The following is a 288,358-nucleotide window of genomic DNA, read 5'->3' on the forward strand; positions in this document are numbered from 1 at the left end:
GTGCACGCACTGAAATGGTTATTTATCTTCTGAAGAATTTAACAGTAAGAAACATGAAGCTGTCGAAGAGCATTTTATTTTTGCCAGAATGAAATCAGGTCCCACCGAGTACTTGTTTACCCTCAGGCTTAATGGACAGGAGTGTGAAAAAGTAGCTCTTCAGAAATTATCGCTCACATGCATTAAGAACAGTATAAAGCCGAAACGATGTTTCATACATCAGCTGTTCTACAAGATTTTGTTTGCTGCAGGGATGCTGAGATGAAAACGGTTAGGGACTAATGCAAATGGAACAAGAAAAGCACTACAAGGAGAATAACCTCGTTACACTGAAGGTGTTCAAACTATTAAGGAATTTGTAGCAGTGTGATAGAATGCATAAATTAGAAACCTGCTCTAAGCTTCATTCCTGACTCAGTCACTGAGTCACTGGGTGATCTTGAGGATGCTCATACCTTCTATTTTGATGTCTTTTTCTGCAAATTGAGGTCATTCCTTTCATTAGGAAAGTAACAGGTGTTGCCTAACAGTTGTTAGCAGCTGGTTGGAACCGACCATGGACAGGAACAGCCATGGTTAAAAGTGGCTGCTTGGAAATAATTATCCTTTTTAGGCATACAGAATGAGAAGTATCAGCAAGCATGTTTAGTACTTAAGATGAATCTTGTCTTCTTTTTGGATATAAGTGTGATTGTGATGGACCAATCCCTAACTCTGCCAGAATGGAAGAAAACTCGTTTTCTGAGCATAAGCAACCTTCAGCTTCACCATCCACTACTGAGGAAATGACCTATTGAAGTATCTTCATTAAGGCAGTTTACCAAACTGAGGTCATCTAGCTTTGCCAAGCCCCAGCTTCTTATGTCTCTTTTTCATATTCACTAATGCAGATGTGCAAATCAGTGCTTCCTTTCCTTGCTAGCAGAGCACATGTGGGATACGTTACTTCACCTAAACTTGAAAATGGAGCTCCTCATTGGTTGCTGCAAAACAAAGGCACTGCTTTGGTGAACTCGGCCCAATTCTGGTTTTTAAACTGGTTGACAACCTGAAATAATTCAATACTGTAAATTATTTGCAGGTTTTTTGGTTAAAAAAAAAAATAATAATTGTGTGCCAAAACTATTTGTACGAAGCTGGCTGGAATTTTCATATGTATTAGGCACATAAATGCTGATGCCACTGTTAGGATTAGATCTCCTGTAGCCCTTTTTATTAGGTACAGTAATGGTTCCCATGATGTACTCCTGTTTCTCAGTGTATGTGCTGTTCGCCAATGCAGACTCGCCTGTTTGTTTCAGTGGGTCTGTTTCTGGTCTGCCACTCACTCAATGGATTTACTCTGCATACACATTTATGGAGGTGAACTCTGGACTGGATTCACTACAATAATTGCTGCTGAAAATGCTGGAGGTGATCTATTAGTTCCTTTTATCCCAACTGCAGAGGACACAAACCCTTCTTGTTTTTTGCTTTCTTTCTTTCTGCGTTCTGCAATAAAGTTCTGTGAATTTGGGGAATTTAGTTGAAATTCAGGCATTTGTTTTGTGTTCATGTCACACGTTGTTTCTGCCACAGTTGCTCTCTTTCCCCCCTCAGTGAGTAGCCAACTAAATAAAAGGGGTTTGTGTGAGATTTGGCTCGGCAGTCCCTGCTCTGTCCAAGTGCCAAACATCTTAAAGCCACAGAAACCCGCGGGTGAGCCAGGATCAGTAGCTGCTCTGCTTCTGCAACTTCATCATTTCTTTTCTTCTTTCTTTCTTGCTTTTAACTCCTAGTGATTCTACTGCTGGGTGTAAAGGGGATCCTATCAGCACGGGGCTTTGTGCATCCAGCAGTGGATTAGGCAGCGTTGCCCTGGTTGGCTGCGGTGCTGCAGTGCGTAGGCAGGATGGTGGAAAAGCAGCTGTTCACTGGGATTCAGCTGGAAACTGCCGATTAAGTTTAAATGCAGGAGTAATTTACATGCTTGCACTTCCCACCAACCTCTGTTCGTGTAATTCTTTCTCATGTATGTTGACAACACCTATGATAGATAGGTTTTGCTTTGCGCAGCGCAAGAAAGTGTTGTTAGAATGTAATGATAATCATGGAATTGTTCGAGTCAGGAGGAATCTTTAAAAGCCAGTGAGTCCAACTCCCCTGCAATGAACAGGGGCACCTACGGCTCAATCAGGTGCTCAGAGGCTAGTCTAGCCTGACCTTGAACATCTCCAAGGATGGGGCATCCACCATCTCTCTGGGCAACATGTGCCAGTACCACCAGCCATGTGAAGGAGAGCCTAAACTTACGTTCAGATCTCCTACCACTGAAAGGAATTGCCTTTTGCTGTTCAAGAATGTAAATAGAAATAGGCTTAAACTGAAGTTTTTCAAGATGCCAAAAATACACTGCTGTCTCCTTATGGGAAGCCAACCCGCTTCAGCAAGCAATCATGAAGAGGTCTTTGTGTAAAACATAATTCATCCTGCAATTCTTTTTAAAGGACAGACTCCTCTCTTCTTTTCTTTAATAACTACATTTGGCTTTGCAAGGAGAAGGGCCTTGTGGCAATGGAAAAAGATACAGGAAAGCTGGCAGCGGTTTCTGGCTTTCCTACAGAGATTGTTGCCTTGGGCAAGTCAGTTGGTGCTTGTGCTTTTTTGTATATACATATATATATATAAAGCACAAACACAGCCTTCATGATGCCCAGTACTGGCTCAGGATTTTTTCATAACTTGATGAGCGATGTGCCAGGCACAGATTTTTGTGGCAGCTCCCAGAACCCTCCTCCACCAGAAGGGAGGGGAAGAAAACTTCTAAACTCTGTTGGAACATGAACCTGTGGTATTTAGAGCACTTTGCCTTATCTCAAGCTTAGTGTAAGTAATGACTCTGATGTTATCATCTGGGGTTGGAGATTAAATATTTTCATTATGTCTGGATCCTTTTCTACTCCTAAGAGCATTTCTGTAGTACTGTTTTCTAAGCATAATCACTTGGTTGTTGATGTTTATAAAAAAAAAAAAAAGAAAAATCTTCCTTTTCTAATGTTGTTAACTCCCATTACCATTTTCCTCCTGTAATGACAAAAGAGAGAATTGTATTTAATTGAAGTAATACAAAGCAGGGGAAAAAAATTTGCTCAGTAAAGAAAGAGATGGGAAAGAGAATAGATGGTTGGAGAGCAGGAGGATAAATAGTAGGGGAAGAAAAAGGCCCACTTTCTTGCATATGTTTATACTCTATATGAAATATTTGGTAATAGGCATGTTGACACAGCCTTACTCCTTAGTAAGACTTTAAGGGGAACAACACTTCAAATTGATCCTCCTTGTATACGAGCTGCATTAGTATTCTATAGCCACACCAACCCGGTCATCGTCAGCTTGGCATGCTAATTATCCTGTCCCTCTTTTTCTCTTTCTCCCTGCCCCCATCTCCTTCCAATCTGACCATCCACTTCTATCAGTGATATATGGTTTATATCTTCCTAGCCATTATGCTGATGACCCAGGGCAGTGGCTGCCACTTTTGATAAACTGTCAGATTATTTTTGGAACGTCCACATATGCTTTTCTGGAGGTACAATTTAGCGCTATGATAATCTACTAAATTGCTTTCTGTGCTATGCCAACTCTCACTTCTGCTGCTCTTTTTAAGGTTTACGTTGCCAGAAGAAAAGCGTGCCTAGAAAATTTTAGGTAGTGCTGCACCCCGAAGATGAGACCGTTGTATTCTCTACTGGTCTGTTATGAAGTACAGGATTAAATAGCATTTGTCTTTCTCTACTGGAAAAATGCGTGCCCGATTTCACCTTATAAGTGTGTAACGTAGAAACCTCCTTTAATTTTACAACATAATAATTTGACAGTATAACAGTGTTAGAAAGGGATAACACTCGTGATGAGTTAGTTTATTTACTGCTCCCCCCTCCCTCCCTGAAATAAAGAAAACTGTGGTTAAAAGTTGAGTTAGCTACACATTGACAAAGGCTGCATTTTCCATTGAAAATACCCTACTCCTAAAAGGTATTTCCATTCCACTGCACTCTTAATTTTTTTAAAATTATTTATTTATTTATTTATTTTTGCATTTGTGGTACAGCAGGCAAAGAGAAAACAGTGAGTGGGTGCTCAGCTGGGCAGGAAGTAGACAAGTGAAGTAGGAAGGTGTTGTTGAATTTATGGAGCTTCATTCCCAATGGCTTTGTTATGCAAAGTTCTGACTTATGGATGCCACAAACTGTTTAGCTGCCAAAATAACATCGATTTTCCTGTTAGCAATCTGCATGTCGTGAGTATTATCAAGGGCCAGATTGCTCAGCCTTTGTATGTATTCCTTCCAGTATTTAAAAGGGCATTATAAACAGGAGGGGAATCAACTTTTTACAAGGGTAGATAGGACAAGGGGGAATGGTTTTAAGCTCGGAGAGGGAAGGTTTAAATTAGATGTCAGGGCAAAGTTCTTCACAGGAGAGTAGTGAGCTGCTGGAACAGCTGCCCAGAGAGGCTGTGGATGCCCCATCCCTGGAGGTGTTCAAGGCTAGGTTGGATGGAGCCCTGGGCAGCCTGGTCTTTATTAAATGTGGAAGTTGGTGGCCCTGCCTGTGGCGGGGGATTGAAACTTGATGATCCTTGGGTTTCCTTCCAACCCAAGAGATTCTATGTTTCTATGTGCGAAGTAGTTGGAATTAAGGCAAAACCAAATCCTTGCACTTGTAGATGAACCAGTTCTAGAGAACTGACTTTGCTTTTTTTTTGATGTGAAGTCAGGACAACTCTCTCACTGGCGGATAATGTTGTTGGTATTAAACAAAACTGGAGTTGTGATATAGCCTGAGATATTCATCATTCAGTGTAATTCTAGGGACTTTTTGGGAAGAAGATTCAGAAAATTCTGTGAGTAAAGGTATGAAGTTGACCTCGGGTGAGGATTATCGCATAATGTTTGCTCCTTGATAAGAAGACAAGTCAAGGCTGACGCTAGATTGTATAAGCAGAGTGTAAAAGATTCAAGATAAGAGCTGTGAACCTGTGTACATTTAGCTTTTGGGTTTTCCTTATTTAGATGAGTCTTATTGGAACAAATGTACAAATGTTATAACACATCTTTCAACTCGCTTTTCTTTTCTTGCAGAGCATGCAAATGTCTTGAAGATTTTTTTTATTTTTTATTTTTTAATAGCGCTGTGCATAAACTTTCATTTGGTTCATTTTGGGAAAAAATATGGCTGACCTAAATAGAAAAGCTATCTTTGATCTTGCAGAGATTGAACTGTTAGCAAAAATTAATAACTGAAAAATGAACACGTGTGGCATCCCTCCAGAGAATAAAATAGATCTTTGAATCAAAGAATCTCAGTGCAGAAGAAGCCAGCTTCTCCCAAAGCTTATGATATTAAGCAAAATGCTCAGAATTTTAAAAAGGGATATATGCCAAAAATATATAATAAAAATGGAGCTGAATGACCAGGTATCACTAATATTTTTATGAATGCCAACTTTCTATTGTGCGTTGTGCTATTCCTCGTTTCACGTGGTAAGTTAAGTTGAAGAGCGTCATTCCTTCTTTGCGGGTGCTACCTGTGAACAGTTTCACACTACTGACAGGCCTGAAACGAAGAGGCATTCATCATTTGAAGCTGGTCTGAAATGGAAAGTGATGTTGATAAGTCATTTCTGTCACTCTGAAAGAGTTGATGATAGACAGACTTCCTGGCTTTTAGCATAGCACTTGGTATAGGAGATGGAAAAACAGAAGCTTACCCAGAAAGTCTGAAATACGTGGTCTGATTTTTCAGAAATGGTAAGCATTTATTAAAATATTGTTTCCCCCCAATCTTGCCTTCTATCACTGCAGATCCATTCTTCATCTAAAAATAAGGACAGTGTATTATTTTTTTCTCTTTTTTTCTACTTTTCGCATTTAAATTTCAGGTCCTTCAAACTTCAGGTCCTTTACTGACTTATATACTGTCCTTACAGCCACGGACTTGACTTCAAATAGGTTGTCTCTGAGGTTCTCTAATGTAATTAGCGATGGTCAATCTGTTTTACGTCATAAAGTATTTGTAATTCTCTGCCTATGGAAGGCTTAATTAATTAAAATGCATTTAATGTGTCACAGAGCTTGTTCAGTGAGAAGTATGCTGGAAATACCAAGAGTTATTTATTAGTTCATTGGCAAAAATGTTGATAATAACTTGATATTGTGATTCCAGTCTATGGTGTTTGTGTATGAACTCAGATTCCCTAAGAGATCACTTGACCTCATTTTCCATTTATTGATGGTCTGCCTGGCTGGCTCACCCTACTAAGGCATTGTGGTGTGAAATGAAAGATTAAATTAAAGAACCAAAGTGATGGTTTCTTTCTGTACACTCTACCTAGTTTACAACAAAATTGAAAAGATGTTTTATATTACAGTGTGGCTTATCCAAAACCAGTACCTTTTCCAGCTTAGAGCTCTCTCCTTTTATTGTTTTTGTTAGTGAACATGTTGCGCATTAAAATCAACTGTTAATGTTCTTAAATTTGTCATCATAATTTTTCATCTAGAACTCCAGAGGAGGGATATGTAGACTTTTTCTCCTGTTGATTCCTGACAGTAGATAATAGCATCCAGAAAGGACCTCGGGATAACAAACTAATTATTTGAATTATTTGATTGATCATGAAGCAGGGGCATCGACGGTCCAAGTTTAAGGCGAAAGCTCAGAAGTTCTCTTGAGTTGTGACGCTGTATATCAGGTAAAAATGGAAAATTCTGAAGTCGTGATTTGTAGTTTTGGTTTCTTTGAAATACATGATAGAAGTCTACTGGTCAACAATTTCTCAAAGAACAGGACAGGAGAAATTTCAGAGAGCAGACTCAAGCAAGCTGGATGGATAGGTATTATAGTTGTATGTACTGTAATAGAAAAGCCTTTTTTTTTTTAAGGAGCCTTAAGATAGTCAATAGCAAAGGTATTATTTCCCCTAACAGTCAAAAAATACGTTAACAAGGCACTCTTTCAGGAAAGAAGCATGTTCTATGAAATATTTTAGTCTTCTGCCACCTACCATTGTAGTGCAACAATGGCTGCACCTACTTCATCCCCATACAAGCATTCTGTTTTGTGTGCTCATGTACTGAGCCTAGAATGCACCCTGGAAGGATACATGATTTCATTATCCTTGAGATAACAGTAGGCATCAATTTGTCTTTTCTGTTACTGTTAAAGTAACTGTTGTGCACAGTTTTGTATCTGGATAAAACACGCTATGAATTACTCTGCATCTGTTCTTGATGCTAATCCTATTACTAGCAACAGGATTAGTTCATAAAGAAAAGGGCTGTACTGGTCTACTCTACAGGCACTGCTATGAAAATTTAGCAGAGCCTGTACACAATACACTGCTTCTTCACTCTTAAACATTGCACCACACCTAATGCTGGCAACTGCTGAAATTCAGTGGGCTGCAATGTAAATTTATAGCAATTCCAAAAGGACTATTGAAAACTATTTAAAATCACTGTATCTTGGTAGGTTTTTAGCTCTATACATTGCTAAATTGTGCCAGAAATTATTTCAAAATAACTTTGTTTTTTATGACTGATTTATTTCCATAGCTGATATCAAGCCATGCTACCTTAATGGGAAATTATCTTCTGTAACTTAAGTTTTTTAGAACCATTTTTCACAGTTATCGATGTTGATCATTGCTGGTAGATCAAACAGTGCAGAACCTGTAAACTTCCTTGGGGATTCTTCAGTACGGCAGTGAGACTTGAACACTGCTATAGGTGCTGTAGAGAGGAATGCTACTTGTCCTGCCTGTGGGTAATTCTTGCTGTCCCTCCATGTTATTGCTCTTAATTATGCATTGGCCATCATTCTGATCTGAGGTTACCACTCTTCTGGATGCTGCTTGTTGATAAGTGTGTTGGAAAGGCACCTTATTTCCACGTGCCTCACTTTTCTCACCTGTAAATGGCAAGAAAGATGCTGAATTCTTACCAGAGAAAGGGAGATGCTTAAGATTATTTTACTGCCATAGAATTCCTGTGCATTTCTCATTCAAGTCTCATTTGCATAGGAATAAGGCTGAAGTAGTCAGATGAAAAATCTAAACTTTCTTTAATTTGTCATTGCTCGCCTTCTGTGTTCCTGAGTTGTGTGTGGAGGTAACAGGGAAAGTAGCAGTGATAATATCTGTGAGCTGCAACATTCAGGATTTGAAGGGAGCAGAGAGACATGGATGTTTATGCAATTATTTCTGCAAACCTGTATCTGCAGATTCTCTATGTAGAACTACAGCAAATGCCAACAAAAAACTCTTTCCATTGGCATTGCTGCATGCATTTCCCAGATGATGGGAACTAAGTTGACAAAAGCAGCATTTTGTCAGTGGTGCTACATCTCTTGGATTCAATATGTCAGGAACAGACAGTTGTATATTTTTCTCTCCCTCACTTCCTTCCTTACTCTTCTCTTTGTTTTCACCCAATGTCTTTCCCCATCTCTTTCTTATCCAAATAGAGTGAATACACAAACCCAAGTCAAACCATTCCTATTGCAACAGTGCTGGCAGCATCCTTATTGCAGATATTTAATTTCAATTATGAATAAAGGGACCTTTTATCATTTCATGCAGCCCATGATGCTTCTGCATCTGATCCAAATTTTTAAGAGTGGTGATCTTTGCTTTCCAAACAGGAATGAGAGAAGCACCTCACCAAAAGAGAGCAAATGCTGTCAGTTGACCTTTTCAGCCTTTGGATTCTGAGTGCATCTGACTCGACCAGACAGGTCTGGGGAAGAGAAAAATTAACAGCAGATGGATTTATGAAAAGAGCTCGGTGGCAGATGGTGCCTACAGATATTTACTGACATGTTCTCGGTTTTACAGGGTGGGTTTTTTCCCCTTTTAGCAGCACTGTTAGTACAAAAGTATCTGTGTGTGTGTGTTACAACGTGATGGTAGCAAATAGGGACTGCATTGTTAGCAAGAGAAGAAACTCGGGGACTTACAGTATTGAGTTTGAGTACTTCAGAGTTCACGTTTGCTCGAGGTTTAATCCAGCAGCAAGCAGCAGCATGAGGAATCTTTTTTGGGCTTCTTCATCTGTAAATTTGTGAATGACCATTTTTCTGAAATGGCTTCATCTTCAATATACGGAGTTTATATCTTCTGATGATCACTGTCACTTACACACTTAAGAGCTCTGACTGCCTTTCCACTAATGCTTCAGTTTTGTACTTCAATAATGAAGATAATGATGCTGGACTTGATTATGAAATGAGCTGAGCTTCACAGCTTAGAATGTTTCTGTATATGGACTAGGTATAATTAATTTCTTTCTGTTATTACATGCAAAATCCTGTAACAGATGGACTAGTATAATTTGGCAGATAATTTATCTGACGTTTCCCTCATCAATCATTAAACAATTGGTATATTTCTTCATTGTGCAGTCAGCTTTAAATCCTTTTTTGTTAGATGATTCACAGCATACTGATAGGATTGGTCTAGATCCATCGAAATCAATGAGGAGATTGACTTGAACAGGCTGTGAATCAGACCTCATTTTTATACCAGTTGATCTCAGAAGATGGCATAATTAGTGAGTGAGGAAAATCCAATTCATTTTAAATCGTGTCTTGCTTTGTAGTGTTTTTGTTGTTGTTGTTGTTTTTGTTTTGAGATGTTCCTCTGCATAAAGCATAGATACAAGTGAAGCAAATGTTGATTTATCTCCATTTGCAGGGACCTTTGTTGGAGAGCATGTTGCTGTGACAGTGATATCTGTAGATGATTTGTGAAGGAGTGCAGAGTCATGGTCTTACTACTGAAGCCCACTGAAACATCCCATTCCCTTTACTTCTTGTTTAGTAGTAGACACCTTCTCATGTCATGGAACAGAGCCATGATACTTGGTAATTTTCATAGTGTGCAAGTTACTTGATGTTTATTAAAACTTCCTCCTCCCAAGACAGTGATTTTTTTCTTATGTAATTTTAGGGGAATGCTTGAAAAAGGTGACCTAACTGAACCCTACAGGCTCATTAAACAGTGGAAACAGATAAATCTTTTCTTTGATAGTCTCTTGAATTTTTAAGTCTTGGAGTTGATAATGCCCATACTATAGATGCTGAAAATATGAATATTTCAGAAGTGGGCCATACCTTTTAAGTGGGGTGATTTGAATAAATGATTTCACTTTTCTTCTGCCTTTTAATTAAAACTACTGTGGCATAGGCTGCATACTTCAACAGATCTTATTTTTAATGAATTGCATTAGGTGCTGTTAGCTTTCAGAGTATTACTTGAGATTAACTCTCTCCTTTCTAGGATTTCCTCCACATTTTGCTTTATCTTACAAAACCATTTGTAATGAAAATAGCCAGATCTCTTTTCCTTCTTCCCCTCTTTATTACATCAGTATGCACCGCAAAACCAGTGGCTTGTACATCCTAAGCTAAGATAATGAGACCAATATTAATTCCACTACAGCTGCAACAGGCATGTAAATGAAGCTTTCATCTGTCCAGCAAAGCAGCACTGAGATTTGCAAAGAACACCCAGGGTAAGCAACACAAACAGTCATGGAGATAGCAGAGGTGAGGGTGAGAGAAGAGGGTGTGCTAAAAATGGCCGAAATTTGAATGTCCTGAATTAATATTTCCTGCTAGAATCAATGCTGTTATTATCCTCTGCATTCCTTACTGCAAGGACATTTTGTTCTTGTTTGCCTCTACGGATTGGGATGTAGTAATCATTGTCCTGTTAGTGCTGCAAAGGTCACTATGTGAACCCCTCATTCAGTTTTCTTAACATGCTGGCTTTTAACTCTGCTGGGGGACACATTCTAGGTTGTGCCCACAGGGTGGAGAGCAGGTTGGAGCAGCCTGATTCATCTAAAAGCTGTAAAGTGTGTAATATGGCAGTGCTCGGGCTAGTTAGCTCAGCCTCTGAGCAAAGCTAATTAATCCAGACAGTGCTGAGCATGACTCTGTTGCCTTGAGTTCTGGCAGGAATTAGTTTGTGGCTGATGGGGCTCATATTTCTCTGCTCTGTTTTTCTGCATGTGGGGCAATTGCACACTAAGAAAACTTACAAGGCAGCAGTTGGATAAAACAGGAGTTTTCTATGTGATGGTGCAAAAAGGAATTCACTGCAGTTATAACAGCAGACTGAATAATTCTGCATTGTTGTAGAAAGCTGGTCCATTCAATACATAACTCATATTTCTGCTTTTGAATGTGCTTACTTCCAGCCCTCTTCAGTAAAGCACTTAAGCATGTATGAATGGCTTCAATGGGGTTTAACCATATGTTAAAAGTAAGCTTGCTTTAAATGCTTTGCTGAATTGGGGTCTAAATGAAAGCAATATGCAGAACCTTTTGACAAACATCCTATTTCTCTGCACACAAGTGGTCCATTATTATAGGTTTGAAACCTACAGGGAGGCAGGCGATGTGTGTCGAGTAAATTACAGCGCGATCTGATTATTGTAACGTGCTCACTTTCCTGAGAGATGGCTCAAAGTTGCCCATGCAGGATGTCCCTTTTGACGAAGTTTTATGTCAGTGGCAGTAACGAGGAGATGAACTCGGGTATGTTTTTACAGTATCTTTTCAAATAAAAAGCATATTTCAAATGCATACATCTCTCTTTAATATAACTAAGCCAGGAATAAGCAGGGACTCCGTTTGGCAAGTATCGCTAATCTTTGATGAAGTTGGAATCCAGATATCCATTTTCTTCAGATCTCTATCTCTGGTATACATTAGGATGATATAGCTGGTAGATGAGCTCTATGTGTTATTAATCCTTCAGGTAACTGCATTTTAATGGAAATGTATCTGAAGGGATGCAAGTCATAGCCTTGGAGTTCTGAGGGATTGATCTGAGACTGTGAGGTTGAAAGTCTGAAAGGAACTTTTCATCATTGCTGTCAGGAAAATGAAAGAGTGGAAGCAAATTTCACAAAAACACACGATTTGGAGGTAACGGAGAACATTACAGTGGATATTTCAGTTCCCCAAAGCTCCACAGATGGTACTCCAAACTCAGAGATTTTCCTGTCTCATCCAACAGCCATCCTTTGGGTTGAACTCCCCTTTGCTCCTGAATTCTGATCCAAGGCATGTGCTGTTTCTTTAACTTCTTAATGGGATACTTGGAGCAAGGAAAGACTGGAACTGCCTGTTGCTTTGATGCCCACACTTGCCTTGTGCAAACCAGGCAGAGGAAGGACTCCTATGGACTCCAAGCAAGGTCCTGTGTTTGAGATCAGCTTTTTATTAGTCTTGAAACGGGAGGAAAAAAGCTTTGCTGTTTCTTAGTCTTTGCTTTTTCTTCTGCACTTTCACCCTGTTTTATTTGTCTTTAATACAGTACCTAATTTTGACAACTGGCTTATTTTAGTTGCCATGTTGGCATCTATTTTGGCCATCCATGTAAACAGCGCAACACTCCCACTGTTTCTAAAAGGGGAGAAGAAAAGGGAATTCCTGGAGCAATTTCTGGTGAATGTACAGTATGATGCGTAGGACAGACCAAGCAGTCCCTTAGGAACTATTTAAGTGCTTTGACTAGATGATGAGCATAAAAACAAGGTTTTACATACATAGGATTTTAATAAAAACCTGTAAGATTTTTAAACCACAGTCTTGAGGGAACTTTTTCAATCTCTCAGGTAAATAAACTTGTTAAAAGATATTTCCTTAAGCATTGCAGGTTTTTGGACAACTGTAATCTATGTTTAAATAAGAGACCAAAGCAGCTGTTTCAGAATTATTTCAAAATGGGTCGAAGTATATTTTTATAAATGTGAGAAAACCTTATTTACTTGCTAAATGCTGTTCACCCCAGAAGAGCTTGCATGGATTCCTGTGTTATTCTGTGCTATGTTCCCTAAGGAATGTGTTCTTACCAAACAAGCAGAGGTGAGAAAAGTTGTTAGACATTTCTCAGCATGCTAATGTTGGTGCTTAGCCTGCAATTCAAAGGATGTCTTCGATAAACCAGTCTTAATAGAGGCCAGAAAACATCACAGGTGACTTGTGCCATTCTTTCCAATAGGGACTTTCTCTTGAGAGGTACTTTGCCTTATCTTAGATGCACAGCATATGTAACTATGCTGTTGCAAGAGAAAAGCTTTGCCCCAGTGGAAAGACAGGTGAGAACAGGTAGGGGAGGTAACTTGTCAGAGTGCAGACAGAAATAGAAACCACATTTCTGGGTTCATTCCACTCTACCTGCTCAATGATGTTTTTGCTGTCTCTTTTCCCATGCTTTGTTTGCTGCTTTTTGCTGGTAATGGTGCTCTGTTTTGTTGTTTTTGTTTTTTTTTCCCCAAACTAGTGTAGGTCAGCATCTTTAAGGCATTCGTAATCACAACTGAGTGTTGATTCTAAGAGTTATGGATCACATAATTTCTTGTAGCAGAGTCTTGCTTTTTTTTTCCCCTCAAGGCATTTCTTGCTGAACGTAATCTTAAATTATGTGAGAATTTAACTCTAATTGATGGGCTTCTTTAGATTGACAAACAACTGCAGGAATGGGCACTAAAAGCAATGAATGAGGTTTTAACAGGTACCAGTGGTAGGTGAAGCATCCCAACTAAATACAAGTACCTCCTCCTTGTATTAGAGCTCTTGGACAGAGATGGGAAGGACTGGACTATTCCCTCCCTCCTCCCCCCCCCAACTTAGAAACATAGAATCACTGAATTACCAAGATTGGAAAAGACCTCCATGACCATGCGGTCCAACCACCCACCTATTACCAATATTGCCCACTAAACTCTGTCCCTCAGTACAACATATAAACGTTTCTTAAACACCTGTGGGGTGGTGACTCTACCATCTCTCTGGCCAGTCCACTCCAGTGTCTGTCCACTCTCTTGGAGAAGTTTTTCCTAATGTCCCATCTGAAAAGGTTCTGCATCAACTTCTGTTCTTTGAATATAGTTTCCCCAGCTGATGGGAAATGCAGCTAGCTTCCCTTCTCTGAATGCTTTTCTTAGAATGCTCTTGGGCACTGTTGCTTGATGGTGCAAGAGTTTGCCCTTCCTGGAAAAGGTCACCAAGAAATTCACCAGGGGGTGATGAGCATGGAACAGGGCAGAGGTCATGGCCAACATGGAAGAGCATAGGGAGTGTTGGGACACTGCTTTCAGACACAGGGTTTGGGTGGTCCTGTGTGGAGCTGGGAGTTGGACTAGATGGTCCCTGTGGGTCCCTTCCAAGCCGGGACATTGTTTGGTTCAGTACTGCAGGGAACAGATGAGGCAGCCTCATAATGTTGTGTTCCAAGGGTGAAGGAACTTGTCACCACTGAATGTGAAAACTTCCAATTGCACTTTGATTCTGAGAAGGAAAACCAGAGATGGAAAAGGGGATGATCAGATGCTGAAATTAATCTGTGAAAATAATACAGTGTCCCTCTCTGTCAGCCCTCTGACGGGTGTTTCCCATGCCTACATAATGCAGCATCCCAGGGTGTTAGCAGGTCATGGCCAAGAGCATCATTTCCTTTGCTGAGAGGCAGTGCTTGTGTCAGCTGAAAATTGTTGGATGAAAAAATCTCAATTTGAAATTGAGTCTTAACATCAGGGAAAATGACTGAACACTCAGTTTTGGTTAATTTCAGGAGACAGTAATGGAATCTTCCACCCTATTGTCTCAGGTTCAAGTAGGAACCCGCTTTGTGCTATCTGATAAGCATTTAATTCCTGTGGCTGTTACATATGTGTATTATATAGTTCAGTGTTTCTGTTCTAAAAGATTGCTAAATTCAATCTCTGTAACGCTTTGACTTCTCTCAATTTGATATCTGGGTGGTGTATTTTTCCTGCAGAAACTTGTTATTTCCAGAAAACAGATATTCTGTTGCCTGGTTGCTCTTGGAGAGTGGGTAATTCTATGTTGTGAGGGAGTCCTGGAGATAAATAATGGAAGATGTTAATTTATTAACTTGGAATAAGAGTCACGGCCTTAAAAATGGATACTTCCTAACAATGTATATACTTTACAACAGTTTGACAGTTTTGTCTGTGTGTTAAAATGCTCTCAGGCTTTTTGTACAAAGGACCTTGATAGAGATAACCCCTCGCAGCTTGTGTGAGTCTTATAAAACAGAAACTAAGATTAAAAAAATGAATTAAGAATGAATAATTGGCCTCTTGAGTATGAAGATACTGTCTGTTCTTAAAGGACATTTGTGTGTGCCAAAATTGACCTTTTCCTGAGCAAAAAGTACATATCTCTCTGTCTCTAAAGAAGAAATAATTGCCAAAGTTATTTGTGTCACAATAACTTATTAATCTGGAAGGATGAAGACACTGCCCAGAGGTCATGTATGACCCAGTAATGAGACCATCAAGCATCACTGTAAATAATTAAACCAAGACACATTACTTGGGAACCCTTTTTTTTTTTTTCTCCCTCAAGCACATTGAAGTTCCTTCATTTTATAAATAATTTCTATTGCGTGTAGATCACCTTCAGTAGGTCTAATCCTTGTCCTAGAGTCACAGAGTCTTTGCAATGTTTGAGCATCATCACGATAAAAAATCACCTTATTTTTAAGCATCTTTTGCCTTATTTCAGTTTGTGCCCATTCCCTTTTGTCTTGTTTCTGGGCAGCATGAGGACCTGCCTTTGTTGTCCTCTCCTTTCCATTGGGTACTCAGGCACATGGGTGTGATTATCCTGGGTCTTTTCTTCTTGAGGCTCTCTGTGTCTCCTCGGCTGAAAGGTCCTTCATAGAATCATTAAGGTTGGAAAAGACCTCTAAGATCCCCAAGTCCAACCCCAGCACGTCCCCATCATGCCTACTGACTGTGTCCCCCAAAGGTGCCATGTCTCCACGTTCCTTAATCCACCTCCACAAGCAGTGTAAGTGTTTGCATTATAAACTTGAGGGTAAAATGAGTGTTTTTTGTACATCACTTTAGAATGTAAAATAGGTAACGAAGTACTCAAGCTGATCTGGTTCTGCTAGTGAGCATCCCATCCAGCTAGGACATGCGTAGCGTCACTTCATGTGCACCCAATCAATGGAGGATGTTTGTTATGAATGCAAATAAAGAATTTGGGCTTTTTGGATCATTAACAAGAGGTTGTCTTGTCTAGCTGTGAAGTGTTTGATTCAAAACCTCACAATTGAATTCCCAAAGATGACAGTTACCAGGTTTACCTGAGAGGCACGTTATGACTCTGAAGTTACTCCTTGCTTTACCACTGCAGACAGAGTAGTGTGTATATTTCTGAAACATTTCCTGAGGGTTTTTGTCAGTCTATCCCTTATTATTGTTGGGATTAAAAAAAGAAAAAAATGTTGAAAGAGTCCAGCAAATATCTTTTCACCACCATTTAATGTGCTTGGTTCCTAAACAATTGCAATTGATTTTGTTTGGTCTTGCAAACACAAATTATCCCATAATCATCTTAGCCTTGCAGCCATGCTTACATTGACTTGTTTGTGTTTTAGAGAGAGAAAATGCAGACATTGTCATGAAAATAAGAAAGGTTAGAAGCAAATAAAAGGTGGCGGGATTTTTTCATTTTCCTAATTGGCAGGATGTGCGCTCACTTCAATTAATTTTCATCCTGATAGCATATTTCGTACAATGCAAGGAGTGAGGTAAATTTCAGAATTAAATAAACGACCTTTATTTTTGCTTTTGCTTGTGGTTTCTGCTAAATGGTTATTTCAGGGTTCATCAGTGACAATCTCTTAGAACTGTGTGATTGCTGCTTCTACTCAAAATGAGTACACACAGCAGAATACTAAAGGGACAGTATTTTTCAACCACAATACATTTCTCTACAAGCAAAGCTTTGTGGTTCAGTACAATCAAAGTCCTGGAGGATGAAAACGTACAGACAATTACCCACCATTTTTGAATAACAGTATTTCCTTTGACAACCATCTAGATAAAGGGGGGTGTGCGTTAGTGGTACTTTTAAGTCTCTTTTTTTTGCTAATACGCTTTACTTTTCAAATGTCCTTATCTCAATTTCTCTGTACTCGTTAGCTTTGTAAATGATCTGGATTTCTTCTAACAGAATAGCAAAAGTAGTAAAACCTATCACATATGAAAGCCTACCAGCAGACACTGATGTTTTAAATGGGACCTGTATTTAAGTAGCTGTCCAAACCCCAAATTGCCTAAAATAGGAAAAACTGGTAGGGTTGAATCAATAGGGGATCTTGCTGTGAGCTACAGGTATATAGTACATACTCTTTTATTTGTTTCATACAGTTACAGTTCTCTAAGTAGACTTTACCAGAAGGCACAATAATAAAAGAAACCCAAATGGGTAATAGCTGCAGGCTCCCGAAAAATGATCCTGTTTGTGACGCAGCATTTGCTGCTATGGTGGCATGGGTTATGATGGCATAGCCAGAGAATCATCATGCCATGTGGAGAACGAGCCCAGCTTTGTGCCTATGCCATTAGCATGGGGAGAAATACTGCAAAGCCTGCAGGGCAATAAGCAGAGCTATTTCAAAACAAAGTGAGTTTTTTCACAGCTTTTTGGTTTTTTGGAGACAGTGGGATTTTCCTGAGCTGCTCTGGATGTACTCCTATATAATATATGCCAGAACATGGCGTGAGCTGTCTCCAAATGCATTCTGTGTGTGATAGGAGCATTCAGAACTTCAGAACAGTGTTTTTGTAAATCAGTCATCAATTTTATTTTAAGTTCTGTTCTGTGAGCATCATACTGTAGGACTTGATCCAGGTAATTACAGGCCAGTCAGCCTCACCTCTGTCCCTGGAAAGGTGATGGAACAGATTGTGCTGGATGCCATCTCCAGACAACTGGAAGAAAAGGAGGTTATCAGGAGTAGTCAGCACGGGTTCACCAGGGGGAGGTCGTGCTTGACCAACCTGGTAGCCTTCTATGATGTTGTCACTGGCTGGGTGGGTTTGGGGAGAGCAGTGGATGTAGTCTACCTTGATTTCAGCAAGGCATTTGACACTGTCTCCCACGACATCCTTATAACGAAGCTGAGGAAGTGCGGGATAGATGAGTGGACAGTGAGGTGGGTTGAGAACTGGCTGACTGGCAGAGCACAGAGGGTTGTCATTGGCGGTGCAGAGTCTGGTTGGAGACCTGTAACCAGCGGTGTTCCCCAGGGGTCGGTGCTGGGTCCGGTCCTGTTCAACATCTTCATCAATGACCTTGATGAGGGGATAGTGGCCACCCTCAGCAAGTTTGCTGATGATACGAAGTTGGGAGGATTGGCTGACATGCCCGAAGGCTGTGCTGCCATTCAGCGAGACCTGGACAGGCTGGAGAGCTGGGCAGTAAGAAACCAGATGAGGTTTAACAAAAGCAAGCGTAGAGTCTTGCACCTAGGGAGGAATAATTACATGCACCGGTACAGGTTGGGGGATGACCTGCTGGAGAGGAGCTCTGCAGAGAGGGACCTGGGTGTCCTGGTGGATGACAGGTTGGCCATGAGCCAGCAGTGTGCACTTGTGGCCAAAAAGGCCAATGGCATTCTGGGGTGCATTAAAAAGAGCGTGGCCAGCAGGTCGAGGGAGGTGATCCTCCCCCTCTACTCTGCCCTGGTAAGGCCTCATCTGGAGTACTGTGTCCAGTTCTGGGTTCCTCAGTACAAAAAAGACAGGGATCTCTTGGAAAGAGTCCAGCGGAGAGCCACAAAGATGGTGAAGGGCCTGGAGCATCTCCCCTATGAGGAAAGGCTGAGTGATCTGGGTCTGTTTAGCCTTGAGAAGAGGGTGTCAAGTAGCATTTTCCTTATGACTAATACAAATGTCCAGTTGCTTTTGTATCCTCTTTTCCAGGAGCAGGTAGGAGCAACTCTTTTAGGACAAGATGAATTGAGCACTGCAGTAGGTAAAGGATGCTCCTCACCACGAGGAAATAATCCGCCAAGCATACATTAATAAAAGATTGAAGTACATAACAAGATTTTGCCCCTTTTTCAAAATACTTGAATATTGCCTTGCTCCTTCTTAATTTGAAGACATTGGTAATCACTGTAAAGTTCCGCGATTATTTTTAATCTTGATTCTTAGGTTAATGAGATCCTGTGGCAATAAATTTCACTAGTTAGTAGCATTAAATAAGGAAGGACATGTAAGATACGTTTCCACAACCTGCTGAATGGTATTTTCTCAGATGAATCCCTGAGTTCTGATGGGAATTTCTGTTTTTTTTTGGAAGAATGTTTCCTTCTTTTTCCCACAATTCTTCTCTTATTTCACTCTCCTGCAAAATGTACAAACAGATGATTTTTTAATATCTTACCATGTTTCTTATCATTTGTTTCCTACTTTTATGTGATAGGAACAAAACTGTCTGTTTACATGTCCTCTTTTTGGTTTGTTTACATTTTCAGCTCCTTGAACAACACTGTCTTTTAATCTTTCTGCAGAGCAACTTGTCCCCTTGCCCATGACGGTGACTTCTAAATGCCACTGCAACGCAAACAAGAAATAATACTATTAAATCAGATAAATAATAACGTGCTCTGCAGCTGGTGTGCTTTCATACCCTCAGTGCAGCTCTGCATTGAGCTGAAGCCTCAAGGCTGTGTTGGAGTCAGCGAACAAAGTGAATAGCACAGTTCTTCCATAGCCAGCATAATTTCCAGTAGGACACCCGTAATTGCCGCGAATGCAAGCAAATTAGTGATGTTAGTGCCACATGCTTGTTAACTTTGATCAGTAGTTACACCTGCCGTGGTGACATCAGTAGGTAGAAAGAGAAAGAAATCAGAAAGTTTTCATGCCACAGAATGCTTCAGCTGTCATTCCGCTCTGCTGTATGAGAGGGGAAGAGAAGCTAATGATGCAGGAAAAATGACCACCAGCAGCTGCTGGATCCCACTGGCTTCCACAAAGGTTTTTAGAAGAGGACAACTACAGGCTGCCATTCTCAGCCTTTCCCACCATAATTGATGAATGAGAAGGGAAATTACCTTTGGTTGGATTCCAATGGCTTAGAAGAAACAGGTTTCATACTATGGCTGGTACTCAGGAGCGCAGCTGTGGGAGAAAGTTAATGGATGCCTTCACTGGGGTGGAAATTGGTCTTTTGCAAATCTTCCTTAGTAGCATGCCTCCTTCTCATGTTCTAAGGACAGTTCCATAAAACTGTCTGCAGTGTGAATGTACTCCTGAGGCCTATACAGAATTTCAGTGTACAGTTAGGGGAGGCCAGTCTTCTTCTGTTCATCTTAGTGAGAAAACAACCTGGTGCTAATGCCTATGGGGTTTATAGTTGGTCCAAGTCCCTATAGTAGGTGTCTAAGCCATGAATCTTTTCACTGGATTGAAATCTCCCTATGAAGAACATAAAAAGGGCAGTGAGGAAGGCAGTTTAAGAAAGCTCTCTGAATTCCAAAACAAATGAAAACCATAGCAATGATTAATGCCTTTGGTGTTCCAGATTGTGTATGTCAGATGGAATCAAAACTGATCAAAAAAATTCCTATTTGGGGGAGATTGTATTTTGAGTACACTTGAATAAAGATCCAATAAAATACTCAATTAAAATCATTTGGAATTTTTCACTTAACTGAGAATTAATTAACCATGCATTGTTTGTGAAGAATTCAGCTGTAATTTATTCACCTGTTGTCATTTGAAGAATGAAGCTTACTGAGTGCTGAGAGCTTTCTGTTTATGTTTCAGGTTCCAGCTTTGGGTACTGCATGTTGGAAATCCTGTCCTTTCATGTGAGAGCATCTTAGGAAGAATTTTGATCCTGATTTACAGTGAGTTACTTCCTTGCTGAAAAAGCTGACTGATGCTTGGTAGAATTACACACAAGCACTAAGGAATGTATCTGATTCACCCTTACAGTTGCTTAGTTTCCTTTCACAGAGCAATGGATGTGGGAAGTGACCTCTGGTTGTCAGTATTCTAACCTCTTCTGTTCAAAGCATTTCATCTAGATCAGCTGTGTCCAGCCTAACTGTGAGTATTTGTGATAGCAGAGGTTCCACAAACTCTGTAAGCAAGCATCCCATGATGGCATTTCCTGTGCTTATTTCTATCACTATACCTTTGTTTAGCTGGTAAGTTGTCTATTTTCTCAGCTGTGAGTATGGCACCACACGTACAACTAAGGAAACAGTTTTGCTAATTATATTTAGTGCACAAAAATAGACAATGCTTTCATGACAAGCTGGGACCAGGTTAGAAGAACATTCAGGAATTCAGAAATAGTTTTATTGAGCACTGTTTTAATGTACCAGCCAACTTGCAGTGGTCATGAATTGTTGACAATTAAATGCTTAGCATACGAAGAGTTGAGGATGAGAACTTGAATGTATACTTTTCCATCAATAATTCACAGGACATTAGAGTCTCAATGTCAGAAGTTTTACCTCTGCACAGGATGGCAGTATATTAATGAACTTGCTCCAGCCATTACACTCTAATTGCTAATTTATTCATAGTTTACTAGCAGTGGGGAGAGAGGGGAAAAGAAAAACCCAAGGTCTGAATTCAGTAGCCCTTGAAACAAAGATATATGCTAGCTTTAATTGCAGAATTTGATTTCTGATTCTATATATATATTTCACCTATTGTGAAATGAGACCAGATTAAAAGAAGTGAAGTGAATGCAGCAAAGATAAACTGACTTGAAGTAAACCTTATCACCGAATCATTCCCCTGGAACTGAATGTTAACAAAAGTAAGGCAGTTGTATCCAAGATGATGTAGTGAAAACATACTCTCATTTTCCTAAAAACCTACCCTGAGGTTTCATAGCATTTAATCCTGTGATTTGATGGTTATTATTGGCTGGTTCACACGTCTCTGTACAGAAGATTTACTCTCACAAAAATGCCCACCATGAGTTGAAGTGCATTAATGAGGCAATGATATGATGCTGGCCCATTATGCTAACTGCTGTATAAGCAGGAAAACAAAGTGTGGTGGTTTCTTGTATGCCATTATTGGTCTGTTCTGAGAAAGTTTTACTAGTTACAAAGCCAGGAGTAAAGGATGTGCTTGCTTTCTGTTTGCTTGTTTAAATCAGCTTAGCTGTGCTAGCATACCTCTGTCCTCTGAGAGACCAAGTGTTACCCTACTGGACTGTGACAACTTTTCATAGCACCAGAATCCAGAAGATTCAGGAGTCTTTGTGGATCAGAAACTGCAGAAGCAGATTTGGGTTGAGTGCGTCGTGCTGCTCAAGTACCAAAGAGTGGATTACTTTAAAGAACTGAACTGTACGCACATCCCCTGTCTGTCTGTCTCTGTCCTCCTGCACCTGCTACTGTGCCTCCCCCAACACTGTTTTCCAGGACACTCTCCTAAAATAATTCAGGAAGGCATAGTCCAATTTCCATCGTGTTCTTACATGGCACTCATTTTCAGATACATTTCAAAAGTCAATATAGATGTCTTAGAAATCATTAAATTGTGCCCCCATAATTACTGTTTTTGCTTGGAAGGTATCTCGAAAGAAGTTGTGTTTTGAAAGACTTGCTAATTGACTTTATACAGATGTCTGCAGTCATCCTCATTTCAGTGGCATTGTACAAAGCAAAATCTGATGCACAGTCTAGTTTGTGGAATGCATACACCCATTTATATCCACAGACTCCTTTTCATCTGTGCACCTAGTGCACTTCAAATGTGAACACATCTGTCTCATTCAAAATGTGCCAGAACAACTTAGAGAATTTGTACACATTCTTAGCCTCTAGAATTTGCAAGCTCATTTTAAGAGAAGATATTTGAAGATATTTACATGAAATCCAGACAGGCGAATTGGAAGTGTCAGTAACTTCCACTGGGGATAATGTTAAGTAGTTTGAACAAGTGTCTGCTGGGGTAGTGGTGTAGTTGGGACAGAAGAGGATAAAGCTTGTGGCATTACATGAAGACAACAAGATCCCAAATGTCTGTGCAAGATTTTCTATGAGCAGGCTTTGTGTAATGATATTCCATACTGAGAGTGTGAACAGAACTTTCCCTTCATCCTCTGTGCTGGGAAGCATAAATGTTTTACAGTATCTGAAATGCTTGGTATATCTGGAAGCATGTGATGAATCCATGACAAGATCCTGCATCCAGTTATCTTCTTGGGTTCAAAATGTGGAATGGGGTTCCCTTCAAACAGTGGATAGTTCCAGAAGTCTCTGATGGACAAGAGCACTTCTTCACATTGAATCAGCAAACAGCTGGGAAGAAATTTGCTTAAAGCTACAATTCCCATTAATGTGGACACGACTTGTCCCGATAACAATCTCTTAATGAAGTGCATAGTCAGTTCTGTGTCGAATAATTGTCCAGCTGGAATAGTCTCTTATTCGTGTTATTTTAATTAAATTTCTCTCTGCCTCAGTAGTGCTTGGGAATTGCATTGACACAGCCTTTCATAGGAGGTCACTGGTTTGAGTCCAGACTGCTTCAATTCCAGCTAGGGTTGATGAGTGGTTGTGTGATGCTGAGTATGAAAATTAATTGGCCATCCTCCTTCAGAGTCTATGTGACAAATGCAGTTGCAAAAGCACCATCACAACTGGAACTACTGTAAGTGGTTTCACTGACCTCTTCACCAGCTCTTGGAGGTGAAATGGTCTTCCAAGCTCTCATTTTCTGAAATGAAGAATATTGGTGGACAGTATGGAAGTTTATTTTGTGGCTAGCTAATTGTGACACTGTTGGGTGGAGAAAAATATATATATTGATACCCTGCTAATTTAGATTTTTAGATATAAAAAGAGGGCAAAAATAAGCACATGGAATTTCCTTAGTCTCTTCTTAGTGTCAGGAAAACCACAAAGAGATTACCAAGAAGCCTCTTTCCTTATCTCCAGCTTTCCCAACCCCCCCTGTTCTTGTCTTTGAGTTGTTTCTTGGAATTTGCACTTCTTCAGATTGATAGTGTTGTAAGTTTTCTCCTTGCTACACAAAAGCACTTTGCTGTGCTTAAGCAGTTTCCATGTGCTGTGTATAGAAGAGGAATGTAGAATGAAAATTACACCTTTAGAGGGAAACTGATCGTATTTCATATTAAGACTATAGTTGAATGTAATTTATGCAGGGCTAACAAATGCTTAATAGCAATTGCATGCATGGTTTGTAGGTGTTAGAGATGGTTAAAGCATCATTATAAATCATATGTAAGACAGCAGCTGCCAATTATGAGAGTATTAACACATGTAGCAATATTGTATTAACCCTTCATAAACTTCCCAAAGTAGTGCTCCTATAAAGGAAACTCATTTTTAGACTGAGCTTAGAAATAAAATGAGTAGAACTAGACAAAGAAGGGAAGATTATTCAGATTGCAATAAGAAGTCTTGGTGAAATGTTTATTCTGCAGATGATAAATGACTTCACTCAGTTACATTAATAAATATATATATATATATATAAAAGTCATCGGAAAGAAAATCTGCAGATTAATTCAGACTTCAAGGAAGCAGAGTAGACTCTGAGACTGATAATGTAATTGCACGGAAGTTTTGTTTGGAGTGCACAGATGACTCAAAGGCTTTGCACTTGCAATCAGAAGGTCCCCCTCTTACTTGCTCCTCTCCACCTTTTAAAGCTTTTCTCTGGAGCACCGTTAATCGATCAAGTTCTTGTATTTAAAAAGTTCTTGCCATCCTCTCCAGCCCTCCTCTTCTACTCCACTGGAACAAAGAAACAAAAAAATCCCTCTGAAAAGTCCATAGGAGTATGAAAGGAAGCGCTCTGCGACATAAAATGGGTTCTGTTACAACGGTATGGATATGTTTAGTAAATCTTGTCTTCATTTCAAAATTGTCATTGCTTCCGTTCCTAATGCCAACCTTGAAACATTTTTCCCACTTCTGGAACATTAAAAATGACCATACATTAATGCAGCAACCTAATATCGCAAAGCTTAGATGTTTCCATCTTTAATAACATTAGAGATAAAGGCAAGTGACTTCTTAGCCTCTTGATGATTCCAAAGATTAACCAAATTGTAGGACTTCAAATTTATTAACAATTGCCAGATCTGAATTACTTTTATTCAATTAACTAACTTGAGGATCGTTTTCAATGGAAATAATGACCTTAAACACAGTTGCTGTGGAAAGGAGGAATGAGATGTGGGTAAATGACATATTATTACATGCTTTAGCCTCGTCTTGAATGTAATGAGTGGCATCTAAGTGGAGAAATGTTTTACTAACAAGGATTATGGGGTTTTAGATATCTTCCAGACAGTTCTTTGATATACATTATATGTATACATAATATTATATAATATGATTTGATGCTTCCCTGACCAATCAGGCTGGGAGAGGTGAATGGCTTCTGCAGTAGGTACTCCAGCCTCGATCCAAGTCACCTCTCAAGGATCTTCTCACATTTAAAAAACTTTGGGATTTTCTGACACTTTTAGGGGCTTTAAAAGGTTAGATGCCTTCAGGGATTTGGGCCATTACTCTCTTTCATAGTCCCATCTCTGCAGATAGACAGGGTTCTTTCCAGAAAATATAGACAAGATTGGCAGGTGCCAAATGAAGGGGGAATGGGAACGGTGAGTGAATATAAATGCTGAAGATTATCCATCTGATAGATAAAGCCTCAGGATTTAGCTAAACAGAAATTTACTTTGGTACTAACAGATGTCCAGATGTCCTTTGGGATGAATTCATTTATTTAAATCCTATCTGTTTTAATGAAACCCTTTTTAAAAGCTGGAATGAAACTCCGACTTCAGTGCCCACTCATATGTCTGCTAAAGCCCAGCTGCTTGACAAAGGTGGTCCAACAAACGTGCTTCAAAGGGCTACCCAGTCATTGACCAACGCTTTGGTGTTGTCTTTAGTAGTCAAGAGCTTAGCAACTGCGTGTTCTTCCTTTCCACTGGCACTGCTGTTTTCTTTACCCACTGAATATCTTATCTGGATAATCCTCAGTGCAGTTTAATTTTGCTCAATTGGCTGCAGTTATGAGAAACTGTAGGGGAAATCTTAGCATGCTTAACAGAGTGTTGCAATATATTATGAAGAAATAGAGAAATGTGATTAAAAGTTGATTTTCGCAGGTAGGATTATTCTTGGCTTCTTATACCTAAATTATAGTGGTATCGCAGTAATAACAGTGGTACTTTTGCTGTCAATCACAAGCAGTTAATGGGGAATACTTCTCATGAAAATCTTGGTTTTTTTTCTTTCCATTTTTAAAACTTAAAATGTGGACTGTTTCCTGTTGATAGTTTTCAAGAAATATTATGTCTGAAAAATCAAACCCTGGCTAGTTTTAACAGCAGCGTACAACAAAGTGCTTGCATAAAAGAAAACTTTGGAGTGTTTGCAAAATGTCGTGCTTGGCATCTGAGGATGTGGGTATTTTCCAACCAACGTAGGAATTATTTCTTTCAAAACTGGATTTTTATTTTTTTGTTTGTTTGTTTTTTGAAGATTTCTGGGAGACCTGAATTTAAAAAGCACACAAATGAAAAAAAAAAACAAACCTGAACAACTTTCGTAACTCAAATGAAATTTAACCAGAGGTCAGCTACAGGGCAAAACCACACAGTACTCATCGCCAAGATGGACTGATACTAAGTGCTGCAGTGGGGAGGATGTTTCATCCAGCCAAAGTTTTACAGCATGGTAAAGTCACTGTGAAGATTCCACTGAAAAGGAAGAAGTTGAGGATGTCCATCTATCTCAGTTCCTTTTCTTTTCTGAAGTCCGTCCCAATGTTAAAATTTCATGCTCTAGTTTCCTGCTATCTGCTAAGGACAGGCTTCTACATACTGTTAGAAAGCATTTTGTTTTCTGTTTTGTACAGTGGACTACATATCCACTTACCATAGATGGTGGTCAAACTGTCGTAGTTCCAACCATCATTCATTTTCAGTCTCTCAAGCATCTTCAGTATCTTCTGGTTTTATCATCTTGCCTGCAAATTCTCCAGTCTGATATGTGATCCTGTAAATGGTCAGAAGTACAGAGGAACTGGCATTTGGGTAGAAAAGCATGACTTCCTTTGAGGAGGAGTTCTATTCTAGTTCATGGTAGATTATGACATCTCTGCACTATTGGGTTGTCTGTTTATTTTTGGTTTGGGTTTCCTAAGGCTATTGACTATTGCTTCAAAAGCAATTAACGCTGAGATTAGACATTTGTCATTAATCAGGTAAATTTATAAATAAAAATACGTATTGGATGCCCGAGAATAAAAATAATTAAGACCTTAATTAAATGAGGAGGAAGTGTGTGTTGCTGAATATGATGTATGTCTGTGAGAATGCTGGTTTGAAAAAAGCCCTGAGGGCATCTAAAATGTGGGCTAATGTAGGGTCCAGCTTGGCTCTTAAGCACTTGATCAGCAAAAATTTGGGGAGTTCTTGTCATGAATTGTATAGAAAGCCAGACTGGATGACTGTAATTGTTCTTTTTGTGCCTGAAATCTCTAAATCTTCCTGAAAAGTCTAAATGATTTTGTAAAGCCTTGCAAATGCCACTTGAATGTAACCGAGTCGCTGAGTAGATCAAGGGGAAACAAAATGTACTGTTTGCTGCCTGAACTTTGTAAACTTGGATCTGGCAGTACATGGACAGGCCAAAACACCTCTTGGGTTTGTTTATTCTTTTCGTGTCTTCCTATTATACAGGAACAATGTAAACCTTGCAGGTCTCTGTACACAGAAAAAAAGAAATTGCCCAAAGATCATTAGCTCCCTTCCTTTTTATTCTACAACTCATATTACTAGGAAAACATATTTAGGACTGTAAATTCCCATAAACTGGACAGCTGGTTTTCTAGGAGAGTGTAGCTGTGAGTTCCTCTTCCTTACAGGCAGGTGCTGAGGGCTGCTGGTGTTGGTGCACTTGGGAATGTTGGTGTACCATGTAAAGGTAACTGATTATTAATTCTTAAGCAAATGTGCATGGAAACAAAATGGAAAGCTGAATGGAAAGCTCAAAGCTGACATTCTAAGCATACCTGACAAATATGTATATAAAATTACAGCTGTTAGTATTGATCAGAAACGTAACGTAGACAAATGGAGGTTCATTATCATGGAAGAGATAGTATAGATCCCATAGCACACAAACTTATTAGTATGGATAATTTATCTAGGTGAGTTGTGGTCAGGTGGCAGGAAACCGTGCCAGCTGGATGAGGATCAACCAAGCACTTAGAAGATTTCAGGTTTCTCTTAGCTGTGTGTATCTCATTCCACTCACTGCTCTAAAGAAATGGAATGAAACCACAAACACAAAATTCATCTTCCTTTATTCTGTGAGCTTTATCTTTTTTTGTTTTGTTTTGTACCTGTTAAACTTATTTAGATTGATTGCAAATTTCCTGGTTTTTTTTTCCCTTCTTTGGGAAAAATTTTTTGTTGGGGCAGAAGACAATATAATATTTCTTTTATTAAAGAAAGAAGCAATCAAACAAAACCTACCAACCAGACTGAAAAAAAAAAAATAACAAAACTATGCTTTTGAGTGAAAGCTTGCTCAGTTAGAAATGAAAGATTTCTGTCTTAGAATGCATAATATTTTCAGTTATAGCATCAGAAGATTTTCATGAAAGTAAAATTTGTTAAAACTTTTTGTAGAAATGGGGTTTTTTGGAGTCTCAGTGAGTGCATAACAGCAGGACAGCTTATGGCAATGCTGCTTCAGCTCATGCAGGATCAAAGGATCCAGGAATCCAGGAAAAGGCATCCCCTGCAAATCTGTGTGGTGTCTGTAGACATCACTCTGCTCGGTTCATTCTGAGATCTGGCAGAGTTTCAAATGGACTCTTCCTGGAGAACCATCAACACAAGGTTATAATAGCTGCACACTTCAGCTTTTACCTTTATTAGGAAATTGTATCATGAATAAATATGAATGCTGGCTAAAATGGTACTGGCTGTAATGCAGACATAGCTGATACAGACATGGAAGAAGTACTTTCAACATCATTTATGATAATTAAGCACTGAGTCTTGTTTGAGGAGGGTGTGAGTATTGCTAGCCAATCACTAAAAATAGTGATTAATTATATTTTCCTTATGCAAATCTGTCTCTGGCCTGCACAGGTTGCAGTCTGGATGGAGGTATTGGAGAGGGGGAAGTTGGCTTCTAGGCATGTTTTTATGCATTTATTTGTTTTTAAATGGAGATGAAGTGGCTTGGAGTTTTATGCAGTTTTCATTTTTGTCACATTGGTGTGGAGCAACTGCTGGATGTAGGCAGAAACCTCAAGTGGAATGGGCTGTTAAATCATAAGGGGGCAATACTTAAAGAACACTTAAGAAAACAGGAATAACATAGGATCACTCAATGAAAATCAACAGCAAACACTTTGAACATACTTATCAACTAAAAGAAAGATTTGAGCTGAGAATTGCTTTTAAAATACCCGATGTCTGTGTAGCACAGGGAGAGGGGAGCAGCTGGGCAGACAGCACAGTTAAAAAAGCTTTAGGAACCCATGGATCTGTTCTATGATAAATGACAATTTTCTTTTCTTTTTGTAACCCAGGTGCGTTAGGGGACAATCCAGTGCTGCCCTCTGAGATGGCTTTGAAACCCCAGAAGTCACGTCTGTGTTTGCATGGGCATCCACTGATAGGTCTGTTTGCTGCTTGTGGTTAATGGGGCCAAACAGCAGCAGGTGAAGGCACTCTGCGTGGTTCCTCAGTGCCTCCAGATCCCTTTGGCTGAGGGAGAATTGATTCCAGCCCAGGTAAACCTGCCAGACAAATAGCAGAAGGTGAAGTGCAGCGGAAGCATCGCGTCTTGGATCCCAGCACAGGGCTGGAGCCTGCTGACATCCTGAGCAGCGTGAGAAGTCACTGCCTGGGAGCTGGGGGAGGTTAAGGGGGATGAATTCAGGAGAGAAAAAAGGTGAATTCTGCACCGTCAGCTTTGTGTTCTTGAAGTTGTTGCTTTGTTCATCATTGCTGATGGAAAAGAATCAACAACCCAGTGCTTAAAAAAAGTGACACCACACTGTTTTCAGTGTGTTTACACTTAGATTTGGTGCATGTAACTGAATTCCTTGTATGTGGATGATTAGTTTGTGTGTTTCCTGTTTCCCCCTGCCCTTAACATGACTTTCACTTTGAATCTGCAGGCATCCCTTTCCCTGTGCTCACCCAGAGAATGCAGGAAAATAAAATCAGCGTGGAGTGTGCTGAAGAAAAATATCCAGGTCAGGTGGATTAGAAAGAGATCCGGTACCAAATACACGGGGACCAGGTGTTGTTTTTTCAGTGCTCTGTGCTCATTGCGAGAAAATCCACCTTTTATAAACATTGAACAATAGAGGGAAGGCAGAAGGGTCCGGGGAGGGATGGTGGTAAGCAAGGCAATGCTGTATCTTTAATTTTCTTTTCTGAAGGAAGAAAGTCTGCATAGCAATGACAGGAGCACTTGTTCATGCCTTTAATGTGTGATCTGTTTTCTCCAGTGGAGGGCACTCAGTGTATCACAAACTAGAACATTAGCACCAACAAGCTCCAAAGCATCATCACTCTCTGGAAAGCCTTCTGAATTAGACAGGAGCTGCCTCTCAGCACAGCTACAAAACACTTTAAACCTGACCAGCTAAATGGATAAAGCTATCCTGCACAGCCTTTAACTGGGGGGTTACACGGCACGGGAGGCCTGCCTGCTTCGGGAGCTGGGAGCTGGAGATGGATTGCTGTGTCTGGGAATGGCAAAAGGCAGCAGAATGAGAGATGCTAGGTACCGGCAAAGCTTTTTTTTTTTCTTCTTCTTTTTTTTTTTCTTCCCGTTTCTCCCAGAGAAGTTGTTTTACCTTCGCGGTGTGCTGTAGCTTTCCCTTGCAGATTGCCACTTAATGCTGATGGTTCTCTGATGACTTACACAATGGCTCTCAGAGCTTAGAGTCCCTCCCTACCCACCCCCCCCCCCCTTCACAGACTCCCCCCCATCCTTCGTCCTGTCTTCCCCAGCCCCTTCCCTCTCCCTTCCCTTCCTCATCCCCAAAATTCTTGCTTGTCCTCTCTAGGGAACTTTGTGTGGGGCTCTGGCATGCACGCTGGATGGCGGTGATGCGAGCGGCAGCCGCGCTGTGACATGAAGATTCTGATGGTTTAAGGAAAAGAGAGCAGTTTTAAAAAGAAGAGCGAGGCAAAGGGGAAAAAAGGCAAAAAGGGGAAGAGAGAGCGAAGAAAACAGCTGGCGAGAGGAAGAGGAGGACGTTTGTTGGTGACAAAAGGATGGGTAAGTGAACTTTTCTTGCTTGTTTGTCAGCACAGCTGCAGCTGTATGGCATATTTTTTGTCCAGTTGGATTATTAGCTGTTCGGGAGGGGAAAACAGCCTAACCAGCAGCGCATTCCTGTGCCAGGTGACTCATTGTACTCATTGCTATTGTATTTTTAGATCATGCATTCACCCCCCCCCCACCATCCCCCCAAACACACACACCTTTCCTCCTGCAGTGGTTTCACATGTAATTAATGTGTGCGTGCATGCACGGGGTGAAGGGCTGTACGTTCCTGTCTGCCCAGCCACCCACACACCTGCACACATGATGCACAAAGGTACATGCATGCGTGAGGCAGCCCGCACCACATCTCTTCTGGGTTTCTATTCCTATTCCATGAGCCTGTAGTGGCATTATTCGGGCTGTCAGAACGGACTGTTAACACTTTGCCGTTAGGTGGGAAGCCAAAGGAAAGGGGGTGATTCGGTTCTATAGGTGGTTCTGAAAAGATGCTCCCTAATATTGCTGCTGGATTTCCAGCAGTCATTTGCCAGTCTTATTTTTTCAAGTGTGACAGGTTTATTTCCCTCCCTCCTTCCCCCCTCCCCCCCCCCCCCCAGCCCCCAAGTCTGTAACATCAAGAACATATTTCTAGCTGCTTGCTGCTGACACATAGGCAGTAGCAAAAAAATGAGGATTTAAATTAAAAATCTAATCTTAAAGTGAAAGGCAGAGATGCATAGTCAGGGGCGTGTTAGACGAGGAATTATTTTGTAGATTGCCCCCTTGGTTTAAAAGCAGATGAAATAACTGCAACACAAGGGTTGTTTTGTGTATGTGACAAATAATGAGGTGATTATTTATCAAGGAGATACCGACCCTTAGAATATTTCCTATTGGAAGAATGTATCTTAATTCCTAGCAAGATTGCAACTCTGGACACAGAGGCATCAGTCCTAAAATCACTGCAGGCTGAGGAGAGTGTGCGTATGTGCTGGGGGTTCTGACAGCCCCCTGCAGCCCCTTCCATAATTATTCAGAGAAGGTAGAAAATAGCACCATGCAATATCGGTGCTACATGAGAATTCTGACATCTGAAACGCAGAATCTTAATATGAGTAGGGCTGGGGAAAAGAGACGGTAGCTACGATACAGAAATTCCCCTTTAAACTTTGGGTGTATTGCTGCTCTAAAGGCAGTGTTTATATGTAAGTATTTCTATGTATATTTTCACAGAGGATATGCAATGAATGTATACCAAAAATAGCAAGTGCTTTGGTATTCACCCCTCCATGTAGATAACTTTAAGGCAATAAGGCTGTGACTCATTTTAAATAAATGTCTCCTAACATTACCTTGTTACTCAGGTCCCATGCTAGCATTTTATAGTAATACTTCCCTATATGGTTGAACTTTGTTTCTGTCCGTTTAAGGTACAGGGAAAATAACAAACGAGTGAAACCTACTCTCAAATATAATTTCTTAGTGCAAAAAGTAAAGCCTACAATTTTTAGTTTTCCAACAAATGGATGCATTAAAGATGGATCAAACTTTATAATAAGTAGATTCCTCACTTTCTGCAGTGATTTTGGGAGAACTGAACTTGCAATTGCTTTAATCAGGGAATGTATTTAGCACCATGTAAATGCCAGAAGCTTTGCCTCATTTCCTTCCCAGCACTATGGAGCATTCAGCACAGTGACTTGACAAATATGTTTATTGTTAAAATCCCAGCATCTAGCGATAAGGATATACCAGCAGCCCTGAGAGATGATGTACAGGAGAACAGCAAATAGAGAACGGGCTCTTGGTCCTTCTAAAGGCTCATAAATCACACACAAGTAATTGAATAACGAGAGTAGTGCCGGTGATGGTGCAGGTAGGAGAGATGGCAAGCAAAGAACAGACATTTATACAACCAAAAGTGCAAGCCAGGACACAAACAGATTGTCTTCAAAACGCACGGCTTCACTAAGGCTTTATCAGAAACCCCATTGATGTTAGAAAGCCATTGGTGAATTATTTTGGTAGCTTTACAGTGCACATTTGTTTTCTTTTTAATATTGTAGGTTTCCACTTAATTAAGCAGCTGAGGGGCATGAGTGTGGTGTTAGTGCTACTTCCTGTGGTGCTGTTTGTTGTGCTTGCGGGGGCTCAGCGAGCTTGCCCCAAGAACTGCAGATGCGATGGCAAGATTGTGTACTGCGAATCTCACGCGTTCAGAGACATCCCTCAGAATATTTCTGGAGGGTCTCAAGGCTTATCATTGCGGTACAACAGCATTCAGAAGCTTAAATCGAATCAGTTTGCGGGCCTCAATCAGCTCATATGGCTTTATCTTGACCATAATTACATCAACTCCGTGGATGAGGATGCGTTTCAGGGGATCCGCAGGCTGAAGGAATTAATTCTGAGCTCCAACAAAATTACCCATCTGCACAACAAAACGTTTCACCCGGTCCCCAACCTCCGCAACCTGGACCTCTCGTATAACAAGTTGCAGGTGCTGCAGTCTGAGCAGTTTAAAGGCCTTCGTAAGCTCTTGATCTTGCATTTGCGGTCTAACTCGCTGAAATCTGTCCCGATCCGAGTTTTCCAAGACTGCCGCAACCTCGATTTTCTGGATTTGGGCTACAACCGCCTGCGGAGCTTATCCCGAAATGCTTTCGCTGGCCTTTTGAAGTTGACAGAGCTCCATTTGGAGCACAACCAGTTTTCTAAGATCAATTTTGCCCACTTCCCACGCCTCTTCAACCTTCGCTCGATTTACTTGCAGTGGAATAGGATCCGGTCTATCAGCCAAGGGTTAACGTGGACTTGGAGTTCCTTGCACAACTTGGATTTATCAGGAAATGACATTACAGGGATAGAGCCTGGGACGTTCCAGTGCCTCCCCAACCTGCAAAAGCTGAACCTGGATTCCAACAAACTCACCAACATCTCTCAGGAGACCATCAATACGTGGATCTCGCTCATCTCCATCACTTTATCCGGAAATATGTGGGAATGTACTCGAAGCATTTGCCCTCTGTTTACTTGGCTTAAGAATTTCAAGGGAAATAAAGAAAGCACTATGATATGTGCAGGCCCTAAACAAATCCAGGGTGAAAAAGTGAGCGATGCTGTGGAGACATACAATATCTGTGCCGAAATCCAGGTGGTGGTTACTGAAAGATCGTATCAGGCTCCCAAAACCCCCCAGAGACCTGTCTTTATTCCTAAGCCTACCGTTTCCAAACTTGAAAGCAATCAGCCAACGTCTGTTGTGCCAAGCCCTTCCACTGACCTCCCAACACCTGCAGTGGAACCCGAATACGAGCACGTTTCCTTTCACAAAATCATTGCTGGGAGCGTGGCCCTCTTTCTTTCCGTGGCCATGATTTTGTTGGTTATCTACGTGTCGTGGAAGCGCTATCCAGCCAGCATGAAGCAGCTCCAGCAGCATTCGCTCATGAAGAGGCGCAGGAAAAAGGCCAGGGAGTCTGAAAGGCAAATGAACTCCCCTTTACAGGAGTATTACGTGGACTACAAGCCAACAAACTCTGAGACCATGGATGTATCTGTTAATGGATCTGGGCCCTGCACGTATACCATCTCTGGCTCCAGGGAATGTGAGGTATGAACCATGATCCTCCTAAAACCATTTCAGCTGCTGGGAAGGAGAGGTAAATGTTTGAAGCTCTTGAGGTGTCTCTAAATGCTAGAAAGATTAATGAGCTTTTTTGTTTTTTTTTTTTTTTTTGCTTTGGGGTTTGCTCAGCATGCAAGGTTATCTCATTAAATGGTAGCAATCAGAGAAGTGACAGCGATTATTTTTGAACAATTCAGACTTAATGTAGAATTAGTTTAAGATGAAGTAAACACCTATGATAAAGGTGCATTATCCCCCTCTCCCCCTCTCATGTGCACCTATTTAATTATCGGTGGTAGCGTGAGGCCCATCTTTCCTGTATTGCTAGAGGCAGAGAAGTTTAAGAACCTTTTCTGTTTCAAAAATAAGCATGGAGTCCTCTCTGCTCCAGACCCCATGTCACATCTTGGGGGTTTTCTGATGTGTTTAGTGATAATGCCAGAGCTTCTCTGCATTTTCTGTCTGATTCAGGGGATAAATCTGGAAACAGCAAGACTGCAGCACAGTTCTGGGTTGGGCATTTACTTGTTTTGCTGGATAACCACAAACATTCATGCTTCTTCATTAGCTTTTTGCAGATTTCAGCCTTGCAAAAGCCCCAGCTTAAACATCTGCAAATATCTGGGTTTGAGAGAGGGATTTTCTCTTGTTTTTTCTATTTTAGTGAAAACTTTCAGATGCTTGGTGAAGGCTTAGCTTGAGACACAACTCTACTGGAGGCAGTAGTTGCATGCATTTAAGGATGCAGTATTATATTGATTTAGTATGTATGTATTTAGTATTTAGTATGTATGAGAAATACAAATAAGAAAAGCTCTTGGTGTTTCTTTTCTCTATTGTTAAGCTTTGGCAAGAAAATGCCGTATTTTTTCATTGCTGCGTTGTCATTGACACTATTTAATATGTATGTAAGAAACGTTTTTACTTGTGAGTATAATTGCTTATTTATTCCTGATGAGGAGGATTTCCATGGTTACATTTTGGTACTCGTTACTTAACTCTGTTCATGATTAGGGGGTCATGGTGGATTTTGGTTCCCTGGTTGTGGGTATCCTACCTGAATACACTGTCAGTGTGCCTGCTGACATTCATTCATATCTTTTTATACACGTTAAATAGGCTATGGTAGACTTTGAGCAGTGAGGTAATCTGAAAGGTGTGTTAAAGTTGAGCAGTGCTCAGCAGGCTGTGATTCTTGGATCCCCATTTTTGAAAATTGGATGTTTTGCACTTTCAGAAAATAGGGCTTCTGTAAGATGTCTGGTATTTGGCACCTGAAATCACTATCTGAGTTTGGACTGCAGAACTAAGGGGAAGCAAAAATAGAGATGATTTGGGGTTACTGTGTCTGGAGCAGTATTGCCTTCAGAAAGGGAAAAGCACCTGTCGTGCCCTTGTCGTTTCCACCAGCATTATGTGAATCAATGTGTGCTTTGGCTTTTTCTTTTCTGTTAGCAGTGCAAATAGAAATAAAAAAATGCTAACAAAGTTATTGTGAATTTTCACCAGCTGTCACAAGGAGCACTAATTTCACCTGAAAGGCTGTCTTGTCTTCCTGCTCAAGTTTAACACCACTAAAGCGTCATTAGCTTTGGTACAGAGCTGTTTGATTTAAAGATGATTTGGAGGACAACTGAATCCCAGTGTCATATCCAAAAGTGCACGTAATGAAACCATTGTAAGAAAATTTGGATCATAATTATAATGCACAAAAGACATGGGCACATCTGCTGCTGTTTGGGAGGCTGAAATCCAAATAATTTGGATTATGGGAGATAAATAAATAGGTAAGGAGACCTACCAGGTCTGGTAACCGAAGGTCAGTATGGCATAATTTCTTCCTGCTGCTGCTGAGTGTTAGGCACAGCTTTAAACACAAGGGGACCCCAGCTCACCTGGTTTCCAGGTGCTATTGCAGTGCCATAGCAGCTTGATTCAGCTGCTACTCAGGTTAAGTTACGCTGGCTCACAAGTTTGCAGAAGTCAGGCTGTTTATCCCGTTATCTTTGGGATTCCTTGTTGTGGTGTAAATTCAGGAAGCCTGTTCTGAATGCAGTAGTGCTGGGACTGGGAGAACATATGCTCTGTATCTGCCTGGTATTAATTATATGTTGGCTATTAGCACAGAGGACTGGAGGAGACAGAAAGCAGCAGATCACTGAAGACACGTGTAGCAGCCATAAGCCCCCACTGAAATACTATCTTCAGCTTGGATTTAACATCCTTCGTCTCCATAGCTACAAGGTTCCACTTGTGAAAGGACAGATATGCACTGTGCAGTACTTAGGAATGGTAAGAAAAAAATCCCTGTAGTATCTTCAGCAGTGGAAAGGCTTAATGTTGCAGTGAAGGGAGGAAGAAAATGGAATATTTTGTTATCAATAGTTAATTTACCCAGATGCACCTGCTTGTGGGAAAACTATTACTAAAACTATTGCTTTGGACAAGTGAGACAGCTCAGGCTCATCCTCCCACAGGTCTGACTTGCTAATTCATTGGGCTCAGGCCAGGGTTTCCCCCAAAACAGGAATGTGTAGACAGAGAAGAGTACCTGGTTATCAAAATGAAAGCAGAGCAGTTGTCAACATCAATTACTTAAGGTTCTATCGATTTTATTTTATTAATATTTTTCATATCAATATCTGCTCTCGCACGCCAACCCCTACACACCTTTAAGCACCGTGGATGTCCAACATCTGCATATCTTTCTGTGAAGGGTTAATGGGTTAATTAGTTATGGGTTAATTCTGTGTTAACCTAGGGAAGAATATGCCTGAGTGTATTCCTCTGTTGGAAGTTGGTGGTAATGGATGTTCCTGCCTAGGGTTGTGCTGGACACAGCCATTACTGTCACAGCTCTGAATTTGTTTTTCAAGTGTCCAGCTCTTCTCATACGTAACCACCATCTTTCCATGGCAGAACAGCCTTGGAGTAACATGTTTAAGCATTCACGCAGGTTTATTTTTTAACAGCAGCTGCACATGTGAGTAGGTGGTGGCGGTGGTTGTTCTGAGTTCAGCAAGATGCATTGACTGCACCAAAGCAACACGGCTGTACAGGAGCTGCCCCGTGTTGGGTCATTATCTGCAAGCAGTGGGTGCCAGGGGCAATTTGCAAGGCTGCTTTTAACTCTGTGCTTTATGAATTATTTCTTGTTCTACAGAGGCACGGCCAAAGTCAGGCTTGCCGTAAACGGGAGCAACTCTCTTGGCATCAGTGGGATTATAATCACTGACACCTGGCCCATGGTATTCTATTTAGTCTATTGGCAAAGCTTTCTAAAATAACTGGATGCTTATGATTTTGGCTCTCACCATCCAGTTAGCAGACTGCTGCTATCTCATTTTGGTATTTGCTTTGTGCTCGTGCTTCTTATTCCCTCTCTCTGTCATGTTTATTTGTACATTTGCTGAAGATCATGGAGCATAAAAAGCAATTTTATAAACCAAGCTAGAACGACATATTTCATACATAGCACACAGAATATCCACATATAGCACACTCTGTGAGGAGAAGGAACATTGCTCCAGAAATGTTTCCTCCTTTCTGCTAGGTTTTTCCTCTTCTGTTTCTCAGCCTGGCTGCTACTGAACAACCAACCACCAACCAACCAACCAAGTGAACATCTTTTCCATGTTAGCTGAGCACAGTTGATGTGAAACCCTTTGAGAGACAATTGACACAGACCCTGCAATGTTGCTCTTTACACTTTCATGTCTCCATGTTTAACCATACCCCAGAGTTTGACAAACAAGCCCACCTGTTCTCATACAAGAATGTCTCTGCTGTGATGCTTCTATGTTTTTCATTGGAGTGAAAACCAGGGCAGTTGTCACTTGCATTCATACTTGCTAAATCAGTCGCGCAAAATTGTGTTTGCTTTGAATTCTGCTTGCTCCCCTCTTGCCAGTGGGAAGAAATAGATTGGTAGAGAAATATAACATATGCAAACGTATTGGGCTACTGTTGACCTCTTCTTTTTGAGCCTAATTTAAAAGGAAAAGCTGACGTGCCTCTGTTGATTATCATGTATTTATTAAACATCATACTGTGTTGTTTGCAGCAAGATGCAAAAAGGGGAGGAAAAAAATAGTCTTCTCTTTCCAGATGCTTGTTAGCCCAAGATTCCAGCTCTGGAAAGGTGGTTCTGTAACTTACTTTGGAAAGATGTCCAGGATCTAATCAAGATCTTATGGGACATGGTGGCCTCAGGAGAGAGAAGTCACTCAGTAGTTTGGCAGACTGGTGGATTTTGTTTGTCTTCTGTGTGTGCTTTTTTAAGAACAATGACAATATTCCCTTTGGTCTTATATTCACATAAAGAAAATTTAGCAAGGACCTGATTGCAGAGGCTTAAGTTTTACGTGATTTGGGGTAATGTAAAAGGAAGGTGATTTTCCAAGTAGTGCATTGCAAAGAGAAGAACATAGCAAGTTAGAAGCAGTGATTGTTGGTTCCATAGCCTATTGCCCTCATTTTAGGAGCAAGGAAGTTGCAGTTGTTTTTTTCTAATGACTGTGTTTAGGAAAGCTGTAGGATGGCTCATGTTAATTGAGCTCTCTTGTATCTTTAGTGCTTTGGCTCTTCCTCCACCTCTCCCTCCACATCTCTGTGATTATGAGTGGACCTTAAGTTCTTGCTTGAGACGCAATGAAACTTTCTCACAAGCTGTGTTGTAGAAATTAGGCAAAGACTGAGGTAACAGTGGATTTCCTCCCTGCAGTGTCTCTGAAATATGTCAGAAGTGGCTCAGAGGAGAAACCTCTTAGGCACAGGGCCAGTGAGAGCTTTGAGCAGGAGGTAAATTTTGGAAATATTATCAGGATTAGGTCCAAAGGTAGAAATGTGTGTTTGTTAACATCAGTCTGTGTTAATTCCCGCAGCCTTCCATATACTGCTATGATTTGTGGTTGCAAGCATAGTGTCAGTATGCTGAAGGTTGTGCTACAGAAGCACTAGGTAATGTAGTCATAAATGCATAGGGGCAAATTTTCCAGGGCTCAGCACTTGCAAAGCGCAAGACTTCCCAAACATATTACCAAAATGCCTGGCTGTATTTCCGGGAGAGCTCAGCCAGCTGCACATCAGCAGCAATTGAGATGCTGGTTGTGAATTTGAAAAGGGAGCTGCAGGAGGATGCTGAGCTCTTCTGAAAGTCTTACTCAATCCTTATTCAGGTGTCTGGTTGGGAGATTAGCTGATGTGAGATCTGCTCTTACAGTGTGTGTTCTGCCGAGAGCTCGTTCTGAGATAAAGCAAGAAATTAGTGGCAGAGAAAGAAGCTGAGCCCATATCTCCCAATTTTCACTTAGGCTTGGAACTTTCCTGTGTTCCAGCATTACATTTGTTCTACTGTGTCTCATCCAGGCTGACGGCTAATTGACAGAACTCTGAAATTGCACCGAGGATGCGCGCTCTTCATACAGACATATCCAACAGAATGGCATCCTCCCTGCCCCCCATCACCTCTTCTTCTTCCCTTTATTTTGCCATATGCTGAAAACCAGTTTGTGTTATGCAGGATGAGGAGTGACAGAATTGCACTGTAAAAGCTTTGTACAAGAGAAGAAAATAATTGTATTTCTTTTATAATCATTGCTCAGGCTTTGTGAAGGATTCCTGTGTGGCTGGAATTGTGACAGATGCAATTTACCCTCTCCATCTCTCCTTTTTTCTCACCCCTTCTTCTGCTTCTGCTTGAGCTCTGTGATGTGCTGCCAGTATTTTAAGGAGGGGAAAAAAAATCAATTTTAGTCCATTATGTAGCTCATGCCAGGAGGGAGAATGCTAGCAGAGACAGGGAGAAATCTGTCGAACCCATTCATTTGTTTCTTCTTTTAAATACACACGAACACACACAAAAATCTCACTTGAAAGGAAGCGAACAGTCTTGTTAGTCAGTATCCTGCTGCTGGAAATGTTCCTTGAGTTCCCCTCCAGAAAAACAGTGCTGACTTGGTTCTTGACATTGAGACCTTACTTATGCCATCCAACCCAGAGCCAATGGAGCAAGGCTGGGTTCTGGATGAGGGCTATGCACTTGGCTCTGCTTCTTGTTCCTGGATGCATCCATATTTGGAGGCAGTCTGATGCTGCTAGAAGCAACCCACTGTGCAGGTGTGTTATTGCCACTAAGGTAGATCTACGGGTTATTTTCAGGAGATTGCATGTGTTGCTAGCAAGAGCTGCTTGGCATAGAGAAGTGGACAGCTCTCTGTCATGTTCTCCTTGTTGTAAACATTTTGACGTGTAAAATTCCTTTGTGATTTGTGTTCACAGCACTGACATGCTGGTATTTGGCCACTGCAAGCCAAGTATATGGGACTGAACGCAGATGGGCTGCAGCTGTAAACATTTTTGACACTAATCAGATTTTATCACATCTGCCTGTTGTGGAGCCAAATAAGCTTGGATTGCTTGTACATCTCTGTCTTACATCTCTGACTTACATAAAAAAGATGGCTGAGTCAATTCCTAGGAATCTCCTGGGGGTTGTTGCCTTTGTACATACTTTGTTAGAAGCTAGGAGATGCTGTTGTTGGAGACACTCAGGGTCAGACTCGACCAGGCACTGGGCAACCTGATACAGCTGTAGGTGTTCATATTCGTTAAAGAAGAGTTGGACCAGATGGCTTTTAAGATGCCCTTCCAACTCAGAAAGTTCTGTGATTCTGTGACACTGTGTATGGAATGGTGCAGGGCGATGTGACTTTGGGAATATTGGCTTCTTGGCCTGATGAATCTGTTTTCTCATTGCCTTTTTAAGCCATGTAAGAGTGCAGGAGAAATAGAAGGTTCTTGCCTGTAGATGTAGCTGGGTAATCACCCATGGAAGTCTTCCTACTTGCAAGAGCAGGAAATGCTAATCAGCTGAAATTTCTCACCCCTATGGTATATTGCTACAGCAAAATCTCCATCCTTGTTTCATAGTTCAAGCATTTTAGTTCAAGTTTATCATTGTGGGGGTTCATTAGATGCATTTAAATGCTGTTGGTGAGGACATGAGAAGTTCATGGATGTAAGCAAGCCAGAAAGGCTTTCCTTGAAAGCTCCGTGTCAGTGGGCACCATTCTATGGAAAATGACAGGACCTTGTGAGGGAGGATGTGAACTTATCTTTTTTTTTTTTTTTATCCTCATGGCAAAAAAAGAGAGGGTTTTTTGTTGTTGTTGTTTGTTTGTTTTTTGCATTGTGTCTTTCATTTGTAGATCTCAAAACTCATTGGATAAGTTACATCATTCTAATTTTTAGTTTCTGCATCACCCAGATTGCAATCTTATGCAACAGCTCCTTGCTGCTACAGTTCCATTCTTTTTCCCCTTTCCCTGTCACTGCTATTGTCTGATTTCCTCTGAAATACAGAAAAAAATAGAAGCAAAAATAGTCTTTCTGCTATTAGCCTATGGGGAAAAGTAGCATGATCGGTTTGTTGATGATCAGAGGTGGAATTTTGCTGTTGTGCTCTTGTACGGCTATGTGCTCTGTGTAGACCTAAAAAGGGAAGACTGACTTTAATAAATGAGTCTTGATTTTGATACTGAAATTTCTGAATTATTTTGTCATGTAACAGTATTTGCTATTTTGTGTCTGCAGCTGCACTGCAAAAGTGTTATATCAGGAGAAAAATGATGTTTTTTTAAAACCCAGTGCCTGTTAAATCTATTGTGGGAATGTGGCATGTCCTTCATTGCAACAGGCAGAGCTTAGAAATTATGTTGTGTTCAAAGATCTTTTGGTACATTCAGCGTTGGGTCTGTGTGCAGTGCTTCCTACTGCATACAGATATAAATACATGTTGCAGTAGAAGAAATATTTATCTCCGATTCTTAACAGACAATGAAAGAAATAGCTTTAAAGCAGAAGGTTCATTATTGTTCTTTGCAAACAAATACATTGGCATATTTGCTTTCTTGTATGGAAGAAGTAGGCTTTTCCTATATGTTACTCGTATTTTAATCCAATTTAGAAGCAATCAATAACAGAAAGTGAAGGAAGGTAAACTCATTGTAAGGGTATTATTATTACTACAGCTATTTGTGTTTGAGCAGCAGCTGTGACAACTCCCAAGTTCAATCACCGTATGGAAATACTGAAGGAAGTAGTCCTCACTGGGAAGATCTGGATCCAGTGTGCAATCCAGAGAGATTTGGCACAGAAAGAGGCAACAGAGGCATGAGGAGCAATATATTTTCAGATGAGTTCATAGCATTATAGAATTGCTTGGCTTAGAGGGGACCTTAAAGATCGTCCAGTTCCATCCCCTGCCATGAGCTGTTTGTTTCCCACCAGCTCAGGCTGCCCAGGACCCCATCTATGGCCTTGGGCACCTCCAGGGATGGGGCATGAACAGCTCTGGGTGCCTGGAGGACTGAAATCCAGGTTATAAGAAACCTCTGACTGTATCCTGTTTATTGAATGACTCCAAATGCCACTTTTGTGTAGGGAAAAGCTGTCCTGTGATTGCACTGTGCCAAGTATAAAGCCCCCTCCTGTATATTGGGCCAGTGGAGGACCCATTTATCTCTGAGAACAAGAAGAGGTCAGGCTCACTCTTGGTGACTTGCACTTTCATGCATCCTAGCTCCGCTTTTTGTCAAACTTTTCTAATGCATACTGTGGCTTTGATGAATAGACTCAAGTTGTGTGTTTTTGCTCATTTTCAAACTCCGTTCTCATTAAAAACCAGCTTCTTCTTCTGCATGATGGCCTTTGAAACCCCAGATGATTCTTCACTGCTCTCATCTTTCACTAACACATCCATTTGGATTATCTTTCTGCCGTGATGGATGCTTTAAAGGGAACCAACAAGGCCATGAAATTCTTGCCCTGGTTCAACTAGCATTTGTTAATGTTCTAAATCATCTTGGGCCTGAAATGTGCTACTTCTTAAATTTAGAACGATGTGATTGCCTGAAGCTTCTCCGTGTGTTAATTAAATCATCGTAATTGTGGTTTCTTGAGACTGACAGGTTATAAATAGTTTTTCTTCCCCCCCCCCCCCCCTCCTGCAGTAATTTGGTATGAATGACAGGCAAAACCCACTATTGTTCAGACTGTACCTCTGACACTGTCTTTCCTATTCAGACTCCACTATTATTGGATTGTCCCAAAATAATCAACAGTGTCATTCTTAAAGGCTAGTTAATTACCATGTACTTTTCACATTATAAGAAGATTTTTCTGGGTCATCATTATCCATTTAATTTAACAGAATGCGTATTGAGGAGGACTGACGGTCAGGACAGATGTTCAGTGTCTGTGTGTAGACTCAAGTATATGTATGTAAAGAGAAGTCCTAAGACTGGCATATTTTAATCCTAGTTCTATTTCCATGTATAATGTCTCAGAGTTTTTGTGGAAATAGAAGTCTCTGTGTTTTTAACATTTAGTTTTCCTCTATTGCTCCCATGTGGTAGGTCTTTACCTGAGAAGGTGCTGTGCTAGATAAATGGCAAAAGACAGAACAGTGCTATAAGACCACCAATTATTTGGTAACAGTCCTTTTCATACTTCCTAGAAAAAAGGAAGAAAAGCTACAAATACTGTAGTTGACCAAGAATTTGTGCAAAACTATCTAGTTGGCTTTTGATCTTCCTCTGCTTGAGAGCAGCTCTCTCCCTGTGCGCAAGAATGAGGTAGAAGCGATGTAAGTGGGAACATCCTGAAGTCTGCATAATGCATAACCCCCATTATGCAATTATGCATTGCTCCTGTTTAATGCAGCTCTGTGTGCTGAAATTTTCTCTGTTTATAGCTCTAATTCATGGAAGAACCTCAGGCTAGATCTTTGTCTACCACTCTGGATCCTTCCTGCGCTTCCAATCAGACAAATAAACCTTACCACTTCATTACTGTTGAGTGTAGACATGTGTTATGCTGACTGACATGATTCAGAGCAAAATGAGATTCGAGAATATATAAGGGACAGCTTCCATGCTCAGCCTTGCCTTGCAAGACTGGATGATATCTGTGCTCATGGATTTGGCATTTGAAGACCGACCAACCAGCCAGGGCTGGATGCCACGAGAACTGGGGACTGTTCTAAACTCTGCCCTTAATTTATAGCATGAGCATTGCAAACTGTCAAAAGAAAAAAAAAAAATCAAGCAAGGTCACAATGGCTTTCATTATAATTTGAGCAACTAAATCAGTCTGTAAATCTTTGAAAATTTCTCCCATCCTCTTGTAGGCTTTGCCCTCCCATCTACTTACACGGAGGTCAGCTGGAGAGTATTGCCTTTCACTCTCTCCGTGCAAGATGCTAACAACAGGGCTGGGGCTTGAGCTACTGCTTTAGCAGGGATGAAAAAAAAAGTATTGTCGGGAGCCTTGAGGGACTCCCACTGAGTCTGTTTTGTTCCTGCTATAAAAGCCTGTCTGAAGTGGTCTGCTTTGTGTTGGTGTGGTATTAGCACATGCCTATTTAGTTCTTTTAAAATGTCTGTACTATATTCAGATGCAATGGAGATTTACTTCTAGGTACTCAGGTTCTCCCTGGTCCCGGTAGTTTTCTGCAGTGCAGTGCAATTGCATGATTTTAATGTAAATTTCTGATCCATTTCTTTTCCCTTTCTAAATCATAGGTTAGGCTTCTGGCTTTAAAAGCCACATCAGTGTCATGCGCAAAGTGGCACAGGGGAATGAAGGCAGTTGGTGTGGTTTTGCATACGGAACACAAATTGCACAAATCGGAAGGGGAAGCAACCTACTGGCAATTTGGAATTGTTTGAAAATTTTATTTAAAAACAAAGTCAGTGGGTGTTCTCTTTGCCTCCCTTTATTTGTTGAATATGTTAAGAGTTCCAGTGTGCAAAAAGCTTTGTCAATCTGAGGCATTGATTACACTTTTTTTGTTCATGATTAGCTCCCAGACATTTATTATATCAGCTTTCAAAAACATGGTTCAAGCTTCTTTGTTTTTTCTGTATCAGGCAGGGATTAAATTTAATATTGGCTCCATGACTTTTCCACGTAGGTTATAAGTGAAAGATATTATTAGCATATTGTATTCACTGCCTCTCATGTCTAATGAAGATCAAATTGGGGTTGTTCTACACTGGTACGTTTTCAAAAATTAGGGTTAAAGAGATTCTGGGCCACCTGCTTTGCCTTCTTGTATATATATAGGAAATTGCAGTGCTTATAAAACCCAGTAGCTTGTTTTGACTAAAAAGTGCCTCCACCAAAGTCACTTGAAGACTTAAGGAAGGTTCTGCTTCTCTGGTACTTTGTTCCAAAGGTTAATAACCTTCACAGTGAAAAATAGCTGCTCAGCTGTTAAAATCGTTCTTTTCTCCACAAAGAGATTAAACTCATCTGAGAGGAAGAAGTATCTGATATTTAAAATGTCACTCAGGATAGCTGAATACAATATCCAGCTCACCAAGGAGAGGTTACAAAAAAAAAACACACACACAAAAAGTCACATGAAAATTTCTTCTTCTATTTCCTTGACCCTGTTCTTGACCAGGTCTCCAGTCACTCACCACTGGTTCCTGATCCTTGATTGAGTGCACACCCAGATCAGAGAACCAGAGACCCATTGAAGTCTGTGGCAAAGCTCCTATTTATGAAGTAATACCAACCACAAGTTTGTGGTGTTTAAAATGAAATACATCACTAGATCAGTGTAATAAATTTGCATCACCTAGAAGTCATCAAAGTTTCCTCTGAAGAGCTATTGACCATATACAGTAACCCAACATCCCGTTAGGATTTTTTTCAATATGCTCTAACTCTGATGTTAACATTTCTTTAAAAATGTTTTATGCATTTAGCTCAACTCATCATGGGCTACTGACATAATGAAACAACTAGCTTAGGTCTTTTTGCAGAAGTTTTAACAAAAGTGGACTTTATAAACCTTGAAGGGACAACATGAGTGTTTGAATGGACTCTGGAAATTGCATTAGCCTTGCAGATGGAATGAAGCACGTTCACCTTCTCTTGAGGCAAGCTATTCCTAGACCAATCAACTTGCAGAAACAAGGTTCTTTTCTTACTTTATAGTAAGATTTGGAGTTGGACTGAATGATCCTTATTGAGTCCCTTCCAACTTGGGATATTCTGTGATTCTATGATTTGTAAACAAAGCTGAGTCATTTTCCTTTTCCTCCAAAGGTTGAGTGTTGCTTGCCTTGACTACATGGCATATTACTGTTCTTTTTTGATAAACTGATACCGTGAGGATGTGATTACTGATGATTTGTTCAGTTAAATGCACCCATAAGAAGTCAAGCTACATGTCATTCTGGAATAACTATCTTCAAATATTCTGTAAATAAAGGGTTGTGCCAACAGGGCCAAGAAAAAAACGAAGGGGTTTGTCAATGATCCCAAGTCTGTCTTGTTCTGCAGAAGTAACAAATGTTCAGCTTATAGGTAATTAATTAAAAATCATTCATGAGTCTAGGAGTCCAGAAATTCTTTATCATGACTTTAATTGCAGGAGCCTTCGTTCTCCCACCATTAATTTGGCATGAAGATAGATTCACAGTTGATGTGGATGGTAATTCACACTGCATTCATTGGGACTAGCTCAGCTTTCCAGGCCTTCTGCAGCAGAGGGTGACTGCAATGCCACGTGCAAACAAACCCTGGTTAAACCTTCCTGTAATGCTGCTTCTGAACTGATACAGAGCCCAGATCTTTGTCCTTGCCTCTATTCATCACACTGTGCTCTCCTCAGAGGACCTGCCTTCCCACCTTCTACTGAACTTTCAGAATTGCCCAAGTTATATCTTGAGCATGGTGAGATACTCCTATGTTATTTTTCTGGACCTAGCACCCAGCTTCCTTGGGCATCATTTAAGCTTTATGTACTGTTTACAGTTGCTAAAATCTTCATATGGTTTCCTGTTATTTTATATATTTGCTAACCATTCCTCTGCTTCTGTGGACCTACAGGTGAAGAATTTGCACGATGCATCATCCATTTGCATCTGTCTCCTTGGGACTGAGTGGATTTGTTATACTTAGTGACTTAAATTTTAGGCACTTGGTTTGTTGTTTCTTGAGTGCAGCTTCCACAGTATTTCTGACACAACCACAATGTCTTACATGAAAAAAAAAAAAAAAGTTTGGTTTGCCATCTTCTTTTGGATGTTTGGTTTATATAACCTCACTTAGACTTCAACCTGCCAAACTTGAAGGAATGTTTTTGTAGAAAAAAACCAACTAGCTGGCCGTATCTCTCACCCAGGAATTGCCACTTATTTTTTTCATTACTTATCTCTCAAGTTTTATTGTGACTGGATGTTTCCTAGGGATGGGAAATACTTTTTTTCACTCTGAAAATATCAGCAATGTCAGAATTTGCTTCATGGCCAAGGTTCTAATTTCTGAGGTACCTTACACATACAGAATGCTACTACAAAATAAACCCTCATCTGAAAAGAATTACAGTGCATCTTTTAGTTGAGATCAGTATGCTAGATGATCACTGGGCAAAAATATCAGGACTTGAAAGGGAAAATTGTTATTCCTTTTGAAAATGTGTCAGGTGAACAAATGGAGATGGTTTCCCTTCATCCACAGCAGTGTTGACTCCCTTGCTTCGATGGGGGCATTTTGCAGGATCCTGCCTGTTTAAAAAGAAAAAGCTTGTGAATCATATAACTGTTTAGTATCCAGTGTTTTAAATCACAGAAATGATACAGGAGCCCATGTCGGAGGGACCTCAGCAGTCATCTGATCCTCCTTTCTTGGTCAATACGAGTCAGAACATTCAGCATAGAGCTGAATTTGGCTGTAAGGAAATGGACTTTTCTCTCATTCATTTGTGTGTATATATGGATATGTATGTATGCATATAATAATATGTTAGTTTATAATCCAGAATTGCACTATTTTGTTTAAAGGCTTTATTTTACTATAACTTGCAACTGGACATCTTTGTGTAGGTACATTTGTTTGCTATTACTGATTTTCAGCTCACATTTATCCTTCTCTTCAGATCCTCACAGGCCCCTTTCAATTTTCATTTTCTTTCTCCCTTTCTCCTTTTCCTTTTGCTTTTCCTTTTTCTTTTCCTTTTTCCTTTTCCTTTTTTCCTTTTTTCCTTTTTTCTTTTTTTCCTTTTTCCTTTTTCCTTTTCCTTTTCCTTTTTCCTTTCTTTTTTTTCTCCTTTTTCCTTTCTTCATTTTTTCCTTACTTCATTTCTTCCCTTTTCCATTTTTCCTTATTTTTTCCTTTTTCCTTGTTCCTTATTTTTTCCCTTTTCCTTTTTCCTTTTTCCTTTTTCCTTTTTTTTTTCTCCTTTCCCCTTTCTTCATTTTTTCCTTTCTTTATTTTTTCCTTCCTCATTTCTTCCCTTTTCCCTTTTCCATTTTTCCTTATTTTTTCCTTTTTCCTTGTTCCTTATTTTTTCCTTTTTCCTTTTTCCTTATTTTTTTCCTTTTTCCTTTCTTTTTTTCTCCTTTCCCCTTTCTTCATTTTTTCCTTCAACATTTCTTCCCTTTTTCCTTTTTCCTTTTTCCTTTTTTTTTTTCTCCTTTCCCCTTTCTTCATTTTTTCCTTTCTTCATTTTTTCCTTCCTCATTTCTTCCCTTTTTCCTTTTTCCTTTTTCCTTTCCTTATTTTTAGTGATAACTGCACAGTGGTTTCTTCTCTCATCTACAGAGCAAGCAGCATGTCAGTCTCTGCCTTCGAGTGAATGTTTCCCTGTGCCCTCTGCCATATCCTTCCCTGGCAGAAGAGCCCAGCTGTAGCTCTACTAGCAACCAGCACTTAGGGAGGAGAGAAGAGGAAGATGGATGGTAGAAGCAAGCTAAGTCACACAACCTGGCTTGCTATGGGGAAGGAAACACCTTTCTCAGGCAGAATAGCACTTCTGGGCTGTGATTAGCAAAGGCATGGACCCAACCTTTGAAAGCATTGCTGATAAATCTCAACTGCAGTTGAGTAGCTGTAGTTAAAGGGGAGTGTCAACAGTGGGAGATATTTCATGCTGCACCTATCGGAAGTGCCTGTGTGCAGCTTAACAACAAGCAACAGAAGCACGAGCTGACATAGGCCTTAAATATTTGGCTTTTCTGAATTAATTCAGTATAAGGAATTAACAAAGGCCATTCTTTTAAGGCAAACAGTTCATCAGAGTGACAGATCCAGAGCTGAGGTTTATTTTGTGCATAGAGTACCTCCTTGAGAATGAAGTTATCCCAGTGTCTTTACAAATATTTTCTGGCCTTCAGCTGTTGCTCCAGCCGTCAACTGCTCGGTGATGGGCACAGCAGATTTTCCTTCATGGATGGATGGAAAAAGCAAAACCCAAAGTGATGTTCACTGAAATTTTTACAGTGCTGCAGGAAGCAGTGAAAAGAGTGCCGTTGGGTTACAGGCACGGCTATATTACCTCATAACTCACGGAATAATGGTGTCTGGGGATGCTGGCAGTGCTGGGATGTAGCATGAATCATCAGAGAAGGCATCGTAAGGAAGTAAGGAGGTAACACTGGTGCTTCATGATGATGGCTGTGTTGACCCCAGGGCATGGGTCTGTGGGTCATAGCATTATGAATGAGAGCTGACCCACAGAAACAAACTGAAAGCACAGGGAGGAGTACAGTAAGAAGACAGGAGAGGCTTCCCCCAGCCTGCAGAGAGTGTGTGGTGGTGTTGGACACAGTAAAATACTTGTGGCTCCATTCAAATAGAGATTTTTTTTTGTCTTTTCCTCTGGTTTTGTCTTTTCTACTGGTTACATTTTCAGCAGCACCATTCTGTTGAAGCTTCACGATGGATCTTGACCATATCAATAAAATAATACTCATTTCTTAATATCATTTCATATATATCTCTTAATACCTTGCTGTGATAGCAATTCATGACTCGGGTTGCAGTCTTTTGTGATTTATGTCCAGTGGTCTATTTGGATATATATATTTTTTTCTATGAGTTTCTAGACAAACATTTTCCAAACCTGGCTGTGCTTCAGGAAGGTCATGGATTCCATCCTGCGGATATGCAGAGCATGCTATTTGCATACAGGTGTATGTGGGAGTGTGACATATGCAGATGCATCAAATATCTGGGCCAGTTGAGTGCACAGTATTGCTTCTCCAAATGATTTTCATCATGTTAACAGCCTGTATTTCAGAAATTAATGCTCTAGTGGAGTATTGAGCTAGGAAATGATTTTAGTGTTGTTTTTTAGAATCTTTCCATGTGATGTGCACAAATGTTTTATTTGTACTCGGGAACAGAATGGATAAGACAGCTGGTTATAAAAGCATGATGCATGTAAGAAACTGTTGGAGTTCATGCCTGGTTTTCCAGCCTTCGACCCATCTTTCTTGCTAGCATAATAGCAATAATGTTTAAGTTTTATTGTGTGCTTAGTATCCAGGATGTGAAATTAAATCAGCACATGAATATGCTCTTTCACCGACATGCCTTAAATTATCCTGCTAAATTCTTGCTCAGTTACATCAAGGATTCTTTGCCAACAAAGGCTCCAAGCCCTGCAAACAACGTGATGCAGCATGTAACACGGAGGGCTGGGTTTCAAGGATCTGCCAAGATCCTTGAAAGGTCGGTGATAACAAAGGAGAATTTGATGGTGACTTCTCCGAAGTAATTAATTTAAGGGTTCTCTTCTTCCTCCATTGAGTTCTGCAGGAGTGGGGTTATTTTTACTTCTATCCAATTAAATGCTCAAGCCTTTGCTTTACCATATGCTGCTGTCTGATAAGCTTTGTCAGGACTGCAGCTCTGCTACTGGCTTTAATTCTTTTGTTTACATGGAGAGTATCACTTAGGTAAGGTCTTGTTGCCTCACATTACCATCACCTGAAGGGAGTTTCCAGCAGCTCAGGCCAGAATTACAGAGTTTTCATTATCTAAATGTAAATGTTTGAGACACGCATGCAAAACATTGACATGGAGGAGAGTAATAAAAACAAAGGAAATATATTTCAGTGGAAAATACCTTTTCCCTTTAGTTTACTTGTTTTTTTCCTTTTAAATTGTTTTTACCATTCATCTCGGTTGGTTGGCTGGTTGAACCTCTGCTGGGTGGGCAGAGAGGCACGGTGTGGCTTAGCTGTATTTCAAGCTTAATGGAGTAATTAATTAGTCACAGCGTGGATTAAAGATACATTTTGTAAGAGGTTTAAAAAAGTGCTAGTTAATCATTGATGAATTTTAAAACAGGATAAGCACATAAATAAGAGGTCACATGTGATTTCTGATCGGTTCTTAAAGCATGTATTAATTATGTATTAACTCCTGATAAACTATTTACAAATGCATGCCGGATCTGAAACACAGTCAGATGAGCTGCAGTCAGAAGGCAAATGAGAAACTCTTAAAATTAGTGTCTGCCTGATGCCAACAGTAGAGTAACTGGATTGAACCATTGAGAGAACAACACATAAATGCTCATTGCTAATATGTGCTGCTGAGGTTTGAAGTGGAGCCTTTGGGACCCATCCCAAAGCCAGTTCCCAATGTGGAAGAGGGCATTTTGGAAAGACAGTGCCAAGCTAGGGGTCTCATTTTGGATAGGCTTTATCATTCAGTACTTTTTATACACAGGAACTGTGTGGGTTTACTTAACTTATTGCAGTCAAGAGACTCACCACATTACCCCTTAGCATGGAGAAGATTGAACATTAATTTTCAAGTGTTGGCTTGATGATTGGTTGAGTTTGTGTTTAAGTGTTTGATTTAATTAGTATGAGATGAGCTTAGGGTCAGATTTTCAAGAACTCTTGCTGCTTGGATTTCTCACTGGAGGATTCATGCTCTGAATACCCGTGATAGAGGCTGTAGGGAGTTCCCATCTGAAAGAGCCAGAACTCAAAACCACAAAACCAGTGCACCTGCAAGACCCTCATTGCACCCCTGTCAAACAGAAGAAACTCTGTGATGTTTTCATTGATGACAGGATTGATTCAATCGAGGCAGTTACTGCCAAAATTGCCCCACTTGTGAGTATGTGTTGACGGAAGAGTGAAGTACTCATTGTTATGTGCATCACTTCTGTGGTCCTTCCAGATAACACATACAATTTGTTCTTCCAACTCCAGAGTCTTTACAGATTTTTCAAAAAGCAGAAAGAAAAATCAGCTTTTCTCTCTGTTTGTGTTTACTGAATCAATATTTATACATTGCGAGCTCATTGAAAGCCAGTGTTTATGGCTACTTGTCCCTGCACATCAGGCTGTGCCTTTGTTTCAGAGTGCTGCAATATTCGTTTCCTTTCAGGTAGGCACTCTAATATTTTCCTCCTCTCCCTGTGTTGATTGCTAATTATGTGGATGCAAGGTTTGCTTTGTTTCCTTTCGAGGACATTTGCTCAGGACTATTTCATCATCATCTTTGAATCAGACAACAGCATGAATATCAAACAGAGCTGTTAAAGGCTTTGCTTGTCACCTGTCTCCTTTCCAGTGAGTCAGTTCTGATTTATTTTTTTTTTTATTTCCACTTCTTTTATCCATTTGATGTCTTATCATCTGATGCATTTCTTTCCTCCCTTCCCCTCTCTTTTATTTGGCATATCTTTTTACCTACCTATGAGCCTCGACTGATTTCTTCTAGGAAGATCCTTGAACTTGCCAGTTTTCTTTACAGTAAGGATCCTTAGAAAAAAAACTACTGCTGTACTGCTGTCCATTTTTCTCTTTTTTAAAGGCAGTTTGAGGCGATATTTCTCTCTGTATGTTTTACAAGGCTACATTAAATTTTCCAGCACAAAACTTGCTTTATTCTTGAAAAGTTTGATCATGATTTTCCTCCCATTTTTGCTTTTCGTAGCAATAATTTATTTTAGTGGAGTGTTGTAGAGGCTCTGCTGATTGTGACGCCTTCCCCCTTCCCCCCCAAATTCCAAATGCTATATATACTTCTAGACAGTCTCCTCTGCAGTGAATTGACTTAAAAGCCTGTAAACATGCTGATAAATGGTAATCAGGTTGTCCCTCCATTTTATTAAGTGCAAGTCTATACAGACAATCAGAGACAGAGCTGCTCATTTTGTGTGCTGCAAGCCAGCATGACGTGGGGCTGTTCTAGAACAATAACAAATATTGCTGTGTTAGTGTGACCTTGCATCCGCGCTCAGGAACAGCATGCTCTGAACTTGAGTGCTTTCCTACATTGCTGTGATACAATGGGAGGAATTGCTCATTCCTACTGCTATTTTCTCTCTCCTTTCACTTACAGATCCTTATGTGCTGTTATGGTGCATGGTCCTGGCATAGCAGCATGGTGACTCTATCCCCCTGTTCTCAACTAGAGACCCACAGAGCAGTGAGATGCAGTGTTTGTCTCAACCACAGCCAAAGACCGGTCCCTGCCTGCAGGCTGTCACTCTGCTTTCACATCATGGTCTGGTGGCTTGGCTACAAGCTTTCTCTTTCTTTCCACATCATTTTCCTCTCTTGTGCTATTAACCAGACCTCCAGCCTATAAATTGGTTTTCCTAATCTCCTTACACATGCTCAGAATCCTATGGAAGCCAAAATGTAGTCTAATGGTTTTAACCATGTGCATAAGCGGCAGGATCAGAATGTACTGGGTTTAAGCTAAGCTTTCTGTATCAGCCATCCGGGTTCCCATTATCTCTTGTCTGATTTCCATTCTAGAACCACATCATACCAAATTGACCAGAAAGTGACATCGTTCAGTGGACTTTTCTGTGTTGTGTACAATTCTCTTGAATACAGTCTCTTCCAAGACTCTTGCAGAGCCACACTGAGAAGTGCTTCTCTCCTCCTTCTGAAGCATTTGAGAAATTCACATTCACTGCTGCTCCGTTTAGCACACTGTGCGTGGTCGTTATCCAAGCAGTGTTGTTGCTGTGAGGGATGCACTTAGGGGACAGCTGAGGTACTGCCAGGAGTGTTTGGAGCACCCAGGGTAGGTGTGAAATGTCATTGTGTCTGTCCAGCCTTCTCTGGATATTCCATTAACCACAAAAATGAGCAAAGGCTTCTCAAACACTCCTGATTTCCCTTTAATTAACAGACACAATATGCCTGGGGCTTTGCTGACCACTGCCTTTGGTGTGAAGCCAGGTCCCCTGGCACTGCCTGCACAGCCGGTCTTTCAGGTGCCCCATGCAGCAGGGTGAACAGGAGGATCCTCTTAATGAGCACACTGCGGTGGTGAGTGAAATGTGCCAATTAAGAGATTATCTGCATATCCACAAGAGCTGAGGCATGAACTATTCAAAAGAGAGATGCTCTTCCCCTTCATTTGAACTGCCTTAAAACAGGCTTATTAGGAAATGCAATTTTACATATGTGTGCAATAGCAGAAATGGAACACAAGGAGTAATTATGGAAACAAAGCCTAGAAATGAAATTTGAGATGTTCTGCTCCTTTGCTTCATAACTACAGAAAGACCTTAAAAACCTCTTTGTAATGCTGGTAGGGAACCCTGGCATGTGCTGACTCATTCTGGCTGCGCTGTGGTGAGAACCTTATGATCAACTCATTGAACAGTCATTACAGAACAGAAAAATAGCTTAATGAGAGTGAAGTATGAGGTAGAGAGAAAGGTTACACCTTTTAATTGAGAATGACCTTCGCAATACATTGAGTCATCATCGATGAACAGTGTAGGATTGAGAGAACTCAGAGTCTGGTGGGAACCGCTTTGCCTCTTTCATATTTGAGGTGTGTGTCAGGGGAATCCACATCCCTATAGAAGACTGGTTTGCAGGTACAGGTTAGTGTACCCATGCAGTGTAATGCAGAGGATCTGGTATGCTTTGAGAAAACCATTTGTCATCAGACCTATGTAGACCAGCTGGAGCATCTCCAAAATGCAGCTTGGAGGAATAGGTGCTGACTGCATCTCCGTGAGTGTAATCCTGAAAGACAGGAGACTCTGCCACTAGGCAGTCAGTATCAGATCATACCTCTGATTTGTCAGCTTAAATCCAGCTACATTAACTACAGATGAAAAGATTCAGTGCTCTGTAGTGTTCTGGTCTATGTATAAAGCACCTGCTAATTCTCAAAAGGATGAACAGACGTTTTTCTGTATTTGTGTTGCACCCAGAACACTGGGTTCCTAATCCACAGGATCACAACAACAAAAAGAAGTAATGCTTGCAGAAATGGTACAGTGCAGAAGAAAAGAGGTGGCACATCTGGTGGACCTGTCTGGTGGCTGCAGAGAGGAATTCTGTCTCTAGAGCTGGCAATTTGGAAGGCTGAATTTCCCCATGCAAGAAACCCATCTGCTCCAGTAAGGCACATCCCAACTGTGGATGCAGTTTATTTCAATCTCCACTAAATCATGTGCAAATGAATAAGGAAAATGGTGCGGTTTGCACCAAGCTGCTGATATTTATTTCAGTGTATACAAACAGGTGATGTGAGATGGCCAGCATGACTTCACCAAGGGCAGGTTGTGACTGACTAATCTGGTGGTGTTCTGTGATGGATTAATGGATTTGGTGGACAAAGGAAGGGCAACTGATGCTGTCTACCTTGACTTCTACAGGCCTTTCACATGGTCCTTCACCACACCCTTGTCTCTGAGTTGGAGGGATTTGGATTTGAAGGCAGGTCTGTTTGGTGGATAAATAATTGATTGGATCGTTGCAGCCAGAGGATTGTTGTCAATGGTTCTGTGTCCAGGTGCAAGCAGTGGTGAGATGTATCCCTCAGTGGTCAGTCTTGGGACCGGTTCTCTTTCATGTTTTCATCAATGACACAGATGGTGGGCTTCTTCAGCTTGGAGAAGAGAAGGCTCCAGGAAGACCTCATATTGTGATCTTCCACTGATTGAAGGGGGCTTAAGAGCAGGAGGGAGACTGACTTTGACTTTTTACTCAGTCTGATAGTGAGAGGACAAGGGGGAATGGCTTTAGAAGACGGGAGATTTAAGTTGCATGTTGGGAAGCATTTACTTTACTCAGAGGGCAGTGAGACACTGGCACAGACTGCCCAGGGAAGCTGTGCTGCCCTATCCTTGGAAGTACCCAAGGCCAAGTTGGATGGGGCCCTGGGCATCCTGATCTGATGGGGGACAACCAACCCTCAGCAGAGGGGTTGGAGCTCAATGATCTTTAAGATCCCTTCCAACCTAAGTTATTCTACAACTCTATTAGAGCTATTTTTCTTAAGTACCCCTTTCTGCCATCCAGAAAGTTGAGAAGCCAGCGCTGTCTGTCTGTACCCCCATCCCTGAGGTCTCACTCCTTCCTTCAAACCAGAAAGCAAATGGAATATTCTGGATTATCTCCAATAGCAAGAGTTGTCAGATTTTTCATCTGTATTGTAAAGAGGACAGGCTTTGGGACCCAGATGCCCTGGGCCTGTTCTCACATCCCTGTTAGTGGCTGCCTGCCCTCCTTCTCTGCAGTCCAATCTTATTCCCTGTCTCTTTTTGTCAGTCTGAACATCTTTGGAATGGGGCTGTGCATAATTTCTGTTCCTGGCTCTGGGTCTCTGCTGATGGCTCTCAGGCTCCTGTTAGAAAAATAATAATAAATTTGCCCTTTTCACGTTTTTCTTCAGCTTTGGTTGCCATTTGGAAAAGCAGGCAGCACATAACTGTATGAAAATGTCATTTGTAAGCATTTACCTCTCCAGTGCTCACTGTGGTTTTATGTGATGCTATTTAGAAGCACAGCTAAGGAATAGGAGTCATTGAGCTCTATATGCTGGGGCTGGCTGAACAGCACTAGAAAAAGCCACGAGGGAAACTGAATGAACAAATTCACAAGCTCTTGTACAAGGAGGCTATCAAAGGTGTTTGAAGGAAGATTAAGGAGAAAAGGTGACACTTCACAAGATTGATATCCTCCTCTTTATTCTGTTCTCCCATGACTTGTATATGCCTCTGGGGATATTGGCAGTCAGACCTTACAGTCGCATGTTGCAGCTGGACATTCAGTGCCCTGCACCAACCAGTGTCATCTCCCTGCTCTATACCTAACCGAGTTGTTTTCTGCTTTGCTTTACAGCAGCTGTTGTTCTCTGCTGGTCTCGTGCCTCGTTGTGCTCGCGGTGTGTAGCACAGTGATGCTGTGAAGTCTCTAATTTGCCACTACCTTGTTGTGCCACTGTTGCTATTGGTTTTCTTTCTGCTGTGGGTAGCTAGTACAAGAGGAATTAAGTAAAAGGTAGTTTTTGTCTCTCTGAAGCATTCGTTCTGTTTATTCGTCTTCTTATTTTTGTAAAATAGTAAACTCAATTGCAGATAAAATAAGCCATCTGGTTCCTGTCACAGCTACTGTATATTACATACATATGGGGAAATTGCTTATTGATTTAGCCAAGTGTGAACAAGTGCTACTAGGAAACCACAGAAGTATTCATACTACTAATAGATACCATCAGTAGTGGCATGCTGCACTTGATTCTTGGCTAGAGGGCATCAACTTTTAACCAAGGATTTAAGAAAAGAATAAAAATCAGTTATCCCTATATGAAAGGCCACAATATTAATGTCTTCAATGAAAAATTTATTGAAGAAGGAAAGGTGATATACTTAGAGACAACTATGTGTGTGCTCTGTTAACCTTATAGTATGTTGTGTGCTGGAGTTAGGCCTGGCTCTTGCAAAGTCTTTAAGGCTTTTACATCAGTGCTGTCCCCAAGAGAATATCAGTGCTGACTGTATACTGCTGTGACAGCGTCTGCGTGCAGATGTTTAGCCAACTATTGGCATAACCTGTGCCTTAACTTTGAAGCAGTCTGACAGATGAAACCACTGCCAGACAGCAGTTCAGTGCTGCTTCTGACTAAAGCATCTCAATTTCCAAATGAACTGGTCCTGTAGGGCTGAAAGTCAAAAAATTACTTGTAAGGGGAGGAAAGCTGGAACAGAGAGTAAATGCTAGGAGACCGTCATTTGCTATGAAACCATTTCAATCAGAGAGTGAAAGAAAAGTGCAGAGTCTGCAAAAATGGACAATGGGGAAAAGTCCTTTGTTTTTGCTGCACGAAATCCTTTTGAAACTCACAGTTGTGACCGTAACGTTGTAAAGGAATCATTTCTTTGGGCTTCCATGATTGGAATGTGTTTTTCCACTTTTATGTATAACTGTGCTCATCTCACAGATGTCCTTATGCAGTCTTCCTTCAGCATATCTATTTTAGAAATGCTGTGGAATTACTAGAAGCTGCACCTATGGTTTAATAAATGGATGAAAAATTTGGGGGAAAAATGGACGCATCTGTCGCAAACAAATGCAGACACAGTTTTTGAAAGCCTTCATTTGTCCTTGAAAAGGTGCCAGCTTATCCCCTTCCTAAAGCAAATGCTCCCAGGCCCATTACTCATTCTTTGCATAGCTTGAGCGGAACCGCTCCGTGCTGAGTGCTAATGCATCCTTTAGCTGTCACTTGGACCACATGGACATGTGCTGGCACATCACTAACTAAAATTGGGTGCACGAAAGGAGATGTAGGAGAGCCAAATTTGTCACTCAGTTGTTTTAGTTTCACATGCAATTAAAAAAAACCACAACCACAGGGATGAGACTGTGGTGTCAGCCTCCCGGAAGAATCCAGAGCCAGGACATTAAGAGCAGTGACTCAGCTAAACATAAAGTATTTGATTTTCATTTTCACACTGCACTTGGTTTAGGAGACATTCAGTTTAGCATCTGTCAAGAGCAATGTATGTATGTACACAAATAGACTGTCAGGAACTGAATGTGATTGCACGTTGTGGAATGAATCTCCTCTCTGAGTTCATAAACAGAGGGCAAAACCCTTTATGAAACGGTGCTAGATAGCTTTAACAAGTTCAGTGTGCAATTGCCTTATCCATTTCTTTGAGCCCCCAGCAGTCGCTCACCTCTGGGATCCTGACTCCTCAGTCCTGGGGATTTTTTGTGTGTACGCTCCTGGAGAAGTTCCAGAGGCAGAAACCAAGTGCTTGGCCTTTGTCAGTGCCAACTGATGTGCATTTTCAATGGATCTTGCACAAAATGGATGTGTGCTATATTCCCTTTCATGGATCATTTACCTGGGGCCCAGAACTATTAAAAAATGCAAATGTTTAAAGTTTTGAAAGAGAGCTAGATGGTTTTCGATGAAACTTCTCATGAAAAACAGCCCTCCTTGCTTTCAGCATAAAAATGCAAGCACGTTTCCTTGCATTAGTGTCCTTTGCTCTGAGTCTGACAGCTATAAATACTGATACACTCCCTTCCCAGTGACAGTGGGCTACTCTGACATTGAAAAGTTCCACTAGCTTTGCTTCTTGTCTCTGTAGCTGTGAGAAGAAAAGCAATGCACTCTCTGGCAGGATTGCTTGGAGCACATTAAGCTGCTATGTTTATGGATAGGTTACATAGATCCTATGTATAGTGAAGATTTTATTAAATTAAAAACCTTTCTTAACGGTAATGCTGCACTTCCTCAGAGTTCCTTCTGTCTGAGAAGCAGATGTTAAAGCTTTTAATATCAAATAGGGTGTTTTTTTTTCCTCCATTGGCTTTTAACTGTTCTAATCTCACAACAGTATGAGGCACCTACACGGCTTCACTGCTTTGGAGGAATGGTTATCAGAGATACCGAGCAACACAGCCCCATGCTGAGGCACATGGAAGCTTCTGGTATTCCATCAAATCAAGCTTCCATCTGATCTCACCTGATAAGTTTCAGCTGGTGTGATCCGGTGTGTGTCAGATAAAGCACAATGCTTCTATTTCAAGGAAGGGTCTTTTGAAAAGGCAATAAATTATCTCACTTTTAATCTGCTCAGCAACAGGAGAGCAGTTAATACTTCTTCCTGGTTACCTAATTTGTGCTGTGAATTTTACTTCCTGACAAAGGATCAGCAGATACCACGTTCAACTGATCACCACTCTTGGAAAGAGTGTAGGTGATATTGCTCTGAGTTAAGTTAAAAATAGTTTAGGATTGAATGCTCCAGTTGGTTAATAATAATGCTTAAGCACATTACAACTTCAAAAAGCTGTGCAAACATTAACTAATTAATACCCCAACTAATACATAATACCCCATCGTGGTATGTAATTATGTATTACTATTAGAGCTGGAAGAATTATTCATTGTGAATAAATTATCCAGCAAAGATTGCTTTTTTCCCTTAGTGTTGTGAGTTTGTTTGCAAAATGCTCCTTAGGTGTTGTGGATGTATTTGATTGCACATTTGCCATAATGATGGTAAGTGGTAACCTTTGTATTCTTCACAGTCGATTCCTTTAATCATTTGGAGCTGTTTTGTTATTGTTACTTACATTACAATGTAAATAGCACATCCAGGCCCAGCAGAGTGCAAGACTCCCCATGCTCCCAGTGCATTTATGTGCATTGGCTCACTGTTAATTGCTTTGAAGGGATAAAACAAAATGGTGAGAAGGGAAATGGATACAGAGGGAAGGAGTAGATGGGTGGTTTGTGGAGGAGATCCATTCTTTGGGATTGTATTGGAGCTAAATGCATGTTTCTCAGAATCCACTCCCTTAGACAACACTGTCTACCCAAACCCTCAGTTTTCCTGTTTCTAAAACTACTCGCTGTCCTAAAATGCACATATATAGCAGGAGTGAAGTCTGATCTCTCAGTACTTTTACAAATGTCGCTGTGTTCATACTTGCTATTTAGTTGTTGTTGCTTTCCCAGCATTTTGCAGAGCTTGAGCATGAGGCTGAGAGAGTTCAGTCTTAGAAAAGAGATGACTGAGACAGTCCTCTCAACAATGGCTGATATGGAGAACAGTTATTTGGAGCTTATCTTTGGCCTTATCAAAAAACTAGAGGACAGTGAAACTGAAGGACAGGAATTTTCACAGGAAGAAAGAGATTGTTGGAAGTCATTGGCACAAGATGTCTGTAGATTGGAATTTTCTTGGCTTTAAAGTGGACCGAATCTTCACAAAGACAGCAAGAATAATAAATGGTGCTATACATAATGCTTAAAAAATATACACAGATATAAAATCACTTTTTCCACCTTTAAACCGGTCTTGGAACGTGAGGGAAATGATGGCATTCTCATTTGAGAAATTATTTTTCGTTGTTGCTGTAGAGCTTCCCATTAGCTCAGCTGAAGCATTTGTATGGTGGAGCTGAAACGTTCTGAGTTTTGAATACCATGGTAATATCTTTGTGTCAAGTAAGCTTGTACCTTTTTTTGGAAATTTCCACTATCTCTGGGTTTATTGCCTCTCATCTCTTCCATATACATGCTTTTATTTAGCAGTTGCTGTGATTTTAGTCTCTACTACTATAATTTGTGTGTTGAATGCAGATGGAGCAGAACACTAAAGGTAATAGATCTGCACGGAAGTCCCTCATTTCTTGTTCTTGTCATTTCATTTAGTCTTCAGTGAAAGGGAAGTGAAAATCCAAATATGGTCCAAATGTGGCATGTTACTCTGTGAAAGCTCCAGAGACAATTATGGTGGGCAGAGCATCGTTAGGGTAACCACAGCAACTCCGTGTTTTTTGCATTCTTAGCAGTGAGTATTGGAAAATGCCACTTTCTTGTCAAATGCAATGGATTTATAAATATCAGCCTGGAACAGACTTTCCATAATTGTTCCTCGTCGTTTGACACTGACTGATTATTATGGCGCTACATTAAAAAAAGGTATCAAAAGATTTTATTGAGAAAATAAAAGCAAGGGCACCCGTTCCTCAGACATAAATGTCTGATCTGACTGCAGAATTCATGTTCACTCCATGCAGGTGTAGTTAGCAGCCTGATCTTCAAAGAAGAAAGCATTAATTAATCCTCCAACTAGCTCTAAGAGGTATGAGCTCATCAGTGCTGAGTGGCCATGGATGAGCTGTCTGTGCATAGGTAGCTCCTACCCCAGCTTATGGGAATGACACCTGAACTCACCTTAATGAAGTTAATATCTCTAAAATAGATTAAAATTGGGATGCAGTATTTGAATTTAAGGAAGGTCCTTTGAGTCTTTTAATTATTTGACTCTTATGGGTGAAAATTAAAAAAAAAAAAAATAAGAGCAACAGCAAAATCTAAACTCCTTTGTCTTTATATCCTTTCCTGCCTTCTTTGGTTTAATTAGCAGGAATATTACTTTGAAACAGAAATATTCTTGTTCTGTGGATGACACCAAGGGCGTCCTGGTCTTGCTCAGTGATGTAAATCCCCAGAAATTATTAGAATGAAGCTGGAGGAATATCTTAGTACTGAAGTTCAATTTGTTTCAATGGGAAGATGAGAATCATATAAACTAGGATGATCTGCCCAGAGCTGAAACATGTCTGAGGTACAGCACAGAGCCCAACAGCAATCTGTTAAGGTGCAGCCTGTGGCCAAACAGGTGGGCCATCCTCTTTTTCAAGCACACATGTAATAAAGAATTTTAGAAGACTTAATTGATGTTATTGTTCCATTTCAATGCATTGGGTCAAGCTGGCACAAAATTCAGCATAATTGAGAGAATACCATCACCTTATTTTCTTGCATGAGGCAACAGGTAGCTCTTATAAAGAAATACACAACAAAATTCAACTGCCTAAGGCAAGACAAAACAGAACTCCACCATTCTTCTGTTGCTTTAAGGGCATATTTAATCAGCTCTCCTCTTCAGGTATTTAAGCTTTCTTTTGAAGGGTTTTGATTTCTTTAACTCTCCTAAAGATTTTCGTTGGTCAAAAGTTCTTAAAAGTGGTCTGTGTTGGCCAACTGGAAATGGAACTGAAGAGCTCTGCTGAAAGGTCGTATTAAGGGATAGGACTCAGCAAAGATGTCTTAAACATTTCAAGCTAATAGATTTGGTAGCTAATGTTTTTTAGTAGTGAGTTATCATCTGTGGATGGTTCAGTGTTAATGTGGAGTTGTCAGAATAAGGGGTGGGGTTTGTTTGTTTCGCTTTGTCTTCCTACAGATAATGATTGGGGATTTCTGAAGGACAGCTTTGCAAATATTAATAAAGTTTATGTTGAGCACTTTAAAAAAAAATTAAAGAAATGGAAAAAAAAACCAACCAACAATTTTTTTTATATGCTAGGTGCCAAGAACTCAGAATTCAATTTTTAAGGCTGCAAGATTTAATTGACTTTCATGGCCTAATTTAGTCATAGTTTAAAATAATTGACTGTTTTTCTTTTAGTTTCATATTTTATTTCTACATTGGAAAATAATTCTAACCAGGGAGAAATCTGTACTGGGTCTTGTCTCACTTTCTTCAGTTTGTCAGTATTACTCTTAAATAGCCTTGGGGAATACTGGAAGCTGGGAGCTGACCAAAGGGTCCCAGAGTTGGCCAAGATATCCACAAACTCTGGCCCCTGTGGCTTTTTTTCTGCAGTGACCAAGTGTAGCAAAAGTGACCAGCTTGTATACTCAAAGAAAGTTTATTGGATTTGCCAAAAATGAAAAGGCAAACACAAGCATCAGAGTTGTCTCTTCATTTCTTTATTAGGCTCATATGTATGGAAATGAGATGACAGCTTTGGGCTTAAGGAGTCTTAATTGGAGCAGAATGTGCATTCTTAGGATACAACAAGATCTTCAGAAGAGTTTATGAGACTTTGGAGCATAAGTCCTTTTATTATAATCATCAATAATTTTTAACACTTTTTAATACTGTCTGTCAGCAGTTTGATGGCAGATAAAGCAGTCAAGAGTTAATAATTAAGCAACATTCCCATGTTCCTATTAACTGTAGCACATAGTGGCCTTCCCATCCTGTGTTTAAGTGCAGAACTGCTTCCCAACATGTGTGTGATGGCACAGAGTCTGTTGGGACTTGTGGGGATCGATGGGGTGAGCATAGTCATGACTACTATTGTCCATCTCTGGAACACGTTGATCTGAAATACTGCAGGGCTTCTGGAGCTGCTTTGCAGTCAGCCATAATTACAATAGATTTTAATTTTAACTGGTTCTTCAGGGAGTACAGTTTCAAGTTTTACTTATATAAGCTGAATTCTCTGATGGGGAGAGACAAGAGGCAAAGCAGGGACATCACCCTATTTAAAACTGCAGTGGATTAACACTGATATCCATTGAGCTGAATTTCTCTTGAATTTCAGAACCTGAAACCTGTATTTTACATGAAGTCTTTCCCTTCTGTAAATGTCATTAGAGGACACTGATTTATGTTTGAAATAAGTGCTCCTTTTCATTACTAAAAAGCAAGAAGAATTTCTTTAGATAGGAGATTTTGATATGGGTGGATTTGGCTCAGTAGAGACACGACTGTTCTCTCTTAAGAACTTGACCTGGAAGTTTTATGATGTTCTGCTTGGCGCTGTGTGCTCATTTCTATATTACCTCTGCTCTTCTCCCTGCAGCTCTGTTCCCCAGTATTCCACTTGGTGAAGACAACATGTAGTCCTGCCATTGCCGTGACATAGGATAATGGTGCCATACAGCATTGGTATTCTGTGATTAGAAATGGTTGCTTTATTTGCAGTTGAACTTCAGGTGTTGGTTTTGACCTTTAAAATCTTGACTGACTTGAAATCTTCCTCTCTCCTACAGTTGCAGTCAATAGAGGAACTTGAGCTTGAACCCTCCAATAGGAAGAAATAAGAGGAAGCTACTGGCAAGAGCCTCTTTTTTTTCAGAGAGACAATTATTGTTAGAATCCATCCTGTCTTGATCTAAGGCAGGTAGAGTTTATTAAGTATTCGAATGCACTGTAAGATCTATTTATTTTCCTTGTGAAAACAGAGGCAGGAGTGAGCCTGAATGCTTTTGAGGCTCAAGCTATTTTTGATGGCCTAATTCTCAATAGAATCATTTAGGTTGGAAAATACCTTCAAGGTCATTAGGTCAAACTGTCAACCAAGTCCCATTGCTAAACCATGTCCACACTTTTCTTAACTACCTCCAGGACAGATATTTCCCAGATGTTCTGGAGCAGGTGTTTGCTTTGTAGATGCTCTGGCTGATCCTTCTTGAGCAGGAGGGTTGTTCTGTGTGATCTCAGCTCCTCCAACCCACGTGGTTTTGTGACTGTGATGTCACCTATGTTCTAGATCTGATACATTATTTTGAGACTGACGAAGGAGGTTGTGGATGCCCCATCCTTGGAGGCATTCAAGGCCAGGCTGGATGTGGCTCTGGGCAGCTTGGTCTGCTGGTTGGTAACCCTGCACATAGCAGGGGGGTTGAAACTACATGATCATTGTGGTCCTTTTCAACCCAGGCCATTCTATGATTCTATGACTCTGTTGGAACCAAAGTTACGTAACACTGTTGAGTGTGAGTGTTTTTGTTTGGCTACTGACTCATTCATGTATTCTTGCTTTGTTTGCTGACATGAGACAACTGATTTCACTGTGCTGATGACTGCAGCAATACTAACATCATTAGAAGTAAATTAGACCTGTGGACAGGTGAAGCTAACAATGAGGTTGTGCTAATGAGCACCTACATACTAGATGCTATTGCTAAAACTTTTTTTTCTTCACTGCACTCATTTCTTTTCTGTGTCAGCTGTTTTCTTCCCTCCTCATTCTTTTTTCTTACTCATTTGTCAGGACAACAAAGAGAAGTTTCTTTTCCTTTCAAAGTGTTATCCACCTGTGTTTCCTGGGTATGTAGAAGCCAAAGATGAAATGGTGTCTTACAGTTCTTGTTGTTGGTTTTAGTAGAACAACCATTCCACTTGAAGTGAGTAGAGGAACAAGAATAGTCCAGCAGGGAATTCTGTGAACAGAATTTGTGTGGAAAAGAATCAATTACTGCCTGCTTCTGCTTTAGAGAGAGTGCTTGCTCTTTTTGGAACTGGGGCCCATTGGATGTTTTATCTTCATTTGCATCCTTTGATGAGAAAGTGCAAAACTTCCTTTATTTCCTTCATAGCTGCACTTAAACCAACACTTGGGTGGTGTAGCAAGTTGTCAGTGCTGAATATAAATCATCATTTACATACAATGTCCCAGGTGCATGGATGAGAAAACTCTTATGGTGTTAAAATGCTCGGTTACGTTTCAGGTGCTTGAGGAGCAAGCTGGCATGTTTAGCGACTGGAATGCATTGTGGATGTAATCCTTTATTGCCATCTGTAGAGATTGGTTAAACCATCAATTCTCCACCTAGATGTATCACACCTCATTTTCTATTAACTTCATTCTTCTCTGTTCTGTCACTTTTTTACCAGGATAATATCACTTAAGGGATGAACATTTACAAACAGAGAACAAAGCAACACAAAAGCATCTATCTTCAGCAGAGAAATATGCATGGCAACAGCAAAAATTGGATTTTATTGAAACCTGGGCTGGTTATCATTTATTGGTGTATTTGTATGTGAAATGATTGCTTGTATTATATTAGCATTTCTGGGTTCTACCTCGGTTTGAATCACAGAAGATAAAAATAACCCATGCTTCAATACTGCTTACAAACAGTAAAAATGGGGGGAATTGAGCATCTAGAGAGAGCACTGGCAAGACCCTTAAAAGCTATTTTTGCAAGGATTAGGGGAACTGGTAATTGGTCCTTAAAAGAGTGTAATACTTTGCTTCTGGGCACCAACTGTAGCCTGGTAGTCAATGAGGGATGAGAGTTCCTCCTTCACAGTCGATCTATTATTTATGTCCCTGTTTCCTTTTAATTATAATTAAGACAAGCTCTTGACTCAAATTTCTCTTCAATCCTCATCGGAAACTGATCACAGTTCAAAACTTGAAGTGATTTATTTATGTTTAACAAGGATGCGGGGTTACATACACAAAACATTGAGAAATACGGGCCTAATTCCTGCCTTTTCCCTTCAGTTGCTTTTTTTTTTCTTGTTGCTTTTCAATTTGTCAACCCTCTTACAACTCTTTGCAGTGCAGGAATTGACTCAAGAGCTACATTGGCTTGTCACTGCTCTGTCCTAATGGCCACTTTTTAGACAAAGCCACTTAATGAGGAGAGGACATGCTCCAGTTTCCCCTTGCTACATGTGGAGATCCTTATGCAAGACAAAAAAAAAAAAAAAAAAAAGTGTGAAATTCGTGCTCTACTAGAAAGATAATGATTAACATCTTGTCTTCACAGCTTTAAAACAGAGCTGGAAGTCTAGGGGCAATGTATAACATGAATGAAATAAATAAATAAGATATTATCTCCGCTGATGTTGTTCCATGGCAGAAGTAACTACAGCCAACACATTATCTTGCAGTGAATTGCAGAGACCGAAATCCTTGGATATATGAAGAGAGACTGTGGGATTTAGGTAGAATTTCACAGATATCTTAATTCTTTTAGGTGCTAATTAAAAATAAGTCTTGAGCACATATTTGGTGGTGATTGAAAGCTTGTGTGCGTAAATTCAGACTCTGGATTTAGTTCCTTTCCCCAGGATGGGAGGATAGCTGATAAAAGCATATGAATTATAAATTCCTGTAAAGAACATGTACAACTACTTAGGAACAGAAAGGGACTCTCTACAAATCTGATACAAATCTCAAGATTCAATCCAGCAAATACAGATGTACCGTTTCATGCCATTAGGATGGCATTGGAAAGGCTATTATCATTACCAGTGCCTATTTATTTTTTTTCTATTTACCCTCTGTTGCAGTAGTGACAGGAAAAACGACAACCCTCAGACAGGTTTTTGGGAGAATGTGTTCCATTCAGTTAGGATAGAACTTCCACATGTTCTGACTCAGGCATGCTTTGGACATGTGAAGACAACGATAGAATTTATCACAGCTAAGTAGAAATATCAAGCAAAACATTGGAAATACTGAATATTGTTCCTGGATCTCCTTTGGGTTCAGTATAACTTGTTTTCTTTTTTAAATAGACAACTTCCTTTGTTTCAATGAACACTCTGAAGGGAAATCATCACTGTTTCAAGAGTGATCTATATAATGGTACTTAACACTGCTGGGATTGTACAGAAATTATTTTTTCTATGAAGTCTTTACGTACTTTTGAAATATTAAGTGAGATTTTCGAAATACCTTTTCCTCTTCGTTTTCAGAGAAACTCATCTGAACAGCAGAAAAGCTGTTTTCTATTCCAGCATGTATCCGACTTCTGTCTCATAGGAAGGAAAAGATCTGATGTTCAGACTTGTTCACTAGAAAGGTCTGCAAAATTGGTATCCCACAGTGCTGGACTAGTGGAGGATCAAAGAAATTACCAACACGTCTCTAAGTGGAAGGTAGTTTGGACCATACAGGATAGATTTAGATTTTAAGCCATCCTTAATTAATGATTGAAATAAAACATGGGATAGGAAATCCAGTTTAGCAAGAACTAGTAATTATGTCAAAGCTACAGACAAGAATTTGTTCCCACAGTTAGTGTTCTGTTTTAGAGAGGCTCTTCTAAAGCAGTTGATAAACAAGCTAGTAAAGAGCATTTGGAATTCCAATGAACATTCAAAATGAAGAATGGGGAGTTTTCCAACTCTGAGACAGCACCAAGACACCTAGTGGGTCAACAATGAAGTACAGTTCAACCTACTAACAGAAGTTGAGGGTGGTAGTTGTCAAAGTCCTGCTAAAGGCTGGCTGAGATCATTGTGCTGTTAGGTTTCATGATGGTGTGCTGCTTGTGGTGGTATTCTGAAGGTGAAGGACTTCCTCTGTCCTCCCAAGTTGATGTTTTCAGAAATGAACAGGAAATAACAAAATTATGGCTAACATCAGTGTTGGCCATAAAACGCTCATTTAGGGAAAACATGAGGGTTTTGTGCAGGAAAAAATATTTGGCCTCTGAAGCAGCAAGTGACACTGTTGAACATCAGTCCTTTTCTGATCAATGCCAGTGTTTGATTTTATTTCTGAGCCCAGAGAGGAAGCGGGTAAAGGGGTAGATAGACTGCTGTTACGGGAGATATCTGATATCTCCAGATGCTAATCCTTATCCTTGACCACATAGGGATATGGCACGGATATCTAACCTTTTGACTTGCTTGGGCTGCACTGAGTGAAAAAGAATTTTGAGTTGCATACACATAGATTGTTTTGAAAGTAATGCCTCCTATTTATTTCCATGGAAACTACATCAGCTACAAAGAGCACAGTAACATTATTTGATAGAGCAAGTTCTCAGCTGCAAAACACTGTTTTTCAACATGGTCACCATTATCTGTGCATTTTCACCAGCAACAAACAAGAGCTGCATGCCATGTTCATAAAAATCTGCACCAGTGTAGGTAACCACTGTCACTACTGCTGAAACACTCCATCCACTGCCTCACTGTGCTCACGTCCACTGTTTGGTCTCCACAAACCATAGGTGAATGTCAGTGGGTGCCATTTTTTTTTTTTTCTGCATGGAAGAATTCAGTTCCACTTCTTTGCTTCATATGCACTTCCCTTGTCAGACACCATTCTGTCAGACTGCCCCTCTGCTGCCATCTGTCACATGGAATCAATGTGTAGTGGGATGTTGTTGGGAAGGTTCAGCCTCTATTGCCATACCATCAATATCTGCCTCTGACGCTATGGGCCGCCATAATAAAAGAGGAGGCATCACTTTCGGATCGGAGCAGCCCTTGTAAAATATACAGTATCATTAATGTATAAGAAACAAAATATTTTACTTCTTAATATTTTTCTTAAAATGTTAAAAAACTGGAGAGGAACAAAACCACAAAATGAAATAGTGGGATATGTGACCTTGTCTTCATGAAACAAAAGCATCAGGTTGGCTTGATAGCATGGTATCAATTCTTAGTGAGCTCTCAAGGTGTTCATCAGAGATTTTTGATGAAATTTTGCTCTACCTGTACTTCATCCTTGACAGTAATTGTTAAGAATGTGCGTACAGCCAAGAAATGATGACATGGATAAGGTGTGATTGTGAAGCGAAGGACATTTCTCTTTGGTAAGATAGAGGTTATGAATGTTTGGTAAAGAGACATGATAAGATCTTTGAGTTGAACATTTGATTGCAACTTTATGCATTCTGCTTGAAAAATTGCAGGTAATCTGTTTCTACAAAAAAGAAAATGGTGCTGCAAACACACATTTCTCATTTACTTTTTTTGCAATCTTGGAACCTATTTTCAAATTCCTTTGTCAGAGCGGAAAGCACAGCTGTGTGTTTTTCACAGCACCGTGTTGAGCCAATGTTATCAAAATGCATGCAATTATTTGCCATTCCTTGAGTCAGCACTGCACAGCACTGCCTTCCTCATGCCCTGGTTTCAGTCGATGCAGTGTTCATAGCACACTGATGGTTTGGTTGTTGCTGAGTGACGGGTGCATGCCCAGTGCACCTTTTTATCACAGGATGGAGGCTGTCTGCTTTCCCAGCAATGTTGGGCTGTGGATTGGACATACCTGGGCTGTGGTATGAACTGCTGTCAATCCATATGTTGCCTTTTTTGAGCTCTTAAGAACCTCCCTAGCAGGAATCCTGAGCTCAAAACATATAGTTTGTGCAAGCAGTTGGGCTGTTGCAATGCAAGCTTGAAAACAGATCTGCTGAACAACGAATTCACACTCAGTTTGTAACACAGCATTTTCCACTCATCCATCTTCCCTTGTCACTGCTTTTCAATACTGAGGCGTATTTTATTATTGTAAAAGGTACTGTATTTGTGATTTGTATGCATGCATTAGACAATGGTGCATTTTAAAAGGAAGGTGATAAATTTCTTAGCTTCACAATTACTGGAGTGCCATGCACCCACCTTGACAGACTTGTCGGGCAGCGACCACAAAATGCAGCAGTTAATTAAGGTCTGATGTGGAATGACATCAGACTTGCTAATTTGGAAGTCTCTCAGGGCTTTGAACATTTACTTAGGTGCTGTCTGTTTTTCATTGATTTTGCAATCATGTCTTGAAAGCTCATAGGAGGTAGAGGACAATATGAGAAAAATGTTCTTTACAAATAAATCAGAAAACTTTGAGAATGTTTGGTTTCACTGTGTGAAGGATGGGGACCTTTGGTATCGGAAATGAAGAAATCCCTCTCCAAAGGAGGAAATTACTCTGTGTTAAGCGTAAAAGTTACAGGCATTAAATAAATGTGATGCAATCTGATGATCCAAACCAAGTTTACCCAGCTGAGACTCTCCCAAAGGAGTAATGCTTTCTCCATTGATAAGGGCAAATACGTCTCCTAGAAATGTCTGGCACAACTCGACTGGTATTTGTGGGAAGCCATTGATGGAGCAGGGACCTCAGAGAGGAAAGCAGTCAAGTAAGAGCAGGCTTTGAATGATTCTTGCCAAGAGGAGTGAGGGAGAATCTTTGTTTTTCCCTCATCTCCATGCCAGTCTTGTGTTGGAGCTTCAGGATCAGGCTTTGGTTTGCTTTTTCCCTTACATTTACTCTTGAAATCAGGATGGTGTTGGAGTGAGACTGGAGAAGAAATTGGAGGACAACAGGCACAAGGATCCTGAGTCTTTTAAAATCTATATTTTAATAAAAAGCTTTTTCCTCCAGAGCAGGAGAATTCCTGGAGAGAAATAATTAAGCTTTTGATAAAAGCTCTTAGATACGTAATGCACTGGTATTACAAGATGCTTTGTCAGGGAACTGTGTTTCTGCCCCTTTGCACCATGTTTGTGTTGTGCTAATCCCATCCTTCAGGGGTTTTGCTGATTGCCAGCAGAGACCAGGAGGAAAATCATTTCCCCGTTTCCTTGATGTGTGGCAGGTTCTACAACAATTTCCTCCCTCTGAAGTGCCTATGATTAGCCAGGGCTACAAATTGAATTAGGATGAAATTTCTCAGGTGCCTGTTTGGCACATGTCATACCTGGCCTCAGAAATAAACCAGTTGTCATATGTAAAGGCCAGGAGAAATAATTATTTGAGGGCCAATTGCCAGGAATATCCTTCCCTCCTTTGGAGCATGGGGCATGGCTGGAGTGCTCTTCTCCATCAGCAAATCCCCCGCTCTCATGAGGATTGAAACCACGAAGTCCTCAGTATTTTTTGTTCCTTCTGCAGTTCTCTCCTACTACAAGACTTGAAGTTCTGTTTCAGGAGCAGTGCTGCCTGTGATGGAGTGGTTCTGAGGCTTTGTCTGACATAGGCTGCTGTTGGGTGTTTGTCTCATGGGCATGATCCACCTTTGTGCTGCTGGTGAGTTCATCCCTACCTTTAGATGATCCCAAGGATTCAGGCCTCTATTGACATTTATCAATGACATAATGAGTCAGAGTGGTTGTCAATGTTTCAATGACTGGATGGAGATCAGTGACGTGCGATGTCCCTCAGTGGTCAGTACTGGAACAAATGGTCTTTGATATCATCATCAATGACATAAACAGTGTGTTTGAGTGCACCCTCAGATGACACTAAGCTGTGTGATGCGGTTGACATGCCCAAAGGACGGGATGCCATCCAGAGGGACCTCAACAGGCTGAGCATTGGGCCCAGGAGAACCTCATGAGTTTCAGCAAAGCCAAATGCAGTCTTGCACCTGGGTCATGTCAGCCCCCACTAACAGTACAAGCTGGGGACAATAGGATAGAGCACAGCCCTGCCAGAAAGGACCTAGAGGTTCTGGTTGATGGCAGCTGAGCTTGAGCAAGCACTGTGCCCTTGCAGCACAGAAAGCCAACCAAATAATGGGCTACATCCAAAGCAGTGCGGCCAGCAGGGTGAGGAAGGGGATTTGCACCTCTGCTCTGCGCTGTGAGACCTCACCTGGAGCGTTGCATCCAGTTGTGGAGTCCTCAGTACAGGAGAGACATGGAGTGCATCCAGAGGAAGGCCACAGAAATGATCCCAGGGATGGAACATCTCTCCTTCAATGACAGGCTGAGAGCTGAGGCTTTACAACCTAGAGAAGAGGAGGCTCTGGCACTTACAAATGCAGACATCACTTCTGTGTTCCTAGAATCAGAGTCCCAAATTCAGGTTATGGTCCCACGTGCTTTTTGGACCTTGGTCAGCAATGCAGGCTTGAGCCATGCTGCATTCCCACAATAGAGGCACACTGGCATATGGCCTCAGGCTTGTGGACTTCATGAAAACCCAATCCCTTAGTATGGCAGTCACCATATTCCTTCACATATGATGTTAATAGTTGAAAAATAAGAGCAGATAGTGCATAAGGTAAAGCTGCCACTTTCTGTAGCTTTGCTACTGCAACATATGCGATGTCTTATGAAAGACAAGTAATCGCAACTGTTCTGTTTAATTTGTTCTGTTTCATAACTGCGTTCATGTTCCCCATTTCAATACAAACTCTTTGCTAGCAGCACAGAGAACTGAGGGGAGAAGGGAAGAGAGGAAGCAAAGTGACTTCATAGAGTTAGAATTAGCATAATCAGGCAAAGCATAATAAAGTGCTTTGCAGCGCCAGCTCTTTTGCATAATGCTATCTCATTGAGGTGTTTCTGAGGATGTATCGTGGGGGAAGAGAAGGAGGGGACCCACTGAAATGGGGGAAATTGCTGCTGTAAGTTGACAAGCTTAGTGTAAGCTGCAGTAAGCCTATTGGTGTTCTGTTCTCAGCACTGTTTTCAAGAATATAAGGTGGCAGGAAACCATCAATGAGATGAATTTTGGTGTAAAATACCCTGGTATTGGAGAAAAGGATGTTTTGGGTGTTTTAAGGGTTTCGGTGTGTGTGTGTGCATGTGTGTGTGTGAAGGAAGGAGGAAGCTGTTTTGAAGCTGTTTTGTAGCTTTCAAAGTAATTAAAGCGGATAAGACTTTAGCATCATTGATTAATGGAAAGCCTTACCGCTGATCAGCAGTATGGGCATGGCTTTCAAGGATGTTATTCAACAGTTCAGTATAAAGCAATTGAGGCCTCCTGTTAATATATTCCATCAGTATGTGCTCAACTCCAGTTTTAATGTGTTTTATCCTAAGCATCCCCTTAAATTTTATGTTGGAAGAAGTGATATCAGCAATGCTGGCTGAAACCAGAGATCCCCGATATGATGCTGTCAGGTAACTGCTGCAGTAACTGCTAGAATAACAGTTCAAAATGGGTTAGATAGTGACTCCTTTTTGAATTGCCTTAAGGAAATGCCTTTCACACAGCCCTGCTACCGGTTAGCCTTTGCCATCCCAACAGCGTTTGGGTTTGTGGCTTCTGTTATTTCAGCTCTGACATCACCAGTATTTCCCTGAATGTGTGTTATCATAGAATCATAGAATGGTTTGGGTTTGAAGGGACCTTTAAGATCATCTAGTTCAACCCCACTGCTATAGACAGGGACACCTCCCACTAGACCAGGTTGCTCAAAGCCCCATCCAGCTTGGTCTTGAATGCTTCCAGGGTGGGAGCATCCACAACCTCTCTGGGCAGCCTGTTCCAGTATCTCATCACCCTCATAATAAAGATTTTCTTACTAAGATCTGGTCTAAATCTGCCATGTTTAAAGGTATTTTGCTGTGAATCCCCATGCATGATTTTTAGAATCATCCCCCAATTTTATATATAATTATATATATATTTATTTATATACATAAACTGAAAAAGAGGGCTGAGAAAAATGAGTTGAGTGGTCTGGTCTTTGTCAGGAAAAACACTGTCACAAGCAAAACTTGGATATAAAGCATTCTGTTCAACATATACATTATTGATCAAGCAATTGAAACAAACAAACAAAAATCTCATGAAAATCCCATTTTTAGTCTGCACTTTAAAGCAGAATAATTTTGCACTTGAAAGGATGTTCATTTTTCTATATGAATGTTTTGATCTTAAAAATCAGTCTGGCACTTATTAGATTTTTACGTCATTAGATTTCACAGTTGCTATTCCAATATTGGAGAAAATAATTATGAAAAATCAAATCCCATAATGAAGAAAATAATTCCCAAGATAATTCTACTTTGAGTTGAGGAATTTAGGCTCAATTTTGCATCTAGACTTGTTTGCTTGTGGGTTTTTTTTTTTTTAATCCTAATAACAAACTGCATGTTCATCACAATATCCAGTGTTTTCTGTGATATGTTTGCTAGTTAATAGTGTTTGGAGCTATTAAAGGCACTATTTAAAAAATGGGCCATTATCTTAGTACCTTGTTCTAATGACTGCTTCTAAAGATGTTGAGGGGGAAAAAACATCCCAATGCATCTAAACAACCTTTTGGGAATAACAGCATCACTTAGCATAGAATTAAAAGGTAAAATTTCCACTTACTAGACATGTGAGAGTGACAGGTGCCTAACTTTCATAGAAATTCAGTATTTTTTTAATTCTCTGCTACCACTTCATGTAGGAGTGTTTTACATTCTACACCCCATGTGAACAAACACAAAAAAAACGCATTAAGCCAACGCTGTTGGACTGTTTATGAGTGATCTGAGGCGAGGTCAAATGTTTGGATTAAAGATTCGTAAGTGAGTGGTGATATGTGGTAAGAGCACAGATATTTCATTTCTACCAGGTGGCCCAAAGCCAGAACATGTTCATCTCTTTATTCACATTACTGTACATGATTAACAGTGCCATGGTTTGTGGCGCTTGAATCAAATCTATTCCATGCACATTACCATAATTAGGTCAGATACAATGCATGGGCAGAACACAGCTGTTTTACAAATTAATCATGGTTGAAAAGAGTCTTTCTTGTGAAAAACAATGTATACTGCGTTTTTTAATAGCAGAGATTGATATGTCAGAGGTTTTCAATAATTCCTTTATGTGCCATCATGCATAGCCCACGTCTGCTTCCAGATCCATCCCAACAAACCCAGCTTGGAGGAGGCAGGGCTCAGAGGTGTTCTAGGGACATGCATTCATGAGCTTTTCAGCTGATAGTGACTTAGCACAAGCACATCAGACACATCCAAATGTCGTGTTCAAACCTGAGCATAACTCATACTAATGGTGGTGGACTCAGCTAAGTAAAGGTTTGTCAGAGGTGAGGGGTTACATTTCAAGAAAGCCCCATTTTTTCTTTGCAGGTTAAGCATTACGTCAATGGAAGTTAGGCTCCCAACTCACCCAACTACTTGTTTTCTACCCAAAGTAGAAGTCATTTGTATAGGTCATGTTCCTTTTCCAAATTCTACTTATTCCCTGTGCAAATCTTGGTAATTCATTTTTGCTAGTAATAATGAAGCTCAGATCTCATAAGAGAATTGTGTTGTAGGGAATTTCACTGCACACTGCACATTGTCAACAAGTGTTTTTAATTCAGTACCTTCATTCCAGATTAGAAATGTTGCTTAATAAAAGCATGATACTTAAGTGTTACATAAGTTATCCATTAATTTACTACAGGGAGTATTTTGACTTGCAGTTTTACAAACACTGATGTCGTCTCTAAAGGACATCATGTTTTAGATGAATGTTTTAAGTTACAGCTAATACAGCACTGCAAAATGAAATGAGTGGGAAATGTAGGAGCAGATCTAATCAGGAGACTTTGAACATGGAATGGATTACAGCCAGTCGGAGTTGTGTGCATGTCAGTCATGGAAAAGAGTGAAGGTAAATATCTAATCCCTGGTCCAATAGTTCAGAATTCATGGGTTTAAATGTATTCCAGGAAATCCCAAAGGTAGATTAAATCTGCAGAACTTGGAAGAATGCAAGAAGAGCCCCCTAGCTCTGATGGTGGGTTTGCAAGCTGTTCTGTGTTTAACTTCTTCTTCCACTGCGTGAGTTTGCTGCCAAATGTTTCCATACATTGAACATGCTATTTCCAGGCTGAGCAGAAAAAAAAGTGTCTGCAATTTTCTTTGAAGGTAATATTGCTACCATTAAATTGGTTAAGCATAAATGAGATGAGTTTCACTATGTAGCAGGTGTAAACTTGATTTATGTTATTCTCATAATGAATTTAAAAGCTCTGTTACAAACACTGTGGTTCCACAGATGTTAGAGCTGAAAGCTTAAATTTATCAATCTCAAGCTAATTAAAACCAAATTAATACAATTTACTTTTTATACGGAAAAGGAAAAGAGAATTAAAATAAAAGATGGAGCTGATGTTGGTGGTACAATTTCTATAGCATCAGGCCATTTCCAGAAGCAAAATGGATCCCAAGCTGCTTCGTGCTCACAAGTCAGGCACTGGCACTGCATTAAGGCATCATCTGTTGATTTCAGCCGTCAAACAGATCATTTTTATGAGAGTCTCTGTATTGTTTTCACTGTGAATTGGATCAGATTAATAAATTCCAAGATCCAGCAAAGCTGTATGCGCTGCCAGAATTATAGCAGGGTGAGTGCTGGCATCACACTGGTCAGGACACTGGAAAAAAGCATGAAACCTTAAAAAGTACAGCTGCAGCAATGCTGTGTGGATTTAACTAGTTAATGAAGTAGGCTGTGGGCAGAAAAGAAAAAAGAAAAATCTCCTGTCTTCCTCCTATTTAAATGTGATTTTACCCATGTATGAAATACAGCTTCTACAAATAGAATCATAGAATTAGAGAATCATTAAGGTTGGAATGAGCTCTAAGATCCCCAAATCCAACCCCAACCCATCCCACCATGCTCACTATCACATTCCTCAGTGTCACTTCTTGAATGCCTCCAGGGATGGTGATTCCTCCACCACTTTGGGCAGCCTGTGCCAGTGCATTATCACTCTTTTGGAGAAGAAATCTTTCCTAATGTCCATCTTGAGCCTCCCGTGGCATGATTTGTATATTTTAAAAAGCTTTGAGGTAGATGTTGTGTAATTTGCATTTTTGGAAATATAACAAGATATTCTTATTCAAATGTTGCTGGATGGGCCATATTTGAAGGTGGAGTGATCGAGCTGATGGCTGATTTATCTGGATGACACAGTGAGGGAGCTTGTTGCACTGTTTGGGCTAGTGGTTTGCAGTGTCAGCTCTTACATCTACTTAAGGGCAAAGAAGTTGCTTTTGTTTTAAAGGAAAATAAATTTTAGAAACAACAATTTCATCCACTTTCAGATATTCAAGATGAGCCCGTGATTTCCTATTGGATCACAATGGTGGTTATTTCTGAAAAATACATAGAAAATTGTTGAGCTGGACCAGTTCCCTGATCTGGTTCACTGTGCAGCTGCAGCACCATCTGTGCCAGCAGCGACAGGGGCAGCACAGAGGTGGCAGTGGTGGCTGGGATGCTGCTTAGGATGCTTAGGATGCTGCAGAATCACGGCGGTTGGAAGGGACCTTTGGAGATCCCTCCAGTCCAACCTACTGCTAAAGCAGGTTTCCTACAGTATGTTGAGCAGGAAAGCATCCAGATGGGTCTTGAATATTTCCAGAGAAGGAGATATTCATGTCAGCTTTGCATGGGTTTGTGAAGTCCTTTATCTGACACGCTCCGTTACCCAGACTTTAAAAAACCAGTAGTCCTGCACTGCATTATTTCTGTCTCTATTTGCTTCAGTTTTCCTTTCCAAGTGCTGCATGACTGGCTGTGAAATAGGTTCCAGATGCAGAAATGCATATGTGACTCTGAAGGCAGCTCTTGCTAGTCTTTTTCCATCAAGTTCATGCAAGGCATTGGGAGCTGAAACTCAGAAGTTTGAAATTTAGCAGCTGTTCAACTCAAGGCTAAAAAACTTCAGAATAAGTTTTCCGGCAGGATTTCTGCTCTCCCTTGCTTTTGAGCACAAACAGAAATATCTTAAGAGCCCTTCATGAGATATTTTCATCTTTTTAGTTCCAAATTCCAGCTGGAGAGATGTAGCTTTTGGTAAAACAATATTTTTGTTTTTTAAAAGGAACTATGTATAAACATTTCAGAGTTTGAAGGGAGGGAGAGGGAACAAAACCCAAGCAAGACAGTTTTTCTTACATTTGATAGTGGTTAGGTGGGCTGTGTATGACAGAAGGGTGAAATCTGAAGGGTATCTGCTCATTCTGTAGGTGCACAAGGAAACTGAGCTCTCAAGGAACTGCTTGCAATAGCGCTAATTTTTTTTCAGAAGCTGCTAAAAGAGGGAAGGATGTAATTTCCCGTGAATGAGAGTAGAATAGGAGCGTGTAAATCATTTTGACTTCTTAAAATTCCTTCATCAAAGACATAATTTTTCTTTCATTAAATGACAAACTACCTGTGTCCTTTTGCTCAGCATCTTGGATGCATTGTGGCCAACGCTCAGTCAGGTTGAAGAGGGAGGTAGGCTCTCTGTTACGCCTGGGGTCAAATAATCTGATTATAGAACTCCATTCTTTCTACTCCATTGATCCAGTTTATTTTCGGTTCTCTCTGTGCTGAATGGCTTGAATCCATTAGTCACTTCAGGGAAGGCTGCAAATGATCTGTTATCATCTGCGTGGAACTGCTGCCTTGCATATTGTACACAAAAATCAGAAAGCGAGGAACAGAAAATGTCTGTAGGTGAAGATCAGCCATTGCTTCTGAAAAACTGGGAGCTGTGCTGTGCAACTGGAGTTCAGAGGTGTGTTTGAAATTACCTCATTTGATCATTTACAGTTCAGCACACAAATTCCTTCCTATTCAACGCTGGGCAAAATATGAGGTTATACCGTGCTTAGGATTCCAGCTCATGAAAAGATCCTGCTTTTGGCCTGCGTAATATTTAACCAATACTACAGGCCAATTATAATAACTCATTTCTAAAATAGCACCAAAAGGGGATAAAATGCAGATAGCCACTATGAAGGTTTCGCATAATTCCAGATCTTTCTAATGAGAACATGCATCAGCTCATGATGTGACATATAATTCCTGATGCTCTGAATTAAGGGTAAGTCTCTGCTCATCAAGGAGGGTTGTTAAAGCATTCTGTAGTACTTGAATTTCAGTTAAAAGCCTAAAGAATAATGGAACATTTTGAGAAGCTGACAAGAAGCATTTAAAACAAAAGCTTTTCAGTGTATTTTTTTCATGTTATGTAACATGAAGTCATTCTTTGGAACTCATGACTGTGAGATGGCTTTGAAATCAAGAAAGCAACAAGGTGTAGAAATAATGTATTTTCAAAAGACATGTACATGATTAGTCAGAACATTCAGAATTGCAATTATTACTTCAAGAAGTCATGATTATTGGAAGGGATGTTGAATCTAATGTAAAATAAATAGTAAGGGATGAAGTCTGAAAGGTCACCTACATTTTTTTAATAGGTATTTGATGAAAAAAATGATAGTCGGTAAATTTGAAACTGTCCTGTTTTTCAACATAGTTCACAGCAGACAACACACACACACATATATATATATGCTAGATACTAAACCAGAAAATTGCCAATACCGCCAACAACCACAAAGTATTTTGGCTGGAACTGAGCACAGTCCTTCTCCTGTCTGCCACTAAATCAAATAGCTTTTGACAGTAATTACACAGTATTGTGTGCAGAGTAAAGTAAGTACATTTTTGCAGTTGTATTTGCTTATGACAGTCTTGTCATAAAGAAAAGGACTAAGTTGGATACTGCAGTAGATAAAAATGTTAGTGAAGAGAGGAGAGAGGACACTGTCTTTGCTTTGGGTTGCAGAACAAGGCTGAGCAGTAACATACATGTATTAGCTAATGCATGTGTTAAAATAGTGTCCAGCTGAGAATGTGTGCATAGGATTCAGGGGTAAAAGACAGATTCTCTTACACAGAGCTTAAAGCCAATGGCAGCAATACAGCACAGTCCAACATTACCCCTATTTTACAGATTGAGAAGTGAGATGCAGAAATGCAGAGTGTCATTCCATACTTCTCCTTTCCTGCACGTAATTATCTGTACACACCAGCACAGGACATGGTGTGGAAGAGAGCAGAGAATGAGTTTTCAAGTGTTTCGTCAATACCAGTACAAGCAACTCCCTTTGCTAGGAATTCCAGTCTCTGTCGCAGTACAAAAAATAATGCAGCTGACTAAACTGTTCCACATACGGTGGCATTTGAAATAATTTGCTTTCTGACTACTAATAGGTTTGGATTCACTGTTAGATTGGTCCATCCTGAAACCCAGAATTCTATCTGCTCAAATTGTGTTCTATATGGTGCCAAGAGGTTTGGCCTTAGGAGGTTGAATCTGGCTCCTTTGATCCAGTAGAGAATCCTCTGAGCTTCGGCCTTGCCCACAGTCACTTATTTTTGTTTGGTGGGTCCACAAAAACTTGCTTTGAAGGGTCAGGAAAAAAAAAAAAAGGCTTTCTGTTTGCTACTGTTTTCTGTGCCATTAAATCACATGCAATTTCCAAGCATCGTTAAGAGAATCAAGCTCTGGTTTTACAGATATACAGACTCCTGTTTCTACACACTTGCTGTAGTTTAGAAATATTTATAATGTTTGTTTGCCAATTTTAACCTCTAATCCTTACTTTCTAGGCTTGCTTTGTAATCAAGACCATTGCAAACCAGTCTGTGCAATGCTTCTCCATCTACAAGGCTTGCCTTAAAATAATGAGATAGCTTAAAATAAAAATAAAACTATCTGTCCTTCAAGGTACCAGCACTCTTTAATAGGTGCTTCATGCTTGCTGGCAGAACGGATAGCGTCTCAGACATTTCAGGTGGCTGCTCTGCTGCAGCCCTGCTCACTGCCTCCTTGTCTCCCCTGCACCATTAAGCCAGGTGAAAAGCATCAGTCTGAAGCTGGTGAATGGTGGGAATAATGAGGGGCTGCTCTTGTTGTTTCTCACTGAAATTGCCTATGCTTCCTCCAGCTAGCCATCCAGCGTTGAATGGAGTCAGAAGGCAAGTGCTGTATGATAGGGACTTAAAGACCTTGTGTTGCTGTTATCCTTCCTGCCTAGTCCCATTTTTCAAATGTAACACGAGCTTCTCGGTAAAATGTTAATCAAAAAGCTGCCTCAGAGAGAATCATAGGATTTGGATTTTGAACCACTATTCAAGAGAACCTAAGCCATTTGGAACTGATTCCAGTATTCCAACTGGTTTTGGTGTTCTTCTATTCAATCTAAATGGGCAGGAGGCTTAAAATGATAGAAAATCTGCAGTCATAATAAATAGCTAAGCTCTGACTTGCTTTGTGTTGTTTGAATGTTTCAAGCATGATACTGCTTGATTTAATTCTTGGCTAGGTGGCTCTGCTGATGGTGTTTGGGAGCAGCAGCCAGCCCTGCCCTTCAGACCCAGAGAACTGAGCTGATACGTGGCGTCAGCTTTACGTTTGAGAGTGTCAATTAGTACTAATCTAGAGGTGGCTATTTACTTAGCAAGAATGGGGAAGACAGCCCCTCTCCCGTGCTTGGGAGGCAGTAGGTTTCTCTTGTTCAATTTTTTTCCAGCTCATGAAAGGTGACACACAGCAGATTGACTCCTTTCATTCCCCAAGCCAGCCGCTTTCCCACTGTGTTGTCCCTCCCCTTATGTTTCTGCTTCTCCTACAACACACTAACAAGCACTTTGGCTTTGCTTTGTTCTATGCTTCACTTTTGTTGCTCACTTTTGCAAAAATAGCTGATGTGCAATTTGAAGTCTACATAACATGCCATAGGCATCTTGTAGACTTCTGTGTCAGCTGGATCTTGCATTTAATTCCTGCAGGTAAGTGCCACGTGCCAATCTCACAGCAGATTTTTGGGGGGAGTATTTTGTGTTTTGTTTTGTATTTTGTTTTTGTTAATTCTCCTGTGAATTACTGAAAACCCTGCCATTACAATTCCACTGAATCCTAGGAGCTGCCAAAATGGTGTCCTAGAATGCGTGGCTCGCTTCTCTATATTCATATTAATTTGCACTGAGGCTAATTGGCTGTGAAGACTCGATCCTTGCAAAGCAATAAGGACTCTTCTCTCTATTCTAAAACTGCTTATGAGTAAAGTTCATTGATACTAAGGCAAGCCTGTTCTGAGGGTCCGTTCCATTTTATTGAGCATTAATTCCTGTGGGGAAATGAGTAACTGCCACAGATGTGGCTATTTTCCTCTCAATTCATCAGAAACAATTCTTTGATCTTTCTCTCTTTTTTTTTTTCTTTTAATTATGTGTCAGGTAGGGGCACCATAGGAGGCATTTTACGCATACAGAAACATTCGAAATGTGTTACCAAGGGAGTAGATAGATTCTATTAGGAATGTAAGTCATAGCATTTACGTTACTGGTATTAGGAGACAGAGCTACCCATGGTGGCTGTTGTTAAAAGAGTTTAATATCTGTCATCTGCTGGAAGAAGCTTAGATACTGATCTGAGGAGAAATACAAGAGCTAGTATAGAAGAACTTAAGCACATGAGTATTCTCACTCGTGCTATTCTCAATTTAAGAAATGCTATGCAAAAAATAGAACAGTGGTGAGCGTATCACTTTGAAACAGACCACAAAAAGAAAAACAAGTTTTCCTTCTTTCTGATCAACTCTGAATCTGAAGGCAATTACTGCAAAATGTAAAGTTTCCCTCGAAATGCTTGGATGTGAGAAGAGCCTAAGTTTCACTTTGGCAGTAATGAGAATGTGTTGTCAAGGAGTGTGTCCTGTACAGAAGGCAACAGATGCCTGACCTCATCTGAAAAGTCATGTAGGTGATTGGAAGAGAAATGTTAAAAACTGTTGAGTTAAAAACTCAACATGACTGAGCTACATATTCATCATTACTTCTGTATGTGGCATAACAGGGTACTTCCAGTATAATTAAGCACCTTGATACATACAGGACAAAAAATGAAAATCTTGTTTTCCATCACAGTGCTATAAGCCAGATCTTTTGGGGGAGGGCTTGAGTTGAGTGTGATACTGAAAGTTCTATATGAAAACAAAAACATCCTTCCTCAAGTGATTTGATATGATAAGAAAATGGATTGTGCTGCTTGCAACTGTTTTATCTTCAGATTTCAAAGCACTCAATCTGATTAATAGTAGGGGTTGTTCCTAGACTACTTTGCAGAGAAGAATAAGATATTGTTCTCAATTTATGAAGAGCAGTCCAAGGCAAAGAATGGTTATGGCCAAAATTTGATGGCTACACTCTTACAGGTAGAAACACAATGAGAAGATTTAAAGTGTTTACTTCTACTTATAGTATGGTAGTAAGGAAATGACTGGTTTTATTAAAAAAAAAAAAAATGTAACTTTTGGAACTCTTGCCAAAGTCCAACCATTGTAGCATTTAAATAGGAACCAATGGCCACTTGTCTGTGCTTAATATTTGAAAATAGGGTTCCTCAGGTTTCCAAGAAGCTGTCTTAGGTAACTTCAAGGTTGACAAAACCAGAATCTCTGAAAACTAGATTATCACTGTTCCGAATTGGACTTTCAAAAACAGATCTTACCAGTTTGCTGAATAGCTAATTAATTACATGTTGAAGTGCCTTTGTGCTTTTTGGATGTTAAGACCAAGTCTACCCTTGGCATAAATGTATGAACATAAATGATGAATGCAAAAGAAATCAACCAATTGTGTTTCCTTTGCTAAAGCCATGGCTAAAATAATCTCTGTGCATCTTTGTACATCACTGGGCATGGCAATGCCTTGTTAGGATTGTTATTTTAATCCCCAAGGTTATTGCAGGATGACTGGTATTTCAAAACTTGATGGAAAGGTTGCTGTGAACTTCTGGAGAAGTCAGTGAGGAAACATAAGTCAACAGATCTACTGAGTGGAAATCTTAGCTCTCTTCCTTATTCCCTTATTAATAATGCCTGTCTTCTGTGATTTACACCTGCATTGCTTCAGTATTCCTGTGTTGCTTTACTATTTGTATTCAGAGCTCACTTTTAATAACCTGATCATAGAATCATAGAATCATAGAATTACTCAGGTTGGAAGGGACCTCAAGGATCATCAAGTCCAAAACCGCAGCCTAACCATAGTACCCTACCTCTAACAACCCTCTGCTAAATCATATCTCCAAGCACCACATCCAAATGGCTCTTAAACACATCCAGGGACAGCGACTCAACCACCTCCCTGGGGAGCCTATTCCAATGTTTAACCACCCTTTCTGTGTTTCCTAATGTCCAACCTAAACTTACCTTGGCGCAACTTGAGGCCATTTCCCCTCGTCTTGTCACCTGTCACCAGTGAGAAGACACCTACCCTGCTCTCACTCTAAGCACCTTTCAGGTACTGGAAGAGAGTAATAAGGTCTCCCCTTAGCCGCCTCTTCCCCGGACTAAGCAGCCCCAGCTCCCTCAGCCTCTCCTCATAGGGCTGATTTTCCAAGCCCTTCACTAGCCTTGTTGCCTTTCTCTGGACCTGCTCCAGTACCTCTACGTCCTTTCTGTACTGAGGTGCCTAAAACTGAACACAGTACTCAAGGTAAGACCTCACCAATGCCGAGTAGAGGGGCAGGATGACTTCCCTAGTCCTGCTCACCACACCATTCCTGATACAAGCCAGGATGCCATTGGCCTTCTTGGCCACCAGGGCACACTGCTGGCTCATGTTTAGCTGACTGTCCTTCAGAACACCAAAGTCCCTTTCCATCTGGCAGCTTTCCAGCCACACCTCCCCAAGCCTGTAGGGTTGCCTGGGGTTGTTGTGACCAAAATGCAGGACCTGACACTTGGCCCTATTGAAACTCATGCTGTTAACCTTGGCCCATCGATCCAGTCTGTCCAGGTCCCTCTGCAGTGCCCTTCTCCCCTCTGGCAGATCAACACTCCCTTCCAGCTTGGTGTCATCTGCAAACTTACTGAGGGTGCACTCAATCCCTTCATCAAGATCATCAGTGAAGATGTTAAACAGTAAGCGGCCCCAGTACTGAGCCTTGGAGGACACCATTCGTGACCGGCTGTCAACTAGATTCAACTCCATTGACCACAACTCTTTGGGCCCAGCCATCTAGCCAGTGCTTCACCCAGCGGAGCGTACACCCATCCAGACCATGGGCAGCCAGCTTCTCAATGAGAATGTTATGGCGGACAGTGTCAAAGGCCTTACTGAAGTCCAAGTAGACCACATCGACAGCCTGACCCTCATCCACTAAGCGGGTCATCTTGTCATAGAATGAAATCAGGTTTGTCAGACAGGATTTACCATTCGTAAACCCATGCTGACTGGGCCTGATCCTCTGGTTGACCTTTAATTGGTCCACGATGGTTCCCGAGATTATTCGTTCCATGACCTTCCCGGGCACCGAGGTGAGACTGATAGGCCTGTAGCTACCAGGATCATCTTTCCGGCCCCTTTTGAAGATGGGCGTCACATTTGCCAGTTTCCAATCCACTGGGACATCCCCGGTTAGCTAGGACTGCCGAAAAATGATGGACAGTGGCTTGGCAATCACATCCTCCAACTCCCTCAGCACTCTAGGATGCAATCCATCTGGTCCCATGGACTTGTAAGCATCCAGCTTTCACAGTAGGTCCAAAACTATCTCATCACGGATCATAAAGGGCTTATTCTGTTCCCCATCCCTATCTTCCAGCACAGAGCACTGTGTTCCCAGGGAGTAACAAGTCTTACTATTAAAGACTGAGGCAAAGAAGGCATTAAGTACCTCAGCCTTATCCCTATCCTGATCTTAAACCTTGAGTCCATGATCCAAGACCTTGAAGCCAATCCTTTTTTGAGTTTGTTTGGGCAAGAATTTACTCCAGGTAAAGGTAGGTACTTAAGTGAGGCACGTTAATATAACTCCTGTAAATATGCTCCACAGTCAGAAAATACACCCTAGGGAAATTCTGATTTTTAGGAGTCACTGAACTGTTCTCTGGAGGTAAAATCCTGAAGTTACACACTCCTGATTCACACACCTTGAGTTCTCAAAACCACCTTGGCATGGACGTGGGGCTTTATCCAGACTCACAGAATCACAGAATCACAGAATTGCCAGGGTTGGAAGGGACCTCAAGGATCATGAATCTCCAACCCCCCTGCCACATGCAGGGCCACCACCATTCCACCTAATGCTAGACCAGACTGCCCAGGGCCCCATCCAATCTGGCTTTGAACACCTCCAGGGACGGGGCATCCACAACCTCCCTGGGCAGCCTGTTCCAGTACCTCACCACTCTCTCCATAAAGAATTTCCCCCTGACATCCAATCTATATCTCCCTTCCCTCAGCTTAAAACCATTTCCCCTTGTCCTGCTGTCACTCACCCTTTCAAAGAGTTGATTCCCCTCCTCTTTGTAGGCTCCCTTTAGGTACTGAAAGGCTGCAATGAGGTCACCCCGCAGCCTTCTTTTCTCCAGGCTGAACAAGCCCAGCTCCCTCAGCCTGTCCTCATAGGGGAGGTGCTCCAGTCCCCTGATCATCTTCATGGCCCTCCTCTGGACCCTCTCCAACAGCTCCCTGTCTTTCTTGTACTGGGGGCTCCAGACCTGGACGCAGTATTCCAGATGGGGCCTCACAAGAGCAGAGTAGAGGGGAACAATCACCTCTCTGTCCCTGCTGGCCACCCCTCTTCTGATGGAGCCCAGGATTCCATTTGCCTTCCGAGCCACAAGGGCACACTGCTGGCTCATGTTAAGTTTTTCATCTACCAAGACCCCCAGGTCCTTCTCCACAGGGCTGCTCTCAAGGACCTCTCCTTCCAGTCTGTAGGGATGCTTGGGATTCCTCCGGCCCAAGTGCAAAACTCTGCACTTTGCCATGTTGAACCTCATCAGGTTCACCCAGGCCCACCTTTCTAGCCTCTCGAGGTCCCTCTGAATGGCATCCCGTCCTTCAACTGTGTCAACCACACCACTCAGCTTGGTGTCATCAGCAAACTTGCTGAGGGTGCACTCAATTCCGTCATCAATGTCATTGATAAAGATGTTAAAGAGCACCGGTCCCAAGACAGATCCCTGGGGGACGCCGCTCGTTACCAGCCTCCACCTGGACATGGAGCCATTGATGACCACCCTCTGTCTGCGGCCTTTCAACCAGTTTCTTATCCATCGAGTGGTCCACCCATCAAATCCACATCCCTCCAGTTTGGAGAGAAGGATGTGGTGGGGGACCATGTCAAAGGCCTTGCTCAAGTCCAGGTAAATGACATCGGTCGCCTTTCCCTAGGCGACCTAGACTCAAGTTTCTGTTAATCATATTCATTAGTTTTCTGGGTCAGGACTGTTTCATGTATGCCTCGCAATGCAATAATGATTTGTACTCATCATAATTCTGGTAATAAGAAATGTAGTAATTATGACACGCGAAACACAACCGAATAGTCAGCATTGGCTTCTCAGCTGCAGTGCTGGTTGCATAAAATCCGCTAACAAAAATAACAACCAAATATATGATGGAACTAAGTGAAAGCTGTTCACTTATTATAGAACCATTAGTCATTTCATCACACCTCCAACCTATCTTTTTTGTTCTTTTAATTTCTTCTGCACAGGCTTATTTTTAGAGGAACTTGCTGCACTTGGATTCATGCACAGCAACACAGCCTAAAATACCATCCTTTGAATTAATTCTATTTTTTCTCTTCTACATCAAAACAACTAAAATTATATTGCATGGCATATCCCAAGCATTACTTCTACCCACCCTCTGCTTTTTATGTATGAAAAATATATGCAGTCAATGTGCAGTGGCTTGACTGGGCTAATTCTACTTAATGGTGTTGAAAAATGCTTTGTAGCTCTCAATTATACCGTGCTTTCAAGTTTTGGAAAAATTCCTCTGAATGAGCTGTTGAAGACATGAGGAGGATCTGAAATGTCTCAGTTCTCTCAAAGGACAGAACCACAAGTTGGTGATGGGCATGGATATCCTGGTGCTCTAGCAGTCAGGTGGGTGGACTCTGCAGGGAACCCTGGGCTAACCTTCCCATACCAACATCTTTGGGGTTTGGGAGACCTTAGGAGTATTCTTTGCTTGTGAAGTTCTTTGAAAACTATCTCAAGTCCCTTAAACTTGAAATATATTATTGGGCATGATGCTAAGGCAGTTATTAATCATGCAAATTATGGTTAAATTTTAACCTCTGAAACTAAGAACACAAGCAAAAGGCTAAGATTAACAACATATGGTTTTCAGCAGCTGAAATATTGTTACAGCTCTTAATTTATTTTACAGTAGTGTTCAGTTTCCAACTGATATGACTGCAGTCTCTTGAGCACTGTGCAAATATGAAAGGACAGTCTAATATTTTTTCTGAATTTATTTGTATGCTGGAAAACACTCTGTGCTCCCAACCTGGCAACAGCAAAACAAAGTACTTAACCTCAGAACATTTCTGAAGGAACATCTTTAGGAGAGACAGGTGTGTCCTGGGAGCATTTTTCTTAGCTATATCATCTCACTTGTTCACTTACATATAAAACTGTATCACATCTTTTGTCCAGTGTTTCTCAAGCAGGGGCTGCAACATAAACCATCCTGTTTTCCTTGGCTATTCAGTTAGCAGTTTGCAATTCTGATAAGCCTGCTCCTGTCTCCCCTTCTCTTTATGTACTGTCCCCATGTATTTAAATTGAGCATTTGTATCTTTGTATGCATTCACTTTCAAGTAGTTAATTCTTACAGAAAAAGTTACTTAGATATCTATTTAGCTGCTAATGGCTGCACTTTTCAAGAGCTCATCCTTGACAAGTGTGTGGGGTATTCTTTATCAGTTTCTCCCTGTAGATTGCTCTGAATGACTGGTCACTGAGAACTTTGTGAATACTGACAAGGCTGGGCACATTGAAATCAAGAGAATGTATCTTCCAGTAATGATTGCCTTTCCTTTGGTACCATGACTAACTACTTAGGCCAATGGTCTGAGATGGGATTTATTCCTTTCGTTCCTCCTGCCCATAGCTTCTCCCCTTGTGGTGCTAGAAGTGGATTCTGTGTGTTTCTGTATCATTAATGTTGGAAAGACCAAGGTCATCTAAGATGGATTTGGATGGGGGAACTGAGTGCACTCTCAGTAAGTTTGCAAATGACACCAAGTTGAGGGGGAAATGTCAATCTGTCTGAAGGTAGGAAGGCCCTACAGAGAGATATGAAGAGGTTAGATGGATGCACTGAGGCCAATGGGATGAGGTTCAACAAGACAAAGTGCCAGGCCCTGCACTTTGGTAACAACAACCCCATGCATTGCTGCAGGCTTGGGCAGAGTGGCTGGTAGGCTGTACAGAAAGAAAAGATCTGGGGATGTTGGTCAGTTCTCAGCTGAACATGAGCCAGCAGTGTGCCCAGGTGGCCAAGAAGGCCAATGGCATCCTGGCTTGTATGAGAGTTAGTGCAGCCAGCAGGTGCCGGAGGTGATCCTCCTTCTGTACTGGCAGTGGTGAGATCACACCTCAAGTGCTGTGTTCAAGTGTTGGGCTGCCTACTACAAGAAACATATGGAGACTACGGAGCGTGTCCAGAGAAGGGCAGCAAAGCTGTGAAGGGTGTGAAGCACAAATCTTATGGGGAGCAACTGAGGGAATGAGGATCGTTCAGGCTGGAGAAAAGGAGGCTCAGTGAGACTTCATGGCTCTCTGCAACTAACTCCCTCAAAGGAGGTGGTGGCTGGGGGGGGAGTGGCCTCTGCTCCCAGGTAACAGCAATAGGATGTGAGGTAATGGCCTTAAGTTGTATGAGGGTAGGTTTAGGTTCGATATTAGCAACAATTTTCTACAAGAAATAACAGTGAGGTATTGGCACAGGCTGCCCAGGGAGATGGTGGGGTCACCGTCCCTGGAGGTGTTCAAGGAAAAGGTAGATGTGGCACTGAGGAACATGTCTTAGTGGGCAATATTGGTGGTAAGTGGACAGTTGGACTAGATGATCTTGGAAGTCTTTTCCAACCTTAATGATTTAATGATTCTATGATTCTAATCCAACCATCAATCCATCACCAAGACCCTGATGCCAGTTTGCAATATGAAAAGTAGGCCTTTGACACAGAAGGTGAAGGCTAATTTAAAAGGTTTTTGTTTGTTGAAAGAAGCAAAGAGGTTCGTGGCAGTGTTAATAAAAGTAGTAGAGAAGGGAATTGTCCTACCTGCCCCTGTGATCTCCCTTTGCTTCTGCAGGCACTGGGGTGAGGCTCTGAGAGGTGCATCTGAAGCAAGATGTGACAAAGTGATAAAACTTGAGTCTTCAAGTAGAACCGGTTTGCTGATGTTCAGTATCAAAATAAGTCAAGCCCAATTTGCTGCAGGTGGTAGCTGAATCTCACAAACAGGACTTACTTAGTGAATTACATGACTGCTAGTTAGTAGAGCATGACCAGACTTTTCACACTGATCAGTTCTCCAAAGACAAGCCCTGCTACCTGCTATCAGAAACAGAAAGGAAAGACCCATTAATCACAAAGTGTTCTAACAACCTCTTTGTGCCCACTGCTAAATGGAGGCAGGAGCCCTCCGTTCCACTACATGCTTTACTTGTCAACAGGAAATGCACACAGCAAATCACAACTCTCTCTTCTAGTCTGCAGGGAGAGACAGCCATGCTAAACTTCATTATTTTTTCTCAGACTCATCTCTAGAGTTCACTCACGGATGGACTTTTCATTCCTCCAATGTCCTATATGTTTCCTGTGTACTTATTACACTGGTAAGGAAATATCTTTGAACCAGTCTTAAATGGAGTGCAATTTTGTGGAATCTTTAAAAAGCTGTGTTTTTTCCCCCTAGGAATCTGTGGGTTGGAAAGTAGAACTGCACCCAGCACAGACTGCTGGCTGTTGCTCAACTACCTCAGGTTATTTGGTTCACAACCTCCGGGTTGTGAGCCCATTTAACCCTCTGCATAGGAGAAGGGTGTGTGTCAGTACCTGTTCTCTGTGCTAATGTATAATGGGAAGAATTAGGTAGGGCCATCTGCCTGTGCTCTTTCTCCTGCACAACTGAGGCAGAAACCAGGCAGATCCTGGGCTCCATTTCCATTCTCGTTTGCCAGAATTAGGCTGGAGAGCAGTTTACTGCTGGTATAAGCTAACAGAGAAGAGCTACACTAACAGAGTGCTACTGAATTTCCATTATCTCGGGCACAGTGCATCTTGCACACATTACCTTTTTCCCCTTTAACTCCCAGGGGTAAAGCCAGGTTTTGCAGGAAGCAGGGAGCAGCATTATTGACAGCTGCGACAGACGTGATATCTCCTGGGATCAGCGGTAAATGCAATCAGAGTGACTTGCAGATTTGCACTGCATATCATCTTTTTTGATGTTGCATCGTCAGGAAGTCGTGATGAACGTATATCTGGAGTTCAAGAGTCCTGGGCTTCGTGCAGCTGCTCCACTGACCTTGAGCGAGTAACTTTATTTCTGCAGATCTCCTTTTCCCCCACTTGTAAAGTGGGGGCAATAATAACGATTTTCACCACAAGTCTGCTCATGCAGACTGTCCAAAAATGATGTGCCATCCTTAAGGAAGGTGAAAAAAGAAATTGCAGTCCATCTCATCAAGGGCAGTCGTGGGGGTTACTTTGCAGCAGGCAGAACCCACGCATAGCGGCAAGCTGAACTTTAAGAGAAGAGATGTTTCGTTGCCCCAAGTGTCAGATGATGGCAGGTGCAGGTGGTCAATTAGTGGGATGTGCTAGAGATTGGGAAATCAGACAGGTCTGAGGACATGGCAAGATGCAATTGTGGTGCAGAGGGAAAAAAGAGCACGCAATTAGGAGTGGATTCTAGAATTAAAGCACAGTATGTGATGTGAAATCCTGTTCATAGCCTGAAAGAATATCATATGCCAGTGGGCTATAGCATGTGTTCCTTTTTTTCTTTCTTTTTTTTTTTTTTCCCTCCTTCCTAAACCCCGCTGCTTGGTAACGGCAGTATTTTTGGGACTGATTCTTTTGCTAATTGCTAACCAGAAATAGCACCTAAGTTTGGCAGAGCTTTCAGGAGAAGAAGAATGAAGGCTTTTTTTTTTTTTTTTGGGGGGGGGGGGGGTGTAGAAAATTCAGATACGCATAAAACTTGCATAAAAACCTGTTTTATTCCTCTCTCTGAAAATTCATCACTCAGGCATATACAGAATGAATACGATTATGACAAGAGGGAGAAGGTCCAAAAAAGCTGGATTGCTTTAAGGAGGTTAAAGTTCCATCCGCTCTCTTTTCAGCCTGAAATCAAGGCATACCTGGTGCCAGATGCTCTGCATGAGCTTATTCAGTCTGTACTGTGGCCTGTCTGTCTCATACCTATGGAGACAGGCCCTAGCTTGCTCTCCTGCCAGTGGAACATGATGCTGTTATGTTAAGTGATAAAGAATGAAATGAAGGAGTAAAGAGGATAGTAGTCTTGGAGTCTCTCCTCTCTTTAAAACGTGTTATCTGGTAGGGCTTGTGATAAATGAGACTGAAGGATGCTTGGCCCATACAGCCGTGTTCATTTCATCCAGCAGGCAGCTCAGAAGTGGGAAATCTGCGATTTGCGTAGCTGGGTGTTCTCATTAAACCACAGAATCACTAAGGTTGGAAAAGACCTATAAGATCATCCAGTCCAACCATCCACCTGTCACCAATGGTTCTCATTAAACCATATCCCTCAACACAACATCCAAACGTTCTTTGAACACCTCCAGGGTCGGTGACTCCACCACCTCCCTGGGCAGCCCATTCCAGTGCCTGACCACCCTTTCAGAGAAGTAGTATTTCCTAATATCCAGCCTGAATCTTCCCTGGCGAAGCTTGAAACCATTCCCTCTAGTCCTATCACCAGTTACACGAGAGAAGAGGCCGACCCCCAGCTCGTTACAACCTCCCTTCAGGTAGTTATAGAGAGCAATAAGGTCTCCCCTGAGCCTCCTCTTCTCCAGACTGAACAATCCCAGCTCCCTCAGCCGCTCCTCATAAGGCCTGTGCTCCAGACCCCTCACCAGCTTTGCTGCCCTTCTTTGAACACGCTCCAGGGCCTCAATGTCTTTCTTGCAGTGAGGGGCCCAGAACTGGACACAATACTCAAGGTGCGGCCTCACCAGAGCTGAGTACAGGGGAACAATTACTTCCCTACTCCTGCTGGTCACACTGCTTCTGATACAAGCCAGAATGCCATTGGCCTTCTTGGCCACCCGGGCACACTGCTGGCTCATGTTTAGCCGAGCGTCAACCAACACCCCCAGGTCCATTTCCTCTACACAGTCTTCAAGCCATTCCACCCCAAGCCTGTAGCGTTGCTTGGGGTTGCTGTGGCCAAAGTGTAGAACCCGGCATTTGGTCTTATTAAACCTCATCCCATTGGCTTCAGCCCAGCTCTCCAGCCTGTCCAGATCTCTCTGTAGGGCCTCGCTACCCCCAGGCAGATCGACACTTCCAGCCAACTTGGTGTCATCTGCAAACTTACTGAGGGTGCACTCAATGCCCTCATCCAGGTCATCAATAAAAATATTGAAAAGGACAGGCCCCAGCACCGACCCCTGGGGAACACCACTCGTGACCGGTCGCCAGCTGGATTTAGCTCCATTGACCACCACTCTCTGGGCTCGACCCTCCAGCCAGTTCCTTACCCAGCCAAGAGTGTACCTGTCCAAGCCACGGGCTGCCAGCTTCTGCAGGAGAATACTGTGGGAGACAGTGTCAAAGGCCTTGCTGAAGTCTAGGTAGACTACATCAACAGCCTTTCCCTCATCCACCAGGCGGGTCACTAGATCATAGAAGGAGATCAGGTTGGTCAAGCAGGACCTACCCTTCGTGAACCCATGCTGGCTAGACCTGATGCTCCAGTTGTCCCGCACTTGCCGCGTGATCTCCCTCAAGACAATCTGCTCCATAACCTTCCCTGGCACCGAGGTCAGGCTAACAGGCCTGTAGTTCCCCGGGTCCTCCTTACAGCCCTTCTTGTAGATGGGAGTCACATTGGCAAGCCTCCAGTCTTCTGGTACCTCACCAGTCAACAAGGAGCGCTGATAGATGATGGAAAGCGGCTCGGCTATCACCTCCGCCAGTTCCCTCAGCACTCTCGGGTGAATCTCATCCGGCCCCATGGACTTGTGACAGTCCAGTTGGAGTAGAAGGTCTCTGACCGTTTCCTTCTGAATCATGGGTGGTTTAGTCTGGTCTCCAGCCGAGACCACCTGGTCGAAAAGTGGAATATCCTGAGGATAACTGGTCTGACCTTTAAAGACAGACGTAAAGAAGGCATTCAGGACCTCTGCCTTTTCTTTATCCTCAGTAGTCACATTCCCGGCTTCATCCAGTAAAGAATGGAGATTCTCCTTAGTCCTCCTCTTACTGTTGATATATTTGTAAAAGGATTTCTTGTTTCTTTTTATTCCAGTGGCCAGGTCGAGCTCGAGCTGGGCTTTCGCCTTTCTGATTTTCTCCCTGCATATCTTAACAACTTCTCTGTATTCTTTCTGAGTTGCCCGTCCCTTCTTCCACAGGAGGTAGATTCTCTTTTTCTCCCGGAGCTTCAAGAATAGTTGCTTATTCATCCACGCCGGTCTCCTTCCCCGCCGGCTCATTTTGCAGCTCAGGGGGACAGCCCGCTCCTGCGCCTGTAAGACTACCTTCTTGAAGAGCAACCAGTTGTCTTGGACCCCTTTACCCTCTAAGACTGAATCCCAGGGGACTCCCCCTACTAGTCTTCTAAACAGTTCAAAGTCCGCCCTCCGGAAGTCCAAGGTAACAGTTTTGCTGTTCTTCCTCCTGGCTCCACCAAGAATTGAGAACTCTACCATCTCATGGTCACTCTGTCCAAGACAGCCCCCAACCTCCACATCTTCCACCAGACCTTCTCTGTTTGTGAACAGCAGGTCTAGCGGGGCAGCTCCTCTCGTAGGCTCTCTCACCAGCTGCATCAGAAAGTTATCCTCTATACACTCCAGAAACCTCCTAGACTGCTTCTTCTGCGCTGCGTTGAATTCCCAGCATATGTCAGGGAAGTTGAAGTCCCCCATGAGGACAAGGGCTGGCGACCTCGCAGCTTCTGCCAGCTGCTCATAGAACACCTCATCTGTCTCCTCATCCTGGTTCGGCGGTCTATAGCAGACACCCACCAATACATCTGCCTTGTCAGCCCTTCCCCTGATCTTTACCCATAGGGATTCAACCTTATCATCCCCAGCCACAAGCTCAGTAACATCAAAACACTCCCTAACATACAGAGCCACACCACCACCCCTTCTTTCTTGCCTATCCTTCCTGAAGAGCTTGTAGCCATCCATTGCAGCACTCCAGTCATGGGAGCAGTCCCACCATGTTTCCGTAATGGCGACTAGGTCATAGTTTGCCTGCCGCACCATGGCTTCCAACTCTTCTTGTTTGTTGCCCATGCTGCGTGCATTGGTGTAGATGCACTTCAGCCGAGCCCCTCGCCTCATCCCTAATCCCATTGCCGCTCCCCCAGGCTCATCTCTAGCAGGCCTGGTTTTATCCCCTACCCCCTTCATATCTAGTTTAAAGCCCTCTCTACAAGTCCTGCCAGCTCTTGGGCAAGGATCCGTTTCCCCCTTCGAGACAGGTGAGACCCATCAGCAGACCCCAGGCCAGGAGCCGAGTAGACCGCCCCATGATCAAAGAACCCAAAATTCTTACTTTTGCACCATCCTTTCAGCCATGTGTTTATAAGGTGTGTTCTTCTGGTCGTCTCAGCGTCCTTCCCTGCCACTGTAGGAATACAGGCAAATACTACCTGTACGCCTGTTCCTTCAACTAACCTCCCCAGTCTCCTGAAGTCATTTTTCATAGTTCTCAGGCTTCCGTCAGTGACCTCATCACTGCCAGCCTGGACTATCAATAAGGGATAATAATCGGAGTTGCGAATCAAACTAGGAAGTTTCCTGGAAATATCCCTGACTCGGGCCCCAGGGAGGCAGCACACTTCCCTGCGGGTGGGGGCAGGTCGACATATTGGGCCTTCTGTTCCTTCTAGAAGGGAGTCTCCTATGACTATTACCCTCCTTTCTTTTCTGGAGGAGGCAGTTATTAAGCGTGTTGCAGGTCCATCAGCTTTTACGGGAAAAGGGGATGTTCCTGGCCTCTAAGACTTGGCTTGTAACATGTTGTGTTTTGTGGTGGAACAATGAAAGCTGGAGAATGGAGGCCTTGGTAAAAAATGTTGGCCTATGTCTGTTTCTTTCTGTTTTTGTATGAAAAGCAAAAGCAATAAGTATTTGGAGACCAGATTATAGACGTTTTACTGGTACTGGTGAGCATTTACTTGTGTGAGTAGCCTCATTGACTTCAGTAGTTAAATGAGCTGCATCGTTAAGCTTTTAATGCTTATATCCCTCTCTGATGAAACGAATTAGCAGTATCCTTCCAGGCCATGAGAAGGCATGGTGCTGTGGGTACAGAGTTTCTTGGAGTGTTGATATTGGACACGGCGGCACCTGTTTGAAAGTCAGTAGAAATGTATGTGATTAAAAGTACAGACTCAAGCTCTTATCTGAGCCCATCACTCATAGGGAATGCAGTCATTATTTTGTACAGCAGGGTGACATATATCTATTTTTGCCATTTTTTAGGATTTTTTTTTTTTTTTAATGGAAACTGCAGAAAAAGAAACTGGTTAATATACATAAAGGTGAAGCTGGAAATGAACCAGCTTTCAGCTGTTGCATCTGAAGATATACATTTAAAATAAAAGAGAAAGGAAGGAAGAAAAAGAAAATGCTTAATTATCTCTATGTACCATTATGCCTGAGAACAAATCAAAATACCCTGTAACTTTCTTGTCTTAGAGGCTCCCAATTAACGTCAGATCAGGTGGCACAATTGACTTCTGCGGTCTCTTTTCATGTATTTCATTCACTTGTTCATTTAACTAATTTCTAGCCTGATTTTTGTAAAGAGACCGGCATTATACTGAGCATCTCTCTTAGTTTTACTTACCTATTGGCAGCTGTTTTAGTGGTGCTAATCTGCCTCAACAGATGTGGGATTATTACAGGCTGCTTGAATCTCAGTTTCTCATTTATCTGTTGTTTGCCAAATACTCTCATATCCCAACGCTCTGCCCATAGATATGTATGTGAAAGGATATTTATGTGTGCATGCACGCATAGCTAGCATGCACCTTTCATCACAAGTCTCTCAAGAGCAAGATGTGAAAGTTTTTAACAGCGTGTGCTTTTTGGTATAAGAAACATTCAGCTTTCTGTTGTCTGTTTTGCTAAGGTTAGACAATCCCACACAGTCACTTTCAAAGCTTACAGAGAGCAGAGATGGCTCATTGAGGCACTGTTCACCCAACTATCCGAGAGCTGCTGCAAGACTTCCCATTAGCCATATCACTATAAGGTCTATGAGATGTAGTGATGAGATGCTTGAAGCATGTAGTCTGTGCAGAGATGAGGTACTTCTTGGTTTATGGCCATTTCCCCATCTACACCATATCCCATAGTAAAAGCTACTGTGTACCACAAAAAGATCTCTGTGTGGATTTTTAGAGGATTAAATTCACAAAACGATTGTGATGCTGTTAAAGCATATGGGAATAGGACATAACTGAGTGTCAGTAAGGCTATAGCTAAATAAAATCTGAGTGTCTTCAGGAGATGATGACTACAGAGCATAATTTTGTAAGATGAGAACTTACAGATGGAAGAGAATGAAGTCATCAGGTCTTGTCTCCAGTGGGCCAACAATTGGATTGTTAGCACAACCACACAAATAAACCCTGCACGTTAATTCTACAGTTGATAATTATCAGATTGTCTTCTCTACAGATTCTCAGAGCAGAGCTGACCGACTGCTATTAGTTTGATGTAAAACATTATGCTGTAGATTAGCCTTTGAAACTACAGTGGTTTTTCATCAGATGAAGGTTCTCTCCAATGATCTGGTTTGTAATGTTCTCATTATATGTTCATTGTCCAACAAATGTGTTATTTGCAAATACATGTATAACTGAGATGAAATTCTCTGGACATAATTCTTGTTTATAGAAAAGCCTCTTTATATTACTGTGGATTCTGAAAAAAAAACCATCATGTGGATAGAGAGTTAATTTAAAAGAATACAATTCTTCATTTGAGGGATTATTGGATCTAGGTTGGCTACCTGTCCATCTTCTAATAATTTGCCTAAGCTTGACTGTTAAGTGTAAGTTTTTGCTAAAGATAGAGTATAATTGAAAGCCTTGTTATAGTCATATGCAATAAATCAGTTGCTCCCAAAAGGCAGCTGTATCTCAAAGTAGAGTTAGTATTCTGTTAGTCTCAATTCAGTGTATTTGCAGTGACTTCTATGTCAGAGTCCTTTCGTAGACCATGCAGTGAGTTCATACAGAACATCAGAGGTCTTTTTGATGATTTCAGGCTCTCAATTCAGGGGACTTAAGTACCTAAGAGTTTTGCTCAAAAATATATTTGAAGGCTTGGTTGCTCAAAAGTATTGAAAGTTCTAGAATATTTGTCTGCCTGATGGGATTTCCAAAGGTACGTGAATGCCTTGACCTTAGAATGTGGAGGAGTTGATGATGTCTGTTGGCTGAGATGTATGGAATGATACACTGTGTATACCAAATGAAGGTTAAACAGAAATGTTTTAAAGCCTCTTGTATTTCATTTGCTTTCCCTAGAGCTTTGGCTGTCCTGGGGAGGAGTGTTGTCCACATGATATGTTTTGTTAAATTCTTGCTGGATAGCAGGGGGTAAATGTTGGATGTTATTGTCAGCTGCTGCTGAGGTCTGTGCATAAGGGATGCAATTGTTTATGGTAAATTTGCCCCTTTTAATGAGGACACAGTGTTAATGAGACAGTGTTTTGGAGAAGGGTTCATTAGTCATTTACTATTCTTGTCACAGCTCAGAGTTGAGCAGGAATCACTGGCTCGATGTTAATGCACACTGTTGCACCTCACTGTCGTGGGATAGTCTGCAACATGGGGCAGATAGGTGCAGTGGATGAGGAGAGAACATGAAAGCTAATTTCTTGTTTCTGTAGGCATTTCTGCACAGCAAAGTAATACATGATTGGAATGCAGGTAGTCGTGTGCATTCATCTTCCATCTAGGTAGTTACAGATAGGTTATCAAAAGCGGATTCTCCTGCATGGACACTGGTCTTGATTGGATGAGCTTGCTGGGGTCTCCAGGTATGCTACCCATTAACTGACATCAGAGCAAATGGGAGCAATCTATTTATAGGAGCCATATTGTATGTATGTCTTAATCTAGTTAGTGTGGAGGGCTGTAGTAGTGAATACATAGTGACAGGAATTGAAGCTTAAGCCAGTAATCTGAGTATCTACCCTCAGAATTGCTCAGCTCCCGTGCCTTGCAAGGCTGTTCTGAGGGTAAGTGCATTGAAGATGGTTTCCATGGTAATTGAGGCTGTATAAGTAAATTAGGGTAGTTCATTGGAGATTGAAAACATGGAAGAAATATGCTGTTGCTGATCAAAACTGCTGTCTTCGTAGAGCAACTCCTACCTTATTGTTTGCAAAGTAGTGGCATATTGTTTATTTTTTATTATTATAGTAGCACTTAAAGGTAGCATGAGGCCATTGTGGTAGAAGCTGTACAAGCAGAGATGAAACTAGCCCTAAGAGCTCGAATGTTGTGTGCCTTTGCACAAAATGCCCATCTAAGACAGATTTTCTGTCTGGTTACCATATCCATCCAAGTAGGATGTCCAAGAGTAGGAGCAAACACATTTACAGAGAAAGAAACTAAGGATAAACCTTAGGAAGAGGAGGCGTTACGTTGAGGGGAACCTACTGTATTCTTATTGTCTCTGTGTTCTGAGTCAGGTAGCACAGAAGATAATTATGGTGACATTGGACACAGTGTAGGGTGACAAACTTAACAGATTTTTACCCAAATAGAGGATGACAGACTTGGTGGAAGAAGAATCATCCAACTCCTGGTATGACTCATTAACGCATTGTTTAGCCAATATAAGGTGTCACAGTGAGTAATGAGCTAAGCCCCCCGAGTTGTTCTGATGGGGGAGATACAACAAATCTTAGTGTAGTTCCTACTAAAAGAAATAAATTACTATGGACTGATCTTTCTTATGTATATAGTACCTGCTGGACAGGACTGTAACTTCACTGAGTCTTTCTGGGTTTTGAAAATTGTGCCTTCATTCATTTGTTTTGGGAACTGTCAGGGCAGGGGAAGCTTTCCAGCAAAAATTGCCCTTTGCTTCACTAAATTTTCTTCAAACCCAAACCCAATACCCTCTAGATTTTTGTCAGTTGACAAAATAGTGTTGTAAATCAGCCAAGTCCTATTGAAAGGGGAAGTACCACAAAATACTTTTAGAAAGCCAAAGCATTTTTGTATTCATCTCGCAGTGTTCATCATTTTCATAACTGCTTTATCATTTTAATGGTCATTGTTAATTTGACTCTCCTAAAATGCAGCTTCCAGTCTTCTTGGTTCTTTAAAAGATACCTTGATACCCAATAATGAAAATACTTTCTCATCTTGAAAGTATTTTAATGAAAGAACCTATGACTTACCGTTCTGCTAAAAGCAATACTGTGTTCACTGATGTTGCAACCTCCACAGCCATGAAATAGGTTTCTATGAAGATATTTGCATTGTGTGGATTGGTGAAATGAGAAAACTCAAGTAGCAAAGAGCTGATGTGAGATGCAAAATTAGAAGCTATTTTCTGGTTCACAGTTTGTGATTGTATCACTCCAGCTAATATTGTTCCATACGGTGCAGCTTGAAGATTACTGTGTGAATTGGGTTGTGTCTCTGTTCATGCACATGTAAGAGAAAGTGTTTTCTCTACCTCTAATATAAAGTTGTTTATGTGGAGACCTGTATTCCTCTTAATTTCTTTTTCTATGTCTCAAAGAACTAGAAATTGCTCTAGAAGAGAAAAAAATGCAGAGTAACGCTGACAATTCTGATTGAGTTCCACTGAGTCAGCAGCCAGAGTGAATGAAGTACTCACCAGGAATCTGTTTTTTGTTAACGAATGAATGACCTCTGAATGTTTAATTAATAGCTTATATGTTGCTTCTATTGCTTTGAAATGTTTTATTTTTTAACCGGTTGTGTAAAGCAGACATTTGTGGACGGAAATGAGAATACTGACATAGCAGCTGAAATGCACATCCATGTCGTTATCAGCTGAAACACAAGCAGCATCCATGAGCTGTGATTTGTATTGCAGTACTTCCAAGGGTACTTATTGGTATGGACTCCACAATGCGATGGCCAATTAGTTGACGCATCTTAGTAGTGAAAACAAACTTCAAATGGAATGAGAAGCAAGGAGAGGTGGGTTTTCCAATCACAAAGGTGATTGGTGCTAAAGGGATGAGACCAATTAAACCTTCATCTACTGACCTATGGACTGGGCAAGCTGCCTCAGAAGTGCAGAGTATTTTACCAAACCTAGTGCTCAGGTAACCTTGAAGTCTTTTTTACTGCAATGATACTAAAATCTAACATGCGTCTGGCCTTGTGTGAACCGATTTCTCTTCTTCTCTCTTTTACTAATGTTGTTATCAGTAGAAACTTCCCAAAAAGTCTTGTTTAGCAAGAACACAGGAACACTGAGCTGAAGGAGCAGTGGGTTCTTGCAGTCCATCTCCCAGTCATAAATGAGCATACAATAAAGTGATTCATAGGACCACCTGCTCTTTTCCTTGGAGACTGAACCATAGCTATAGGTCTTATTAAACCACAGCATTGTGTTAAAAACATTACAAGTTTGATAAACACAGCGACATCAATAATGTCAACGTAGCATAATATGATTATGAGCTTAAATTGCCATGTCAGGCTCAAAAGGAGCAGTTGTCTGGCAGTAAGCAAAGAGAATACAAGTTGCCTTGACCTCACCCATCCAAGCTACTTTGGTGGGCTTCCTATGTTATGACCTGTGCTCTGTACCAACCAGATCTTGTTATATCCAGGTTAAATGCAAAGACCTGGAACTGCCATGGCTTTGGAAATCACTGGCTTTTGCAAACTAGTTTAACACAACAGTGTATGTTGTGGGTCATGCGGAAAACTAATTGCCTTTCCAGTGGCTTTACAAAATGTTGCAGGGGTGACAGAGGTCATACAGTAATTGCCACAGTAAACTCTCTTCTCTGTGTTAGATCATTGAGGGGAATCTTAAATTTACTCTTCTTTGCAGTCAAATACTGAAATCTGGCATCCTCCAGCCATCTGGCGTGCTATAAATCCATTCAATAACATGGCTCTCCATCATGAAACATTATCCAAACCTCTATGAGGATGCCTAACCAACTAGCTTCATGCAGGTACAAATCCCAAGAGAAGATTAGGTACAGTATTGAAAGGGCACCGGGTCCAATCCTTTGAAATACAAATAGAAGAAAGATATTTTACCCAGCAGTGATTTAATCTTCCTTGATTGCTGATTGATTCGGTGGACGTCTCTAAAAATATGACACATTCATAGCACCTCAGCCTCTCATCAGTCATTTTAATTTGCACTCTCATATATTTCAAATATGTTCTCAAGGTGACTCTTTAGGTGTTTTTTCCCCCCCTCTTTGCAGATTAAAATAAAAAGGATCATGGGAGGACTGAAATTCAAAAAGTGCTAAACAGACTGGCATTTTATTTTTAAATCATAGTAGAGAGATGTTATTAACATGAAGTAAAATGCCCTTTTTTTTTTTTTTTTAAGTTTCTACTAGCAGAAGGAGGAAGAAACCTTTTTCTTTTTTTTTCTCTTTTGAGGTGTATGAAAATTCTTTGCAAGGTATTAATGTCATATCATCAGCTTCTCCAAGGTGACATGAATATAAAAATACCCATAGGAACTTTCTTCAAGGGAGTTCAAAGTGCTTTATGCACAAAAAGTTTTTTGAAGTCTTATGAAGTAGATACATTTCTGTTGGGAATTTTGGGCTTGTAGGTGTCAACTAAGGGTTGTCTTCCTCTCTAAATGGTACTTAAGATCATGTTAAACTTCAGGCATGTACTGAAGGCAAATGGAGTTCAATGGGCTTTTTGCTGAAGTATATAAGTGAGTGCTTCCCTGTGGCGGGATCTTAATAGAATGTCATCTAGGGAATCCTATTGAAGGTGGACATCCTGAGAAGTGAGTGAAATGAATGTTTTGGATCTGTGGAGTGTGGCGGTGAGTCATGTGATAACTACCTGTTGGCATCAGCTTGGAGGAGACAGCATAAAAGACAATGCAATGCCATTGGTTCATCCTATGGGACTTCAAGACAGTCTGTTTCCAAAGTCAGCTCTGAAATGGATTTCATTCTGTAAAGGATCAGTAGCCTTTATGAGAACAGAAAACAGCGTGGCAAGCTTCAAGACGAAACTGAGGAAAGATTTTGAACAGGAATTGCAGTTTGATAGAGATTTGAGTTTAATGCTGCAGCCAGGAGAGATGTCCTTACCAAAATACAGAGAAGTGCTCAGCTCAACGAAATAAACTTTCATAAAAATAATAAAAGCATTAATCTGGCGATCGCGGTTAAATCTGTGTTGTAGGTGTGGATGAAGGCACTCAAATAAACAGTCTTTTAATCAACAGTGCTTTAGTGGAGCAAGTACATCATACCTAAAGACTGCATCATAATGCATAAAAGAAAACAATTTTCCAAAGCTATTCTTATGATTTCTATCCTTATTACGTTGTTATGTTACAGACATGACTGTAGCACGTAAGGTGTCAGCAGATAGTGTTCAAAATGTGGTACGGTTTTTGCATTTTGCAGAGCTCTCATAACTTGCTGGGAAACGGCTTCCTCAGGCAACTCCTATTAGCTCCTGACTGGAATATTGTCACTGAGGGAGGCTGGAAAGTCATTTTCATTGTTTTCTGATTGATTGTTCTGAGATAGATAGATTTCTTGCACCGGTGATACGGTTGTAGGAAACAGCAGCTGAACAGAATTGGTATGAAATGCAGATATCTATATAACATTCAGAATTGTTGTGTGAGAGCACCTTGAAAATAATAGGAAAATAATAATGCATTTTACAGGGAAAGTAATTTGATTTGCAGGGAGCAGTTTGTGTTTGACTGGACTAGGAACTGAATGTATCAAGGGCTTCCAGCAAGGGAATGGAGCAGCTCTCCTATGTGAGGACCTGGATGTGTCCTGGGCACCTTGCCTGGGTGGCCCTGCTGACCTCCAGAGATCCCTTCCAACTTCAGCCATTCTGTGAATATGTATGGGAAGTCACCAAGAATTTTGTAAAGAATTGAATATACAGAAGTCGAGTCAAGGAAGCCTGGACAAGTTGAATCCTCAAACTCAACGGTCGTTGTTGTGTTATTATGACAACGCTTTTAGTGTTTCCTTTAACAGTGCATGAAGGAAGATGAGTAAATAAGAGAAGTATAGAATGACATAGGCTGAAGGAAACCTTAAATTAGATTAATTCTAACTGCTTGCCATGGGGAGGGTTGCCACCCACCAGATCAGGCTGCCCAGGGCTCCATCCAACCTGGCCTTGAATGCCTCCAGGGAGCTCTCTGGGCAACCAGTTCCAGCACCTTGCCACCTTCACTGGGCAGTGTTTCCTCCTAACATCTACCCTAAATCTGAGCTTGTTCCAGCTTTGCTGGCTGGCATGGATTGCTTGCTGGATGTGGAAGAAATGGGCAGTAACTGATGTAGCCTGAAGTTGGAGTAGCGTGCATAGGAAAGATAAACAGTATCTAACCCAGCATAAAGCCTGTTAGACTTGCGTGGATAAAACATCAGGTTCTGTAATCAAATTATGCTCACAAGACTGCGTTTCTACCAAATCAGCCCTTTGCATCATGTGGCCACAGTGGTTTTCATCTGCTTCTAGGAGCCCTGGAGCTACATCTGCTGTATCACTGAACTGTGGCCTCTGTGTCAACCCTTTTTGTTTCTTCACCAAACCACATGCTATCTTCTGCAGGTCCTGTATCAGTATTTATGCTGCCTGACAGAAAACACACACGATTTTAGTCTAGAAAAGAAAGAAAACAGAGTGGGAATTAGAGAGAAAAGATATTTGAGAGACAGAAGTTTTAGAAGGTTAAAAAGAATGCAGGAAAATAATGAGATCACAGCTTCAGCGTTGCAGCCATTATCAACTTCTCACAAACTGCCTCTTTAGCTCATTCAAATTGATAATGGCTACAGCCTTGTAAAAGATAATTCGTGTGTATTCAGATCAGCATTTGCAATAAACTCTCATTTTCTGTCTTTCTCCATCCCTTCTTATGATACCAGTATTCATTGCCTATAGCTGTGGACTGACAGTTTCAGATTAAAAATAAAAATAAAAATCATTTACAGACTGATTAGGGAGGGCTAATTTAGCAAACATTTAGCTGTTTTGCTGTATTTCCATTATACAATGTAGCTGTCGTGGATTTCACTGCAGCTACATGCTTTTATTCAGATGAAACGTAGGTTTAAAACTCATGTTTTAACTCTTCTTCTAATCACGGGATTACCTATGTTTTCCTCCTTTCAACTTTTGTTATATCTTTCACAATAAATAAACGCTGGTCCTTATTTCACCCTGTGAAATTGTACATGCAGGGTCTTCCAAAATTAAGGTTGATTTTGATTATTATACATTATTTTCATGGCAGGAACATGCAGCTCTTCTAATTCTAAAGAGACTTTTGAAACCTGTTCGGTTTTATGCTGGTCAAACATTTCTATATATGCATTCAAAGCTTTCAAAAATAAACAAACAAACTCACTAAGGAAATTCAGTGGTGTAAGAAAATGAGGTTGAACTCAACTCTGCTGCCAATCTGTCACATGTGCCTGGAAAAATCCCTTCAGAAATGTGTTCATCTGATTTTTTTTTAGGTTACCAACTGTCTGGGGAACATTCTTCCTTACCAAGTATTTGTACAGTAGCTCTCATGATAGATGGGCTTTGGCTCTTTAGGTATTTCATTTTCATTTATTATTTATAAATAATACTAATATTCTGCAGTTTGCTGCATTCTTTTGAGTGAATATTGTTTTTTCTCTATTACAAAAATGATACAAAAAAGTATTATGTGATTTATGCAACATCTGTGCAATGATAGATCCTGCAGTTCCTATGCCTTGATTTCCCAACCCTGCAAATAAATAACATCATTCTCTATTAATTATTCCTTAAAATGCAGGTGCTTCTCAAGATGCTTCATTGACTTTATATTACCTTCCTCTGATTGCTGACTTTCCATTGAAATCTTAACAGACTGTTGATCATTTTGAGGATGTGTGACAGCCTTGTGAAAGTAACTGGGAAGCAGAAAAAAATGGTGAAGAGTTGTGATAATGGAGCTCTGAAAGCCAACATGAAGCATTTTAAGAGCAAGAGTGTTGACTTGTGAGAAGCGTGTGGATGGATCAGGCAGGGTTTTTAGTTTGGGACTTGGTCACTGGTTCTCTGTGTGACCCTGTGGCCTGGTATTAGATATGGAGGTTGGCAACCCTGCCTATGGCAGGAGGGTTGAAGCTTGATGATCCTTGAGGTCTCCTCCAAGCCTTTCTATGATTCTGTGATTCTGTAGGTTGGAAGAGACAAAAGAGCCAATGGCTGATGCCTGTCTTGCTTAGAGCCATTTTTTGACCCATTTTTTTCTATGCTTTCACAAAAAGTATGTGTATGTGAAATTTACAACTCTAGTTTTCCCCTGATGATTTACAAACTGCATACAAGACGTTTTACCACTGAGAGTAGCTTACAGGGAGCCTGGGGACGCATTCAAGGAAATCTGAAGTAAAAGAACAGGAATTAAATCATGTTCTGACATCATTTATGGACTGCTGGCAAGTTGGACGTTCATGTCTCTGAGGTTAGTACTCTCTCATAACCAGTAGATGGAGCTTTTAGTAATAGAGTTTCTAGGTGTTTCTCAACTAGGAAGGCTTGATGATGCGCTTTGCAAATAGGCAAAAGCATAATAAGTGTATGCAGCAGTAGAAAAGAGAATTTTACTTGCATAACACGCATCTTTATTTGTTTACGTTGAGTTCAACTTATGTTGAGAAGAAACCCAGAAATCCCTGTGCAGATGTGTTGGTAGAGAGATTCTAAAGCAATTATGCCTAAATTTCCACATAGCACATACACACAGGGAGTTCCAAAGAGCTAAGCTTGCCCAAGAGCTTCTAAAGCAAAGGTTGTGACAGTGGTTAGATTTGCAGGAAGCATTCAGATGCTTTGAAACTATGCCTTGTACATAAGCAATCTGAACTTCAAAAGTATTCAGCATTCAACCACTTGTAGAAAAAAACAGACACGGTGATTACATTCCATCTCTTTCTTTGGATACAGAAATGAGAACTGACTTATTTTAAAATTGTGCCTGTCGTTTTGTATTCTGATGTCTTGACTGTAAATTAGAATATGAAAAGGAACTTTACACTATGTTAAATTTCTTAGCAGTATCATTTTGTTGGTATTTTTAGATTTTGATTTTAAAAACCCAAGCTATTGCTTCTTTGTAGAAGAAATAATTTTTTTTACACACAGGATATGATCTGGCATGGAGGATTGCATTGTTTCAGTAGTTTAACTTCACTACAGCATGTGATGTCCATGCATTTCTAGTTTTGGCATGCATTATGGTTGTAGAAGTTGATTTGTTGCTTCCTGACTGTGAAACTGTGAAACTTTCCTGTGATTACCCTCTCATCTTGTATGTAAGGAAGTACTTAAGACTGTAAGCATAAATGTTCAGGGAAATATCTTTCAGAAGTGTCCTTTTTTTTTTTTTTTTCTCCTTATTTTTTTCTTCTTTTTAAAATCTATTTTCTTGCTTCTGGATAGGGGTCAGTGTTGTATATTCTACCGACTTTCTGCTTAAAAGCAAACCAAAATCCCAATAAGAAAATCAGCTTTAAACTAAGTCACCTTGAAATACAAGTCATGACCTCCTTTTCTGTTGGTTTTTCTGTCCTGATGAGGATGCAAAGATGTTTCCCCATTGCTCTGCTTGTATGACTAACTGCTTCTTGGATGAATGGACAACAAATTCTGCTGCTCGTAATGCTTTGTAAAGTAGATAGAAATGATGTGTTCCAATGCATGTAATTTTTCTTTATTAATTCATTTCAGCTAATTTTATTGACAAACCTAGTTACTGGGACTAGTTAAGTACTGGAGGATACCACCATTTCTACCATGCATCATTGAAGGGTCTTAATTTATTACAAGTGAATGAAAATGATGTACCTCTTGATTTTATGCTATAAAAGACTACAGTGTTGATCACTACATTCAAGTAATGGCAGAAGTTCCCAATGGAAACTGATGTGTCTTGGTTCTCTTTCAGGTGACGATCTTGGCACTGAGTTGGAAGGTTGGTTTTTGGCTCTTGTGGCTTTGATCTGTGCTGTAGAGATCAAAGAGCTATTGCCTTCATTACTAACACTCAGTGCTAGAAGAACTAAAAATGTTTAAGGAGTAATGAGTGAATCTGGGGAATATTGAATCCTTTTTATGAATACAGAAGTCTATGTATGATCCAGTGGAAGAAAGCGAAAGAGTGAGGGGAAAATAGCATAAAACGGATGCAATTTTGTGTGGTCTTAAAAGGGTGCAGGCAGAAGGATAGAAGGACCCAACTATTAAAGAGCCAAAAAAGAGAGATAATGTTTACTTATTATATGCCAGAATTTCCTGAGAGAAAAGTATCTTCAGGATAAAGACTACTGAAAGTGAATGGGACGTAAGTATTTTGAATCACATGATTCCACTTTGGATTTTCAAAAGAGTTTAGCACGTGGGATGTTGATTAGAGCCTATCACAAAATGAAAGGAGGTGGGAGAAAGGAAATCATTTTCCTCTGCTGAAAGTTTTGATGGAGATGAAAAGCATTTTGCTTTCAGATGTGATTTGCTTAAATTTTGGAAACACGGGAAGGAACAGGTTTTTTGGTGGTTGCTTTTTTTTTAGGAAGAGGAATAATGATATATGAGCAATATAAAAAGCACCAGACATAAGGAGTGCAGTGTCAAAAAGGAGGGAAAGCCAATCAGACCCAGTAGACTTTCGTTTTCTGGGTAGTTGGGTGCATTCCGGTGCAATTGCTTGACCTAAAAGCAATTGATAATGTTAGAGCCAACATCTAAAATAGTATGTATAGACTCTCTAATATCTGTGTCATCTCATAGCCTGTCTGCTGGCAGCCGATGACCAGGGATGGGCACGTCTGGTCTCTGGCACTAAAATTTCATATGCCGTACAGAATAAAGATCCACAGAGATTTATAGCACCGTTGGCTCACGTCCTCTCCCAGGGGAACATTTTCCAGAGCTAGGTAATTGCAGAAGTTCTGAAAGCAATGTGCCATCGTCAAATGCACTGAACAGCTCCATAGCCCAATGGTCGCCTTCCCTTTATTCTTTTTACTGTAGATACCTCCAGTTTGAAAGCCAGTTTCCTTTTCTTTTGTGAGACTAGAATAGCTTCCCTGCGATGTTTTGGATTGCTTATGAATTCCAAATGCCAGCAAAGAGCACTGCTAGCAAGAATTTACCTGCATGTTTCAATGAATAGAACCATGCCTCAATCATGGGATCGTGTTATTACTGCTGTCACATGAAACAAAATACAGGCACGAAAACCAAATTATTCCCTTCTGATTGGAATTTCTTGATCCGTACAAACATCTGCAATCAATGGACTTGTGGCTTTCAGACTAGCAGAGCAGCTGCGTACTTGGCAGGTAGAAAAGCCAATCATTATCAACTTGTTTTGGTGAACTTCTTTCATTCTTTGTGAGATTGTTACTCGAGTATTGTGAAGCGCAGTCTTGAAGTTTATCAGAGTAGTCTTTATAATCAAGGACTTCCCTCAGGACTTTGAGTCTTTGTCTCATTTTGCTACCTAGAAAAATGACCACATGCAGTGGGGCAAAATAGTGCTTGGCACAGCGTGTATCAAAGCCATGCATGTACTCTGTAAGCTACAAAAGCAGGTCCAGTTATTAAAAATGTCTGTTAGCAAACAGGCAAAGAAGGGATATAATGCACATTTTATGTCTATGGCTTTTTCCAGTATATGCATACCGGTGTCAAATTTATTCCTGGAGTGTCCAGGAAGGAGTACAGCAGTGCTTTTTCATAGTCCTTTCCATTCTTTCATGCTTTGGAAATGAACATTAGGCAGATTAGAAAGATCATTAGATCATTTTATCAAAGTCCACCCCAATAGTTTCCCTGTGTGTTCACAGAGATGTGTTGCTACAAATGAAATACGGAAAATGAAGTTTGGAGATAAATTCCGTTTTCCAAAAGGACTGACATAGAAAAGACTCATAACTTATGCTCATAACTTACAAATGAAATCAGTGGGGAGCTCAAATGGGAAATCAGGAGTCTCTTTTGAAGTTCTCTGTTCAATGTGGCCCAGAGGAGCCGGACCAGAAGTCTGAATACACAGCCATTGGAACAAGAAAATCTTATTCTGTGTTGATGCAAGATTTTCCCAAGTGAGGAAATATCTCCGTCATCCATTTACATTCTTTCTGAGCCATCCAGTCACCTTGGATGTGCTAGTCTGGCCCTGTGGTCTTTGCTCCTGTCTTTATTTTCATTGCAGCCATTAAGCAAGCTAATAGAAATAAAACTTGTCCTTTTTGCCCTCTGTTTAGCATCCTGCCTCGAGCACAAGAGTCATTGAGCATAATGTTCATCCAGTAAATACAAGTGAAAAGGATACTATTCATTTGCAGTTCTATTAGTGGAAGCTACGGTTAACAATTCAAATCTAGGGAGAAAGATAATTGCAGGAGCTGATTGCCAACCATCCTCCCGTGTTGACTCACAGGGCAAAATGAGTGAGAGTGAGAAAGAGAAGCTAAAATTATAGTATAACTCTCTGAGGAATATTAATGTAATAGTTTTAACATGATCCTGCTCACATTTTATCAAGTAATATTAATAAAAAGGATGGCTCTGGTAATTTTTGTGATATTACATTTTCCTTGGAATAATTGTGGCTCAACATTCACTTTGCAAACTAATGAAACTTTTACGTTTCTGAATGTTTCTATAATTTTTGTTATTTAGGTGAAGATTATACCTCTGGGCTGAGAAAGTGCATTCTGGAATTTTAATCTTGTTTGCTAAAATATTTATGTGCAATACTCTGAAGATGCTGTAGCAGTGAAGGATCTTTGTTTGTGGGAACATGTTATGAAATCTCTGGGATTCCTTTGAGAAGCTCATTGGCTCTGCAGAGTAGGTTCATTTTGGGTTAACGCAAACGTAAAATTTGCATTCTAGCCTTCGTCAATAATGTGGGCCCCAGAGTGCCTGGCACTGCCCTTGCTTTGGAACAAACAGATAGCAGCTTCCCTGGAGACCTAACCGTCTGCTCACCAGATTGCTGCAAGTGGTGGAAGCACTTGAGGTAACAGCAGAACCAGCAGAGTTCGGCTAAAGAGCAGAATAATTCACAGTTCGTTGCCTGCGTGGCTAATTGTTGAATGGCTTATAGAGGCTAAAGTGAAGGTGAGGTTTAGATTGTTCTTAGACACAACCTACATGCCCTGGGCAGTGTTAACATTCAACCGATGCTGTGACAGGAACAAAGTAAAGGTGTAGTTAACTTGAGCTTCAGCAGAAAAGCAGCTGATTTAGGGACTTGTGCCACTTTCTCAGCTGATTTAGAGGTAGGTCACTTAGTGTAAGCATACAAGAGTCCAAAAGAAAATGAACTGTCAGTAAGTCTGATTTGAGGACGAGCAGCTGAATATCAAAGTACAGCATCCCAGCTCTGTCCAGCTTGATTGAGCGCTTGTTGCTTAGGTCAGCTCACACTCCATAGCCCCTTTAGCTCATCTGTTCTGGTATCTTATGTCACAGAATCACAGAATCACAGAATTGCCAGGGTTGGAAGGGACCTCAAGGATCATGAATCTCCAACCCCCCTGCCACGTGCAGGGCCACCAACCATTCCACCTAATGCTAGACCAGACTGCCCAGGGCCCCATCCAATCTGGCTTGCCCCGTAGGTATGAAGTTCTTGGACAGGCATCTCCCACTTGAGTTTAGGAAGGGCCACCATCCAATGAGCAGCTGGTAATAAGCTCCCATTCTCTCAGCTGACAGCCACAAACCATTCACCCCATGTGGCCAAGGTGGACATTAACTTCTTCCTGTAGTGGAACAAAATGGGTTTTCCTGTGCTGTCATTACTAAGTCAGACTATATTTTTCTCCATTCCCAGTGTGTTTCTATGTAAGCTCATTTTTAGCTCTCTCTTTGTCATTTATCTTAAACCCAGCTTATTATTTGCTCCTATTTGTTAATGCTTCCCCCCTCCACAGCCAATACATTTTGTACACAAAACAGAGCTAAAAATTTCTATTAGGTTTACTTTTCCCTATTAGGTGAGACCGTTTAATGAGGCCAGTCTGGGATAAAAAAATATTAGCATCTGCTGTATGGAGCAGCACAGAAAGCTAATGCAATGCATTCAGGTAGGTCTTATGTATTCTGTCAAAAGAAAATACCTCCTGGGTGTTCATTCCTGCAAATGAGATATAAAATAGTTTCACATTTCCCTCAGGTATCAGCACTGTTCACTCCATCAGACTGCAGTGGACAGAGATCCATTAAAAGTTTTAAAACTAATCATCTGCTCGGTTATGATAGCCTCACCCTGCTTGGCAAGGTATTGTCAGCCTTCCATCACTCTGTCAACACTGCTGGTTTGTAGTGGTTGGAAGTGGAGCTATTTTTTGCAGCTATTAACAATCTAATTCTTCCAGCCTTGGTTCCTACCTGCCACCTTCTGAGCACGTGTTAGATTCAGTTTTGTAACATACACAGTACCCAGAAGAAAAAGGTCAAGAAATGATCTTTTTGTCCCCTTTTCCAACATATATCTTCAATAGAAGTATATACAGACAAAGACATAGCAAGCTGGATGGATAGAATTGTTTCCATTATCCAGTGTAACTGCAAGGGTACTTTCTGAAAAGCTGATGCAGCAGTACATTCTATGTTGTATATTATACACAGCTCATTAGACCCTCCACCTCCCATCCCAAGAGATCTCTCATTGCAGTGCTACCACGTAGGATCTGTGTGACTGGGATTTACTGGGTCTGCTGCAGAGCCTCGTGCAAAATGTTGTGTGATATGGGACATATCCAAGTCGAGAAAAAGCGGATGGGGCAGAAAAAAGGATGATAAGATAGACATAAAGACAATAGTATTTTGAATATAGTACGTTGTGGCTTTGGCTTTCTGCTTAGCTATATGATCAGATTTGTTTCTTTTTAATGTAAAGGCTTATATATTATTTACTGGAATGACTCAGGCTGAATGGGGCTCTGAGCAACGTGACTGAGCTGTAGGTGTCCCTGTTCATTGCAGGGGGTTGGACTCAATGACCTTTAAAGGGTCCCTTCCAACTCAAAAGATTCTGTGATTCCAAGACTTTCAGCTTAGATCTTTGTTTACCATTTGTATTTCTCCTCCTAAAAGTGCCTGACTTTGAAACCTGTTGATAATTTGAAATAGATAATATTTTACCATGTAATAAAATATAGGAAGGTGGATGCCCCTGGCCTCCTTTTAGATGTGCAAGATACTCTTCTTTTTTACCTTCTCAAAGACATAAATTTCTCCTCTCATGTACGCAGTTCAGCTGAGTCTCAGCTTTAAAAGTCTGCATATTATCTGCTAAAAACTCTACAAAACATAAGAGACAATGCTGTCCCTGGGAGTCTGCAACTCCTGGTGAGATTATTTTTTTTTTTTTAAGAAATGAAAGAGATTCTCATTTAAAACAAAAGAGAAGAGCTGCCTAGATACGGCATATATTTTCGGTGTTGCTTTCCTTATTAACAGTCTTTGAAGTAAAGGTACTGATTCTGATCAAGAGAGCAGAACATCTTTTTAAGAGGACTTTGCATGCTATAGGAAAAAATATTTTTAGCTTTTAAGGAAATCAGTGTTTTCTCAGTGTGTGCACATGCATGCACCAGGAAAGGAGGGCAGGAAGCCTTGTTACACTGAAAGCATCTTTTTGATTGGGATCCATATTATAATCCAAGGTTCTATTTGGATATTATTTGTAGAGAATGCAGGTTTTTTTGGCTGTGTGGGGAGAGGAAGGCCCATTCTAAACATATACATTTTATGTATTTATGTACATCTGTATAAGAATCACGTGTGTCCAGGTCATACAGATTTTCCTTGAAATTCGGCTTTAAAGCATCCACTACCATCAGTTGTATTGCAAAGAGAAGATACTCTGAGAGTTGCTGAGTAAAGCTGTTAAAATAATTGCTAGCAGTAGTCCTTGCCATAAACAAGGAGATCCTTAGTGATGTACCCCTGAATTTCATCAGTTGTATCATAATTGAGTCGTCTTACAATTGAAACCTGTATTCAAAGGTTGGGGTAGCTAAGCTAAATTTGGAATTGTTCATTAAAATGCACAAAGGACAGGAAAGCACAATATGTTGTTAAGATGCTTGATGCTGTGCACTTAATTAATGCATTTTAGGGCCAGAAGGGACCCTTGGAACATCCAGTCCAGCTTCCTGAATATGCAGGCTGCCAATTTCATCTGTGGTCACTAAAAACTATAACTTATGTTCAAATAATGCTTGCTGCCCAGGTAGTCATTCAGTCTTGATTTGAACACTTCAGAAGACAGAGATGCCTCCATTTCCCTAGACAGTTTGTTCTGGTGGTTACTCACCTTTGCTGAATAAATAACTGAATAAATCCTCACTTCTATTTTGTATGAGTCTGGCATTTCATGTCCAGCTACTGTTTCTTTTGATATCTTCCTACATGAGCTTTTATAAATCTCTTTGGTACTTCCTATTTGCTTTTTCAAAAGGTACGTATACATGATAAGCTGGTTGCTCTTCTTTTTTAATGGGATAAATAGATTGAGGTCTTAAGGTCTTTTGCTGAAGGCCATTTGAGCAAGCCTACCAATCATTTTTGCCTTTCTTGCTGTACTTTTCCAATTTTTCACAATCCTCTGAAAATTACAGTACCAAGCTCGACATCATCGCCATGTAATTCCAGGTTCATTATATGCATTTCCTACATATTCCAGGAGCCTACCAATCCCAGATGTGTTTGCTAAGTTTTCAAGAATAGGGTAGAAAGCAATAAATAAGGGAAAGGATGTACATCTTCATGCATTGTATAGGAATCTGCTCTCCAGACAGTGAGGGCTGAGTTAAAGCAGCTATTTAATTGGCTGGAACATGTGAGCCATGTTGTGAAGGACATGCTGTTGGAGATGTGGGTATGTGCTTCTTGGTGCATTTCCTGACAGCTGTAGAACAGGAGAAGGGAAATTCAACACGTATATTTCAGATACACATCTGTATTTCAGATATGCCTTGTAGAAACCTATCACAGAATCATTAAGGCTGGAAAAGATGTCTAAAATCGTCTAGTGCAACTGTCCACCTACCACCAGTATTGCCAACTAACTGTGTCCCCGTGCACTGCTTCTGCTCATGTCATTTCCACATCCTCTCTCCTTTCAGCTGCCATGTAAGTCACTGATGAAATTGCTTAATACTAACCCTTCTTGTCTACTGCTTTGATTGGTGTTTGCAAAGGAAGTTCCCTCTGCAGGACCCTTTAAGTTCTTAGGGATCTGTAGTGTGTAGTTAATTTGTCTCTAATGAGAGTTTTGCTTTTCAGTTTAGAGAGGACCCTGAATGAGCCCAAAGTACTGGGTGTTTACAGCAGTGAGTCAAGAAAAATACTGGTCTAAATAAGCTCACAAAATCCAAGAACGTTTATTTTTGTGGGAGGATGAGTCAATACAGTCATCTGATGCGTAGTAGCATTAAGAAGACATAAGGCAAAAAGAAAAAGGAGGGGTTGGGGGGGTAGGCCGAATGTCTGAATGGATAATGGCCTTTCTACTTGAATGATAATGATTTTAAACCATCCCTGCCTCACGTGGCTTGAATTTAATCTCAGCAGCAGCCAGCAAAAGGACTGTTTTCTAAAGAGACAAAACAATGTTAATTCTGAACTCCAGCAGTTTTATGTCAGCACGCAAGAGTCCGGATCTGGTTTCTGATCCAGACCTTTCCCAAGAGGACCTGGCAAAAGCTCTTAACCCTCTCCTTCCTTTCCTCTTTTCCTTTTCCTATTCTGCGGTGAAACTCAGTCCTGCAAATGAAGCTTTGAACAGGACAAGAGGTGATGGCCTCAAGTTGTACCAGGGGATGTTCAGGTTGAATATTCAGAACAATTTCTTCTCCAGAAGAGTGGTCAAGCACTGGCACAGGCTATGTGGGAAGGTGGTGGAATCACCATCCTTGGAGGTATTCAAGAACCATGGAGATGTAGCAATGAGGGACGTGGTCAGTGAGCATGGTGGGGATGGGCTGTTGACCTTTTCCAACCGTAATGATTCTGTGATTTCCTTATAGACTTAATTTCTTTGGAATGGAGAATGACACACTGATAAGAGTAATAGTCATTAAATAAGTTTCTTGGCTGCACAGACAGTCCCTAAAGGGTTTGCTTAGAGTAAAGTGTGCATATGCTGAAGTGTCTTCTTGAAGAAGGGAGACAGGTCAAGCACTTGCTGTAAACAGGTACCTTTTCCATTCTTTGTATTCATGCTAAACGAAGCATTTAGCACTGCAAAAAGCTGTATTGTAACAGCAAAATACTGAGGATCCTTTCAAGATTCAGAAAGTTTATGTTTTCTGTATTAAAAAGGGTTTGTTTTTACCTTTGATTGCTCTAATCTACAGGTATTTATCTGGAGGACTGAGGTGAGAGAACAGGGAGAGAAATCTGACAAAGTAAATCTCAGTGAAACGAAGGTTGGATGGTTGCTAGACATGGGCAGAGGTGATTCACTCCTACTAGGGACAGACATCAGAGAAGATGACAAAGGCCCTAATGAGTATGCTGGGATGTCAGAGTATAGCATCAGTTTCTCAGCGCTCTGTATTTGCCAACCTTCTCTATTAGCTATTGACAGTTAAGTAAAGGACTTGTTCTTGGCTGGTCCCTGGTGACTTCTCTTTCCTTTCATCATGGAAATGATGAAATCTAGGACATGCTGTAACATTCCTGTATGTTCCTGAATTTTTATTTTTATGAGTTGAGAGCCTTTTAAAACATAATGTCCCTATGGCAATAAGAATGTCATTTTTGTCAAGTGCTTGGCAGAAACCATAGATCAAAAATTTCACAGGTGATCTCTGAATCTTGGAATCTGTTTCATGGCTCAGACTGCTTTTGTTTGAATGCTTGGCGGTGCTAAGGATGAGCTTGCATTTTGGGTGCTTTACCTTTAATATACGGAATTAGAACAAAACTTGGACACCCCAGAATTTCAGAGAAGCAATATCTTTGCAGTGGACTTCAATAATTACTCTAATTTGGTTGAACTAATACGAAGTCCTGCCTGAAATTTCAAAAGCAGGTGTTTAGGAGGTGAGCATCTCCTCATTTTGGTCCACTTCCAACTCTGAAGGCTTTGTGGCTAGGAAAAGAAACCCAAGGCATAAGCACTTACCTCTGCTTATGAAGACTGAGAATATAAGGAATATATAAGGAGGTTTATGGGAGGAAATTTGCAGAAGATACTTTGAGAGTAACAAATTCAGCTGCAAAACAAAATAAAAAGGGGGAGGGGGTGGAAGTGCTACAAAGCAAGCTGTTTTGTGCATTCAGAGGCAAGAAGGAGTCGTCTTGCTCAAGAGCTTAGGCTAAAAAGAGCTTAATCAAAGTCAATGCACAATTATAATGTTGGAACAAATGATGATAAAATACTGGATCTTGAATTTGATCCAAGGGAAGACAGAGGGGCCTAATGTTTTCCATAATTGATTTCAAGGCTCAGATGGGGAATACTGTGTATTATGGAAACATCAATTGTTCCATTTTCTTAATAATTTAGACTAGCTGTTTCTTTGATAATGATGGTCTCGGCAGCTGTAAAAATAACATTCTGGGTAAACACAGGGTAAAGGCGAATATAAGTACTTGACATCAGAAGCAGTTAAGAAAGGTTGCACTTTTTGTGGCAGTGTTAGGAGTAAATAAAGGAAAATACAAGCATTTGGAGTCCGTTATTTAGTAATTTGTATGCGGACGGTTTCTCAATTACTTTATGACTGCCTGGGACTGCAGGAGCCACACTTAGGGATTTCATGTTCAAACTGGATACTGCCAGCAATGCATAACCTTTTCTGATAGATCTCAAGGTATTTTACAAAGGAGACCAATATTGTTATACTCATTTTACAAAGCGGGAAATTGAGATACAAAGGTGTGTATTGATTTGTGCACTAAAAACTCATGGACAAAGGTAGGAAAAGAATTCATGGCTGTGGAGTCGCTGTTGCATTTAAAACCAACTCATATATGTTTATTATTGTGGTTTAACCTTGCAAGTGAATAAGCACCATCCAGTTATTCTCTCACTCACCCGCTTCCCAATAGGATGGGGGGAGAGAACAGTGGAAAAAAAGTAAAATGTGTGGGTTGAGATAAAACTATGTATTAAGTTAGAGAAAAGGAATATAGTTATGACTATATATATAAATGTATATAATGAGTGATGCACAAGGAATGGCTCACTACCTCCCAACCAATTCCCAGCTAGGCCCAAGCAGTGGAATGGAACCAGGTGAACTCCCACTCCCTTCAAAACTCCTTCTGCATGATGTCATATGGTATGGAATATCCTTTTGGCCAGTTTCAGTCGACTGTCCTAATACTGTTCCCTCCTAGATCATTGGGCCTTTTGCTGCAAATGGCCTTGGCTCTGTACAACACTGCTTAGCAGCAGTTATAAATATCGGTGTGTTATCAACATTATTTTTTTGTTAGAACCAAAATATAGCATCACACTGGACATTCTGAAGAAAATAATTCCATCCCAGCTAAAAAAGACATTTCTTCAAAAAGGACTCTGCCCTTTCTTCATGGTTGCCATGCACTCATCTGCTGTTATACACAGCATTAAGGGCAAGGCCTTCTTCTCAGTCAGAATGGGGAAAGTCCTCTTCAAACCCTGAAATTTCTGACCTACGTGCTATTATCTTCAGTCCATGTAGTCACACCTTGTTGCCTTGCAGAGCTGAGAGGTACTTCTGCAGCATTCCAAAGGTGAAACTGTGCCTCAGAGAGATGTACCTGCAGTGCTTTTATGTTGAGAACAGATGGCCAAACAGACAAGAAAAAGGGTTATCTGACTTGAGCCATGTATTGCCTCTCACCATTGAATATCACATCGTTGGTCAAATAAATAATACTAATGATGTGTTGGAGTTGCCTTATTTTGTTTCTTCAAGGTAGCACAGGGATGACTTTTTATCTATAAAGTGGTAACTTCAGATTACAGCATCCTAAGCGTTTTTAAGCAGGTGATACCAAGGACGCTCTTAATTGAAATATTAGTGCCAGAAGTAGAACATTTCAAATACTTAGCAACAAAGGTATACATACCTCAGAGCTGTATTTAACAAAGGCATAGGCTTAAGGCCCAGATCTTTACACCCATGTTGCTGCAATTCAGAAATTGCTGCTCTCATGTGCCAAAGGCGTCCCACAGTCTAAACAATGTAATGACGATACACCTGGAATCTGTATGGCCGGGGTGAAATCACAGATTTTTATAAAAGTTCAGAATTGGAAGTCTGAGGTGTTTATTTATATATATATTTTTAATTAAAATGAAAGAAAATAGCTCAGAAAAAAAAAAAATCCTCAATTTTTACTAGATAACATTGCAGAATATGAAGCCTGTCTATATTGAAAAAATAGACAGCGATCTAATTGCCCCGGATTTTCAATAAATTATTTCAGAAGTTAAGTAAAAACCCTTTGTTATAGCATACTATGCCACCCAGCTCAATATTGGGTTGCTTGTTGCCATAGCTGCAGCTCAGGAAAATGCATTTTTCTCAAAGATTTATAAACAGAGATTGCAATGTTTTAGCTGTGTGTAGCAACACACAATATCCAGTGTCCCCAAGTTGCATATAAATTCCAACACTGGGGAGTCATTCAGATCACATTTGAGCCTCGGTATGTGTAGCACAAGAATAGCATCTCACTGGTTGTCCATTAATGTGCCTCAGGCTGTCCACTCCAAAGATACATTTCACCAAGGTAGGTTCTGGGAACAGTTTAATCTCTAAGGTTTCCAATGATGAAACTATTTGGATGGGATGTAGACACGTACACAAATGGACAGACTGTGGGAAGAAGTTAGCGACTTCAGTCTGGGTTGCAATATCCAAAGAGTGCTGTTGTATTATCTGTCTTCTAATGGAAAGAGGCCAGAGGAATACTGTTTAATTTGTGGATAATGGATATTCTAAATCTCTGGAAAATCTTTCCAAAGTTCTTTGTTCTGTGGTTATCTCAGAAGCAAGAAAGGAGCTCACACGCAAAGAAGTTGGGAGCGCATTGTTCTTACTTTGGCAAATGCAAATTTCCTTTTTATTCTCATTTTTAATAATTTTAGTCCTTTCTTTCAACACAGAGTTCTCTTGGAGAGATGTTTCATTTTAAAAAAGAATTCAGTGAGGTCAGCTTACAGTTCTTGTCTTGTCTTATGAGTCCCAAACGACAGGAGTAATGCAGAGATGTTGGAGTATGAAGGACAAACCAGAGACACTGAGCAGTAGGAACCATTCTTTTCTGTAATATACATCAGACCCCACTGAGGCGTCTGAAGTGTTTTCTCCATTTTATTCCCCCTCCTTAAAAAAGTTAACGAGGCATAAGGAAAAGGCCAATAATGAGATATTCCCCATCAAGACGATGGTTTGGGGGTATAGTCTGCCTGTGTGTTGTTGGAATCATTTATATTCTGCAGTGTCATAGAGTGTTGTTTCTGAACAATGCCTTCTGTATGGTCAGGGTGAATTTATTAACTGGCTGTGCATTTAGACCTTGTATGTATCTTGTTAACAGCAGTTTGATTTATGTAGGCTTCGACTCAGTACATTTTCAGCGTTGCCTTTTACTTTATATCTGGGAAAGCTCAGGGGGAAAAGGAAAAAAGAAAAGGGAATGTATCTTTTCCCAGGAGCCCAGGAGTTTTGATTTAACTCTTTGCTGGGTGATGACTTTACGTGTTCAGAATTAGTTTCTGTTTATAATAAATATCTTCAGGACTGCATGGGTGAAATAGTTCTGGCATTAAGTTCCAGGAGTCAGTGGGGACTAAAAGTAATCTTAATCAAGCACACATAACAAATTAAGAACTGGTATTAGCAAGTATAACTATTAATGTATTTATGGCAGCAATTATTTAAATTTTGATGTGAACCTGATGTTAGAAGCCAATGTCACTTCATTTCTGTAAAGAAACAAAGCTTTCATGAGAGCAGTGGAAGTATGTTGATGTCCAAAATCGTGATGTAAATATTAACTAATTCTCATGCCTTCAAGAGAGTTCATCTGCTTTTAAGCAGATGTCATGGAAATTAAGATTTACAAAAGATGAAAATAGTAAAGCAACCAGGTGCTGAACAGACCAATACTGGTAATGCAAACCTTGTTTCCTTAGACCAGTTTTCAACAAGGCAACACTTGTATGCTTGACCAGTTTTATACCAGTGAAGACGTGTTGATGGAGCCCCAGCTCCTTCCAGCTGTCCACTTCTTACATGGCTGCATTGGATGTCCTTGACATCATGAGATTTATACTGCCATTATCTGTCACCCCTGAATTTCCCCTGATGATATCACAGAATGGGAATTTTTCTTTCCTATGTAAACATGAAATATTGCAGGATTTAAATAATAGACCGTTTCAGAGAGGGAGGACAGTGTGACAGATGTCCATGTGAGGCTGTTGGGCAGCTATTACTTTTGTCTGGAGTGTGATTTTTTCTTGAGCCATTTCCTTAGAGTTCAATAACTATTTTCTGAAAGCACATTTGAACAAAATAATACTGTGCCTTTCAGTGCATTAATGTAATGCCAGGCCTTGTCATCTCTACTCCTTTGCCTGTAAAGTGAAAGCTGTTTGTATTATCTGCTGGATAATATATAATGGCTACAGAGATGAAGGGCAGAACAGCAATATTTAACATAAACTTTAGCGTCTGAATGTTAACTACAAAGCTGCATTAAGCAGGAATTACACAGAAAGAAGCTCCTTGCTTTAGTTTATCATATTTTCAAGAATGAAGGCTTGCTGATTAATAAGCTTACTCATATTGTTCTTTTGGTCTTTTGTGTGTCAGGGAGAAGCCAGAGAGTGGTTCTACTCTCAGGAAATGCCTGAAATAACCTCCACGGTAGCTTTGTGCTTCAAGGGCTGCTTAGGGGTTGCTCTAAATTTGTCTGCCTGTCCCCTGAAGACAAACTAGCACCTCCAGATATACATAGAGCACAGCATGTGCTGGCTGCCTACCATCTCACCCACAGGATATATTTTCCTTCCCTGCAGCACAATTCTCTGCTCTGCTTTATTTCAGAAGGAGCAAAGCATGGCCTGGTTTGTAGCAGTAGCAGATTGTCTGCTCTTCCAAGTCAGCATAGACAAGGTCACTCAACACGAGAGAACCAAGGCCCAGCAAGTGTGAATCTTACATATGCTTCTCATGATGCCATTTTCACTGTCAGTCTGCAAGTACAGTCTATGTCTCTATTTACCATTGTAGTACCAGCAATTGAGTGGAAGAAACAAGATAAGATGACTAATTAGGAATAGTTATGCACCTGTCTGGTGGCACAAGCAGTGGTGGACATACTGCTTGTTTCTTCTGATGAAATTAAGATTGCTTTAGGTGAGTACAAAATACACACAGTATCTTTGTATTCAGTATCTTGGTAAATCAACCAAAACTGAACCGCTGTGATCTAATAACCAATGCAACAGCAACATTATTATATTAAAAATTATATATATTATACATTTAGAAATGAAGTTAATAAATAAAATTTAAAAATAAATATAAAATTACATATATATATACACACATATATACATACATATAATAAATTATACATTATAACAAAGTTACTAACAATCATGAGAAGACATAAAATTGTATTGGATCCTGTAGGCATAATGTTATGTGGCACTGAGGGACATGGTTAGTGGGCATGATGGGGATGGGTTGATGGTTGGACTAGATGATCTTAGTGGTCTTTTCCAACCTTCATGATTCTATGTTTCCATGTTCTGATAGAAGTTTTTCTGCTCTTTTTTAGCAAAGAAGTTTTTTCCAAAGGTCCACGATACAGGAAACCTAATAGACGTATTGTTAAGATTTTTCTTAAGGAGTAATTCCTATCTCCTATTTCTGTATAGTCAGACTTGGCTAACAAAATTTCTCAAATTGTCTGAAAAACTCATCCAGAAGAATGTTTTATATAATGGTCTGTATATTCCAGGGCTTATTTATAAGAGAGAATGGCTGAAAACGCGTGCAGTCCACTCTCCCTTCATACAGATATGCACATACATCAATTCGTCATGTAAATCACTGAGCTTCACTTTGAATTGGAAGATGTGGATTTAATTTATAGTGCAAGTCCTGACACGTTCTTTTTTCCTCACTGTATTTGTACATATATGTATCCTATATTTTACTAATTATTTTCTTACAAGTGGAATGAATTCCATCCTCACAACTCCCCATGGTAGCTATTATTTTATCTTTCATCTTTAGCTCCTTGAGTTTAGTGGGACACCCACAATTCCTCCCCACCCCCTGCCTTTTTTGTGTTAAGCTGCTAAAAGGTTTCACGTTAGCTTGTCTGAAATTAATGTTCCCCTGAAAACAAATTGTCCTGTTCTCAGGTTGAGAAGGAGCTTTAGCATAATCCAGGAGCAGATGTCATATCTGAGCAATTTTTGGTGTTGTTGGATTAATGGATGAAAGAGGATCTCAGAACGGAGAGAGGGAAAGCCATGTGTTGCCATGAGGATGAGTAGGGATGAAGCAGTCGAAGATGCGTTCAAGATATATACTGGGAAAATGCTTAACTGCTCAGAGGTGGACACCATGCTGGCCACCCATGCTGGAGCAGTGGGAGATGACAGAAGATGATCATAGGCAGCAGCTGTTCCAGTCCCAGACTGGGAGATCCTTTTCCTTGCTGGGAGCAGTGGTCTTTGGGTGGAAGGTGTTCCTTATGACAGAGATGGTTTTTCAGCAGCTCACTGCCTTTGCTTTTGTTGCATGCTCTCTATTAAGACTAGTAGTAGTTTAAAGGGTATTTGTAGCTATATCTGAGATGGTTTACATCAAAATATCAAGGTATTCTAATGATATGCCAAAGAACAGTTATATGAAATAATGTATTTTATATAATGTAGACAATACCTTTCATGTCAAAACCTATTGACATACCTTAATTTTGACTTATTAGCCTCATGTTGAAACTCCTGATTAACTTCTTAAATTTCAGGCATTGAACCTCCTTGAAAACAACCTGTAGGTCAGAGCAAGTTGTTCAGCACCAGGCAGGAAGCTCTGAAGCTTCATAGCATCATAGAATGGTTTGGGGTGGAAGAGGCCTCCAAGATCATCCAGTTCCAACCCAACTTGCATGCATCACAGTGGTGGTATTGGTGAAAAGACACAAGGATGGTTGTGTGTTTGATTAAACTGTTGGGAAGAAAGCAAAAGGAATCATGGTCAGTACTACCTTTTGTTTCTCCTTGTATTACCATGCTGCTTGCAGACAGATTGCAATTTCCAGGCAAACAGGCATTGCCCAAAGCTGTTTGCCATCTCAATTTGTTAAATAATTCTTAGACTTTGCCTTTTGTTTTGGAAGCATTCAAAGTCAGAGCCACACTGATGGGAAGTAGAGCCCATGTAGTGTTGATACTGGCAACTGCTGTGGTGAAGGATGATTTTGGAATTAAATTATGATAGCTAATAAGTGTGACTTCAACATTCTTTGCCTCTGAATGGCTCCTTCAAAAACAAATCAAATACAATTTTTAACCAATTGTTTTGAAGCTTTTATTTTAACTTGTTGCCCAGTTTAATTTTTCCCCTGTTAACCAGGCAGAGAGAGTGCTTTAGAAGTCAATTGGTTGCTATAGGTAAAGACATATGGATATATTCTTTAACAGCATCTTAAAAATTGATCTCCTTAAAAAATTTCTCTCCTTTTCTTCTGCCCTTTCTGTTAACTTGCAGAAAGGTGCCTATGGGTGCTACACAGCTTGTATTGTAGTACTGCAAGGGTTCCTATGTAGCAAGTGTCTGAGGTGGGGCTGGGTTTTGACAGCATAAAAATAACAGCTCTGGTTCGGAAAGGCACATTGCTGCAAGAAGGCAGCGTTTGCTTACCGTGTTCTTACACTGCTTGATGGCATGTAGTTCTTCTAGCAGAGACAGGATATTGACTGAATTGGCTTTTGGCTTGATTCAGTAGGTCTGTTCCCATCCCTGTTCTGTTCCTCGGGCAGGAAATTTTTGTTCTTGCTGTATAGCAAAGCAGGGTGAAGGGCTGCATTTATGGCTCCACTTTCCTTTCCATGCAGAGCTTCGCTGATGATTTGCATTTGAGGATTGTTTTTGTGCTGGAGACTTGAGGAAAACTAAGAACTAATGCTGCTTAATAAACTATAGTCTAATATTTTCTCATTTAGATGAAATCAGCACTGTGGGTATGTTCCAAAGATGTTCAGCTTATAGTGGCAATGCAAACCTGCATGAGATTAAAACAGTTTCCAGTTTCTTTAAGAAAATAAGCATGCTGTTGCTCGTAAGGTTTTGTATCTAACATATGAAGTAGAATAAAATATTCTTAGTCAGGAGTTCAGAAAATGTGCTTCCAGAAGAGCCTGGACACATCTGCAGCATGGCACCATTCACTAATGATGATCAAATGGTGCTCTCTGACAAAGATTTCCATTTAAATGGCTCTGTATATTACTGTTTTGCATTCTCTTTTTTTTTTCCTATAAGAAAAATACCAAACCTTGTCCATCAGCAGTGCCCAAACAGATCCATTAGACACCACACTACCCTCATTGGTACATATACAAAACAAGAAGATCCTGAGCTGGTATGGCAGTGGGCAACAGTACAGACTTGTAGGGAAAAGAAGACTATGCAAGGCACTTGGCAGCATCTGGTAGAACATAATTGCACTGACAAGAACTAGACAATTATGACTAATGAAGCTCTCCTAAAATCCTGTTTTCTGAAGGGCTATGCAAACTAATAACTGCAAAATGTGAAGTCCTGAAGGGCAATGGTGCTGGCTCGTCACACTTTCTAGACTACTTTTACCAGACGTGGCCTGATAGTTTAACAAAATGCGCCATAATCTGCAGTAAAAGCTGAAAGTGGGCCTTCTGCTTATTTGGGGCCAAATTGCCTGCTATGTATGCTACAAAGCTCTATTAATTTCAAGAGGATTGCATGGGATATAAATACAGGCAGCCCACGGTTCTCAGTCTGTAGCGTACTAAATTTTAAGCATAGCTGAAATCTGGAATGAAGGTCACTGGCATTGCAAGCTTTCATTAGGAGTAAATGTGTGTGCCAAAGTCTGGGGCATAAGGCATTTATTTTAAATTCTGGAACGTAACATTAGCAATCACATAAATAATTCAAGTGTTGTGATGTCTAGACCTAAGTTTAATGTTTGAAACTACAGCTCAGCCCTGGGACTGAGTACATCTTTAACATATAGGTTGTAACTTTTCTATGGTCCTGTAGAACTTTATCTGAAATTAAAGACCTGCATGTTTAGACACATGTTGCATAGGCATACTTGATCCCAAAACCTCTGAAAGCTGAACACATCAATCAGATGGGCGTTCTCCCCAACTCATGCTTTGCTACTGCTGCTCAGCTGGGGGCTCTGGGGGTCTGGTGGCTGAAGGAGATGGGAATATTGATTGTTGAGTACACAGGAATTAAGCAAAGCAGTGTGGTACAATGGCTTACACCATACTGTGTTATAGTGTAACTCTAGTTATGCTGTAACACAGCTATAGAGCAGCTATGTGTGTGTGTTGCAGTGCATGTCAACGAAAGGGTAGTTGTGGCATTGAATAACATGGTTCAGTGGGCATATGGTGCTGATGGGCTGATGGTTGGACTTGGCGATCTTAGTGGTCCTTTCCAACCTGAATGAGTCTATGAGACTGTGATCATACAGGGGTTACCTGCCTGGATCTTATCTATCTATTAAAATAGGTGATTCTGTATATGGGAGGGCTTATTCTCCATTACCTACGCCTCTGAGCTGAGAGAGAGAAAAAACAAAACAACTTTGTTGCTTAGAACCTGTTTTTCAAATAAACATCACAGTCCTAACATTCTACAAAAGCAAATTAGATTCATATGGAAGAGTTCAATGAACAGCATTTTGAATGGGATCCATTATGGGCTTTTTAATTAAATGAATATAGTCATTTCATAAAGGCAGTTCTCATTAGTGTGGCAATATTGAGATGACCATTTCCTTCTAATTGTATTGTGTATTTATATAAGAGGCTCTGGTTTAGGTTTGATTTGAGTAGATTTATATGTGATTGTGCTTTGACACCTAGTGCACACATAAAAAGTAAAACAGCATTGCTTTTCAAATGAAGCTGTTAAATATTCAGTTAAACAAATGACAGTTGTTTACTGTAGCTTGTCTTGGTTGGTGTATGTACACATTGCAGTATGCACCCACTGCAATCTGTACAATTCCAGCTATTAAAAATTCCTTTGCCCAACAGAGTGAATTTTATTAAATTGCATTGAGTTCCCACTGTAAAGGAGATGAGACACAATTTCTGTTGCATGTGTGAGAGGCTGTTAATTTCCAGGAAAACTGGGAGAAAGCATATTTCTCTCAGCTTCCCCCACCACACACTTTCCTATGTAGAATGCAAAATACTTCTGTCTTTTCCTTTACTATTTTAAAGAATTATAATTCCCTCTTCAGAAAATTAATTTAAATTTCCCTCTTTTCTACTGTTCTCCTATTTTTTTTTTTGTACTTAAGGAAAAGGATTTATCAAAGAGAAACACTGACCCTTCTTGGATCAAAGCCTGTGACACTGTATAGAAGTTACATAATAGGTTAAATTGTTGGATACTGAGGAGGCGTTGAGGAGCTCTGCATTCAGGATGCCAAAGTAAAGCACAGTCCTGAGTTTCATCCAGCTGCAGCCATTCTGGTGCAATTGCTACATAACCCCATATGAACACAGAACCATCAGCAACTTTGGAGCTGTGTGGGACATTCCACCACGTGCTGCATAGGGTCACTGCAATGTTCTTGCTGTGACCCCACCAAGGAATTGGGCTCAGACTTGCTAGCCAGTAGATCACATCACGTGGGATTGCAGTAGCAGAGCTCCACTGCAGATGCCTAAGCTTGGGACCATGTTTTGGGAGCTCACAAGTCAACTAGAAAGTGGTTGTACATTTCTCCTTTCCAATGGGATTGTTTGTAATGCTCTTGTCAATACATTGAGTTGGGCATTTCAAACAGCAAGAGTTGATTGCAGGCCCTGCAAGAAAAAGGAAGCATTTACATCCCACTCCTGCACTTGGTAATTCTGATTTAACCTCTGAAACATAGTGGGGAAACACAGAAAAATTCCACAGACAAGCCTGAATTCCCAGTTCTTTTCTGCCCAAAGGTACATGTTTTCAGTTCACCAGGACCAGACAAGATTATAGCACTCTACCATTGAAAGATACAACTTGAACAAAACTCTTCTGCTGCGTTTTGTGTATGATCAAAGTCCTCATTGAGAAGGAGGGGCCTGATGGTCTCTGAGTTAGCTTTGTGTGAGTTCTCTGAAAGCTGGTGATCATTGCAAATATTTCTCATCTGAAATTCAGAAGAAAACTCTCTAACTGCAATGTGGAGTCCCATATATCGGGTGACTTGACAAACAAATGCACTCTCTCAGAGTTCAAGTTCTACACTGAAACAGTACATTCTTTTCCAAGAACTCATTAATATATGCCAGTATCCCTCTGGGCATGCACAGTTGTGTTCAGGGTGGTCACAGGCCCACTTACTTTATCCCCATTTTTGTCCCATCAGCTACATCACTGAGACTTTTGGCTGACCCTAAGCAGTTTTCCCCCACTTTGGCACACTTCTATTGCTTGTTAGGCCATAATGAGCAACTTCCAGAACAATATATGTGAAAATCCAAGGGAAATGTCCTCGCACCTAGTGAAATGCAAAGGTAAGTCATCTATTATGACTCCAGATCTTCTTGTGAAGTAGAATCGTTGAGGCAAACAAGGTTGCTCACACACTAAGCAAAAGCAAAGTTGACATGAAAAGTTTTAGAACTAGGTCTCATTGATTCCTTTTGCTAAACTAATACATTGGTCCTTGAACTAATATACTGATCCCTATTGCTAAACAAACCAGCCTGTATCATGTTCAGGATGTCGTGACTGGACTCAAAGTGTTTTCCTGTTTTCAGAAACCTAGAAACAATCCGCCTCTGGCGGGTGAGTAGTTTGAACAGTTAAAGCTGTGGAGCTTCTCTGTTTTAACGACACAGCTGCACAAGTGCTTTTATAGGAAGAGCTAAAAATGTCAAAGCACAATTTAAAAATGTTAATTAAGCTTCAGTCTTTGTGGACAACATTGTTAATCACAGTAACTGAGTAAAACAGCAACCCTCGGTGTTCTCTGTGTCACATCTTATTGAACAACAATTCATTCTTGTTTCCAGGTGTCACTCCAGTGCATTCTATTCAACTTTTCTGTGGGAAAAAAAAAGTCACTTGATATCGGTTCTTTGGTCAGAAACTTTGGTGAAACACATCCAACACTAGTTGGTCAATTGGAACTTCTTCCTTTTGGCAGGCTGAGCCCATCACTCCACTATCGCTCTCTGTAACATCTGGGCCGGGCCTGTCCTTACTGACTTGCTTTCATCATTACTCATGAACTGTGTGTATCTGTTTGGTTTTTTTTTAAGGCCACTGGCCTTGTTAATGATGCATCATGTAGTGTAGACCTTTACAGTGTGTAAAAATTCTTAAATTACTTTGAATATAGAATGATAGAATGGCTTTGGTTGGAAGGGACCCCAACGATCATCAATTTCCAACCCCACTGCCACAGGCAGGGCTAGCAACTTCCAGATCTGCTACTAGGCCAGGTTGTCCAGGGCTCCATCCATCCTGGCCCTGAACACCTCCAGTGATGGAGCATCTCTCTGAGCAGCCTGTTCCAGCACCTCCCCACATTCTGTGAAGATCTTTCCCCTGATATCAAATCCAAACCTTCCTTTCTTGAGCTGAACACCATTCCCTCTTGTCCTATCACTGTCTACTCTTGTAAAAGGTTGATATCCCTCTTGTTTATAATCCCCTTTTAAATACTGGAAGTATATATATATTTCACTCTCCTCGTTTTATCACCACTGTGATCTCTGAGCTGGCCCTGGCTATGAGCATTCTGACATACACAGTTGCTTACATATTCACCTCGTTTTCCTTACAGCAGTGCTGCTTTCTAACCTTTCCTCCCTTTAATTTTAATTTCCATTACTTTGAGCCAATATGCATTGTTTCTCACAGCTCTCAAGTCCTTGCAGAGAGTTTCATCCCACCACTGTAATAATATCTCTTTTTTTCCCTTATTATCAGAGTTGCAGCTTAAATGAGACTTGGTTTGTTCTCACCAAGTAAAAGAAGATACTAAATAGGCTTCAAATGTGTGTTCATGTATCCTAAATGTACTTTGCATGTATGCTTTTAAATGATAAGTGGAACAATTTTGGGGAGCACTACATTTTATTTATTAAAAAAAAAAAAAAAAAAAAAAAAAGAAAAAAAGAATGCCTTGGATTGTTTTTCAATACAAATAACACTTCAACCCATTTGGGTAGAAAAAGTTAAATGTGCAATATGGCATTCAGACTCAGAATTTTCAATCTTCATCAGGGCAAGGGCTATCTTAGCACAAAACAATCTGCCTCTCAAAGGACTATGAATTTCTTCTTGGAAGTATTTAATATCTGAAGCAGGGCTGTAAGAAAGAAGGGGTGAGCATCTTTAGCAGGATCTACTCTGACAGGGCAAAAAGAAAAGTAGACTGGATGTAAGGAAGAAGTTTTTTTTACACTAGGGTAGTGAGACACAGCAACCGGTTGCCTAGAAAGGCAGTGGATGCTCCATCCTTGGAGACACTCCAGGTCAGGCTGAATGGGGCTCTGAGCATCTGATGGAGCTGTAGGTGTCCCTGTTCATTGCCAGCAGTTGGACAAGATGGCTTTTAAGGGTCCCTTACAGTTTAAAAGATCCAATGATTCTATGATCAGGGTGAGGGAGGTGATTGTCTCCCTCTGTTCTACCCTCATGTGTCTCCAGCTGGAGTACTGCATCCTGATTTGGGGCTCCCCATACAGGAAAGATGTGGAGCTGCTGGAGGGGGTCCAGAGGAGGACCAGGAGGATGATCCAAGGGCTGGAGCACCTCTTCTGTGAAGATAGGCTGAAGGAACTGGACTTGTTCAGCCTGGAAAAGAGAAAGCTGTGAGGAGACCTCAACAGCCTTCCAGTATTTAAAGTGAGTTGAGGAAAGGACATGGGTAGATAAAGGGGAATGGTTTTAAACTAAAGGAAGGGAGATTTAGATTAGATGTCAGGGGGAAGTTTTTTACTGAGAGAGTGGTGAGGTGCTGGAACAGGCTGCCCAGAGAGCTTGTGGATGCCTCAACACTGGAGGTATTTAGGGCCAGGTTGGATGGAGCTCCATGCAATCTCATGTGGTACTTGATCTAGATCTGGCAACCCTGCCTGTGGCAGGGGGTTGGAAGTTCATGATCCTTGTGGTCTCTTCCAACCCAAGTCGTCCTATGATTCTATAATTCTGTGATTTTACAAGGCAATACGACCAAAGCTGCAGTATACAACAAGGCCCTACTGCTTTTGTGCGGCCTCAGGGCCACCAAAAAAATTGAGTGCATCAGCAGTAACAGAGATTGGAGGAAGCATGCACATGGGTATGCATGGGAATTAGTTATGCCCTTCATCCCATCCTTATTTAGAAATAGCTACCACAGCAGCCATGGGCTTTCTGCAGCATCAGAAGTTGATCTCGTGTGTGTTGGTCTTATCTTAGTGTCTTTATAAATATTTATTTACTTTCTATAGTACTTATCACTGTGACACTCAGACCACGAGAGTGCTGCAGCAGATAGTTTGCAAAACCTCGTGCACCTGAACAAATATATTCAGCACTGCAAATTAACTGTTTTATAATAGCGTGACACAGAGTATGAACTGGGATTTTTTTTTTTCTTGCTGGTAAACTCCGCTAGACAAGTCATTTCTATTCCATTTCTGTACATGAAATACAAAAAGATAGGTATTTACCAAAAAATTCAAACAACTCCTTTGTAAATGTCCTTACAGTGCCCCAAAGCGGAAGGAGTTCTGCTTCTAGTGTTACTCATGATAATGTGTGTCGTTATTTCAGAAATACTGAAGTGTTTAAAGTGTGATACCTCAAAAAAAAAAAAAAAAAAAAAAAATTTGAAATCAGTAGATGGCTTTGAAGTTTTCCTTTTGGTGCCTGTGTACAGCCTTTTTTGGCATGCATGGAAGACTCCTCAATTCTCAAGGGACACACAGATTCAACACACTGCAGTGAATTTGACCACTGTCACCAAACTCAAATCATGCCAGCTGCTATTTAAATTAATTTTATTGAAGATTTATCTCTTCTTAAACCATTTCATACAAAGTTATTCCTTTGTTGTTGGCTCCTTTCTTTGACTGTTCATAGATCTTTTACAAAGTGTTTATCTGTGTTAATATAAGAATTTGATAGTTGATTGTATCTTAGAAAGGCCAAAAAAAAAAAAAAGGAAAAACCAAGTACTACTAAAGAACTTCCTAGTAGTTAAGTGATAAACTTTGATTCTAAAAAAGTGATTTTTTGCAACTTTTTGTTTGTTGTCCTCTAGTTTTTGAAAGCTATCTGAATAGAAGGCCTTTAATTAACAAATTTTTGCATCAATCTGCTTTCACAACTGGGACCTCAATGGTGTATCAGCTTTAATTAAATGTTCTCAGCACCTCCATAAGATGGCAAGGCATGATTGTGAATATATTGAATGTGGGATTTCCAAAATCCCACTCTGTTGATCCAGTTCTCCTCTGACTAGAGTCAGCAATTAACATTCTCAATGACTTGAATTAGAGCAGATGAAAGTCAAAACTGAATGTTTTTGCAAATCTTACTCTATCTGAAATAATCAGCTCACATGATGGTCAGTAATTGAACCAAGGAATCCAAATCTCATCCTTCCGTAATCTGTTTCATAGTATTTTTCGGTAGTTTTGCGGACTCTGAATTCTAAACTTAAATTGTATTTCTACAGCATATGCTTATTAGTGCTGTGGTTATTGCACTATACATAACCTGTGGCAACAATAGATTGAGAACAAAGAAAATTAAGAATTTTAATGGTTTATCAGTCTCATAGTCTGTTTCAACTATTCCCAGGAGGAGATGTGCTCACGATGAGTTAGAGGCTGTCATTACAATGGGGTTTGGATTTATTCGTTAGCTGATTATAAGTCTACATGAATATGTTCATAGTTTGCAGTACAAGGAGCTAGAATGCTGAAATGGTGTACCTGTAGCATCAGCTATCATTTCATTGCCAGCTGAAAGTAAGCAGTCCTGTAAAGACTCAGTGGTCAATGCTCAGCGCTCAGCATCAATGATTTCCAGTTAAGTGCTGAAATTGACTTAGGTGCTAATAAAATGAACTTGGACAGCTAGGAAATGCAGAGGAAAAAAACCACATAATTTGCCTAAGACTGTTCTTGTAGTCTGTCAGATTTTAAGTGTGGTTCACTACGTTTTGGTCCTGTGATCCAAATGGTAGATTTAGAAACTTCTCTGAAGGATCTGCCTATCCTTGCTTTGGAGCTTTTAATGTTTGATGTTTCTCAGTGTAAGGTGCTGGGCGTCACATGAAAACAGGACTGTTTATTTTATGCTTCCAATTGGATAGGAATGTGCCTAAAATTATGCTGAAGACACCTCCAAAGTTGCATTGAAATGAAGTTATTTGCTGTGAAACGCTGAAATGATGGATATTGCCGGATGGATACAGAAACAACAGATGTTATTGCAGCGTTTAAAAGCATTAAAGGAAACAGTACCAAAAATAAAAAATAGATAAAACATCAGTTCTACGCTGGAGTAACTAATGTGCTGTAGCCCAGTTTGTAGAACTGCTCCAGGAGGCTATATCTAAAACCTGATGATCTCAGTGACCTCATTATTGAGAGAATATTGCAAAAACGGAAAAAGCAGCACTGAGGGCAAGCTGATCATACATAGATACACACAGAGATAGAGTGGAAGAGCCAAATCTCTGCATGGGGGAAATTAAAAGAAGACCTTGTGAATGAAGAGATGTGATGCATATCGCCGGTCCTGCATGCCTACTGCAGCGTTTCTTCTCCATTTACGGTGTGCATCCTCGTAATAGGTTTTTGTTTTCCTCTTAATGGAGCACCAGAAGGGAGATGGATGCTCTGTGGAAATACGATTTACTCATGTTCAGAAAATAGCAGATTAGGAGCACTGGAGAAGGGCAGTGACTTCTTGAAATCTGCTGTAAAGTGCAGCTAGGGGTGTGTGGGGGACAAAGGGAATTGTTTTTTGCAAAACTAGCACTTGTTTCCTGCTAGTTTTCTCAGTAGGGAAGTTTTCAGCTTCCATCAATTTTTCAATCATCTGAAGCAGCAGCATGTGCATAGAGCACTTTTTTATGTGGTTTTCTCTGCCCAGAATTACTTGTTCTCATCTATAATGATACTGTAAAATGATTAGCAATAATCATGCTTTCTTGAAAGATCCTTTAACCTTTGCTTTGTTCAGAATACATCCATCATGGATGATGTTGGCAGTCTCCAGCTGTCTCCAATACAGAAGACCACCACTGGTGTCATGGTCCCTATGTAGCATTATCCATATGGATGAAATGCAAGCATCACCCATTTTGTACTGTGTATAACACAGAGCTTCCTAAATTATGATTTGTAGGTGGCTTGTGGAGAGCTGTTCCTGTGAGATCAGCTCCTCTTCCTTATTCCCAGCAGCTAGATCGCATACATAGAACTCTACTCATCTTAAACACTTTCCTAGCGTTACTACACAAGCTGCTGCTGTAGTAGCACTGTCATCTGATCATCCATAAGAAGTGTCTGAAGGATTGTGAAAGAAGAAAAGGAACAGGATTGTTCCTAATGATACAACAGAGTGGTCCAGAAGGGGAAGCTTTCTACTAAAAACGTGCACTGTGCTTAGATAAAATACTAAAAGCCTTATTCTAATCCTAGTCAGAGACCAATCTCATAAGCTGTTTGGAAACTGACTAATCATCTGAATAAAACTCAAAGCCACTGAACTGCAAGAGTAAGAAGCATCATCTGGTTCTTTTAGTTTGGTTTGGCTGTTTGAGATTGTCCCTTCTTCTCCCCATTTTTTTCTTTATTCCTGTCCTCTTCCTCCCACCAATCTCTGGGGTCTGGTTTAGGGCTTCAGATACACTGCTGCATGGCGTTAGGGCAGTATTGCTCAAGAAATACAAATCTCAAAACTTAGGCTATTGTACTTGGCTGTGATTTGGCAGAAGCTTCTCCCATGTTAGGGTAAAGCATATTCCCTGGTTTTAATACATATTCCATTTCAATGCATTCCTTGAAAGATGAGGAATAGACAGCTAAGCAGGACTGAAGCCTGGTTGCATTCCTGGGGGGGACCTCTCCAACATAGCTGACACAGCAATGGCAGTGAGGTTGTGCTGTCACCAATGGGAGAGCTTCTGAGATGCCAGTAGGTCCCAATAAGCATATATAGGCTGTCCCTTCACAACACTGCTACCTTAGTTCAGGTACATTGAACACAGCTCCTGTTTGCAACAGGGATGCTGCCTAAGGGCTGCCTCTAAGACAGATGGTTAATGGTGGTAACTTTATTTTCTGCTTTGGTGTTCAGGGGCTGTTTGATTGGCCTCGTGCATCCTGTAGCATATGCATGTTTGTATATATGTTTGTGGTAGGTTTAAATATATCTGTCAAGTGACCACTAAGAAAGCACATTATCAAGAGATAAAGAGGAGACGTGATTGACTTGCTAAAAACTACACTGTGGCTGAAGCATTGCTTTATTTATAAGCATCAGTCTTTAAGAGAATATGGGAACCATGTGAAACAGAATCACCAAGGTTGGAAAAGACCTTTAAGTACATGCATTACTCTTACAGCTGGTGTATGGCAATTGTTAAGTCATGGCCTGAAGGAATGATTGAGCACCTGGTGAAGGCACGTAGCCAGCCCTGGGAGCACAGGTGAAAGCAACTCACCTGTGTGACTAGAAGAGGTGGAGCCAGGTTCCACCCATCCCCAAGCCTCATTTAAGGGCTGGCTGCCTTAAGGGCAAGGTCCCTACCTTAGATCCTTCCTTTTGGGGGTGTTCTGCAAGCCTTGGTCTCTGGGGCAGGTAACCAGGTCTTTTTTTGTTGTTGTTCAATTGTGTCTATTACCCTTTTTTGAGTAATTTTGAACTGGTTATCTGCTATCATCTTTCCCTACAACTGGTAAAGCCAACCATCCAGTCTAATGTCCATATATCACCAATATTTCCACTAAACCATGTTCCTCATCAGTTTAATCTCACCAGCACTGTCAGTTCTTGAATACCAATGGCACTATGAGATACCAAGGGAAACTGTTGTTTGTGTTTGGTAAGAATGTGGAGGAAGTGATGGAACATTCTGGGTTTTGGACTGTGCTGGGCATTGCATTATGGTTGTGTGATGTTCCTGGTAAATTATGATCTGTTCAGCAATAGCTATAGGGAGAAACAAAACTTAAATTCAGGCCAGCTCTGAAAGTTTTCTGAACTCAGGATCATTTTTTTGAAGATTTATGAGAGTTCTAGTTGCAGAAAGAGAATGTGCTGAAGGTATCTTAAGGGAATGGCTAATAGCTTGTAACAAATCTCTCCACAGAGTGAGTGCTCATTTGACCTGGGCTATAGAAAAAGGCTGCAGACAACTTGAGGATATTCACCAACCGTTTTGCTATTACAGATTGGGTGATGCATTTCTTCTGGAGTTGACTCCACATAGCTTTCTGAGTATATCAACAGTTGTAGCATCAAACTTTAAAATATGGCTGTTGGGAGGGAGAGATGAGATGAACCTACATAAGTCTGTGAATACTCAGCCTCTCCTTAGCCCCAAGTGCGGAAGCATTGATTGGCCTCTTGTACCCCTTTGGTAAATGAGGAATGAGTATCTACTTCAGCAAGTATGTGCAGAGCATAGGATTTATATTCTTATAAAGGCTGAAATCCTTTTTCCAATTAGGTAGTTGTGTCTGCTGAGGTATGGAGAACGGAGCATGGAATTAGCAGGAAAGCAGGTGAGCAGGGATGCTCTGAACTCTGGAGCAATTACAGCCAGTAACGCTTGTTTCTTTAGAGAGTGGAAAGATGATGACTACGATTGCTGAGAGAGATTGTATCTCTTCATAGTTAATTTAATATTTGTGATAGCTCATGTGCAACTACCACAGTGTCTAGTGTAATTGAGAATAGATGGTGCAAGTTATAATGGGTTTAGATAGTAGATAGTCATGATATTTTGTCTTGTTCCATAGTGATTTAATGCATTTCAGTTCAAACAAACCCCAGTTTTCCAAAGAATCAAATCCCCCTTGTTTCAATCATTTTTGTTTTCACTGCTTGGAACCACAAAGATATTAACAGCATATGGGAAATACAGTGCATCTGGTACAAAAAAAAAACCATTTCCCGTGTGAAATGTAGTTGCAGACTTCAGGCTCGGAGCATTGCAGTATCTCCTAGTACAGCTGATGGTTTAATTGGATGATCTTAGAGGACTTTTTCCAACCCTAATGATTCTATCATTCTGCAGTAGTTAAAACCCTCTTCCATGTTCACTTATTCCAGAAGGAAGCTTCAGATACAGTATTACGTGCTGAAGAGCAAGTCCTCTACTCTTTGCTGCTGCTTGTCATCCTTTGTACCTGCACAATGTGGGGGAAGTGCAGGTGGAAAACCTTCAATGGGAATAGTAGGCATTTGCGAAGCAGAAATGATGCTTGCTGCAATGCTGACAAGTCATGTTGTTCTCTTTGTTTCCTTCATTTCCATTCAAGCAAGAAGAGCAGTGAGGTTGTGTTTTATTTTTCTGTTTAACTCTGAAGTGGACTGATGAGAAAATGTGCTTTGCAAAGTTGGGCTTTCAGCTCTGCTGTGGGGCAGAGGGTAGGAAATTGTGGAGTATATGTGGCCAGATGGCTTCATAACAGGAAGTAGTTGAAACAGGGTTCCAAAATTGTAGGTAGGCACCTAATGGTGCTTTTCAAATGACTTTAAAAATACCTCCAGTGGCTTCAGATTGCCCCTATGTAGGAGCTGGAGCATATGTGTTGCACTGTGTCCTTGTAAATAGTCTAAAGCTGCATAATGACAGGCACCTTGTAACCTCAACTAGGTCCCCTAAGCTTTATTATATGGTTTAATATGATGGCGTTATCATCTTCCCAAAGAGAAGAGTTTTGCAGGTTTTTGAAGAGAGGCTGGAAATGAGCTGGAGTTGAGCATTCCTAAGGTGTCTTGGTGAGTTTACTACATCTTTCCTTAGATACCTGGAACCTTTTTCTTTTTCTCCATTGCTAAGGCCCTTTTTACAGTTACTGTCAGCATTCCCAGTTGAACTGAATAATTTACCCTTTTAAACTGACAGCAGCTGTCATTATGAAAATTGCAGGGCCAAGTTTGACGGTATTCACACAATAGGGGAACTTAAACTTTTAACAGTCTTCGAGAAAGCCCAGACTTTTCAGCACATCTTGTCAGTCAGTACATGAGCTCATCTCTTCCTTGTGAAAAGTTGGCAGATTAGAAGATTATATCTGACAGATCTGAAACAGCACTGATGACATCCTCCAACAATAATATCTCTGCAAGGCGCGGGGGGAAGAGGGGAAAATGGTATAATGAAAAAATCATCGTTAAAATTTTGGTGAGCATTTAGCAAGTTGAAGGATGCACAGTGCTCGTGGCTATAGCTGTGGATAATTAATTCCTTGTGTGTGGGCTAAATATCCACAGCTCTTAATCATGCAGAGATTATTGCTGGCTTTCTGCAAAAGAATGTTTCTCAAGTTTTAAGGCTTATAGTGGAAGAAGTTGTGTCCTTTCATATTCATTAGTGCTTGGTATTCTGACACCAGGATTAATAGTGGCACATGTCTAAGGCAAGCAGTGGGTATGCCGGGCTTTATGGAGCTGGCTGGCACTGGAAACAGGCACATGGATAGAATGTGACTTCTTTGCATGACAAGGTGTGACTGCAATGCCCAGCCATCCAGGTGGGCCTGTTGTCATCTTTTTCCTCTTCTCACTTCTGCTGATTTTAGTCTCAAATATTTTTTATGCTGGGGTTTGTGGCTTGGTTTACTGAACAGAGTTATTAGTTTGTGTCTATGGTGAGAATGGAGTGGGACGAAGGACCAGAAACCTCAGAAAGAATCTACTTTCACTGTTGTTGTGTATTTCCATCTAAAACAGAAAGCATGGCTTCATTTGAGGAATGCAGTGCAGCCTGAGTAAGAAGCACAGATTGCTTCAGCATTCTTATTAGTATCTTTATAGCTTATCCTTTATTGTCCTATCTTGTTTCTTTCAGTCGCCCCAGCCTTGCTTTCCTCTCTGAACCAGCATTACTTTCCTGTTAACACTGTTTAAAAGCACAACAGAAAGTCTTTTTCTCCCCATGTTTGTGGGGAAGGAAGATATTGCTGTTGAGAAATATGGCAGCTGCTTGTGCCTTTTCTTGCAGTATTCCTTTGTCAATTCCCTTTCTAATAAATCCAGTGCTATCTCTTACTGTTATGTGCAGCATCATCCTGCTCACACTCAGCAGTGGTGCAAGAAGACGTTAAGGGCTGTTAGTGTTAAGGATGTTTCTTGCTAGATAAAACAACAGAGCATTGTTCTAAGTGATGTAAACCACGTTTAAAATCATAAAACACTAATGTACCTAAAACGTACTAGCATGTTTTCTGATTTGAGGTAAAGCAGTCACAGGAAGCAGTGGGTACATCTCCAGAAAACCTGAAATGCCATTGCAGCTCAGCTGCCCCCGCAGACTGACAGCAGGCTAAAATATTCTCCATGCTGTTTTGTTGGCAGTAATTGGTGTTTTAGCGGGTGAAGCTGAGATGCTCTCTACTGCTAAGAAGGAAAGAGGTGGAGATGTTGACTCTGATTTGTCCTGTTTGTATGAGACTCCTCATTATGTTTGATTCTGAATCTCCTGTTATCACCAAGACCCATGAACCTGAGCAGGCTGAGAGTTGGGCACGGAGGAACCTCATGGTTCAGGAAGGGCAAATGTAGGGTCATAAACCTGGGGAGGAATAACAGCATGCATCAGTACAGGTTGGGAGCTGAGCTGATGGAGAGGAGCTCAACAGAGAAGGACCTGGGTGTTCTGGGGGCCAACGGGTTGGCCATGAGCTAGCACTGTGCCCTTGGCTTTCTTGGCTACAATGGGACTCTGGGGTCCATTTTGAAAGGCATGGCCAGCAGCTTGCGGGAGGTGATCCTCCCTTCTGCTTTGCCCTGTTGAGGCCATCTCTGGAGTACTGGGTCCAGTCCTGGGCTCTCCAGTTCAGGGCAGACAGGGAACTGCTGGAGAACTGCAGGAATGATTGTGGAGCATCTCCCTCAAGAGGAAAGGCTGAGACTGGATGATCACCAGAGATTCCTTCCAGCCCCTGTGATTCTGTGGTCCATCAGCTGGCATTCTCTGCAGGCTGAGCATTTGTTGAAAGGACTGGTTAGAGTAAGGTGTTTTGTTTGCTGTGCTTGTGAAATAAGTTCATCACTTTAAACAGATAAGGAAAAAAAAAGACGTGCTTTTCCCAACTAAACAGATCGATAGTCTCATAAGTACTGAAATGAATGGATCATAAATGCTAAAACAGAATTATTTCATCCAGCACAACCAAATGTCCGAACAGCCTCAGACTGAAATGAGAAATCTCAAACAAAACTTTTGACTTATAAAGTAACTCTGTCAGTATAGGCATGTTTCTATGAAATGTTTCTAATTTTAATGAAATTGTACATTCTGACAGAAAGCTGTTCCCTGAAATGTGTGTGCTTGTCCTCACTTGATAGTGAAAGCTCTCAAGGGCCAGGACTGGGGAATTTTTTAATATTTTTCTTTCAAGTACGTAGAATAAAACCCAAACTGCCTCCTTTAGTTTAGCTGCTCCAGATAAAAGCAGTGTCCTTTCAATAATTAAGAGAAGGAAAAAGGTTGGTGAATCTGCCCACGGTCTGCGTACTCTGTATTAGGCACTAATGAAACCAGTTATGCTGATGATTTTGCTGACTATCTCCATAGTTACCTTTTTCCCAAGAGGCAGAAGAAACTGCTTGATCATATTGTGGCTGCTTCCTGTAGCCAGCAGTGTTCATCTCATCGAGGTGAATGGAAGAGGAGGGTTTCTCATCCTTTAAATGTGATTCGTGTATCAATTCATTTTCTCACTTTTCAGAAAAGAAATCCGTATTTTTGCCCAAGGAGGCTGTGGATGCCCCATCCCTGGAGGCATTCAAGGCCAGGCTGGATGTGGCTCTGGGCAGCCTGGTCTGCTGGTTGGTGACCCTGCACACAGCAGGGGGCTGGAACTGGATGATCCTTGAGGTCCTTTTCAACCCAGGCCATTCTACGATTCTGTGACTGAGTGCAAAATGGTTACATCAAGTACAAAAGCCATTAATTATTCAGGCCATTTGCACAAGTTGTAAAATAAGAGGCACCACTCGGATTCTTTCCCTTTAAAAGAAGTGTAAAAGAGAATTAGGCTTTGTAGAACATCCTGCTGGGCTTGCTGAGGCTGCTTGATCTGTTGTGTTGTGTCCCCTGCCTTATAGGTGTCAATGACTCATCAAGAGCAGATATAATTGTAAGAGGGCTGGAAATCAGGGGATATAGGTGGTCACACTGTAGGTAAGTTTGACCCAGTGGGCAGGGTATAGAACTGGTACCTTGCCAATACTTGAGGACAAGAGGTAATGGCCTTAAATTACTCCAGCGGCGGTTTTTGGTTGGGCATTAGGAAAACTTCTCGGGAATAGTGATAATGCATTGGCACAGGCTGCCCAGGGAGGTGGTGGGGTTGCTGTCCCTGAAGGTGTTCAAGGAACGTGGAGATGTGGCACTGAGGGACACGGTCAGTGGGCACGGTGGGATGGGTTGGGGTTGGACTTGGGGATCACAGAGGTCTTTTCCAGCCTTAATGGTTCTATCATTTGATGATACCAATTGTGTTGGAGATTCACGATCCTTGAGGTCCCTTCCAACTCTGGCCATTCTGTGATTCTGTGTTTCCCAACTCAAGTTAGATCATACTTCAACTAAAGATTTAATCATCTCTGATTTCCCTTTTTGTAAGCTGGTAATAAAGCTTTCCTGTTGTAAATATGTTAAGGGAGTAGTGAATGCTGATGTCAGGTGTCCACACAACTGCATTGTGATTTCTCTGTAATTCATACACTCAAGTGATAAGAATCATGCAACAACAACAGCTACAAATCCTGCAATCCTTAAGGAGAGTAGCTGGGAAGGTGATGTCAACTGCCTGGTTATTGTTAGGGAAGTATTTTTTTGGTTGGCCAATCTCTTTGGGATCTGCTCTACCCAAAATGAGATGGCAATTATATTGGCATTTGGACAGCCCGAAGAACAGGACAGCTAAGAGTCTGGCAGGTTGCACCAGTGTGTTTCCAGTAAATCAATTAGTAGGGATAAAATCAGGAAGCAGGTAACTCATACTTAGTGCTAGCATTGTAAATTGGCAGCTGTTAGCAGCAATTCGTGTTGCCATTGAGAAGTGATGAGGGTGCTCAGCACATTGTAGGAGGTATTCATTATCTCCCCGCACTGGACTTGAAGTGATCAAGATCATGTTATGTATTTTAGAAGTATTGTAGCAATTTGAATGGCTCTATCTTGGATAATTGTGTTTGTTTCTTTATGTTAAATTTACGAGCAGTTTTATGCCTTCTCCCCATGTGCCTGCAAATTTTCCCTGGTAATTTGCAAAATAACCCTGATTGCTCTTTCAGAAGTCCTTTCAACACGCTGTCTGCACCAAAGTCTAAAATGGCATTTTAGCAGTGTTTGGAGCTCACAGTTTGTGTGGACTGCTGCTGCTTCTCCAATATCTCTTGTCTTAAATCTAATGATTAGCTTGGAAAATCTTTGTCAGGAGCATCCCTATGTTGGTACCAAGAGGTGCCTTGATGAGCTTCAAACTACAAGTGGGATATAGGTGGTCACGTGCTGAATGCTGCAAATTGTTCACATTTCTTTGTAAATAATCCCCCGAACTTCTATCTGACCTGGTTTTGTAGTTAAGTCAAGTGACAGTTTGTTGCTGCATTGCTACTTCCACATTCATACTGAATTACAAAGAGAGAATGTTCCTTTCAGAGTGCAACCAGAGTGTTATACAATATGACAGTCCCTTTGGCCCTCTGAGTGATGAATGGCTCTACTTGGACTGTACTGCATTTGGTTTAATTTCAGTGGACACACATGATTCATTCTATTTTGTGCTGCAGAGTCCCTGCAGCACATAAGGTATCTGTGAATTTCATTTTGGCAAGTTGGTAATTGCCTGCCCTCAGTATGTTTGTTGTAGTATTGCTCCATGTCAGTTTGGAGGGAGTGGGGGAGACTGAGGAGGAAATAGTGAGCGTGACAAGAATGAAAACATAGGATGCAAAAATGCTTGGGTTCAAAGCTTCAAATAATTTATGCTTTTGATGAAATCGGAAAGGGGCTTTGAAAACTAGTAGTAATCCAGCATTTCTGGGTGCTGGATTCCTTTAAATTCTAGCCTTGAGTATTTTGCTGGAGATAGCACATTCCAATGTCTGGGGATTTGTTCTGGGTTTTTGCTTTGTGAGTTTGTGTTGCTGCTTTTGGTTGTTTTTGAATCAAGTCATGTTTGGTGATCTGGAAATAAGATTTTTCCCTTGCCATCCTTCTCCTCCTTCCAAAGCCAAAATGTCTCTTATTTTTGTTGTCCGCTCAGGCTGACTCTAGATGCCTGTATTTCTGCTTCTGCTTGGCTGACAGGTAAACCCAAATGTGATGGCATACATGTGTAAAGCTAACACAGTAACAAGAAATCAATCTTAGTAATAAAATTAGCTAGGTCTTTTGCTTACTCTTTTGCACAACTGAAGACCGTATCATCTGCATTAGGGCTGCTTAATGACTTAGTATTTTAATGATGTGTAAACCAGCATTAATCATGCAGCCCTCTGCATATCAAATATGAATCCCCCAAACCTCAACTGGTTCTGTCACTGTCTAACTACATGAACAGTAAAAATAAAATGAAAGAGTTAAATATTCTGCTGGCTCAGCACCCCTCTAAGAACATTCATGTGATGTGACTTTCTTTAGCACGTTACCAAATCATGTTTCTTGGAAGCCTGGTGGGTAATTTTTGTTTTTGTTCCTAATGTAACGTACCTTGCCTGATATCAAAATGAAGTTGTCACTTGATGACTTGCACAATATTAAGGGCTTGAGAGGCTTTATGGCAAGGAATTTGGGGTTGAGTTGGCTGTACCATATGAAGGCTGTGCTGTACTGGGAGTCAGCCTTGTGCAGATAAGGCAGTAGAACAGTGATGGCTGACTTGTTAGATTAAGACTTCTGAAAAGAGCTGAAAAAGAAAGGAGTTGTAATGAGCTTCTTTCCCTGATGGTATTGGCAGCCCTGCCTTTACATGCATTTGGATGCATTTATTCATCCTGCTGCGATTTATGGGATACAGTGAGCTGTGTGATGGCTTCACTTCACCACTGATCTGTCTTTTGACAATGAGAAATTCCCTTGCTCAGTTAAAACATAGTTGATAATTACCCACTTCATCAAGTAATCCAAAGACTTATTTCTGGACAGTGCTGAAGTGACTTCATGTGCTGAAGACGGTGGGAAAAAAAAGACCCTCATGAGTTTTGTTGTTGGTCAAGGCTTTTGCAGTGTTTAGGAAATTTGTTGTCAGTATATGCTTTAGATCCAAGTTTGGAGAAAAAAAAAAAAAAAAGGATTTTTTAACAGTTTCTCTTGTGTATATTTTGAAGTTTCTCTGCTTCTGTGCTTGCAGCCCAATGTTGTTGCCAATCGAAGAATAGTATTCTCTTTCTTTTTATTCTGCCTTGTATGTACTTAAAGATTGTGTGTCTGTGTGTGGCTCCTGTTTGTCTCCTCTCTCTGAGTACACATGGCTCCAGGTTTGCTTTGGCTCTGTCTTTTCTCTAGAGGGGAAATAAAATGGAAATAAAAAGGCATTCCAAAACAGGCTCAGAACCACTTCTGTCATTAAAGAAGAGCATTTAATTTCAGAGGCTGTTTCATTGCATGCTTGCAGAGTCTCAGTTTGTCTGTTCAGTGTCTTGTGTTAGAGCTTGCTATTAGCATTTCGGCTCTGTTTTCATGGTGAACTTAAATAGTGAATGGCTTGGAAGGAAGTGAGCCTAGAGTTTTGTCTTTTGTAGTTTAGCCACCAGGATAGATAACGTACTCCTGAGCCAGGGCATGGAGCCTGTGTGTTCTGGGGCCAATTAAGCTTTTTCTGTAAAATGCAGAGATTGCTCTTAATTTTTGAAGTGTCTTCATAGGAACTGAAGTTAAAAATCACTTCTCCAGGGAAATAACATGATGAATTGAAGAACAACTTGACTAATCTTTCTGCATGCGTAGAGGGTCAGCTGTAAGGGAAGTTTTTACAGAACAATGTATGGGAGGGTTAAAGAAGTAGGTACCTGGGGAATCTCTATTTTGAATATGCTACGTGTTGCCTTTGGCTATGTTATGAATTGGTTGTCATTTGTCGACCAATGTGAGCTTATAATAGTTAAATGCTGCCTTTGTCTGTTGGGACAATAATGAACTCCTGAAATCGAGAGGGTAATTAATTTTCCTGACAAGCTTTCAAAATGCTTGATTGAGATTTTAGCCCTCATATATATGACTTGACAGTTTGCATTTGCCTTCTTCCACCCCCACGTGTAAAGTGCATGGCTTGCTGAGTTGCATTGTTAACATCCACAAATCCCTAATGCCAAGACTGAGATCATGGCTTAATGTGTAATATAAACTTGGGAAACTACTTCAAGTGTTTGCAGAGCTTCAGTATACATCCAGATGTGTCTGCTTCATGGTTAAAATTGCAAAATATTCCTGGAAAAGGCCTTTTATTCTTGATGCTCTTGTTGGCCTTGCTTATTTCATTATTATAACATCTGAATATTATTAAATTATATAATATTCCTTTATATAATTTTCATTGATTATACAGCGGCCTTACCTGTGGCAGTGGGGTTGGAACTTGATGATCCTTGGGGTTCCTTCCACCCAAGCCACCCTCAGCTCTACCAGGCCAAGAAAATTGCACTATGGTGCTGGTAGCAATGTTTGCAAGTGGAAGCCGCAATAGGAAAGGACAGAACCTTCAGTGTTGGGTTTGTTCTCCTCCCATTCGTGCATGAGACGACTTCATAACTGAACGTCTTTTTCTTGTAACAACTTTCCAGGGATAATGCTGCTTCATCAGACAGGCTGCCTGTCTGTAAGCAAACAGTTCACAGCGTGCTCCTTCTTTGGGGGTTTAACTGCAAAGCCAGGAAAACCGCACTATTGTGTCTCAGCAGGAAATGCAGCCCTGAGGTTGTGTGGCTGAGTGCTTCTGTTTTGTCATCTATTGAGCCAAATACATGGCTCACTTGAGCCTAATAAATTAGTGAAAGTTGAGGCTGAAAGATCTAAAAGTTTTGTTTCTAGTTCTGCTCAGGAAATGACTTACCTTCTGTGTGCTAAATATGTCTATTTAGAAAAGGTCAGAAATATGTGGTTGGCAGACCACCCTCTGGCTCAGTTTACCCATTACTCTGTTAAAGGTCAGAGGCTGCTTAGCCAGTCCTACTGGGTGAATACCCACTTGGATTTCCATCGTTACAACCTATCTCATTATAAACCTATTCTCAGGAGGCAGGAGTTTAAATGGCATAATAGGAGATGAATGCCATGAAGAAGGAATTGGTTTTTGTAATTGGGTTCAGAATAGTTGGGAACCAAGTTACATTCAGTATACTGTAAAATAGCCTAATAAAAGTAACTTATTAAGTGAGTGTACAGAGTAATTAAGTTGTTTAATTTAGGGTGAAAAATCTCACTGCAGAATTAATTGTTATTTTTGTTTCATTATTCATTAAACATATGACAACAGTTTATCAGAAGCAAAAAAAAAAAAAAAAAAAGCATGTCAAAATATACAGTGCACAAGTGGGAAGGAAAAATGGTCAGGACATAGAAGTAAAAGAGGAACTCTTCTGAAGTAGAAACTTCTGAGTCCTGTTAGAAATGTCAGGAGTACAGTTGGTTTCTACAGAAATCTGTTTATACAGATTTCCTTCAGCTTTCCTACAGCACTCTCAGTAACTCTAGCTTTGATTTTTAGGAAGGAAGCATTTGAGTCCTGAATACAATTGGATGGAAGTCTTAATTACAGTCATGAGATGTGACATGGTGACATTGGCTTTAGAAAGGGCACGTGCTGTGCAGTCATATGTAATGTGGTATTCTGCCTGCATTGATAAAGAGACATCCATGCCCAGTTTTGAAATGGAGAGCTGATACTCAGAATTGCCAGACAGAATTTGTAAGCCTAAACAAAGCCAAAAGTCACCAGAACATAACTGCTGCAGCCTCCTGCACATTACAAATGCAATTGAGTGTTGCGAGGAGCAGCTATTGTGATTTATCTGTAGTCTCAAATGAAGACCTCATATCCAAAGAGCACTTAGCATAGCAGCCGTTTGAATTCTAAAATGAAGCTGTCTTGTGCAGTAAACCTTAAGCTCCTGGCTAAGCACACACTGTCCTGATGTCACTGTAGAATGCTCAAAATATGCAGCTTCTGATGGTGGGCATCATTTATTTCCTTTCTCCAGAGGGCTCTTTCTCAGTGTTCCTTGAAGTGACCCTTGAATGTATATTCCAAGAGCTGAGTGTGGTAAAAGGAGAACCTGGGATTTGGTGGATTCTGAGACTGCTATTTGGTTTTGTTTCTTTCTTGTCTTGATGGGTTGGCACGAGGCAAATGAGATTGAGATTAATGACCAACGAGGGGTGGGGGTGGTCTTTTATGTTATATCTCTGCACTCCTGTACAAGGGGCACCTGAGGGTCACTCTTGGAATGGCTCCCTGTAATTTACCAGGTGAGTTTTAATGGCCTTTACAGCGCAGTAAATGTCAGACATAGATCAAAACCATGGTAATTGTAAAGTAAATATGGAAGAGAAATGTATGATTTCTCCCCCTTCCTTTCCATTAGCTAATACCTCAGAATTACCTATGTCTTTATTGTCAATTTTCATTACCTCCCTCTCCCATGCGCTGCTAAGTCATAACTACAGTCATCATAACAAAGTGAATCAGGTGAATTTCATATTAATATTGCTGCTTTACTACCTTTTACTACCTAGGACACTTCACAGATGTAGTCTGCACATTCTGCTTTATTTATTCCTATTTTCATTCTGAGGCTGTTGAACCTCACAGGTTTCTGAAGAAATGAATTGCATGGGATAGCTCACACGTGCTGCACTTGGTGGCAAGAAGCTGCATTTTCACTGAACCAATTGTTGCACTGAAAGAGAAGAGGCAATTCTTCTGTAAGAAGTCTTGATGCTTCCATTGCACGTTGCTAAGAATGTCCTCAGAGTGGGCAGAATGACTCAGTATCTCCTCCGAAATTGAATGCTTGGGGGGTCATATGCTTTCTTCACTTAGTAATGGATGAGTCGTCCCAGAAAAGCTGATTTGGATCATACAGCTAATTAAGGGAAAAGCATATCCACATGATTGGCAAAAATAAAAGGTTGTGAGTGCTGTAGCTGCTTGGCCTTCGTGCTCTTGAATTCTGCTGCTGTTTCTACAGGGAATGGTAGTGATACCAAACCTACCAGGGTCCTGTTGTTCAAAGGGCTGCTGGAATTCCTACAGGAGAATGCAGTCTCAGTGGTAATAAATGGTAGTTTGTCCGTAGCAATGTGGAGTTATAGCATAGTATGTTTCATGTTGTTGGCAGGAGGTTTGAATTTCAGTCCCATGGGGCTCCCAGGTGGTCAAACCCTGGGTCTGCTGACAAAGCAAGAAGGGGGATTAAAGGCAAGCACTGTGAATTCTTTTTTTATTTTTGTGTCAAAGCAGCAGGGAAAGCAACACCATGCTCCTGGTGGAAAATTCCATGTGTGGATTATGTAATTCAATGCTGCTCTTTCTTGGAGTTCTTGGTGCTTTCCATTTTAAAACCCATCGGTCAAAAGGATGCTTGTCCTGTATGAAATGGCCTCTCACTTCCTAGTGGGGAAGTTATCTTATGGCACAGCATGGTCTGTTTCTTCAGGTGAGTGCTAATGTGTTGTCCAAACACCCTTATGGTTGGAGTTGGTTCAGTGATCAGTTGGTACCTTCCAACTCCAGATATTCTGATTCCCTCTCTTAGGTCATCAAAGGAAGAGAAGAGCTAAAGTTGCTTCTTGCACTGAGTTGAGCTGGAGCGTTACTTTCTGGGCCTGCTGAAGAATTTTTAACATACAGTGTTAAGCAAACAACACATGCATTTTTTTTTTATGAATTCCACACTTTTCCTTACCTGTGTCAGAGTTCTGATGCTGCCATTTTGCAGGGAGGGGAGAGATGATTTATAATTTGTCAAGCCATGTGGGTACCTGATGGGATATAAAGGCCTGTAGGAGAAACACAGTTTTGTTCTTAGTACACATTGATGCTGGCTGTAAATGAACCAGTAGAAATTGCTTAGATTTGTATGTGATTTCTGAATAATAGGGTGTTATATAAAACTGGAAATGGACAATGTTATTTTTGTATTACTGGCTTTCAGGAGCATTGGAAGCCTTTCGACTACAAGCACTGAAACAAGTTTAGACTTTTTTTTGTAGTAAGAAGCAGGTGTTCTCTTGCTCCTATGTTAGAGAAAAATTAAATCTGAAGCAGCAGAATTTCTCTGGGAGGCAAATTCCATCTTCTAGGGGCAGCTCTAATACAGGCTAGTATGTTTTTTCTATATATACTCTAGTCTGCTTTTTTTCTGGTCTCCAGGCTCGCTCTTTGTATCTTGAATATAGCTGTTTTGGGTCAAGCAGTCAGCTTTCTGATGTGTCCATATGATGTCTATAGATGCTGATGTGCAGAGGGGGGCTGAAGTACTGACAGAATGTCAGTGCTAAATAAGCAGTGGAGGTGTATGATGGATGTGTTGAGCTAGGCTCGCATGCAGTGACTGATGGAAACGCATTTGGCTAGGCTTTAGCTGAAGAAAGACTTAACTCATAACGTTTTGATTAACCAAGGAGTTCCATTGCATGGTGAGAGAGAAGAGCAAGCATCTTATAAGTATGACATTTCTGTAGATGTGAATTAGCTAGCTTCCTCACACAGAGTGGGCTTGAAATTCTTTGCAGTGTGGATGTATCGAATTTGACACAAAGGTCATCTGATGGGATTTTGTGTTCCTAATTGAGCTGTTATCTCATCACTTCCATTTTCTATGTGCTCATCATTTATGTTAATGTCATAGGGAAACTGGGGAAGGCCTAACTTCACAAAGAAACAGCTGGTGGGCCGGGGAAAACCAGTAAGAAAAAAAAAAACAGAATGAAAAGAATTAGAACCATAGCATCATTAATGTTGGAGAAGACTGCTATTGTCATCTTGTCCAACCACCAACCAGGTGGGAAAGAGAAGCAGACGGCAATGAAAGCTGAAGAAGTCAGGTCAGCACTACTGAATTTTGAATTATACCCATTTCATTATGTCAGATCATGCTGTTGTGATCAGGAGACCTAAGGAAATTCTCCAGATGTGCCTCGCTGGCTTGTCCCTTGGGTTACACTCTCCATTGTTGTGTTTCCCTGTGCTGCAGTGCCAGATGTGGAGCTTTTACACTTGCCTTGACTTTGTCTTTGTGTCCCTCATCTACCAAAGATCACAGCTTTCCTGGAGCTCCCTGTAAGCTGACTTTAAGGGGCAGCATTGCCAAACAGATTGCTGGTTTTGTGCCCTTTACAAAGAAATGCCTTATTTCTGCATGCGAAGGCATACCTAGATCACAGTGTGCAAATCTTTCCTAACCAGTTTTCTCAAGTGTGCGTTTAGCAAATCAAGGCAAGGCTGAGCCCTGCTGTTCTCATATATCCTATTCCCCAGCCACCTCTAATGTTTTCCTCAGCACACAATAGCAGCAGTGCCATCTTTGCAACAGATATCTCCATTTCTTCTTGATAAGTATCCTCCAAAAATATTCCCACTTCTGTGGTTTGTTACTATTCCCCCATGGCAGACTCCGTCTGCGCAGTTTTTAATGTAAAGAATCGGATGATTAAATATTTGACAAGTGCATTCAGCACTGAAATACTAATAAATTGCTTTATCTCTTGGGGCAGAAGGGTTTTTTGTCATTTGAGCAGCAGAAGGGAAGAAATGGGGGTGTGTGCAGCAAAGGTTATTGTTTTGCTGTGTGTGAATTGAAGCAACTTTTGCTTTCTTTTCACTAAGACTTTCATGTTTACAGCTGTCACAAATTACTTGTCATACCCCCCCTCCAATAAAAAATGGTTTAAAAATTCAGAGTGTGTGTGTGTATAGATGCATGCTTTTAAAAATTATGTTTATCACTTAACAAACTGGAATTCCAGGTTTGTTATGGCAAGGAAAATAAATTTTTGGAGTGATCTTAATGCGACCCCTGCTCCTGATCTGTAGTTTCCAACAGAAATTCTCTTAGATTGAAATTCAGGGTACAAATCTGCTTTGTCTGCTCCCTTTCTTTCAGTGTGACATCTGGTTTTATTGTCCCTGTCTAGTTTTCTCCTCCCACACAGAGGTTATTGAACACCTGATGTGTGGTCCCAAAGAAGATTCAGCTGACACAGCCCTGTGTAACTGAGAGAGCCATGCACGTATGATTCATGGAGAGCACATAGGCATTCTGACAATGAAATGTCTGGACTTCAGTGTAGCAAGCTGCTCTTTGGAAACTGCAGGAGCTGTTGTCACATACCGCTGTCCCTGTTTCTACTTGCACAGAGCAAAATTAAAATGTAACTATCTGACTTGGAAACTTCACTCCGCCTTCCCGCTGCTGCGGGTGAGTCAAAGTGCAAATTAACGGTCTATCTGTCATTAAGGTGTCAGTCTGCTGGGTTCTGTTTGCAATTGCTATTGACTCCTTTTGTGACCTTGAGAAATTCATTTAGTTTATTGGGTTTTCACATTTGTGAAACAGAGCGGCCCTTCGTTAGGATGCTCCATATGGATCTCGGAGCGCTCCCCTCTCTTACTGCATCACACCAAAGATCTCTTTTGCTTCATGCAGGGCTTAAATTTATGAGAGCACCCAGATCAGGCTGTGCAAAGTAAGATAGGGAAGTGGAGCCTAAAAATAAGAGTGTGGATGTGTACTGATGGATGGTGTGCTGGTGTTGTTGTTGGCTGCCTATTCAGTAGCATCTCTAAGCGATATTGCCTTGGCTATGACCAAAGTTGTCTCCATCAAGATATCGTTGATGGGATGCATGAGTCTAACCATCCTCCCCTATTTGTGAAGTGTCTCAGATGCTTGAGAAAAAGCTCAGCTTAACTTGTTTCGAAGATCTATCAGAATAGAAGGGATTCCTACGCATAGTCTGGTTCTCTAACGTTAGTGAGAACTGGAGAAAATGGCCATCCAGCTTATGTTTTGTGAGTGCCAAATAGTAGCCAAGGGAGAGGTTAAAGTTACTCTAAGGTGCTGTTTTAAAGGTGAGCTCTGCCAGACTCAATGTTTCTTAAAATCTTGCTGTTAGAACACTTATCTGAATGCTGGGGAGGCCTGAGACAGCCTTATTGCTGGGCATTTTTAGGCAGCAGTGGAAATAGATATCCCGATCTACGGAAAAGATCCAACTTGGTATAGGTTCATGCAGTGCTTTTGTGTTGGGTTTCTTGTTATTTGAGGTGAGCCAGTTGTTTCCCCCCCCCCCTTTTTTTTTTTTGAGGATAACAATGAATAAGAGATCTGATCTGTAAATTGCTTAGGTAAAATTACTCACCCTGTACTTAAAGTGAAATATAGGTAGTGTTTTCTAATAGGAAATCACCCACTCATTGCTCAGGTAGACCACTGTAAAAAGAGAGAGCAACAACTCTGTTTTATGAGCTTTATATATCAGATTTTACTTATATTTTAAAATACTGATTTACGACTGCACACCAGCTTTCCTATATATCTTGTACATTACAGCTGACTGGAAGTGTTTGTTTTGAAGAGTGCTTTGAGCAGATCAAGAGGTGTTCTTCTTTTCAATCTCTGAAGATTTAATTTGAAAATTTGAACTTCAAAGTGAAATTTCTTTCTCCTTTTGTAGCACATTGTTGGTTTTGTAATGGACCAGAAACATCACAGGCAAGAAATTGACCCTACTGGCTCTGCGTTATCTCAATTTGTTCCATAGGGCAAGGAAGATTCACAGTAGCAGGAAATCTTTGGGTGATTTAGGAACTCTGTGCCTGCTGGAAGCACCTCTGTCATGAATATTTCACGTTAGCTAATCAGTTTGGTATGGGGAGATCGTATTTAAACCAGCAGAAAATCATTAAATGATTTACAAAATGGTGAGAACGCGCAGTGAGACCACGAGGCTTCTTTTGGAATAGAAAATGATTTGATTATTCTTTGCTGTTCTAAACATTTGTCTTGGTAGAAATTAAAATGGTTGTGTCAGGCAGAAAATTGCACTCTGTGTTAATATTTGCTGTAAATGAACAAATTGCAGAGTGTCACTTGGTTTCTTTTCTGAACTAAAAGAATGAAATGCATTCTAGTTCTTTTTAATCCACTGTAGTTTTTCAAGGCTAAGAAGGGAGTTCTGTAAACCGCTTGTGCCTTGTGTTTTCTTAGTAGAAAATCTATACTTTGTTTGCTGGAGTTCCTCTCTCTCAGCACTAGAATTCTTGTTTATGTGTATTTTCATCAGTGTGCAGACATGGTCCCCACATCCTCTCTTATTCCAACAGATGGAACTGCATATGGGCACCTGTGGGGTCCTGAGTGACTTTTCCTACCTCTTGCCCAGGGGTTTTCCTGTGCTTTATCAGGCTGCTTACCCCTGTGCAGCAGGGATGCAGGATACCTGCTCTTTGGTTATTTACCAGTGTAGCATCACTGAATCATTAAGACTGGAAGAGAGCTCTACAATCCCCAAGTCCAACCCCAACTCATCCCCAATATGCCCACTGACCACATCCCTCAGTGCCACATCTCCATGGTTCTGGAACATCTCCAGGAAAGAGTCAGGCTGCCTTAAAACTTACAATACTCGATGACTGTGCATCAGATTTTTTGTTTGGAGAAATGAGCTAACATTCAGTAGAATCTGATGCTGCCAGTCATAGAAATGAAAGACTTTGCATCACACTGGACACATGATGGATTCTACTATTTTTTAAGTATGCATGGGACGCGATTTTGCTGAGATGTGATTGTCCAAAAATAGAGAACAAGTGGGAATGTATAGTGTGCCTGAGGCCAGAATTTGTGTCAGTGGTAAAAATAATTAGAAACTTTTCACATACTGTTCTATTTCCGTTTTTTCTTATAAGCTGGTCTGTGAAACTTCCTTCGGTAGCCGGGCATTTGGGCTTGGGATGCTGAGCCAGACAATCGGCTGTCTCTCCTGGATTTCTCTGTGTGAATTTTAAAGCCAGAAGGAACCTTTAGTTAATCCAGTCTCGCCTCCTCTCTAACAGAAATAGTTCACTTGGTTAACCCTAGATGGAGCCCAGGGATCTCTCTCAAACCAGTTCTCACTTCTAGCACCTGAGGATCCACTGAGTTTGTTCTTGTCACTCCAAAAGGAGCTGAGGTTGGGGGTGTGAGTTTAAACACAGCCCAAACACAGCCCTCTCCCACTCCCCCAGGTCAAAGCCTTGCTGACGTGCATGAGTGGTTTTGTGCGTAGCAGTGGATGGAGGGAATGAGGGGGGGGGGTTCCAGCTGCCCAACGCTGCTCTAATCTCACCATTTGGGATAATCCAGGGGAATGGTGAGTGAAACAGTTCCATCCCGTGTGCTGCTTGACCTCATCTCAGTGTCAGCTCTGAGCACAGCCAATGGAGTGTGCCCAGTGGGGAGGAAACATAGAGCTGAATAGTTAACCAGATTACCATTCGTGCTGTCCCATATGGCTTTCAGACCTTTGTTTTCAATCCCTTTAAGGTGATCAAACTACTCCAGCATGAAAGGGATGAAGATTAAAATGGTTTCTGCTTACGTTGGCCTCGTTTCTTTTAAAAATAATGTAAGTAAAAGCATTATGTGCTGCAATTCAGTCTGCTAAACTCTGGGTTTCGGGCTAAATCTGATGATGCCTGGAGGATGGATATAACCCGTGATAAAAGGAGTGGAATTTTAACCTCTGCATGTTGCAAGACATTCAGTTTTAAACTAGAAATCAAAATTGCAGCACTGGAAAGATAAATACTTTTTGAAAGAAAACACGGTCCAGTTATGGGATACTAGGGTTAATGTCTGCTGGAACTGTAGCACAGACTGAGAACCACCTGACAGTCTTGTTTTCATCTAGTTATCTCTGTTTTAAACCTTCAGTTACAGAAACTTTTTTAAGCAGGTGAGAGTGTTTGCTTAATTGCAAATCCAATCTACTAGGCAGTCAGGACTGACAGACATTAATTAAATTTAAAGCAGCAGCACTGTGTGTAGCTAGCATGCCACACCTGTCCTCACTATTTGTTTAATGTATATACTGTACAGGCAAATGTCTTGTCTCATTTATTCCTTCTCATTTTAAAAATCCCTCTTTGCAGGGACAGCCATGTGTTGATGTCTGTTTAGCACTGTGCAAAGAGGGCTCCAATTCTGCTTGAATGAGGAGGATTTGGGTTTTCTTAGTGCTTGTACACAGAGTGCAGGCTACAAACTTTATTTCGAACCCACCCCTATTATGTTGTCCCATATTAGGCTCATTGCTAATGCTTGAAGAGCTGCTGTGTAACCAAAGAGCAGGTCCTGTAGGGGATCCTTTGACCCAGCAGGTCCTTGGGATGCAGCTTGCAAAATGGTGAGTCTTCTTCGGTCCAAGTACTCAAATGGGGAATATGAGCAGTTACATAATTGCTGCTCTCCTCTCCAATTAGATTTTCGTTGTACCATACATAAACATACAGAAGGGGTTATAAAAGGAGTATATGATGTGTGTTTTAAGTCATGAGTTTCACAGTAAGTGGAAGATGCTTAATTACATCCAGGCCTCATAAATCAGCAAGGGCAGCCCTCTTTTCAAGCATTAAGCCTTTAGCCCATGTTCAGCCACAAAAACAGATATTCCTGATGGTAGTGTAATCTAAATCCATTACTGTTATGCAGAGACAATATCCCCCCAGCAGATTTGTTTAAGACTGGTAATACATTAAAAGCTTTTATATAATGAGAAGTAGTTTAGCACAGAGCTTTTCTGTATGCACTTTACAAAGTGTTTTATTTGTCACAGAACTTCTATCAACGGTGCTGTGTTTGCAGTGGAAGATCAGTGTCTCATTGAAGTTTCTATAGTTAGTCCCATAAAATTACAGCTATTGTTCTCCTATGATAAAACTAATTTATGAATCACTGCAGTGATCGATATGAAGAATTGTTGATTGCGAAGATAATAAAATATTTGTTACAGAAAACATCTTTTATAATAGATGAAGATTAAATAGGGCCTCTTGGCAGACTGGCAGTATGTTGCTACATTCTTTTCTAGGGCTAATTTTCTGATAATCTCCTAACCAAGGAAATGCTGTATTATGAGAAAATGAGTCAATAGTAACAGCGAACTGCTGTGATGCTGCCACTCCAGACCCAGGTAGGTAGTCTGCAAGAGATAAAGATGTATGTGTAAATAGGATGCTAGTTTTCCTTCTCCCTTTAAAAACAAAGAATTGGGTGCCACATCCATGATACTTCTACATGTGGGATCACACCTCCTATGGTTCACCCACCATTGACATATCCCTGGGAGCATACACTGGAGCTGCAGAAAGATTTTTAGATGCCCTTGAGAAGCAGCATCTCAATTATAATGGGGAAAAAGTTCCCTATTTTTTTTTTTTTTACTTTCAGTCTTAACCACAGCGACATCTCTTTGCTAGTAGTTCTCAGAATTATGTTTGCTCCCTTCTTGGAAAGCGTCTCCTTATGCAATGCTTTAAAACTAGAGATATAACTTGTTTTTTTTTCTTTGTCATGTTCCTGACAATTAAAATTAGTTCTCTGTCCAACCTTGCTTGTGCTGTCTGCAGATTTTTGTAGTGTAGACTTTTTTTTTTAATGATTTTCTTCTAAACTAATGGGAACAAATAGGTGTTGACTTTTTGTGTGGATCTGGAAGGCATTTTCTCACCCTATTGATTTGTAGCTCACTAAGTAAATACATTTTGTGTTAGCACCAGGAAGTTTGAATGTATACAGGTACCTTCCCAGAACCATTCCCACTGCATTTAGCCCAAACTGTTGTGTTGGTTTTTTGTTTTTTTTTTTCACAGCTAGGAATATTAAACTCATAACATGGGAGTTTGTAATGAAACAATTCTGTGTTAGCTATAGCAACACTGCTTATGCACATCACAAATGTGTAATGTTTGCCACTGCTCTGATTAATTCCACAAACACAGCTCAGTGAGATTTCTGTGAAATTCTTTAAAGGAAGCATATGGGTTTGGCTCCTATCTCCCATCTGTCTGCATATCCTGCCTTTTAAAGGAAGGGTTTACGAGAGCGAGGAAGTGAATTTGGGTTAGCCTGTTTGTTTTCTCAGCATTCCTTCAGTCTACCAGGTTCTGTTTCTTTCAGCTGTAAACAACAAGGCACCAAAATAGTCTCCTTGCTGGCGTCGTGCAGTCAAATCTACAGGTGTATTCCTATGCTTGTATAGAATCCATCAAAGTTGGTATTTCAGGAACTCCTATTGTGTTAGAAGTTAAATGGCATTAACAGCATTCTACCTTCGGTGTTTAAAGATGACTGCTGTGCATCTCCCCATTGTTATTTTTGTTCTGATTTCCAGCAGCAAGGATCCCCCATTTCCTAGAGAAAGCGTGCGGAATTGTTTCTGCAACTGTTTGCCCATCGAAATGCACAAGCCCGCAGGGACAACATCACATTATTGAGACGTGCTAAGTGGTAGAGAGATAATAGGAGTCTATGGAGAGTTTGCTACGCTGTCAAAACAAGTTGTAGCAGTTGCAGGTTCTGTCACTACTGCAGAAATAAACTGAACTGAGCACACAGACCTGGAGAAGTGGAGTTTTAGACAGAAATGTTGAATTTCTCTTCTCCTCTGGGGTTAACAGTGACCCTGGTGCCACTGGGTGTAGGTGGCAGGACAAGGGGAAATGGCCTCGGGTTGTGCCAGGGGAGGTTTAGGTTGGATATCAGAAAAAAAACTTTACAGAAAGAGTGGTTGAACACTGGAATAGGCTCCTCAGGGAGGTGATTGAGTCACCATCCCTGAACGTGTGTAAAAAAAAAAAAACAAAACTGTCTGGATGTGGTGCTCGGGGACGTGATTTAGCAGTGGGTTGTTATAGTTAGGGTAGTATGATTGGGTTGGTTGAACTTGATGATCTTGAAGGTCTTTTCCAACCTGAGCTATTCTGTGATTGTGGTCTCTTGAGCCTACAGCCAACCGTAGTGTAAAGACTCAAGGGAATAAATAACTGTCAGAGGAATGGGTATTTGGGGAGCTGTGTATTGGCATCACTGCTTATGTGCTGTAGTCTTAATCACATGTGGAGTGCCTGCTACTGCTCAAAAAACATTATTCAACAGTCCAAAGACTTCAATTCTGAGCTGTGGGCTTTATATACATTGAAGTTTTGGGCAGGCACGCTGCTTCATGAGTTGGAAAATCAGGATGCTGAATTCAATCAGAGGTGATTGTTTCTTGTGTCATTTCCATCTTCAGTCACTATAGAATGATGAAGACTGTTTTTAATTCAAAGAGGGTACAGTTTGTTTGTTGTTTGCCTACTTCGTGCTTTTAATCTGTGTTTTCAAGATTTCTGTAGGTGTCCTTTTAGATCTGAAGCCCACAATTTGGCTGTTTTGAATATTGACCTGTGTACTCAAATCACAGTAATTCCAGCCACCCTCACTTCTGCAGCTTGGCTGTTGTGAACTCTAACTTATCATTTAAGTGTCCAAGAACTTGGAAAACAGAAAATCCAGAACTGAATCAGAGCTGAGTGACCCCGATCCATCCCCACTTCATAGCAATGCTGGCATTTGGGCCACCAGCTCAGAGCTGCTGGTTTCACCTTTCTCTGCTAGCAATAGGAGCTTTTGAGTGGATAGCCATCATGTGTGTGTATGTATGCAGCTTGTATATGTCCTTTTCAAAGTTGCTGGGTTGTTTATTTTGTTTCCTTGTCAGAATGATCACAGATAGTGCATCTGTTTGAGTTATAACAGTGAGGGTCAACGCTGATAATAGACTATTTTAAGCTGCTCTTAACAACAGCCTGTGAAACTGCAAGGTTGTGTGAAAGATAGCAGTGGAGGTTTATGGAACTGTGGAGTGAATTATTAACTGATGCTTCTAGCCCAACATGACAAATAAAATTCTATTGCGAAAAGATACTCAGTTGTGTCAAGCATCGATTTTTTTTTTTTGAAGATGTCTAACAAATGACTTCTGGGTAAGCACCCTATCTTTCTTAATTTGTCTTTCTGATCAGTGAAGTTGAATGGAGAGAGAGCCACGAAATTAAAATTAGCATTTCTTGCAGTCATTATCTGTGCTTTCTTAATAAAAGACTTGGAAGCCCCTCTGATTTAAATGAGTTATTCTGTGTAATAAAGACATATGTGAATTTCAGATATTTCTATTTCGGTTTCCTGGTAAAATCACTGAAAAACCGTGAATCAGCTCTAGACATGGAGAACAGATATTTGTCTTGATTACAGTGTTTGGTTTTTATGTTGGTCTTCAATTTTTAATGGATAAATATCAGTTTGTCTGCTGGTTTTTTGTCTTCTCAGAGTAATTAGCTGGATTTCCTCTGGAAAAAGGGAAAGGAGAGTAATTGGAAACTACAGTAGCTGAGTTTCTCTTTTGCAAGGTTTAATCCTTGGCTGTAGAGCAAAACCAAGAAAGAAGAGGAGATCCCAAGTCAGCCAAAGAGAGCAGTGCTCCATTAGATAGGCCATGGCTCCCAAGGATCCAGCCTACTCCAAGAACATCATCTTGCCTATGGGTGCAAGTGTTGCATGCTCACTGCTGAGCTGTGCTACAGGTCAGCTGCTGGAGTAGTGTGTTTGTTTCTGATTTTTTTACCTCCTGTACTATTCTGGTAAAGTGTGGGCTCTCACAGGACACTTCTTTCCAGGCTGAAGTTTCCCAAGTACGTTCCTTGCCTCACACTGCAGCATGAAGCTGCAATGGTGCCAGGTGTTAGTTTCCCTATTGAAATGTTGGTGAGTTATCAGTGGGCCCCCCAGCAGGGAAGCAGTTTTTTGTGCACACGTTTGTCTAATCTACAACTTGAAGATACTTACACTGTTTATGCTAAGCAAGGATAGTTTCTTCAGTAGGCAGGGTTATACTGGATGGCACCTTGGTGCTTGATCTAGTGGTTGGAACTGGATGACCTTTGAGGTCACCTCAAACCCATTCTATGATACGTAAGGGACCAGGCAGCCTTGCTGCTGTTGGGAAATTTTTAATGCTCTCTTGTGTGGCTACAAGAGCACAGAGCAGAATGGTGTAAGCTCACTTTTCTAAGCATGCTGCAAGTCATCTTTACCAAGCATGATGATACATATGCAGTCTGTCAGAGATGGAGGAGTGCTTATATCAGATGTACTGATTTATTTCACCAAGGAGATCATCAGAATCTTTCAACCTGGAAACCTGTCATCCTGCAGAGGAAGAGGAATCTCATCATGAGTGCTCAATGTGCAGGTAGTTCAGTAGAATCTTGCTGTAGAAAGAGGATGCATGAGAATTTTTTGTAGTAGTTTGGAGAATGAGGGATTGAAAGAAGATTAATTACTTTGTAGATAGCATTGTAGTACTTGCAGTTTGCCACAGTATTAGTGAGGGAGGGCATGCAGAAGGAATTCTCTGTTGAAATTTAGATGTAAAGGCTGGCTTTCCATCGTCATCACATTGTTCCTTCTTGCAGCACTCGCAGTGTGAGAGAATGTAATTTGCTCTCGTTCTGAAACATCTGTATTGTTTGTAACTAATGAAATGAATTAAAATCAGAGTGTGTCCTACTCTGGCTTTTCATGTTCCAACAGGGCACTGTCACAACTTTCTTAACTGTGGCGACTTGAAATCTCTTTTCAACTTAGGCATTAGTTTCCTCTATGCTTGATGTCAGATTAATAGTTCATGGGCGTTGGGTATTGGGTCAGCATTGATTCATTTCAGTGCTGTTTTTTGATATGCAATATTCTGAATTTCATATTTGATCTAATGGGCAGATTTGTCTGGTTCCAAACAAGGTATGGAACTCAATTCTAATAGGTAAACCTGTCAGCAGTTATTCATATGTCTTTCTAGAAATTTATGCTGCTCAATGCAGTTCATTATGATCACAGTTCTGAGATGTGCCTGGTTGTGCAGCATAATACAGTATGAAGGGAAGATGTTGGCTTAAATTTTGGACCAGGGTGAGCCCACTCCTGTGGCAGTGCACCCAGGGCACATCTGCCTGGCATTATAACATGCCTGGTAGTCACTGCTTTGTGCCTGCTGTTAGTTTATGAGTGTTGGTGGCTGAGTTGACATCTCATCATGATGGCTTCATCACGTGTGGATATAAAGGAGTGTCAGGGTGCAGCCTGCCTGCAGGTAGCACTCACTGACCATAGGAGCAGCAAATAGACAAGGCTTGGGCTCCCAAGTGCTGAGATGTAAGCAGGACATACCTGGTTTTGAGTTAACAAAGTTCTGAGCTAAGGGCATCATTCAAGAGAGTGCTTGTGCACGTTCTGCTCAAAGAAGCACTTAACTGTATTTTGTTTAATCAGCTACACTGCTTTACTCCTGTTCTGCTTTATACCTTGCTCTGTTGTGGCCAAGAGTTGAGATCTTTTGTCACAGCAGCGTGACCTCAGAATGCTAAGAAATAATATGGAAGCTACAGAGGAGTTCACATACTCTGAAACAGAAGGCTTGGATAAAAGCATTGTGAGCAATTTCATCACAATTTTCATTATAATGTATCGTAGAAAGCCATTCATGTGCCCTGTTGACATGATCTAGTGCTAACACTAATTGTTCATCTCCCTTCAACTGTTGGTCAGCTATAGAATTATTCCCTGCTTGTTTTCTCTAGTTCTGGAGGGTGGTGAAAGGGTCCTTCCATTGTGGCATCCTTTGTATGTAGCTTTTCTTATGGAGAAACTGGAAAATATTGTATTAATGTGCAGGACTGTGGCCAGTTTCAAAGAAAATTTACCTTTTCAGTCTTCTAGAATAGCCCAGAATGATGAAGTGAAATGTGCGAGCTCTTTGTGGAGCTTAGCAACCCAAAATACCTGACTGCTTTCGCTTATGTTTTCTTTGCAAGCTATTAATCATGTGCAACAGGAATCACAAAGATGCAAATTAAACCTCTGGGAACTGCAACAAAAGAGAATTGGCAGCCGTGGGCACCTCACATTAAGGCAGTGGTGGTAATTGGAGTAAGTTTGGTTCTCCTGCATGTAAACATGTCCTACTGTTTAACTTGCTTGGTTAGAACTAGAAGCTCTAGCTAATTTCTGCAAAGCAGTCAGGGTTCTGTGTGACTGGGATCAGGATGATGGTCATCTTACTGTCTGCTTCAGGTTGTTCTGGGTGTTCTTGTGGAAAATGTGAGATGATGATAAGGGGGAGGAAGAGAACTTAAAGAAAAGCCTGAATTCTGGTAAAACCTGAAGCTTACTTAAATAACATAACTATTTCCACCCCTGCCCCTCACACACACAGACAGACAGAAGGATGAGGTCTGAGTTTCTCTGCTATAGGGCCAAGAACGAGAGATTCAGGTCTGTGCAGTGATGGTGAGCACTGATTATGGCACAGCTGATGGTGCTGCTGCTGCAACAGCTGCTCCTGGAAACCTGAGAGTCTGTCAAGGTAGATCAGAGCAAGATATTGTCATTTCTTTACAAATGAATGGATGTCTGCTGAAGACATCTGAGTGTTTGCTTCGCAAAGATCTTGTCTCAAACACTAACAGCCTATATATTCCTTCGTTTTTATATTAATTTCTATTCTTGGTTGCCTTTACATAATCTCATGAAGCCTTTTCGTTTTTCTGTAAAAGGAGATTACTATGGTTAGCAACTGACGCCACCAGATAAAATGGCTTAAAATAGCCAAGAAAAAGGACAAGAAAAAGACAGTAGCTTGTAGAAAGCATATAGAAAGTTCCTCTGCATTTGCAGATTTTTTTACACCGGGCAATCTTACTTTCCTTTTTTGTCATTGTTTCTTTTTTTTTCCTTTGTTATTTTGGCTGAGGACCCAAACAGGTGGTGGCTGGTGGTTTTCTTTTCAGAACTTCCCACTGCTTTCAAATTCCAAGTATGAGTTACCAAAACTGTTTTGATGAGTTGTGAGATTTTTTTTTGTTGCACGTACACCTCATGATGGCAGAACAGTCAGAGATACCCTTTCAAGCTTTCAGTAATAATAAAAGAAGTGATGAGAGCCAGGAGTTGGACTCCATGATTTTTATGGGTATCTCTCCACTTGGGATATTCTGTGATTCTATGAAGATGTGAAGAGGTTGGTGGGATTAAAGCATGCATCTGTTTACCCAAAATGAATCCAGCTGTCTTGAAATCCCCACTGTGCCCACAGCATACCCTGGAATGGTTCCTGAGTCTTGCATTTCCAGGCCTTGTTTGTGAGTAACTTGCGTGTAAGAGAGAAGGAAGAAAGTTCCCCTGGGTTTGTACTTGATTGCAGTCTTCATGAGTTTTTACTCCTAGATGCTTTCCCTGCTATCACACTCATATGAGTGACAGAGCAGAATGGAGCTAACAATGATTGTAATGTATGTTTGCAGGCAGATTTTTTTTTGTTGTTGCAGTGCTGCTGGCTTAATGAATTGGAGCAGTGCCAGAAGGTGCTTCTGACATGACAGGGGTTTGCAGTCTTGAAGGAACTATTTATGTTGTAAATTGTAAAGCATTCGTCATCTCGCGGTGTTTTTTTCTCTGTGCGTGCCTACCTGCTTGCTGCAATGAATTAAATTAATGTGTGTGCACCCCCATTGAAACAGTTTACAGTACAGTAATTGTCACTGGCAACACAATGGTGGTTTTAAGTTACTATTTCGTAGGCACAATCCCATAAGTCATACAAAATTGATATGCTGCATTATGTATACTACCTTCAAATTAACTTGGTGTAATATTTGTCTTGTTAAGAGGGAGCTGGGCTGTTTGTGCCATACCCAAGTGTGCCTCCTCAGTTTTCCCTATTAGAAGCAAACCACCTCCAACAAACAAAGATTGGGCCCTAATGGAGAGACTGAATTAAAAAGGAATGGAATGAAATATAGAATAACGTAGTGGGCTTCTTTCCACCCAGTTTGAATAACGTAAGGTAGAACAATTAGCATAGCTAGGTAAGCATGCTTGGTTTGCCAAGTCTGGGGGCAGTTTGCTTACAGCGTTGCAGTCTGAGTGCAGCCCTATTGCTTAAACAGGTCCAAGAGGGCTTAGTGAAATCAATGATGCATTGTTGAGCCATGTACTGTTCTATTATATTCTTCTTTTTGCATCTGTTGGCTGCTTAATGAACATTCAGTTATGAGAGGGTAGATCTCTCCAATGGACACAGGAGTCTAATCCCAAACCCACTGACATCAGGCATCCTACTGGTAGGCTTTGTGTCAGCCTGGGCTGCAATTTGAATTGACCCTTGGAAGTTTGAATTTCAGGCACAAATTCCTCATCTCCATCCCTATTCTCTTTTACCTTGGAGATCGTTCCAGCTAAGATGCTTTCTTCATCCTGACCATTCCCAATTACCTTTATTAGACATCGATAATTTGCAGACCTGTTTACAGCACTTTAAGCAATATGCTGAGCTGGTGCTATAGGTTCTAGTGAGATCTGAGACGCTGGGATGGTTTACAAGCCACACACAGCTCTTTTTCAGCAACTGCTCATTTACAGTGAGGCTTTTATGTGTTTCTTCTTGGTGCTAATACTGGAAATGATGGAGTAAAACAGTCCTGTGTTTAATCAAGAGAGCAGCTTTTTCCAACTCGCTAAAAGATTTACAGTGAAGAAATGTGGTTGATGGAGGATTTTTGCTTTCTCTCAGCTAAAGAAAGCAACAACAAAGTGAAAATAATAAGAGTCGCTGCTCTGGGTATTGAAAGGTATTCCACCCTGCTGTGCCACCGAAGCAGGATGTAGGAGATGCTAGTTTTTATATCACACCATTACAATATCATTAACCGGCCTCTATGCGTTTTATAAATATTTGCTTCTAATTAGTTTTGTTGCTGCAAGGCTCACATTATTTTATCTGTGAAATGAACTCCTGGTTTAGGGGAGTGGCTTTTTCCCTCAATTTCAGGTTTCCCGTTTCCTTGCAAACAGAGTGGATCAGATCCTGTGTTCTTCTGAGTCCGGTTACATGTAAGGGATGAAAAAGCTCTTCCAGTGGTTAGCTTGACTTCTTTGGCAACTTTATCTACAATTTTAGCGGCAGTGTTTGCAGCAGAAAGCAGAGACAACCTCTCTATATTTTGATCAATTCCCACGGAATGAGGCAATTTCTGTGAGATTCTTCTAGTGGTGCAAGGCAAAGCCTGGACACCTGTAGTGAGTGCAGCATTGGGGGACTGCACACAGTAGGCTTTCACTGTCAGTCAGATCCTTTGGAAAGAGCTTTCACCAGAAATTAGGGATAGTATCACTGTTGGATGGCGCTGGGTGAGCTGTTGATATCATTATTGTATTTCATAGAATCACAGAATCATTATGGTTGGGAAGACCTCTAAGATCCCCAAGTCCCAACCCAACCCCATCGTGCCCACCACATCCCTCAGTGCTGCATCTCCAGCAATGACTCCACCACATCCCTGGGCTGCCTGTACCAGTGCATCACCACTCTTCTGGAGAATTTTTTCCTAATATCCAACACATCCAACCGAACAACCAAACCAATGCAGAATATACATTCTTCAAGAAATAATCTACTACAGTTACTAATCACTAGCAAATTCCAGATGGTTTTCATGATAAAATCTAACAGCAAACTAGGTCCATTTCCTTTCTGTCCAGCAGCTCTTCATTTAGTTGAATGCCTAGGAAGTACCACAGTTAATCACTACAGCAGTGAATTCCAGCAGTTGACAGTGCCCTCTGCCAGAAATTCCAGACTGCAGACATAACATTGTTCCAAGAGAGTTATTTTAAGGAGTTCTTAAAACTTTTAATCTGTGGTATTTTTTTCATTATAACTGCAAGGCACTTTAATAACATATTCACTTTATCTTTTATGTTTCCATATAATTTTACACACCTGTGTGTTTTAGTGATAGCCATGCCTTTCTGATATTAAAGTCACCTGTAACCCGGCAGCTATTATAGCTGTAATAGAATCAGTTAAGAAACAAACTAAAAGCAACAGCAACCTGTGCTGTCAGTGGGACTGAGTTAACAAAGGGAGCCAAGGGCGACTCCAGTTGCTTGTTTTCTTTTCTTTTTTTGCAAAGCTAAAATCACTTAATCCATGGTAGAATCTGATGTAGTGTTTAGTGGTGGAGGAACCTCTATTTCTGGTGCAGGCTCAGCCAAGCAATTGTGAGACTTTATGCAAGGGTTTTCATAGACTCATAGCATTGGTTGGGTTGGAAGGGACCACAAAGATCATCCAGTTCCAACCTTTGTGCTGAGGTTAGGGGGATGCCAGCCACTAAATCAGGCAGCAGTTTGGGTTGAGCAAGGCCCTGTTCAGCCTGATTTTGAACACGTCCAGGGATGTTTGAACTCACTTTAATTTCCTTCATCCATCCAAGGTAAGCGGTCATCTCTCCATTCAACTGATAACTAACGAATGTGCAAAATGTTTCAATTGATTTCTCTGGATTGGAGGCAGAACTCCTGAGTTCTGGGAAAGTCCTGAAGCTTACAGAGTAGGTTGGTATCTGTAAAGAGATTTTTTTCCATCCCTGTGTAAAATGTGATACCGTCTTGACTGGTTCTTTTGGAACTGATCAGGAGAATGAGATGGGCTTTAGTTAGAACAGAATTTACACTTTCAGAAAATAGTTTTGACACTGCTGAGCCACTGTTAAATTCTCCACGCCAGCACACTAGCATCGTGGTGTTGGTTGGGGCTTCTGAGTCCTTTCCTGGCATCATCTAGTGGCTCAGCAAGCTGCTTGCCTTCAGCAGCAAGTTTAAGTGTAGGCAGGGTGTGTGTGTATATATTTGTATGTATATATATTTACTTATATTATAACTTATAGTAGTATACTACTGAATTTTCAGAATATTTTTTTATCTCAGTACAACCCAAAATGTATGGTTCTTTGTGACAAATGAATTTGATCTACACAAGGTACAGGAAGCCTCTTGTTGTTGCCCGTGGCATTTGTTGGGGGTTGCTGTTCGTTTTGATCTGGGGAGTTCTGGGAAATTGTTTTTATCTCCATTTAAAAAGCAAAACAAAGAATACTGAATAGAAGTGGAATCTTTGCACATAGCACCTTTCAGCTGCAGAACTGTGAGATGAGTATTACTTCTAATTAATGTATTGAGAAACAACATGAAGTGGCTTGTCTGTGATTGTTCATTATGTCACTGGCAAAAGCTTGGAATAAAATCAAGAGTTCTTGAATTTACATCTGTTGCCCTTCCAAGTGCTTGTTCCTTTTATTTTTTCCTTTAATTTAAGAGGTATTCATTCCCAACAGTTCACTTCTAGTTCAGTAGTGACACTAGGGCTACTGCTGCTACCTGAGTACCTAAGACAGTAGATGTGTAAGTCAGTATTTGCATACTTTAGGAGTTAAAATCTGCATCAGTTACCAGTAGGGATCAACTGTGCTGTTCTTGAGCAGAGGTGTCAATGAGTTCTTCCCCTCATTTCCAAATGCAGAGAAACACTGTCTTGCACCCTTTCAGCTCTAGTTCAGGGGAGTGTTTTTGTTACAGCACTGAGCAAATTGGAAAATGTTTTGGCAGTCTGCCTATTTTCATGTGCCAAGGTTTATTTCCCTAGAAAATATAACTGTACTTCTTAGTTTTACTGGATTTTGGGGGGGGGAACAACAGAAGGATGTGCTACGGGTCACCTGGAATATAGAGAGTCTACTGACCTACCTGTAAAACTGCTTTAGCTAACCAACAGCCAGTGTGATCTAGCATTGAGATGTCAGCAGTGAAGGGCTTTAAAAGAGGGAAAGAATTAAGTAATAGTTTAATAAGTGAGGAAGCACAGAGCTGACTACATCAGAACAATCCTTATTTCTGTAGTCACAGTTGCAAAGCCAACAAAGCCTTTAGTTAGCAACTGTGATGTCTTCATAGCCCTCCTCTTTGGGTTTGTTCTTGTGCTCCCAGTCTGCTTTATGACTCTGGGAAACAGGAGAACATCATCTCTATTAGAGAACAGTTTTAATAGTGCTTTGGGATCCACAGAGCTGTATTAGATTAAGGTGTTATCGTCAACTCTCTTGGGTCATCAAGCAGCTAAAAGACTGCTGCTAATAACTTCTAATGCAACCAGTAGATCTCTGATGCTGTAGAGTAGTGTATGTACTGGGGGGTCTTCCACACAGCATGCTGCCTTGGCTTCCCTTATATCATTTTAAAACCATTCTTTTTCAATACTAGCTCCTGAGTCTGCTCATATATCCATACAGTATGTATACAAAGATATACTGTAATTCTATCCGCTGTAACAGCTCAAAAAGGAAATCTGTCATCACTGGAAGCTACAGATCAATATACTCATTCAATAGTGATAATTATTGAGCTCATTAAGGATGGTGAACTCCTGTCAGCTGTAAGCAATTTTGAAGTGAGATCCTGGGAGGTTTTTTCTGTTCTCAAGAAACTGGGATAGGATTAACATCACCTTTAGTCTGTCTAACATAAATCGTTTTCTTATACACTCTAATGGTGGCTTTTTAATCTGGCTATAGCAATTTAAGATATTTTCTGCGAGGAAAGATGGGGTGGATATAACCATCTGAAATTATTTGGAGCGCACACTGCAGGTTGAAAGCCATTCCTCTTCTCATGCATTGGAGCAATGCGCCACCATTTGGAGCTGGAATTTACAAAAAAACAACAAAGCCTTGTTGCCAAAAAGCAGTGATTTGGGAAGCAGACCTTGTAGAGTTTCTTCTGTAGGTGCAATCAAAAGTATGAGTTGCAGCTTCCTTCTCCCTTCCACAGCACATTTTTTTTTTGCCCACTTAATTCATGGCCATCATAGCTTCAGACATTTGCTCTCTGAGTACAGTCTTGAAGATCTCAGAAATGAAGATTTGGGGATATTTCCCTCTTTCTCTATTTGAAGTAGAGTCCAAAACAGATCTGCTTATTTCAGAAACCTGGAAAATGTTCCTCACTGGAAAGACAGCCTGAATGACCGAGAGCACTGCCAGAGAAAAATCACTGCTGCAGCATTGTGCTGCTATACGTTGAGAGCTGCAGCTTGACAGGGAACATGGTGTTATTCATTGCTTTGTGATGGGAAAATATGTTGAAAGCTGTACAGTCCCTTGACTGTGTTAGAGGGGGAAAAAGTGAGGCACTGGAAGAGTACTGAGATAAGTCAGTGTTTCCTTGAGCACAGCTGGACTTCAGCCTGGGGTTAAAGTGGAAAGAAATGGGGACACTCTGAATCTTGGTGTGTTTTTTTTTTTTCTTCCAGAACAGACCTGAGCTGTGAGACCTGTTCTACACAAGTCAGTGGTTCATGTGTTTGATTTTCCCTGTCCTTTAGCCGGGTTTAGCAATCTAAAAGGAGTGGTTTGTGCAGTGAATCACTGGGATTTATCCCAAGGTTCATACTGTGAAACCTGTTGGTAAAAGGAACTGTGCGCTCATTATTAATTAGTTGCTGTATGATTTTATCTTTATTATTATTGCTGTACTTTTGAGAGTATGCAGCACTCCTTGACTGCGTGGCCAGTCAGAAACCAGAACGAGAACTGAAGCTGGGCAAAGCTTGAGCAGTAGGATCAGAATTTATTTTTGTTGTCTGCTGCTCCTCCTTATTAGTAGCATCCTGCTGTTCTGTTAATTCGTGGTTTGCAGCATTGGATGCACTTAGGCTATGGGTTACTCTGTGGAAATAAGTAAAAAGAGGCAGGAATGGAGAGAAGTGAGGAGGATAAAATAGTATTTCCCCCTGACCTTTTCTAGCTGAGTAGGAATGGTTGGGAAGCAGTCCAGAGGCATGACATAGCATCTATTAGTTCCAGGAACGACGTTCTCCACATGGCTGGTGAACCACTGCATTGATTCATTTCCTTTGGTTTCCACAGCTTAGTTCTGAGCTTTAACAATGATGGATTTGTCTCGATCTCAAAGGCTTCCATTTGAAAGTCAAAACTTCTTGCAGAAGTATCTTTCACCTGTTGGGGCAGGTTCCCCACCACCCCAAAGGCAATCCTGTTCCGTGATATGAAATAACTTTATTCAGTAAAGCTGCCATAGGAGCCCAAGCTATAAATTAAATATTACATTAAGCTCGTGTTGTCTTTGTGAGCGCCTGGTGTTCTGTTTGCTTGAAGTAAATATATTTAGTAGTTTCTTTTTTCCCTCTTCTCTTAATCCTTCAGTGATGCATGTATGCAGAGCTGACACTTGCAGTGGTTAAATATGAAATACCTGCTACTTTTGCCCTACTAATTATGGGCTTGCATGCACTGTATCAAGCTTATTGAGTGTCCTAGCATATTTTATAGATTTGAGATGATTGTACTCGTTATCCATTCTATACCATCCAAGGGGAAAGCAGTTTTATTAATTTAAAAGTCTAACTAAAGTTGAAAAGAGCAAACTATTAAACACAAGAACCATGAGAGAGCTGAAATGTGAGAGCGTGTGGTCAGAGAAGCAAACCAACCACAGTGCTATGTAGAACTCATTTACCACAGGATAAATGCACATGCACGGGTGATTACCATTATGTGCAATAAGTTTAAAACTTAATTTGGCATCATGATTCCTGAATTACATTCTTTTCTCTGCAGATTCATTTTCGAAGTGACTGTGGGAAAACCAGGTAGATGTTGTCTATGAGGTTTTAATGGATAACTTTGTGTTCATTTCATCGTTTTTCTCATCCTAATGACACTTCATATTGTTTTATTCTGTTTATTAAAAAAAAGAGAGCATGTTAAATAACATTCTCATACTCTAAAGCCATGCTTGTTCTGGAAAGGACTGTATAATACTAGAATATATATATATATATATATATTTTCAAAAACTATACTTTGAACAACTCAGGCAAAATCTTCATCTGCCCATGACTTTGTTGCCCTTCTTCAAGACAAACAGTCAGGATGTATGCATGGTGAGCATTGGAGCAAATGTTCTTAACAAGGCACCAATCCCTTAAGTGGGCTCATTGCTCACTTACAGATATTGTTATTTTTTCTTTTTCCCTTCATAGGAAAATCAGGCACTGAATAAATGATTCATTTTACCAGCACTACACTGAATATATTTAGAAAACAGTGGAACACACACTGCCCAGTGGGAGAGCCTTCAGTGCCTACAGCAGCTGGGGGTCTCAGCTGGGTCCATGTATAGAGGTGACCAGATGCCTTGGTGTTCAAGGCTGGAAGTTCTACTGGGTCAAAATGGAAATCTTATTGAATGATCTCTGGATCTTCAGCTTGACAAGAATATAAATTCTTTCATAAAAATGTTTCTAGCCTGGTTTACGATGTCATGGCCAGCTGTTGTATGAAGGACAGCCTTTGTTTGTTCTTTTTGCTGTCATGGTTTCTTTGTTTGGGGGTTTTTGTGTGTGTGTTATGTTTTCTTTCTTTTTTAAAAAAAAAAGAGGGGGGGGGGGAAGCACACAACAAATGGAGTGAGTGAAGCAGCTGCTGTCTAGCTGGGAAGAAAATTGATAACTCTGCACCGTAGCCAACAGGGTGCTTGCATCGCAGTCATTGATTTCCCTCCCTGCCAGGCTGTGGCTGCTCCAGTCTCTCTGCAGAAGGCAGACTGCATCCTTTATGGACTTCATTATCAGGGCAGTCGTGCGGAGATGCCACCAATAGAATGTAATGGCCTTATTATGGAAAGAGAGCTGCTTGGGTTAGAGACCCTAAAGCCCGCTTCTGTTGTTTCCTTGGAATTGTGGCATTTGGCTGAGGCTACAAGCTGCTCCGCTAATGGGAAGGTTCTGGGGCTTTCAGGTTGGGCTGTTTTGATTCTAAGCATCCTTCCTTGTGAAAAGAGGCTTTCTCCTCATTTTTCTTGCTTGCTCATGATGAAGTCAAGGAGCCAGTGGGAGCGATGGTTGTTAGAACTGAGCTGTTAAGCTGAGATGAGCTTTATACCAGACTTTTATAGATGTACGTTTTGTTGTGGATATAAAAGAACAGATTCTGATACGTATGTGGCCCCAATGGGATCCGTGACGTGATTGACGTTAAAAACATGGACATCCTTAAATTTCAAAATCCAAGTTTGTTTGAAAAATCAAAGCATGTGATTTTTTTTTTTTTCCTGTGAAACAATGAATACTACAATTTAGCTTTATTTGACCTCAGTAGAACCGAGTGCTTTGAAACGTCACGCAAGTATTTTGACATTACCTGTTTCTTTGAGGTGCTTTTAGTGAGAACAGCTTGCTTTGGTACAAGAAGAGAGGTTTTGTAGGAATGGCTTTAGCAGTCTGAAACAATGAGTTCTTGTCTGGATAATTTGATGTGTAAATATTTGCATGAAGGCATTGTGACCATCCGAACCTGACCAAGGTTCTGGCAACATGGAGAAACCAGGAAGATGATGTTTAGCTCCTCTAAAAAGAAGACTGAGAAGACATTAAATCCTCGGAGTGTTTGCACAAATGGTTTTTATTCCAAAGGAATGATTTTTCTAAAATGCAAAAGGGAATCCAGTCACTGATTTCCCTCTCCTTCTTCTAGGTGTGCATCAAAAAACCTTTTGCAGCTCTGTTTTTTTCCTTAGAATAAAACTGAATGATATATTTGAATACCAGATGAAAACGAAGTACATTACTCATTAGAAACATCAGTACTAATTGAATAATATAAATGATGAATAATTGTCCAGCTTTTAAAATTAGAATTCCTATTCCACGTCGTTGAGCTTTTTTGTTTTTTTTTTTAAATACCTGCCTTGAATCTGCTTAATAATGACAATGTTAATTTTGATTTAACTTCTAGCTATTAGCAGCACAAAGCTGATGGGAATTCTCTTTTTTTATATTCCTCGAAAATACTTCAGGCACAGTTGCTGTCTAGACACTATCATTTTCTATTCAGTCCCAAATTGTTCCCACTGTGGCTTCTGGTTGTAACATCACAGTGGAAGAAATACCATGAAATGAAATAGAAAGCTATCTATAGAATCTCCGTCATAGGAGAATTCACTTAGACTGGCAAACACAGCTCAGATTTTCCTCTGAATTAAATTTTGTGTGGTTTTTGTTTGTGCTCAGAAAGCTACAAGGTGTCCAACACCACCAGATTTATTTCAAGGCCGTCGGGTTATTTCTCTTTTTATGGGGGAACTGGATCCAAAAAAACAGTGGCAGCGATCGGTCTGCTGAGATTCATGATGTCCTGGGATGCTGAGTGGTATTCTGGGCTCCCACCTCCAGGTTCCCCAAAACAGCTCCATCAGTGGGGAGGACTCTGCACAACCCTTGCAACCCTTAACCAGCCTCGTGTTGGCCTGTAGATCCATATATCTCTTGTATAATATAGACCCCATCCCAGCTAAGGGAAAAGTTTGTGGAGACAGAGCAGAGTTTGAGGAATTGAAAACACATGGCCTCAAATTAGAACCCAGTGCAAGACTGATTGCGCTGTGCACTTTATCTAGGGTTTGCTACAGGCATCAAGGCAGCTTTGGCATTTTGGAGGGGGCAAACAGGAGCAAATAAGTGTCTGCTGGTGTTTGAAAAAGAAGTCTGTCTTAAAATGCTGTATAAAAAAGGACACAAATTTCTCTGATTCATTTAAATTGTGAGTAGTTTAAAATCTAAGCATCTTTTTAAACATACAAACGAGCCAGCAAACAAGCAGAGCCCAGTTTCAGGTAGGTTTAACATGCCTTTGGACAAGTGAATTTTCAATAGCTAATTTCAACGTGACAGCTCATGGGAAATATCAATCTATTAGGCAGGCTTCAAGTGTTGCATTTTTAATGCACTTCTAGTGCTGGAAGTGCTGTGTTTCTGCACTGCTTGAAAGGGGCCACAGTGGCTTTAAAGAACAGTTTAAAGTCCTGACAACAATGTAGAATCAATAATTGCAGCTGACCATATTTCTCCCTCTCCAGGAGCGAAGGCTGTGTGCATCTGTATGTGTCTTGTGTAGCTCATGAGAAGCAAAAGAAAATCACTCATTTTGAGAGCAGCAAAAGTGCTTGAAAAGGATCTCGTAACTTCACTGTCTCTGATAGGAAGCAATCGGACACTTGTGGGTTGCAGCAGTGAGAGGAAGAGGGGCTTGAAGAACATAACAGTAATGATTTTGGGCAATCATTTAGGCTTGGTGTTCAACTGAGCATCACTCATGCAAATGGACGTGTGAGGATGGAGTCCCAGTGTTACTGAATGAGTGTGTGATGGGCTGCTGATGCCAGCAAAACTCAGATTTGCAGGGCGACAGACCCAGATCCTTACAGGTGGCTGCACTTCTTGCTGCTACTGCAGCTAAAACAGAAAAACATAATAGCATTCACTGTAGAAGATCCTGCTGCACTTTTTGCAAGGGAACATAATGCTTTACCTTCCTTGTAGGAAAAGAGAAAGTGCTAGGTCCATAAGCTAATTACAGGGCTGCAATATGCAAGGCAGAGCATGGCTTTCCAACACCATGTTGTATACTTTCATTATAAATAGGGAGAAAACAGCATTCATGTTCTGCTTGACTTCCACAAAGAAAGAAGCGTTTGCCCAAGTCACTTTGTGCTTGCTCCCTTACCACTTTCCATCATGCATTTTGCACATCTGTCTGCAGGGCTACTTTTAAATCAGTATGCAGCAAATCTGAATTCTTATTTGAAAAGTGCTCTCAGGGACTCCTTGCTCAGAATCGCCCTTCCTGCCCTAATCTTGTTTTTTAAAGGAGCTTCAAAATAAGTCAGTGCTGGAACTTTTGTTCTCTCATTCTTACCTTGTTACCTTGTTTAGGTAGTGCTGATGGATGTGTTATTGTACTGCCAACTGGCCTGCAGCAGATCAGAATTACTAAATTTAATTGTGGAAAACTCAGACTGTGATTTCTGTTGTTCTACATACTGCAAATCAATAGGAGACAAAGAGTCTCGGAACTGGGAGAGGAGCTCAAAGCAGGCACATCTATTTACATTCATTTGCATCATGTCTCTGGGTTTGATGCTGATACCGTGGAGTGTAGGCAGACCCCCTCACCTCCATACCTGATGTTGATTGTAAGTGGAAAGACCAGAAAGTAAACTTGGGGCACAGATGGATGAAGCCTTTCATGACACTTTGCATCTGGGAAAACTTGGAAGATCCCACTGTGTTCTTTATTTGATGGTGGAAGAGGGTTTTTGAGCCCAGCCTCCTTCTTCCATTCCCAGTTGGAGTGGAATGTGGTACCAGTCTGAGTTGTCAGGCATTGCAACTGACAGAAGGTAAAATATGATCCACTTCCCAGTCAAAACGCTCAGCTAATCCTTTCTCTCTCTTTGCTTCCTCCTGACACTTCCACCTTATCTTGAATAATCTGATCTGACCTGATCCAGCCAGAGCAAGGAGAAGGGAATGTTCATGTATATTAAATCGATAGTATGATTTAACAGATGAATGAAGGTATAGCTAGTGTTCCTTTAGGATCTGCTTCCGAAACCTTTTGAAATAGGTGGGGAACTTCTCATTTACTTCTGAGTTTGATGGATTGGATAAAGGGAAGAAAAATGCAGTTAAGAGAAGAAAGCAGCTGATACCATGAAAGATTATCAATGCTTATGTTTTTGATATGAAAATACGCATGCATGACAGCACTTTATCCACCCACAAAAAAAAAAAAAGCATATTCTATCCCAGTGTCTTCTGTGGTTGAAGTCAGCAGAACTGCCCTTTGTGCAGCAGCTGATGGACTCCATCAGTATTGCTGATTTGTCACATTTTTCATAGAGCGTAATGCTGATCTTACCAACCCAAAGTATGGGGGAAAACGGAAATCAGTGTTTGTTTTCAAACCTGGGAAAGTTGTAAAAGATTTTAAATGAAACTAGAGAAGCAAGTGATGACAATAGCAAGTGATTCATAACTTTTTTTTTTTCTTCTTAACTAATTAAAAGCTGGATATGTAGAACTGGCATCATGATATTTGAACAGTGGTATTTCTTGTAATATCCCCTGTCTCTGTCCTGGCTGGGAATTATGAGAATACAACAAAAAATCCTACAGTCACTCTGTAATCTCTCATTAGATTATTTTAAAACAGGATTAGGGGATAGATGGTGAGAAGATTTGTGGTGTATATAGCATGTATTTAGTCTGGGAGCCAGGCAGCAGGAGTCTTCTTGCAGTACTACCAGTTTTTAATTGAAATAACCCATACTAACTGCAACTTGCCCCACCATACAGCTTAATGCCAGGGTCCCCATGCCTTGTTTCTCTAAGACTCAGTTGGAACAGGTGAGATTCCAGTGCTGTGGTTTGGGAAGAACAGGAAGAAATCCTGTATTGTAAATAAAAATCTGTGATAAAATACTGTCTCAAAGATATGCTATGAGACACCAGGGAAAATATCCTGAATTTCTGCATTACTGTAGCTGATTTGGAACAGCTGGCTCTGAGAACTGGGATCTTTAATAGAAGTCAAACTTTAAGACAGATTTCGAGGGCTGCAGCAGCAGTGGTTTAATTGGAACACATCTCAAAGCTTTTCAGAGGGAGCTTGGTGTCTGTTCCATTTTATTTTATGCTGCCTTGCTTAGGCTGTCTCGCTGATACAAACAAAAATTAGCATTGCTTCTAATTTCCTGGCATAGCCTATGCAGAATGCAGGAAATACTGGTAGTATTCAAGCCGTGTTCCTCATATGTGCAGCGCACAGGAATAAACCCTCCAGGGTGCACATCCATCATTTAGATGGGTGCCTCCTTTGCCAAGGACCGTGTTGCATTGACATTTCTAGGAAGCAGAGGTGCCTCCAGCAAGAGGAGCTGCTGACAGAAGTGGGAAGTTGGTGCAGCAGAAGGCAGGCAGCCCAGATGGTGTGGATATGAATGGAGCTGGGTATCTTGCATGGCATCAAGAGAGAGGAAGTATTCTGTGTGCTCCGTTCTGACATTCCAAAAAACCCAGGGTAATTGTCAGCTCTCCTCGGGGTACAAATGCTTAGGATGCTGTTATGTTCCCTTTTTTTCCAGCTGGATTTTGCTGTGAAAGTTGTGGTCCAGATTTCTCACCTGGATCACAAGAGAACAACTTAATTGAGAGCCTCAGCATTGGGCAGACTTTGTCATTTCCTCCATTCTCTGTTAATTTCTTCACAACTTCAATATTGTCCTTGCTGGCCCTTTGGCAGTTCAGAGCTCAGTGTACTTTCAGCAGGCTTTATGGGAAATGGAGCAAAGGTATCCAAGAACAACCCTCACTGCTTGGGTTTTGTTCCTTTTTTGAGTAGATTTTAGCTATTCAGGCACCTAAAAGAATGCAGCATATAGGTGACTGGTTTTATTTGTCTAATATGTTCTTGTGGGTACTGATCCTACTCAGGTTGGGCTGTCAGATTGGATATTGAGAACAATTTCTTGTCAGAAAGAGTGATCAAGTATTGGCACAGGCTGCTCAGGTCACCATCCTGGAGGTGTTCAAGAACCATGGAGATGTGGCACTGAGGGATGTGGTCAGTGGTCACGGTGGGATGGATTGGGATTGGACACTTAGTGGTGTTTTCCAGCCTTAATGATACCATGATTCTAATGATACCATGATTCTATTTGGGGACGTGGTCAGTGTGCATGGTAGGGACGGATTGGGGTTGGACTTGGTGATGTCTGTGGTCTTTCCAACCTTAATGATTCTTTTTTCCCTATACGATCTGAGCTGCGATTCCTACTCTCAATTGTAATGTGTATTACAAGATGATTTTAGTTAATTTGCAGCTTCCAGAACAAATGACAAGGCAGCTGAAAACTTATTTTTGTAAGTGACTTTGGCACGTAATATATGCTTTCACTGAGATTTATCATCTGGAATGGCCATTAGAAGTCTCTGAAAATGGGATCTGAGCTGTTAGCCTACACTGGTGTTCTTTCAAAATGATTCTGCTACCTGGAATTTGTGGCTCTTTCATTCATTTCCTTCACTGTAGAGGAATTTCACTTCAGAAAACTGGGGAAATCAGTTTTACCTCTTCGATCCTATTGTTTTCACATTCATACCTACTTAGTCTCAACTTTCTCCAGCTGGCATTTTTTTGAATTTTCATTGATGTATTCTATTCTCCAGCCCCTTTCCATTTTATTCCATATGTTTATTATCTTTTCCATCATCAAGCCGTGAATATTTTTTCTGTGAAATCGTGCAGCTGCATGGAAATCAGCTGTTTGGCACAAACACTGGACTGTCTTGTTATTGGAGCCCCTGGGTTAACAAATAATCACTGCTCAAGTAGTTTGGAGAGCACAGAAAACCATCTTTTGCCAGTGGTGCCAATCTCAAGCTGCAGTAATTGTTATAATTGGCTTGAGTGGAAAAAACAGTGAGTTTAACTAAAAAAGAAAAAAAAGAACCAATTGCATTGCATTCCATTGCGTTGCACTGCATTCCATTGCATTCTATTGTATTCCATTTTATTGCACTTTGATTTGTATTAAGGCTGCGTTTCATTTCATTGCATTCTATTGCATTGTATTGCATTTGGGTTAGGATTAGAGCTGTGTTATGTTGCATTGCTTTTAGTTCAGGGCGAAGGTTAGAGTTGTTTGCTTTCTGTTTTTTTTTAAACTGCAAAGGACTGTTTCTAACTATGGGGTGAGCTAAATATTACATGTTTAATGAAACTCTGGATTCTTTCTTAGTGAAAATCTTAATTTGAAGAGTACAGTCTCTTCACTCTTAACAGACGTTCAGTGAGTACATCAGATTTATTTACTTGAGTGTGCCTTAGGACTAAGGAAGCTGAGCTAGGAACTGAATGAAGTAAGGAATCAAAGTCCTCTCTGTGTTCATATTCATGTTAATAATAATGATCTCTTTATCATTACCTGGATAATGGTCTGAATCCTCTGGTGTCTGATCAGTCACATACAGCAAAGCACATACAGCACCTATAGCTCATAGATAAGCATGTATAGCAGAGCACCTGTAGTAAATGTAGAGAGCACAAAGAGCTTATATAGCAGAGTACATACAGCAGAGCACGTAGAGCATCAATGGTACATGTAGTACATGTAGCAGAGCTTTTATAACTCTCATATGCAGAGCACACGTAGCACCTATAGTACATATAGCAGAGCCCAGGTCTGCTCTGCCAGCTCTTAATTCCTGTTTAAAGTTGACTTTTTCCTATTGGCCTGGGGTTAATTAGTAGTACGCTACCAATGCACACACGTTTTGTTGCACAGATGATCCACAGAGGCAGTCTTTGAAATGAAGGTTTCTGGCATTTATCCTGAAGGAGCTGAAAGAGGTAATTGTTTGGTAGAGTGAAGTAAAGCATAAATTCTGTGTGGTGTGTTTCTTAGTTTTTTCAAAGGTGTCAGATGTAGGGAGCTGCAAAGGCAGTGAAATAATTGTTTTTTGATTTTTGCCTGCTCACCCAATGGTTCAAATAGGCAGCAATCAAAGCAAGGCACTTTTTGTCTGTAAATAAGACTTTAAAGATTCTGATGGAAGAAGAACACCAAGGGTTATCATTAGCTGGCTTTAATATCTGCAAGATCAGTGAATTATAAGGATTATATGTGAATAATCTAAAGAAAAGTAAAGAAGCTTTCATGTTTGTTATTGCTGCATCAGAGGCAGTGGATTTCTGGAGGCTATTGAGATGTTCCCTGTGTATACTGACAGCTTCTCTTTTTTCCAGAGGCACTCACAGTTTGCAGGCAGCCATTGTTTGGAATCCTGTTACTTTTTCTACCTTGGTGCCACGTGAACTTGTTTATGTTGCTGTAGGATACGGTATTTTTCAGGCATTTTTTCATGGCAACAATAGGATTTGGCAGGGTGGAAGAACTTAGAGTCACAGAATTGAAGAAAAACGTCTTTAGGAAGCAACCTCTGCAGATAATCATTTAGTCTCTCCTCCCTGCACAGCAGGGCTGACTTCAAAGCTACATCAGGTTGCACAAGACCTTGGCCACTCTGAAAATGTGCAAGGATGAAGACTCAGCAGCCTTTCTGCACTGTGTTGCAGTCTTCACCAATTCTCTTGGTCAATTATTTTTTCATTTTGTTTTGTTACATACCGTCAGAATTTCCCTCCCTGTGAACTCTACTGCCTCTCTGTATTCTAACTGAACATCCCTATGTGTATCTGCCTCCATTGTCTGTAGATGGTGGATGGGCTGCACCCCTCATCCCTACTGGCAGACACTGAGGCCCTCGAGAGTGGCTAGAAAAGGTCAATGGAGTTGTGAGGGGTCTGGAGCACAAATGTTAGGGAGGGAACTGGGATGGTTCAATCTGGAGAAGAGGAAGCTCAGGGGAAACCTTATCACTCATTCTCTAAAACTGCCTGAAAGTTTGTGGTGAGGGGGGTTGGCTTCTGCTTACAGATAGTAATGATAGGACAAGAGAGGATGACCTTAACTTGAGACAAGAGAGGTTCTGGTTGCATATTAGGAACAATTTGTCCTCTAAACAAGTGGAAATGCGTTGGCACAGACTGCCCATGGAAGTGGTAGAGTCACCATCCCTTGAGATGGTCAGGAACCAAGGAGACGTGGCATTGAGGGATGTGGTCAGTGGGAATGGTGAGATGGGTTGGGGTTGGACTTGTGGTTTTTCCCAGCCTTAATGATCCTATGATTCTATTTCTCTACTTGCAGCAAAATCAAGCTCCTGCCTTCTCCTTTTCCACCTTTTCCCCTGTCCTGTGCCCATTGTGAAGCATGCCAAGTTCTCCCAGTGCTTTGGACAAGCTGCCCAGGCTAGGGCTGGCAGTTTTTGATAGGTTTTTTTTTGTCTCCCCCCAGGAACCAATTAGCAGTTGGCAAAAAAAAAAGTCTGCTTTTTAATAGAGTTGCTCCATGTACAGATCAGGAAGTTTTCTCAGTGTATTCAATCCTGTTCCCAGTGTATTTAAGCACTCTTACAGCTCTAGCAGAAAAGCTCTTGCTGTGCATACAATCCAGTGGTGCACCTCTACGTCAGCAAAGGTTCTTCAGCTGAGAGAGTAGAAGAAGCCATTGCTTGGTCCCTCATAAGCCATCTGCAGCATTCCTGTATTGCAGCAGCATTGGAAAGAGTTGTACATCAGGCTATGAAGTGTTTTTCCTCTGCTTGTTGTTTCTGTATCTAATAGTCCCCTCTATTAATCTCCACTGGAGAGAAAATGCACTTGTTATAATGATCTTGAAGAGAACACAATCTCCTTTTCTCCCTTTTTTTTTTTTCACTTATATTCCCTCAGTTCAGAGCAGGTCCACATTACTTCAGGTCACAACAGATTTGAATGATAAAGTGATTCGGATGGACCTATTAAGACAGAAGCAGCTGAAAACTGTGTTATTTGCTGGAGGATTGCAATTTGTACAAGAAGCTCATGATAACCTATTCACCTTCCCCCCACAGAGCTGTAATCCATGGGTTTGGCCATATGGAAGCTGGTATTCACACAGAGTGAGTGTAAATAAAGCTTTTCAATGCCTTTGATATCAAAGCTATTTATGCCTCTCTCTCAGCAAGTAGTTCCATTCTCTCCCAGACATAGTTAGCATAAAAGAGCAACCCACTGTTTAGAATGCATTTGGTCTGGAAAATAAAAACCCAACTTGTTTCCTGACTTTCAGAAGATTGTCATGAAATCTTATCCTACAGTTATTATTTGCTGGGGGTGATGGGGGCAGAATTTAGCCAACAGGACAAAGAAATAGGCAACCCATAGGAGCCTATGGCCCATCATTGAAGACCCAACAGCCCTTGTTGGGTCTTCCAAAATCATATTAGAGAATATTTGCAAAGCATGATTGCTGACACCTACATATATGCATATATATATATAAAAAATAAACTAAGTGAACCCTACCCTTTAAAATAATCTGAGTTTTTCACACAGTCTTTCTTAGCATACTCTTCTAAAAAGATTTTGGGCAAATTTGCCTTATTTTTTAATGGCAGAATTCTCTACCACCCCGTTGCATGGAGTGAGCTGCTCAGCTGCATTACTGTAATGTTTTAAAACCTCAAGTAGTTCCTATAGGCCATTGAGAACCCTGCACAATTTCATCCACGTTATGAAGTTTCCACGTGTGTTAACTAGTACTGCATATAGATATGTTCATTAAAGATTTTTTTTGCTGGGGAAAAAAAAAATCATCAATCCATGCTCTGTCAAAGCATATGAACATTTACATAAAAATACAACAAGGAAAAGGAAAATACCCGAGTGTAGCAGTGCAAAGCACTGATGCACTATAAAAAGAAGCAATTTGGAAATACTGTTCCCTCCCTGAGCCTGCACAAGAACAATTTCTCCAATCCGACCACTCTACGAATTTGCTTGGGTACTTAAATTTGTAGTGATTGTACATTAAAAGTGTTATAGGCAAATGGGAAAAATAAAGAAGCCAGGCATTTCCTAAACAAGTGCAATTTAGCACAGCTATATAGAGGAATGCTGAGATTACCAGCAACCCAGGACCCAGCACTTTGCTTCATAGCCTTAAAAGAAGAAGTACAAGTTGGCAGTGAGAAGCAATGTCACATTTCATTGTGCTGAAGGTAGTAAATACTTAAAAATAAATGAGCTTGGATTCACATGGCATATCTGTGAGCAACTTTAAAATCCAATAACTGCTTGTGATTTTATTGGCCTTGTACCTCTGGCATTTTGGAGTTTCTGGAGAGTCATCGAAGATAAACACAGAGACCTAAAGCTTGATTAAGCTTGTGAAAAATGGCTGCTAAATGAGGTCTCTGCCTTTCCTTGTGATGATTCCTTTTTTTTGATTTGGTTTGGTTTTTCCCTTGCTTATTCCTTCATTTCTTTTTCTTCTTCCACCTCAACGGGAAGCACTTCTGCCTAAGGGTGATCATTAGAAATGCAATGAGCTAGTTCATCTCTCCCTACGAGTGAATTATTGGGGATGAATATCAACCTATGTGATCTTTGTCAAGGAAAACTCGTTAAGATCCTTAAGCCAGGATCATCAGAAAAGTTTAATGGGTCTCAGAAAGTTGGATCCTTCACATACAGGATCATTTAGACCTTTCTAATGGATATATTTACTCTGTGTGCATAAAAAAAAAAACATAATAAAGGCTTTCTGTGGATCCATCTAAGGCATATAGATGTAGTTGTGCTATGTTGCTCCTGTTAGCCCTGGAATATAACTCTGAAAAAAGAATTGTGAACAACTCTTGGTGTTCAGAATGGGAAAGCATCCTACAGTGCTTCAAAGGTAGTCTGTGTGCAAAGGATTCAGTTCCCTCCTTTGGGGAAAGCTCTTGGAGCAGCAGATTCTCTGCTAGGGTTATGTAACATGTGTTTATCTAATCTTTTCACCCTATCAGCATATATAATTAAGCATATTATTGTTTATATTAGAGGGATGCTCGAGTGCCCTGAGATAGGGGCCCTGTTGTGCTCAGTGATGTGCAGTGCTTCAGGGGAGCACAGTCCCTGCACGGAATGGTGAGGAAACCTGCAAGGACTCTGTTACAGAGCCAGGTTGAGCATTTTAATTATATTAATTAATTAATTATAGTAATGCCCTATCCTCTGCCTACATTGCTTCAGCAAGCTTATCTCTCTTCCTATGTTTTGCAGTGTGGCCAAAAGGGAACAAAGCTGAGCTTGCTTATCACAAAGAGGAGACACGAGCGGGTACCACGGGGCACCCATCAATCTGTCCCCATGCTTTCCAGCTCTCCTGCATGCGTCTGATTTCCATCTGCAGGCAGCTCACCGTGGTGGCAGGGGATTTAGCTGCTTTTTAGGCAATCCCTGTGCACAGCAAAGCCATTTCAGCCTCTCCTTCCAGCAGTCAGAGACTGCAGCGCACACAAAAAGAAGAAAGACTCTTCCTGCGTCTCATCATTAGCGCTTGGCCATTGCACAAGCTGTGATTGTGGGCAGGATTTTTTTTTTATTTTTTGGTGTTCAAAAGCCTTCAATGCCAAACATCTAGCCCCAAAGGACTGTGTGGGAACTGTGGAGTTCAGAGCATTTTGCAGTGCTGCCTACCCTGTCAGTGCCTAAAGGAGAAGCTGCTTGGGCATTTGAGCTTTTCTCAAATCTGGCTTGTAATGAGCATGATTCACTTGCACCATTGGCATCCAAAGCAGCTGGTTCCTTCCTTTCTGCTAACAGGAAAGGAAGAGATTCCTCCTGCTGGACCCTTCCATAGCAGCGTGTGTTGGTATTATCTCTGGAGCCGCCTGAGTGGGAGGCTTTAGGAGAGCAAAGAGGGAGGGCAGTGCTACAAGCAATAGCTTTTATCTTTGCTAATAGTAATCTAATGGACAGAAGAGAGGGTCTGTAATTGGATTTTGCTTCAGATCATGATTAGGAGGATTGCTTTGTGAAGTGTATAGAAACTGCCTGCGAGAGTTACACACATCTTTCTGCGGCACTGAGCGAGGGTGATAGCATGAAACAAAGCTGTGACTGTTGCATGGCTTTACGTTTAGGTAGAGAAGGTAAAGGCAAAGGAGAGGCTTCAGCTCGGGTATCCAGGGCTGTGTTTGGCTTTGAGTACCTGTGGGGATGGAGGCTCTGAAGGCCCTCTGGGCAGCCTGCCATGATACTTGACCACCTTCACTGTAACAGTGCAGAGCCATAGAATGGCTTAGGTTGGAAGAGACCTCCAAGACCCAATTCCAACCCCTGTCATGGGCTGGTTGCCCCCTACCAGATCAGGCTGTCTAGGGCTCCATCCAACTTGGCCTTGGTCACTTCCAGGATGTGTCATCCACAACTTCTGTGGGCAAATGAAATGTTTTCTAGTTTAGTTTAAATACCAAAGAGTCTGGTTCCAGATTTCTCTGCCTCTTCCTTCCCTGTGCCCTCATGGATGGGACCTCCTCTAGGCTGAGCAGTCCCAGCTCTAACTACCTTCAGAGCTCAGATCCTCCAGTCTCAATCATATGCTGACCACGCACTACTCCAAGATGCCCATGCCTACAACTAGAGAGCCCCAAACTGGACTCAGGGCATCCATGAGGTCCCACCAGCACTGAGCAGAGGTAAATTATTCCATCCTCAGCTTGCTGGCTGGGGTCTGCCTCATGCAGCCCCAGTCCTGTGGGCTTTCTTTGTTGTGGGGGCATTTTGGTGGTTCAGACACAGCTATATTGAGACATGCTGGGATGGAGGCAGCTGTCAGACACAACCATGAGCTGCACATCAGATTCCTCCATCTTTGGGTCTGTTATCCCTTCCCTGTAAAACTTAGCACAGTCTTAGAAGGTCACCTGAGATAAGTGGGTCGTGATTCACAGCAGATCTGATTAATTATCACCCAAGGTCACGCAGATAAATTCCAATCTGCGTCTGATTGTTTTTCCAGATAACATGCAGGTGTTTAAAAAGCAGCCGTGGGTGTAAAGTGCTTTTTGTTTGTTTGTGCATGTTGCATAATTAATAAATCACAATAGGAAGGCTGGGAATACTTAACCAGGAACTCTACCAGAGCTGTAGGAGGATTTTTTTTTTCAAAAGTGGTGAGAGGTGAGTTAATTTCTTATATAGTAGAGATAAAGTAAGTTTGTCTTTTGCACCTTTCAGGTATGGGTTTAATTTCCCCATTAGTCCAAAGTAGTCCTGGTTTTAAACAGGACTCTGTTGGGAGATGAGATCAACAGAATTAAACCTTTAGTAATGTTGTATAAAGTACTGCTTCACTGAGCTAATGGCAAAATATTGCTGTGAAATTATTGCTGATTTAGTTTTAATTTAAGATAAATTAGTAATTTAACTAGACCGGTATACAAAGACGTGTATGTTGTACTGAGTTGCCAATTTTAAGACAAATCCTTGTATTAATCAGTTCATGATCTACAGGGCAGGGTGGGCATCTGGATGAGGAAGTGTTTTTATCTGTGAGTTATCTCTAGGCCAGCCTTTTTATTTCAGCCCTTCTATGAGTATATCCCAAGATTCCCCCATGTCTAGTGCTTTTACTGTGCAGCAGAAACTAAAAAAAAAGTTCATACAGTTGTTCTTATGTTTTAAACAGCATACCTAGGACAGGCAAGTTAATAAACATGAGAGAAGGCTTTTGAATAGCCAAGGCAGATGTTCAGCCCCTATTGCCTTCAGGCTCCTTGAGCAACAGTATTGCACATGGGGTCACTGTGCCAGGTGAATAAGCAGAAGGAACAGAAATGCATCTCAGGCACTATTCTCATGTTCCAGCAGCTTAATGGAAGGCTGTGCTGGTATCACTCCAGCCAACTCACTGTCACCATGAATTCAATTAACCTAAAAAAGAGAAATATATGGATAGCTGCAAAGTGATAGCTCCAATGTCACCTTCAGATGGGGAAGTCTTGACTTATTTCTAACTTCAGTAAACTGAAGAGAGGGTAAAAGTTGATGCCAAAGTTTTCTAGTGATGTTGGATATTAAAATCACCACCCCCTTCAGAGAACTGAATTCTACCTTCTCCTTTCCTTCCTTCTCCCTCCTTTCCTTCCTTCTCCCTCCTTTCCTTCCTTCTCCCTCCTTTCCTTCCTTCTCCCTCCTTTCCTTCCTTCTCCTTCCCTCCTTTCAATTAAACCTTGATTTCTGTGAAAGTGGGTGATTTTGCTTGACTCTTAATCCCTATGGAGCCAGCAGCCCTGCAGCATCACTAGCTGTAGTTACTCATCTTAACACAAAATCACTTTTACACATGCTGACTCTTGAAAGGCATATACCCGTACTGCTAACATCTGTCAGGAAAAAGATGTCAGTTTGAGTCTCCTCTAATGCCCAATTCTGCAGATATTAATGGATTAGATTATTTTTTCACCAGAGTATTCTGCATTGCGTTAAGTTTAAGGTATTTTATCTACTTTGAAGCAAACACTATCAGGCAGTAGAGAAAGTCACTGAGAGTTTTAGAGAATGGATCTTAAATGATGCAACTCAAATCTGATTGTGAACAATCCTAACATCTGGACTTGCTTGCACTGAAATCTTACTTCTGCTTTCTGTTTTGATACGAAGATTACTTTTGGGGAAAGAAAAATGTAAGGTATTTGAACAAAATCTAAAGCCTGTGAACTATTTACTCCTGGAGTGCAACTTCAGCTTGCTGAACAAGGGGTTTCAAATAATGTTAACCAAAGATTGATTTCTATCTTGTACCTTCAATAATTGGAAGTGGTAATAAATTGCATTAAATCGTAAGGAAAGGAAATCGGGACTTTACCTTTTTGCTTTAAGTGTAAGTAAAAGTGAGGAAATTAGTGCTATACATAGCCCAAATGGGAAATGTTGAGTTTGACAAAATGTGTTCATTTGGAGGTATAATTATTTGAATCTAAGTAAAGGCAGGCATCAGGGGTTTGTGCCTCGTGTGGAAAACCATGCTCTGATCCCTTTGATGTAAGAGATCAGCAGGAAAGGTTTTCTATCTGTTCAAGGAACTGGCTGGAGGGCCAGACCCAAAGAGTGGTAATGAATGGAGCTAAATCCAGCTGGCAACCGGTCATGAGTGGTGTTCCCAAGGGATCAGTGCTGGGGCCTGTCCTCTTCAATATCTTTATTGGTGACCTGGATGAGGGCATTGAGTGCACCCTCAGTAAGTTTGCAGATGACACCAAGTTGGCTGGAAGTGTCGATCTGCTTGGGGGTAGTGAGGCCCTACAGAGGGATCTGGACAGGCTGGAGAGCTGGGCTGAAGCCAATGGGATGAGGTTCAACAAGGCCAGATGCCGGGTCCTGCGCTTTGGCCGCAACAACTCCAGGCAACGCTACAGGCTTGGGGCGGAGTGGCTGGAAGACTGCGTAGAGGAAATGGACCTGGGGGTGTTGATTGGTGCTGGGCTGAACGTGAGCCAGCAGTGTGCCCGGGTGGCCAAGAAGGCCAATGGCATCTTGGCTTGCATCAGGAACGGTGTTGCCAGCAGGAACAGGGAAGTGATGTCCCCCTGTACTCTGCTCTGGTGAGGCTGCACCTCGGGTGCTGTGTCCAGTTTTGGGTTCCTCAGTGCAAGAAAGACATTGAGACCCTGGAGCGGGTTCAAAGAAGGGCAGCAAAGCTGGTGAGGGTTCTGGAGCACAGGCCCTATGAGTAGTGGCTGAAGGAGCTGGGATTTTTCAGTCTGGAGAAGAGGAGGCTCAGGGGAGACATTATTGCTCTCTGTAACTACCTGAAGTGAGCTGGGGGTCCACCTCTTCTCTTGTGTAACAGTGTTAGGACTACGGGGAGTTGCTTTAAGCTGTGCCAGAGGAGATTTAGGCTGGCCATTAAGAAATACTACTTCTCTGAAAGAGTAGTCAGGCACTGGAATGGGCTGCCCAGGGAGGTGGTGGAGTCAGCAACCCTGGAGGTGTTCAAGGAACGTTTGGATGTTGTGTTGAGGGATATGGTTTAGCAAGAACTATCATCTTTTAGTGAGAACATCCACTGATAGGTGGATGGTTGGACTGGATGTTCTTGTAGGTCTTTTCCAACCTTGGTGATTCTGTGAAGAGGAAAGTCTTGGCACTGTCTGAGTGGCAAATAAGCAATACTTGAGAAGTAGTCCAGTTCATTTAACAAAACCCTGCAATGAGACTGATGCTGAAGTGAACCAGAAGAGTGAATTTCTGTCCCGGTGTGATGGGTTCCCATTTCAGCTGAGCTATTTGGAACTGAATTAAAGAGAGAAGTGAGAATCCATGCATAAATTAAGGATTTACAAGTTGCTACTAATTTTGAATAAAAGGCATTTGAATCCTGTTCATGTTAATGGCAGTGACACTACGTCGAATTATAGAAAGTTAAGCCTTTGTTTATCATGCTCCAGTTCCTTGGCACCCAGAATTGATAATAATGCAGACTTTATTTTTAAACCTGTGATTTTCAAAGGGGCCTGACAGTTGTCAGTCTCAGGCAGGCTAAATTTAGCCTGACACCTCATGATTTCAAGCTTCGTTACCTTCATGAATCTGGGACTCACTGATGCGAGTTTAAAGATGGTAAAAGTAAGGTAGAGAGGAAGAGAAAGTTTTGGGCTCAGATGTTTGATGGGTGATGGTTATATAAGTGCTGATACTTTTAGGAGTAACACAGAAATCCATGTGAGCCTATAGCCCAACATGAGCCCTTCAATCAGAATTTTGGACACGCTCTGAAATCAGGGCTGTTGTTGGGTGGGTGAAGGGATGGTTGAGCCATTTGGTTCATTGGAATGCCAATTTCAACACCGTTCAAATGCATTTGAAATTCCAGCTTAAATGTTCCTTCAAAACCACGAAGAACAGAAGGGTGTACGTGTGTACACGTAAGTAAACTGATGTTAACATTAGAAGCTGGGAAAGCTATTAATGAGGTACTTGGTGGTGCCAAACGCATTGATAAATGTGTCTTGAATTCAAGCTAGTGCTTTTGTGTGGAAAAAAGTGAGTATGGAAAATAAATCCTGGATTTCCACTGGGGCACTGTTTAGATTAGCCTTAATCTCTCTAAAGAAGAAGTAGGTGGAGGAAGGAAATCCTTTTGTGTAGGTTAAGATGAATGCAGCAGAGAAAGTCTGTTCTCTCAGTTGCTCCCTACACATAGCTGCCGTCTGTCCCAGCCATGGGTGGGGTTGCAAAGGGAAGAACCCCCCTTGGGGTGCAACTTTGAAATGCTCCCAAGGAGGTCTCAGAATGCACAGGGCACTTTCCCTTTTCAGCATTGCATTGCTCTGCAAAAGGACTCTTCCACATTGCATGCATGTTGATTAACTGCGTTGCATAATTTATGCTCCAACTTATTTAATCACTCTGGAGTTTTGGTATTCATTGGCAGTTGCTAGATTGCTTTTTTAAATTTAGGCTGTGTTGAAGGAAATTTATTTTTGTGTATTCCTCCTTCATAATTTTTTTTCTTAAATACTGTCCCATAAATTACTGTATTATCGATGAATCTGCATACAGAGCCTTACTATTTAGCTCTTAGGCCAGACTCCTCTAAATCATGTGTGACATATGTATTATATCTCACTTCATGCCATCCTTCTCAGTGATGGATTTACCTTCATTGCTTTCTTCTCTTTTAAATCAGACAAAGGCTTTCAAACTTAAAGCACTGGGGGAATTGTGTCTAATTTTATGTTATTATTTAACACACCTTTCTCAGTTAAGGCTTATGCTCTTGTGAGTAAGCCTTAACTGAGAAAGATGTGTTAAATAATATAACAACATAAAATAGGAATATTTCTTTTTTTCCCTTCCCCAAAAACAATGTAGTGTCAGGGGAGAGGGGAGGAAATCCACGAGGAGTTCCAGCAGCTCCTGCTTCTCCTCTGCCTTTGCCTTTCTTATTCTCAATGCATTTAGCGGTGAGTTAGGATGGATGTAAAAGTATTGCTGTGTGATAACTGCCCACAGTAATTGCTCAATGTGTAACCCACTCTGTAGGTGTGTTGAGTTTGATTTTGGGGGTTCCCTGCTGATGCCATTATTTGTTACATGCATGGTGTTTCAGTTAGTTAAAGCAGTAAGGTGTTGGCAGACCTGCACTGTGCAATTCAAATGTGATTAAACACCCCAACAGCAATGGTGTGCAAACATATTGGAGCCAGTGAGAAGTTACCTACCTCTGGTTTCTATGGACAAATAGCTCTTAACAAAATGAAGCCTTTGTTGGAAAAGAACTTTTTTCTTTGTATATTTCAAGGCAAACAGGGAAAATATTTTCATCAAAAGTTGCTACAGGAAGCAAAATGTTTACTGAGCTGGTGTATATTTATCAATGTATGCTGAGGAGTATGTAATATGTGTTTAGATTTAATTTCCTACTTGTTATTTGCCTGAATGTGGTTGATTTATGAATGTACGTGTGCACTCAGCTATCTTTCAGTTGGTTGAAAACTATCCTACAAAACTGTTTTTAATGGAAAATCATTTTTTTCATTTACTAAACCTCATTGCTGGTATCTGCTTGCAGTGGTAAATGTTAAGTTTCCATCAGCATTTTCCCAGACAGCTGCCAGCATCATCTTGGTTTTGCATTTCTGTGCCAAAGTTACATAAAAATAGCTTTCCCATGAGAACTCAATGTGTGTGTGTATATATATATATATATACATATATATATAAAATCTCTAAGCTCATACATTGCCATACATGCATATATACATAGCTATATCACTGAAAATCCTACCAAAGGAATTTTTTCATCTTAAAGCTTTTTAATGAGAAAATTGACTTCATGGTGGTTGCTCTGAATTGCAAAGGGTTCTTAACCACAAAGATTGCATTGAAGCTTTTGTTCATCTGTTTTATTGAACATATGAATTGGAAGAACTTCAGTCTTTCTAGATTAAATTTCAGGGCCATCATACATACAAGTATTCCTTTGTAGTCTTTCCTGAAATACTCTAATTGTCATATGAAGTGGACATTGCACTTCAAATGCAGAAGGAAATGGACTGTATATGTTCTCTAGCTTTCTGAGTTGTTTGTCAACTTCCTGTGGGCTTATGAAAATAGCACAAGTCTTAACTTTGTGATTCAGATTATAGACTGATATTCATCAGTCGTTGTTGAGATTGTCCCGTAGCTTTTTCTCAAGGCAATTAGTGCTTTCTGTGTAGAATATGATGTCAAGGGGAGCTTTGCCCAGGTAAAGTTTGCTGGGTGAGCAAGCAGGGCGATGTGGGTCCGAGAAAGGGCACTGAAGATCCCATGCAAGGGTGTGCAGGAGAGAAGTACGGTGGGATATAACATGATGGGATGCAGTCTCTGGGGCATGGGTTCCTTATTGATATTTCATCATTCCTCCAAAAAAAAAAAAAGGGATTGAGAAAGTCAGCTCCTCTTCACGCATTGTTTTTGGGAGAAGCAATGGGAGCACGAGGTGTATTCCTCTGGAATCACAGCAGAGCTTCTGCCAAGACAGGACTGTGCAGGCAATAGGATTAGGGTGGCAAGATTAGGACTTCCATAGAGCACCCTGAGAATGGTGGGAAAGCTGAAACTTCGCTGTTGATTAGCAGATAGGAAAGCAAATGGGGCTGTCAGGCTGCATCTTTTAGTGCTGGAACTGCTAACTTTGTGTGTGTTGTTGACATGCACCACATCCAAATCCTCCTCTCCATACTGATTCCTACTGAAACTCACCGTTCTGCGTTCATGCGACAAAATTGTCTTCCAAATTACAGCACTGGTGTCAGGGAAAATTTCATTTCTGAATTGCACTAATTTGGAGAGGAACAAGAAGTGTCAGATCTCATTACTTTTCCTCACCACACCTTCCTGTTGTCTGCAGTTTAGCTCACAAAGTGCTGAGGGTGACAGTCACACAGCAACTCTTTGGTTCTGCATTATGAATCACTGTCACCCAGTCCAATGTGACATATCTGGTTTGTCCCATTCTGTCCTCTTTTCTCTGTTCTGTCTTTTCTCATACAGGTCTGTAGCCACTCAGCTGAAACTAAGCATCATTTCCCCAATGGATGTTTGCTGTGCAGGCTTCTAGTGCTAATAAATAGATGTTAGACTGGATTTGTATATCTAACAAAGAGACAATGGTAATTTGGGAAATGTCTTTTACTATCCCTATAATGGGGTGCTCTGCATTTCGGGCAGGATATTGCAGGGCACATGAACCTGCTCTGCAGCAAAATATCTTTGTCAAGGGGCTGTGGCAGTCCGAATTCTTCTGCAGCAAAAGAAGGTGATGTCTACAAAGGGTGCTTTGTGTTCTGCTTGGCTGCTCGCACTGGCATGTGGCATCCTTAGGGGCTGAGCTCAAAGCTCAACATCACTCAGTACTGAGAGTGGTGCTGTGGCATACGGGGCTGTTGGTATGCACTGTCATCCTTATGATCAGGTTGATAACTCACTAATAGGGATCCACAGGAGGACAGAGCCAGTAAGCAGATTGTAAGGTCTGGTGGGAAGATCATAGAATGGCTTGGGTTGGAAGGGACCCATCGAGTTCCAACCCCTCTGCCATGGGAAGGGTTGATAACCACTCAACAGTCAGGGACGAGATCACTGGACTTGCATTTTTGTGTGGATCACTTCCCTTGACAACACCTCTGTTGTTATGGGGAAGAACAAAGACATCATGCTATTTTCAAGACCTCCCAAGTTTTGGGATGATTGTAGCATCTCTTCTGTTCAGATTGTCTCAAGGTGCTTTCTAAACAGTAACTGAAAAGAAAAAAGAAAAAAAAGAGTAGAACAAACACTGCTTTTTTTCTAACAGACCCCAGCTGGGAAGATGAAGGTCTTTCTTGCATAGGAGCTGTGCAAACTGAGAATGGAAATCAGATCTCTGGAATTAATTAATATTAATTCATTATGTATTTAATATAAATCATGGAATAACCATGTGCAATTTCCGTTATAAACTTGGTTCATTTGTCATTTTATGTCCTTGTAAACCTTAGTGGAATACAGCATCTCAGTTTGATTTTAAATTGGCTTTTGTTAATGAATTTTTCTTTTAAATAACTTTGGGCTTGTTTTATGTATAGACATTGTTTGAGATGTAGGTGGTTGTACCAAAACATAACATAAGGGATTCTTAATCCATGGATTACTGCTGACTCCATGACTTCTCCAAAGGCTCTGTGAGCATCCATTTAGTCAATGCAGGTTTTGGTAGCTTTGATCCATGCATTAAGGACTAACACCATGAATTTGCATGATGCAGATACAGTAAAAATCAGCTACTTTAAGAGAAAAACAACAAACTCATTCTTATGGCTACTTTTTTATAATGCGGAATAGCAAATCCTGGCTAGAGGGAGAAAGTTTCCAGAGCTGCTGGTGAGACCTTCCCAACACAATTAATCAGAGCCTCTTCTCATCTTCACTGTCATTGGCATCACTGCATCCCTCACTGTAGACTCATGATATCCTTGGGCTACACATGCACCCATCTACATTTCTTAATTTGCTGGTAGCTTAGTTCACCAAAACCTCAAAAAATGCAATATGGCACAGTGTAAAATTTGGGTCACTTTTCCATGCTTACTTATCCTTCAAAGAACCAAGTCGAAGCCCAGTAACTTGACAGTTCCCTGCACCTTGCTGGCAGCCCTGGAATATCCTCTTTCAAGATGTAATTCAGTGTGGTGGTGACATAGTTGCTGAGGGGTTTCCTGAGCACCCAATGGTTTTCTCAGCTTCTTCCTTGCCATTCATTTTGCAACGAGGAACCGTCTCCAGAAATTAAGGTGCTCCAGGTGTGTGATACTCATCACTTTGGGTTTGATTTCCATGAAGATGCAGAACAATGATAATTTATTTCATTCTCAGCTCACATTCTCAATTAACTGTCTGCTAAGAGCAGTATATTGTTATACCGTAATAGACAGTCAGAACTATATTTTTAGTTCCTGTACTCCAGTTTTCCCCCTAGATGCTCAGTATTCTTTCTTCCTAATATAAGAAAAAATGTTAATTAATGAGAGTCTGTCTTTCACACAGTGACACTGGCTGACAGTAACTAACGAATGTGATTTTAAGAACTAAATAACACAACGGAGCCCATAGTGATGGCAGTATGATAAGGGAGATGAGAGAAGTTAATTGCTGGACTTTAAAATATCTGGGGAAGGGAGGTGCTGAAAGAAGTTTACAGGGAAAATTAATGGTGTATAACAAACTAATTAGAAAGGTTAAAGCTAGGAATGAAATTGTAGTTATAAAAGCAGCAAAGATTCAGACTGGAGTCCAAGAGAAAATGACCATTGTATGTTGTCGTTAATGAAATGGGGGTCTGTTGGAGAATCTTGCTGAAGGTCATTTCATAGAATCATCATAGAATGTCTGGATTGAAGAGGACCACAATGATCATGTAGTTCCAACCCCCCTGCTATGTGTAGGGTCGCTAACTACCAGACCAGGCTGCCCAGAGCCACATCCAGCCTGGCCTTGAATGCCTCATGGGATGGGGCTTAGGGTGAGGAGTCTTGGAAAGCTGCTCCTTAGCTTCTGCATCTGCCTTAGGGTGAGGTAGCAGCAAGTGAACATGCCATACATTCACTGTCACAGGATTATCTCTGTGCTTGGAAAGAGATCCGAGGGGTACAACGTCCTTCTCTCTCTGAGCCACGATAATGGTCTCTATCAGTCTTCCCTTCAGCCCTCTTTGGACCAGTGAGAATAGAAAAACACCTCTTGGCATTTGTCAGTGAGCTCTGGATCAAGCACTTTCAGTCTTTACATTTTTTTCTTTTCCTTCAGTATTTTGGGTATGAGGAATGTAAAATGAGCTTGAGCAATAGGAACGACAGGCAGCTGAGGATCACTGTTGCATTGGAACCTTCAAGCTATTATCTTATGTTGGTTTTTGACTCATACTCTTTAAAGAGGTCATCTATTAGTAGACTATATAAGATTATTCAGTCGTCGTTCAATGTTTTCAGAAGATGACAAACCCATTGTTGAGGCAGATTTAGCATTCAACAGGTCAATAATCAAAGTGTTGCTCGAAAGCTGTATGTCCCTTAAAAATTTTAGCTCAGCTGATACTTAGATTTTCTTTTTTTTTTAAGTTGCCCGCTGTTCTCACCATGGTGTGCATTTTAATGTATTTTAGTAGTCTTTCAAGCAGACACTTTTAGCATCACTTGTACCTGATTCTCTATGCCATTACACATCAGCTCATCCTTCCTTGTTCTGCACCCCCTATGGAAAGACTTTTGGAAGCTTATTTTAAATCTGACATTCTGCGTTTTCTATCTTGCACTGCATGGTAGGCTGCCTGCCTGCCTCCATGCAACCTCTTTAAAACCATTTCAGAACTGAGCCCACAATTCTTGGAATATCTGGGAATGTAGTTCCATATGAACACAGATGACAGAATTGTTTGAATGGGAAGGGATCCTAAAAGGTCATCTTGTCCAACTCCCCTGCAGTGAACAGGGACACCTACAGCTCTATCAGGTGCTCAAAGCTCCATCCAGCCTGACCTGGAATATCTCCAGGGATGGGGCATCCACCACCTCTCTGGGCAACCATTGCTAGTGCCTTACTGTAGAAAACTTCTTACATCCAATCTAAATCTCCCTTCTTTTAGTTTGAAGCATTTTTTGGTGCAGATTATTACAGTGTTCTCTCTTCAAAAAACGGATGGTAGGGGGCATCAATCATTCATTTTTAGCCTTCTTATTTCATCGCAGTGGAGGAAAGCTGGAAATCGCTTGTGCTGCAGTATAATAAGCAGCATGTGTACATGTGGATTCACTTTTCAATATCACTTTCCAAACCCCAAGCCATCTTAGAGTGCTTTACCAAGTCAAATTACGTATTTATGGACTTCTGCAAAATAAGTCTGATGTACAGTACTGCCTGCGTAGCTTTCATCACTGTAATTGTCGGAAGTGTGTCTGCTAAAGAGTTACAAATACGGTATCTCATTTGTTGCTTTCAGCCTGTGTGGCATTTCATAGCAGTGAGCACACAGGGATTTAATTTCCTGGAATTGCTGCCATAGGATCTTCCCCTCAGCAGTGCAGGCTCCAGCTCCAAGCTCATTGCCTTGCATACTTCCTTGATGGAAAGCATGGCACAGCTTCAGCACATGGCATTCCCACACTGTTAAGGGCAGAGCTCCAGCAACCTTCCCTAGAAACCTTTTTCTTTCTTTTCCCCCTGTGATATTTGCTTGATTTGCATTCCTCCATGGTTTAAAATACAGTCTGAGCACAGCTGTAGTCTTCAGGTGGCTGGGGAATGGCTGAGAACTTGTGTCATGTATCACTGTGGTGAAATCAGAACATTATTTTGTCTTTCTGATCAAACGTTTTCCTTTTGTATACCGAGTAACTGATGTCATAGATCACTGTTTCAGCTTAGGCCTCACATTCTTAGTGCCTTGCATTGCCAGAAAGGCTCACTGAAAGGGAGCATCCAGCTCATACTAAGAAGTGAAGTTCTCTGTGTCTCTCTGGTCTGTTCCATGCGGAATTTCTCTCCCTGTTTCTGTAAGATTGTAGTTTACAGACCATGTTTCTGCACATAAATCTGAAAGATTTGTCTTCCCTCCTGGTTCCTGGATCTCACACCAACTGGTTGCATGGGTCGATGTAAGCCTGGAGCGCTAGCAAGGTGTTCTACAATGAATAGACCCAGAGAGCTGCCAGCTGTGCTGCAAATCACTGCTTCCCAGGAGCACATCTGGGGCCAGATGTTGTAAGCCAGCACAGCTGCTTGCTTTGCTTTCAGTGGACATTGTTCACATGTGTCAGCAAAGCAGCTGGCCTTGGGGCTTCATCTGGGAGCTGGCCCTCATTCAGGAGAACTGGAGCAAAATCCCAACGTGGACGAGGTCTAAAAGCAATTACTGTCTTGGCACATCACCAAAGTTGATCTTTGAAGGTGAAAATCAAGTTCAGCATGTCAGCTTGGTCTGCCTTAAAGGAGCTGTTTTTCTCCTAAATGATGTTACAGATATTTTATTAAAACTCATAAAACGCATGCCCCAGTGTTCTTCATCTTCAGAGCTGGTGTTACTGCAGTTTCATTATTCAACTCATCAGGCAGCAATGGTTTCATAAATGAATATGGTTGCATGCCGGGGTGGTAGCATTACTGAATAAACTGGATTTTCATCCAGCCATGACCGCTTGGATTATAACATTTAGAATGCATCGCTTCAGTAACTTCTCTTAAGCAAAGATCATAGCACAACTTGAGCTTTTAAAACCACAGGAGGGACAGAGGAAACATTTTAAAGGGTTTCAAGTTGCGTGTACAGATTAAGGGAAATCCACGTGGGAGAGGTTAATAGAGTAATGCCTTTGTTAGCAATAAATGTGAGAGCAAGAAAACAATCCTTCGTGTTTCTGAGATCTGGCATTTATCCTCATGCAAGGTTTCTTTTCAGAGTGCTGTTAACAGCTGAACCAACAAGTCTCAGAATTCAGCAAAATGTCCAGATGCTTTGTGGTGTAACAAAACACTAAGGTCAGAACTTGGGCTGTTCAGAGGATTGAGGTCTTCGAGATAGACATTACAAACTCAAGTTCTGAATGCCTCCGAAGTCATAATCTGAATTGTGGTCATGTATTTTCACGCTTTTAATTATTGCTGTGCTGACTCAGAGAATAGATGAAGGATTCTTGGAAAATTATCCATAAAAATATTATTTCCTCCCTTTTCCCCTTCCCTTTTCCCCTTCCCTTTTCCCCTTCCCTTTTCCCCTTCCCTTTTCCCCTTCCCTTTTCCCCTTCCCTTTTCCCCTTCCCTTTTCCCCTTCCCTTTTCCCCTTCCCTTTTCCCCTTCCCTTTTCCCCTTCCCTTTTCCCCTTCCCTTTCCCCTTCCCCCTCTTTTTCTTTTGCTGGAGGCAGGAGTGCCCTTGTCCAACTTAATGTAGCTGGAAGGAAAAACTCAATTTCTGTCTTATTTTCTCTCTTTTTCATCTTGATTGTCTTTGGTTTCAGTTTGAAGGGAGAGTTTTTAGTTACAATACTCAGCTAGTTCTCTCTGGGTAATTTGGGGCAATTTATTGAAACGTTCTGTGCACGACTTACCTATTTTTAAGCAAAGATAATGAAAGCTCTGTTCTCCTCCACGTCTGTGATGTCTCTGAATACCTGTTGCTGACCTTGCAAGGGGCATCTCTAAATATATAACATTTATACTGCAATATGAACAGTTATGATTATGTTGTGTTTCTGTTTACCCATTGGAGCTATGGGGATTTTTTCAATCATAACCCCTTTTCCCTGTGTTTGTGCAGATGGAAATTATGTGTACCTCAGCAGATAGGTAAGGGGTTTGTTCTGCTGTTTTTCTGTATTGCACTGAAAGAAAAGGAGAGACAGACGGAAGTGCTAAAGCATCGCTACAGCTGCCTCTCACCTTGAAACCATAGGTGAAACCCATAAATTTTAAATATTGGTTTTAAGGTTTTGAAGATTCCTGATAGAAATACTACCAATGGAGAGGCACCATTGGGATTTACACCATACTTTGATTTAATTATTCTTAGAGAAGCATTATGACCTGTCAAGGCATTTGTCCTTTGCTGTCAAGGCTGCAAGCACCGATTTCACTTTCCCAAAGAGGATGTATAATAGTCTGAAAATAAGCAAGTATGAAAAACTGTGGATGTAATTATTATAATTTTGGGTACAATGAAATGATAATCCTTTTAAGTATGCTCCAACCAATATATTCATCTATAATTGCACATAGCCAGGCTTTCCTACACAGTACTTTATTTGCTTTGTGTCAGTATCTGAAGAGACATACACGATGGTCTTTTGTGAAAATGATATAGAATTGAGATATATAAAGCTGGCAGTTGATTTCTTGCTGTCAGAAGAAACATTATTTGCTGTCTTGAAACGCGCCGTGGTTTTGCATGTGCTTTTCAATTCTGACTGGCGGTCAGTGGGGACTGGGTAAATGTTTATTTATGGAGCTGCAGGTCCATCTCCCAGGTAGCGGGACATGAGATGGAGTAGAAAAGATCCTTCAGGTGCCCACTTCACCTACCCAGGTCTTCCTGAACTTTCCATTCACTGTGCTGCTTTAATTTCACAGCATCTGAGACCAGAAGGGCCCGTTAGATCATCTGTACTGAACTTCAGTCTATCACAGGCCATTAAGTTTCACCCAGTTACCCCTGGGTATTCTTTACTGCCAGTCTTTAAACTTTTATGTAGCATTCCTATGCCATGTTTCATCACAGAGGTAGCTACATTTCAGTGAAATGTGTTCTGTATAGAACCAGTAATGCTTGTAAAGTGCATTAGGAGCCTTCGAAATGAATAGAACTTGTTTATTTGAGATTTTCAAAGATGCTTAGGGAATTAGGAAGCGCGCTTCCCATTAATTTTTATGAGAATTTAACATCTAAATGTCCTGGGTAGCTTTGAAAAATCTTCTCTTTTAGTGTGAGGAATAAAAGCAACCATTTAGAATTAGTTAAATTGTGTATGTAGTTCACTAGTATAAGATAGTTTAAATTAAGAGGTTAAAAAATTCCTGTTATAGACAATTTTATAATGACCTGATCTGGAGGTGATGTCTTCTTCATTACTCTAAGCACTTCACTGTTGGCTGAAACTTGGGAGTTTATGTTCCTTTTTAACTCGTTAGCCCACTTAATATTAACACGGGAAGTTCTTAGGAACCATAAAAATGCCTAATTGTATTTTAGCCTCTACTGCTTTATCAATATTGGTATTTATGAAGTACTACAGAACTCCTAATTGTTTCATTGCACGCTGACATGTGAACTACAGTTCTCATTAGCACCAGCTTTCATTGGAATGAATTTTCTTCAAGATGATAGTAGAGGGTGATGTTTTTTATTCTTAGTAATAACTGGTCTTTGACTGTTGTTTTTCTAAGGGTTATCAGGCATGAGAATGACAGAATGGGAAATGAGCTTTATTTCAGAGAAGACATTTTCCAAGAGGCAAAACTAGTGTAAACGTTCTGGGTTTTTTGTTTAGAGATGCAAACGAGATGTCTAGTTGCAATTGAAAAATGCATTGGATAATTCTCTGTATTTCAGAAATTACTCCGTTATCTCCCACAGTCTCACGTGGGATGGTTATCCTCCTCCACTGGGAGCACGTGTTGCATGCTCATGCTCCTTGCAGGGACACTTTCCCTATGTACTCATTTCCAGTTCCTTTTAGTCACTTCAAATTGCTCACTGTCCTACCCACCATAGATAATTTTTCTCCAAACTCTATTTTGCCATCCCCTGGAAGGAGCACCATTCTGTCCATGATGACTTAACCAAGGATGGGCTAACAGAATACAACAGCTAGTAGAAACATTGTAGTAAGCATGGAGTACACCTGCTTTCCTAATTATTACATGCCAGCTTTAATTGTATGACTGCAGATATCGGATCACACTACTACTCATGACATGTTGTGACTACAACAGCCCACAATTTTTTCCTGAGGTACCCGTTGCCCAGAAATTGAAATATTTGTCTTAATTGACACAAATTATAATTATCCTAAAGAACTTGGAGGTTCTTCCTGCTCCCCTCCCCTCTCTTTTTTGTCTTCCTAATTATCACTGTGGATCCTAATGAAGACGGCTGATATCGCTGCTCATTAGGCAAATAATTTCTTTAGCAGTTATCAGAAATTTAGGCAGCCAATCTGAAAGAAAGTATTGTAGTGCACAGCAGAGCTTTTGCCTTTAGAAAATTCCCAGATGCGGGTCAAGTTTGCTGTTAGTGTCAATGCAAGAAACTGCATTGAAGATAACATAGCTGCACTCCCTTGAAGTAGAGACAAATTTAGCTCTCATATTTAAAACCAAGAAACCAGATTTTATTGATACTGGAACAATAAATTGAGGCTGACACTGGCAGGTGTGAGTCTGTGCAGCATCAAGGGCTTCCATGGGGAGACAAGATTTATGCTGGCTGGGTGTCTTGATTGAAGTCCTGTGACCTTTCATTACTTTGTGGTGAAGTGATTTACGTGCAGCACCAGCAGCCCTGGACGTCCAAACATCAGCCTCCAACCTCAATCAAACTATCACAGCACAGTGATTTCTTTAGAGCTTTTGTAGTTCTTTGGGGTTTACTTTGCAGTTGTTTAGGTGGAAGGTCTTGAAACCTTTTTTTTTTCAAAGGCAGTTGGGGTTATCTCATCATTTCCTGACAGTAGAAATGGAGGAATTAAAAACATGAGCAAGTATTGTAAGTCATAGCAAAGCCCTGAGAATCATCAGCAGTGTAGACAGAGCAAAACTAGGCACAGGTCAGCTGCTGTTGCTCCCAGGAGCATCTAACTGTGGATATTTTGGTCAATGGTTAGTCAACCTTTTCTCTGTAGTTTTCCTTCCAGTACTTAAAGGGAGCTTATAAGTAGGAGGGGGACTTACTTTTTACATGGTCTGATAATGATAAGACAAGGGGGAATGGCTTTAAACTAAAAGAGAGGAAATTTAGGTTAGTAATTACGAAGAAATTCTTTACTTACAGCGTGGTGAGGTGCTGGAACAGGTTGCTTAGAGAAGTTGTGGGCATCCCCGGAGGTGCCCAAGGCCAGGTTGGATGGAATCCTCACCAAGCTGATCTGGTGATTGGCAAATTCACCTTTGATAGGGGTTGGAAATGGATGATCTTTGAGGTCCCTTCCAACCCATTGTATGATTCTATGATTTGGGTAACCAAAGGCTAAAGAAGCTCCCAACATGTAAAGATGGAGCAGATGGTTGTTATCAGTTCCGTTCATGGCAGTAGAATTTTGCTGTAGCCAAGTAACTCAGGTTGGCATTCTGCTGTCAGCAGGAGTTCTTCAGACCCAGGGCTTTGTGTTTCACAGCTCCAAGAAGTGCTAATGATGGGCCTGTGGTTGTTCTTAGTGCAACGCTGGAACTGGAGAACAGAGACAAACCCTTAAAAATTAGAAGGGAGCCTGACTTAGAAGTAAGCCATGCTCTGAGCCATTGGCATAGTGCCCATCTCTCTTGCAGGCTTTCCATGTAACCTTGGGCAGGTTGTATCATCCTTCTTCACCCAAGCGCTGGGTGTAAGGGAGATGAGATCTCCTTGGACTTTCTGTTGCATTTTGATGGTGAAGTGTCATAGATTGCAGGTGTTTTTCAAAATTCAGGATATTGCTGTATACATTGTTCCATAGTACACGTGTTGGAGCACTCAATAGGCACACATCCATATAAATACAGATATAATCACACCACAGCGTGCTGCATTCCTTTATTCACACTGCAGCCCTGACAGATGTGTTCTCAGCAAGATTCCACCATATTCCACAGTTGAGCAGAGACTGTATGCTGTTGAAACAAAAGAAGAAGATTAATTAGGCTGTCATTGTGTGAAATTGGGTTTGGAGATGGCAGGCACGCTCAGAGAAGCCTGCATGGAGGTTGTCCTTTTTTTTTTTTTTTAATTATAGAAACTGGGAGAAGAAGAGGAAGAAACATGGCATAGTGCAGCCCAGGAGTTGAGCAAATAAACGTGATCTCTTTGTGCTTCTGAGATGGATTTGCTTCTTTCTGAAAGTTGTTGGACTGTTAAAACCTAAAGTTGCTTGAATATCAAGTCAAGCCAACGTGACACTATATGGGGGCTCCCAGCGTGGAGATGTGACTCAGCACGGAAGAGCAGCATTTGCTTAGCCTGAGCTCAAAGGTTGAACTGCACTTGCTGGCAAATGTGATTTTTTTGGTATCAATCAATTAAAATTAGACAGCATCCAGGTAGCAGACTGGAAGGCAGTTCTGTTCAAATAGCAGCCACAGCTACCTGCAGAAGGGAGAATATCTGCCTGTGAGTTATTGGGGACCTGTTGTATCCTTCTAAAGATGCAGGAGATGAACTTTGTATTCATATTGCTTCTAATTTAACTCTGCACCATTGTATGCCACTCAGAATTGAGCACTTGTTTTATTCTTTTCTTCCTTTAAAGAGAAGTAGGGGGGCTGCATTCGGGCATATTTCAAACCAGGTAATAGTATTCCACCTCCCTCTCCTCTACTTGCAGTTTCAATTGGAAAAGCAAATCCTATTGTGTGCTTTCGGCTGCTCGAGTGAGAGCTGCAGCATTTTCTGCTGGAGAGGAGAGCTTTGTGATGGGGCAGATCTGCACATAGCATCTCCCCTTCCTCTGCAAAAATAAAAACAGCTTCCAGATGGAACAGGAGCAGCACTGAGCTAAAAGCAAGTCTGGTTCATTCTGGGAAGGACTGGCTGTACAGGAGCCCCTTGGACAGGAATGGGGAATGGATGATGGACCTCTCCTCTTTGTTGACATAACCCCACAGTTTGCAGGCCTTGATCAGCCTTCCTGCTTTGTTTAAGGAGCTGCACCAGTGTCAAGGAATGGAGCAGAGCAGTTCACATCTCTCCCTGCAGAACGCACAGTTGGTGATGCTGTACAATGAATCCTACTGTCTTCTTACCATGTTATGATATATAGTGATGCTTTTCCTTGCTCTCCCTGATGTTCCTAGCCAGATTTCATTGTTTACTTCTGCAGCTTCACAACTGCTGTGGGGTTGTCCCAAGAACAGACCCAAGGACAGGGCTGGATTCCCAGGACCTGCAGGTATTTGGGATCCCCAAGGGCAGTCCCTGTGGACCATATGATCCTAGATGCTGTAGGACTTGCCAGGATCCCACTGCTTTTATTGGAATGCAAGTGAATTAGCATCATATCAGGAAAACAATTATTGTGTCATTGTAAGATGTGATGTTACCTTGGCAAGTTCCCGGGAGCAAGTGGGAGAGCTTTGGCAGTCCTTGGAAAGGAAAATGTAAAAGAACTGTACAAACAACTGAATCAGCACTCTGCTGGAGAGCAAAAAATAATTTGTTGTTTACTCTTCCTTAAGTATCATCTGCAAAGAGTGGTCAGCTTGGCAGTTAGAATTATGTGTTCTGAGACTCTTCTTTAAGGAAGACAAGGGAAATGAGGAGGAGGAGTCAGAGATCTCGATTTTAGGGCATGGTGGGTGCACAGTAGTTTACCTGAACTACAGCATGGTTTGTCCAAAGACCCATATGCCCTTTCTGTCTTTGTTATGGAATCTACACCATTTATTTTTTGGGGGTAGATTTGTTTTGGTTTGGTTTGGTTTTTGGTTTTGGGGTTTTTTGTTTGTTTGTTTGTTTTTGCATTTTTACTCCCAAGCTGTGTAACTCTGTCAAGCCTCCGGATTTAATTTCCAAAGAGATGAACATCTTTGTTTATTAACTCTTTGTAGAAACTCATGTGTGAGGAGAAGAGAGGCATCACTTAAACATACCAAATCTGCAGGCAGGAGAAATGAGTGCTCATTTAATTTCACATTCAAGAGAAGAAGACACAAGGAATAAGATTTGTATCTAGGCATAAGAAATGGTGGGACTGAAGGCAAATATATGTGATTTAGGCATACGTTTCTGAGGAGAAAAAAAAAAGGGGGGGGGGGGATTCTTTGTAATGATGGGAGAAAGTCCTTTCTTTCAATGCCTGTTTTAGTGTGGGAGTGAACCTGCTCCTTTCCTTTCCTTGTGTCTGTTTGGGAGCTGAGGTGCTGTAATTGCTGGAGAGTTTGCAGAGGAGCTTGAGGCATTCTGCCTTTCCACTTGCTGTAATGCATTCTTTTTTTTGTAGGAATTGTGGTCTAATGTATTGTTTGGGAGAATCACGTAAGGTGAGAATGAACTTCAGTATTATTATTCAAAACTGTTTGTTATTCTTAAAAAGAATGTCATAATCCATGTAAATGCTTTTGGTATGATATGCTAACCCAGGTGCTGGGATTCCTCTCCTCTCCTGAAAGTGGGAGATACTGCTTTCAACAGTGAGCTTGTAGCTCAGTGAATACCTTTGCTTGTCATTTGGAAGCAATATATTCTTTATTATCCCAATGAAGAGATTCTCATGAATACTTCAGGAGACATTCGTAAGGAAAGCCTTAATTATTTAAAACCATTTTTTCCCATTACTTACTTAAGAATGTTGCCTTTCATCCACCCAAGCTGAATTTATTGCAATGAATAATCATTTTCATTTCAATTAAGTTTTGTATGTACACATCTCTGAATCTTGTATCCATCTGTTTGCCATCTGCCAATCGGTTTGCTATTTCTACAAAGCTTCTTATTTTTTAATTGTAGATGGTCATGTACTCGTTACCATTATCGTCATTCAACTCATCTTGGGGACAGCACGTAACTGTATCAGTCTCTGTGTATAATTAGATTGCCAAGACAGCTGAAATCACAAGATCATAGAATTTTTATTAATATCCAACCTGAATCTCTCCTGTTGGATGTTGCGATGCACTCTCCCTATCTGGCAGCTGTTCTTCCTTGGGTGGAGGGTTCATCATGGCCAAGACTTTTGTCCCAAACCACTGCAAGCCAGGCAGCTTCCTCCATCCTAGTCCTCAATCTCCAGACACCATTCAGTAGGCTCATCAGGTTGCTTTATATTCAGCTGGTTTTCTGAGCATCACTCCCTTTGAAAATCTTTATATATATTATATGTATATTTTATTTTATTTATTTTATTTTTTTTAAGAGGCTGATCTGGTGTGCTGGAGACAGTGTATCGCGTTGGGACTTCACTCTTCATCAGCTTTAATTGTGATGGTGCCTGAACAAGTTCATCTTACAGGAGATAACCGGTGCTTGCTGACAGGAGAATACATCTTGCTGTCACTGTAAGCTGTTCTGCCTCAGATTTCCTAACCTGGACAGAACTTGGCAATTGGGTCAAAATTCATCCAGCTCAGTACTGGATGGCATTATTGATTTATTTATTAGTGCAGAAAGGATCTGACTTCATTTGATAAGTTAGATGAGGGACACATGAACCCAGCGTCCACATTTTTTCCATTCCATGGCCCAGCTTGTTGGCCTCAGCATAACTCCAAGGAAAAGACATTAAGCCAACGCATGCATAAATTACCCCTTTTCCCCATTGGTAGCTTTGCAGACAGGTTATGCAATATCTCTGGGTAAACTTAGCTTTATGAAAATGAGGTAGGATGGCCTGACCTAATCTAGTGCCTAATTTGGTGGTTGGCATCCCAGCCCATGGCAGGGGGCTGGAACTAGATGATCTTTGAGGTCCTTTCCAACCCAACCCATTCTATAATGGAAGCTGAAGAGAGAGAGAGGTGCTTTTCAAAATACTCAAAGCAGAGAACTACAGGCTCCTTCAGTGTACATTAAACCAGTTAATCTTCTCCATAGAACGAGCCCAGGCTTGGCATTTCCCTTCACACTGCTCAGACCTGACCCTGCCTGGGAGCTCTTCCATCTCAGAGGATGCAATTCAACACTGACCTTGCCAATGCCAACCTGGCTTTGGTGCTCCCATCACTGAACAAACTGCTAAAAAAGGGAAATAAAGACAAAACCCACATCAAAATGAACAGCTGCTGGGAGCCAGAAAGCACTAATTAACTTGTAGCAGGTGCAGCTCCTGGTTTCCATTGGGTTGCAGGCGGGCAATCTGCTGCAACAGAGCAGGGAAGGCCAGGAGGGAAAAGCCTTCCCTCGCAGTCCTGTGAGCCCACAGTATTATTTCTGTGTTATTTCTGTAGCTGAAACCGTGACTCAGTGTTTTTTGAGGCTGAGGGTAGCTTTCTCTCTGCTTCCTACACCCGAATGTCACTCAGCCAGAGGCAGCTGTCATGCTGATGGGGGATGTGACAGGGCTCAGAGGAAGGAGCTGCAAGGACCTTGCCCCGTGTTGCTGCAGTGCCAAATGGGTCACAGCCATCCAGTCCTCCCCGTTCGACCTCAAGATCCCAATTAGCATCAGGGCTCATTGTGCCGGGTGCTATAGAAACACCTAAAGAGAAAGCAGTTAACCCAAGGTACAATGCAGGCAGTTGCTGATGTCCTACATTCTTCCCCTAGAGTATTGCTGTGTGCCTATTTTAGAAAAGTCAGTGCCTTTGTGAGAAAAGCTCTTGAGGTCTTAGAGAAGTCAGATTCGTGTGGACTGTGTATCTTATCGCCTAACATGCCTGAGAAATTCTATTCTAAGGTATGTTTTCCAAATACAAAGTGCCCTTTTCAAACCAAATAATAAAAACCCCTCGCACTCCCCTAACCCTAACAATCTCGTGCACTTAGGCACTCAACATTTAAACTGAAGTTTGAGTGCTTAACTCAGGGTTGACAACAGATTCTGGTTTTTAAGCTGCAGAGACACTTCTTGAAACGTTATCCCAATTTTGGCCTCCAGTAAATAAGTTGTTTTTAAGATGAAATCTTGCAATCGCTCAGGCTTTCTGTGGCTGCCTCTGATTATTTTTTTTTCTCCTCAACTATAAAGCCAAATTATACCTGGATATATCCCATGTAATTCCCTTTCTGGCCTTATCTTATCTCTTGCTCTTAGCTGATGTGATTGAAAAACTCTGGCATTCCGTGACACAAATCCAAATGCCAAGCACTAAAGGCTGACACTGTTCTTCCAGGAACAGGTCCACTCACTTCACAATTGTGTTCCTTTATACCAAAGTGAGAAAGGAAAGAAAAATATTAGGAAAATATTAGGTTTCACTTTCTAATGCTGTGCTGTAGCAACAGTAAAGAACATGGGTTAAGGTGAGGAGGAAATCGGTTGATTGCTGCAACTGGATGCACTTGGATATGACCCTGTTCTGTTTTACTGCTAGCTAAAACACCACAATTGTTTGCTTATTGCTCTTTTCAGGGTGTATCTTATACGTATAGCCCAAGGCAGCTGTGTTTTGGTTGTTCCTGGCAGCAGACAGGGCCTACAATAATGGGAATTGTAGTTGTTGCGGATGGAAGGGAGCAGTGAGATGAATCTACAGAGATGCCCAACAGGTATGAAGGTGATAATTATTAATTTAATTTAACTAAAGGTTGCAACTCTCTAAAACCACGTTTATAAAACCGCTTTTTCTCTCAAGGTGTGACATAGGGGGAGTTCTTATGCTACAGCCTAAGTTGCTTGAGCAGCTTCAACTCTGTTGCTGAAGTGTGTGCTGAGCACTACTGAGAGCATCACATGAACTTCTCCACCCTAGAATGGTGCTGTCAGTGTCTCAAACTCTGGGTAGAGACCTGTCTGCAGATTCACATTGTTGTAACTAAGAGACCAACATGCTTAGCAGGAATGTTTCTGGGTTAGAATTTACTTGGACTGAACTCAGTATGATTTTTGCTGGCATGGCAACATAAGATAGAGATGGCATGCCACGGGCAGGATTTAGTGTTTCATCTCTTTGTATTCACCTCACTCAATAAGGCAGGAAATTTATTTACTATCCAGAGGCAGTTAACTGTCATCCTAGTGCATTGTTTCAGCAGTGGAAAATGGCAATACATCTATATATCTATTTTTAAATGAATGACTTTGAATACCCAAGGAGAAGGATGAGAAACCCTTTTTGCTGTGGTATTGACAGAGAAATGAATTTCTCCACCAAGTTGTACCTCAGACATAGGTTTGATGATTTTTCTTGAGGAAGTTTTCTGTTGTGCTTGTTCAGTTTCCACTGTTTATCCTAGGAGAAGCAATTTAAAAGAATTATATATTCTGCAACTCTTTCTTTAGCATGAGAATCGCATGGAGCCGATCCCTCTGTCATTAATAGCCCAAATGTAACTGTCACTTAAAGGGAAGGATTGCTCCCGTGTGTGAGATCCAAGGCTGCTGAAAGGAAATCCATTTGGGAGAAGGAGAGGAGGGGCTGGGCAGTCAGCATCATTCAAACCTCCTGCCTTGGGTTGCTTGAGTTCTGCCCAGGCTGCACTGTGCCTACCATGCTTTAGTGAAGGCTTTTGATCTTATGGTGGTAGGTATCAAAACTTAAAAGAATTCTAATTTAATGCATAAAAATAAATAATAATTAAAGAAGCACAATGGATTATTTAGAGAAGAAAACGAAGATCATTGAGAGCTTTGTCTAGAGCTGCTGGTGACTTCTATTGCATTCAGCTGTCTTGAGGATGTGTGTTTGTAGGGTAGAGAAAACAGATGTCTTATTTCAACTGGTTTTCAGTGCTGATGGTCCACTTAGAGATTTGAGAAAGGAAAAAGGACAAAGAAGGAAAGGCTATTTCTTGAGTATACAAACAGTTTGTGCTGTGTATGTTGTCATCCCATCCAATCCTACCCATGCATGCAGGCATCTCAAAGTGCGTATATCAACACATTGGCTGTGTTTCCACTGAAGGGAAAATAGCAGGTCACTTTTTCAGCTTGAGCAACATCACTTTTATTAGATTTGGAATGAAACATTATTGGTGTGGCATGTGCCCAAAATCATGAAAACTACAAATAAGAGACTTTTGAAGAAGACAAGGGTTGGGACAGGTTTCTGATTTGAAACAGATGGAGAAGGCATTGCTCAGGGAAATACTGCTGAACCCTCAGCACATTCCTAAGGTTTCAAAACACCATTTTAGCTACTGTTGAGACTGACATTTTGTCACACAACCAAAATAAAGTTCATCTCCTTGAAGAAGGACAGTTTGGATCTCGGGTCTTGGAAATGTATAGGTTCCTATCTCTTGGATACAGTTAGAGTCTTGGAGATAATTCTCTAAGTTCTGCTGATGAATAAATTAACAAAAACTGATTCATTTGCACAAAGACCTTTGGTTTTGCAAAAATAGCGTTGTTCAATAGAAAATTGTCCCAACAAAATGTTCAAATTCTCTTCCCTCAATTTTTACACTGGATGCTCATAGCCCTGCAATAAAAACGATCAGTCTGTACTCATAGCCCTCGTGCAAAACTTGCAGCTACCCAGTCTTTCATGCTCACTGATGAAGTGCAAAGTTCACACACTCAGCTGAGATGCTGTTTGGGTGCATCAGGGCTGATAGCAGCAAAGTTTAAAACATTCAAAAAAGCTGGGTATACAGCTTGTGTCTACAGTATCAGCTTTAGTGAGCCACTCCCTATAGCTAGCAGGGCTAAATAGCCATGTTCCATAAAAACCTAATTAGCATTACATTTTATTTTATGAAGCATCTTTTCCAATCATTATCCTCAGATGTGAATGCAGTTAATTTTGTGTGGTTTGTTCCATTTGACTGTACTTTATATGTGATGTATCGGTACCCAGCTGGGTAATTTTCCAGTCCTGCTCTCCCAGTCTCAGTATAACTATAACCACCTTGTCTGAAATTTTATCTGCTCAGACACATTGTGTTCGATTTGCAGAGATTTCTGCATTTTCTTGGATGCGGGATTGCAAGGTCTGAGCTGAGCTGAGAATATAGAATTCCACACACAGAGCGAAAAAGAATGAATAGCAAGAGCTGTGCAACTGGAAGGCATTGTGGCATCATCCCAGCTCCTGAGTGCACCCTGGAAATCCTGGTGGCACAAGGGAGAAATAACAGGGAAACCACATCTGCTTTCACAGCACAAAGTCTGCAGTGGAACTTTGGATCCATGCTGTTATCAGTGAGGTTATCCTCTGCTTTGTTATCAGTGAGGAATTTTCCTCTCATCACAGTGTTGTACATCTTGCAGGATCACTCCTTCTTCTATGATAATCACAAATGTGTATTTATAAATTGTATTTGTACCAGGTTATCATTTCTGAATCGTGTGTGCTGTATGCTTTATATATAGTGCATTGCATAGATAGTCCTGTGAACCACAGCACTTCATTTGCAGCCGTGCTATTCATTACAGCTGGATTATATGCCCTCAGGGGAGTAAGTAATCATTCCTCTTCATGCCTGCATTGTATGCAATGCAAAAGCATTCCTGGTCCAGATGGATAAGGAGCGAAAAGGAGAAAACGTGGCTCATTTACCTTGTAATAGTTTAATAGATGACTACACGCAGCGGGCTTGTAATTTGCTGCTAATGCAGACAAAGAGGAGGCAAGAGGATCTGAAGCTGTGCCTCAGATCCAATGCTTCAGTAGTGCAGTTCTGGGTAAGTCCTCATCCTCAGCCCCTCTGGGTGTTTGGTGAAGAGTGCTGGGAGTGAGGAGCTGGACCCCTATGTTCTTGAGGAGCTGATGTCATCGGGGGAAAATTGGTTCTCTTCTGTGTTTTTGGCATTTTCCTGTCTGTTTGTTTGCAATAGTGAAATTTCGAAGGGCGCAGTTTGAGGAGGTTTAATTAGCTGTGCTCTCAGTAGCACTGATGCATTTTGTCTCTGTTGGCTATTGATTGTTTTTCCTCAGTGAGGTCCAACATAACAAATCAGAGTGTACAACAAATCCCCTGTTTGTAGACGCATTATGACACACGGTAAAAAAAAAAAAGTTGGTTGGAATGATACTTTAATGCACGTTTGTTTGCGTTTTTTCTCCCCAAAATCTACAGCAGCCAAGATTTCTCTTCCCATATGATACTCACAGATTTTCCGTGCTTACCTAAAATCCAAGGACAAATTAGTGGCAAAAAAAATCAGGTTTCCTTGTGATAAAACTGTAGAGTATGTGTTCATTTTAACAGCTGCCATACGTGGGCAGGATTTCTAGATCATTTGATCCAAAGTAGAGTCCCGTGGTCTTTGATGGAGCCGTGGAAGTTTCAGTTGTGGAACAATGCCCCCACGTTTTCAGTTGTTGTTTGTTATTAATTTTGAACAACACACATCAGTCTGTATCAATTTTCAGATGTGATGCCAGATGAGTTTAGTTCTTGACTGCGCTAATTACCCGATGCTGCTGTGTTTAATCTTGCACTGGTGAAGGCAACTGCACAGCTTCAGGGATTGTTAGAGCCATAAGAGCGTGACTGGCTTTATGAGTTTTGCACTAATGTGGAAGATATGCACTTCAGGTACTCTAGTTCTGTAGAGTCATGTTTGTATGATTTTCTGTTAGCAAACTGTGGCTTGAAAACAACTCCAACCACTCTTTCTGCTCCGCTGAAGCCCCAATTCCCTGTGAAGTCAGAGACTTTTTCCTTTGTTTAAAAAAAAAAAAAAAAAAAAGGCAAAATTAATGGGAAATGACAAGAGGAAAACGATCCAGCTGAATGCTTTGATAAGCAATCAAGACTTAATAGATTAGAAAATATAATTAATTACTTAATTACACTCAGAGTGGTTGTTGATGGTAGACTGTTTGTTGAAAAGCCATTGTTGAATGGAAAGATGTGTCTGGTGCATGAAGAGCAGCTTCCAGGAGCCCGTAGCTGCTCGCAAGGACTCCTAATGAGCAGAGAAGTTGTTCTGGTTAGGGCACATGCTTCCCATGGCCAGTGCCGTGCAGCTGGGAGGACCCAGCTCCTTATTTCATTGCATTCAAGCCCTGCGATGCCTGCTGTTCATTTGAAAATTCGCATTTTGACATAAAACCATAATACAAACAGTTCCTTCAGTGAGTGAAGTAAGGGGAACAGAGTGAAATGCAGCATGGGACACAGACCAGTTGTTCAGTAGCCAATTCTATGTCTGCAAGGGTTGTATTTTAAGTCAAAAATTCTGAGATTTATATCTGTTTCTAAACTTCTAAGGTTTTCTTTTCACATCTATGTATCTTTTCTTTTCAATCTATGCAGGATTGCATACAGGGACATACAGAAGTTGATGGACAGCTGCTTCTTACCATTAAGTTAAAAATATAAGGATTCATTTTTGGTGGTGACTACTAAGTAGGGGTTAGCAGTTACTGCCTGTACAACAGGAGGATGACGTGCTGAGAGAAATGAATGTCTGCTTTCTGAAAATTTGACCCCTTTATAAACATCTCAGCTTGGATTCTCTGACATTAGTTCCTATGGAGGACGTTGGTTTAATTTTTTTGGCTTTAATTTTATCTGTCTTTGTAGTTTGAGGGCACTTTGAGTACTAGGGAGCAGATTAATACAAAAAGGGTTCACCTGACAGTGAGAGCTGTGCCTTTTATCCCTTTAAGTGCCATTTAGATATGGCAGCATGGAGCTGGGAAAAGCCCTGTTGCTCTCAGTGCTGCAGCACCCACAACAGAAGGCTGCGAAGCCCATCACACAGAGCTGGTGGAGCAGAGAACAGCAGCAGCCTGCACCAGCAAGAGGAAACTCATCCCAGTGAGCTCCGTTTGACTTCATTAGCTCCTGCAGAGCTGGGAGCAGAATGGATTTATCTCTCCCTGGAACCAGGGCAGGAGCTGGATGTGCTCAGCATCGCTGTGCCTTCCTGTGAGCAGAACAGAACGAGCTCACTGACAGATTGGCTGCTGCCTCCCCGTGCTGTGTGCTGCTGTTTCACTTTGCAATGCTTTCCATAAGTTAAGGTCTCATGCTGGTTTCTTTAATTGTGCTCGGGTGTTGCTCGCCTCGTGCAACAGCACTGGAAACTTGTTTGCTCATATCGGCGTAAACTTGAACATAGGAATGCTTTCCTCAGAAGCTGATCTGGAGAGGAACAGCATTTTTTTCTGTTTGTTGCCTTTTGTAACATTACTGATCCGACAGTTGGTAAGCAGGCATCCAAAACTGGATGACTCCTTCATAGGTATCTCATATTTTGTTGTACATAGAGATGTGGTGCTTTGGCTCAGCTGCCAAAGAGTCGACATGCAGAATTGTTGAGGTTCACAGCTTCCTTCTTTTTCTGGCTGTTTGTGCACTACAATGCACAAGTGGGGTGTAAAGACAAACTGGATGATCTCAGAGACCTTGCTTATAGAGGGCTGGAGGTTTTCTGCCTTTACATATTTACACTGATGACATCATGAATTAATTAATGGAGTCTGTAACTTTTCCAAGATGGGTGACTGGTTTAGTTTTTATTTCCTGAAAAACATAGATATATTTTCCATCTATACATCAAAATGGATTTCAGTTAGAGGTACCATTTAAACTTCCACAGTACCAAATCAGCAGTGCTTTGCTTCACTCATACAGCCTGTTTTCCAGCCAAAGCCTTTCATGGAGCAAGCTTTCACTGGCAAGCTGAAGAATCCAGCACTCCAAGTTGTATCTCCAGCAAACTGAGTGATGGGTGCGTGTAGTCTGTGATTCTCTCCTGCCCTCTGCTTCACAGGACACAGAGGACTGTTTTCTCTGAGTGCTGTTCAAGCTGTGAGCTGGTGTTGCCGTGTAGGAGAAACAGCAGAAAGTTCAGGGACAAAAAGATAAGAAAATCCTGTGCTATGCGGCAGCAGCATCTTGATTCTGAATGAGTTGAAATGTTTCCTTGGGAGATGCACTCATCTTCCAGTGGACAGATCTCAGGGTGGCATCAACAAGGGATTTTCTTGCAATATGTATGCATTCCCTTCCAGTCACTGTCAGAAACCAGGCTGCTTGCTCATTCTTTGCTGGGAGGTGTTGCTGAATGTGGCACATTGAAGAATGCAATGGATGCCCTAAACCTGGAGGTGCCCAAGGCCATGGATGGTGCCCTGACCTGGTGGGGGGAAATCAGCCTATAGCAAGAGGGTTGGAGGGAGATGGTCTCTAAGGTCTCTTCCAACCCAAGTCGTTCTATGATTAGCATCTCAAATCCCAAAGCTCTTGCCAGGGTTGGTCAAGGGGCTGGAGTTTTTTTTTTTGTTGATGTTTTGTTGTTCTTGACTTCAGATCAGGAACTAGAAGGAGTACAGAGAAAAAGTAGAAGCCTTACTCCAAAGTTTTGGCTTCAAGTCTTGCCAAAAGATGATTGTGTGCCAAAGGACAGTGCTAATTTAGAGAGACAGATGTGGCAAGGGGATACAAGAGGGTCATGGGGATGTAAGTTAAAGATAATTAGGGACAGCTGGGTATTTTGGGTCCAGCATGTGCTTTGACAACATCAAAAGAGCACAAGTTAATGGGAAGCAGATTGTTGTAGGAAGCAAATTGTTGGTGGAAATGAGATAAACTCAGTAGGGTCAAACTTCCTTTTGAAGATAATAGCTCGGTTACATGCAACTGTGCTCCACGCCCTCCCCAAACAGGGTGCTGTTAGCATCAGTGACGTACAGCAGTTAAAAATAGTTTAAGGTACACAATCACAAGTTCTGTATTCAATTGCATGCTCCCATTTACAAAAACTTTGGAGTAGCGGTAACGCTGTTAATACACACAAATCTGCCATTATTCAAAACTCTTCCATTTTAGCACCCAAATTATAAGGAAACGTGTGTGGCATTTGACACAAAGTGCTGTTTTTAGGATGAGCAACTTTGTTTGTGCACTTAATAAACAGTGTTGAAAATCAGCGCTGCGAAACCAGCATCAGGTTACCATGGCAAAGAACAAGGAAATGAAATGAGGCTGACTGTTGTTACAAAGAGATTGTAGAGCAGGGAGGAATTTGCTGGACCCCTTTTTCGCTGCTTACACTTTTTCTCATCATTAATACAAGATTTTTAGAGACATCACGTTTTTGTGATGGACATGTGATGCGGTCCTGCTTTGTCTGCATGCGTCAAGATACGCATCGTGGTTCTCTTGTTATTTATGCCAGTGTATAGGAAGGAAATCTATGGCATCAAGACATTACGAGAGCAAGGATCAGCTCCTGTCTTTACTTTGACATGTAGTAATATGCATCCGGGTTACATATTTATATGGAAACTGGCTTATTTGTTTGTTTCTAGTTCCATAAATTCAGTAAAGATTGAAGGACTTTAGGCTGCTATAGCTGTTTATAATGTGTTTAAGTACCAATGAGTTATGATAAGATCCAAGCTAAATTGAACAACCTAATTGAAAGTTAAAAAGGAAAACACACACACACACACACAAAACAAAAAAAAACCTTGTTTGTGCAGAAACTTTAAAACAGACATTTCTGATGCTGGAGCAAATGGCCTTACATCCCCAAGCTGTTAACGTGGGTTTGATAGAATCATTAAAGATGCTTTGTGTTCAGAGAAATTCCTGTTAAGCAAAAACCTCTGGGGAAATATAAGGAGCGATGCAGTTGATTTCATACTGGTGTTTGAGCAGGGTTTTGTGCGGAGTTGCAATTTTTGAGTTGATATCTACAGAAATACATCTGGCTCTACTGGGCTTATGTCTCTTACAGCAGCTCTTCCCTCTTTTGCGAAGAAATCTGAAGAAGTCTCTCTAAGGTTAGTTGCTTGTTTGGTTTAACAGAAACAACTGGAGATGTCTTGCTAATGCAGAGGGTCCAGCTTTTCCTCCTGGGCTCTGTGCTACAGATATGGAGAGCATCAAGGCTGAATCCCATCTTCTGAGAAGTATATAAAAACCAATCTGATCGGCCTGCCCTCCAAAGGCTCTTCAAGATATTAGGGAACTGTTCTGAGGGATTTAGGGAAGCGTTTCCAAAATTAGAATGCAATTTGCCTGGTTTTCAACAATTTTCATCTCTAAAAACAGTTTTGGAAGTCATTTGAGGAATCTATTTCCATCTGTTGACAGCTGAAGATCATGATTCTTTGTCAATTATTTATGTTGCTTAAAAATTTGAGGAAAAAAAGAAGCCAACCAACCAAGCTCTGGAAGCAGAACCTTCAGTAGTTCTGTTTCTATATAGTAATAATGTTTCTTGACAGGCTTGTTCCATTATAAGCTACCAGCAGCAAAGTCTGCTGCAGGCCTGTAAAGCAGTTTTCAAGTGTTTTCTCCCTGAAATAGCAAGTTTGAAGAAATGGGGAGGATTTAAACAAGGGACCCACAGCTGAAAATGCGTGAAATAATTTTGCTTTCTGATCATCTCAAAATCAACATATCCTGAAATTGCTGTGATAGAAAACACACAGACACGCACAAAAAGGGTAACATCGCTTTATCTAAATCAATAACAAAGATGCTGTAAACAACTTGAGCAAAGCTTTTTGGTGCCCCATCGTAAGTGAGTGGTTGTAATCAGGACAGCATGAGGGCTGTATTGTTGCAGAACGGGGACCTCACCTCCTGTCTGGGTTAGGCAGAGTCCAACATGTCAGAACAGAGAAAGATGCTGTGGTTTGATAGTTGTATTTATCGCTATTTGCAAGGTCTGATTTCTGCAAAAAGGAAACGAATTTCAGGCTCCTTTCTTGTCTAAGAGGGCATCCTGCAGCCAGGCTCATGAACTGCAATGGGTCTGTTTGCCTTTGGCAGGACCAGAACTGGTGGTATTGTGTCACAGCAGCCTCTCGAGGTGGGTCATAGCCCCAGTGTGGCTGCTCCAATGCTGTGCACAGATCTGGAGTCTCTTTGGATCCCGAGCTGAGCAACATGCCATACAAAAGCAACCACAGCTCCACCAATCTGTGCACTTCCACAGATACACATGGACTAGTAGTGATTAATTGCAGGCTGTCCATTCCCACCCCTGTACTGCCAGAAATGAGCCAGACATGCTCTTCATATATGTGTCTTCCTGTAGTTTCTACCTGTGTGCTTCAAAGTCAGCTCAGCATTCAGGCTGCAGTAATAGAGCCCTGGGAAGGCAGTCCAGTGTTCTGCATGCAGGTCCTCTGGTTCCCTTTTCTGCTAAGGTTGTGTCAACTGCTGCTATTTATTATTCTGTTGTGCTGTAAACTTTTTTCCCTGAAATTCATGAAGTTCAAGCAACTGCACATAACGCAAAGAGCACATAAGCTATTAATGTTTTATTCTGTTTAAACAAACAGGCTTAGGCTGCAGTCTGGTTGGAGTGCATGCTTTTTCTGCTTGCTATTTTGGGATGCATGTAGGAAAAAAAAAATGATGGGGCATTAATGTACATGGAGCAGGTTGAGTGTGTGGGGACAGAAGGCAGAGGGATTGACCTGGAAACCAAGCACTTTGCAGTGAGATGCCCACCAGAGATGGAAGGATATGGAAGGATAAGGGTGAGGAGCACTGCCCACAAGCAAATCTCGAAGGGCAGTGGGATAGTTAAGGGCACTGAATCTGAATCTTTCAGCTCAAAGGACAACGGGATGGTTAAGGGCACCGAATCCACAGCTTTGAGTAGTGTGAGTGCAGGAGCTGTCATCACAGCATTAATGCACAAAATCACAGTGCTTCAAGAGCTGTCAGTTATGTCAGTGAGTGGCATTGGAGCCCTCAAAGAAAGGGCATCTTGCAAGGAATGCTGAGCTTCATTATTTTCCTTTTTTTTTAATTTTTATTTTTATTGCAGTATGTAGGCCCCACTTGTGAGCAGAGGGGAAAAAAAAAAAAGGATTTAAGATAGTCCTCTAATCTGTCAGACAAAAACCATATGGCTGAGGCTACAATTGAGCCACGGTTGATCACACTCCCCCCTAATCTGCAGCTGTTTTCCTTCTGATAGATAAATATGTGTTTAAATAATGCACCCTGCCGAACACTCCACTATTTTTTGGAATGTTCCTTTTGACAACAAAATGCTCCCATTATGCCCAATAAACGTCTCGCAGACTGACCGCTGCTGCCCGAATGCACATCAAGGCTGCCTTCCCTCCGCTTCACCTTCCAAAGGAAACACCACAGCTGTTCTTTATTTGCAGCACTTACTACAAGAGACTCATTTTCAGGAGATAATTTTTTCCCCTTAGAACTTCATAAAAATGTTTTAGTCCCTGGCCACAAAGACATGGTGAATAACTATTGCAGAGGAGTGCTGTGAGCTTTGATGTCAGCGCTGTTCTGCTTTAAAAGGGCACTGAAGTCTGTCAATGGCACATTCTTTTCTTCCGTGGTAATAGGACGAGCCTGCCTTGTATTGTGTTACATTTTGTAGGGAGGTTTTGAAGCTGAACTCACTACATATCCGTAGCACAAAAAGAAAAAGGGTAACCATGTCAACCAGTGTCCAGCTGGCACCAGCGTGATGCGCTGCCGTCATCCTCTTGCCTTGTCCTTCCGTAGTGATGTGGACAGCGATGGGATGAAGGCTCTAGGGCTCCTCCTCCAGCTATCAGCATCATGTTGGGATAGTGAGATGCTGCATACGCTGGTCCTTCTGCTGGTTTTGGGGTTTTGATGTGAGTTTGTGTGCTTTGTGCCGAGGTAAAGAGTAGGAAGCAGAACAACGTAACTGTTGGATGGTTAATGGCTACTCTGATAACCTTCCCATATTTTTGTTTATATGAGTGAGAGAATACACAGACCAAAGAAAAAGTTTTGGTTTTTTGTGGAATCATAGAATCATTATGGCTGGAAATGACCTCTAAGACCACCAACTCCAAACCCAACCCATCCCACCAGGCCAACTAACCACGTCCCTCCATGCTGCATCTCCATAGTTGTTGAATCCCTCCACGGTTGGTGATTCCACCACCTCCCTAGGCAGCCTGTTCCAATGCATTACACTTTTTTAAAGAAGAAATTGTTCCTAATATCCAATCTGAATTTCCCTTGGCGCACCTTGAAGCAGTTGAATTGGATGGAGAGTAAAAGAACTACATGTTGTGGTGCAGAGATAATATAATACTTAGCAGAATTGCAGACCATCTCTAGTTGGCCTTAATCTGCAACACTGGGGCCAGGTTTTAAGACTCTGAAACTTGTAAAGCCCCTCTTAATGCCCCCTCCAAAAGTCTTTTGTCATTGTGCTCCTTTTCATTGACTGCATTGTGGCTATACCATACAATAGAGCTGTGTATCTTAGTATTCAATAAGCAGGCACAGGGTGCTTAAATTGCATTATGTGGTTATGTTTGCTTCTAGATAGAGCTTATACTGGCTGTTAAATTGGGAGCCATCTCTCAGGTGAGGTTATCTCAGAGACCAAAGTTCCAGGCCCAGTTATCTGATGTTGGGCTCAGCTTCAACTCTTCTTGTTCCTTTGTCTTTTTGGTAGCAATAGTGATATCAGTCTTTGTTAAACCCTTTGATGTAGGTATTCAACTCTCTGGATTGCCTTGGGGGATTTCCCTGACCTCTGTTTATTTATCTATAAAGTGAGAATAATGATATCTGCTTGTCTCAAAGCAACAACACAAGACTTATCAGAATAATGACTGCAGAGCCCTTGGATGAAAGGTGCAGCACAAGGGCAAACAACTGTTGTTTATTCTGGTTGCTAACATGATCTGACTTACAAATGTGGCAGGTTGAAGGTAGGCTCTTGATAAAATTTTGCTAAGTGTGAGAACTTGGGGACCTGCAGTATGTTTGCTGTGAGTCGAGGCTGCTGCTCTGATTGGCCTTATTTTGTTTGGTGGAAGATATAGATGTACTTGGTCTTGCATTGCACAGGAGTGAATTATTTCCAGTTGGCAAATGGAAAAAAAATTGTCCTTCCATCGGTGTGAAGAGGATGGGCTATCATTTGTCACCTGAAATCCCTACTAATCCCATGAGCCCATTCTGCTAGTGATTGCAAAGCACTCTGTATAATGTTAAAGGATATGGGGAAATGGTCAGTGCTTTATGTTCTTCCAAAATTTGGTTTTATCATTGAGATAAATCACCTGTCTTCCATTCCATGCCCATGGCTGACCTTCATTTGCTCTATCCTTGTTTGGGGGGCGGAAGAAAGATAAGGAGTGTTATCTTTAAGCAGCATTAGCTTTAAGCAGCATGCTCTGCGTTGCAGGAAGCCTGTCCATCCCTGGTGAGCAGGAAACTGTTCTCAGACTTTGATTTGTTTTGTTTAATCTGACCCCTCCTGCTTGTTGCAGGTCTTTGCTGCTCACTGATGGCAAAGCCCCTCAATGCAGTGCTCCCAGGAATGTGTTCACCAGGAAAGAGCCTCAGTGCAATAGAAATCCAATGCCTTTTCCACAACATTTCATCCGTTTCATGCTGCAGTTACCATGGGATCATTTCTCTCAGCCTTCCTCTCTCTGTCTCTTTGCCACAAAAGTGCACAAACTGTGGCCTGCAGTTGCATTGTCACCTTTGTTCTCTTTGTTGGGAGAGAAGAGGCTGGAAAGGAGCAGAAGGGTCTGAGCAATCCACGGGGCGATGGCAGCCACAAGGCTCATGTTTGCTATTTGCTCAAGTCTTCAGCATAAAGCCCATTGTTTTGGGCTGCAACGGGGCTTGACAGGGGCTCTGCTAAAGAGCTCTTCTTTGGCAGCTTTCCCCCACTGTTCTGGGGTGAACTGAGATCTGTGGGTTAGCTGAGATTGCTGTCCTTAGAAGGGCAGAGCAGTCTGGCTTCCTTAAGCATCCGTCTGTGCTCAGTTCTGTCGTGGTTTTTTTGATCCTGGATTAAGTGCAAGAAAGAAAAAAAAAAAAAAGTAGGTGTAGGCAAACTCCTGGATTTGAGATCTGTAGCATCACTTTAGGCTACCATGTCATAATCAAAACCACCTTTAAACGGAGAGCTTTGAGTTGTGTTGCACTAGCTTGGGGCTCCAGAGAGATGAATCCCATCTCTGACTCCCAGAGGATGCTTTTAATTGGTACTTTAGTTCAGATCCTAGTGATACTTCTGATGTGCTGTCCTCACTTAGTGTGCTGACATGCCAGAACAAAGCCAGATCCCTCTGGGATGGAGTTAAACCTGCTCTGAGTGTTGGTGGGACCAGACTGGAGCCAGTTTGGTGGAAATCCTCTGAAATGCGTGTGCTGTGGGTGCTGTGTGCTCAGCACCAACTCTACTGCTTGGCCTGTAGCTCTAACATATCTACACTGGCACAGTGGCCACATGATAAGGGAAGTCATTTAGGGATAAAAGATCTGTATTCATGTATTTAGCTCGTGGAAAAATCTGTCCCTCAATCTGTGCATCAGTTTTGAGATCCTTTGCTTGCTTGCTGTTCTCTTCTCTCCCACCCTTCATCTGTCACGCCTGTCTGCAGCACGAGCTCTCCAGGGCAAGGGCTGTGCTGAACACATGAGCATTGGTTACCGCCGCGCAGTTCCAGTTCTGGTCGAGGCCTCTAGGCACTGCAAATAAACAACAGATTTCGGATTACAAGATACTTATTTATCTCTTTCTATTGCTTCTCCCAGTCTGTTTCACCCTTGGGTAGTTAGGGATCAGGCCGTGATATTGCCTTGATCTTACAGATGAGCAAAACATCAAGTGTTTGTTCTGTGCAACCAGCGCAGATCCCATGCAGGAGGTTGGGAATGGTCACAGCCCTTTGCTCCACCATCCCAGCAATGCTCTGACCCAATATGACAAAGGTGGGTTGCTCACCTCTGTGCTCAGCCCATCCGACACGCTGCAGTTACTTTTCCCAAACAGAACAAGATGGAAAAAAATGCCACAGTAGCTGGAAACTGCTTGGCTCACGCTTGGCTGCTCGAGAGAGCGTTCAAGCATGCCGTCTCCTGTTGACGTGAGCTGCAGAGATTTCTCACAGCAGCTCCTTTGGTTTCCAAAATCTCGCTCACAGCGCGGATTTTATTTTTCCAGCGGGGTTCTTTGAACCTGATTCTTTTCATTTACACTCCATCGCTACTGCTGAGCTCAAGCACAGGAAGGGTCTGAGTAGGCAACAACTATTTTTGCTTATTAATGTTCATTGCGTCAGAATAGGTATGAGGCTGCTTTGTTTGCTCTGTCCGGAGCGTCAGCGTGTGCGGTGCGTGCTCTGCAGCCCTCTCCTGGTTGCATTCAGCTCTACAGGCAAAGGCACTCGGTTTCCTTTTCTCCCAATGCCTCTGAATGTTTCTGTTTTTTTCTGAGCTAGGCTCAATCTCCAGCTGGATTTACACATCATGTTCTGTTGGGCAGTAATTACAGCTTTGGCATCTGCCAGCTGGCAGCTCCGTGGAAGGGGAGGGCAGTGATCCGGCCACAGTCGGTCACAAGTTCTATGCAGGGGTTTCATGCGTGGGACAAATTGAAGACACCTTGCTGCTTTCCATCCACACAGAGAAAAGACACCTTGGGCAATGCAGCCCTTCCTCTAGTTCCTAGCTATCGTACCGTTTCCATGCCAGTTTTCAGCAGAGTGATCACATAGCTTCTGAATGTTTCAGAGTGTTTGTGCACTCTCCTCTCCTGCTTCACAGTGGCTGTTCTGAGGGCTGAGCATTGAGCATGCTTTTCGGTGTGCACGTCACCCAGGCCTGCCTTTCTGCTTTAAAAGTGTCACTAAGCCACCGGGGCCCAGTAATCATATCCATTAGTTTTGCATTCATAGGGTAATCAAATTGATTTGCTTAGTTCTGTGGCAGGAAAGATTGCTAACCCAAGAATATTTTTTAACCCATCTTTCTTGCCGTTTTCTGAGGGATTCTGAATATTCTGAAGATTTCCCTGCATATTACAAAATTCGCCCAGAGGAAAGAAAAAGTCATTTGTTTTCCATGGAGTATTAAAAAAATAATGCTATCATTGTGCATTGTCCTTGCCTGCAACGCCGGACAGTCTTGCATTAATTTTCTGCTTGCTCGATCTCAGATATACAAAGATTCTATAGAACATGACTGAAGCATGAACCCAAGTTGGTTATTAATTTTCTAATCCTTACCCCTGCCTTTTTTTGGTTTGCTGTTGGCCATTTCAGAAGCCTGCTCAGAAAGCAGCTAACAATGCTGCTGTTACATCCCTCTTTTGCAAGTTGCTCATACACCAGCAGTTACAGGATATATTTGCAGTGCCTTAACAATACAGTCAGGTTTTGTAGCAATTCATATCCGAGCATTTTCTGAGCTTTAATTAAAGTCTCAGTATTCCTCTGTGATGGTTTTAACACTGGTAAGAGAGGTGAACTAACATGTATCAACTAGTCATGTATTTGTAACTAGGGTTTGGGTGGATGGATTTCTCATGTTGCTACTGGGCTGATAGCACTGCCCCTAAAATAGCCCTTTCCCTCCAGCTCTGTCCTCCTCTTCCTCCCCTTATGGTGCTGCAGCATGCAGAGGTGTTCTTCAGCCTTCCAGTGAAGATGGGGGTTATATAAATCCTCACCCCAATATGAGTCACTTATCAGTACCTTTTGGAAACCATGGAGTTGGGTACATCTCCGCGTGGGCACGCTGCTCCCATCAGCGCTAATGGAAGTGACATGCATCAGGAGAAGAAGCTGTCCCTGGATTAATGCTCTTTCCATTGTGTTTGTGCCATTGCACACACTGATTCCTCTGCTAGGAGACAGTGGAGGTAATTAAAATGTAATTTCTCATGAAGAGAACCCTGCTGAGACATTCAGTTTAATAGGAGCTCCCTCCCGTGTCCAAGCAGGTCTGTAGTGCCAGCTCTTTCTTCTCTCCCACTGGAACAAATTTATCCCAGAGGAAATTGGTTCCTCACTGTTTCCTCAAGAGAAATAATAGTTCCTTCAGCTCAGTCTCACTTTGCAGCCGTGGTGCTTTGGTTGTTCCTCTGCTTTTGGTTTAAGTCCTTTCTGGTCAGCAGCTCTGGATGTTGATGGTCCAACATAGACCATCTGATGCCCAGGTGAAACAACAGCAGCATGAGCTCCTGTAGTCTTCTTTCTTTGTTTTCCTGCCACTTATTTTTTCTTTTCTGGCATTCATTTTCTGTAAAGAAAGCCCCTTCAGATTGTCTGGGGGTGACTGAAAAATAAGGGAAATGATCTGCTTGTCTTAGGTCAATGCCGTGATGTTTAATGTGGAATTTTAAATGCTGATAGAGGAGGACTCTGACATTACAGCTTGTGGGGGATGCAGAGGTTGGATGCTATCTCTATATTTAATACTACCATATTAAATGGAATTCAGTGCTAATTATAAATATGATTTTAAAAAAAAATCAAAATGGGTTGAGGCTGTCAGCTAACTCCAACCAAAACCTGTTGGTGTGATATACCTAGATAATGTAGAGAAGGAGAAAATTCCAATTTTTATCAGTCCAATAAGGGACACAGCATCCCCATTCTTCTAGCACCAGTAGTTTTTAATCACAAGCTGTTTGGTTGTATTGCCTTAAGGACAAAGTCCTGTGCAATTTGAGTCATTTATTTCCAGCTTTTCAAAGTGTGTTTTTGGTGTCATCATGTACAGAATCTAGTATTTAAAACTCTAGAAAAAGCCATCAATTTCTGGATGGCTCTTTGGCACATTGAAAATTTGAGGCAGATCAAATGGAAAGACATTGTAATGTGAGACAGAGCCTTATTCCACTCATCCTCCAGCATTTTGTCACTGTGGCAAAGCATTATCAGGTGTATTAAATAGTACACTATTAAGTAGGGTACTTATTTATGGTGAGCAGTGGATGGAGCAAGTTGCCATCTTTATGGACATTGCATGGAAAAGCAACTCTACCTTTTTCCATGTTGTCATAATTCATTTTCTGGGGCAATGTGCTCTATTTCCCAAATTGCATGCTGGATTTTCCCCTCCCAGGGGACAATACAGGAAAAGGAAAGGTTCCAGTTCTCTCTCACATGGACATCAGAGGGAAGGGCAGTATGGGGATTAGGGCAGCTCCTAGTTAAGAGTGTCCTCTCAGTGCTGGGATTGTTCAGCATGCAATTGAACCCCAAACCATCTGCTGAAGGATGCAAGGCATCCCCTTACCTGCCAGCGCCTGTGCGAGTGCCTCGGGCTCTTCAAGATGCTGGAAGATCCAGCCCGTAGCATTTCAGGCTGAAATGTCAGCAATTGAGAAGGCTAACAGAAGTCAGGAGTGTTGGAGGTCAGGAGAATGCCCCGTGGACATTGTTACCATGCTGTTGACCTGTGCTCTGCTCTTTCTTTTTGATCCCTTGGAGACTTGGCTCGATGGCCCTTTAACTCATCCTGGTAGGCTAGGTATGAATGATCCGTGCTTAAGCAGCATTTAGTGCCATACATAGGGAGCAGAAACTTCCCTTGAGAATATTGCTTTTTAAAGTAGCTAAATGAAAACCAAGTTGCCTTAAGAGAAAGTCAAGTTTTTGAAGGCTTGTGTGCTTAGGCACCCAAAGACATGTACCCAAAGGGACTCTCTTGCATCTGGGTAGGTCCCTGCCACAAGGCACTGCATTGCTTTTGGAAAGCTAATCTGTCCCTAAGCAATGCAAAAGCTTTTTTTTTTTAAATACCGCCCTTCCCTTCCTATTGAATTCTATAGAAAATTATCCTAATAGCACTGAAAGCAATATTAATGGCTTTCCAATTAGAATATCTAGATAGTTTGTTTATTTTATCGGTGCTCCACGGCGGAAAATCGAAGGTTGCTTTGAATCTCACTTCATGCTTTTCATCAGCGAGCTCTTTTGTCATGAGCAGACACTCCATGAAATACAGATAAAGCAATTCAAAAGAAATATTTTGCCCAAGAAGGCTGAGAGGACTGCCTCCTTTCTCGGAGTTTCCTTTAGGGAAAAGTTTTCATTTGCTGATTGAAAGACAAAACTGGCCTATAAAAGGAGCAGGGGGGGATGGGCATGGTTTTTGCCCTGGTCTTCAAGCACTCTTAGTTCAGCAATCCACAGAGTGGAAGTGCTTAAAAGGGAAAAGCACTTGTGTGCTTGGATGGAAGGGTTAAAAAACTGTCTGTGGGAGAGAAGAGGAAAACTGAAAGGGTGAGAGAATACATCATAACATTCTGTTTTTACAGCTTGTCCTGTATAGCTTAATGACGTTTTAAAAGTTGGTGAAAGTTTTGATGACATATGAAAAATTAATAGATGTGTTTTAATCAACTTATATGGAATCAATCAATTTAGGATAGGTAGCAGCCTTAAGACGTGCCAGGGGAGGTTCAAGTTGAGTATTAGGAACAATTTCTTCCCTGAAAGAGTGGTTGGACATTGGCACAGGCTGCCCAGGGAGGTGGTGGGGTCACCATCCTTGGAGGTGTTCAAGAGCCATGGAGATGTGGTACTGAGGGACATGGTCAGTGGACATGGTGGGAATGGGCTGGAGTTGGTCTTAGTGATCTTAGACGTCTTTTCCAACCTTAATGATTCTATTATTCTAATTTTGCAGGTTTGTATAGTCCCATGTAGCCCTAAGAATCTAATTCATTGATGTTTAATTCCTATATATAGTATATCTATTAATTATCAGGTACCTTTTAAGGTAAATAGGACATGCAGAAGTACCTGGTGGCTGCACCCTGTGCCTGCTGGCTGTTGCTTTTCCACATTTTCCATAGCAGGATCATTCCTGATTACCATACGTCAGTTTTGGAATTCCATTTTCATGGTCATAAATACAAGGATTGAGTAAACATAGTGACCCACCTGTCAGTCATATGTAGTGTTTGGGCTCCAGATTTCCACTGATAGAATGGTTGTTTGTACAGGGATATCTCCCAACATCTGCCAATCAAGTCTTCTGGAATTTTATCTCTGGATTAAATTTAAACAAATGCTTTCATTCCATCTCTGCCAGCCCCTGAATACTTGAAATTATCTCAGGCTTGGCTCTAAACATGTGGGTTTCATCCCCAGGTCTGCTCAGAGCATTCCTTATCTCATTAGCTCAGTGCTTGCTTTGACTGACACTTGGAAACTGCAGTCTGCTGAATGCATTGTCCAGCGTGGCACAAAACATACCCAGCAGCTGCATTCCTGTAACTGGCAGGGCTCTGTATGATGACAAATTTCAGCTGGACTGCTGAGATCCAAGTGGACCAAAACCATGCTGTCCTGTGTGCCTCTACCAATGGTCCTTTGAGGAGATCAATGGGTGAGGGATGTTCATGAAGATGAGCTTTTAGGACTGTGGTTCATGACACTGCATATAGCAGAGGGATTGAAACTAGATGATCATTTCAATCCAGGACATTCTATGATTTTATGACTGTTAAAGTGGGCATAAGCTAAGTTTAAAAAGGTACTGTGAAAAGGTGAGTCAGAGGAGCTATTTTCATAGAATCATGGAACTGTTAAGGTTGGGAAAGACCATGAAGATCACCAAGACCATCCCAACCCATTCCCACTGTGCCCACTGCCCTCAGTGCCACATCTCTATGGTTCCTGAACACCTCCAGGGATGGTGACTCCACCATCTCCCTGGGCAACCTGTGCCAGTGCATTGCCTCTTGTTTAGAGAAGAAATTGTTCCTAATATCCAATTTAAGGTCATCTTCTCTCATCATACCACTGTTACCTGGGAATAGAGTCCAACCCCTCTCACCACAACCTCCTGTCAGGCAGTTGTAGAGAACAATGAGGACTCCTTTTCTCCAGAGTGAACCCATTTCCTCGACTACTCCCCATAAGATTTTTGCTCCAGACCCTTCCTAGCTTTGTTGCCCTTCTCTGGACACACTCTAGAGCCTATTTTGCTCTATCTAGGAAGAAAAAGCCTACTTTGTACAACGTTTTGCCTTGAGAATACATATGAGTGTTTGCATGCGTGTGCACAAGTGTGCAAGAGATGAGGAGCTGACACTATTGCACATCCCCCAAAACATCCCCTCTGTGGGTGCACCCCTCCATTTCTTGGTGAAAAGTTATACGTACCAACGTGGTGTTGGTTCTTGTCCTGATGTGAATGATTCTGGAGCTACACCGCGTGCCTCCTCCTTGTCTGGTTCCTCTCCCAGAGGGAGATAAGTAGATCATTAACCCGATTTGGTGGAAAATAGATAGAGGAGGCAAAGAAATGGTTTCTTGCTGGAATGGGGAGCAAATTGAACATGAAATTGCAGGGAATTGATTGTGGGAATTGCACCTACAATTCAGGCTACCGAAGGAATCCTGCTTAGTGCTTCATGCCTAATGTAGGCACGCCGACTGCAGGCAGAGTTCCCAGTGGGATCTGTAGCTCTTATAAAACCTGTGCTAATGAAACATTTGGAAGACCTTCACATAAAAAGCAATGCTGACATTTCCTGAAACTCTTACATGTCACACGGGCAGCTGCATTAAAAGCAGTTCTCCTCAACACCTTGTTACTCAGCACTCAGAGTTCTGAGATCTGCATTTTTTATTTTTTATTTTTTTTTAATTAAAGTGATTTTGATTCTTTTGCCAATTTGAGGATTTCCTTTGGAAACATGAATTTCAGGCCAAAAAGGTTTATTTAAAAAAAAAAAAAAAAAAAAAAAAGACAATCTCGTGTTTATTGCTATTGCAAACAGAATGAAACAACATTCATTTTTCAGACCTAACTTTAATGGAGGCACTTTGTTGCTTTTAATGAGTTTAATAGGAAGTGTGTGATTGTGCATTTTCCTGAACAGGAATGATTTTCTGAACTGAATTCAAAGGGATGTTCCAGGGGCAAATCCAATGAGATTGATCATACCTGCCCTACCTTCCTAATGCACCTAATCCATCCATCTCTAAGGTGAAGCAGTGTGCTTCGCTAATTGTAAACCTTGCTTATTTTTACTCTAAATTACGATAGGATTTAAAATGAACTCTGAATTTGATTTATCAACATCTACGCTGTTAATTCAGCAATGAAGTCATGGTGTTCTGAGACTAAAAATTAGCGCTAATGAGGAAACATAGCTTCCGTATTTTGTCACACTGAGTTTCTGCTATGTATGGACAACTTCTGAACTTGGATGTAATTTAATCGTGTAATCGCTAAGTGGGCAAGTGTGTGCTCATAATTCAGTTTACCTGAATCCAAATGACCTCCCTCCCACCACAGACCTCTTCCAGAAGGCTGTGCTGGGATTATCAGTCCTTCCTTGCTTTGCGTGTCTGCCCACTGGTTGATAGTCCTGGTGCTATGAGTCATTTAGACATCCATGGCCATCCTTGTTTCCCAAGAAAGATATCCCTTCCCTGCAGGGTAACAAATGGTTAGAGATCTTTCTTCAAAGCCCAGCTGAAAGAAAAAACACACAATATTTCCAACCTGAAATAGATCTGTTCGGAAAACTCGTGTTTTCAAAATGTGATTTAACAGTTTACCAGGAAATTATTTCAACCTGGGACCGCTGGTGATTAGATCTTGCTGAACTGCAAGTGATGCTGTGCGAGACAGAGCGTTAATCTTTGATCCTCAACTTGTCTTCACTGCAGTAAGTCTGCTGCTGTGCACCAAGAAAATACCTGAACAGGAGTTACAGGCAGCACAAAGAATTGGGTGTTCTGTTCAGCTCTGCATTGCTTGAGAGAGAGATGTTCAAGCTTTGAACCCATAGTAGGGCAAAATTTTGGGTTGCCTGAAGCCTTAGTTATTAGGCAGTGCAAGCGATTAAGGATGAATGATGATGCATGCTATGAAAGGAAATAGAAACATAAAAGCAGATTAGACATACATCACTTAATATTAATTGGGGGTCCAATCTGATATTCTTTCAAGCTCCACAATGGCCAAGGTTTCATCTTATTCATGTATACTTCATGTTGCAGAATAAGGATTTTTATTGATGTTTTGTTAAAAATCTAAGTACGAATGGCTGCATCGCTATGAAACCGAATTTGAATCTTAACTGTTATCATTGAAAAATTTTTTAATTTGAACTTTCTTGTGCATTACCATTCTGAAGTTTAGAGAGTAAGTTAGTAAATGTAGGTAAAGCTGCTGATACAAATCAGTGCAGTGTTTAAAAGAGAACAAAAAATCACAAGTTGCGTTGAAATGTGGATACATGCATTTGCATGTTGGAATGACTTAGGTGTCAAAGGCAAACTGGACAGAGAATGTAGAGAAATACGTTTTGAATTAATTTTGTCAAATTTCTGGTAAACTCAAGTTAGTACAGCAGGTTTTGCAGGGAGTTGTTATTTGGCAGCAGTGCTGTTGAGCTGTTAACCTCTCCAGTGTCAATTCATTAGGAAGATTTACATTTCAAAATTTCCACTGCTAAATCTTTTATCTTATTCCTGTAGCTGGGGGTTTATGTAAATTTTGCTTGCAATTGTACATTTGTTTGAAGTGAGTGACTGCTAAGATGCAATGTTTATTACATTCAGAGTGAAGATCTACAGAGCTGCATTCTTCAGAAGTTAATGCTAGCTAACTAATCCAGTCCATTAGCCAAAACCCCTCACTAAACAATTGAAGTGCTTATAATGCTTGTTGCTTGATAGACTCAGTGCTTTCTTGCAAGACAAAGTTCATTCACTCATTAACTTAATCAACTGGATAGACACTATGCTCCTTTATGGTAAGGCAGTAGCACAGATGAAGACCATCCTGCTTGGTGCCGTGCATGGGTTAACACCAGCATGTCCATCACATTAATGACTTTGGAAGGCATTCTCTTGCTAATCATAGAATCACAGAATCATTGGGTTGGAAGGGACCTTAAGGCCCACCCAGTAGTTCAAATCCCTGCCATGGGCAGGGACATCTCTACTGGACCAACTTGACAAGAGCCCCATCCAGCCTGGCCCTGTGCACATCCAAGGAGGGAGCACAGCCATTGATTTATGTTTCTCCTGCAGCAAGAAGTTTAAATCCTTTAAGTGCTAGGCAATGTCCTTTTTAGAAGAGAGAATAGAAATAGTATTCATAGAATACTGAGGACAGGTATGTGCTTCATTCCCTTACTCTCTGTTTCTTACCTGTGAAAACTGTGTCTTCCATGAAAGAGGACTTAAGATAGTGATGGCAGAATCCCAGAGCCTGTAGCTATTTGTTAGGGTATTTATTAGCCTGTTTGGTGTTTTTTATTCTGTTTCTTTGTTTGCCTCCTGGAGGCCAGAGCAGTTGAAAGGCCCCAGCTCAGGTGAGAACTGCATTGCTTCAGTCCCTACACAAACATCCCTTGCTCAAAGACCTCCAGTCCCAAGGGCAGTAGGGGCAGGACATAATCTTCTCATTTTCCAGCTCATAAAATGACTTGTCGAAGGTCACTTCTCTTGGCATCCAAGGAACTAGTTCTGTAGCAATAATGAAACAGAGTAAAAGTAGCTTTAGAACCTGGAGAAAAATATTTCTAAAATTAATTTACAACAACTCAGCTCCTTTTAAATATGCTTTTTTTTTTTAATAATTGAACAAAAAAATATAATAGCTTTGTGAATGATGGCCTCCATATTTTCATTTCACAGATACTGAAAATGGGAAAGTTCTTCACAGAGAGAGTGGGGAGGTGCTGGAACAGGCTGTCCAGCTAGGTTGTGGACACCCCATCCATGGTAGTGTTCAAATCAGGTTGGATGGGGCCTTGGGCAGCCTGGTAAAGTTTTAAATGTGGAGGTTGGCAGCCCTGCTTCTGGTAGGGGGATTGGAGCTTGATGGTCCTTGAAGTCCCTTCCAACCCAAACCATTCTATGATTCTATTATACGGTTCCAGAGAAGGAAAGGAGGCTTGGTTCTGCAGTCAACAGTCCTGTTTGTCTTTCCATTCAACATGGGAATTTCTGTGCTGATCTGTTCCTGTGGTTACCACCACATTCTAGGGGAATCACAAAAAACAACTTGTGGGGGCCTGTTGGCATTTCTTCATTTGGTATTCCCTGGAGGGACCTCAAATATAATGCTTCTTCCAGGACTTTTGTGGTTTTCTTTTAACTTCTCTTGTTGGGATCTAGGTCCCAGAAGAGTTGAGGAGCAGCAGAAGGGCTGTGCCTAAGAACAGGGGGTGCACATCCATTGTTGGGCCCCATTATTCTGTGTATGTTTTCTCCAAATGAACACGTAGCTCCTTAGCTCGATACACATCTTTATTTTTTACACTTCTAAAGACCTTCCCTGTGCTTATGTGCCCCTTATTAATGTAATGTCAGCCCTCCACAAACCTGGCTTTTTTAGGTAGGAAAAAAAAAACCAACAAAAACAATTGAGTGGTTCTCTACTGCTGAGACAGAGCTGAAAGGGAAACGTGTTTATCCACCACCCAGGGGTGCCGTTGGGATCCCAATTCCATTTGACTCCCATTTGGAGAAGGGAAGAAAACAAGCAAAGAGTGCTGCTTGCATGACTCGGGTGGTTAATGTACCGTGCATTATTGCTGTAAAGCCAGGACCTCAATCTCTCAGCTCTCCCGAACACAAACAGTCCTTGGCTTTTATAGAATCATAAAGAGCTGCCTTAAAGGCTGAGGACAAATTCAAGCCCTGATAGGAGTTGGCACAGATACTGCTGTATCTGAAGGGAGTTGGAGTTTCTTGCACTGTGGCTGAAGGTGATCCACTAGTGAATACAGTTGTCCCATCAAATTCTGCTGAGCAGCCTGTCTGCTATATTCCTGCCTTTGAGCTGTCATGTAAAATGACGTTTTCAGCTGAGCATCAGGTAGCGGAAGAGTTTTGGAAGCTCTCCAGCGTTCTGCAGAAGGACCAGAAGAGGATTCCAGCTGCTTCTCAGATCCAAATGCAACAGGAACTCTGACCCTGCAGGATTTACAATAGCTCCTAATGCCTTTGCTTTTTTCATAACGATTGGAGCACCGTGCACCATGCAATGGAAATTTGTGATAAATTAGCTCAGTAGTGTTCACTTAAAGTTCGGCATGGAAAATAAGGAGGCATTGCTTGTGAGATTGAATTCTGTGTAGGGTTTCTCCAGCTATAATGAGCCCAGGTTTGCTAGGTGTGTTAGAATAGACTCTTGCCTCTGTCTCCTGCAGCGTGATTTTTTCCTAAAAGCTTATTTCTTTCTACTTGAAAAGCTCGTCTCTTGTAGTGATAAAATTATCTGCAAAGATTTGTATCTGAGGTTGTGCCATAAATCGTATTTACCTGTAGGATTAACATTTGCAAACATAGGACATCTATCTACAGAAAGGAAAGGAGGAGATGTGCATGCGGTGGGGGATTGGGGCATTTTTCTATTTACATTTAAAAAACAAAAAGAGGATTCAGATAGATCTCGCAGGCATTTTGAATATATTTTTGCATTCTTACAAGGTGTGGATCTGCTCAGCTCCAGCGAGCATCATTAGGGCTCTTGGTGAGGCTGTAAGATACAGAACCCACGAAATCATCTCGAAAGCAGTTTAGTCCTAGGAGGAGTAAACACATGTCCAGCTGTGCTGAGAGCTGCATGAGCTGGCAGCTGAGATTTCCTGTCCTTTGACATGCTCAGGCTGGGCTGCCTTCTGTAGAAATGCTCAGCTGCTTTTGAGGCACTGAAGAGGGCCTGTTTTTTTTTAAAAAAAAGATTTGTCTTACCAGCAGCTTCCTTCACAGCCAGATTCTGCAAGCAAGGTCAGAATTCAGTATGCAAGACAGGTCAGGTTGAGATCTGCCCCTAGACATAGTCACCTCCATGGACCTAAGCTTCTAACCTCAGCACTGTGGGAAGAGATGAACCCACGTGCACTATACAGACCCTCAGCCCGAGTTAAGGCTCCCTCAGTTTGAGTAATCCCATTGCAGGCGACTGGATGAATCAAGAGCTGTCTTCCTGCAGGAGCTGAATGCTGAGCACCCAGCACATTAGGGCTGCGTTGAGATAATTGCTAACCAAACATGGCAGAGCACATCATTCATATTTCTCTTTTTTTTCGATCTGTTTCGGTCTCTTGCAGGTCCCTCACCACATGAAGACTTTACCCTACTACAGCTACGACCAACCAGTGATCAGCTACTGCCAAGCCCACAAACCCCTCCACGTTAACAAGGGCTACGACAGCATGGCCCGGGAGCAGCCAGAGCCCACCAACCTGGAACTCAGTCGGGACCACAGCTTCATAGCCACAATCGCACGCTCGGCGGCTCCGGCCATCTACATTGAGAGAATACCAAACTAGGGCCGGAGGCAGCGGGGAGCTCTTCTGAAGGACCTTTCAGCTCAGAAGAGAGCAGGGCCAGGAGCTAAAATCCACCATTCCACTTTGAGATGTTCCAACACAGACCACGGGAAGGGGATAAAGCAGAACCCGCAGACTGGAAACGTTGTCTTGCAGTACACACTGAGAACTTCAGGATTTTCTTTGCTTTAAACTTTCAAACAAATTCCTCAATGTAAATATTAAAGAGAGATTGTTGAGTTCTTATTAAAAAAGAAAAAAATAGATTTCACTCTAGCTACATAAAGGGATGGATTAAGAGTTTTGTTTGTATATTTGATTTTTCTACATTGCACGGTTCCAGGGAAGGAGAACCACAGGTAAAAAATAAAGGGATGGGGAGGGCAAGGGCTGGGGTGGGATGGGTCAGCCATGATTCCTTATTGAGTGTTTATTACTCTTCAAAGATTTGTTTAATATTTTTGGGTTTTTTTTTTTTTTTTTCCAACGGAGCAAAAGATAGATTTATATTTTCTTTCTTTTTTTTTTTTTTCTTTTCCTTTTTTTATTTTTATTTTTATTTTTATTTTTTTAAGTGGTCAAGCGCTAATATTTCAAACTTCAGACATGGGCATTACAGCTTATGTTGAACCAAAAGGACATTGGCAATGGATGCAGCAGAAACAAAGAAACTTGGGTGCATGTACATTTAAGAGACAGGCTGTACACTATGGAGGGTGCTTTTGATTTTTACTATCATCATTGTGCTTCATTGTTGACACTATAATTACTTCTGGGTCTCTAAAAAAAAAGGGGGGGAAAACATGCAATGGTGTATCGACTCTCATATTTACAGTCCAGCTGTGCTGTAAGCAAAATTAATGGACATTTGGGAACCAAAATGGAAAAGATGTGCTTGAAATGGATCAGAAGGAAAATCCTTTAAAGCAAGAGTGTTTTGGTGAAACTCACTGGCTGACACAATTTCTAAAACACAGGAGAATGTGTAACATTGGGTTTTTTTTTTTGTTTTGGTTTGTTTTGGTTTGTTTTTTAAATTAATTATCCTGATCAGTTAGTTTTTGTGTAGTTTTTATCAATAAAAATGACAACAACAAAAAAAGTGGTGGAAAAAAAATAAACATATTATTTTGTGGTTGGGACACCACAGCCAAGCTACTGTTTGAATGATTTCTCTGGATGTGTTACACAGAGATTCGGTGGACAAAGGGAACAAAACTTTGTCCCAGTTCGCATTCTTGGAGCTAAAGGAATTGGGTGAAGTTTAGAAAAGTTGTTTCTCCCTAAGAGTAGGTTTAGGGGTGATGCTGGGGGAGGGAAGAATGGAGAAGGAGAAGCCTTCTGGCTTTCCAAAATATTTTGTCTCTGTGATGAAGCTAGATGGGTTCAGATTAGAAGGTAAGGTATATGGTTTTTAATTGGCTGGTGAATAACACAGCAGTGGGTGTTTACTTAATTAATACTTATCACTTGGCCACAAGGTCAGGTTTCAATGCGTGAGTCTCTGTAAGTGCTCGTTCTTGTATCATGTATACAACTTCGTATTGTCTTCTGCATTTCTCACCTGAAAAACATATTTTTCCTCTGAAAGGAAAGGAAGAATGTGTGTGGATGTATGCATTCTGTGCTCTAGGCAGCCTGTAGGAAAACATGGACCTGCAAAGTCAACTGGATGCATCAGAGGTAATGTATTTAGAATTAAGTGCTAGGCAGGAAATGAAAAGAAAATGGAGTGGAAGACAAGGTGATGAGTTTACAGCCAGCTCTATTAGACATCTCAATATCTGGCATTCCTACAGATAGAGGGAAAAGGTTGCCTGAAACAGCGGGCTGCTTTGAATTCAGTTTAAGACATTGACCCACAGCCTATTACACCAAAAATGGAACCTCCCTCTTTCTCCCACTGATTCCTGTGGGCTCTGGATCAGCAATGGAATACGTTTCAATAGACACCAAAAGTGTGGTGACATTCCCATGGTCCTGAAAGGTGATAATGGCAGTGTTTGTATTATAGGGTTGGCTACTGTGTGCATGGCTAACTGGATGAATCCACATCTTTCTGCCTGAAAATGTTGCTGGTTTTGTGCTGTTTGAACCCTGGTGCCAGTCTGGGCAAGAAGCATTTTCTTAGTGTTCTTGATGATTAAGGAGGTAATGTTCCATGAATGCTTTGAGGACATATTGTCGTGCCTTACCTACCTGCATGAAGAGACAGATATTCATATGGTGGATTGCTTTAGATCAAATCACAATGTCACTGCAGCATGTATGAAGCTACCTGAAGCACTGTTAATTAGCTGGTTGTAGCGATCGGACCAAAAGGGCTCTATACAAACCTCTCTGGGACTCTGGATGTAGCAGAAATTAAATCTTACACTGTCGTGGCTGCAATTAGAGCCAAAGAAATGTGATAAAACCCATTTAAAAAAAAAAAAAAAAAAAAAAAAAAAAAACCCAAAGTGTAATATGTCCAGCTCCAGTCTTTTGTTATGAGTTTCATATTTGTCTTTTGTTTTTCAAGAGTTGGCTTATGGAATCGTGACTGTATTACAACTTCAGCTTAAAAGCTGCCTGGGTTCCTCCTAGGGAAGGTCTTACCCTCCTCTTCAGATGGTTTTGAGGGAGGATGGAGCACCTCCCCAGATGCCAGGTAAGGCCCAAAAAATGCTTTGTGCTGTGTCCCTCCCCTAGCAAGTGACAAACAGACGTACTGGAGAGAACTCATTACTGAGTGTTTGCTAATGATGGCATCTTTATGGTCACTGCTGGGTCTGAGCACTGATGTCACGGAGCTCCTCAGGACAGCTGCTTGTGGTTGTGCAGTCTCCAGGCAAGCTGGATGAAAATCAGCCTGACCTTCAGCCCAGTGTTGTTGAACTCTGTGCTTTGCAAAAGACAAAAACTGATGCAACCAAATAACAGCTTCTGGGAGGTGTTGGGAGAAATTGACTGCTACCTGGCTCTCCAGCTCATAATTGCCTTGCAAATGTCAGCAGGGCACTGAAATTACACTGCACTGATAATGTGATGGGTAGGAGCTGCACCCAAGGAACGTGAGCCTGTAAAAGCAAGTTTCTGTTTGGATTTATTGCTAAGGCTGGCATTGTTTAGCCCTGAGATTTAGAAACCTTTTGAAATATGCTGCCCCTTTCCCACAGTGAACTGGAAACGTTCTGAAGATTGATAAACACAATTTTGTCTTGGCTCCCCATTGGGAAAAGTCCCTGAAGGAATTTGCCACACTGTACATAGGAAAACTTGTGCTTTTACAGATGTCTTTAAGCAGCACGGTGATTTGTCTGCTGTATTATGTTATATTGAAAGGAATTAATTTTTAGGAGGTCCCAGCAATTGGGCTCCTTTAAATGTCTGTGGTCACTTTTTTAAACATAGCCAGATGAAAATGGGTTTGATAAGGCTTCGGGTCCATCAAGCTTCAACCTTGCTTTAAAGACAAACAAATTACCTGTCTGATGTAACTGCCCACACACAAGCCTCTAAATGGCTCCCACATAATATTAATAGCAATAAAGAATTATCTGACAGAACTTGCAGAGTTTGGACTTGGTAGAGGAGAGATTTTGATCTTCCCACTCCCCAGAAATAGAGATTTCCAAAACAGGTGTTGTGTTCCCTGCTGCCCCAGCAGCAAATGTTCCTCCTGCTTTCCATAGGATTCTGCTCCTCATCAGAAATACAAGATGTATTAATCCTTATAAGTGTAATCAACAATGGAAAATGAGAGTAAGCCAGACATAAAGCAGCCATAGGGTAAACATGATACTGAGGGACATGGTTCAGTGGGCATGGTGGTGATGATCTTAGGAGGTCTTGATGGACTTGATAATCTTAGGAGGTCTTTTCCAACAGTAATGATTCTATGATTCATTTATTTAAAAATCCACCTAACTCCATGCATGTAGGAGAGTTAAACAGAAAAAAAACAGAGAGGAGGTGAAATAAAGAAATCTATCAACACAGCAGTTCTGTGGCCAAGGTCTGAGGTGGAGTAGCAAAAGCAAAAAATCCCTCATTTTCTTCCAGAGCAGTTATTTCACTGGTACTTAATGCCCATTATTTGCTTTGATGCTCTGGTGACTGGCATTTTGGTAATATATGGGCAGGTTAAAGTAAATTCATCTATGGAAGAGAGTTATATCGGTCATAACTGGAGTCAGGGGATGCATTACACCTTTGTCATTACTGTGCTAAGTCGTATTGCAGTGATACAAAAATAAAATTACACGTGAAGCAGGCAGATCCCAGCTTCTTTTTACACAGTGTTGATGCCAAGCAGCTCCCAGTGCTAACTCAGCACTTTTAAGGTCTTCAGCAATCTGCAAGCAACATTCTTGTTTGTATTGCACGACTGAGCTACAGGTAAGACAAGCTTTCTGAAGTAGGTACAAAAAAAAAGCTATTAAATGCATTCTTGCTTTTCTAATTTTTGTATTTTTTTCCCCCTCTAGGAGGTATCCAAAGTTGGCAGAAAAGGAAGAGAAGTCACTCCAAGCTCAGTAATAGCTGAAACATTGCACATCTGCAAGGCAGCCTTGAGTAACTGAGGAGCTGCTGCCTCCCCCGGAGGCAAGAGGCAGATGATGCAGGTAATAGATCTTATTCCTGTTGCTTTGCTGTGGACACAACTGGCCTTGGGGAAGCAATGGCTTTTCAGACAGCTCATTGCATCAGTGGCTGCAGAGCTCTGGCAGTCCTGCTGTCTCAGCTGTGCTTCTCACTCTCTATTACTTTGCCATATGACCTTGGGAAGACCAATTTACTCTTTTATTCTCTTCCTAGCTGCTAGCATGTCTCATGCCTAGCATTCTGCACGGTCACGTCCTCTGTGACTTCTGGTGCAACAGAAATGGAAATAAGTGAAAAAGCCTGAAGATCCCTGTCTTGCCCCTTTCCCTGCCACCCCCCAGTGTTATTTTGTGTATTTAAAAGGCAAGCAAAATCACTTTGATAACGCAATAAACTATGGTAGCTCGTGACTTTCAATCAGTGCTTCGGACTCCCCAGTGATCTGAAGCACTCTTATTTGCTAAAAGTGTGTTCTCAGAACAGCAGGAATTAGAGGATCTTGATAAGCTGATGAAGCAGGGAAAGAAAGCATTTTCTTCCAAAGTCATCCTGGGAGTTGGGGTTGGAAAAGAAGGCAGCTGTCGTATACAGTAGAGTTTGTGTTTTGCTGGGGAATAAAAAAGAAAGCATACCCCAATAGTCTGAAGCAGAATATATTATATATATTTCATTGATATACACAATATATCATCATCCTGTGACTTGTGCTTCTTTATTTATGCTGGATTTTCCAGGTAAAAGAGAACTTAACTGCATATGGACATTTTGTTGATTAAAAGCAAGAGGGCCAGGCAAGTTAAATCATGGAACAGTAGGAAAACATGAATTGGAAAGGTCTGCTGGAGGTCATCCAGGCCAGCCTACTGCTAATGCAGGGCTGACTGCAGGGTTAAATCAGGTTGTACCCAGCCTCCCTTTTTGGCTGCCTGGCACCTTGCTGAAGAATTTCCTGTGGTTTCAGCAACCTGCTGGGGGAGCAATGCTGGCGTGCCTCCTGCAGGAGTGAGACAAGTAACCCTTTCTGATCTTAGAGCCTTGGGGTCTGTGATTTCCTCTAGGTAAGTGTATATGGGACATTTTTATGAATGTCAGCCATGAGGTTTTACTGATTTTGGTATACTCCTCATGCTTTCCTTGAAGCTGGACAAGATGAAATGGGGAGGTGAACTAAATGACCTTTAAAGATCCTTTCCAACTCCAAGGATTCTATGATTCTATGAAATAGGAACGTTTGGCAGTTGGTAATGGGTTACAAAGAAGCATTGAGCAATGCCAGGGGGCTTTTTTCCTCCTGTAGTCAGGCAGAGGAACTCATAGACAATAGATGGTGATGGGGAACTCCTGCAAAGCCTTGAAAAAGGCATGGCAGGAAGAGTGCCCACACTTGTGTTTCATATTGCAACACCCCAAGTGTGGGGCCAGATTTAAGTTTCTCACATTATGCAAAAGAATGTGTGAGAAATCATAGCTGATGATATGCAGCTTGTAATTTATAAATAGCATACTCAGTATTTGCAGTGTATTTATATCGTATTATGTAAGATAAATTGTTGGCAAACATTCATAAAGTATTTATTGGACATGCCACTGTTTGTTCAATGATTTATAAATCAGTGCTGTAAAGTGTGAAGTGGTGACAGAGCTTCAGATAAATTCTTTGCAAAATGTTTGCTGTGCATCAATAATTCTGATATTAATTACTATACAGTTTATCTGCAAGTGTTTGGGGAATGATATACCGTTTACTTTCTCACTAGTCCTGCTAGCAAGGGGCTTGCAGGTTGGTTCTGATCGATGCTAGAACTGCTGCTTGTTCACATGTAGTTCAGTCAAGAATGAATGAATCTGTCCCTGTTCTGTGCATAGTTGTTAGAAACCTATTGCAGCAGGGTTTGGGGACCAACAGCATGTGGAAGTAGCTAGAGGTGCTGAAACAGCATAACCTGAGTGCCTTTGTCAGCAATTAGCTCCAGATTAGTGGCTTGCTTACAGCAGGGATGTTCCTGTCTCCACTGCTGATGCAATCCATCACGTTCTCCACATTAGAGGTGGTTTCCTCTTTTTGTCATTCTTTTGTTAAAAGATTCAGTTTCCACAAAGGTTCACTCCTTAGGAACTTTGTTTAAGTGAGGCAATTTTTTTTTGCTGGTCTTTGAGACCTTAAAAAGTTGAAGTTTTCTGGCTTTCTTCACCCAGAAAAGAAATAATGGGAACTGTGGTAGGAATCCCCACTTTACCACATGGTCCTAACACCATAATGACTTCTCCATCCCCTCTACTCTCCCCATAAAGCATTCAGGGACACCAAAGATCTGGAAACACTCAGAGCAAAAGCACTGAGGTTATGATAAAAGAGGTGCTAAACTATTTGAAGAAATAGGATGCATTTAAGCTTCTCCCATGTTATCTAGTGCACCTATGAAGCCTTGGAACAATTCTGCAGAAGCAATGAATTATTATTATATTGGAAAGAAAGCAAATCTGCAGCTACTCATTGCCCAGCAAAGAGTGTTCCCAATGATTAACAACACATCTGCAGCAGCTGGAAGAGGAAGCACAGGTGAGGAGAGGGGCAATTTGGTGTTAATGCTGGAATCCATTCACCTGAAGGCAGTCTCATGCTCTTGGCTCTGCTGGGAGCTTTGGTTGTTGCATTCTGTTGGGGTTTCTCTTTGGGGCTTTTTAACAGCAGATTCCAGCAACAAGTCTGCATCTGTACACCAAAAAAAAAAAAATTACATAGAGAACATAACTCTGAAAATGCACCAAAATAAGGTGGATTTAAGAACTGAAATCACACCTGTTGAAATGCAAACGCACAGCAGTTTATCTGTGCAAGTAAGCTTTGAAGTAGTACTTGAATTTCATTCTGGTCTGGTTGATCAGCATGCAGCCATCTTTTTGCTTGAACTCAAAATGTGGTTGGTTTCAGAACTGCAGATAATAAAGTTATGGATTGTGTGTAAAGTAGTATCCATCCCTGTCTGCATAGATCATCCAGCCTTCTTAAGGTACAAGAAGCTTTTATGAAACAAGTGTAGAATTTCAGATAGATGACCTCTTTGAGGTGGGAGAAGCATTTAGATAAGTGTTAATGCAGTAGTGAAGATAGAAGAGATAACATAAAATGTATTGATCAACTGTTTTCAACGAGAAGATATGAAGTATGTAGCTGCATGTATTGGTATGCTGATAGCTTTTGGCAACAATTAATTTCTATGTTTTAACCACTTTCAGAAATTTTTGGTGAGGCGTTCGGCACAGTGAAGTGGCTCTGAGCAGAGACATCCTGATTGCTTTCTCTTTAGAAATTTCAAGTGGGATTTGGGTAGACTTTTAGAGAGCTGTATTCACCTGGGTAAGGCCTGGCTGGTTTACCATCTGTTTTTGCCATCAATAATGTTAAAAAGTTATTGATATACTTTTTCAATTTCAAGTTCATGAGTCATTATCTTACATAAGTTATTTATCTTCAGCAAATATTTGTGTTCAGTTGACTGTGCTCAACCTTGTAGTTTTATTGAACGCAATGATGCATCTTCAAAATTTGACCACGTGCAAAGATAGCGCAAATTTAAAACAATTACTTGTGGTTCATTTTATATACACAGAGAAAATGCATTGAAACAGGCTTCATCAAAGCCTTCTGATGTAGCTCCACAATTCAATGGAAAAAGAACAGAGATTTGCGAGGAAAAATTTATATATAAAATCAAAACATTTCACTTATCTCCCATTTACAGCAGAAAATACTAATTGTTGACTGCATCTTATTAAGACCTCTGTAAATACTAATTGTTGACCTCATCTTACTAAGACCTCTTTAGCTTTTAGTGCTCTCACAGGTTATTTTTGAACCTTCTTAGTCCCTCTGCATCCTGTTCTTCCAGTAGTACTAGCTGGACTTGCACTGCACATTTGCCTCGTTTGACACTGTCAAGAACAGAGGAGCCTTGTGGTTGCATGAGACATAAACAAGATCAAACACATCTATTTCCTTTGGCTTAAATCATAGGCAGCGTTATCTGGGCTCTGAACCTGGTTTGTATCCAAGTAATAATGGGAAGCAAGATGAAACATTTTTGTTTCCATTCCAGGCCTCTTAGCAGCAAATATTTCTTCATGGTAGGAATGTTGTCAGTGCTGGTTTGTTTGTTTTATTTCCTCTTTCTCTAAGTGGTGGAGTGCTGTGTGGTGTCACATCAGCTCCGTCCCCAGGGGACCTTTGCTTTGCTTAAAGTGGAGTCAAAGGAGAGGTGTGAGATTCCCCTTGCCCAGCAATACCAGCACCCAGTGTGCTATTTCACCTTCCTTTGTGCATTCTGTGCTCTGTAGGAAGGGGACTTCGGTGGGGGTTACAGGCAATGTCTACATTCTCAGCAGCCGTTGTGCTTGTCCTAGGAGTAAAATCCATCTATAGAACAGTGGGAATTCCATATTAGCATGAATCAGGCCCCTGTGATTCTACAGGGAAAAAGGCAGTGGGGCCTTGAAACTTGTTCCTATCTTTGCCCCCGGGTCCAATTCTTTCCTACTGGTATCCATGCTGGATTAAGTAGTGTGAGAAGTTAGAACAAAGACTGGTCCCTCTTGTTACAGTAGTCCATCTTATTCCAGGGTGGTCCAACCTTTTGGCTTGCCTGGGCCCCATTGAGCAAAGAGGAATTATCTTGGGCTGCATCTATGAAGGTTGCTCCAAAAGTAATGCTTCTTATTTATTTCTATGAAAACCACAACTGATACAAAGAGCAAAATAACACTATTTAATATAGCAGATTCTCTGCTACAGATCACTATTTTTCAATACTGACAACACTGTTAGCTATGTATTTTTACCATCAGTGACCAAGAGCCTGCATGCTGTGCTTGTAGCAAAGTGCCCACTGTCACTGTCGCCTTTGCTGAGACACACCACCCATTGCCTCACTGGGATCACATCCAGTGCTTGATCTCCATAAATGTCAGCAAGTGTCAATGAATGTCACTGGGTACCATTTTTTCTGCATCAATGAATTCAGTTCCACACCTTTGCTTCCTATGCACTTCCTTTTCAGATCCCATTCTGTCAGACTGTCCCTCTGCTGACATTTACTGCATGGCAACAAAATATAATGGGATATTGGTGGGAAGGTTCAGCCTCTACTGCCATACCTCCACCATCCATTTCTAACATCATACTCCAACAGAACAAAATAGGAGGCATAACTTTCAGAGTAGCCCTCATAAAATATAAAATATATAGTATATATTTTACTTTTTAATGGTTTTTATTAAAACATTAAACAGAGAAGTTAGTTCTGTTAAAAACAGTGGGTATGTGACCTTGCTTTTGTGAAACCAGTGCATCAGGTAGGAATGCAAAATCCATAAACTTATTTACCAGCACTAGAGTCAACACTGTTTTGTGCACTGCTTTCTGCCCAGACAGCATTAACACTGCTGAGTGGTTGTTGTGAGTGATGGGCAGGGGAAGAGCCACCACCATGATGTAAGCTGGGCCGCAAGTTGGACATAGAATCATAGAATCACCAAGGTTGGAAAAGACCTACAAGATCATCCAGTCCAACTGTCCACCTATCACCAATAGTTCTCTCTCAACCATGTCCCTCAACACAACATCTAATAGTTTCTTGACATGCCTCTCTAATTCCCTGTTTTTCTTCTGCTGAAGACTGAATCTGTCAGGTTTGCAAGATCACTGAATGTGTTAAGGTATGTAACTGCTTTCTCCTTGCTTTCTGCCTCTGCATGTCCCTCTGTGTGCCCACAGGCAGCTGCCTGCCTGACTCAAATCCCTGTGGAAAGCACACCTGAAAAACATCAGAAGCTTTTTTCTCATGCTTCTGTTAGCAGAGCACACAGAGTCCTGGTATGTTTTCAGCACTGAGTTTTCTGAAGGATGTGGAAGCAGTAGCTCAAGGTGACATACTTTAGGACCAAAAACGTTGAGCCCAGCCCTCTCATTTCTATAGGTATCACGAGACTCAGTCCACAACTGATATAAATTCTGTGCTGCCCACCTATATGTTCTTGGGCTGTCAGAGTGCTTAAAGAGCAGAAGTGGGTGTTGCATAGAGGAAAGGGGCTGGTGGCTCTGGCAGAAGCTGAGCAAGACATCCCACTTGTCATCTTGGATCCAAGGGGCAGCTGATGGCTGTTATGACTCCACTAGCCATGGAACCAGCCCAGATCAGCCCATAAACTGTTGACAATGGCTAATCTATGGAGATTTTTGATCATTGTTTATATGGAATTCTCTTGGTCTGTTCTGTGAAGCAATTGATTATTTTTTTTTTTGGCTGAGGTAGGAGGGATGTTGCTAAATTAAAAATGCTGCTGGTCTACTGTGAACATCTTTGAACTTTCTAGAAAAGAGAATAAGCCCTTTTTGAACAAGGAAAAGAAATTGAAATTTGTTTTTAGGGAGTGGAATACAGTTCAACATCAGCTTTTAGAAACCATAAAGAACACCCATAGAATTAGGAAAAAATACTTAGTTTTTGCTTTTGTTTAGATTAAGGTGCAATATTTCAGACACTATACATGGAACTGAGATTTACTGTATAGGCTTCAACCTTCTAAAAGGCATCAATATTTCAAAAGCACAAGAAAGTTGGTTTACAAACTGTTCAGTTGTATTAAATAATGTATATGTACTTGTGAAGAAAACAAAAAATCAATAGCTATTGCAAGTTTAGCCCTGTATGAATATGAAGGAAATGTCAACAGTTCTTTTCTGTGCTGTTTCTTTTGTGCCCATCAAATGGTTTGGACTCTCTTTTGAAATGATTTTTCGATATCAGCTTCTACATTGTGGTAAGCTTTATGCTGAATGCACTTGGAGGAGCCTACATTCATTTATTTTATCCTCAGCAATGAGTTTACAGAGACCTTTAAACACTTCTGGGGAAAATGGCAATGAAGGTAATGAAATGTAATACCCTCTATATGCATCAAAAATCTCAACTGTTAACCGTGTTGTCCTTACTTGAACTAGGGATGATGGTTTCCTACAAATGTGTGTGTCAAGGGCCAGCTGCATGTAGTCCCCTCACCATATGCTTGAGCGTCCTAATGCGGTCTGTCTCCTTCCTGGCTTCTTTTTGTTGCAGGACAAAAGTGTGCTTTTCTTATTTGACTTCTAAAATGGATTACAAGTAGAAACACAGAGCTCACCTAGACCCTTACCATGGGAATACCTGGTATATGTAGACAAGCAGGTAATGCGTGTAGCTTGACATATTATCAGAAGGTGACCAAAATTTAAGGCACGTGTTTAAACAGGGTTAAAGTCTTAAAAAGCCTACCACAATTCAGTTAAAGACAACTGATAAGATTTTAGGCTGCAAAGTGGTGCAGCCTTTGTTGACATCAATCACAGCATCATCATTATGGTTGGAAAAAACCACTGGTATCACTGAGTCCAACCACAAGCCCAACCATGAGTAAGTTTATTTTTTGTACCAAATTGCAATGACTACAAGTGCTACTTCCATCTGAAACATAGAAATGACATCAGAAAAAAATGGCTAGTCTTAATTATATTATTCAATAATCAGTTTGATCCTATAATGCTGTTAAAGACCTTCTGACTTAAGTTTTAAAAGCATCTGTAACATCTCATTGATCTGTAATATATGCATTTTACTTTTATAAAATCAGTTTATGGGTGAACAAGTGTTACTATCTGGGGCTATTTATAATCTATGTAGAAGTATATCTATAGGCTTGAAAGTTTTATGTGGAAGATATCAAATGCTAGATTGCAGTGCACATTGCACATCCTGGTGCTAAACAGTTTGAGTGCTCTTGGTGAAATTAGTTGGAGTACGTAAAAAGTCAAGCACTACTTACAATGAGCAAGGGCGTCCTAATCCTCATCCAGAAGGGAATAGTTACGGCATTCCTAAAAGAAACATCTTTGCAGCACTGCTGATACTTGGAGTTGCTTCCTTCTGGCATCGTGGTGATTAAGACAGACCTCTTAATTTCAGAAGTGGTATCTTAGAATCATAAAATCATTAAGATGATCATGACCAATAAGATCATCTAGTTCAATCATCCACCTACCACCAATATTGCCCACTAACCATGTTCCTCAGTGCCACATGATTCTTGAACATCTCCAGGGATGCTGACTCCATCACCTCCCTAGAAAGCCTGGAATTCATGAGCCTTGCTTGAATTAGTTAAAATATACAGGTAAATAAAGACAGGACAGGTCTCTTGTTTGGGCACAGCATGACAACTTAGTGGTAGCAATCATTTTAATATTCCCCTTCTTTCTTCTTTTGTTGCCTTAAGTACCTGCTTGCGTGGCCAAATGGTGAATATGACCACAAATGGATCAAGTAATTGCCTCAAGTTACTTCACTGCTTCAAGCAGTGAAGGTTCAGGTTGGATATTAGGAACAATTAGGAAAGAATGGTAATGCTTTGGAACAGGCTGCCAGGGGAGTAGTGGAGTCACTGTTTATGGAGACGTTCAAGAACCACAGAGATGTGGCACTGAGGGATACGGTCAGTGGACACGGTGGGGATGAGTTGGACTTAGGGATCCTAGAGGTCTTTTCTAACCTTAATGATTCTGTAATTCTGTGTTAAGGGGTGGTGGAAATGGTTGGCAATGGGAAGGAGCAGTGACTTGTTGAAGGAGAGCATCAAATAGGGTAACTTGTTGCAGCTGGCACCACAGATGAGGTTGCTGAGCCTTGATATTGATAACCTCCCTCCTGCCTTGTGAATGTGAACAAATCAGGATGGGGAGGTTCAGCTGCCTCGCTACCCATTAATGCCTCATTTCACTCCATGAAAAATGAAGTTGACATAAACTGGTTTCCAAATGATTTGTAAGTATCGAGTTTAATGACTGAGTTAGAGCTTGGTAAATATTTGCAAATCGGCGTGTGGAATTAGCTTGTGTAATGCATGCAAGCAATGTAATTTTCAATTTACTTATCAATGTAAACAGTAATTTAAACCTGATCCTAATGCTGGTTTACGTAGCTTTACGTTCTGGGAAGTAGTAAGATTGATGATTTGCATGCATGCTTCTTTAGAATAAGGTCTGCTCACAGGTATCAGAGGTCAAGGCTTAAGGTCAACCCTGCTGACTGGTGGGATCCTGGATGTGGGAATAACACATCACTATGTTGCTTGGAAGCAGCTGGATTGAGGGACTGGACTGGGTTGTGCTTTACATTAAATCTGGGAAAGCCTGGGTTCTCTTCCTGCTCTGCTTTGATCTGTGTATGCCAACTGTTTGTACTTGATCCGTGCTGGGAACAGTTTACAATTCAATACATAGGAAAGACAAGGAGCTCTTCTGGTTTGCGTGCATAGTGCCTTACATAATTCACAATAGTATTGCTTGGAGTCTTTAGGCATTACTGTCATACAAATAACATTAACCATTTTATTTTAATGCTTTGTTTTGCTATGCAGAACTCTGTTCTTTCAGAAATACTCTATCAGATTTCTGCATCCCAGTGGAAAAAGGCTTGACACATTATTCCAAATATTTTTCCATTATATACCATGTGCTTTTTCTCAGAGAACAGAAAGAAATCTTTCACAAAGCAAATCTTTTTGTCGCTTTCTGCTTTTCTCCGTTATTGTTTAGCAGATCACAATCTTATGCATAATGTATATATAACTGAAATATTCAAGGTAGTTAACATTTACCATTGTTGCCAAGGGAAGTATTTCTCCTCGAAAGATACAACTTTAATATAAAAGAGTAATAGCTGATATTACAGTGTTCAGATACAAAAACTGATAATGGAGCCCTGTTGATATTTAATATCAGCTGGATTCAGTGAATCTTGTATTACGATGCTCTTTGAAGGTTGGATTTGTGGTTCTGTGATGAATAGCTAGAATAATTACATCCATATGAAATATGGTGCCCGAGAACTGTATGTCATGAAAGTACACTTTTGATAGACTACTTTGCAATTTTAATGAAATTGAAGAAAGTTTGCATTTGGGGAAAATGGCTTAAATTTAACTTAACCTAGCAGAGAAGTTGAGTTTATCCAGAAGAACAGAAGGGCTTTTTGCATAGCTGCTTAAATCAAAATTCCCTTTTTGTGTCTTAGTTGAACTTCTCTTGGGGAAGTGAAAGCATTGCTTCCGTCAAAATCTATTATTGCTTGGGTGCTGTCGTTTGAAGGTCGAGCACAATATGGAGATGTGTTAGAAAAAATTTCTTCTCTAAACAAGTGGTAATGCATTGCAAAGGCTGCTCAGGGAGGTGGTGGAGTCACCGTCCCTGAAGGTGTTCAAGAACCATGGACGTGTGGCACCGAGGGACATAGTGGGCATGATGGGATGGGTTGGTGTTGGACTTGGGGATCCTAGAGGTCCTTTCCAACTTATAAGAGTCTGGGATTCTATACAAATTATCTCATGTTTTTCTGTACAACGCAGACACCGCTATGCTGCTTTTTCTCTTATTCCTTGCCAAGTTCCCAATATTCCTTGAACTGCAACGTGAAAGCATCAGAATCTGATGGAAGGGTTCTCTTCAGTAATGTGCTGGAACAGCTGCCCAGAGAGGTTGTGGATGCCCCATCCCAGAAGGTGTTCAAGGCCATGTTGGATGGGGCCCTGGGCAGCCTGGTATAGTATTAAATGGAGAGGTTGGTAGCCCTGCCTGTGGCAGGGGAGTTGGAGGTTTATGATCCTTGAGGTCCATTCCAACCCAGGCCATTCTGTGATTCTGTGATCCTCAGTACCGGGTGGGTAGACTTCAACCATAGAGTTTATCATAGAGCTCCTGTGAGATTCTTGGGCAAATAGGAGAATAAAGCCAGAGAATGGTGGAAAGAACCTTCTTTTTGAGGTTTTCTGGTTAACAAGAGAGCTGCTTTTGAACAGCAAGACAGGGGAGCATTGAGACATCCTTCTGCCTTTAAAGAAAGGAGAGCTGGGGGATGACAGCCCATCTCAGGACCAGCTGCTGCAGGAAGGCACTTGTAGACAGACATCAGTGCAACATCTGTGAAGCACAGCGAGGTGGGAAAGGGGAAAGGAGCTGGCACCACAGGAATAAGCAGCTGTTCCTTTTTGTGCTCCCTTTATAATCGTTGCTTAGCGTAAGTGAGCAGAGCAGTGGTACAGAGAGGATGCAGGGAGCTGAGCAGCAGGTGCTGGGGTCGCTGGTGAAGGAAATGGATCTGAGAGCAACAGGACAGTGGCAGGAGATGGCTTGCAGGCTGCCAGCCAGCATGGCGTCAAAGGCTGAAGCTCTTGCCACAGTCTTTGCAGCAGTTTTCTGAAAGCACCCTGGAAATCTGCTCTGCCACATGCTTTTCTGCTTGTCTCATCCAAGAAAACACTCTCTTTTTATGAGCTGTATTTTTTTCCCCTTTCAAAACAGCCAAAGATGTTTCCCTTTTTGCTATTTCATCAAAGCTAGAAGAGGTCGTTTGTCCTCATCTTCAGACGTGCAACTGTTCCTTGATCTTCAAATTCTTCCCCTCCAGTTGCTGCATATAAAGTTGTACAAGAGACGTTCTCAGCACAGTATTCGGAGCAGAGCAGCGGGTTGCTCCCTGTTGCTGTTTGATCAGCAAGTCTCCATCTATTTCTCCACAGCTCTGGGGCAACAAGTGGTTGAGTCTTTGTAGCTTGAACACCTTCTGCCCACGGACACTGAGCTTGCTTGGAGCTTTGAAATGCCTCTCTGCAAACCCATAGCCAGCTCCATGTCCAGCCATGAAATAAAACTGAAAATGGTCCAATGTCCTTCAAAGCAGCCTTTGCTGAGACCTTGGGAGAGCATGCTCACGCTGTCATTATCACTGCTGAGATTTACATCCAGGATCAGTTAAAATCACCACATTGCTTTGGAGCAAAGACAGAAAACTCAACAAGATTATTGTGCCAGTATTATCCCAACTGACTGAAAATTACAAATCTTATCTCAAAAATCCTTGCAGAACTCCCTAGCTCTTAGGTAAAGCTCCTGATACTTAAATTTCTGCTGTATTTTGAAAATCTAGAGTGGCTTCTAAGCTACATAGGTGGGCTTGGAAAGAGTTCTGCTTTTTTTCATGAGGGTCTATACCAATGTCTGCAGGTACAGATGGTCATTTACCAGGAGGCAAAGGGTCATGTGTTGTGTCCAGCTGGTGCTCTCTGCAAGATGTGCGCTGAATTTGTGTGATGGAGTAGCAGGTACACAACAGAAATCTGTATATATGCATACATATGGAAAGAATTCAGTAATAACAGCAGAGGATGAGCTCCTATCTCAGAATCTCATCCCTTTTCTCATTGGGAGAGCCAGGCGTTGTTTCTGGTTTTGCTGAAGCACATTTTGTCTGCGTGGCACTGAAGGAGATGACAGATCCTTTAATCAGAGGGGCGGCTGCTCATTTCTCCCTCCAGTAGAAGTTTTGAGGATTCTTCAGCACTTCTTAAGAGGGAAAACCTTGAAGTTTTCTCCCACTGTTAATTGTATGGGCGAGAGGGGAATAAGAAATGAACTATCCAAGATTTGTCAATTTTAAAATGCTATTAAGCTGCTCCAGTTTAATTTTGGTTAAGAGCCGTTTCATTATTGATGCAGAGAGGAAGTCATCTCTAATGACCCTTGGGACCTGCCAAAGTGCTTTAAGATCAGTTTGGGCAGTCAGAGATGTGTGAGTAATAACGCGTCTGCTCTACGAAGGGCCTTTGCCCATCCTTGGCAAGGGGAGCTGGCAGGGTGGGCTCTGCCATGCTGCTTGCTGATCCCAACCAGTGCCTTCCAGAGCCTCTTCCATTTAATCCTTTCGTTGTTGCTCTTCTGATTACATTTTGCACAGAAACCTCAAAAGTTAAAGCACCAGAAGATGTGATATGACATAATCGATACAGTAAGTTTTCAAGCTTGCCAAGACTTTGAATTTTATTTTATTTTTTAAAGTGTCTTGCTATCTGTCAGCATGTGCTAATTGAGCCTACATACCCATATGGCATCTGCTCTCCAGAGTAAAATGTTTGAGTAGTCCTATAGAGTACAGCAAATAGTGGTCGATATGTAGAGAAGCATTTGCCTGTGAATGTTGTGTTCTTATAGAACAACTTTGGATCAGTATCCACAAAGCACCTGAGTTCAGCCAGAGCTTGAGTTATGCTTTTGGTGTCCGTGCTGGAGTGTAGCAGAGCCCAGGGTGCTGATATTGGATGCACTGTGTTTGGTACTGTGCAAACCTACAATCACAGAATCATTAAGGTTGGAAAAGACCTCTAGGATCCCCAAGTCCAACCCCAACCCATTCCCACCATGCCCACTGATCACGTCCCTCAGTGCCACATCTCCACGGTTCTTGAACATGTCCAGGGACAGTGACCCCACCACCTCCCTGGCAGCTTGTACCAATGCATCACCACTAGTTTAAAGAATAAATTGTTCCTAACATCCAACCTAAACCTCCCTTGATGCAACCTAAGGTCATCCCCTGTCATCCTATTGCTGTTGCTTGAGAGCAGAGGCCAACCCAACTCCTCGCTGCAACCTCTTTTCAGACAGCTGTAGAGAGATACGAGGCCTCCCCTGAGCCTCCTCTTCTCCAGATAAACCATCCCAGTTCCCTCAGATGCTCCCCATAAGACTTGTGCTCCAGACCCTTCACAGCTCTGTTGCCCTTCTCTGGACACGCTCCATGTTCTCAATGTCTTTCTTGTAGTGAGGGGCCCAACACTGAACAGCACTAGAGGTGTGACATCACCAGTGTCAGTACAGAGGGATGATCACCTTCTGCTCCTGCTGACTGCACTGTTGCTGATACAAGCTAGGATACCATGGGCCTTCTTGGCCACCTGGGCACACTGCTGGCTCGTGTCCAGCCAACCATTGACCAACACTCCCAGATACTTTTCCTCCACACAGCCTTCCAGCCACTCTTTCCCAAGCCTGTGGCAATGCATGGGTTGTTGTGACCGAAGTGCAGGACCCAGCACTTGGTCTTGTAAAACTTGATACAATTGGCCTCAGCCATCAATCATCCTGACCAGATCCTTCTGTAGGGCCTTCCTACCTTCAGGCAGATAGACACTTCCCCCCAGCGTGGTGTCATCTGAAAACTTAACTCAGGATACATTCAGTCATTTGGAAGGCCTTGGTTCTAGGGGTGTAACATGACAGCAGGTGGAACACAAATGGATGCCCCATGGAAACACAACAGCAGCTCTGTTAAACATAAGGAATAGTAGTGGGACCTCAGCCTTCATCCCTGAGTGATGGGAATACTCCTCTCGCAGCGTGGACCAGACGCATCTGCTTCAGCTGACTTGAGAAGACTGGGATTTCACCTTCACAACCATCTGTATGCACACTGCTTGAGTTTCACTGCAACCCTTGAAGTGGAGTGCAGGTGCTTTCTGGGTCCTGTGCTGGCTGTCTGCAGGGGGATGAGTTTCACCCTTGGAATTAATGAAGCATCTGTCACTGTGGGGAGGGTAGCTGCTCTCTCACATTCACAGATGGATAAACAGAAGGAGAATGGGTTGCCTCAAGCCACGCACTGAGAGGGAGCATTAAAAATAAAATAAAATAAGTCTTTTGCTTTCTTAAGGAAACAAGACACACACAACGTGTGGAACTGGAGTGCTTCTGAACCCGGTGACCAGATTGAGATAGCACAAGAATCCTGAAAGGTACTAAAATCCTACAAATTCATGAAAACAGGTGGTGCAGGGCAGAAGGGTAGCACAGGGCAGGCGCTCAGCTTCCCGTTAGGAATCGGTGGTGTGGACACAAAGCTGCTCAGCACGTCCAGGCTGTTGGTGCAGCACACTTTATGTTGCCCTGCACAAGTTATTCTCTCCCCCCTTGCCCATCTGAGTAGCAGAGGGGTTTGCCAAAGCCCTTTGGCTCCTTCCCCAGCCTGCTTTCTCCTGCAGATATAAGGAGTCTTATATTGCGTGCCTTTGCCGTGGTTTAATTCATATACATTCTCCCCAGAAGTCAATCTGATTTTGAGCATCTCCTGCCTCCCTGCCCAGCACTCCAGCTTGTTGTGCACCCAGCAAAGCCTCACCCAGCTGGGATACCACTGTGGGGTTAATTGAGTCAGCAGGGACCTGTGCAGTGTCTGCAGGGGGTAAAGCATGCTGCAGGATTGTTTTCCAACCACATAATGAGTAGGCTTGTTTAAGGCTGTCAATTAAAGCATTCCACTGGGCAATCTGGAGCAGCCTTGGGTGCACGATTGCCTGTCTCTGCTTGGGCAGGAGTTGCTGGTGCTGGCTGTAGGGATGATCCCAGCTGGTGGTGACTGAGTGAACCATGCACTGCTGTTTGCATCGCTGCCTTGTTCCTGCTGGAAGCTGAGCTGAGTTTCATCTTTGAAATCGGTGTTTTGCACTTCTGGACTACTATGGCTTTCACTGGGGTAAATCCCCAAGGCAGGGAGGCTCTGGTGTCAAAGTGAGATGTGAATGATGGGACCGAGGGGAAAACTGGACTGATGGATCCTTTGTGCGGGGAGAGCTCTGATCCTGCAGAGGCTGCAAGCATGAGAGCTGCCACTGCAGTCAGAAAGTGATTCTCATTCGAGCTGACATTTACTGCCTTAGGCTTGTTGTGTGTATCCTTGAGTGCAAAACAGAGGGACTGAACGCTGCTTATCTCTTCTGTAGCATTTGCAATACCTGAGAGGGCATTTCCAGATGTGGCACAGCCACACTTTGTGGGATCCAGGCAGCTGAAGTTCTGAGAGGATGGGAAAATAAATAAATAAGCCTAATCCCTGGAAACTTTGCTTTCCTCTCTGAAGTTTATTTAGGAAAGAAAATGAGCAGGACCAGATGTGTGTGGGTGCAGGGAGGAGATGCTGTAGGACTGCAAAACTGATGGCAAACAGAGAGTGGGCCTAATCAGATTAACTTGGATACCTCTGCACGCACGTGGGCGTCTGCTTGCACATAGAGCTTCTCAGTGCTGCTTTGAAAATATCCTGGGACTTTGGGTAGGAGCATCCTCAGCTGCCTTCAGTGCGTTGCAGAAAGTTCACCAGGCTCCAATCAAATGCAGTGAGCCTCAGTTAGGGCACGTCTAGGGTTGCACAAGAGGCTGAAAGCCAGGAATTGCAGCAGAGCTGCTGCTCTGTGTGGGTGTCACTTGGTAGACAGTGTTCCTCAGGTGGAGTGAGTGTGCTAAACTGGGTGCTAATGTGGAACTGAGGCCTCAGCCGGGCTATAAATTACCACCCTGCAAAGGAGTTTCAGATCGTACTGTGTTCTCACTTGTGGTACATTTGCTGGGACCTGGAGGTGTGATGCCTGGGATTCCTTGTGCTCTTCTCTGCTTCTTTTCCTGGGTTTGGAGAGGGGGTATTTCTCTGTCTTCTGTGCACATGTAGGCTGCACATCTCACACGGTAACACCCCAGGGAGTCGTTTCCTTAGGAAAAGCTGCTGGTTGCAGCATGTTTGTCTTTCAAACACACAGCTTTTTGGGGAAGCATATTGTTTATGGCTTGGAAACTTTACTCTAGATGGAATTTACAGCCCTGTGTGGGAGGCTGGTGAACAGAGCACTGCAGTTAGGGGATTCCCAGGGCTGCAGAAGAGCTGGGTACCCTGCTCTGCGATTTCCCATGTACCAAAGAAGCATTCTATGCATCAATCTGTCTAATTAGACACTGAGTTCTTCTGTTTAATCTCATTCTGTATTGCATACAGTTGACGTACAAAGGCAGATCCTGCAGCTTTAGGAAAGGAACATTCCGTTGGGTAGGAGTGATTCAGCTCCATGCTCCTGCTTCCCATCAGGTAGAGGAGAACTTGAACTCAAATCTCCCATCATTTCACATGGCTTCTCTGACCACCGAGAGGTGGCTCTGAGTTGGTTTGTTGTTTGTGTTTTCTAATAGACCTTTCATAAGGTCTTGTTTTCATAGCACTGCAGAGGAAAACAAGTTCCAATCCATGACTTGGTTCAGGAAATGCAGCTGTTGTTTTTTTTCCCAGCCAGCCCATAGGGAAGACATTCAGCACCCCAAAGAGCTGACCTGACATCCTCACTGCTGGAAAGACAGACAATCAATTTAAGTGACAGCTTTGTTTTGCATTTTAGCATCTCTCCAAGGATGACTGACTATCCTAGGGAGAAAATGTTGCTTTATTTGAAGCCTTCTTGCGTGCGGATACAGGTAGGGGAAAGATGATATCTGAGCTCGCTCCAAAGTCATGCCCTTGGTAGAAAAAATAGTTGTTCCAGTCGGTAATCATACATTCTGTTTTCTCTAGTTGATGTATTAGGTTACCTCAAGTATTTTAAGCAGTAAGACAATTTGTTTTCGAGGAGTCTTGTTATTTGTTTTGGCATGCTCCACTGTGCTAGGGAGCAACTGCATTTGCAATTGGACTGGAAAATCTCAGAAGGGCAATAGTAACAATAGTCCTGTCATGGACAGGCTAGGAAAAACAGCCACTTAAGGCAGCTTTTCTAATGCAGCTCTTTCTGGGACAATGTGTCTTGCCACGGCACTAGAGCCGTCCCATCTAGACCCTTTAGTTGTGTCCCATCTCCAATTATAGAGTAATAGAACAGCTTGTGTTGGAAAGAACTCTAAAGATCATCTAGTTCCCAATTGCATTGAGAAAATTGTGTAGAATGACAGGGGCACCAAAAATATGCTTAAATTGTTACTACTGCTTTACCGTTGCACAGATCCCTTGGTTAACTGGTGACTGTTCTGTTTCAGCACACTGCAAAGGTGGTACAGTCCCTGGCCATCCCTGTGCTGCCTTCTGACTCACATTGCTGCTCTGTGCTGAACAACAGTTGCTCAGGATCTGATCTGGGAGGTGATGAGATGCCCCTGCTCATTGAACAGAGCTTAAGACTGAGTTCTTAAAATCTGACTTTAATCCAGTGCCACACAGTGAGAGAGCAGTGGTACATTTTTAAGCTAGTGAGCTGCAAGTTGATTATAGTGTCAGCTGGAGTGTATTTGCTGCCTGTTGATGTTGTATCTTGTCAGTTTGGTGGAGCCAGAAGAGGGAAGCAAGGCTCAATGATTTGTTGCTTTCTCTGCTGGCTGGTGAGTGACATCAGTGCTGTGTGGGTCTCTTTAAACACTTGCCGAACTGTACAGCCTAGTGCTGAGGGAGAGGTGCAATCAGGATTTGGGTATCTGGTGTACAGGGCACCATCTGGTTATGGGCACGTTCCCATCCGGTTTGTTTCTAGTTTTGACAAGAAGATTTGTTTCTGGCTCTGAGCGAGCAGCTCTATTGGGACAGCTTTTCATTTCTTGCAGTCTTTCTCCAAATGTTCTTTGTTGCCAATGAACAAGCAGGAGAAATTTTATTTGAAGGCTTATGAAAATGACCAGAGTTATGGAATCAGTAGAAGTGATGAACCTTGCTGCAACAGCTCTTGATAGTATTTATTAAAAAAATCGTTAAAAATTAACCTTCATACCAAGAATCTGACCCACTAGCCACTGAAACCAGCAGATTTTCTTGCTGAGTTTAATAGAGGTTGGGTTAGGATCCAAATACATAGGTTAAGCTTAGGAATTTATGATTTGTAGGTAGAACAGATGGAGCTGGGGAGCCAGAGGTTTTAAAGCATATCAGTACATAAATGAAAGCATTAATAACATTTATGTGTTGAATTCCTTTTCCTAAAGGTCAGTGAGTTTGAAAAAACGTTAAGAAATATGGCGAGATCTTTGTTTAGTAATGTGCTGTTAGCTTGCATCCCTGGTTGGAGTAACAGGGCATGTAGTCCTTGGGGCCAGGGAAGGAGAATACGTCCAACAGACCGTGGACAAAGCCAACATCTGCATCCAACACAAGATCAGTAGCCAGTTTTAATGAACAGCAACAGAAAGGAGTTTTTCACTTCATTTGCTTGTGACATTCATGTAGAGGTGAGGATCCCCACCGTGATGGACTCTTCTGAAGGAAAGGGTAAATACAATGGCTCAGCTCTGGAGCTTGGACTGTATTTTGTGCCTAATTGTGGCTCAAACTAATCACTCGTGTCTAAGATTAGAATGGAGTTCAGAGTTAGGCTCTAAAAACTCATAGGGAAATTGGGAACAAACAATTTCCCTTTCCTTCTGAGACTCACATCGTCACCTTCATCCACTGCGTGCTCTCCAGCTGCTGTGACAGGTTTATTTTACAGCAAGCGTCCTTCAAATCCCAGTGCACAGAAAACCAACTTGTGAGGCAGCAGCAGATGCCTCGATGTTACTAGCATCTGCTGAAGGCAGGGTGGGGAAGAGGAGTTGGGTAGAACATGTGTGATGTGGGTGCTCCCAGGCTTAGCCAGCCATGCTGAGCATATGGAGAACTCAAATAGCTTTTCTGTAGCGCTCAGCAGAGTTCATGTTTGTCCAGATAAATGCAATGATTCTCCATTTTAAAACAGAATGTATTCCCCTCACCCCCATGTTAACAGGTCTAGATGGAAGAACAGTGAGCAGATTTGAAGTTGGTTTTCATTAGTGGGAATAAAAAAACAGAAACGCTTGGCATGGTGTGCTATGGGAGAAGAATGGGAATCTGTTTTGAAAGCATTATAGGAAATCTCAAAGTAAAGATGCCAAATTTCTAAAATATCTCAATTTCTAGGACTCATGTGAGGGCTAGAAGTTCAAAAATCTGGGGGCCGGTGCCCATTACTCCTTTGAGCTTCCCCCTGGCTTATCTCTTATCCTAAAATCTCTACTTAGGGACTGGCAAATATTTGCTCAAGACATTTGGGAGGAAACTCGCCTCAATATGTATTACTTTTCTACATTGTTCAGTGTGCTTTTTTAAGCTATTTGGCTGTATATTCAGGTTTGGAAAGTCTGCTGTATAACCCAGGTGATGAAGATGAAAACCTCTGAAATAGAAAGTGGAAGCAAGTTGGTGAGATTGGTCTCTAAAATGATGTCTGAAGTCAGAAAGATATGAATCGGCAGCAGAACAGTGTGAGTGCAGAGATGTAACACGCACCTCTTTGTGTTCTGCGTGCAGCTTTAGAAGAGGCATGCAGCTACTTTGGATCCAATTTGATTTTTATTTTCATGTCAGTCAGCATATTTTGAGATTTCTTAACGCTCTGTTTTTACGTTACGACAAAAATGATTCAAATAATGGACTTTGAGATGTATGATCTTGAAGCATCAAAAACAGGGTTTTTTTCATTTTTGTTTCATTCAGCCTCCCCAGTCCGTTGGGGGAATTCTGAAATCAGCATCACCTTCACCACTGGATTCTGTTGCTTAGTTTGGCTGGATCTTACTTCCCTACACCTTCTGCACCCAAAAGAGATGAAGGTGAATTTTGCTGAAGTCTTCCAAAATGGACTTCACAATCCTTTTGAAAAAGTAAAAACCCCCATCCTTCCCCTATGGAGGTGCAGCACGAGACCCTCACAGCATTCCCACCTAATTGGAGTTGTCACTTCAGCCTTGTGCTGTGCTCAGGGCAGAACTCACCTCTGTGCGTGCTGAAGACATCTGAGTGCTGACCCACGCTGGGCTCCAAAGCCCCCATCTCAGTCATCTGCTAATTGGCAATCCTATTAGTATTCTGGGCAGAGAAGAAATGAAATGTCACAGGGAACGGCCCTGGGGATGAGTGCCTGCAGCACAGGCGTGTGGGGAGAAGAGGCTGCATCGCCTCTGTATCTCTGCTGTGAGTACAGGAGACTGATTTCTTTGTGCTCTGCTCTACAGCTGTCAGTCTGGGATGCAGCAGCGACACCAGATTCACTAATTTGAAAAGACAGCGCACACTGAAAGCCAATGCTCTGGAATGGCACCAGCTCGAAGTCAATTTTTGTTTTCCAGTGGAACTAACAAATAGAGTCCTTGGCTTCCCCAAAACGCACAAAGCATTTTATTGGGAACCTTCTCTACTTTTTCTCTGCTTCTCTGCTTTACTTAAAAGACCAAAAACGTTTGAAAATATTTCTCCTTTGTTTTGTTTCCATAGGAAGTGTGGGGAGGGGTGTGCAAGAAAATCGACAGCAGTTGCTACGTAGGGCTTTGTGCTCATACATTGAGAACTGCAGTGTGTGGGGTCCAAAATGCAGCTGTGTCTGCTGGCAGGCAGGCTGCTTGCTTGCTGGGTTGTTGCTGTGGGGGGCCATGCCTTTCCCCAGGGCCATAAAGAAGGCTTTTCAAGCTGCAGTGAAGTTCTCAGCAAGAGCTGGTGAGTCTCCTTTCATTCCTTGTGTGTAAATGTGAAGATCGTGACTCTTCCATAGGGTGACAGTTAAAGTAATTGCAAAGAAGTCTGTGTTAGCTCCATGTTACTGCTGCCCTGCTTCTAGACCAAACTTCTACCTTACCTTATGAGTTTGTCACCAATTTTGCTGTGTACGTTGGCCAAGTGGTGCAACCTGCACAGAGAGGTGGGCATGGCGACCACAAGAGAAATCACTTCAAGGGATGCCCACCCCATGGGTACACAGCATAAAATGTAGGGAACGAGCATGGTGAGTGATGCAGTGCTGAGTCTGTGGTAGTGTCCTGCTCCAGAGGGAGGACCTGGGCTCTGCATCAGAGCACAAGTGAATATTCCTGACTTCCAATAGTGTTTGAATCCAGCATCCTTTGTTGTATGTAAAGTCTCTGTTGCCAAACTGGGAGCTGCCTCAGGAGTCTGCTTTTTCTGTTTGTCTGTTTTGTTTCAATCTTTTTATTGTTGGTTTTTGGGCTTTTAGGGTGTTTTTGGAGAATGACGTTAAGGGTGCCTGCACATCATGTGAAAATAACACCTGGGGTTTGATGCATCTTCCTGAGTTGAAACTGCCAACATCGATCACACATCTGCTTTGTGTGGCTTCTACAAATCTCTGTTCCCCGTGCAGATCAGTAATGCATTTGTGTTGGATTAATTTTACCTTGACAGAGCAACAGACTTCTGAAGCATTTCTTTCTTTGCTCAAACCCTTGGGACATTGTTTTTGCCTTTCTGACTTTGTTACCAAAAGTTTATCTTTATGCTCCAGCCAGCACACATCTGACTGCTTCACGCTGTGCTCTTCAGGGGTAAAGCATGCCCAAAAAATGTACCATAGGGGCTCCAACAATGTTGGTAGTGCTGTCAGGTTCACTTCTGTCACCTAGCTGCCTTCGCCCACGGGAACACTGCAGTAAGCAGCAGAAATGATCGATTAATACACAGTATGGAAAATAGGTGGCTGTTAACATGTCATCTAAATTTAACTCCAAGGGCCATGTTTACTTTTGATATGCTGCTTGGTTGATGTCAGTAGCCTCATGTAAATTCGGAATCAATTCTTCTGGTTCCAGACCCATTTTAGATTTATCTGAATTCAGAGTGCTTTTGAGTATCCACAAATGTAACAAGCTAAATGACAGGCAGTGTGCTCTTTTGTTGGCCAGTGGCTGGCTGTTACTGCTAATAGTGAAGAGAGCTGAGCTGGAAACCAGCTTTTAGGTTGGATGGGAAATCTCATTTTCTGTTGGGGTGAACTGCTGTGGGCTGTCTGCTCCTTTTACATGTCCATGTCCTCTCCTTTTACAGTGTATACGTGCATGGATATGATGGAAAGCAAAGGTGAGAGATGCTTAACTCACAGCTGCAGAGCACCCAGGGCACATACAGGTGTAGCCAAGGTGGTGATCTTTAGTTTTGAGCACTGTGATATGAAAGCTTGCTGTGCTCTGTATTGAATCAGCCTGTGCTTAAATGTCCGTGGGCCTAGCAGTTGTGTGAATACAGCCAAACATCAGGTACATGACTGGAATTAAACGTGAGTAAATGATGGTCTGTGATTCTTCAACTTTCTGTGAGCTGAAACCTCACGAACTCACACCACCTACTCTGCTGCCTCTGTGGATGCCACTGCTGTCTAGCACTATGCAGTAATATTGGCTTAAGGTGTAGTCATGCTGCAGCTGGAAGTGTTGCATCTGGCCAACAGGAACCAACCAAGTGTGCTGCAGGTAGAGATGCTCTTTGGATAGTAATTCAACCTATCCAGGATCTGTAGAGTTGGCATCCAGTAGGAATGGGTTAATCCTCAGTCCTTACTCTTTGCAGAATCCTAATGATTTAATTCAGTTGCTGGACCATGGGGAGAGAAGTAAATGGCCAGGATGAAGTGAGATTTGTTGGTAGGATATTCTTGGTGAAATCTGTTGTTGTACACTGGTACAGATTATTTCATCCCATTCCCTACATGCTCTTCTACTTGTAACTAGCAAGCTTTTAAACCTTCGTCTCTATCATGCCTCTACGTATTGTGCTGCAAATACAGTTAGTTTTCCAAATCAGTGCCTGAAGCTGTAACCCCTTCTGTGTCAGCCTGGTTTCCTTGTCACTTCTGGAACAGGAGCTCTCAATACTTCTAATTCAGTCTCACTGGATCTTGGAAGAAGCAAGCATTAACATTCAGAAAGCTGCTGCAGTGGCATGGGAAGAATAACATGACCTCTTGCCTTCTGCAAAGTCCCGAAACAAGGGTATTCTTTAAGGGTCAGCAAAACCAGTCCCAACATGGAAGAGCTCTGGAAATTAATTCATCCCTGCGTCTGAGCCGTCTGACAGCGGTCCTTTCGCTGCATAACCTGTTCTGTGCTTTCAGTCTTTCTAGGTGTGACACTGCTGTGACCTGATTGCAAACGAGCAGCATTTATGGCAGTGCTGCTGGAGTCTCAACAGAAGTGTGGGGCAACCTCTGCCCCAAAGGCCGTGTTCAGGCAACCTGAATTCTTCCTCATCTTTTCCAAGTGACAACTTGGAAGAGCCTTGAAAAATCAGGTGGGGTTCAGAGAAGGCACCAGGCAGAACTGCCTAGCATTGGCTAATAGGAAATAATGCCCTTGGCTTTTAATGATTTTTACTTGCATGCAAGTATGAGGGAGAGGGAAGATGAAGGAAGAAGTTTAAGACTTCTGGGAGAGTGTTCGTTTAATTACAGCTGTGGATTTCAAATCTGATTGGACACTGGGCAATTGGTATGCTGTCTGCCATGTCTCAGCATGCAGCATCTTTGGATTTGTTTATCTATTTGGTTTTTTTAATTTATTTATTTTTTTTTCTGCAGAGCTCCATTGTTGGAGGTCATAGTTATGGGTTGCGCTAACTTCCACTCCTGACTTCCACTATCTGTATGATAAAGCTCAGTCTTTTTCAGTTGTGTGGTGCTACTTCAGTTGCAAAGGCAGTGGCAATTGGCCTTCTGCTGCAGCTCCTGGAGTAAATGTAGCTACTTTTATCCTCTGTTTCCCCTCCATGCAACTTTCCGAGCACTAATTTCTTTCTGGAGAGGCGAGTTTTCTTTTTTGCACCTTTTTCTTAACCTCCTGACCTGCCTCAGAAACGCGGGTGCTGTGCAGCTGTGAAAATGAAACGGAGCAGAGGTCCAGAAGAACTGAGCTTTTCCTTCTGTTACAACCGTGTGCTCAAAGCTACCCAAGAAAGAAGACTGTGAGACTTGGATGAAAAGCCTTGACAAGGGGCCTTGAAGAGGCCACTACAGAGAGAACCTGAAAGCTACTCTTCTGAAAGGTACTCAGAGCTCAGAAGAGAGCCAGCATGTGAAACGCCCATCTTAGGCCTTTCTGTGGCTTTTTGTGCTCATCCCAGACTTATTCAGGTGAACTGGAGAACCTGGCTGACCTCCAGAGCTGTGGAGGGCAGGAGATGCAGGTGGAGGTGTGATAATGAGACTTGCCCTATTGTCACATCCTTCTCATCAGCAGCAGGTGGCTTGTGATCATGGGGCCGTTGACTGAGGATCAGGTGTTAACAGAGCAAAGGTGGAGATGTGGCTGAAATATGAAGTCGTGCAGTGAGCGTGAAGCGTTCTGATGTATATAGAGGCTGAAAGTTGGATCAGATGCAACATTGTGCTGCAGAGTTAGTTAGGATGCTTTGACCACTTGCCTTCTATGCAACAAAATGCAAGTTTTACTTGAACCTGCGTTAGGATGGAATTTCAGATCTGAAGGAGACCAACAGTGTCCTCTAGCCCAATTAATACAGAATTAGTAAAGCTTAGTTATCCTGTAGGTATTGTCTGCTCTCATTCACTGCAACAGCATTGTCTCCAGAAAGTGCCCATTAATGAAGGGGAAAGAGCAAGATGAGATGTTTGTCATGATACCAGTTCACCTTGACTTGGTTTTGCTTTGTGAGTTTAGGTGGAAACAGCTGTTAACCATTAATTTTATATTTAGTGTTTGTGCACTCCATTTGTTTGTGCAGCCAGATGCAGTTTAGCTCAGGTTTTATTTTACTTCTTGCTGATGTGTTCATTGAAGCTCAAGTCTGACCTTTAGAAATTTTATTAGGTTGTCATGTCACTGCAGAAGCAGCCATCGAAGGAGGAGGCCTTTAGAGGAAATGCTGAGATCAGTCCCAAGCACTTGACCAAGGCACTGACCAAGGACAGTGTCAGCAGAAGGTAATATTTTATGAAAATACTTCTTATGACCTCTGTAATGGCCATTATATTTTGTGGCAGAATTGCCACTAAAATGACTTTTTAGTCTGAGAGCCAACATACCTCCCCAGTGATGTATTTTGGATATAAATAGACTCAATGAACTCTTAAATGAATAAGGCTGATGATCCTTATAGGTGCTTTGCAGTTTCCCTGGATGTGAGGTGCTCGAGGGCATCGATTCACATTTGGTTCCTTTTTGATTTACAGGGCAAGAGGTTTCTTTTCTAGTTTCATCTCTATTGTAACAGTTGATATTATGCCCTTTGCAAGACTGCAGAATGACTGGCAGTAGACATAACTGCAGGGAAGCATCTGTGTCTTAGAGTTTGTTGTGGGTATTAAAGATGTTCAGAGTCCCACAGGCTTGAGCCCAGCAACTTGATTCATTAAGGTAGGGTTCTTTTCTTGGGCATCTTCAGGAAGAAGTGGGTTAGGAGCCAATAAAGGGCAGCAAAAACGTGTGGATAGTGTTCAGTCTCCTTAAAATCCCTCAGTGATTGATGTGTTTGTGCCATCAGCAGTCAACTTGTAAGTAGTATTTCAAAGACTAGTTTCAGTTCACCCATGGTCTTATCCTATGTTTCTTTATGTTAAACTGCTGAGAGGTGCTCAGTGCCTAGCCTGTGGATTATAATCTGGTCTATCTACAAGGCAGTAGGTGCACTTGGTACATTGTTATGTAGAGCACTGAGGGTTTTTTGGAAGGAAAATCTAGTGAATTGCTAGGCAAAATCTTGCATTTAGTAAAGCCAGTACTTAGTTAAATTTATGACTCAACAAAATCAAATTGCTTTGGATTTACATTGAGGTAACAGTACAAATTGGACTGTTATCTTCCTTATGGACGTGCTGCTTGGGGAAAATTACATAGGTGCACTTGTGTGATAGAGCTGGCGGACACTAAGTTGGAACTGAAGCAACTCACATTCAGCCTACAGGTGGAAATTTGTCACTAATGAGTGGCTCTTTCAAACACAAAAGCATCTGTAGGGTTTTTTGCAGTGATCTTTTAAAACTCATCAGCAGGTTTAAGAAAACAAGAAGTTTCTGTTTGTTTGTTTGTTTTTTACCTCCCCCACAACATGTTACTCTGTGGTAGAACTCATTGCCACAGAGTGTGTTGGAGGACAAAGTTATCAGTGAATTCAGAGGAAAAATAAGGGATATTCACAAAGAACACTAGAAGATCAAAACAAAAGTTCTGGCTTGGAAAATCTACAAGTTGATGGTTCTGTAGAAAATGGGAAGAAGAAAGTAAGGATCATTAGCTTTCAGTTGGACAGTTGGCCATTGGACAAAGCCAGTCTCTTTTCAGTGGTGTGAAGTGACAAGACAAGGAGTAATGGCCAAAAGCTGGAACATAGGAAGTTACATATATGTGGAAGAAATTCTTTATAGTGAGAGTGGCAGCCCAGCCCTTCCTCTGCTTTGCTGCCGCGAGCCATAAATGAAGCATTTAATGCAAACATAGAAGATTCAGAATGAGCAAAACTCAGGTTTGCATAATGCTATATTTTTTCAGGAAAGGGGAAAGTTAAAAGGAAATAACTTTTTTTTTTTTTTTCCTCTGTAACGTTATCTGAATGAGATTTCTTGGTTTTGTTCAAGTCAGTGTTTAGTTTCAGCTGCATGAAATGTGGTGGTACCATGGAACTGAAATGATCTCATTTGGGGAATAGAGGTGACTCATCTTAAATCTTTCTGCAAAACTTTCAGTGCAAACTTTTTTTTTCTCTCTTTTTTTTTTTTTTTTTTAATATCCTTGAGCTTTGAGTGAGCTGGGAAGTGATAAAAGGGGGCGAGTTTCTTCTTTGTGGTTTTGAGGGTTTCTTGAGAAGGCACAGTGACTGGTAACTTTCCAAATGATAGTCTTCCCTCAACCTGGATGTTGTAGCAGAGTCAGAAGATGAGCAGAACTGTAAGACGCCCTCATAAAATGTGAGCTGAAATGGAGATAAGATTCATTTATTCTGGTGCAAACCATGAGATGAATCTCTCAGGATCCAGAGTCCCAGCCATTATTCCCTTGTACAGCCATCAACTTTTCACTGTTGCTGACCAAATTATTTCTTTTTATGCTTAATAGTGTTGTTAACAGAGAATCCGTGTCCTTGGAAGCCAACAGCAAAAAAGTTGTTTTGTAGAATTTCTTGGTGATGTGGTTCTGTGCTTGCCTCTTTGCCCATGCAATTCAACTGTCTGTTAAGGAAACAAGTAGGTTCTGGAAGTATGAAATGGTTCCTTTCATAATAACTTTAATGTTTCATAATTAGAAATTGAAGGGGTATGCCTGTTTTAAAGTGACTTTCCTGCAAAAGATTTACATTAAAAATTAAGGTGTTTCACTACGCCAATTTCTTGCTCTTTCTGTCCCTGACTAATACAGTTTGAATGGGGAGATTAAAGCATTGGGATCATCAGTATTGCCTTCATTTATTCAGTTTCTATGAGGGCTGATTTAGCTTAATAACTCTCATGTAGCCAACTTGGATAATGCGATAAATATGTGCTTTACTGAACCACTGTTATTTCAGATCATTTATTTTCATTAACCCATCACTCACTTTTATGTTTCACCTCCTACCAATGTTGCCCTGGAAATGAATTCCCATTTTTTAGATTGCTTGCTGCTATTGGAATCATCAGCAAATCCACTGTTATACCAGGTAGGGCAGGATGGGCTCCTTTCCTTTTGCTTTTCATTGCTTCATTCCTCTTTTCATTCCTGCATCCCCACACAGCTTTTTAGTTCTCTTATAAATAATGAAAATGGAAAAATCTGTGAGAATTGCAGAATACCTTCGCCTCCCAGGAAAGCTTCTCAGCACTGTGTAGGATGGGACCAGTCTTATCTTAGATACAGATTTCTGTAGTCTGAGCAATCCTCAAAATGCCATATGCAACTTCAAGTGTTGTGTTGTGCTGCTGAAATTTTCTGATGATTGAAGTCTTTCCAACTGAGGTAGCATTGCTTCGAGTTAGGTAATCACAAGCAGAGAAATGTATAAAATGCTTTGTTGTAATTTAGTCAATTTTGTAATCTTGAAAATAAGAGGAAAGAAAGTTGAAATAAAACATTTATGGTGGTTGGGTGTTTTTTTTTTTTTCAGTAGTATGAATGTTTAAACCAAGATTTTTCCAGAAATGATAGATTTTCTGAAACTATCTCTAAGTGCTCTTCATATGTTAGCTGATCAGTTTCATATTCTGTTTCTTCTACCAGATGCCATCATCTGTGACACAGAATCTCTGCAGATAAGGGGAAGCTCATCCTTGCAGTTTGTTCCGTTCATAAACTCTGCAACAAAGCACAGACAGTAATGCCCAGGATGTGTGTTTTCAGCTCCAATGACAAGATGTCAGTAATTGAAGAGATGATTTTATACCCTTTAGTGAGCTGAGTGGGTGGGAAGAAGCAATTGATTGGGAATTTCTTTCAGTATTTATGGTCCTCGTTAAGAAATCATACCCTTGGCTGGTGTTGTGGCTTTATTGATTTCAGTAGCACGTCTTTGCATTATGTTACTTCAGATGGGTTAACTTGCTCCTATTTCTGAGGTTGTAGCTAATTATTCATTGTCTTGCTTGAACAAGCCATTGCATACAAATTTAAGAATTATTGCCTGTTTGAGGAGCCTCAAAGGTGGGGTTTGATGGGTAACAGATCCAGTAGGCTCAGTGAAATCAGGTAAATGAAATGTGTATTACCTGGAATGGAACCCACTGGTATGTTTCAGTCGATAGATATCCCTAACCAGGAATGATTTTAGAAAGAAAAAGCTCAGGCCACCTAAAATATACGTACCTGTTTTTCTTCTTTCTCTGCCCCCATGCCCATGTCTGCATTCCCGCCACTGCAGAAATTGACACAGGTTTCAGAATTCATCACAACTAAGTGCATTTTTTGTCCAGCCCTTTTGGATAAATAGCATCAAGCTGGAAATACAACATGAAAAGAAGTAAAAAGAAAAGATTTGATTTCTATCAAATTGATGCAACTTGCACCTCTGAAATTCTACTGATGTTTAATGGAAACCTTTGTGTATGGTACGCAGAGGTGACTTGCGTCGTGCTGCTGGAATTAGCTTTTAAAATAGTAAATCAAAAATGTTAAAACATACTTTGAAATTTTTAGCCTTTTTTTTTTTTTTTTTAATAAGTGTTTGTCTTTTCATTATGTTTCTGTGTTGCATGTTTTCCTCTGATGTTTTTTTCAGGTGAATTTTGCAGATGATCTGGAAGAAGCCACGAACCTCGATTGTTTTGAAGCTCTTGGGTGCTTTCAAATTCTTCTATAATCATTAGGAAGTGAAGGTACTTAGCACTTCTGGAAGCTAGGGGACTGTGTTGTAACCTGGTATAAGAACTTTCTTCTGTGTGGTGACTAATTAGATTTCTTTAAGATGACTTCAAGTGGCAGGTGACCCTGTAAAGGTCAAATCAATTGAGTGGTAAATAAACAGGCTGGTAGATTCTTTGTGAGGCACACTGCTCTTCGTAAGATAAAACTTGTTATCCTGGAGGCAATTGAACAAATTGAAAATAAATTGAGGGTAGAGAAATTGACAGGGGCAAAATTAAGCTTTCTGTTGAATCCCTGGAACAAGTTCCGTGGGCATGTCATTCAATCTCAGTCAGTGAAAGTCTACATTATATTGAACAGTTATGAAATGAATTTGATGGAGGAAGGCTGAATGCTGTTTCTTGCGTTGAGAGTTGTTTAATTCTTTCTAAGAAATAAATTTTTAAAATGCTGATTTTTATTTTTATTTTATTTTTTTTAGAATCAGATATCCTTAAAAATAATAATAAAAGGTTGTGCATAAACACACATTTCATGAATTATAACCTGAAACATTTTTATACCTTGTTCCCCAGCTTACAATCTGTAAGAAGCCAAAGCAGTACTGTGTGATTCAGCTAACAGTACAGAGGATGTTGAAAATATTTGGTTGCTGTGGACTTCTGGCTGAGTTGAATTTACAACACCTTAAAAGAGATGCATGTGTTAAGGACAAGAATAGCAGGGTATTTTCAGTAGCCTTAGTATAATCAAAGAATTTCAGATTGGATGCTCAAGCATGGAAGCCCCTGAAGTCTTCTCTTTCTGGGATCTTCTGAAAGAAGTTCTCCTGAAACTGGAAGATTAGCCAAGCTTTTAAGTGAGTACTGAATTAATGGACAAATCCTGGTTGGTGGGTTGGTGTCCCATTTTGGTATGTTGTGCTTTAGACTATGTGGGGTCTGTATAGTCAAAGAACTGGAGCACTGATTCTCAGCAAGTGCACTTCTTTAAAAAATGAAAAGGCTTCTTTTAGATGTGGGCTGGGATTCAGCAACTTTTCCAGTCCTTAGGCGAAGAGGAGTCTTTCTTTGCATATTTTATGTCATGTTCATTTGTTGCTTGTCAGAATTCATGGAGGAGTTGGCTCTTAGACTGAAGTGTCTCTGGTTAGCTTGAATCGTGACTTTTCAACTTTATTATGCTTCAGGGGAGAAAAAAGCAGATTCTGCATACAGATGACATTTATTTAGTTCCTCATGCTGGGTATGATGGCCAGAATCACAGATTTGGATTAAATGTGATGGCTGAAAACATTTGGCTTTGGGTTAACACAGCAGCTTGGCCAACAGAAGTGACGCGATGAATGCATTCCTTGAGCCTGCACATAAACCCAGTGCAAAGCTGCTGGGCTGGGGCAGTCCAGAGAAATTCCAGGAATATCTGGTACCTCCTGCAATGCTGGGCTCTCGTCAGGTGCTTGTTATTCTCCATCCTTTCTTCTGTTGAGATGGATGAAGTTTATCATAAAACCATTTGAGTTGAAAGTGGTCCTTAAAGGTCATCTACTCCAACTCTCCTGCAATGAACAGGTACATCTACATCTCTGTCAGAGTGCTCAGAGCCTGTTCAGCTTTCCTGCATTTCCAGCTGTGTTTCGTTTCTCTTCCTTTCTTTCCTTGCTCTGTTTTTACCTATTGCAACTCTCCTTCACCGTCTGGGCAAAGGGGTGAGGCTGCAAATCATCCAAAAACTTATAGAAAAACTGGAGCCTCTCTTGGTGATTTGCATGCAACTCTTGTTTTCCATCACATTAGAGGAAGAGCTGTTTCTTCTTCTGCCAGCCAGCCGCTGGTAAAAATAGCAGTGAGGGAATCCCACTGATTCCACATGAATCCTTATAGTTCATGTGCAGGATACTACTGTGATGCTGTTCCTAACAATGGCTGGCCCCAAGAAGAGTGTAGAGTATTTAATCTTTGTTAAAAGCTTGAAATTCTCTGAGAATTTTTCCTCCTCTCAAAAGTATGCATTATATCATCATACATTATATCAAAACTTTGAAGTGTTTGGTGCAATGAAGGTATTTATTTTCACTTCCATCGCAGCTGATGCTTTTGTTGTTCTAGGTAACATCTAAATCTGTTCCTGTCCTTAGGATCTTGATTTTTTTTTTTTTTTTTTTTTTTTTTGAGGGGGCAGGAGGGGAGGAGAGGGAGAGCGACATAAACTTGCAAACAGTATTTTTCCCTTTCTTAAAAGTAGGAATTGAAGGAGCAGCATCTAAACTGACAAGCTAAAGTCATGGCAGAACTCTCCCTTGATCCATTGGACACGGTGATGGTGGCATGTCCCAGGCACAGGAGAACTGGGGAGCAAAGAGGAGATTTTCTTTTCCAGATGTCCATCAGCCTTCTGACATGGAGCTTTGTTTGGGTCAGTGCTGTTTTCTGTGTTAGATGAACTGTCAGCTTTTATCAGGAAAACTCATTGTTGGAGTTGTCCAAATGATCCTTAACAATCAATATTATCTTTTTTTGGGGGGGAGGGGAGGGGGAGGATAATTCACATTATGTGAATGTCTCGAGTCAAAGTGATTTTCAGTGCTTATCTACACTTTGTTTCTTCTCATCCTGAAGGAAATGCATTCACTCTTTACTAGTGTACCAAACTGATCCATAAACATTTCATTACCAGCAAATGCGTCGCTACTTCCATCAAGTGTTTTATTTTTGTGATGTTAATTGTATCCAGAGCCTGATACGGGGATGGTGGATAATGAAACCAAAGCTGCTACTAACAGATAAAAATTGGAAATTGTATTTTCTTCCTGCTCTTTTTAAAGTAATTTTCCACATATCTTAGCGATCTGTTGTGTCACATCTCAGCACAACCAATCTTGTGTAATTTTTTCTGCTAAGCAGCACAGGTCACCTGTAAGAGCTGAACTCTATGGGTTTCATTCTGCAGACAATGAAAGGGAGTTTTGATGTCCCACCTCGTAGATGTGTGCCCATATTGCAAAGATTTAGTGAAGAGGAGCAATTTTGGCAACTAACACTTTATCTTTAAAAGAAAGTTTTGGCCACTGTGGCATTGCAGGGAGAGAGCATGTGTCTGTAGATGCATGGTGTTATTTTTATTAATTTATTTTTTTAAAGGATGAAGAGGCAGGTGGATGTTGCATTCAGCTTGAGTAAATTGTGATTAATTACCTGGAAGTGACTACTGTTTTAGGCGTGACACAATTATTAAGCATGCATTTGGCTCAGCAAATGCCCATTTCTGTTTGAGAGGTGAAGGACAATGCAGATCCCTTTTAGCTGCATTTTCTATACGGCCATCATTAATGTTACGCTGCCTTTGATTGTAGGTACTTGGCAATGTCCACATAAGAAATAGTAATTTGCATTATAGAACAGCAATGTCTGTTTTGATTAAGAATAACACTTCCCCCTGCTATCCTGTTTCCATGAATATTTAAATTAATTAAGCCCGGCAAAGATTTTATTTCAGCTTAATGACTTATAAATGTGACTTCTTATGTCTGTGGAAATGAGTGAAATGCGACAGACACAGCTCTTAATACACCTAATTACTGAACTGATGTATTCTGAAAAGATGGGGCAGCAGTTTCTTTCCTTAGATATTCCATGGCTGAGCTCATGGTGATTGCTTGCGGCTCCACACGTGTTTCTTCTGTCTGTTTTGCTATTAGGTTTATTACTCAACATTCTGCTTTGATCTTAAATAAAGCAAAGCATCTGTGATAAAATCATGGAATGCTACTGTAATCCCAAGGCCAGGGCTCTGAACATCACCTTGGTTAGCTGGGTGTCAGCTCATGTGCTTTAAGAGATCTGCTTCAAACGGGCAGGGAAGGGATTAGAGGGCTGTGACTGTTTTATTATTTCAGGCATTTGTGGGAGAATGGTCACAGGTGGTGATATCAGCAGAGAAATTCTGGTTTGTAGCAGGTAGGTGGGATTGAATTTGCTCAGGTTTGTGAGGTTTGTTGTTATTGTTGTTGTTTTATATTTTTTTCACATAATTTACCAACCGGACCATCTTTCTGAAATTACAGGGTGTCAGAATTAGAGCAAGAGGGTGGTGTGGGGTATAGGTGGATATACTTGAAAAATTAGTTTCTTTAAAGCTTCTGCTATTCTACTATTTTATATTAAACAAATAAATAACAAAACAAAAAAAAAAAATTATCAGCTTTTGAAAATCCTGCTCTTACTGTTATGCTTACCTGAACTTCAGGCACACATAATTTTAGAGAACAGATATTACTGCCTAAATTAAATAGACAATCTGTACCAGTGGTCACGTTGGTATCTGAAGAGGGTGGGTCTCAAGTCACTGCCCTTAGGAGCAACACAAGATCCCCGCGCAGAAAATGAAGCTAGATGCTACAGATAAGAGACCCCTTATCTGCCCTGAAAATAATGTGCAGGTGGTGGAAGGTGCTGGATATTCCAAGGTGGGTAACGGGGAATGCCTTTGGTCCTGCCTTTTCCTGGAGAACCAAAGCAAGGATGTGTGCCAGCAGCTGAGATTCACAGCACTAAATCCTCTTGTTCCATGCTCAGTTGTTTGGGCAACATATATTTGGTTACATATATTTTCACATTTGAAAATATTTTTGAAAATATTACATATATTTGGTTACATATATTTTCACATTTGGTGAATGAGACAGGGGAACAAACCTGCCACACTCTGAGTTCTTGGATGTTCCCAAATTGTAGTAATGTTTGACTTTTATGTTTGATTCTAATTATTTTAAAGTGTTGTGGGGGGCAGGTGCAGATTCTGTCTTCAGCACACTGGTCTTGACTCAATTTAAATCCAGCTAAGAGTGCTAAATTGACATCTAAGTAGGTGAGTCAAGTGCTAGCAGTCTCTTTCAGAACGAGCTGTAGATGTGTTGTGATTCTAATTTATTTCTTTATAACTCTCCTAATGGAATAAAAAGTACAAGGGGGATATAAATACTTGGATGACTAACTTGGATATAGTTTTAAGTGAAGCCTGCTTCCCCGGAGGTAAATGACAATTGCAATAAGGCAGCCGATGAGCAGGATGCTCGCACCTGATGGAAGGTCTCTAGGGGCATCTCTGAAAGTGATCCAAGCTGCTCTTGGATTTTAATTCTCTCTCCCCATTTCTACTCCCAGTTCTGCTGTGTGCTTTTGGGAACATTAATTATTTCCTCTATTTCACCACTTCTACCCCCAGAGCAGCAAACTCTGCTACCATGGACAGCGAGAATTCCCTCCCCTCATCTCCATTACCCAGTCTTGTGAGAGATGCTACTTTGGATAACCTAAGGTTGGGGTCTTGGGGCTGCTTCCCTAGGATGGATGGACAGACAGACAGACAATACCCATCAGGTTACATGCCCCCTGCTCTCTGAAAAGTACCATTTCTTAATGAAACAAAATGTCTTTTGCATGATGTAGTGTCTGACAGACCTCTGGGATTAACCAGGTTGTGTAAAATAGTGGAACACTGGAGGATTGTTGTTAGAGATGATGCCAAAATGTAGATGACCCAAAAAGTTGTTCTTTGAGTAAAGCAATTTTTTTTTTTTTTTAATTATTTCTTTGCAGGTGAACAGTTTAGGAAATAAGTTTTCTGAAGCATTTCAGTATAAAAATTAAAAATTGAAAATTTCCCCATAAAGAAATGGTTTCAAGAAGCTCACTTTACCAAATTGGTGGTTCTTAAAATCCTTTGTTTTCTTTAAGTTTCTATATAGAAACTTTCAAGTGTCATGGTGAATAGCTGAGATACCTTTTTTTCCCCTTTTTTAATAAGGTGTATCTCTTTTTTTGACTTAAAGGTATGAGGAAGATGACAAATTGAAATACCATAAGCCTCTGCATGGAGAACTCTCTAATGAGGCAGCTTTATCTGCAGTACTGAGAAGATTGGTCTGTGAGTATAGACTGCAAAAGCCTAAAATATGGCATTATTGTTAATCTAGCATATTTGATCTAGCTGAGAATCCTAATCTTCAGATAGCTTACAAGGAGTGAAATTGATTGCTGCATCAGTTTGTCTGGCTGTAACTCTTGTCTTTCATGCTACTATGGAGATGATCTCTGAGCTGATAAGTTCAATTAATTTATTGAAGCTGTACCCTAGAAATTCAGCAGATGGTTTAAAACCGGTATCGATTTTTTGCTAATCCTAAAGGAGTGCCTTAGATTATGATAAAACAAATGAAGGCTTTAAGAGTCTTTTTCATATTTTAAATTCATTTTATTGCCAGTGGGGAATACCATATTTGAGACTTTGTGGACTTTCTCTTAAGATTATCTTGACATGTTTTTAATTGCATCTGATAATATGTTTTCTGGTAATAGGTATTAATGGGTTGGAAAAAGGTGAGTAAATGAGTTTTTGAGCTACTATCAGTGAGACTGATGCTGCAGGGGTGACTGATTTGGAATCCAGTTGTTTGTGTAAGAAATAAAGGGACATTAAAAAATAAATGTGGGTTTGGTTGGGAATACAGGGACATGTTTGTTACTTTCAGGTAATTCAGTGATCCATTTCCACATCGTTGGAGACCTCATTGAGTCTGCAGTCAGGGAGTTATGCTTACAAAGCCCTTTGCCCTTTCACTGTAGTACAAATTGGGTTGCTGGAAGGACTAGAGCTGGGAGGGCAGGAACCTTGCCTTGGTGCAGGACTTGCAGGGTAAGGGCAGCCCTGTACCAACCTTTCAGTCAGACACATCATTAGCGTGTTATGCTGTAGAGTTTGTAAGCAAATGAGCATTAAATGCATAACTGCATGTAGGTCCCAAGCTAGGGCTATGCTGTGGCTGAGGCACTGGAAGACCTTTCCTCCTTTGCTCTAAACTGAACTTCAGCATGGAGTGAAACGACTGTGGAACTGCTATTATAGACCACATCCAATAGCTGCTAGAGTGGGAAGGATTTTGTTTAGCTGAAGTTTAATCAGGCCTCGTTGTCAGAGCTTTTTATTTATACCTGGTTGTACGTTCAGGGAGTGCTCCTGGCTTTTCTTGATGAAATGTGATTGCTATGTCTGTTAGTACTGTATCCATGGAAGCAACAGAATTTTTTTTCTGCTCTTTTGAGATCTTGTTTGGGATTGACAAGAAACAAATAATTGATCTGAGGATGCTTCTTCACTTCAGTTTACTTGTTTGGCAAGAGCAGGGCTGTAGGATCTGTCCTTTAATAGCTTTTACAGAACCTACACCCCAGTCCTTCTCTATTTGCTCCCCAAATAAGTGATCCTACCTCCAGACTGGAGAAAATGCATATTCCCTAGAGCAAAGCACTGTGCAAACTCATCAGCTTTGCTATTTAGATTATTGCCTTCTTACATGAATTCTTTACAAGAAGCTTGTGTATTATCAGAAGCTCTTGTTCTGTTAGTTAGCTCTGTCAAAGGAGAGTGGATGGGCATAATTACCAAGTAGTTCTGGACTGCTGAAGTGGATAATGAAAAGTGCTACTGACATAGTCTTTGCATGCCATTAAAAAAAATTAAGATCGTGATTCAACATCCAGAATTTTCACCTGGGCTGCTGGTAGCAGCTCTCTGTACTGTCATCTTCCTGAATACATGGAGCACTGCCCTGAGTCATAGATGTTGTTGCAACATCCTCTTTTTGACAGCAGTCAGTGCCAGCAAAAATAACCCCTGTTACACAGCCAGAATAACATGCCCTCCAGGGACAATTTTTTCTTGGCATCAATTAATTAGAGGCTGCGTTATGCTGTGAAGTATGAAGGCGTTTATGATTTCTGAAAGTCTTGTTAGGTTGGTTTTTTTTTATTATTATTATTTTAATGTGTGACAGTTCTGGGCAGTTTTATTATCCCTATGAATGCCCACTTCTTTTGTGACTTTGGCTAAACTATTATACCAAAACGATACCCTAAAGCAATGGTGTTTGCGATAGCTTACTAAGTGTCATGTGGTGGTACCAGGAGTATTTTAAAGCAAATCACATTCATCTCAGTGAAGGCTATTTCTGAACCACTTGATGGAGTCCTTAACAGTCTGCACCCGCTGCACTTGCTGGGGAAGGTATGAAGGTGTTTGATGCCTGCTTTCACTTCTGTGTGTTAAATGAAAGAAAATGAAAGCGTTTATTTCAGAAGCAAGCTCCTCACTGCTTTATGTAGGAAAAAAACATTTATTTTTTAATGATGCTAAAAATGCCCACCTTCTGTAGTAGCCAGCAGATGACTTCCGCTCTTGGAACATTAAAAATTGAATGAGTATTTGGAAGTGATTTGGGCCAGAGTTAATGACACCTTTGCTGTTGACTTCTGTGGAAATGGATGCAGTCAGGTGGGCAATAAAAAATCACAATTTCCAGAAAGAAGTCTGAGGTTCGCTCAGAATCGCCTTTAGGTAGGACAAGATCTTCTCTCTTGTGTTAATCAACTTAATATGTACCAAGAACTTGATTTATAGACTAGGTGAAGCTTTTTTCCCCTATACATTTTAAAAGCTCGACAGAATTCTTCATTAAATCCTATAAGAAGGTTCAAAACACTTAAAAATGCATGATTAATTTCTCTCCAGCTCTGCAGGGCTTTTTCTGAATTGTTCATCCTTGACTAGGATGTCCTGGGAGACTTGTGACAGAATTACTCAGAAAATTTCATATTCAGGGAGATTTTGTGTGGCGTATCTTCTCGCTTTGAAACACTGCTCAGAGAATGATGATAAGGAGGGAAAATCATACAGGGAAAATCGTACAGTGTTACACTGCAAACATCTTTTCACCGCTAATGCAATAAAAAGCGTTTTGTAATAGCAGATGGAGATCCATTGCAATCTATCAAACTCTCAAAATTCTCAGAAGTATATGGATTAAGATGACCAAAAATAATTAAAATCCAGAATAGTGCCTTGTTAAACATCCCTTGTTTCAACAGCTATGAGCTTAGATGTCACCATTGAACTTGCAAATAGGTAAGACTCGGGATTGATCGCTTTTCCCCTGAAATCAGTGTTGGTTTGTTGACTAATTGAATAGGTATTTGCCTAATAATTCCTTTAGTGCTTAGTGGTTTCTAGTGATGGAGTGTTAAGTAGGTGACTGCTGTGGTCCCGTGTAGGCAGCGTTGACTCAGGTGGGAAAACACTGCCTCATTTGTACTGCTTTGGTTCCACTGGCAGCACTGGCAGCACAGTTAGCCAGGTAAAGAGGTTCCCCTACAGTCTGGGGCTCTCACTGTCACATAAGCTAAACCACAAAACGTGGGCTCTTCTCATGTTCACCCATCAAAAACTGCATTTAACTGAGATCAAAACACCAAACATACCCCACATGATAAGCATTGTGAACTTTTTGAGGACAAAATATATCCTTGCTCCCCAAATTAATTTTTGGTGTTGTACATTTCTGCAAGGTTGCCCTCATCCAATGCTCTGTTTATCTCCAACAGGCTAGGAATGTTGTTCTGTCTCAGCCAATGCTCTTTATTTTTAGTTCCTAGCTTTTTCTGAGACAGAAAGGAGAGGTATTACATATTTTAGTTCTTTTGTAAACCCCAGCCTTTGTGTGTTGGTCATTTGAACGCACCAGCGTGCACCTCCTAGAAGTGCATCCACTTCATAAATTGATATATTACCATCACATTCTAGTAGATATTCTGGGGATTTCATAATCAGCTGCTATTAAAAATAGTTGATGTTATTTTTTTACTCCTATGCTGCTCCTTCACAACATGGAACAATAGAATCTTTAAGGTCAGAAAAGTTGCCTAAGATCCCCAAGTCCAATTCCAAACCATCCCCTCAGTGCCACATGTCCACATTTCTTTAACAACTCCAGGGACAGTGACTCCCTGAACAGCTCTGCCAATGACCACTTTCTGAGAAGAAATTTTTCCTAATATCCAACCTGAACCTCCCCTGCTGCAACTTGAGGCCATCATCTCTTGCTCTTCATTGTATTTGCCTACAAGTCTCAAGGATGGGAGGAAGGGATGCTGCTGAGCAGGTTGACTCACTCAGGTGGGCACTGCCAGCAAGCATGCCATGTTTTGGCTGCCTTGGGAATGGAAAGAACTTTTTTCCTCTCTAATAAGAAAGCAATTTATAATATTATGCATAATGACAAGGGCCAACTAAGTATCTGCAGTCAGGTCCAATAAGATTAAAGACTGCAGCAGGAAAGAGCTATTGTATATGGAGTTCACGTCCATAGCCAAGCACCACAGCATCTATAAGTGCTTATGCTTTGTTCATGCTAAACAGTCTGAAGCTCTCTTACTGAATTTTTATATGGGAAACACTTTGGTCAGGTCTGAATTCCATCCGGAGCCCACAGTACTTGATGCTGTGACAGTGTAGCAGGAGCTGAAACCTGCAGGAGGGAAAGGAAGCAATACTGCTGCCCTCTTTGCTCCTTCCTCACCTTCTTCTGCTCCCACCATTCATGGTTCCTATCAGGAATCCTGGCTTTAGCGAACAGCTCCAGGTCTCTATCAGCACAGAGAGATTTGTTGGCCCCTTGTGTAACTCCTGCTGCGCATTCTCTTTCTTAACATCTGGAGCTGGCATGCTGTACTCTGCTCCAAGCATTTGATTTACCTCTTATCAGAGAATTATGTATGTATTGTGCTCCCATATTCAGCCATAGCAAAAGGAACTCATCTGCTGTGTGCAGATCAGAATGTGATAGCATTATCGGGGCTATGAATACAGCTTTAAATTCGTCTTAGAGCAAAGTTCTTGCATAAACCTCTTTTTCTCAGTATGTAGAGTAAAATCTACCAGGAAGCTTCAAGTCTTGGAACCCAGGAAAGGGTTGAATTTCTGTTGCCAAAATGGAAGCCTAGCCAAGAGCTCCCATTGAATCTTCTGGAGTAGCTTGCATGAAATAGTTGCCCAGTTTGGATGCACTCACCCTGCTTTGCAATGAGGAGAGCAGAAGTACGAGCAGGTGAGGGAGTAAATCAGCAAGCTGTGCAGACAGCAAGTTCCTTGATGTATTTGCTGCGGGTGCTTAAAGTATGTTCAGTGTGTAAAACACAGCAGCAGGAAGCTGAGAGCAAGGTGATGGTGTGCTGCTCTGACATCTGTATAAAACTGTGATGTCAGAGCAGCTTTGCAATGGCTTAAAGCTTGCAAAGTGTAATTTTCCTGCTGGGCTGCGTGGATCCTGAACAGCGCTTGCAGGGGAATGGGGTGGTGCAAGACCTCAGGCTTCAGCTGAGCATGCATACAATTACTGATCAACTTGTTCCTTGGCTTCTGTTTGTTGTTTTTTGACAGCTTCAACATCTGCAGTAATTTGCTGCTATGGCTAAGATAAAATGTTTTGGAACAAGACAGATCTTTTAAATGGAAGATGTCTGCATACAGCAGCGTCAGCACTTCAGAGAGTCTTTTTATCCTTTCTGCCAGGCGTTTGCAACAGATTCTGACAAAAAAAGGCAGGCTCATGTGCTTAGTGCAAGGTTTGCACACTTTGAACTCTGCCAACTTTATTAATTGTTCTTTATTGGTGTCTTGCATCCGCATGGCTTCTGTGGCTTGGACTGAGGCCCAAGATGGCTGCTGGCTCACAGATGTTTTCATGCCTCAGTGCAAATGCTCCCTTAGACAGCCCCACATCTCATGGATCTTTTAGAAATAAAGATTTCAGATTTATGTGGAGTCATTGGAGGTTAGAAGGACTCGGTATCACAGGAACGTAGCCTGCCTCTACTGAGATTTCTTGCTGCAAACTCAAGTGCTAGATTTTGGGGGGATTTTTTAATGTCTCGTCCTTTGCTCGCTGCTGCTCAGCTCTATCCATAGATCATGTACCACTTCTGATAAGTTGTATTTGTCTGCTCTGCTCTACTGGAGCAAACAGAGCTGTGGATGCTGTGGAGTGCTGCCCCAATGCGCTGTAGCTCAGAAGTATGTCACCTGAATGGCTCCTAAAATTAGATCTGTCCAATAGAGAACCATTGAAATTCCACAGTTAAAACTCCTGGTGATTGAGAACAAATGAAACTGCTCTGAATGCTTCAGAAACTTGCTAATGGCTGGAAAGGAGAGGGTCAGGGTCTTGTTGGGAATCATTTAAAATCCTTCCCTGCCCATTAGTCATTCTTTAAGTGACATCTTGATGGTTGCACTACGGTAGTTAAACATATATTGTTAATACCACAAGCTTTTATAGATAGGGCTTTTTGCTCCAAAATGAAACTGAATGATTTTCATGCTGGTTACCACCAATTCTCCAGGCTGTTAAATATTCTTTATTGCATGGCAATGGATTCACATCCTGGAATCGTGATAATTCATGGAAATCTCATAGATGTATTATTGGTGTTCATTCAGAAATGATGTGTCCTGAAAACGTCAGCAGTGGCTGTAACTATAGCTGATGCCTTGTTAAATCCTTGTGAAAACCAGTTTTCAATGTTCTAGGTCCATTGATTGAAAAGTGACTTCAAAACTGAGAAAGCATAAGACATACGAGCCTGGGTGCATCATCTAGGATAAGAGGATAAGAGGTAATGGCCTTGAGTTGCACCAGGGAAGGTCCAGGTTGGACACTAGGAAGAAATTACTCTCTGAAAGAGAGTAAGTGGGAGTCACTATCCCTGTAGGCATCCAAGAACTGTGGGGATGTGGCATTAAGGGATGTGGTCTGTGGGCATGGTGGGGATGGGTAGACTTGGTGATCTTGGAGGTCTCTTCCAACCTTAATGATTATCTTCTGTTAACCCCTTTTTCAATCATACTAAGCTTATTGGCAGGCCCACCACCTGTCCTTGGTCTCTTCTTACAGATCAGTCTTCAAGAGCTTCATAAATGTACAGGGACCTCAGCTTGCTACCTAAAGCTGATATGTATAGCTCTTATGGGTGTGTAACCACTAAGTGTGTTGCATTACTAATTAGAAGTCAAGTGAAAAGCACTCAAATGTTACTAGCTATATGACATTTTTTGTTTGTTTTTTTTTTTTTGTTTTGATCTGTTTTTTAAATTACATTGCTTATTGATAATTTTTGGTGTGTTTTGACTGTCGCTTTGGAGTTGTAATATATGTACATACGGACATATATTATAGGGTCCCTACAGGGCAAACTTTTAGCTCCTTGCAGACATCTGCTAGGGCACCCAGCCCTGTGTGAGCACAGCATTTACCAGGTCTGCAGATCCCTGCCTCCCACCTTTAGACACTGCCCTGCTCTTTGGGGTGTAAACACGAGGCTTTTTGCTTAAGGCTGTTTTGTTGAAGTGTTTCCATGGCACAGCCCTGAGCTCTGCTCTCAGCGTGACTAAATGCAAACAAGGGGAAGAGATGGGCTGGGGATAAACCCTTGTCTCTGCATCTCTCTGCAAGCTGTGAGCATTGACGTCAGCAGAGCAGTGCTGCTCCCCATCTGCCCGGGATCCAGCCCATTAGAGGGGCAGCAATGGGTAAAAATAAATTCCTGAAGAAGGCAGAACCTAAATGCAAATGTGTGCAGATGAACCTGGGGATCTTTCCAGCCTGTGACAGTAACACCTCCAACTGTTTGCTGCAGTCTGGGGTCCTCTTGTGTCCCTGTATCTCCTGTTTCCTTAACCTAGAGCTTTCTCTTTTCTTTTTCCTGAGTGCTGCAGGCACCTCCATCGTCTGCTATGTGGCTTTGATCCAGCAATTGGAGACATGCTGTGGAGTAATCCTCAGAAAACCTGGGATAATGGGATGAGGAGAGGACACAGTGCCATATTAATATTACATATTAATATTATTACGTACGATCTCCACTTTCCTTTCATATTTGAGGGTCCAATGAACCAACACAAAGCAACAGTTGAAGAAGTAGAAAGGGTGCACCATCATTAATGGTGTGGAAGAGCTTATGGGCTGGTGTAGAAGGCTGGGAGGAAATGGCATGAAGGGAGATTCCATGAGCAGCTGAGGTATGTATTTGTTAATCCTTGAGTAAGGGTTTTCTTCTTCCCTTTTTGAATTTGGTGTTTGTGTGATGACTCCTCCCATTGGCAGAGATTGTTTTGTAGTTTTCATACCCCACTGTGACAGTCCATGTACAATATGATACTAACCAACAAGATGTTGGTGAATAAAATACTGTTAGAAACACAGTATGAATTATATATAATGAAAACTTCTGTCTTGTCTTTAGATTCATAGAACTCATTTTTCACTTTTTTTCCTTTTGCATTTCCTTGCCTTCAAACTCATGCCAGGCCTATTTCTCTTGAATAAAACCACAGTTTTGGCCACAATATCACTTTCTCTTGGGTCAGAGCACAGTGTGGCCTCCAGCAGTGCTGTTTGATGCATCTGAGCTGGGTCATGAGTGTGTGGAAATTGTCTGGGAGACCTCCAGGGTATTTTCAGACATATGGCAGTAAATGCTGAACCTCCAAACTGTAGTTCACTGCTTTTATTGCAGCTACCAAAAATAGGCACCTGTTATGTTAGCTACTGTACAAGGAATATGTGGCAGGGGGGTTGGAACTTGATGATCCTTGTGGTCCCTTCCAACCCAAGCCATTCTATGACTCTATGAATAAACTGCAGGTACACCAGTGGATTAGTATTCCTATAGCTTCCAGAAGGCTCAGATGAGGATATGTTAAACTTTGCCTCTCTCTCCTAGCCTCAGAACCATTTTTAGACAGCTTTAATCATAAACTACATTTTGTAATAGCAAAATTTCAACTCATCCCATGACTCGTCTCTCTCAGTGTTAAATACCTGATGGCAAGGTACATTTTCCTTTGTTTAGATTGCAATACTCTAGTTGCAAAGTGTCAGGTGAACAAGAATATCTTGATTATGCTGCTTAACTTTTGTTCCTAATAGCTGATGTTCACTCTTGGCGGAGATGATTGATTTGATTTCCATTGAAATTTGTAAGTACAGGTGAGGAACCCAATCACAGAGAATAGACTGTGATCAGACCCAGAGACCTGACCAACTAAAAAGCAAGATGAAAATTGAGGTGTGTGTAGGATAATATCAAAATTCTGAAAAATGTTTTCAAGAAAAGTCTGCTTAAAGTGATAACACCGCTGTAAGATGCCCTGATCTTAAAAGATCTTCCTGTAGACTCAACGGCATGTGGGGTTTTTTGGACTAGATTCTTGCAGTTTTGGAACAGGACACAATTGGCAATACATTTCTGCTTTATTTGTGCATATCATTTTTTTTTCTCCCCTGACTTGAGGGACCAGGAGTGGAATTGAACAAATTCTATCGTATTTATAGCATACTTTAACCTAATATATATACATACTCATATATGTTGAGCATCTTCAGCAGTATTATCTTTATTCATGTCATTGTTAGATGTGTTTTGCATGAAAAATATCTAGGGTTATGAATTTATTCAGAATGGTATTAGAGTTTGAATCCCTAGCTGATTTTTCACTTGTTCCCCAAATTCCCTAAGCTATTAACTTATTTACAAGGCTAATGAATGCCCTAATTTTTTCCTTTACCCTATGTCAACAGTATAGCTTTTTTTTTTTTTTTAACTTTGCATAAAAAAATCTTTTATTAGCATTTTTTTCCTTTCTAATCAGTAAATGATTGGAGTAATAACCTCACTATAGGGAATTATGTCCATTTTCCACCTAGAGCAGCGCTAACACGAGGGCAGCTCAGTGCAATATTTTCAGCATGATCAAAACCAAAGAGGTCGCTGGCAGATTTGGAAAACCTGTGCTGATAAAGCTTTTCCTGTCCAGTTGGCAGGAACCAGGAGGGCTGCTCAGATAAAGCACTGCTGGTAGCGTGGGCATTGCAGGGCATTTATCTCACCAGGGCCAAAAAGTCTGACACTTCTTGTGTTGCATTTTGCATCTTGATTCAGGCACTTATTTAGAAACAGTAGCACACAGCATGTGTCAGAATGGGGATCTGTGTTCTCTAGCCATCAGACTGCTGTTAAAACACGTTAAATATGAAACGCAAGACGTATTTTAAATATAAAATGAATATTCTGTTTAAAATACTTAGTGGGAACATGGTTTATTTACATATTTATTTATTTATTTTTCCCTTGCCAAGATGACAGGAGCTGCTTAAGGTTATTAAGCTTTTATTTGTGCATGGTTGTGGACCTACAGCCTGCTCCTAATGCTGCAAACGTGCAGAGCAGATACTGGGGTGCCAAATAGTTTGTTAACTTGGAAAGGAACAGTTTGAGGGATTGTGAAGTGTGCATTTATAGAATAATATTCTTATTGGAAAATAATTGGAGCAAGATATACTCAACACTGTAAGTCTAAAAGAATTAAAAGGAATTTCAATTAATGGGACATAGCAGTTCTAATGCCAGGGAGCAAGTGGAAAGAAGAAAGAACTTAGGGGATTTTAATCTTGTTTGTCAAGTAATTTATCACGGTTGTTTTTGTAAATCTCAGAGATAATCAGCATCGATGGCAAATGGAGCCTGGATTAAACATGAGCTAGCATGTTGTTCTGCTAAGCTGCATCTTGTATCTCAGCACGTCAGGCTTTAACTGGACGTGTTTTCAACAGTGCAGTGCATCACAATGGGGGCAAACATTGGAAAGAGTGTTTTGAAGTGTTGTGTCCTCTAATAACTCTGTTAGTAAGCCTTTTTGCATCTGCTTCTGCTCATTGCTTTGACATCTGAATGCAACATGTGCTTCTGCAAAGCTTCCAATTGCTGGCTGCAGGTGATTCTTATGCAGTCGTCATTATGAAGCAATCATTGCCTTCTTGCAACAGAAATGGCAAATCGTTTCCATTATTAAACCTTACTTGGGAAACTTACGATTCTGCTCAGAAAAAAAAGGTTCTTTCTGTTTGAAAATTGTTACCCTTTCTGCTAATTTCAGTAAGGTGTGTGGAACTGCACTTTGCATTTCAAGTTCTTTGGAGCAAAACCTCTTCGTGATCATAGAATGATAGAATGGTTTCGGTTGGAAGGAGCCAATGATGCATTAATGCCATGCATAGCCCTGAAACTACTGAAGATTCAGATCTCACTGCTGCTTCCAGCTGTCACTTCTGTTACAAAGGCTCATTGCCCTTAGCCAGAAGGGACCAGAACCCCAAGATTCCTTAATCTGTACTAAATTAAGGGTCCAGGTCATCAGGCATGTGTTGGACCTGAGAAGTGCCACCACTTAGTGCTTTTATGGCTTCCGCTTTGAATCTGTGGTTTGCAGAACTGCTTGAGATGAGCAGGAATGTGACTGCACACCTGGGCTAAGTGCAAGCACTTGTGCATACGTTAAAGCAGGCAGGAATGAATTTTCAATCAGCGCTTGAAGTACTTGCTTCCTTGAGTTGGGACCAGACACTGGATGCAGTAGAAGCACTCATGCTCAGGCAAAGCCCAGAGATCTGTCTCAATTAGTGTGCTCTCCAGTCTGCAGTTCAGGGTGCCTTTGGCTCCTGCGTCAGCTGTATTTTATCACTTTAAAATGCTGTGTAATGCTGCATCAATAAATTCTGTATTAGTGAAATCTGCAAAGAAGCAACAGCCTTATCTTAATTAGGCAAAATATATGACTCCTGCCACAGACCATACCAGGAGCCAGTCAACCTTGTAACAGTCTTTTTTTTTTTTTTTCT

The 288,358-nt window shown here is 41.3% G+C and overlaps 1 protein-coding gene across 3 annotated transcripts; it reads left to right on the top strand.

The window, feature by feature from the left end:
- Window positions 1-29,191: 29,191 nt before the first annotated feature.
- LRRTM4 (leucine rich repeat transmembrane neuronal 4) lies at window positions 29,192-236,953 on the top strand. 3 transcript variants are annotated; one of them, XM_090125669.1, is made up of 6 exons: window positions 29,205-29,760; window positions 30,053-30,130; window positions 30,389-30,666; window positions 30,953-31,167; window positions 33,222-34,768; window positions 236,256-236,953. In XM_090125669.1, exons 4-6 carry the CDS (start codon window positions 31,164-31,166, stop codon window positions 236,475-236,477), a joined length of 1,773 nt encoding a protein of 590 aa, XP_089981795.1. In that variant the 5' UTR covers window positions 29,205-29,760; window positions 30,053-30,130; window positions 30,389-30,666; window positions 30,953-31,163; the 3' UTR covers window positions 236,478-236,953. The 3 variants fall into 3 exon arrangements, with proteins under 3 accessions (XP_031452863.1, XP_089981795.1, XP_089981794.1); XM_031597003.2 differs by having other exon boundaries at window positions 29,192-30,130; window positions 33,222-34,817; window positions 236,256-236,393; XM_090125668.1 differs by having other exon boundaries at window positions 29,205-30,130.
- The last annotated feature ends 51,405 nt before the right edge of the window (window positions 236,954-288,358 follow it).

This window comes from Phasianus colchicus, chromosome 27 (assembly GCF_987193195.1).
Source record: "Phasianus colchicus chromosome 27, bPhaCol1.hap1.1, whole genome shotgun sequence".
Classification (NCBI taxonomy): Eukaryota; Metazoa; Chordata; class Aves; order Galliformes; family Phasianidae; genus Phasianus; species Phasianus colchicus.

Coding starts and splice junctions, on each gene's coding strand:
- LRRTM4 (XM_090125668.1), top strand. Junction 34,769..236,255: donor CTGGCTCCAGGGAATGTGAG/GTATGAACCATG, acceptor GGTCTCTTGCAG/GTCCCTCACCACATGAAGAC.